The 287,427-nt window shown below is 47.1% G+C and overlaps 4 protein-coding genes and 1 long non-coding RNA gene across 18 annotated transcripts; 3 read left to right on the top strand and 2 right to left on the bottom strand.

The window, feature by feature from the left end:
• Positions 1-1,412: 1,412 nt before the first annotated feature.
• Positions 1,413-13,277, bottom strand: LOC118670236. The gene is made up of 3 exons (XR_004972259.1): positions 13,147-13,277; positions 3,538-3,694; positions 1,413-1,570 (listed from the first exon to the last, which is right to left on the bottom strand). It is a non-coding gene; the product is annotated as an uncharacterized LOC118670236 (long non-coding RNA).
• A 95,384-nt stretch (positions 13,278-108,661) lies between these two features.
• HABP2 (hyaluronan binding protein 2) lies at positions 108,662-139,559 on the top strand. Its single transcript, XM_036335944.1, has 13 exons — positions 108,662-108,818; positions 119,035-119,071; positions 126,036-126,161; positions 128,444-128,551; positions 129,750-129,866; positions 130,618-130,737; positions 131,687-131,858; positions 132,996-133,093; positions 134,182-134,425; positions 135,442-135,584; positions 136,212-136,346; positions 137,619-137,764; positions 139,111-139,559. The coding sequence occupies exons 1-13, from the start codon at positions 108,750-108,752 to the stop codon at positions 139,273-139,275; spliced, it is 1,680 nt and encodes a 559-aa protein (XP_036191837.1). The 5' UTR covers positions 108,662-108,749; the 3' UTR covers positions 139,276-139,559.
• A 165-nt stretch (positions 139,560-139,724) lies between these two features.
• LOC118669736 (nebulin related anchoring protein) lies at positions 139,725-204,528 on the bottom strand. Of its 8 annotated transcripts, none has more exons than XM_036335937.1 (42): positions 204,273-204,527; positions 203,857-203,951; positions 203,187-203,274; positions 199,529-199,633; positions 198,807-198,911; positions 196,961-197,068; positions 196,228-196,332; positions 195,349-195,456; positions 194,963-195,067; positions 193,167-193,274; positions 191,357-191,473; positions 188,728-188,832; positions 187,019-187,126; positions 185,908-186,012; positions 182,849-182,947; positions 181,525-181,629; positions 180,306-180,413; positions 179,962-180,063; positions 177,268-177,465; positions 176,610-176,714; positions 174,642-174,740; positions 173,477-173,581; positions 172,315-172,422; positions 170,536-170,847; positions 169,297-169,401; positions 166,510-166,608; positions 164,570-164,674; positions 163,746-163,853; positions 163,103-163,216; positions 161,316-161,513; positions 159,957-160,061; positions 158,375-158,473; positions 156,160-156,264; positions 155,676-155,783; positions 154,495-154,806; positions 150,017-150,121; positions 148,946-149,044; positions 147,010-147,114; positions 143,673-143,780; positions 141,646-141,957; positions 140,560-140,691; positions 139,725-139,985 (listed from the first exon to the last, which is right to left on the bottom strand). In XM_036335937.1, exons 1-42 carry the CDS (start codon positions 204,342-204,344, stop codon positions 139,881-139,883), a joined length of 5,199 nt encoding a protein of 1,732 aa, XP_036191830.1. In that variant the 5' UTR covers positions 204,345-204,527; the 3' UTR covers positions 139,725-139,880. The 8 variants fall into 8 exon arrangements, with proteins under 8 accessions (XP_036191830.1, XP_036191832.1, XP_036191831.1 ...); XM_036335939.1 differs by having other exon boundaries at positions 193,167-193,271; XM_036335938.1 differs by having other exon boundaries at positions 196,961-197,065; positions 204,273-204,526.
• A 3,502-nt stretch (positions 204,529-208,030) lies between these two features.
• Positions 208,031-235,646, top strand: CASP7 (caspase 7). 7 transcript variants are annotated; one of them, XM_036335929.1, is made up of 8 exons: positions 208,032-208,183; positions 214,296-214,420; positions 223,763-223,846; positions 231,065-231,201; positions 232,139-232,267; positions 233,199-233,374; positions 233,745-233,874; positions 234,631-235,646. In XM_036335929.1, exons 2-8 carry the CDS (start codon positions 214,296-214,298, stop codon positions 234,858-234,860), a joined length of 1,011 nt encoding a protein of 336 aa, XP_036191822.1. In that variant the 5' UTR covers positions 208,032-208,183; the 3' UTR covers positions 234,861-235,646. The 7 variants fall into 7 exon arrangements, with proteins under 7 accessions (XP_036191828.1, XP_036191822.1, XP_036191827.1 ...); XM_036335931.1 differs by having other exon boundaries at positions 208,041-208,151; XM_036335930.1 differs by lacking the exon at positions 208,032-208,183 and adding an exon at positions 208,745-208,869.
• Positions 235,647-253,578: 17,932 nt separating this feature from the next.
• On the top strand, positions 253,579-267,176 carry PLEKHS1 (pleckstrin homology domain containing S1). The gene is made up of 9 exons (XM_036335928.1): positions 253,579-253,713; positions 255,094-255,169; positions 256,061-256,177; positions 258,000-258,125; positions 260,054-260,160; positions 260,626-260,832; positions 261,566-261,667; positions 262,889-263,024; positions 265,357-267,176. Exons 1-9 carry the CDS (start codon positions 253,619-253,621, stop codon positions 265,534-265,536), a joined length of 1,146 nt encoding a protein of 381 aa, XP_036191821.1. The 5' UTR covers positions 253,579-253,618; the 3' UTR covers positions 265,537-267,176.
• The last annotated feature ends 20,251 nt before the right edge of the window (positions 267,177-287,427 follow it).

Genomic DNA, 287,427 nt, shown 5'->3' with positions numbered 1-287,427 from the left:
GGGAACTTGCAGAAACACAGACACCACACAGATAGGATGCTGCTTTCCATAGCCCATTAGGGAAGGAGAATCAATCACCTTGACTGAACTGATTAGAATCTCCAGGAAAACAAGTATTTTAACTGGGTCTTCACCATTAATTGACTGGCTATTTGCCCAACTTGGGTTTTCTGGCCATGCACAGGTGGGTCAGCCTCTGAATCCCCTGGGGCAGTGGTCAGCAAACTCATTAGTCAACAGAGCCAAATATCAACAGTACAACGATTGAAATTTCTTTTGAGAGCCAAATTTGTTAAACTTAAACTATATAGGTAGGTACATTGTTATTAACTTAATTAGGGTACTCCTAAGGCTTAGGAAGAGCCACACTCAAGGGGCCAAAAAGCCGCATGTGGCTCAAGAGCCGCAGTTTGCCAACCACGGCCCTGGGGGAAAACATGAGGACATTTCCTACGAAGGCCCTGGGTTCTCCAGATCTCCCCACCCCGTGCTCCTCACTGCCCTCGCCGAGGGGCGACAACGTGGCAGGACCAGTCACTTTGGCTCCTTCCCTTCGAGTCCATGAAGAAGGTGCTTCAGGGAGAAACTGGGCCTTTGTGGCCCTGCAGACCCGAGGACAAACCAGCCTGTGTTCCCCCACCTCCCACATATGTGCTGGGGAAAAACAATGCCCACACCCCCAAAATATCACGGTCACCTACCTGAGTCCTACTCTGTAGCGCCCTGCCTTGGAGGCTACACGGTGCCCTTGAGTCAGGACCTGCACAAGCCTTTGCAAAGGCAGGTAGGAAGCCCTGAGGGCATTGAGGTGCCAGAGCAGAATGGAAAAAGCACCCACCACATGTCTCCCCAGTTGACAACACAGTCTTCACCAGCTGGGCTTCCTGTTTGGGGACCCCCGAACTCCCCTGGGAGCCCATTGTGCTGTGCTCTGCCCCCTCCTACTTCCCTGAAACCAGGCATCCCTCCAACCTCTGACATCACCCCCCCTCCCCTGTCCCAGAATTGCCTCTCCTCAGCCAAGAGCCTGAACCCCCGCTCCCTCCTCCCTGGGACGCCTCTAAATCCCTTCAGAGGCATCTCTTTCAGGAGCTTCTGAGAAGAGTGTCATCTCTCAATGGCTGGAGAATATATTAAAAATTCTTGATAACAATGCTTTACTCTTAAATACAAAACCAGCCCTTTCAAAGGCCCCCTGAAGGGCCCCTAGAACATGCCATGACTATAGAGAAGGAAGCATTTTATCCCCGTGATTTCTTTAAGCAGAGAAACACCCAATTGATTGGGCCGCCTAAGTGTGAAATCATTTGCACAGCGGGCCTGCGGGGGTCAGCCACGGGCTCCCCAGGCCCAGATCAGGCCCAGATCAGGCCCAGCCACCCATAATCACTGCCTCTCCTCTCAGACTTAGTTCATTAGTGTGCACAGCGCTGGTAGGGAAGGGCACCAAACTGCCTCATGCCTGCGAATTAATTGTGTGCTCACAGATTAGCAGAAACATCCACTTCGGCTCTGGAATCTTCCTTCTGACAACCATGGACATCCAGGCCTGGCTTCTGCGATCTTCAGACTAAAAATGAGACAAAATAGGGATGAGTGAATCAGAGCTAGACTTGGACTACCAAAGAGCTAGCTGTGTGACTCAGGACTATTTACTTAACCTCTCTGAGCGTCATTTCCCTGTCTGTAAAATGGGAATACAACCTCCTAGGTACCTACTAGTACCTCTTAGGGTTGTTGTGAGGACTAAATGACATAAGGCATGTACAGCAATTGACACAGCGCATGTCACGTGGTATGTACTCAATAAATTTCAGATATGGTCACCAGCATCAGCTTCTTCATTATGCCTCTAAATTTGACCTCAAGACCCTTTGAGTAGAAGGAGCCTTCCCTGTATCCTGCTTATTATCTGGGAGGGTTGGTTAAGGTAAGTAACCACTGCCATGAGCACTTTGGAGAAATGTCTCTCCTAGAGTTCTTTTCATGGGGATCCAAAACAGCTTTGCAGAAAATGGGCTCTCATAGCCAATGAGACTATACGTCACTGGAGGTGTCCTAGCAGGAGATCACTTATGACCTGGGATAGGAGGATTTAGCATGGCCAAGGGCATCTGAGCTCCCTTCTTCCTACCCCCTACACTCCGTGTGACTCTGGGAATGGTAGCTCTGCATAAAAGTATCAGCCCATTGGGGCCATTGCTCTTTTTTCCATTCATTCATTTTTTTATTGAGTGCCTACTAATGCTGCACTAGGTACCGGGGAACTTCCCATGGAGCTCTACTTAGAGCAACTCTCCCAAATTGGAAATGTGAATGACAAGATGGCCCCAGGGAATGAAACTGGAAGAAATTGGGGAGAGATGGGGTTACTGTAAATACAGTGGGAGGGGGAGATCTGTCCTAGAAGGTGATATGGGGTCTGAGATAATGAGAAGACTCCAGCTAGCAAAGAACAGAACAAGATTCCAGGCAGAAAGAACAGCAAATACAAACAATCCCATGGGGTCAAGGAACAGAAATAAGGCCTTTGGGCTGACATAAGGCAGAACACCCTGATGAGGTCCAAGCCCTTCAGTGTCTTGATGGCCATGGCAAGGATATGGGATTTTACTCTGAAGTAGTGGGAAGCTACTGGAGAATTTAAGCAGGGGTGACCTCACTGGATTGACCCAGAGCAAGCATCTTCCAATATGGGACCTCCCTACGTCAATGTCTCTTTCCAATACAGAGAATGTTTCTGCAGGGAGAGCTCCTGGCTGATTGTTCTGCCAGGGAGGGAGAGGGGGATGTTGAACTGGTAGCTGCTGACAGATTAGGATCCTACAAGAACCCTCTAAAATCAGGCCCTCTGCCCATTTAGGAAATGCACTTTGCATGGACCAAATGTAGAAAGCGAAAATTGCTAATGAGTCATGGAAGTCAATGTAGAGGCCAGAATCCTGTTTTACAATGAAATGTGCTTTGAAATGCTGGGGATATATTCCCAACCGAGTCCTGAGTGTTTGGGAGGCTTTCAGCTCATGCGAGCTGCAATGAAGGTGGCCCTTATCAGTCTGCGCTGGAGCTGCCTTAATTAGACCCAGATTCTCTATCTTTAAATTGGTCTTACATCAAAGCTAGAGTTGTAATTGCAGGTGATGCATTTGTGAGCTGCATTGTCATGTAGAATACGGCTGCCATCAGGTAGTGTTGGGATTATTGAAAAGCAATTTGCAGGGAAGGTCTATGGGGGAAATACAGTTCACCTCACTAAGCCTAAGAAAAAAGAAAAAGAAAAAAAAGCAATAGATAGCTCCAGGTCTTGGGGAAAACATGTTTAACAAGAGCTATTTAAAAAAAAAAAAAGACCCTTCAGCATTTTACCACCTCTGTTTTGCATGCACATCTGGCGTAAGGCTCTGAGACACATGGCTGTTAAGGGCCATGTTGTTAGAGGTCATTGCTGGCCTGCATTCAGTACAGTCCTGGGAATTGCTTGTGGGGTTATAAGAGATTATCAGGAAAGTTCAGGAGGCAATTTTTGTGGCTACTCACCAATTGATTTCAGGTTTACAAGGTGCTCAGAGAAGATGCTTGACTTGATGTGTTTGTTTTGAAGGCAAGTTTTTTGTGTGGTCAGATGCCCAGTCTTAGGAGAACCTCTTCTTGTCAGTGAAGGAAGGTTGCCACTCAGGACCACATGGATGGGTTCCTAGATTTTGAGAAAGTGGGGGGATTTGTGAGTAGCTAAGTCTCGTGAGAGAGAAGAATATCTTAGAACTTAGAAAAGGCCACTCAAGTTAAAGGGTCATTCAACTTCCAAAGCAGAACTTCCAAAACTTTTGGATGAAACATCACAAAAGGAGACATGTTCATTTCATTATCCACTACTGGCATGCATTTCTTTGTGTATTAGGATATCCAAGAAGAGCGTGTAGGATCTAGTCAAAGAGAGGATTTCTGGGATTCTGCCTACTTAAGTGGGATGTAGCAAACTCCCCATACCCTGCTCTGATTGGACACAGTCGCTGCTGAATTAGGGTCCATGCATCAGATCTCCCAGAAAATGTCCAGAGAAACTTAAGAAACCCTCTACAATCTCTCCCACTTTTCCTTTATCATCATTCCAGGAGCTACTTTGTTGGTCATGATACACGAAATCGTTTATCATGACCAACTCTGATCCTTGGGGTCATTAATGGAATTGTAGTGTCTACAGCCCACCCAAACAACTGGTCACTTCTGGGGGTGAGGTGGGGGTAGAGAGCAGGAGGCAGCCACCTGTCAAAGGTATGGAAACAACTCCTTTATGTGGCTGAATTTTTTTCACATTTCATCTGTCCTGGTCCCTGGGGAGGCAGGCAACCTCTTGCCTCTTAGATTGGAATAATGTTCCTGGGCATGAAGGCAGTTTTATCTCTGAAGAGTTTAGGCTTTGGGAAGGCGCGGGGGGGCCGCGGGGGGAGGGGGGGGGTCAAGTTAGTCACCAAGGGCAGGGAATCCAGGCCTTCACTCCAAACCACATTCACTTTTCTAATCGAACTGGCTCATATGATTCCAATTATTTTTCCATCGTCTCTGAGGGCAGCAGGCCATGGGGTAGGCTGATGACCTGTGAAATTTCAATTTAAAGAATGAAACTGGTTTTGATTTATTAAAAAGCCAGCCATTCCTCTGGTTCTGTGTGGATGTAGAGAAGGCAAGAAGAGCTGCCAAAGGCTGGGTGACATCTGATGAACCCCGTCTCCCAGCCTTGGCAGCCCCTCAGGCCAAGTCTCTATGCCCAGGGCGTGCGGAGAACTCTCTTCTGACTTGCTGGGGAGGTGGCCGGCAGCCACAGAGCCACATGTGGCTTCCCGACAATGTTGCATGCATGCAACCTACATGGGGCGGTGTGAGGCCCGTCACCATAGGCGTCCTTGAAGATGCAGGTTTGTCAGAGCAGAAGTGACTGGGTGAGTGTCTGTCCACTGTGCTTGACCTTCACCCCTTGCTTCCTTCCTCTCCTTTTCCTGGTTGATGTTGTTGAATATGGTGTCTGTGGGTTTCTAGGTTGGTGTGTAGCTACCAAGAGCTGCTGCACTTGGTAGAACTTTCTTCTTTGTTCTCTCGAACTCCTGCATTGACTCGTCGATGAAATAATCCTCATGGCCTCTAATTTCTTTTCACCCTCCCCATGGGAACTGACCAGTTTTTTGATTAAATGGACTCAGTGTATGCATACATCCATCAACATGGATGGATCTTAAAAATATGATCCCAAGTTTTTTAAAAAAAAGAAAAGAAAAGCAATTTTCAGGGAGTTAGATAAGACGCTGTGATGTACAGAAATTAAACATAGATGTATGCCCGGTTTGGCTCAGTGGATAGAGCGTCGACCTGTGGACTAAAGGGTCCCAGGTTCGATTCCAGTCAAGGGCACATGCCCAGATTGTGGACTCGATCCCCAGTGGGGAGCGTGCAGGAGACAGCCAATCAATGATTCTCTCTCATCATTGATGTCTCTATCTCTCTCTCCCTCTCCCTTCCTCTGTGAAATTAATAAAAAAATATTTTTAAAAAACATAGATGCACATGGAAAACAAAAAGGTCACATTAAACAATGAGAAGAGCTGCCTATGGGAGGAGAGCAATGGAAATGGAAAATATGGATCAAATGAAAGAACTAAAATGAATGAATCAATCAATCTATCAACAATGATAATGTGCTCTGAGCTGAAGAGTGTGATTATCTTTACACACTATCCTTCGAGTAAAGGATATAACAAAAAGCAATGTAACCTTGGTAATCTCCTAATGCTAGACCTGAGGCTCAGGACCCAAGTGGTGCCGTGGCACCAAGATGACCAGCTCAACCTGAGTCCTTCCATGTCATGGCTTCACATCCAGATGCAAGGGACCCTCCATGAGAAGACAGGAGCCATGCTCCCCGGGCACACACCTTCCAGAGGAGAAAGCACCAGAGGGGGCTGCTTTCTCCTCTCTGACTGTGGCCCCTTCTCTCCCACCTTGTTATGGGGCCAGCAGCAGGCTGAGTGTCATTTTCACCATCTGTAAATGGCGTGATGCCAGTACCCCTTATAAGGCTGTTGTAAAGAACGAATGTATAAATGTCTGCTCGGCTCTCGGCATAGTGCCTGACTCACGGTAAATGCTTGCTGTTATGATCATAATCATAAGAATACTTGCTAAGAATAAGAACAACGAACATTAGTAATAATGATAATAATAAATCATAGGGAGCATTTTCCTCGTTCTTGTGTATGCCTTGCTCAGAAGGTCCGTTTTTTTGGAATTATTCTAAAGACCCTAGTGTCCAGCTCAATAACACAAAATCAATAAAAATGAAATTTTCCAAGATTTCTGTTATCTCTCAAGTCTCCTGAGGATCCTCCAAGGCTGGGCCACAGGAAAGGAAGCCCTGGCAGTCATATCAGACATTTCAGTGCAAGTGATCTGAGTCCAGAATCTCAGCCAGAAGGACAAGTTGGAGAGAGACAAGGCTAGCGAAGCTGAGGATGAGGCAAGACTAGCTGGTGACCGGACGGCATGTGGGGGCTGCCTGCTCATTCCTAATGGTGTCTTAGAGGTTTTAATTGTCCAAAGTACTTCAATCCCTGCTATCTCATTTGCGTCTATGACACTCTCCTGAGGAGGTGTAGAATTCCCATTTTACAGATGGGAAAACTGAGATCTAGAGTGTCCCAAGCCCAGGATGAACATTAGTTGTAGACCTGAGCCTAGAACTCAGGTATACTGACTCTCAACCAGGGCATTATATAGTGACTAGTGGCCCGGTGCACAGATTTATGCACATTGAAAGGAAATGAATTAAAAGAAATATTTTAATATTGCTATTCGCCCTTTCTCTATAATAGAAATGTCAACAAAAACAACCAAATTCATAATCGACGATGACAGATCGAAACACACACATGCTATTGGTGCCAATGAGAGCTTTATATGTATCACGCATGCAAAAGTCATCGTATATTTTTAAATTGCCAGTGCATGTCATATGTACCAGGTGGTCGGTCCGATGGTCAGACGGCCTTTTATATATATATATATATATATAGATAATGATGATAACAATAATGGCAATTGTTACTCGCAAGTGTCTATATTAGCCAGGCACTTTTTTAGGGATATTTATATTTCGTCTGATTTTTGCAATAGGCCTATGTTGCCGATGCTGTTAGTCCTCATTTTAGAAACTAAACAGCTAAGGCACAGAGAGATTAAGTAACCTCCCTAAGGTTGCACAGCCTGGAAGTGGTCAAGGCAGGGCATGAGCCTGGGTTTGCATCACTCCTTTTACTATCTTTTGCTGCTGTGCTACTGCCTTGAGGACCAGGCTCTGCTGCTTTGGGTCCTCTCAAGACAAGAAACACCTACAGACCCAAGGGTGGGTTAGTGCCCACCCCTTAATCCCAAGATTAAGGAACAAAGTCTTGTGCCATTGGGCTCTGGAGGGAGAGGTGGCTATGGTTTCTGTAGCAAAGGACTCTTCTGAACTTGAAGCCCTGGCCAACCACAGATCTCTCTGCTGTACACAGGACTCATCCCACGTTTTCCTGGGGGCCTAGGGAACTTTTCAGAGTGCCAGTACCTTATTCAATGCCTGGTGCCCCTTTTGTTGACTATCTGGGGTTCACTGGAGTTCAGCCTGCCACTGAGGCCTCTCCCGCCACCAAGCATATTTTTACTTGGCATCTGCTCGTTACTGGAAAGTCCTTGTGGTAGAAAGAGGGATGTGGACTGGGATTGACAATGGATAAAATTTAGAGCATCAGGAGGACGGGGAAAGAGTGCTAAAAGAGGAAAGTGGTGCTGGGGAAGGGCGAGGTGTGATGGGGTTAGAATGGACACCAAGTTTGGCTGGAAGGGAAGAGGAGATGAGCCAGAAGGTAGGCCTAGAATGCCAAGAAGTGCTTTAGATTTTTTACTTTCTTTGCATTTCCCAAAGCCTGTGCAGTGGAACTCCGGGTAAGTGCCATGCTAAGAGGGGCTCTGGGAGGAGAAAAGTCTGATCAAATAACTCTTGGAAACACTGGGTTAAATTCAATGAAATGCTTTTCTGTACTGCAGGATTTATCAGAGCCTTTATAATAAAAATGTATACTGTGAATCTTCACTGGGGGAGGATAATGCATGAGCATTTCCAAAATTTATTCTATCAATGAACCCATTTTTTTCAAGGTGAAGTTTATGGGATTAGTTTAACTGAGCAGTCTGAAATTGCTTTCCCATGAGTGATTTGGGAAGGGAGCCACTGAAAAAGCAATCCAGTGTTGGTTTGCTGTGAGGCCTGCATCAGCCCCTACCCTCCTCAAACCCTTACCATGGCTCCCTTAACCCCTACTGATGAAGGCTGAGTTCTATGCTTAGTTTTACCAACCTTGGGAATACTTCTGCTTGGTAAACTGCAGTAGGACTCCAATCCTTGACATGTGGGCCTTTACAGGAACCAGGGCACTGACTCTCATTCCAATTTTGAAATTACTATACCAGTCAATGGTTCTAAAACACTTTGAGGTCACGAATCCATTTGGAAATGTGCTGGACGCTATGAACTCTGTTCCCAAGCCAGGGCGGGGAGAGTGGGGGAGTCATAGGATCATAATACGCAAACAATATTAAGGGATTTTCCAAACCTTTTGAGACCTATCTAATGGAATACCTTCATGCACACACATTGGCCCACTAGTTCTTCTGTTGGGTCAGCACCAAAGTTCTTAGTGCTGCTTTCATTTGGATGCTTAGGTAGACAGCCCAATTGGCCCACTCACAAAATTGGCCTCGTGGCCCATGTATGACCTTTTTGCCTGGGGAATTATACAGACTGGCCAGCTGGAAGCTATTTTCTGGGGTGGTATTGGGAAGAAGCATGGAGAGACTTCTAAACTTGTTTTTAATTTAACATCTTCACCTTTGTTTGGAAGCAGAGAGGAGACAGATGGAACAGTCCATCCAAGAGATGTCTGTGCTTCTTTCAACTTCTAAATTTGGATGGGATGGGTCACCGAGCTGCTTGTGTTGAAGGAAATCAAGCCAAGCCAGTCATCCTGGGACCCCATGGCTGACTTCATGCTTTATTTAGATGAACACTGAGCTTTGCTCTAGAGTGATGGTCTGATGTATGGAGAAGCTTTAATGTGGAGTCTGTCCTGGAGATCCCAGTAGGACACATTTTTCCAAAATGCTTTTCTTCAAGGTCACTTTGAAGATATTTTTTAAAGTATATTGTTTCTTGAAGAGCTGGGACAGGCCTGGTAGCCACCCTCTCTCTGTTTTCCACTTCCCCAATGTCTGTGAGCCTGACTGTTTTCTCTCTCTTTCATTTCAACCTTCTTGTGTCGTTTTATTTTAGGTATTGCTCCTAAGTACCAAAAAGCCAGTTTATAGAGTATTTAAAAAATATAATCTGAAAGTCTTTAGCTTTTAATGTGTGGCTTTGACTCATTCATATTTATTGTGATCACTCAGCTGCTTGGATTTACTGAAACCATTTTCTTTTGTGTTGGTTTTTTTTAATCATATATTTCTATCTCCTCAACTTGCTTTGCATTGAACATAAGGAATGAGAGAATACATTCGGTTGCCTTTTGTCTCATACAAAGGCTACCCATGAGTGCTTCCTTGAACTCCTTAGGAAAGCCTGTCCTTTCTATCCTGAGCATCTCAAGCTCTTTATTTCTCCAAGGCCTGCAGATCTAAGAAAGGAAAACCTGGGTACTAAGCCAAGAAGAGGATGATGTGTTGCACCCTTGGTCTTTCTTCCCTTATAGAAATAGGGGGAATGGGTAAGGGATGAGATCAGAAAGAACAAGAAGCAGAGAAGGTAGCAGCAACTCGCTTTGAGATCTACCAGATGGAGCCAGATAAAGCTTCACAAGCTCAATGGTAGGATTTGGTTCACCAGCTGGGGACCCTGCTTTGGTGACAGAGGGGCTTTAGCCTTCTCCATCCATATGACCGGTAACTCTGCCCTTGCCCTCAGCATCAGCTTTTCTCTCCCAAGACTATGGCTAATGCCCCGGTACTTGGAATACAATCCCATAGCCTTCTGATGTCAGCAACTGCTTTGGTTTCCAGAAGACTCGGCCAGCCCACAGCTCTGCCCGAATCTCCAATGGTTGGCTCAATAGATCAGTGGCCACACACTTGCCCTGAATTTGGCTGGGCTTTGGGAGCAAGCGGTCAGGCCTATGCTGAACAGAGTGTGCGCGCGCGTGTGTGTGTGTGTGTGTGTGTGTGTGTGTGTGTGTGTCCCAGCCTGAAGCTCTTAAAGCAGGGCCTAAAAGGCGCAGCCCATAATAAACAGTTGTAAATTGTTCCATTCTTGTTCCTCTAGCCAGAGGGCAAGTGTTTCTACAGTTCTTTTTAACTTTATTTTTATTGTTGACTCCATTACAGATATCCCTATTTGCCTCCCCTGCTTTGCTGACCTCCATCCAGCCTCTGTCCCCGCTTTCCTCTGGCCATCACCATACTGTTGTCTGTGTCTATGGGTTATGCATGTATATTCTTTGGCTAATGGAGGAGAAAGTGTCCTGATGCCCTTTAATAGCCTGGGTGCTCCTCCCTACTCTGGAAGACCTATGCACACATAGATAAATACAATGGACAGCATGAGGCAGAAGTCTGAAGCAGGGCCAGGAGACCAGGGTCACTGAACTTGCTTATGTTGAGGAGAACCAAGCTAAGTTAGTCATCCTGAGACCCTATGGCTGACTTCAGGCTTATTCAGGTGGACACTGAGCTTTGTTCTAGAGCAATGGTTCTCAACCTGTGGGTCGCGACCGCTTGGGGGTCGAACGACCCTTTCACAGGGGTCGCCTAAGACCATCGGAAAACACATATATAATTACATATTGTTTTTTTGATTAATAACTATGCTTTAACTATGTTCAATTTGTAACAATGAAATTGGGGTCACTACAACATGAGGAACTGTATTAAAGGGTCGTGGCATTAGGAAGGTTGAGAACCACTACTCTAGAGTGATGGACTGAGGCAGTGGCTGGCTCCAAGCTGGGTTGGCCAAATCATAGACTATACACAGGCTGGGCCAAGGGGAGCCTTCACAGCCTCCACACATTGGCTTCAGTTGGGCCAGCCAGAGGGCAAGGCCCAGGATGCAATTTAATGCAAATGACTCAAGACAAGGATTTCTGCTAAAATGACAGTAGGGGGCACAATGGTGTATAAAAACAGTCCTCTAATCTTCAGAATATATGGTATGTGGGGAGTGAGGCATATACATGGACAGTAGAAACAATAGGGGAGCACAGGCCAAGGGAACATCATTGGAAGTGGGTTCTGTGAGCTTTGGAAGTCTGAGAAGGCATACAGAGAATGTATACAGAGAATGGTTAGGATGCCAGGCTTTGGTGCCCCTCTGGGCTTGAATTTCTCTTCTGTTTCTGTTTATAGGTTACGTGACCTTTCATAAGTCATTTTCTTCACCTATAACCCTACCTTGTAGGATTTTGTGATCTTTAAATGAAGTGATATGTGTGAAGTGCTTTGCACTAGGCAGGACATGTAGTAAGTGCTCAATAAATGAATTATTAGTCCTAGAGTAAGTGGTCATTTCAAGGTGTCTAAAGGAAGAGAGAAAGAGCTAGAACAATCAGAGCAAGAAGAGCAAAGAGCATAAAAACAAATTTAAGAAATGGCTTGCCCAGAATTTGGGGGGGGTTGTTCATATGTACAATTAATATTAAGTTATCATTGGCCAGGCAGCATGGAATACAATGGTGAACTAGGCAAAAGTAACCCCTGCTCTTAACTGCCCATTGTGGAGGAAGAATTTGGGAAGGGATCAAAACATTTTGCCTAATCCAAGATGATATTTACGTCAAAGCTGTGCGCTTTGGGATGGAGAGGACACACAATGCACCTTATGTTCACCATGAAATATCTTTGAAAATCTCACCTTCAAAACTTTATTCCTAGCAACTCTGCCATGCAGAGCATTCTATGCAATTAACTGACAACATGGAACTTGCTGGAACTCCCAGAAAGTCCTACAACTTTGAACATTAATTACCATCTAATGGGGGGGAGGGGGAGCACCTAACCTGCAGAATGGTGGATAATGAGGCTGATACCCCAGTATCCATCTGCTCCTCCCCTGAGTAAGAGCAGTGCTGTTTTGTGATTTGACCACAGTTCTAAGGGTAATCCCATCCTTCTAGCAAGTGATAGGTTCAGGAACAAGCATGTGACTCAATTGATGATAGTGCAATATAGGAAGAGATGGACTGGAGGCTTCTAAGAAGATCTTAATGGAGAATATCTAGAGAGTCTCCTGGTAGACATGAGAAGCAAAGCACTTCACCCTGATTGCCATTGCCAGCCGTATTGCAATCATGAGGGAAGCCTGCCCTACGATGATGCCAACTCCATGAGTGGTCAAAGGAAAGACAGGAAGTACATGGGTCCTTCATGATCTAGTTAATGGGCCAGAACCAACTTAAAAGCCCAACTAACTCTAGACTTTCTGCACTTGGTATATAACATTCTTTAGTATTCAGGCCTGTTTGAATGGAGTTACCTATTATTTGCACTCTACCACATCCTAATGGGCACACTTGATAAAAGAGAACCAGGAATTCATTCAAATGATTCTATCTCTAGTTGGCTTTGTCAGGGCTTTGGTCCTCCTCAGAGGGAACACACTCAGCTAAGCCCAATTCCTGCTCATCGGACAGCCTCTAGGACGCTCCCAGGAGCACCCAGTCTTGTGTAGATAAAACCTTACAGGAAACGCAAATTGTGGTGATATCAACCTTTTGGATTAAGTCAGGTTTAATAATAGCAGGCTCTTTCCCAGAGCTTGCTGTGCATCAGGGACATATCTCAGCAGTTTACATACTTTATTTATTCTTCTAATCAGCCCATGAAGTGGCTCTTGCCATTATCTACATTTTGGGGGGAAACTGAGATCAGAGACATTAAGTAAGTTGTCCAGAGATGCACCGCTAATGAGTGGCTGACGATAGATTCAAAATCAAGTAGTTTGGCTTCAGAGTCTGAATTATTTCTCATTTGAGGTGGTTCTACGATCCACAGATAAAAAGTATATAAGGGAAGACGCAGAAATGAGCAACTAAAACAGAACGCATTTGAAATCATAAAATGGGAAAAACACACCTTTAAGATTTCATCCACCTCCAGGGGAGCCACAGCCGGCTTTGGAGAACAGTGTCAGTTTCAGGCAGTTATTCATGTTCCTCTTGCCAGCATCTCACGTCTTCATAACTTCATCTTTCCATCATTTCTCTATGACCATCTCTCTTTTCATCTCCTCATCTGTGTTAAGAACGAGTGAATTAATAATCTACTATCAAACAAATTCTACAACTTCTGACCACGGTTACCTTGGTAAAAATTTTATATTTTTACCTACCACAGAGGCAAAAAAAAAAGAAAAAAGAAAATTCTTATGTGAAAAGGAAGCCCCATGTGATCCTTCCACTCCTCTGCCAAATGGCTCAGGCTCGCCCCACCTTTTTTAATTTTGCAAAGCATTTGTGTGTGTCTTCAATGGAACACGGACAAGCCGGATCATGGGAGGGGAATCTGGCTTGGCTGTGGGGTGGGCTGCAGGTGGTTGGCGAGGCTGGCCAATGGGAGAGACTTCTTGGAACAAGCCTGACAAGTAACCGCTGGCCCAAGCCGAGGGCCTCATCTCCCTCCAGCTCAGGCCCCAGGTCACCAAAAGGAAATGCATTTAATTTTCAAATCCCTCCCGGAGCCAAAGAGAATTCCAGCAAAACAGCCATAAACATTGAAAGAGTCTCGTCTGATTTAGGAAAACATTCCACTGGATTTAAAATGAAATATCCTGTGACTAATCTCATGTAAGACTGGGAACGGGGCTAACTGTTCACGCTGGTGGTCAGCGAGGGGACTCCGGGGGGAGGCCTTGTCCCTCCCACGCACCACTGTGGGAGCAGCAATAAATCAGCCGGGACCGAGTTTTCAAACGAGGATTGGGAAGGGCTCGCTGTTTGATCCTCGAGACCCCTTCTTCCCAATTTGTCACTGATTTCCCATCAAGAAGAGTTTGTGAAACTGAATCCCCCATGCAATTCTGGCACATTGTAAGCCAGTAAATAAAACCCAAATGTTAATTCTTCTGAGCACGGCGTTCCCTGCCAAGAAGTGAATAATGCTCTGTGAAGGAAACAGCATCATGCATCCTTGGATGAGGAACAAGAAACAGTGGGGCAGAGCTGGGGAGCAGGGAGTTGTGAGGCAAGGAATGAAACCAGAAAGGGAGATGCAAAGAGGAGAGGCAGAAGGAACAAAAGTGCCTTGGAAGATAGTTGCCCTGTCTCCCTGACTTGAGCTCCTGAAGGCCAGCACCAGGCACCGACAGTAACAAATCATTTGGTTCCATGTGCCTGAACAGTAAGGAGTACCTTCCACATGCATTCATTTCCTCCTCACAAGACCCTAGGAGGCAGGTTCTTCTGTTATCCCCACTTACAGATGGAGAAACTGAGGCTCAGAGAAGTTAAACAACTTGCCCCACAGGACAGAGAAGGGCTGGGGCACTTGGTGGGTATCAGAGCCGACGCAGCCCCATGGTGCTGTCCGCCCCAGAGGAGAGGCGGGAAGTGTGGGTGGAGTGACCAACCACCCCTGTGTGCCAGGACTGAAGGGACTCTGACAGGCAGGTCTTCCAGGTAACACCAGGAACGTCCCAGCCAAACTGGGACCAGTTGGTCACCCTGTGTATGGGTGGTCTGACCAAGTGACCTCCTTAGGTGTTTATGTCAAGAGCTTCTGCAGAAAAACAGACATTGGTGCCTGTAGCTCTGTCTCTATAATACGAAGTACCAGCATCCTATTTCTTGCCTATAGGGCACCCCCCCAAAATACTCTCCCGACACATGACAAGCTAAGGAAGGAATAACAATGACACATGCTACTGTTGCTGAAAAGACCAAAAGTTCCCCTTGGAACCATCTCCCAGCAAAGACAGGAGGACATCGTCTTAAATTCTAGCTCCACAAAGTCTGTAAGTAAATTATGATTTTCCTTATTTATGAACCACCAGGTCATTTTAAAGGTACAGAGGGACTCTTTCTGCTCACCATTGGAATGGTGGAAGGCAGAAGACAGAATTCCTAAGCAGGGGGCCCCCTTCTCATTTCTGGGCCTCACTCTATCAGCAGGGACCTCTCGCATGTGAATGATGCTAAAATTAAGCCTCTGTCTCCTTAAGGAGTCGAGTCAATCTTGGAATCCATCCAATACCAATAGTTCCTACAACAAACAGAGCCGCGCATTTCCAAACAGAGTTTTCACATATGTTATCTGACTTCAGCTCCTGGAGAGCCCATGAAACAGACAGGGCAGATGGGACGAGTTTCATGCTCCATGGTCCATGATTGGGGCGGGGGGAGGGGCGAGTTTGGAAAAAGTAAGCAATTTATGGAAGATCATACCTTTAGGGAGGGGCTGAGTTGGAAATCAGATCCACACCTTTTGAAGCCACATTCTACATGCTCTTCCCAGCACCTTATTCTTTTTAGAGTGGAAGGAGGGAGGGAAGGGTAGAGAGAGAGAGTATGTGAGAGAGACACATTGATGGGTTGCCTCCTGCACATGCCCTGATCAGGCCAGGGATCAAACCTACAACCCAGCTGCATGCCCTTGACCAGGAATTGAACCCTTGACCCTTCGGTGCATGGGCCGACACTCTAACTATTGAGCCAATATCTCTATATTTCCAAAACGGATCGCGGTGCCTGGCACACAGTAGGTAATCGCCTCCCCACCTTGAGCAGAGGGGGCAAGGGAAAGACCTGGCTGCAACACGGACTACACTGAGGTTTGAATCCTAGCTCCACCACCTACCTGTGAAACGCAGGCAGGTCATTTCACCTTTGAGCCATCAGACCCTTCCCAGGCAGAAGTGCAGGTGAAAACACCCTCAGAGCTGGGAGAGCTGCGACCATAGCCGAGAAGGGCTTGGCACAGACTGATTCCAGGTCCCGGGATTCCGGGCACTTCCTTAGCCCAGCCTGCTGGTGGAAATGGTGACCCGAGGCACCAGGCTCTAATCTCTGGGGGCAGGCACTGGACCAGATGCTTTCTGACCTCTGTCATGTTTAACTCACCTCTCCCACCCAAATGAGAGGGAATGCTCTCCCCAGTCAACACATTCCTAGTGTGGTTGGTGACTCCTTCCGTCTGCGCCTGGGGCCAAGCCACAGGTGATAATTAGCTCTCAGAAAGTGGAAGGTATTAACTCCAGCATCTTGAGTCCATTCCAATTGAGATAATTAAGTAAAGCGCCCACAGGTGGATCCAGTTAATGAGGCATTGCCTGGGTTGCCACTGAGCCTGGCAGGCAGCAGGCATGGAGCTGGGGCGAGAGCTGAGCATGGATGACTAAGCCTTGGGCATAACTAAAAGCACAGAGCACGACCCTCTTCTCAGCCCTGGGTGTGTTCCTGCCCAACGTCCCCCCGGGGAACGTGGGTGTGCTGGGCTGGGAGTCCAGGACATGTGCTCCAGGCTGGGTCCTGCCACCGGCTTAATGCATAACCTGGAGCAAGTATCTTCCCTGCCCCAGCTCAGTCTCAATTGTAAAATGAAGGAAACAGTTAAGGGGGCAGCTCACAAAACCGAACAAAGATCTTGGGCACCACTGGACTCCGTCTCGTTCTCTCCTCCTTCCCGCACTGTCATTGCTGGTTTCCGCTGCTCTCTCCTTGGCCTCACGCTGTCCTCCAGCCTTGTCCCCACTTCCTTTCACAGCGTCAGCATCCTCCTATTCACAGCCTTTCAGTGATAGCATAGGAGGTGGGCCAAGTAGGACTTCCTCCTGGTTTCAATTTTGTAAATCCTCCGGGAGGACCTGATTGGTCCAGCTTAGGTTACAGGTTCACCTTGTGACTGATCACTGTGGCTTGGGGTCGGGGGGGAAAAGGGGGTGTGTGGGGGTGGGGGGACAAAAGCATGCACTAATCCAGAGGCAAATCTATTGAGCTATCACCAGAAGCCACCAGCATGGGAATCTTGCACGGTGACAAAGATGTCCCACATGATGACTCTTCCCTCCTCTAAGAAGCAGATTGTGTTCCTTTGTGTGTGTGTGTGTTAGTGCCCTGGAATGGGAATATATATTTCCTGACAGAAATAATGCTAGGAATGGTGTTTATTCTTCCAGACCCGTCTAAGAAGAGGTTGCCTGGGGCCTACATTTTCTCTGTGAAAAATGGAGAATAATAATGGCACCCGCTCATGGGTTGTTGAAGTAAAGAATTCAGTTAGACTCTGTTGGTAGCACACTGCCTGGGCAGCAGTAAGAACTCAATGAACAGGAGCCATTATTATTACAAAGTGATATACCCCTTGTATGTGCTTTAAAAAAATAGTGAGAAAGGTCCCTTATAAAGAAACAAGGGGCCAATTGACCTCTGATGCAAATATACTTATTTTCTTTGTCTCAAGCATTGGTGGGTGTGAAAAGGTGGGATGAGTTAAAGGATAGAGAGAAGATGGTGATGTGAATCTTGGGAGTACTTTTAAGGACCTCAAACAGTGACTGTGCTCTTTGTGGCTAATTTTGCTAGTCACTTTCTAGTTCCTTTCCTGTCACTGACTCCTTGCTTTTCAGTGGTGTTTGAGACTTGTTAAGGGAAAGGGGAGGGGTTCAAAAATAGAACCAAGGGGAAGAAAAAGACAAGAAGATGGAAATAAAGGTTTCCTTGATGGGCCGGAAAAAGAGTGATACAGACAGGGATGAAGAAAGAATAGAATAACTATTAGAATAGTTAACAGTCACTAGTAGAACAGTTACTGTTTTGACCTGTGAGACAAAGAACAGGCTGAGATGAAATGGAGTTCCATGAGGTGGAAGGCAGAGCAGGGATCTGGGACATGTGTCATTTGTAAGGAGACGGGTCGGAAGGGCATGTGAGGGGTTTTTGGTTCTGCGCCCAAATGGTATAGAAGGCCAAGAATAGTTTTATTGGTTCTTGAGGTTCTCAAGGATGGTACATCTCAAGGGGGAGGCAGCAGCTATATTTAACTGAGCCTTTCTTTGTGTTGTATGCTCATGTTCCCTGCTTTGCTCCCATGAATGTCCTGTCTGCAACATACTCTGTCTTATTCACCATAGTGCTTGGTACCATGCTAAGTCCCCAATAGGTGATCCATACCATTGGAGGCAATGAGTGTTCACAAATCAAAGTTGCTCCTAACAATTCTCTCTGCAGATCAATCGAGGTGCTCCTAATACTGATACAGTGGGACATCCTAACTGACTCAGGAGAAGGAAAAAGGGAGTTTTCCTGTGCATGATTTCATTCATTCATTCATTCATTCATTCATGCAACAAACATTCCCTGAGGGTTTGCTGTCTATAAGGCTGTGGTGAGTGCCAGGGACACTTCACTGAACAAGATTGGCAAAATCCCTGCCCTCCTGTTGGGAAGGAGAGATGAGAGACCACCAACTACTCATAACACATGAAAAGTGCTACCAGGGAAAACACAAAAGAGTAAATGAGAGTATATAAAGAGTGCCTGAAACTTAACAAAAAGTTATTAAACTTGCTTCCTGTTTTAAAATTAAGATCCACATTCTTTGCAGAACTTCAATTATTTTTATAATCATAAAGAAAATATAGCCCTGGCCAGTGTGGCTCAGTTGGTTGGGCATAGTTCCATACACCAAAAGGTTGCCAATTTGATTGCCAGTGAGGGCACATGGCTAGAGTTGCAGGCTCAATCTCAGGTGGGCGAGTGTAGGAGTTAGCTAATAGACGTTTCAGTCTCACATCAATGTTTCTCTCTCTCTCCCTCTCCGTCCTCTCTCTCTCTCTAAAAATCAATAAAAAGTATTTTAAAAAAGAAAATATTGACCCATTATGGGAAACCTAGAAAATATAAAGATACAAAAATGTCCTATAAACCACTGTTGAACTCACACTTATTTTATGCCTACTTGGCATCATATTGCAAGTAGTTTTTTGTAACCTGCTTTTTCACTTCAAATTACATGGTGAGCCTCTCCTCCAGTCATAAAAATTTAATTTAAAACATCACTTTAAATAACTGCATGATATGCCATGATATAGATGTGCCATAAATTATTTAATCATCTCCTCATCGTTGAATATTTGGTTTGTTTCCACTCTTACAAATATGCTTCATGCTTCAATGACTCTCCTTGTTTCTAAATCTTTGTTTGAGAGTCTGTTGGTTTCTTAGAATAGTTTCCTGGCCAGTTGGGCCACAAATATTCATTGAGCAATTATGTGCTAGCAGATTTCCTTTTGCTTTTCGAGCCTGATCCTTTTGGTGCTGCTAGGACTGCTTGCCTATGCTACCCTTGATTTTGTTCCTATGACAAAGTGGGCTTGTTTGCCCCATCTTGTCTTGGCCTCAGTTGTACCTCTGGACCAGGGCATGGGAGCCCCTGTCTTATTTGGACTCCTCTCTGTACCAAGTCTGTTTTTCATCTTCATCTTTCATCTCTTGCTACCCAGTCTCTCTGGGTCTGTCTGCTGTGCTCTTACACCCAGATTTTCTGTGTCTTCCTCATTCTTTCAGGGGCTGAGGACTGTGGCCCTGTAACTTTGTAGTCCCTTCTCCCCCAGATTCTAGCTTAGCCTTGAGACCTGCTTGGCCAAATGGGATGATAGCAAATGTGGTTCAAGTGGAAGTTTCAAAGTGCATGTCTATTACCACCAACCCTCTTGTCCACTTGGACTTGCTCTTCATTGCAACTCTGAGACTGCCATCAGAACATAGCAGGGTCAGCCCACTGGGGAGCTGAAGAGCAAGGAGGACCTAAGGCAGTGATGGCGAACCTTTTGATCTCAGCGTGTCAGCATTTTGAAAAACCCTAACTTAACTCTGGTGCTGTGTCACATATAGAAATTTTTTGATATTTGCAACCATAGCAAAACAAAGACATGTTTTTGATATTTATTTTATATATTTAAATGCCATTTAACAAAGAAAAATCAACCAAAAAAATGAGTTCGCATGTCACCTCTGACACGCGTGTCACAGGTTCGCCATCACTGACCTAAGGCCATCCTAGACCAGCCAGTCCCCTGCCCATCTGCCAGCTGACTACAGTCCTGCCAAATCAGCTGAGGCCCTTCAGATCTGCCAAACTGACTTATGGAAAAAACTCAGCAATAACTAATGGATAGAGACATAAACGTTGAAGAGTAGAGAAAAGGAGGGCAATGGGGGAAGAAGACAGAGGAAACGGCAACAGATCAAAACACTCAGAAAAACCCCAAGTCTGAATTCACATTAAGCACTACTCTATAGCACGAATTCCACCCCCTGGGGCTGCTCTTTGACCTCCACGGTGGAGCTTGGCTACCCTCCACTATAGACATACTCCCCTCTGAGTCTCCTGACTAGCAATCCCAGGAACTAGAGTTGTCAACTCTTGGAGACCAGATGCCCCAGAGACCAGCTCATCCTAATCCCAAGGAAGGTTCTGGAACTGCACAACCATCAGGAGAGAGCCCTGGAGTCCCCACACCTGAAGGCACTGGGGCCTGCCCAGCAGTGGTCTGATTTCCTTTTGTCCTTGTCTACACTTTTGTCTCTTCCTGCCCATGTGGCTGACCACCTGAACTCGGGTTTTATTAGCCATCCCTCACCTGGAGCCACCTGTAAGAGTGTGCCCCGTTATGATCTCATTACAGCCCCCCAAAGCCGGGCAGCATCAGGTTGGGGGAGTGGGCAGGTGGTCAACGAGCTGGATCAGTCCACCTTCAGCACCATCCCCACTCCCACCCTGTTTGCCTCTCCTGTCATGGGCGCGCATGGGCTGCAAAAGGCACCCTTGGGGAATCTGACCCACGCAGAGACAGCTCATTCGGTGCACACAAATAGCCATCATCTCCAGTAACTTTCTTTTTCCTCCAAGCTGGCTTCCCAACCTGAGAAATGCAAGTCGCCCTCCATTCTTCCCTCGATATTACATGGTGGTTTCTATCTCATTATTATTGCATTATATGTAGCACATCTGTTACTGGTCAGGAGCCAACTATTTAATTCCATTAGATACATCTATACAGCGAAGTGATAATCTACACCAGGTTTGTGGAACAAGCACTTAATACTTGGCAGCGAGCAGCCAGTCTTGATGCACAAGCAAGAGAATGTGGAGGCCTGTCTAGCTGAGGGTCACAGCGGCCAGAAAGCTCGGCGGCATTCTTCCGCGGACCGGCATTCCAGTGTGGGAAAGGAGGCAGTCATCGGCTTGTTCCAACATCTGCAAGATATTGATGGAAAACCGGGGAGGGAGAGGGGAAACGTTTACCTAACCAAATGCTAACTCTTCCAAGGGGACTCATGTCAGCACAGACTAAATGATGTGAGAGTTTTAGGAACATGTGGTAGTATTTACCCCCCAAGAAATGGACACAGATTTGCATCTTGTTCAGTAACGGCAGCGCCTCAGACGTGCCTTCTGCATTTGCCCCTGAGTTCCTACTCGTGTTTCCTGGCTTCATCTCTGCACATCAGAGAATGGGTTTGTGCTCAGCACTGGGGAGCAAAAATGGGCTCCATGTGCCGGGATCTCTGACTGTGGCTCTGACCTCAGGAAATGCAGGCTGGAACGGCTCCATTCTCTCCCAAACACCCCATCTTACACAGCCACGTTTGCTGCCTGGCGCTCCAACTAGCCGCGTTTTGTCAGCATCACCTGCATGTTCACCCAGAGGGCTGGAGGGGAGGTGGGGAGGAAGGGGGAGGAATGATGATGGGATCTATGTCTCATTTCCCCTCCATCCAGAAGGAAAAATCATTTTTAAATCTTGAAATTGATGAAGGGAAGTGGAGAGGGGCAAGTCGAGAAGCAATCATGTCTCATATTTCATCGATTCCAAGTAAGATGTCATCGATTTTAAGATGTATCGTTATTTTATATCCCACTAAGAAAGAAAAAATGTTGACTTTTCAACTATGATATACCTTTGAGTAAAGATACATCCCAATTTCAGAGATGTTAACGTATAGGGAGAAAATGCATCTTAGGATGTCCAACCCCAGGGCTCTCCCTAGACTGGCCACTCAGGAGTTGTGTGATGGTGGGCACATTATTTAACTTCTCTGTTCCTCATTGTCCTCATCTGTGAAATGGGAATAGTGAAAGCATCCACCTCATACAGTTGTTGTAAGGATTTACATATTAATGGAGGTAAAGTGCTTAAAGGTGATGCTATGCGTTTACTACTTTTTGACCTTGAACGTGTTGCTTAATATCTTGGAGGCTGTTTCCTCAGCTACAAAAATGGAGGTAGCCATGTCATTCAGTTTATTTTCCTTTGATACAGTCCAATGTTTGGACCTGCGTTAACCAGGAAGGTGGATGAATAGGGTGGCTGTTTAAAGGAGCATCCACTGTGGTGACTGGACACACATGCCAGCAAGATAGCCCATCCCTCCCCAGTCCTCCCTATTGTCTAGGCTACATCTGTGGGCACTGCCTTGCTGGACCGGGCAACCATAGCAGGCTGCACTCCTTTCTAGGAGTTTAGGAGAAAGACCTGGGTTGTTACTGGCCACCTGCCTTTGCAGTTGACATGAACTATAATTTACCTGCTATCCCCAAAATGGTAGGTTTTTGCCTTTTGTCCCTGGGATGCTTTAAGACTCGTATGCCAAGCATTTGTGTATTTAGTCTCATAGTTAATATTCTCAATGGCCTTGTAAGGAAGGTAGGATAAGTATTATGGTTCCCATTTAATGAAGGAGGAACGTGAGGGCTAGAGAAGTAAATGACAGCCCAAAGTCACAGAAATCTGGTTCTCTTAAAGACAGGTACTTGGTGCTTGTGTTTGAGTGGTAGACTGGACTTCTGATTGCCCACATTCAGTGCTTCTCCCTACAATGACCCTCCTCCCAGGAGGATTATACATTCCTAACTGTTGACACCAGACTTAGCCAGGTGACTTCATTTGGCCAATGAAATGTGAGGTCTGTCCAAGAAGAAGCTCTAAGAGCTATGTTCCTGCCATAAAGTTGGCAAAATTCCAGATAGAGGCTGCTTCATCAATTGGTCCCCAGGTGAGGACAACAGGGAGCTGCAGCTGGCCCACAGTGGACATACAGCATGAGCAAGAAGCCAACCTAGGTTTAATCTCCAAAATTTACAGGGAACTCATACAACTTAACAAAAGGAAGATAAACAATCCAATCAAAACATGGGCAAAGAACCTAAATAGACACTTTTTAAAAGAGGACATAAAGAAGGCCAAGAGGCATATGAAAACACGCACAAAGTCACTAATCATCTGAGAGATGCAAATCAAAACGACAATGAGGTATGATTTCACATCTGTCAGAATGGCTATCATCAACAAATCGACAAACGACAAGTGCTGGCGAGGATGTGGACAAAAAGGACCCCTCATGCACTGCTGGTGGGAATGCAGACTGGTACAGCCACTGTGGAAAACAGTATAGAGTGTCCACAAAAAATTAAAAATGGAACTCCCATTTGACCCAGTAATCCCACTTCTAGGACTAGATCCCAAGAAATCAGAAACACCAATCAAAAAGGACATATGCACCCCTATGTTCATAGCAGCACAATTTACAATAGCTAAGATTTGGAAACAGCCCAAGAGCCCATCAACAGATGAGTGGATTAAAAAACTGTGGTACATCTACACAATGGAATAGTGCGCTGCTGTAAAAAAGAAGGAACTCTTACTATTCGCAACAGCATGGATGGACCTGGAGAGCATTATGCTAAGCGAAATAAGCCAGTCGGAGAAAGATAAATATCACATGATCTTACTCATTGTGGAACAGAATGAACAACATAAACTGATGGACAAAAATAGAGCCAGAGACATAGAAGCATCAAACAGACCGTCCAACCTAAGAGGGAAGGCAGGGGAGGTAAGAGATGAACCAAAGGACTTGTATATATGCATATGAGCATAACCAATGGACACAGACAGCAGGGAGGTGAGGGCATGTGCTGGGGGCTGAGAGCGGCCAGGAAGAGGTCAATGAGGGGAAAATGAGACTTATGTAATACTTTAAACAATAAGGAATTTTTTAAAAAAACAATCTTTGTGATTATAAGCCATTGGAATTGTGGGGCTGTATGTTACTACTGCAAAGCCTAGCTTATTCTAATAGATACGATGTTTTCCAAAACATATCTTCCATGGACAAGACCTAGACCTTTTGCCCTCCATGGAACATTTGCTTTCTTAGAAGAAGGTAGCTCAAGTGCCCTGATGCCTATTTTAGCCCATACCTCTCTTCTTCATTTAGCCCTGATTAGCACAAAATCAAATAATTTTGATCATGGACTGAAGCTGTACAGTTTTAACCAGGAATGCCTCTTGTTATTATGGGTTGAATTTATATGTTGACATCCTAATCCCCAGTGCCTCAAATGTGACCCTATTTGGAGATCGGGTCTTTGCAGAATTAAGAAAGTTAAATGAGAATATTAGGGTGGGCCCTACGGCCATACAACTGTTGTTCTTGTAGAAGGAGAAAATTTGGACACAGAGACCTGCATTCAGGGAGAATGCCATGGGAGCATGAAGATGGCCATCTACAAGCCAAGGAGAGAAGGAACCAACTCTGCCAACACTTGATTTCAGACCCCCAGCTTCCAAAAGTGTGAGCTAATATGCTTTCATTGCTTAAGCCAACCTTTTTGTGACACTTTGTTATGGCAGCCCTACCAAATACACCTAAGGCAACTCTCTATCTATTAAGATCGCGGAGGTGGTATCAAATTAGGTCAGAATGAGAAGAAATTGGGAGGGATAAAAAGTAGGGGTGGGGAGGGATGGATACTTCAGGCAAGTGTGTGACATCAGAGAAGTCCAGAGGAGGACCCCACCTTGTGTGTTCGAGGCCTGGCAGGTACACCGATTTTATTCATGGACAGGATGGGAGATGGTGGGAGAAGGTAGGTGGGGTCCAGGTCATGAGAGGAACCCTTGCTCTTGAATAATAGGCCAACACTGAATGCTTCCATTTCTGACAAGGAGGAAATGCAATAGCGTTCTGAGGAAGAATTCTCTGGTGGATTTGGGGTTTTTGAATGGTCAAACTTTAATCAGGACCGTGTCTAGCGGAGCGAAGAAAACGGTCGATTTGGGACAATAAGTAATAGAGTAATGAGGCGTTTCCTGAGGTTGGCTTTTATGAAGTAAATCGATCTTCCCCTGACTACACAGCTGAGCATATTGCTTCCTGAAGAAGCTACTCTGTTGGTCAAACTTCTGATACAGCTCATCACTTGGCAGTGACACCTCAGTCAGCACCCCAGGAACTGGCACACAATCTTAGCAGGCCTGGGTACCCCCAAGAGGATCCCTCTCTCCACATCCTGGCATCAGCCCTGCTCCTGAGTCAGTCTGCCCAAGTCAAGAAGAAATGGCAGCCAGAAGGTGGGACAGCAATGTGCTGTGCTGCTCTAGACCTGAGGGGTGGGGGTGTGTGGGGAGAGGAGCCCAACCTTGACCTGACCTGGCTGCATTCACCCCGTCCACACCCATGTGACACAGCTTCTGACCGCCTGCCTGGTTTCCATGGCCGTCTTCTGCCACTCTGAATTTGGAGCACTGAGCCTCAGCCGAGTGCCCTGTGGCTTAATGACCCACCACCCCCAAGTTCTGGCTGAGGTCCTCTAGACGGTATGGAGCTTGTGCCTGGAGAACCATGGCAACCTGTTCTACTTTCTGGATCCAGCTCCCATGGACGCTGATTCCATTTAGTCTGTGCCATTTCATATAATATCAAACTGGACAACAGGCTCCTCCCAAGCGAGGTCTGTTCCCAGTGGGCTGCCCCACCTGGACTACTGAGGACCCCAAATACCTCACATAAAGCTCCCTCTCCCAAGGTATAGCCACAAGCTTTCCTTTCCACAGAGAACAGGACATGCCGGCTGACTCCAGATCCTCAAGTGCATATGGAGGGCTGCGTGCCTAGTTCTGAAGGTGCCTGGAGACCTGCAGATAAATGATGGCTCTCAGAAGCCAGGGCTCAGGTTACCGCTGAGCTGCCCACCACTGGCTTTCCTCACCCCAGCGCCTGGGCAGGAGGGGCTGGTCCAGCTGCACGTCTCTTGCTTGATGGGGATCCGGTCCAGAGCTCTGGAGCGAAGGCCATTAGATCCAAATCTCACTCCAAGCGAGTGAGTGACAAGCAGCTAATTTCCAAAGCTGTGCAGCGGATATTTTTTCTCCCTTCCATCCTCTGGGAGAGAAAATGATGCAAATGAAATACCCCAAGGGGGAGTAGCTTGTTGTAACTTACGATTAATCTTGAAAAACCACATGAGTTAAGCATCCCAGTCCTGGAACTAACCTAAAACCGGGAACATGATACCGCTCACTCACATGCCTGCTCTCTCCCCGCTCCCTCTCTCGCTCCCAGAAATCCTATGTGTGGTTACAAAAACACAGATGCCTGCCACTCAAGCCAAGAGGGTACCTTTATTGGGACCAGACAAGAGAAGACGTGGCCTTGGGGTCTGTCCTGGGGAAAAGCTCTTCTAATCAGAATAACAGCCCAAGACATTTTTACAGCATTTTGCTCTTTCAAATACTTGGTTTTATTCTTCACGGCACAGGCGAAAGTTGGAGAGCCCCTCACTTCTCCCCGTCCAATAGGAAGCAATTTGGACCCTGGCTGACCATGGGTGAAGATGGGGATAGTACACGGTGTCTGGGGACCATCCCATCTCTTCAGAAGTAGGGCATCCGGGTGCCCTGAAGAGGGCTCCCTGCAGGTGTGCCCCTCTGACTGTGGGCAAATCATTTCACCCCTGAGGCTTCTGTTCTTTGTCTCAGAAACGGAACCAACCCCTCTCGCCTGCGTCCGAGATGGCTTAGGAAAGCAAAGTCACTGTGGCAAAAACATCGCCTACTTATTCTCAGCTCCCTCTCTTGGGGTTTTAATGAAAATCAAATGAGCTAATGCATGCGAAGTGCTTAAGACTGTGTTTGGCACGCAGTCAGTCCTGAAGCAATGTTGGTCATTATTTTTATTGGCTTCGAAGGAAGCCAGGAGAAGGCTGGTAAAAAAGGAGAGACAGCGGCACCAACAAAAGCCTGAATTACCTCCCTACTGTTAGGGCTCCTAAGGTGCCTCCCCTGAGTAACCAGCTGGGTGAGAGGTCCTTTATCCCAACTGCCACTGGCGGCTGCCCTCACGCACCTAGGTTGCCCCTGCGGTGAAGTGGGACCTTGGTGCAGGGATGTTTTGGATTAGGGGGCATTTCAACATGGTCCTACTGAGGTTGAGCCATCATAATGCAAAAACACTGTTTTAACAAAATTAATAAGTAATGAGGACAAGTGACCTTGAACATTCCTAAGTCTAGTCTTATCCTTGAAACTGACCCTCATGGAGTCGAGGAGGAAGTGTTGCTATTTCCATTTCTTGTTGTTAATGTTTTGGTTTGGTTGTTAATTGGGCGTTTAAGCATGTGTTTTCTAGGCTGCATCAGAATATGCTGGGTCGACGTGGTGCCGTCAGATGTCCGTCTTCTCCCACAGACCATCCAGTCTTCTCAGACACTGTTGCCTTTCCAGAGCTCACTATGGGGTTGCTGGCCGACCAGACTCTGTGGGGGTGAAGCAAGGGCAGCCCCCCACCACTTCCATCCTAGGGAGGACGAGGCAGCGTTATTGGCCACCAGCTTGGGAAAGCCAGACTTGGGCTACTGGGGTGTCTAGGATTGGAAGGGATTTAGATTAATTGGCCACCATTTACAGCTTCGTGCCCAGCCCTGATTTTAATGAGCCGCTTCCGGATTTCATCTCCCAAATGTTCAGCCGCCGTCCTTGTTTAATCCCGAGGGCCGGATGGGTCCTCATGTGTGCACATCGATGCTGTTTACCAACATGAAAGCCACCCAGCCGTGTTTGAACTTTAGGCACCGCCATTGGTTATCAATAAGGAAAGGCAACCCGGCAGGTGTCGCATCAATAGGAGCAGGTCAATATTCTGTACACAGGCGAGACCCAGGCCTGCCTGCGTGGTCCGGGGGAGGAGGCCTCAGCGGGCAGGGGCTCTGGCCCGCTGGTCGCTGGTCTTTGTCCTCTGGGAGGACCATCGTCTTTCCCATTCTGAGTCACTCAGTGATCCCCTGGGGGATCGGTCCCCTCTGGTGACGGAAGAAGCTTCCCTTGATGGCCGAGGAGAAAGTCAGCACAGTGGACGAATGACTTTTCCCAGCAGATGCCCAGGGCCATGGTCCTTAGGGGGTCCTGGACTTGGAGTCAGCTTTCGGCCTGGCTCCCACACTTAACACATTGCGCGCCAGTAGTTTTATTGCTAGCTTTACCCAGTGGCCAGATAAGGTTCTATTGAACGAGTACAAAAAACGTTTTACAAAGTATCATATTTAAAAAGAGATTAGCTTGTAGGAACATGTGATAAATAACTTCAAAATGCAAAGGGTATTTAATTTTCAGGCGTGCCTTTAACATTTATGTAAAACACTGTGTAATATGAAAACACGGGAATGCTCGGGATCCACCCGCAATGTGTTAACAGCTGTGTGATTTGGAGCAAGTCAAAAGCTCTCTTGGCCTCCCTTTTTTGGTCTAGAAAAGATCAGTCTCAATGGTGAAAGGCGATCACATGTCCAAAAGTGTGTTTGTAAGCTGTGAAGGGTCAACGTGTTGTGCAATGGTTTACGGAGGCAGACAGACATGGGTTCAAACTCCAGTTCTGCCACTTCCTGGCTGGGCGTCCTCCATTGGGTCCATACCATCTCTCTAATCCTCAATTTGCCCATCTGATGAATGGGCGTAATAGTGGTACCAACCTGGAAAGCTGTTTGAGGATTCAATGGGATTAAACACTAAAGGCTGTTATAGCCTCGTACCTGGACCTAAGAAACGCTTCGTACATACGTATTAACTGTGGCTCCATTCTGTTGCCTATTTTAATTAAATTAGCATTTAATCACCATTACAATTCCCAGGCCTGCCACTTCTCAGCCGAGTGAATTTGGAACTTAATTTCCTTCCTGAGCTCTGGTTTCTCAGCTTTAAAATCTGATTCCTAACACCAACCTCTCAAGCTTCTCTGAGAAATAAGTAAAAACGTGCAGCCCATGGACCAGTATATTTTAGATGCTCGGTGCATGCTAGCCCTCTTGTGCTCATGTTGCTCTCTCTCGTCTGTGGAGAGATGTAAACCTCCTTCCTTTCTGCAGTATTCTTTGCAAATCTGCAGGAAGCATGGTTAGCGGTTTACTTTCAGGCCTGGGTTCGAAAGTTGCCCCAATTGGGAAGGGCAGCGTCCCAGGAGCAGATGCCAGGATGGGAGAACGTGGCTGACCTCCCCCAGGCTGTGCCTCTGGAGGGCAATGGTCACAGAACCCTATGGGGTTTGTTGTTGTTGTTTTAATATATATTTTTATTGATTTCAAAGAGGAAGGGAGAAAGAGAGGGAGAGAGAAACATCAATGATGAGAGAGAATCATTGATCAGCTGCCTCCTGCAAGCCCCCCACTGGGAATAGAGTCCACAACCTGGGCATGTGCCCTGATCGGCAATTCAACTGCAACCCCCTGGTTCATAGGTTGATTTTATTTTTTTTTCTTCTTTTTTTTTTTAATTGAGGCTGATTTGCTTTGGCGTTTTTTGTTTGTTTGTTTGTTTGTTTTTTATTATTAGTTAAGGTATTACAAATGTGTCCTTATCCCCCCCATTAACCCTCAACCCCCCCCCCCCCATAGGTTGATTTTCAACCACTGAGCCATGCTGGCTAGACTTAGTTCTATTTTATTGTCACTTATACACACCCCTCCCTCTGTATTCCATACTGTAATCTGTGGGGAGCAGCTTGGTTAATTCAGAACTTAATTTTTAAAAGTTCTCACATGGATATAAACTATGCTTAATAATTGGTATTAAGAACTGGTACCACTATACAATACCTTTTTCCTTGTATTAAGTCCTGTAAATACCAGTTTCATTAAAATATTGTTTTTTTTAAAAGTTCCCACATGGGAGCCCAACTTCCAAAGGGTCGAGCCCCACAGCTCATGCTCTGAGGGACTGCAGACTTGTGTTTCTACGACTCCTGTCTTCAGAGACCCCAGCCACACGTACGCAGTCAGTGCACACAGAGGCCCAGGGTCCCCCAGCATAGGAACCTGTGGGTGGTCCTGGATACCACCTCCCGCAACTGCCCCAACTCTGCTAAACAAACAACTAAAAATCTACCTTCCAGGAGGGGGACCAGCTCATCCCAACGTACCTGGGACGTTCCTCCTTTGACCACAGAAAGGCCTGTCCCCAGGACCCCCTCGGTCCTGGGCACACGACCACACATATCACCCTACTTTCCAGGGTAGTCAAATTCTCTTTCCCGTCAGTTGATGATGAAGCAAAGAAACTTGGGACAAATTGGGGGGTTTCTCTAGCAGAGAGGAGTGGGGACACCCACAGAGGCCCTGGGCTCCCTGCTCTGAACACAGACGCTCAAATAGCTACACTCTCCTCAGAGCACACAGGAGGCTGGTCCTTCCTAGAATGGATTCTGTAGAAAGCGCTAGATGGTATGCAGACCTTCAACTTCTTATGAAGCAAACCTCTTTTCCTTTGAGTCTTACATGAGCGGGTAGAGCGGCGCCCAAAGTAACTCTGAGAGAATTTCGATCTCTCTCTAGCTTAAGACTCATAAAAATGCCTTTAGTCTCTTAGAGAAAGAATAGCAGAAACCACTCTGCCAAATATGTAAAAGAAATTCTAGAATTATTTACACATAAGCAAAGCAAACCAGGTTAAAGGCACTGATGGTAAGTTCCTGATGTCGCTGATGTTTCTGTGGACTTCAGACTTTAAAAGAGTGGAGCAAGAGAGGGAAGCCAGTATGAGCTAATGTCAGGCACTGCGCTCACCGCTTCCACACCTGATCACATTTACTCCCAACAACCCTGGGAGACAGGTACTCCTATTATTAGTTGCCTTTTAGAGTTGAAAACATGAGTTTCGAAGGCGTTGAAGGACTGGTCTAAGGTGGCACACCAGCAGGGGTCAAGACCAGGATGTGTACCTTGGTCACCAGGGCAGTAGCCGTGGCTTTGGCCAGCGTGCCACATGCTTCCCAGCATAGTCACCCTCACCGACTGGCCCATAGGTTTTTACATGATTTCCTGCAAAGCCGTCAGAGATGCTTTGCTCAGGGTGAACCCAAGCAGTCAACGCTGTTTCAACTCTGGCTGGTGCGTGCGCACACTCACACACGCACTCACACGCACCTGCTAGTAAAAATGCAGGTAATCAAGTGGAATCACTGTAAAACATGCACATTTTCTTTTTCCTTGGAGCTTTCCATGCATGTGTCTCAGTGACTGTCAGGCAGAGTCTACATGTTGAGGGGTTGTAGGAGGGGGTGGGGCGAGGGGTGATGAAAGGTGCTGGGGTGTCGGAGGGAAAGCCAAACAGAAGGCAGAGGCTCTGTGTGGGTCAGAGCCCCTCCCTCTCAAGTCTCCAGGAAAGTTTAGAACCTTTATGACTGGGGGCCTTGGGAACAGCAAGGGACCAAAAGCCGGGTGGGGGACAACCTGAGGCCTCGCCCCCCAGGAGGAGGCTGGGGAGTGGAAGAAACTGAGAGGAGGGCTCTGGACTTGGGGGCTGCGCTGGGAGGGCAGACTGTGGAACTGGGACAGGAAGCCAAGTTCACCTCAATCTGTCAGGGGACGATGGCTCCATGTGGTCTTGGTCACACACATTCTTCAAGTCCCCAGGCTTCTGGCCACGTGCCTTCAAAATCCCAGACTCTGCTAGCCTGAGACTCTGAGAGTAAGCGGCGCCATACTGGGCAGCTTACCCCTGTCTAGATATCTCTGCCCCAAAGGTCCTCTCTTTTCCCGCCCCTCTGCCTCAGTTACCCTTTCTGTGCTGTCCATCCCCTCACCAACCAAAGAATGCCAACCAGCTTATCAGATATTTGGGACTCACCAGGTCCCAGAAGCAGAGCGAACCGGAGGGATGAAGCTGGAACTTCCAACTTTCTTCAATGTTCTCCCCGAATTGGAAGCGACCACCTGAGACAATGCCAAGCACGTGTGGTTGGGGGTTGGGAGGTATTCTTGAAGACACTCACCTGCAGGCACTCACCTCCATTTCTGGAGGCTGCAAGGCACTTTATTCCCCTTTGAGGAAGGTTCATTCTTAGTGGGACAGCGCAGACCGCTGTGTCCCGGGCCTGTTCTGGGAGGTTCCAGAAAAGTTTTCACAAACATCCACAAGTCACTGCTGGGCCTGGTGGACGGTTAGCCCCTCTTTACCGAAACAGGAGGCGATGTGCGGGTCACTTCTGAAAACTCCATCTTCACAAGGACCGCATCAGGCTGCAAATCTGGACTTTCCTCCCCCCTACCCCATCTCCCTTTTGTTTCTTGCTAATTGGCAGAAAATTAATGAACGTGGTACTGACTGAGCAGCTGCTCTTTATGGGAAAAGACGGAATTGGAGTTTTTCTTGCCCCATTTTTTTTTTTTGAACACATCAAGAAGGTGGTAGCATGTGGCAGGTCAGAAATGAAGAGACGGCAACAGTACAGATTGTATAGAACACAAAGGAGTTGGTGTGTGTGTGTGTGTTTTCTCTTTTGTTTGAACTTTCTTGCATCTTTTATTTTTTTTAAGCTCATATTCGGCCGCAGCTCATAATTAGCGGTAAGCCTCTGGGACCCAATTAACCAATTCAATTAACAAAAAAAGCACACAAGTCACCCTGACATTTGTCAGCCATTAGGAGGGATGTCAGACTGGCAGTTTCAGCCAAAACATTCACGGGGACTCGCTCATTTGTGACTCATTTCACTCCACGACCCCCCTGGAGAAATGGCCTCTGCGCCACACTGCCCAGCGCTGCGGACCAGGAGCTTGACCTTCAGAGGTCAATACAGGGCTCCCTCCTCCCTCTCTCACGGGCTCGAGGGGCCCCATCTCCACCTCGGCTAAGACATCTTCTACACCTCAGCCTACGCTTCTCCCCAGTTCCCACAAGTCCCTTCCGACAAGCCCAATACCCTGGGCTATTTCTCCAGGGCACGAGGATTCAGCACAGGCTTCCTTATTGGGGGCGAAGCTGTCCAAGCCATTATGATGTTTGGCCTGTGGGTCCCCACATTTACTCCCTGCGCTCGGCTGGGCAGCAGCAGCCAGCTCCAGCTCCAGCGCCAGCTCCAGCCGGGCAGGCGCTCGCTTCATGCAGGCACCGCCTTTGTTCTTGGGTTGATCACTCCGGTATCTTACTTGGTGCCGGCGGGCACTGGTAGAGAAGCGTGGCTATCTTTGCCTCTGATCTCCCTTCACTTAATCCAGGGCCCCGGAAGCCTTGATTTCATACTAAGCAAGGAAGCCCATGTGCATAAATAGCTCAGGTACGTGGGTTGACAGGTGAAGCGGGGTGGCCAGGCCCTGAAATATCAGAGACCGAGTAGCACGTCTTCCACTGTATCCCTCCCCCTTACCTCAGGAAGCCTCCAAAGGCTGGTGTTGCCAGCCCCGAGAAGTAATCACCGCCAGGCGTGGTTTAGAGAGGTCGTGATCGGCTGTAAGGGGAAGCTCAGGTAACAGTGACGTAAAAGCATGAAGATTTATCGTTCTCACCTGACAGGAGGCCCCCGGGGGAGGCAGTCACGGGCTCCACAATTTCATCAGGCCCTCCACCTGACCGCCATCTGTTCCACGCCCCTTCGCACGTGGACTTGCTCCTCGTGGTTGCAAGGTGGCTCCTCCCACACCGCCAGGCCTTGCGGCTGCATTCCAGGGAGGAAGAAGAGGGCAGGGGGAAGGCCAAACCTTTGTGAAATCTCTCTCCTTTTATTTTTTTTAACTGAGAAAATGATAGCTTTTTAGCAAGACTCACCCAGCAGATGTCCACTTTTGATGGACTAGAACTACATCGTAAAGCCACCCCAACCACAAGGAATCCTGGGAGATCAGGATTTTCTTGGTTGAATATATGGCCGCCCTGAACAAAGTCAGGATTGTGTTCCTGAGGAAGAAGGGGAGGGGAGGTGTTGGTGAACCAGCAGTGTCTGCCCCCACCCTGGGGACATATTTTCTTTGCAGGAAACTTGGGGGGAGGTAACGGCACCCCTGTTTGACCGATGAGCCAGGGATGCTCAGTGGGGCTAAGTACTTTGCCCGAGGTCACACTGTTTTGGTAAGTGACAGTGCAGTGGGTAGGATTCAGGTGGGCAGGACCCGAAGCCTGTGGGGTTTTCCCCCCACCAGCACCAGTGTGTACCAGCTAGGGATTCTGGGAGACCCAATCCACAGCCACATAGCAGGACTCTCTGATGATCACAGTACAGCATAGGAAATATAGTCAATAACACTGTAATAACTGCATACTGTGCCAGGAGGCTACTTGAATTATTGGGGAGGGAATCACTTTGTAAACAATATCATTATCTAACCACTACGCTGCACGCCTGAAACGAATATAATATTGAATGTCAACCGTAAGAGAAAAAACAAAATAAAGAAAAAGAGACTTTCCCCAGTTGGACATTGGAGTTGGGGACTCTGAAGAAGCTCTTGGCCCTCCAGCCTGCCCCTGCTGTTTGCCTGGTTCCAAGCCGTGTGCCAAGCACCACACACATGGGTTTCATTTCCCCCAGAGCTGGCCTGTGTAAGCCCCCCAAGCCACCTTGCTTGTCACCCTCTGCCCCTTCCCTCCAGCCCCCCAACCCCCCAGCTCACACCCAAAGCTGACCCATTCAAACAGGAGACACCGCAGGCTGTGCAAGGAGGCCGGAGGCAAAAACAGGCCCAGTTTCAAAAGGTGCCTCCCTACCCTTCTGAAAGAAGGCCATTAATTGCAAGCTCCTATTGATTCATTACCACGAACCAGCCTGCACCGCCCGCTCGCCTGTAGCACAGCCTTTCCCCACAGAGGGAGCCGGCGTGCTTTGCAGGTAATCTACAGGGCCCCGCAGCAAATACCTCCATCAGGGCTATTCAGGCATGAACAATATAGCGGCCCCTTATTGTTACGCCCATTGTCCCCTCACAAAGAGCAGCGGGCAGGTTAAATCTATTTTAGCTGGGAAGGCTCTACAGAAACCCTTGCCACTGAGCATTTGATACTGATCACAGAGTCACATCAGGGAACAGCCGCTGAAAGGAGAAAGTCATTTTTATTGCTGAACTTGACAGGCGACAACCTCTCCTCTGCTCCGGCTCCCCAGGACTTCCCCTCTAAGGGGACGTGGGGATTTTTTTTTTTTTTTTCGTTTTGTTTTTTATGCCACTCAATGAGACTGGGCTTCTAAAGGGGGCAGTGGTACGGATCGTCAGGGGAGGGGGAAAAAAAACCAACAAAACATTACACAATGTCACACTCAGGCAACATATGTGAACTTTGGGTTCATTTAATTTCAAAACACATGCTCCCAGGGGAGTCAAGTTTGTGAGTGGGAATTGTAGCAAAGGGTGTGGCACCTAAGAGTTGGCGGTGTCTAACTGGTACCACTTGGAATGATGGATCCCATGGAAGAACGCGGGGACTCGATTCCGCCCTGGACTGGCCTCTCTTTGGCCAAGGCGGTGGAAGTACCACTAGCTCAACCCACCCTGCTCCTGCCAAGGGGGAGTCCACGGGGAGTGAGCCCATCTTCCAAGAGATGCAACTTGTAAGAAAAGAGAGTTAGGAAAAGACCAACAAGCTGTTACAGATGTTCTGAGAGGTCACCCCCTACATCCCCACCTACTTGAGATGGCAGGTTTCACCAGATTGTCCCAACGACCGAGGCTGCTGGTAATGCCATTCGCACCATACAAACCACGTCGCCCGGAAAGGCACTCCCCTGCAGGGGGCTTGCAGTCTCCTTTGCAGCTTTTTGGGAAGTGCTGTGTTTTTGACTAATGTGTTTCCTGGAAGGACTTAAAATATATTTTGTTGGCCCCGCTAGCTCCTTGAGAACAAGAAGCCATGAAGGTGTCATCATGAAGGAGAACTGATCTCCACAGAAGGGACTGGGTTTCCTCTTTGCCTCCGCATTACTTTCACTTGGACACAAATACTCCATGAATCTTCTTTGAATGAACAAATTCACTGGTTTGTCCAGGGTTGTAGAATGAGTTCCTGCCTAGGAAAGTTTCCCTCAACAACGGATGATAATAAATATTTGAGACAAACAGAATTTGGGGATCAAATGAGGTTTGGTCTTGGAGAGCCATAGTGCATGCATATTAGCATACGGAAAGGCTCGGAGAAGTCCTGCAAGAAAAAGCCCATTTAACTTTTTTCAAACTCGGCACTTTTTAAGCTGTTTATTGGCCATGAGACCCTTTATTTCATGGTGCAAAATCTTCCAACATCTCACAGAGCCAGTGTTCCTTAGAACAGAGTTCAGGAAGGCGACCTAGGAGTCTCCATTAGTGCAGCAAAGAACGGAAGAGGATTCTGCATGAACGGGGCAGAGAGATGAGAAATCATGGGATGAAAGGTAGTGGAAGCTCCAGCCACATTGGTGCTGTCAGAGTGGAGAGATAAGAACAAAGAGGCTTGAGAGTAATAAGGGCTCAGTCCTGTAGAAGGCCTTGTCTACCATCTGACTGAGCTTGATTTAACTATAGACACTTGGGAGCCCTGGCTCTCTGCACAGTAGAATCATGTGGTCAGATCTGAGGTCTAGGCCGATTGTTCTGGTGGTTGGGTGGAGGGCGGATTGAAAGGGGATAAATCGGATGACTGATTAGGAAGAGGCTGCCTTGGTGTCTGGTAGGAGAAGATGGTGTCTGATAAATAAGCAGGATATGGGTGGGCTGTAAGAGTTGATAAGCTGCCATCCATATGTTTCCAGCCTCAGCCAAAGCCTTGAGACAATACTCCCAAACTGGTCTGACAGCCACTCATCAGAGAGCTCGTGTCATCAAAAGCAAGGGAGACCCACTGAGAAGTAGCAACAGGGCCGGGGACCTCGCGGCAGAGGTAGCTGGGACAGAGATGCAGGGACTGTTTTATTCCTCTTTCCTTCCCAGGTCTTGGCGGGTTCTGATGCAAGTTCAGTGCTCAGTGACTATTCTCCGAGTGGATGAACAGACTGCCTTGTGTGTTCAAGGCTGTGTGCCACCTTGGGCAAGTTGACCACCTTCCGAAGAGAGACTCTCGCAGCAAGAACAGCCCAAACAGATGCCCCTGGTTTTTGAATTTTTCCTGCAAGGTCTCATTAAATTCCAGCCTAAGACGATCTGTTCATTTGTGGAAAACTGAGTGTGAGTTCAGGGGCTGGGGCTTTAGGCATGGGCACACTTGGGGCAAATGGTTCCATTGCCAAGGAGTAGAGAGGAAGTTCCAAGTCGAACCCAGGCTTTCTACCCCTCCACCCACAGCCCATATTGTCCCAACGCATTTGTCCTTAATGGTCGATCCTGAGCGTATTTCAGGGGAAATTTAATCCATATGGTTTCGATTCATTTACACTTAACTCATTAGAACACTGACTTTTTCCTGGGAGAGTTTCTAGCTATTTGGGAAGCATTTTCAGATGTGATTAAGGCCTTTAAAATGCTCAGTCAAGAGGCTAGGAGTTGGTCATGGGTTAGACATGTGAGGAGGCTGAGGGACTAGCCTGGACTTTCTTTGCTCTGGTTCAGAGAAGGCCAATTTTGGTCACATTTCTTCCCTGATATTGGGAATGCACTAGGTTAGAGAAAGATGGAGAACTTGGAGAAGGAGACCCAAGCTGGAAGCAGGGCAGAGCATGGGGGACAGAGCCCTGGCCCCTCAGACTGATAGGCAGGGAGACTAGAGCTTCCAGTCCAGCCCCCTTGCAAAAAAAATCCTCTCCACATCCAGGCCATGCAGCCTCATCACCTTGGTTACGACAAATGCCTCCCTAGGCCAGTAGATGATTACAATGGACGAGCCCTTGGCGAACAATCATTCTACTCCTCTCAATTTGCATAGGAGGAAGCAAAACCCAGAGATGCAAGTGACTTACCTAAGGTCACATGTCAGGTTAATGACAGAGCAGAGTCTGAAATCGGGGCTCCTAAATCCTATTCCTGTATCCCCCCATGACTGCAGACATGGCCCTGCCCTGAGATGCCATCAGCTGGTTAACACCCTCCTTTCTCTGTATTCTTCTTAGCATCCGCTGAGATTTACTGTGTAGCAGACTCCACTAGAAGCACTTTGTGTAAAATATTATGAGCTCTGTGACACTGGACAAGTTACTCAACCTTTCTGAGCCTCAAGAGATAGTAAACATGGGGATCAGGAGTGGAAGCTCTGAGCCACACTGCCCAAGTTCAAATCCCATCTCTGCCACTTACAAGTTGACTGATCTTGAACAGGTAATTTACTCTTTCTGCCCCTCAGTTTCTACCTCATAGGACTGTAAGAAGGCCGGATATTCTTATTTTTTCAGATACTCCTCTATAATGAACCCAGGGTACAGCTACTCTTATTATTGCCATATTGCCAATGAGAAAACTGAGGCCCATGACAGTTATGATAGTTATCCAAGGTAACTGGCAGAGCTAGAATGGAAACTCAGATCTTTCTGACTCCAGGGAAGCAGGTACCTGGGATCCTATATAATAAAAACCTAATATGCAAATTGTTCCCTCTGGCGGTGGTTTGACCTGGAGTTCGACCGGGAGTTCGACCGCTTGCTATGATGTGTGCTGACCACCAGGGGGCAGCGCAGAACATGGCAGGCATTGACGACTCAGCACTGGCAGAGGGCGGGGCCACCGCCCGGCTCCCAGGTGCTGAGAGAGAAAGGGTAAATAGCAATATTAAAATATTTCTTCTAATTATTTCCCTTTCAATGTGCACGAATCCATGCACCAGGCCACTAGTTTTTTTTAATAATATTGTGAGTATATTTGTTTAGTTTTGTTTATTTTTCCCCATGATACAATGTAGGCATAGCACAATTTCCCTTATGTCACCCTAGCTCGTTTTCTCAGTGGTTAGAGCAACAGCCTGCAGACCAAAGGGTCCAGGTTTGATTCTGGTCGAGGGCACATGCCCGGGTTGCAGGTTTGATCCCCAGTAGGGGGCGTGCAGGAGTCAGCCAATCAATGATTCTCATCATTGATGTTTCTCTCTTTCCCTCTCTGAAATCAACAAAATATATTTTTTAAAATTTTTCTCTTATTGTCTTTAATAATCTATAACACAAAACAATCATGACAGATATTAAAAACATTTCAAATTAAATGTCCATTGTGTGCTCGGCACCCAACTTCCGGATGTATTTTGGGATCATCTCCACATTAGACAAGATGCTTTCAGGTCTAAGAGAAAGTAACTCAACCCAAACTTACAAAAGCACCAACTGGAAAGGTCCACAGTTGAATCCAGCCACGGAGAAGATGTCACCAAGAATTTGGTCTCACCATCTCCTCTCTCTGCTTTCCTTCGGGCTGGCCTCAGTCCCAGGCTGCTCAGCCCATGTGGGGCGATGTCACCACCAGGGCGTCCAGGTCAACGGGCTCCCAGCTTAGCAACTCCTGGAGAAAGAGGGTGTGTTGTCTCCAAATTCCAGCAAAACCTCAGGATCGACTCTGTTGGTCTGGCTGAGGATACATACCCACAACCACCCCTCCAGGAAACGAAGTGCAGGGATTGGTCAGCTCCTGTCATGTGCCCATGCTCAGAGCCTGTGAATGGAGTCAGCCTCACTCCAACCAGAAGGCTGGGAGTCGGGGAGGGGAGCCCCCACAGGAAAACCAGGATGCTCTTTTGAGAAGAAGGGGTATGGATGCTGGGCCGACAGAAACACCAGCTGTCCATTACAACTTGCCAAGCACGTGCTGAGAAAAAACATGATAGTTGTTTGCATCACACTTGATACCTCATTGGCCCCAAATCCTCACTCCTCAAACATCTAGGCATAACACTTTTTTCTTCACCTGAGAAATCCTTTAAACCGTGCTCTGCGAGGACATCCTAAAGACCCCGGGCGCAGGAAGAGCCCAGTAGCAGCCCGTGGCTGTGGGCTGAGCTGGGGGTCCATCCTGTGGGCTGTGTTCTCTGTCCCGAACCCTGCGGGTCGCTGGAGGTCACTGCTGTCCTGGTCAGGTGGAGGGAGGGCCTCAGCTTCATTGCTAGTTCCCTTCTCCCACAGGAACCTCGAAAGGGCCTTCTTCTCAGGGGTCTGAACTTCAGCCCTGATTGTCTGGGGACAACGGGATCTTCCTCCTAGAGGTCAGCTGAGATGACCACAATGACAGAGCGCGGCCCACATTCGAGGGAAGCCCTGTCCCACAGATAGGAAATCCGTGGCCCCAGTCTGCTCACCTAGGGGCAGTAGAGGGTGGGCTGGACAGAAGCTAACAGCATCGTGTAAGCTGGAGGAACAGCCCTCCAATGATTTTCTGGCGTCCTATGTTTGTCCACATGTAAAGCCGATAGATGGCCCATTGGCCCAGCCCAACAAGGTGTAAGTACCTCATGTCAGCCTGGGGTCAAGCTAAGCAGTATCATTCTGGTCAACTCCACCAAACCTCTCAAGACAGCCTTCAGGATCTGGAGACAGGCTGAGCTGGGTTTAAGCCCAGCTGCAGAGCAGGTTGCTGTGTGACCTCTGGACTCCACTTTCTAATCTGTGAATAAGGATGCTCACAGGGGCCTAGTCACGGGGCTGCCCTGAGGATGACATGAAGGGACATGGGTCAGGCCCAGTAGCTGCCTCTGTGGAAATCACTCCACACAGGGAGTGGCCTCCCCTCCCCTCTCCCTCAGCTGACTCTGCTGATGTGACTGGTGGGACCCACCAGAGAGGTGGGCGCAGAGCTGACCCTGAGAGCTCAGGGCAGGGGACTCTGCCGCTCAGCTGGCATTGGCTACCTCAGCAGCCCCTTCAGGAGGTAGAAAGAGGCGGCAGTCGCTGGAGGAAAATTGACCATTAATTAACCAAACACACACCTTAACGGGCACCTGGGGGCTTCATGTCCGACTCCAAAATGCAGATTTAAGCCTTTATGTTCAACTTTGATAGCATGGCTTCTAGATCTACAGGGTGGGGCAAAAGTAGGTTTATGGTTGTGAGTCTATGAAACAGAGTTTATTCTTATATTATAATTATTTATTACTTATTGTATTATTTTCCATACGAACAACTATAGACCTACTTTTGCCACCCCCCCCCCCATAATAATAATAACAGATACCAGGTACCAAGCTAAATACTTACTGGTCTTTCCAAACCTCATCTCATCCTCACAACAGTCCCATGACATCAGTATCCGTATTCATTTTTACAGACGAGGAAGCTGACACTCTGGGAGAGTGAGTCAGAGCTGCTACAACCAGTTGCAATGGGTGGTCTCTGTGAGTAGCAGAGCACACAGCAATAAAGGTAGCAGGCAGCATTCATTTGGCATTGACAATATGCCAGGCACCTCCAGATGAGTTAATTCTTTAATCTCCACAATCATCCCATGCAAAACCTCAGGGACCACGCACAATCCCTTGCCTCGCTAGCCCAAGGTCAACAGCTAGTAAATAAATGGTGGAGAGTTCCAGAATCGCTGCCATAACACACTTTTCCTACAGAGCATTTTTTATACTTGTGATCAAGTAATTCTCCACCCAATGGGATGCGAGTGCTATGATGGCAGACCAGCCATTGTTCATAGTAGGTGCTTAATAAATATTGCAAGTGATGAATGAATGAAAAAGAGGGTATGTAGGACAGATTCCAGAAAGAGTTTTAGCAAAAACTGTCTACTGTTTCATGTCCAATGATGGCATGAATGCAGGATGGTGGGGGAAGTGGGTAAAAACCTGAATGCTGGCATCGGTGCCAGGCTGTGCAGAATGAAGTCCCCTGAACACGCAAACTGAGGTCTGTAAGGATGTGCTTTCTAAAACACTACAAAGTCCCTTGGCCGCCACACCACATCTGGCCAAATAAGCATTTGTTTCTAAGACAAACTAAGACCATCCCGCCCAACATCCAAAGTGGCTGCTGGCCAACAGGCACTTGGGTTCAATGCTGATTGTGTTGAAACAGCTGAATGTGCACCATGGAGATCCAGGCCTGCCGCTCTGGGCCTCTTCTCTGCCGACCCTGGCTGAGGGCGAGAGCATCCCGGTCGGGACTCTTAATCCTCCTGAACACAAGGGAGGATGTGCTTCTGACTGGACGCCAAGGCACTCCGCGCCCCGGGGGGCTCCCCTGGGCGCATCGGGAACATTCAGAAATGCTGCCACCTTGTGGCGACTGCAGGCAAGAGCAAGGCGCTCCCTGGCCAACTCCCTCCAACAAACCAGTTCCCCAAAGGCTCCCCCTGAGTTCCCATTTTCCTTTTACTCATCCCCCCCCCACCCCCGACCCCCGCCTCTTGACATCCTCCCCCTGCTCTAGAGTAGTGACAAAGTCATGTTTGAATCTCATGTTGGAACTGGGAATTTTTCTTTCTGCAAAGAGCACAACCGAATGCACTTTTGAATTCTTGAGAATTTTTCTTGAATTGTTTTTTTATTTTTTTAGGAGAGAGCACTTCATTGAGAGTGAGTGAGGCCAGTCTCCAGCTCAGAGTGCCACTCACGGGCATTCCCACTGAGAGAGGCAGCCCGAGCTGGGAGGACTTGTTAGTTAGGGACAAAAGCCTGCTGAGGACTCGGGTAGAAAAGCCACCTGCCACCTCCAAGGTGACCACATTGGGACGACAGGATGCTGGCGGGTTCTCACCCCTCCCGTAATCTTGTGGCGTCCTGGGGTCCTCCTAGAAGGCCCTCACTTGAAATGAAGAAGCGAAGCCTCAGTGAGGTGCTTGGAGGCTGATTTCTAGAAGGTGCTGCTCCAAATGCCAGGAAAGGTTGTGCACGGTTTGCATCGCAAAGCACTGAGCTGTCGGAGCCACCAACCTGCCCTGGGTGGATTCTCTGCTCCAGGGCCAGCCTTGGGCAAAACTGTCACCAGGAAAATAATGATCTTTGGCACCTCCCAGCTCTCCTGGAAGTTATCAGATCTGTAGAAGGCAAGCCCCGCAGGGAAGGGGCTGGGACACAGGAAGGGGGAAGTTTACAAAGTCTAGGATGCTCCCCAAAAAAGGAGGGGGCCCCGATGGAGGCCTGCTGATCACTGGATTTTAAGAGTCTCATGCTCTACCGACTGAGCTAGCCGGGCGCGGTAGATCACTGGATTTTGAGGTTAGAATTACAGAGCTGTAAGGGGCCTTCCCTCCCTGACCTGGGAATAAGAAGTAGCAGAATGCAAGTCATTATGCACTTGGACTCTCGGATTAGACGACACAAGTTCAAGTCCCTGGCCTACCACTTGGCCCTTGGTAGCTTTGTGACTCTGGGGAAGTTACTTAACCTCTCTGTGCCTCAGTGTCTTCAACTATAAAATCGAGGAAAATAATAGACCTCAAAGGGTATTTTAAGTATTAAATAATGTTTTACTCATTTAAATAGTGTTGGTGCATTATAGTTGTTAAACAAATGAAGTGTCATGTACATGTGGAAGCAGCATTCACTTATTCCGTACCCATTTGATTCAGCACCCCAGCCTGTACCAGGTGTCAGAGGTTCAAAGACGAAGCGCCAATCCTGGCATGTACAAAACGCTGAGAGATGAGAGTTGAAGGCACGCTAAAGTTCTAGGCAAATAGAACTCTCCGGAATGCAGTCTATGGGGTGAGGAAAGGCTTTGTAGAGGATGTAGCTTGGAGGGCACTGGGGCCTACAGGATGGCCAAGATGGACAATTGCGCTGTTTGCCAAATATTTTTAACTCTCTGCTGCCCAGGCGCATGGTAGCTTTGTACTTCCTTATATTCTTGTCCCATGTGGTTGGCAAGAGCCTCCTGATTAGTTCCTACCAATGCGTGTGAGCAGAAGTGACATGTGTGACTTTTAGGCTAGAGCGCTAGACCCTCCAAAGCTCTCTCTCTTTCTGGCTCAGACACCATTATTATTTGAAACGATGGCTGCTCCATTAGCCTAGGTCCCTCCATGATTACAACAAACAGAAGCCTCTGCCAACCCACAGTGGACCTGTAGAATGAGAGACAACTACAGCTGCTTATTTTAAATCACTGCAATTTAAGGTCTGTTTGTTACTGTAGCACAGCTTTACCTATCCTGACTGATACAATGGGCATGACTGGTTGAATTACTCTGGTTATCAGGGGAAAAGGTGTGACCACTTTGTCCTACAAGGCTGGCCTGATAAGAGTCCACACTCACCTGAGGAGGTGGGCAGAGCAGGTTGGGTTTATCCTTATTGCAAGTGGAGCAGGTTAACTCTTCTGCCATCTGGTTTCCCACCCCGCCCCCAGCCCCGCCTTCCAACCTCCCCCACGCCTGGCATTGGTTTTCACCTCTGGATGTACGACAGAGTGTCTGATGGTGTTGTTCTTCTTTTACCTTTTTAAGAATTAAATATGTGTCTACATATTTTAAAATGAATTCTGGGCCATGCCGCAGTTTTAGTTTAGATCCACCCCAGGGTCCCAAATCTACAATGACAGCCTTGCGCACAGAGAGAGCAGACGGCTGCCACTGGGAGCAGACAATGGCCCTGAGACGGGATACAATCCTAAGGTGCCTTCAGAAAGTAAAAGGAAGGTACCATTGTACACGAAAGATCTTCAGTTATCAAAGGAGCCCTCGAGATCACCAGCTCAACACTTTCAGGTGAAACATGAGAAAAACGAGACCCAGAAAGATCAAAGGACGTGCCCCAGATGCTACAGAAATGATACAACCACGAGCGCACCTCAGAGATATTGCAGCCCGGTTCCTGGTCACCACAATGAAGCGAGTCATAATCTTTGTGCCGGTGGAGGGTCTTGCTTTCAATTTTTAAAACACCCAACACCTGTGAAGCACAATAAAGTGAGGTGCAACAAAACGAGACAAGCCTGTGTTGGAAGCATGCAGGCAAAACCCTCAGCCCTCCACATTTCCTAGCGTTCCTTTGCAAAATGACAGTTCGCAGGGCCTCGAGGAGATTCTGATTCAGTGGGTCCAGGGTGGGGCCTGGGAGTCTGTGTTCTTATAAGGCTCCCTGTTTGCCCTGGCCTGTGTGGCTCAGTTGGTTGAGCATCATCCCATGTACCAAAAGGTTGTTGGTTCGGTTCCCGGTAAGGGCACATGCCCCGGTTGTGGGTTCAATCTCCGGTCGGGCTGTGTTCGGGAGGCAAGCAATCAATGCTTCTCTCTCACATCAGTGTTTCTCTCCCTCCCTTTTCCTCTCTCTCTAAAATCAATAAGAAATGTTCTTTTAAAAGGCTCCCTGTGATCCCAGCAAGCAGTGCGGGTGGAGCACCACTGTATGGGGTCTGCAGGAGGGGCTGTGAAATGGATGGAGAGCAGAATCTGTCCTTTCTGCTGGGCTGAGCGGAAGCAGACGTGTGAGACCCAACAAGAAGGGTACGTGATGCTTCTGAGAGTGCTGACCCGCGGCCGCTGTCCTCCAGGGAGGTCCGGGGGAGCAGGCGCGGGGTGCCTGCTGACTCAGTCACACATCTGTGCATTATGGCACTGACTTCCCCTGTCCCCGTGGGCTGGCCAGCCTAAAGTGTTTGGGGTTAAGAAAAATAAGTATGTCCCCATGTTCCTGAGGAAGGCACCGCGCTCACACTGATTTCAGTGGTGTGGCCAAAGCGTAGGGCTAACGGAGGCAGAGTTGGAGTCAGGCTGCATGCGTTTGCTATGCCCTATCACAAATTAAAACAACACAAGTGTAGTCGCTTACAGGAGGCAGACACGGGTCTCATGGGGCTAACATCGAGGTGTCGGCAGGACTGCGTTCCTCTGTGGCTCTCGGGGCTGATCCATTTCCTTGCCTTTTCCACCTTCCAGAGGCCGCTGCGTTCCTTGGCTCCTGGCTCCCTGCTTCACCTCCCAAACCCGCAGCAAGGCACCTCCCTGACCTGCCTTCCATCAGCACAGCTCCACCCACAGCCATGTAAGGACTCCTCCTGGGATTAGCTTGCACCCGCCTGATAAGCCAGGAGGCTCTCCCACCTCAGGGGCCTGAAGCTTACCCACATCTGCCCAGTGCCTTTTGCCATGTCAGGTAACGTATTCACAGGTGCTGGGGGATGAGAGTGTGGACGTCTTTAGGGCTCGTTGTTCTGTCTGCCACGTGGTCGCCACTGTTTTGGCTCTTAATTCAGAACTCTGGGCCATACACCAGGCCACGCACCCACTCTTTCCCCCTCCACCCCTTCCGGGTTTCTCCTTGAGCACAGGGAGCGACTTTACCTCGGGCTACATCTGCTTCCCAACTGCTTGCACAGTTCTCACCCAACCTACCATTTGATTTAGAAATTTCATGCAGAACTAATTGTTGCTTGAGGCTACTTGTGAAATGGGGAGACTTTGTAAAAACAATAACAACAACAAAAAACCCAGGAGGAGGCTTGGAGGTACAAAATGAATTGTCCTGGGAAGGGACACACACACACACACACACACACACACACACACACCATTTGAGCCCAATACTATGCCTCTCCCTCCCACAAAGAACCCACAAAGGCCTCCTACGGCTGAGGAACCGGTGAAGAATGCCTTTAATTTTGTTTTAACCCAACAATAAAATGGAAGCAGAAACTCACTAAAAGAGTCACACCTTAGTAATAAGACCACGATAGCCCAGAGTAAAGATCACTTTAAACAAGATTTAAAACCAGCTCCAAGGGAACCAAGCTGATCTGTATATTACTAAACTGCCTGTGAGACAAACCCTACACTCTGGAATAAACACAACAAAACCCAGCATGCAGAAAATATGAAAGTTACAGGATCCAGCATCTAAAACATACTATTCACAATGGCAAGAAACAGAAAAATATAAACCATAGCCAGGAAAGGGGGAAAATAAAGAAAAACAAATATGAAAATGACAGAGATGAGGTGAGAAATGGAAGATAGAAAAATCACCCAGTGGAATTTCCAGCGAGGAAAAAACACATCAAAAATGAAAGGCCATGAAGGGGATTAAGAGGAGATTAAAAGTAGTGAATGAAAAGGTGACTGAACTTGAAGACATAGCAATGGAAATGACCCAAATGAATAAAATAACTGGCAGGAATGAACAGCATTTCCATGGCATAAAACTAAGTAGCCTAATGGCAAGTGTTCCTGATTTGTTTGGACAATGTCAAGTGCTCTAACAATTTAACTTCCCTAAGAAGAGAAATCTGGGAATAAGGAGGACATAGAAATTATCTGAAAACATAATAGTCTAAAATAATCAGAATTTGATAATATCTATGAATCCTGAGATCCAAGAGTGCAGTGATCTGCCAGGGAGAAAGTCCCAATGAAAAACACATTGTATTCCAAGTGCTGAAAATCAATGGTAAAGATAAAAATCTTAAAAACAGCCAAAGGGAAAAAAACACATTAAATATAGAACACTGTTTCTCAATCACTTTTTTTATTATTGTTCTCCTCCCAGGAGATTTTTTGACACCCTTCCATGAAGTTTTAATACCACAGATATGTTGCATTCCTGTCTATGTACTGTATGTATATCTTCTATGTTTTTGACATAAAAGAGCATGATTTTTCACGCACATACATACAAAACCAATTTTTGCCCCATTGGGAGCAGCAACGTCACCCACATTGCAAATGTGTGTGTACAGAGGAACATAGATAAGAACTATTGCAGATTTATCATCAAAATTATGCAACCAAAAGGCAATAAAACATAGGATACTATGTTCGGAAAAACTGAGGTGAAAGTAAGATTTTGTCAGAAAAACAAAAGTTGAAATCATGCAGGAAAACATTACATAAAAATTTGTATTACACAGAGGAACGAAGAATGGTAAATATGTGCATAAATGTAAAAGACATTTTTCTCATTTTAAAATTTTCTTTATAAAATATTTGACTTTTTAAAGCAAAATAATAATTTAATGAGAAATTAACAACATGTAGAAGTAAAATGTACCATGAAAATAGTATAAAAAAATGGGAGTGGGGAAATGAAAGTATATACTCATAAGGTTTTCTATGTAAAGTGGTATATCATTTTTAAAAAGATAAATTGTGGTAAGTTAAATGTATAAATGGTAAAATCTAGAGTAGCCACAAAAGAATCAAAGAGGTATAGTTAAAAAGTGACTAGTGGACATTAAATGTCATGTAAAATAATACTCAACTGGTCCACAAGAACACAGGAAGTGAAAGAAAAAGAAACGAATAACAGATGGGGAAAAAGAAGAGAAAGAACAAAGCAACATATACAAACCCAGCCATATTGTTAATTACATATAATGTAAACGGCTAAACACTCCAATTAAAAGACAAAGATTCAGACTAGGCCCAATTCTATGCTAGTTCAAGAAAAATGAAAAAATATTTTAACTCAATAAAAATAAAAGTTGTGGGATACAGTCTAAATTAGCAGTTAGAGGGAGATTTATAGCCTTAAAGGCCCATATTAGAAAAGAAGGAAAGTTAAAAATCAGTGATCTTCCCGTCACTATAGTGATCTTACCTTTCACTATAAGGTGTTAGAAAAATAAGAGCAAAATAAACCTAAAGTTAGTAGGAGGAAGAAAATCCTATATAAAAAAGAGCTAATATGCTAATTAGACCAAACAGCCGAACGACCGTCTGAACAACCACCCGGACAACCTTCCAGACGAAGCCGGGGCTGCAAGGGCCAGTTGGGGCTGTGAGGGCCGAGTTCCTTGCACGAATTGCGTGCCTCTTTGTGCCTCGAGCCTCTAGTAATAAATATAAGAATGGAAATCCAAGAAATAGAAAACAAAAAATAGAAAAAAATCAATGAAAGGAAATGCTGGTTTCTTGACCAGAAAATTCGTAGTCAGAGTGGTCAAGAAAACAGAAGACAGCAATAACCAATACCAGTTATGAGTGGGGGAACATCATCGTGGATCCTGCAGACATTAAAAGGGTAATACGTATGAGCAATGTTATCAAATAAATTTAACAACCAATATGAAATGGAAACTTACCTAAAAACCCAAATTATAAAATAAGACTCAAGAAGAAACAGAAAACTTGAATACCCTGTCAAATTTTAAAATAAATTTGTAATTAAAAGCCTTCCCACAAAGAAACGTCCTGGCTCAGGCAGCTTTGCTCAGGAAGTCTATCAAACATCCAGGAAAAACATCAATCTTAAGCAAGTGCTTTAGAAAACAGAGTAAGAGGGAATACTTCCCAACTCATGTTATGAAGCTAGTATTACCTGAATATCAAAACAAGGCGGTGGGCGGGGCGGGGGGTTGGGGGGGACATGACAAGTACAGAAAATTACAGACCAATATCCTTCGTAGAATATATGCAAAATCATTAACAAGATATTAGTAAATCGAGGCCGACAATGTGTAAAAGGAATGATACATTGTGACTAAGGTTTACCCAAGGAATGCAAGGATAGTTTAATCAGAATTCAATAAACATAATTAACCTTATTAATAGAATAAAAGAGAAATTTTATATGATCCTCTCAACAGATACAAAATGGGCATTTGGTAAAATTCAATACCCATTTGTGATAATTCTTAACAAATTAGGAATAGTAAAGACCTTCCTCAAACTGATCAAGTTTATCTACAAAAAATATCTACAGCTAATATCATACTTAATGGTGAAAGATAAAAATTTCTTCCTTATCATTGAAAATAGACAAGAGTTGTCTACTCTCACTGTCTGTTTGTTATAGCACTAGAGGTCCTAGCAATAACACATGAAATTTTTTTTATGTGAAGGCATAAAGATTAAATAGAAAGAAGTAAAATTCTCTTCATTTGGATAATTTATTGTGTAGAAAATCCTGAGAGTCTCTACATATGAAATTGGAACTAATATAATAATTTGGCAATATGTCATGATACAAGGTCAGTATGCAAATTCAATTCTATTTCCATGAACTATCAAAGAAAAATTAGAAAATAAAAATTCTAGAAAAGGCAATTTTAATCCATAGTGTTGAAAAGCAAAATGAAAGGGATAAGGATTGATTACAAATGAGCATGAGGGAACTTTTTGGGTGATGGAAATGATCTACATTTTGATTGTAGTGACAGTTACATGGTGTACAGACTTGTTTAAACTCATTAGATCCTAAAATTACAATGGGTGCATCATAATGTCTATAAATTTTTGTGTCAATAAAGTTGAGGTTCAAAAAAATAAAAATAAAAAGTTATTGGGTTTTCACTACACCAGTGATAACTCACTAGAAAAATATAACCAAACTCATGTTACAATTCATAATAGTCTGCCTCTACCCTCATCACCAGGAGTATCTAGGGCAGTGGTGGCGAACCTTTTGAGCTCAGCGTCAGCATTTTGAAAAACCCTAACTTAACTCTGGTGCCGTGTCACATATAGAAATTTTTTGATATTTGCAACCATAGTAAAACAAAGACTTATATTTTTGATATTTATTTTATATATTTAACAAAGAAAAATCAACCAAAAAAATGAGTTCGCATGGCACCTCTGACATGCGTGTCATAGGTTCGCCATCACTGAAGGGATTGACACACAATCTTCACAGAGATAAAGTTTAAATAAAACACACCTACATAAAACAAGACACAACATGTTTGTGAATAGAGCAACTTAGATGTCCATCCACCCCACAATAATTCTTTAAATTCTATTTAATCAGTTCCAACAAAATTTCCTCTGTTTTGGACATTTATAAACATTCTAAGATTCAGAAAAATAAAGCATCACAAATAGCTAAGATAATTTTGAAAACTAAAAAGATTAAAGAAAGAAAATTGCCCTGTTAGTTATGAAGACAATCTTAGAGACATGGTAATAAAGATAGTACTTTACTAGTTAGTGCAGGAACAGGCCAATAGGCAAGTGGAATAAAAAATTTAGAAAGAGACCCATGATCTGTGATAAAGAGGCATCAGGATTCAGTCGAGGAGAAAATAAATTATTTAGTAGATCCTGTTGGGGTAACTGGCTCACTGGATGAAGATGAATAAAGTTGGGGCTCTAATTCAAACCACATTCAAAAGTGAACTCAAAAGAGACCTAAAAGTGAGAGGAAAAAATGCTACATATTCAATAGAAGAATATGTAAAAGAATATCTTTTTGACCTAAGGGTGGTAAGGATTTCTTTAATAAGACACCAAAAGCATAAACCCCATGGCAAAAATTGCTGAACTTGACCATATTAAAAATACCTGGCCCTGGCTGGGTTTCTCAATGGTTAGAGCATCAGCCCCCGGACTGAAGGGTCCTGGGCTGGATTTCTGGTCAAGGGGCTTGTACCTCAGTTGCAGGTTCAATCCCCAGCCTGGGTCAGGGCACATGCGGAAGGCAACGAATTTATGTATCTTTCTCACATCGATATTTTTCTCTCTCTCTCTCCCCCTCTTCCTTCCCTTCCACTCTCTCTAAAAATCAATGGAAAAAATATCCTCAGGTGAGGATTTAAAAAGAAAAAACTTGTTCAAACATGTCCACTAGAGCCATAGTTAACTGATGGGGGGCAGATTGGGAGGAGTTAATGAATGCTGTCTAAAACCAACAGAGGAATAAACTCTAGAATATAAGACAAGGCAAACTACCAAGAGGAAGACATGCAATCTAATGGGGAGATAAGGGCAGTTCCTAGAAGAGAAGCTAAATGGCCAATAAGTGTACGGAGAGCCGTTTAACCTCATCAGTAAATTAGCAAGATGCAAATAAAAACAGCAATGAGACTGGCAAAAGTTAGAAAACATTAGACCAGGGGTCCTCAAACTTTTTAAACAGGGGGCCTGTTCACTGTCCCTCAGACCGTTGGAGGGCCGGACTATAGTTTTTTAAAAAAAAAACTATGAACAAATTCCTATGCACACTGCACATATCTTATTTTGAAGTAAAAAAAAACAGAACGGGAACAAATACAATATTTGTATTTGCATGTGGCCCGCGGGCCGTAGTTTGAGGACCCCTGTATTAGACCAATAATATTTTGTCAGAAAGAGAAGACCAAACATTGGTGAAGATGTCGGGAAACAAGGACCTTCCAATCAGGCCTGCGCTAGCAGGTCGCACTGAGCCGCGTTCTCTAGAGATGAAGGACCCGCCCCGTGTCCCAGGGAGCTGGGGTGCTGGCTGGGTGCTAGAGCAGGAATGGCACGGAGCCAGTTCACAAGGTGGAACTATCGGTGAGCCATGGTCACCTCCATGGCTGCCTGGAGGCCAGCAGCACAGACCAGGACGTCATTCACATCCTGGCACTTGCCCAGATTGAATGGGAACATTCAGAAGAGCAGCGTCTTTCCGTTTAGGAATGGGGGGGGGGGGGCGGGGGGTGAAGAGGCCTGTGATGGGGTGTTGGAACCTAACACCTGCCCCTCTCATTCTCCTACGGCTGGACAGAGGGAAGGAAGGTGGCAGATAGGAGTGAGAGCCTCGGGTCTGGCCCCTCTGATGCTTCTGCCCCACTCGGGGACCCCGCATAGGGCCCTCTGTGTCTGAGCCCTCATCCATGAGTGGGAGGGGCTTCTGCCCCAGCCTACCCCACAGAACAGCTTACATAAACACGAAGGCCTGCAGTTCCAACACGCAAGTGGCAGGCTGGACCAGGAGGAAGACTGCGCTGGGCTGCTTTGAGGTTTGACCTATTTCTTTTCCACCAGGAGCTTTTTTGGAAACTCTTTGTTAAGGTTCTTCCTTCTCCTTTTCTTCCCTCTGACTTTGACGTCAGCACACAGCCAGCGTGGGCAGAGTCTGGGTGTTCAAAAACACGGCAGAGCAATGAACCCCTGCCTGCCCCGTCCCCTCCAGGCCCCGGTCTCTGCAAGACTCCCATGGAACCCAAGGATGAAGGACAAGGTCTCACTTTCTGGCACCTCTACTCAGCAGCCCAGGACTGGGGTCCCACGCAGACGCCTCAGGTCCCAAGGTTTGTCCTGGACCGTCCAGGCCTCAGGCTCAGTCACACTTCCTCCATCCATCACTCCAAGAAAAGAACGCTGGGTCTGCGGAGTGTGTCCCCCACAGAGCATTCAGGAGGCAGAACAGACTTAGCGACGGGATGACACTGTGGCCGCCGCTTCACATCTCCCACCATTTCCCCGACCTGGCTGACAGGCGTCTCGGAATTTGCCATCAGAACTAAACGCCAAACAGGGAAAACTGAGTCCAGCCATTAGCCTCATCAGTCATGTATGCCTCGGTGTGAACAAGATACCCAGAGCCTTTCCTGATGGCAGCGTGTGAGAACGATATTCTAGAGCCCTCCAGAAGCCTGCCCGTTAGATGAGAATTTCTAAGGGGAAGGAGCACAAGGGAGACAGGAGAAGGTGCCAAGAACATACCCCACTCACCCCTGGCTGGCCTTGGCTGGGACTGGCCTGACCAAAGCCTACCCAAGCCCCAGGATGCTGGCCCCTCCCCACGTTCCCTGTCCAGCCCTGGTGCCCAGGCTGGTACCTGGGACTCAGACTCCCTTGAATCCCCTGACCCCGCTCCCCCACTCATTCCGTCTCTCACCTTCTCTCTCTACACATCTCTCCATTTTTCACTTTTAATTTCACTCTCATTTTCTCTTTTCCTCTCTCATTCTCCGTTCTTTGTCCTTCACTTTCTCTCAGACGTTCTCATTTCCTTTTGCTTTGTCATTCTCTCTTTTACTCCCTCTCATGCTCTTGTACTTCACGTTCATTTTCTCTAACTTGTTTTTTTGCTGTAGTCCCTAGCATGCCCTTCCAGAACACAGTGTCTGTCTGCCCTTCCCCAAGTCCGCTGTGAAAGCCTCAAGAGGAAAGACATTTTTATTCATGCAAATGCTACACATTTGATGAGCATGCACTATTTTTTTTCTTTTTCTCTCTCCATTCCTCCCCTCCCATTACCCCCCACAGCCCTGTGGTCTATGCCTGCCCCCTCTCCTCACTCCTTCTCGCTCCTCCCCCATCGCCTTCTCTTCCCCATCCTCTCTTTCAGCTGCACGAATGTCTCAATTGCACCTTGTCCGCAGATCTTTGCCGGGCTGATATTTCATACTAGGTGCGTCTGCTTTAACAATTCCACTTAAAAATGAAACCCATCTGCCCCAAACTGAAAACAGCCTCTCCCCGACCAGGGACAATAAATATTGATGACTTGAGGCATGATTGGCTTTATGATGTTTGATGACAACTGGTATCAGTTACAGAACTTACATCATTTAATAATAAAAAAAAAAAGAAAAGCCCTACCAGGGATGTTGCACGTCAACAGACATTATTAAATGTCAAAAGAAATACAATTTCTTCAAGAGCCTGAAATCTAAGCGACGGGAGGGTGCGGGAGGGCCTGGGTGGGGGACGTTTGGACAGCTTTTATGTGGAGTTAGGGATAGTCTTTCTTTTTCTGTCCAAGCTAATTTGTGCCAGTTGAGTTTTCCTAGAGCCGTCCTGGAGCCACCACTGCAAAGCCTTTCGGAAGAAATCCCCCTTCCTTTGCATTATTTGAAAATCTGAGCTCATGCGGCCTCTCTCTCCTCCCCTCCCACCCCCAGGAGATCTCTCAGGGCTCCGGTGGGAGAACTCCAGACCTCTGAAGGACACGGGAGCTGGGAGCCCGAGGAGAGGTGAGAACACCGCGCGTCGCTCTATTTTTATTGTTAGGACCAAATCAGGACTGCCTGACTCTGAAGCTGAGTGCACATAGACCAAGATCTGGTATGTGAGCCGACTGCGCTTCTATTTATACTCTGATACGTTAAATATAAAAAGCTTTATTAAAGGGGTGGCTGCCAACATTTCTATTTGGGGTACATTCAGTCATAAAAAACAAAGTGGCAGGGTGGAAACATTTACTGCTATTTTAAACGTATTTATATGCTTTACGAAGCTGGATTCTGACTACCTAAGACACTTCCGGAGACTCATTTGGGTATATTTAGAAGGCTCATAAATTCCTGTGGTCTTGAGGGTGGTTTGGTGAATAAAGTCCCTGAAAGCTTTTTTCATTGCACATGTTAACATGGCTTCTTCAAGTGCCTAACTGACCTCCCTTCCACCCGCATGAGCTTCTGCTGTGGGAGGTCAGACTCCTTTTGTATCACTGCAGTTGTTGTGGTCTTCCAAGGAAGGTTCTGGAAAAAGAGGACAGAAGTGCCTCGGAAATGCAGGGATATGCTATTCGATGCTGCATTTGTAAAACAGGGTTATTATCAATATCTCCGTGACAGGGTCCCAGAAATATTGCTTGTGGAAGTGACTTAAAACTGGAGAAGCGGGGTGTCACTGGGAGATCACTGGACTTCGGATACTTACCAGTTGGGGACTTTGGGCAAGTCTTGTAGCCTTTGGGAGCCTCAGTTTTCTCATCTGTGAGATGGACATGGCAATACCTACCTCTTAGGCTTTTACTGGGTATCAGACGCAAAGTATCTGAAGTGGTGAGCAATGAAGACCTGCGTTCTTTCATTCAGAACTGCCTTGGAAGGCTGACTCGTGCGAGGCAAGCCCCTAAGAGCTGGGGACGGAGATAGAAGTTGTCAGAGGCCCAGTTCTGACCTTGGTGACCTCACTCAGCACCTCTGGCCCTGGAACCTGATGCCCCGCCCCCTCAAGCTATGGGGGAACTTCAGGGAAGGCAGAGGACCATCTGAGGAAGATGGTCCGAAGACAGAGGAAAAGAGCCACTGCCTCTCACTGTCCAAGACATGTCAGGGGTGGCATTGGGGCCCTGGGGAGCGGGAAAGTTGTCCTTTGTTGGTGGACAAGTTGTCCAAGGCTGACGGGCACACAGGAATGGCGCTGAAGGAAACAATGACGCTGACTTTGGATGAAGGAGGGATTTGGAGGCCAGAATGATGAGCAGCAAGGCCTCCGACGAGGAGGACGGTGAGCAAAATGCTTGGTTTGTTCCCATTTTTGCAGATGTTGCCGTTGTGTTCACACTGGCAAGATTCCCTCTGTGTTCTCTTTGCGTGGGTGAGGTCGGAATGAAGCTGGGCTGCGTGGAAGGTCATGTCCAGGTTCGGACAGGCCCTCTCTAATCCAGCCCATCAGCTGAGGTGAACAGATGGGGGCAGTTGGCTGGGTTCTCTCCCAATGACTTTCTTGAAATGTGTCCAGCCATTCCTTTCCTCAGCCAAACCAGAAAAACCACGGAACCGGAGGTATTTGGCGTGGGTGACAGTGTTCTGGATCCTTTAAAGGCAAATGGCTGTAAAATGAAAAGGTTCCCTTAAAAGTTCATTTAGTCCTTGGAGCGTGTGTGTGCGCGCACTCGTGCAGGGGAGGGGATACCCACGAAGTCTCTCACGTTTTCCAAATGAACTTCCCCAAACTGATTAAGAGCAAGTGCAAACAGATGGGGAGGGTGTATTTCATAATAAAGTGGGTCCTTCATGATTGACCACCAATCAAATAAAAAAAACTCACCTGGGGCGGGGGTCAGGGTAGAAGAGGTCACGGGGGGCGGGGGGGGGGGGGGAACAGGGGACATATGTAATACTTTCAACAACAAAGATTAAAAGGAAAAACAAAGCAAAAAACTAAACCGCTCACTGTCTCCCCCTTTCCTCCTTTTGGAAGTTGTCCCTTTAAGTGAGGTAGGCAAGCTGGCCTTGTTTTCCTGCAAGGAATTTAAGAGAATCAACATGTTTTCTTTTCCTGGTTGCATCTGGGCTTGAATTGCTTAAAATATTTCGCTTCTTAAAGAAACCTCGGTGTTCTAGGTGCATTTTTTTTTTTTTAAATCCTCCTTGGGTTTTTTGGTTTGTTTGTTTTGTTTTTAAGGTAGAGAAGACCAGCTCCAGGAAAAAAACAAAAATCAAAAACCAAAAAAAAAAAAACCCACCACAACCCGACAACTCCTGGTTGTCAGAATAGGAATGCATATCAGTTATGCTGGGAGACAATGAAAACATCAAAAAGCACAGAGAAGCCATAAAAAATGCAGGTCCTCTGAAGCAATGTGGGACACGCTGGGTTGCGCTCCTCATTTGCATGCCAGTACCCACAATGCTCCGCGGGCTCCCAGATCTTTCGAAGCAGCCGGTGTGAGCTCTGGGGAACCGAGGGAGCGGTTCCCGCGCTGGTGGGTGGGAGAGGTGCTTTGGAGAAGCAGGGCGCGGGGGCAGAGACGTGCTCCCCCGTGGCGATGAGCAGGCAGCCCTCTAGGCCTTAATCACAGGCTTGGGGGCTCTACCTGGCCTTGGTTTCTGTTGTTGTGTTGTCTCCTGTCTTCCTCTTTTTCCCTTTCCCCAGATGTGCAGCGACAGCGAAAGCAGCTGTGTAGAAAGAGAAGAGGGAGGCCTACAGACGGCCTGGCTGGGTTGCTGCACTGCTGGCCTGGAATTGGAGATTGTTGAGCCCTGTGTGTTTTCTGATGCCGTTTCTAACCCCCAGACATGCTGGCCTGTTCTACATTTGGGGTCCCGGAGACAGTCCTTCCTGGGCAGTGGGGTGACTGAGAGATGCCACCATGATCCGCTGCTGGGGACAGGGCTTTCCCCTGAGCCCTGCCCACGGGAAAGCCTAGGACCCCACTTTTCCCACCCACACACCAGGCTTTTCCCTCCAAACCTCGCTCCCCGAGGAGGCGGACAGAGCTGTCATCTGGACATTCCAAATTCCAGCGTGGCCTGGGAATGCGGGCCTCAAACTAACAGGCGGAACGGGAGGGACGTAAACTCGGCCCCTAAGGAGGCTGCCTCAGCCGGCTGGGTGGTCTTGGGTGTGTCCCTTACCACCCTCCACGTCTCCTTTCCTTCCCAAGCCTGTCACGTCTGTCTGTCCGAAGAGCTTCAGAGGGTGTGTGACTGCTGTTGCGCCTGCAGTGTTAACACGGCCAGCCTTTCTGGGACATGATTAAACACACACAAAAAATAAAGCTCCCGCCGTAACCGGTTTGGCTCAGTGGAGAGAGCGTCGGCCTGAGGACTGAAGGGTCCCAGGTTCGATTCCGGTCAAGGGCATGTACCTTGGTTGCGGGCACATCCCCAGTAGGGGGTGTGCAGGAGGCAGCTGATCGATGTTTCTCTCTCATTGCTTTTTCTATCTCTCTACCCCTCTTCCTTCCTCTCTGTAAAAAAATCAATAAAATAAATTTTAAAAAAATAAAATAAAGCTCCCTCTCTGAGCCTTCTCCCCAGAAGGCGTTCTGTGTGGGTCCTTCGATGCTTCATGTGTCTCCGTGCTGCGCAGTTCTCAGGCCGGGTTACTTTAGCACCGGGAAGATCTGGGCAGAGGAGTGAAGGAGGGTACGTGTGGGCGCTCAGCCACGCCCTGACAGAGGTGAGATAAAAGTCAGCCCCCACCGCAGATCCAGAGGCAAACTGGATCCAGCCGGCAGATCTGTTTGCTTCGAGCCTGTACACAGCATTGCACAATGTGTTGAATCGTTGCCAACATTGGAAAATCGGGAGCTTTATATATAGCAGCTCTTCAACCATCTGAAGACCCCGGCCACACTGGTCCTACATTTCTCCATAGTAGCCCACCAGCATTTCTCCATAGTAGCCCACCAGCACAGACAGCGCCCCTGGGTGGGGGTGGGGGGGGGGAGGTTCTTCTCTCCTGCAGGGCCTGACATCTCGGGTCCACCACAGGCCCCCCAGCTCTTTGGCCTCAGGCCACCACTCCTGCTGGTGTCCCTGTCAGGCTTTTGCATGGACTCTGAGTCCCTGAGTGTTTCCGTTTGTTATCAGGAGCATCAGCAGGAATGACCCAGCTCTCGGGTCTGGTGGCGTGTCATTGTGGGTGGTTCTCAACCTTCCTAATGCCACGACCCTTTAATACAGTTCCTCATGTTGTGGTGACCCCCAATTTCATTGTTACAAATTGAACTTAATTAAAGCATAGAGATTAATCACAAAAACAATATGTAATTATATATGTGTTTTCCGTTGGTCTTAGGTGACCCCTGTGAAAGGGTCGTTCGACCCCCAAAGGGGTCACAACCCACAGGTTGAGAACCGCTGCTCTAGACACAACTCGGGAGCACCGGGGCCTTGACTCCTAGGCCTCCCAACTCAGCTGCCCCAATCCCCAAACTCTGCTTTCACAAATGTGGTTTTCCCCTTCGATAGCCTGAGGAGGAATCCTCTCTGGCCTCCTGCCTCCTCTTGGCATGAATATTCCCTTCACTTCACATGCCAACGCAGTCTGGGGAGAGGGGTGGGTTGCAAGGTTTGGATTTTAAGAAATTCCTTTCCAGATTTGTTGTGTCTAATTTGGGCTGCAAATGGGTTTTGGTGTCAACGAGTCACCACTGTTTGGTCTGCACAGCCACCTCTGTTAAACTTGGATGGCGGCAAAAGCCCCGTTTCCCTGAGAAAAGTCTAAACACATTTACACATTTATTCCCACGTGCGTTTTTACGTGTCTGCCTGCCTCTGCACACCTCAGACCCGTCCCCAGGTGGGAGCACCCTGGGAAGAAAACGGGCAGGTAACCTGACTCTCTCCTGTAAACTTCACAAAGGAAGGCACTCAGCAAGTCGACCCAGTCGGGTGGTGAGTGGTAAAGATGCTGAGAGCAAAGGTGAGAATGAGAGCCTGGATTGCCATGTGGTTGTTTTTCGAATGACCTAAAGGACAAATAATGTCGCCAGAGAGAAGAGTTGAGAAAAATAAGTGAAAAGGTCTTTTTTAAAGTTACCACTCCCCCCCCCCCCCCATATATACCCCACAGAAAATCTAACTGGGATTCTTGAACAATATTAGAGCCTTAAAGACGCTTAATGTTTACCAAGTTATGAGACAGCTGTAACCACAGGTGAACGCCAGGTTTTAATAATACTGATGGTGACCATGGCCATTTCTTGCAAGTTCACCATGCTCTAAGGGTGGTTATGCATCAACTCCCTTTAATCTTTATAACAACTCTATAAGGTCGACCTGTTATCCCCATTTTACAGTGAGAAAACTGACACTTAGTGTGGTTAAGTCATTCATCCAAAATCGCAGAGGTGGAAAGGGATGGTGTGGGAAGAGCTCAGGAGATTTATCTCAGTGCAGTGGCAGATGCAATGGCGTGAGCACACTCTGCCTATACAAGCTTCCTCGGCACACCAGGAAGTAGCAGCGTCTGCCTGAGCAAGCCCCCTAGAGCCCCTACATAGTACCCTGATCTTTCCTACTATTGGCTGCCCTAAGGATAGTGTAAACTTCTGATTGGTCCAAAATGTTATATATGTTGCTGCACTTACACAATAAACTTAGATCTGCGTCACTGAACCTGGTCTCCGGAGTCAGGCATGCTTCGTTAGGGCTCCGTCGGCCTCACCCCTGCAGGACCCCCTGCTTCAGGATGGAGCTGGTATTCAAGCCCCACCTTTTCCAACATAATCTGAGCCTGGACAGCAAGACTGATCACACACACACCACCACCACCACCACCACCACCACCAGCTGATCAGGATAAGGACCTGGCAGATAGCCTGCCTTGGTCACGACTGGCTTATGAATTGGCATGTTAAAGAGTAGAGAAGTAGTGTATTTAGCCCACAATTCCATTGCTAAATATGGTCCTCCTTAAATATACTGTCAGAGGCCCACTGGCTGTTCTCTGATGAAACCCTTGATACTTAGGGATTATCCATAATGATAGACGGATAGGCCAAATTGTAGAATGGGCCACCGCCTGGCAGATTTGATGGCTTCTTCACCATGTGGCCAGGCTGGGGGATGTGAGGTATGCTCCTTGTCTGAGGGTGCTGGGACTTGGCTGAGCGGTCAAGGTCATGCCTGAAGCTAGGCTAGGGTGGAGAGGCAGAGTCAGAACTGAAAGGAAGCCCCATCTTCTTCCTGAAGGGGATGGTGAGGCTGGAATGGGCACCTGAGACCCAAAGCATGTGGCTGGAGGAAAGACGGGCATCATCAGCGAACCGTGAGTCAGTGAACCCTGAGTCAAAGTGGGCAGTTCTTTACATGCTGACTGCCAGATGTGGGCAGTTGCTAAAACAGGCTGGGCTGGCCCAGCTGGCATGGCTCAGTGGTTGAGCATCAACCTATGAACCAGGAGGTCATGGTTCAATTCCCAGTCAGGGCATATGCCCAGATTGCAGGCTCCATCCCCAGTGTGGGGCGTGCAGGAGGCAGCCGATCAATGATTCTTTCTCGTCATTGATGTTTCTATCTCTCTCTCCCTCTCACTTCCTCTCTGAAATCAATAATATATTTTGTTAAAAAAAAAAAAAAAAAAAAACCAATAGGCCGTGCTGTGCTGAAGGCTCCCCTTTTATACGCCTCTGCCATAAACACTGAGAGGCATTGTGCCAGGGACGATGGGAAAGACCAAGATGAACAAGGCAGGTTCTCTAGCAGCTCACCCAATCCCTTGGTTGCAAGGCAGCTCTAACACAGACTCAAAGTTCCATGGCAAAGAGCAGCTCATTCTAATGGGTGAACAGGAGTGTGCTCCCAGGGTCGGGAGCTACACATACTCACCTTTTCATTCCCCCTGTGAACCACGGAGTTGGGCCTACAGTGCACATTACATAAATACCGGTTGATAAATGATTGCTTCAGTCAGTCATTGAACTCTTCTTGGGGCTCTTGGAGAGATGTGTGAGAGAGGTAGAAACTTCATGTCTGTTGTATCTGTTAAAGTTAGGCTTGTTACCGGAAACAGACATCTGAATCAACAGTTGTAATAAATAAAGATTCCTTATTCTGTCGTGGAACATGAAGTCTAGAGGCTGAGAGTCCCAGGGCAACATGGAGGCTTCATGGTCACCAAGATCCAGCCTCCTTCCGTCTTTCTGCCCTTCTGTTAAGAGAGAAGGTTGTCTCATGGTAACAGGTGGCTGTCGGAACTCTGTTTATCATAGCCATGTTCTAGATAGATGAAAGAGAAATAGGAGGAGGACAGCGTTTCCCGATTTCTCAGCTGACTTCCACTGACATTTCATTGGCCACTTATAATTAGAAATATGTTCTTTCATCTGGCACATTGCCAGTCTGAGCAAAATCTTGTTTCTCTTAGGAAGAAGAGAGGAATGGATAGTGAGTAAACAACTGCAGATTCTACTTTGCAAGAATCAGCCTTCTTTATGGAGAACGAATTCACCAAGGGAAGTCCTGCCTCACTCCTGTCCTGTGAGATGCACAGCTTGGAGACACTCTTTATTGTGGCCCGATGATGTGGCAAACGCAGTGTGTGGGTGCCTGGGGCACATAATTAGTTCCTTCACTATTCAAACCCCACTGCCAAGGGCTTGGTTAATTGCGCTGACTTCTCCTTCATTATTTTCAATGTTTAAAGTGCCTCTAAGGATGCTCAGCCTCTGTTTCCTAATGAAGCTGCTGGTGAAAAATGGAATCTGACAGGGGTGTGGACAGAATTGCCCTGCAGTGTTTGGCAGAGCCGGACGGTGAGTGAGCCGGGCAGGTAGATGCACAGAGAGGCCCATAAAGTCTTTAGTCAACACTCCGTATGACTCAGTGGCAAACCCACTGCCTCCTGCTGACTCACACAGGCTCCTACGGGATATTGAATGACTTCTGCTAAGAGAACACTAGAGTTCCTCACTTTTTAAAAGGCCACAAAAATTGCAGCTACTGTGTAAGAAAAGCGCCAAGTTTCCACTCTCCTGTGTTTGTTCAGCTCTCTTTGCCTCCCCCTCCCCCCGAAAAATAAACCAAATAGACGCTCTTCGCGTTCCCAAGATGGCAACCCAACAGCCAGCCATCTGTTCTCAGATAAGGAGGGGTCCCTTGACAGAGAGAGCTTAATGGGGCTCAGATATTTTCCAGTTTCCTTTAGGCCAAGGCCAGGGAAGCTGGACGGAGGTTTCTGAAGAGGAGGGGCAGGAATGCGAAATGGAAGCCCTCGGAGTTCTCTCTGCCCAGTGACCACCTCCTGGTGAAACCAGCAGTTTCTACTGGGCCTGGTGGAAATGGCCAGTCCTCAAAGGAAACTGGACTTTTTCTCCAAGATGTGGAGCCTTAGCTTTGGCCTGCCTTAGATGCTGCAGGCCACTGTGGGGTCATGGCCTGTGGTCACATGGTCAGGAGAGAGCCAAGGCCAGACAGGCAGGAACCAGGACCAGGCGAGCACTCCAGACAGGAGGGCAGCACAGTCGTGAACAATATCAACAGGTACATCAATATCAACATGTGGAAAGACACCAGGCCGGGCAGGACGGCAGACAAGGCAAGTGTGGGCCTGTCCTCAGGACAGGAGGGGGGTAAGCCCCCTGGGGGTGTTGTTCCAATAAGGGCAACTGTTGTCTTTGGCTTGGGGCTACCTGGTTCTTCTCTTGTTCTTCCCCAGCCAGTGTATCCCTGGGCTGATCTCCTGGGTGATGGTCTCTCTTATAAGCTCTGGGCAAGCGGGGTGCAGAGGGGGTGAGCTGGATGATGGCTTCTCTGGGACTCCTGAATCTCCTGCGGGCCTCCGTGTGAGGTCAGCCTGAGGCGTTTTGTTGGGAGCAAAGGAACATGTCCTCCTTGGCTGACACGATGAGCAGGAACAGACCAGTGCGACGTGTGACAGAGCAGGCAGCAGTACAGTGTAAGGTGGGGAGAAGCGCAGGAATAGTTATCCCTGGCGCCGGAGACCTCTCTGACGCTGTCTTTTCTAACCTAAGTGATCTTAGGCAACCCTCTTAGCCCTTCTGTGCCTCTGTCTCCCCAAAGATAAAGTGGGACCAGGGACCCTCTCCAGGGGCCTTTTCTGTAAAGGGTCACATTATAAGCACTTTAGACCCAGCCATTACAGAGGGAAAGCAGCCACTGATGACATGGAAATGAATGGCAGAGGCTGTGTCCCCATAAAACTGCATTTACAAAAACAGGCGGGTGACCTGGACCTAGTGTGTAGGCCTGTGGTGGGAATTAAATGAGATACTGCCCATAAAATGCCTCCAGGCCCTCCATAATGAGAATTTCTGTCGTGAGGAGCAGGGACAGCCAGAGAGGAGCCCATGGCAGAGTCGTCCGCAGCTCCCCGGGCTGTGAGATCCGGCTCCTCGTTTGTTAACAAGATACCCAAAGGGTCCCCTTCACCCAGTTTTCCTTCCTGGGAACAAAAGTGCCAAAAGGAGAGATCCTGGCATTCTTCCAGAAGCAGGGGCTCATCTCTCGCCACCTCAGCCACTCTCTGTAATTATCTTTGAAGATGAGCACTTTCTAAGATGTCCTTCCAGAAACGTGACTGCAGCCGCCACACGAGTCTTTGAGAATGTTCTAGCTCCTCTTCTTTTGTCAGCGTGTTCCTCCGAGGGGAGCACTGGGAGGAATTCTCTCGAGCCCGAGCCCCTGGGGTAAGCTGCAAAGGTTGGAGACAGTGCCAAACAGTGGCATCCAGGCCCGAAACAGAAATGGGTTCCTGCAGATTCCTCCTCATGGAATCTCCAAAAGGGGGTGCTAAGGTAGAGATTCTGGATCGAGTCTAGGGTAGGACCTGGGAATGTCATTAAATAATCGTTTTACTAATAGAAATTTAAATAAAAGGTTCCCCAGTGAATCTGCTGCTCAGCCAAGTATCAGCTCAGCTCTTGGCCAACCTCCCCACCGTGCTGAGCTCGCCTGTGATATTCCAGAACCTCGCTCTCCCAAACCCACGCCCCACAGCTGCCTGCTTCACCTCCTCTTTTCTTTGTCCATCGCTGTGTTAGCCAGAAGGCAGAGGGCTTCGCAGGCATGTTACTACCTGCAGCGATGGCTCTGCACTCCAAGAGGGAAATGAGTTCACACAGGGCCGGCTGGGAATGCGGGGACATGCGTACTCAGCCAGTGGACTCGGACAGCCTCAGGCCAGGAGGGTCCCAGTGTTTCCTGGTCAACGCCAAAGGCTCATCCACCGGTGGATGGGAAAGTCATTGATTTTTCCGGAGATAATAACCCAAGTGTATTCGTTCAGTGAGTTTCAGAACCAAAGCCCTGTCTGATTTTATTTCTGTTTTGTTTCATTTTTCGTTTGTTTGTTCTGAAAAGAAAAAGCTTGACTAACTAAAGCAAAATCTCAGTGTTGTATTGTTGAGTGGCTCCTGGGGTCGAGCTGGTTGTATCCCCCTACCAAACACATTGATTCTTCCATAAGGGTGTAATGAGCACCTACTGTGTGTCATTGCCCATCATGCACTTCATGGGACAATGTGGTGTTCATATCCCACAGGGCAAACTGTGTAACTAGAAAACCACTCCTTTCCCTCCAGGTTGTCTGTCTGTCTGTCTTTCTAAGGAACCACTAAATCCCCCTAAGTTGGTCGTTCTCCGATATGGTGCCTGCTTGGCAGCATGGGCATCCCGTGGGACTGGGAAATGCACTCTCTCGGGCCCCACATGACCTACTGACTCAGCATCTCTCGGGATGGGCTCGGGAATTGTGCTTGAACAGTTCTCCAGGCAGCTGATGCTCACGAAATCCAAGAACCACTGGCCTAGACTGGTCCCCAAGATGCTTCAGGGCCACAGTGCGAACTTACTGCAGGCTCGGCTGCGTGCGGGCCCCGGACAGAAACAAAAAGGGCTGTGGAGAGGGGCCATCTCTGCGTTCAAACATTTGCAAACATAGTATGTGCCTTTTCTCTCTTGAAAACTCATAAAGACACACGATACCAGCATATTCAGGACCTGGAGGAATCCCACAGGAGAAAGCCCTATTTAACGGTCGTATCCAGCCTTCCCTAAACATTTTAAGTTTAATCATAGACCTTTTCTTTTGCAAAATACAGGTTGATATCCCAAGCAACTAGCAGTGAATAACACACTTTGGGGAGAGTGAGGAGCAATCATCATGATCCTCAAGTGCTCATGACCTTCACTTTGAACATGTTCATCAGAAGGAAACATCCAAAAGCGCTATCACCAATTCAGGAGCATCAAGGACACTTGTTCTGAACGTCATTCTGGAATCGACCCGGACTCACTCTCTGCTGCACAATGCCAAGGGACAGCCTGTGGGCATGGAGCCCCATGTAGCTGTGCCACACTGCAGCCTGGACCGACAGCCACATACTGAACTAGTGAAGGCTAAGAACTTCAGGGTTTCCATGTAGCACAGTGGTTCTCAACCTTCCTAATGCCGCGACCCTTTAATACAGTTCCTCATGTTGTGGTGACCCCCAATTTCATTGTTACAAATTGAACATAATGAAAGCATAGTGATTAATCACAAAAACAATATGTAATTATATATGTGTTTTCCGATTGTCTTAGGCAACCCCTGTAAAAGGGTCGTTCGACCCCCAAAGGGGTCGCGACTCACAGGTTGAGAACCACTGATCTAGCAGAAATTACTCAGAATCAAAGGATTGGGGAGTGTCTAAGGAGAAGGTTTCCAAGATGTTTAACCTTTCAAAATTTGCATGGAAAATATTTCAGGATGGACTTTGCCAATTTGAACTATTCCAATCAATGAAATTACTTTGAATAGAGTCATATTTCTGCTCCCTTTAAACCTAGCTCATTTTACATTTTCAAAGCACTTCACGAGAACACTTTATATTTATTTTACACCTTTCACCCCCAAGTCTTGAGAATCTAGAGGGATCATTGGCAAGAAAATTCCCCAGTGCAGAGGTCCCCTCCCTCCAGTGGGATGGAACGTTTAGAACAGTAGCAGGAAATGTGCTGACGCTCCAGTTGCCGACAAACCATTAAAGACGGTATCAAAGCTAATCAGCATAGAGGGGAACCAGTGTGGACAACACAACTGTGGGCTTCATGGTTCCATGAATTAATTTAAGGAAAACAAAAGGGAGAGCTATTTCTCCTTCTCTTTGTGGTGCCCTAAGAACTTCACATTTAATCAGGAGATGCTGGCTCGCTCCTTTCAGGCCCCAGCCACGCCTGAGAAGTGCCCCAAATTATTTTGCATTAGATGCTGGTTCCAGATCCCACAGGGAACCAGAGATGCTAGACACACTTAAAAGTTGGGCACAGGGAGAAGGTGAGAAGGGCCAGCTTTTGGGTCCCTGTCTGCTTGGCAGGTGACTTCTTTTTCTCTTATTTTCAAATAAAAAGTTTATTATTTTCTCCCTTATGAGAGGAATGCATTTACCTTATAAAAAATAATGGTCAAAATGGAAATCCAAGAGGCAAAGAGAGCCACTATTCACAAGTCGGTGTATTTCCCTCCAGTCTTTTTTTCTCCGCATTTTGAAAAACAGAATGGAGGCCATGCTGTGTGCACAGTCCTAGTTCTGGGGGATTACAGCACAACCTGGGCATGTGCTGTTTTCTTAAATCCCATATAAATAAAGGAGACCGTGGTCCCTGGAGGGCAAGGACCAGGTTCTGCCTTTCTCGTCACAGTGATGCTGGGACCTAGTGCAGAACCTGGCACACAGGAACATCATTGAACAAAATAACACTGGGCAATATTTCATCGAGTAGATATACCAGAACTTGTATAGCCCTCATGTGGATATTCAAGCCATCTTCATTTTTTCAATCTTATAGGAAATGCGGCAATTATGTTATGCTTCTTTCCCCCAGATATTCTGGCATTTTCTCTAGGCCTTTCCCAGGGGTGCCTGAAGACCATCCCTGGATGATTGGATGGCTTCCTACCACACCTACCTGAGCTTGTGCTCTGGCCATGGGACCATGCTTGGTGCCAACTATGTGTGTGTGTAACAGCCTGGACACACCAGCATCGATGTCCTTGAGCAACCCTCAACCAATGGGATGCGAATTCCAGAGTCCTTCCTTGTTCCTCAGGGGACAAGGTGTGTCTACATGGTCAGGTCATCCTCACAGGGTTGAGCCTCAGCTTCCCCCAGTGTCATACTGGCTTTCCTCTCTCCCCTGCTTTTCACATTCCCCACTCCCACATCATGCCTCCTGGCATCACCACCCTAAGAAACTGCTTGCTTACCCCCACCCTGTCCCAGGCTCTGCCTCTGGGAGACCCCAATTCAGTCATTAACTCTGAGTAGAGTCTTCGAAGTGGAGTTACTGAGCCAAACCACACTTAAGATTCAGGGTGCATATTGATGGGCAAGTGACTTCCATGTAGGAGTTTTCAGGACTTTTACCAACCTTTGATTTCACGTGAAGAATTTGGACCACGAGCTGGACATTTCAGAGAAAAGGGGAAGGAAGTCACGGCGCTCACCTGCTGGGTGCGCACTGCAGGGTCGGGGAGCGGCTTTGTTTGAGTTTGCTCTTTGTTGTTCATTTTTCTGTTGTTTGCCTTGCTTCATTTTCTTCTGTCCCTGGACGGAGGCCAGTAGCTATAGAATTTTCTCTTTTGTCTCTACAAATGGAAAAGGGAGGGGCTACTGAAGACAACAGAGGAAAGAGCTTGGGAGAGAGGATGAGTGAGACGCTGCTTTGGAATATTTCAGCCTGGGCTCTCTGGAACAATCCAAGTTTGGTCTTTTCAGGGGAAATGAAGAGAAACAGACTGTGCTGTAAGCAGGTTATATCGTTATTAAACCCCTGCAGTGTGTGAGGAATGTGCACAGTTGTGTTCCCAAATAAAACTGCACGTGTGGGGGACTGTCATGGTGACCCAGCGAGTGTGGGTCTCCAGACAGAAATGGCGTTTCTCACCAGCTTTGCTGCTAGGCCCTGGCTCACATAGAGACAGAACCAAAGCTTTCCCAAGACAAGAAACAAATCCCTCTCTTTTGCACGAGGGTGACTGACTACTCCAAGAAAGCTTGGTCAGCCTTCCCTGGATGGACATTGAAGAGAGGAATTTGGGGCGCTTCAGTGCTCACCCTTTGTGTCTAGGTGGGGAGCCTTTTCTATCCAGATTTTGCACATTACATGCGCTGGAGATCTTTACAGACTAAGTCGAAGAATGCCTTGGTCAATGACAGTTGAAAGGCAGTTGTGAAATTAGACATGTCTTCCCTCCAACCAGAAAAAGTCAGATGCCTCTCAGTTGTCCTAGTTCCACGTAGTTTGTTGTTTTTTCAAACATCCTCCCCCCGCCCCCTAACTCTGCTCCCTCTGGAGAATTCTAGCTACTCATGCATCTATTGAGGAGGAAACGAGAATCACAGGGCACCCACAAACATGGTGCCCAGTTGCCTGTAGGAGCAACTCTAGCATAGTTCCAAGTGTGGCTGATGTGGGGGCCCCTGGTGTCGTGGGGAAAGACCCCGTGTGGCAGAGGCCGCTGTATGCTCACTAGACCAGACTTCCTTTTCCTTCTGGACACACAGCTAGGCACACACCCCAGCCTCCCTGGCAGCCAGGTGGAACCATGGGATCGGCAGAGAAACGTGTATATCAATCCCAGTTACGCCTGGCTCCGAACTCCAGTGCCCTTGCCCAAACTCGGTCTTTCCACCAATCTTGCAAACAGAAGTACAGGACTTCAAGGCATCAGAGGAAGGGGAAAAAGAAGACTATAGAAGCCTAGCCTCTGAGTGACATGGCTGGCAGGGGGGACCCGGGGGGGTGGGGGGGTGATTTGTGCAGGAGAACAGATGACCAGGGACATCAACATGGGACATCATGTGGGTGAGAAATCATCCTTCCTTTGGTTAAGCTCTGGACATTTGGGAGCTGTTTGTTACAGCAGTTAATCCACCCTGACTAATGCATCCTGCAGATGTTGGTTGCCTCCTGGCACGTGTGTTAGTTCACCTGGAGGGCAGAGCCCATCATGCTGCTTGCTTTGCCAAACCCACCAAAGTGACTCACAACAAAGCATTCATCACACAGCCGTGTGAGAGTGAGCAGAAAGCATGTGATCTACACACGCCCTCTATGATCCACGGGGCACAGAAGCGGGAGTTCCCGCTCAACCGCGATGGGAGGATGACAGGCCACGTGGCATGCAGAGAGCAGAGATGGGCTGCTGGGACAGATGGACAACCCACGGAGCACCCAACGGAGCTTTGCCTGTCTGTGCCCGGCACGGCGCTATGGAAGCATCCAGCCGGCATCCAAGTGCAGTCGGTCCCTCAGGTACAGCACCACAATGCAAAGCAAGACCTCTTACCATCCTTTTCTCCCCACCTCTCCGTGAGGTACTTCTAACACGCAGGGCGCCTGCTTCCCAAGCCTCTCTCTTCCCCTGTGAACTCGCTCCCCTAAAACCTCCCTCTCTACCCATCCTAAGCTGTCCCTCTCCCCTTCCCGGGTGCCCCCTCTCTTTTCAGAGCCACCCCCTTGTCCTGCGAACTCCACTTTCTGCTCCGTAATAACTTGAGCCGAGTTTTCGGCCATTCCTGGCTTCAGCATTTCCTGTTACAGCTCACAGGCTCAGTGGATGAGCTGAGCAGAGACCCAGAAAGGCCCATCAACAAGTTCTTAGGGGTGGCCTTGGGGGAGTGGCTGTCAATATTCAGGAGTTATTGTTGTTATTATTATTATTACAAACAGATTATCGGCTCCCTGCTTATGAATTAGTGGGCCTTGAGAAAATTCTTTAACAGCCCTCAGCCTCAGTTTCCTCTCTGTGAAAAGGGGTGTGTAGAGGCTCAGAGCACCCTGGCAGGGAGTGAGGGGGCCCCATGTGTGGAGGTAGCACCCGGCCGGCGGTGGTAAGGAAGCGGTGTTGTTTTCCCAGCCCTTCCAGAACTTGCAGCCCCTTTTCTCTAGGGAAGGAGACTCAGAGGTGGGAATCCAGCCCAAAGGCCCAAAGGAAAGGAAACGGAGGCCCCAGCAATCCGAGGCCCCGGCCCTGGCGCCAGCGGCTCTGGATCTCAGTCCGGAGTTTCCTGGTCAACTTTCAAGTGACCTTGGAGGAGGAGCTGCTTCGGCGCCCCCAGCCGCGTGTTCCCACCACGGGGGAGCTCGCCCACCCTGTCCCCAGGCTGGGTGGCGGAGGTTAATGAATCGGTGTTTGTGCAGTGCTTTGAGATCCTCGGATGAAAGGCCCTATGAAGTCAAAAGCGTTGGGATGATTATTAAATTGCCTCGCCCGAGGTCAGACAGCGCAGGACTGGGGAGCTGGGGAGGGAAGGCGCGTTCCCTTTCTTCCATTCCCCCGCTAGAGCCGCGGAGACGGGACCTGTTCTTGTTAGCACGGGCGTCCCTCTGCGGGTGGATGTCCTCGGGCCTGCGCGTCCTGTCTCCTTTATTCCCGCACCCTGGTCAGGGCCAGCCCTGCTCATCCGAAGGCCGAGCGGCTCCCTGCGCGGGAGGGGGTGGTGTGGCGCGGCTTCCGGGCCTTTTTTAAAAGCTCAGGGACGCTGCAGCGTGAGGGACAGAGAATCACCACTGACCCCAGGCCCGTCTTGAGAAAGAAGGGACAGCAGTCCCCTAGGCCAACGGGGCACAAAAACTCCAGAAGGACTCTTCCCCTGCCGAATGGGGGGCTTGTATGCCACACCACCAGCAGTTTTTAGACCCTGTTTTCTTCTCTCTTTTTCAGCCTTTTCCCGCTCAACCGGCCTCATATCCACTGTTGCAATCTCTGCTTTACAGCCGTCTCCTCCGTACTTTTGTGGCCCCCTCCCCCGACCTGGGCGGTTGGATAGCCATCTCATTGCGATTCCGACACCTGTCACTTTCGGATGTCAGCGTGGCTGTTGCCACACTGATGAGTTAAGATGAAGAAAGAAAAAATACGGTGCCGTATAAATAAAAAATTAGAGACTGTCACGGTGTGTAAGAAGGGCCACCGTCCGTCCGATGCCTTCTTCTTTCTGGCTGGGCATCCCAGCGTAGGGGAAAGCTTAGAATGTCTTGTTTTTAGTGATTAAGTGGTTAATGATTTAATGAACTAAAAAAAAAAAAATCTCATTTGTTGCTTCCCTTGGACTTGGAGAAAACCTCAAAGAGCTGCTTTTCTGTGTACCTCCGTCCAATATTGCTACCTGCTGGGATCCGAACACAGCCTCTAAATAAATTGCCAGTGGCCCTAGGCGGGTGGAAGGGGCTCCCTTTGATCCTGCTGGAGCGGATGAAGTCAAATGTTCAATCAATCAATCACGTTCATAACTCGCAGCTACAATCGGGCTGACAACAGCTTATTATTTATTTTTAAAATCATATATTTCATTATTGCAAAACACACAGGCTCTCGCGAGGGGAAAGAGACTAAATTATTGATAAGCCATACAGATGACGGAGTTTGTTGTTTCTGACATGCTTGTCACTAACTATTGTCAGGAAGAATTTGCTACGATGGAGAGTCAGGAAAGTTGGCCAGGCATGCGTGTCGTGCCAACGCGGAGATGCGGAGAGGAAACTTTAATGGGCTCTCTCTGTCCCTCGCTCGCTTAGTGAATCCTTGCAGAGAAAAGGCTGCTGAAGGGAGAACAGGTTGCTATTGTAAAGCAGGACTTGAAATGTCCCCAGTTTGATTGCTACAAGAGCAGCAGGTTTGGTTCCCAAAATAGCCACGAAATGAATGTTTGCTGGTGTCTGTGCGTTCCCGGGAATCACAGTCTCACCCCAGAATTCCCACATGGACCAGAGCCAGGAATATTTACTCTGTATTGTGTGTCGGGGACTGGGGGGAGGGGGGCAATGTGCAAGGGCAGCCTGAAGAAGGAGGCTTGCTTTGGGCTCCAAGAGTGGGAGGAAGGGGGCGCTCTCCCCACTGTACCCTCACCCCCACCCCCCACCCTGTCCTGCCCAAGCTGCCTCAGTATTGACAAGGAAGGCATCCTCCCTATAGACCTGCAATTGAACTTCTCTGATGGGCTTAGGAAGAGGAAGAGCAGGAAGGAAAATGCTGACCCGCCTTTTTGTCTGCGTCTTTCGTTTCTGTTTTCTGGGTCACTCACCATGAGCCCTGGTGACGCTTAAAGTCTCCACTGACCCCTGGCACTGTCACCTGGAGGTCACTCCACAATAAGGGGCGCTTGGCCCTGGATCCACTGGAAGAGAGAGTTCTCTGGACTGAGGGGAGGGAAGAGGTTTTATGAAGGGAACATATAGGTCAAATCCTATTAGAACAAATACGATGGCATTTGAACAAAAACAGCTGTTAGACTAAAAGCGTCTCATACCTTCCCCCTCCCATTCAATACCCCCTGTCAGCAATTAAGATGCAAGCTCCTTTGGAGGGACAGTTGAGACTTGAAATTATTTGCTAGTTCCAAGATGGTGTCCCAGTGGCTGGGATGGGGAGGGACAATGGGGCACGTGTACCCTGGAATCAAAGATTTCTCAAGGCAGAAGGAGCCTTCCAGATCAACCCATCGAACCTCTCTCCTCCCCATTTCATCTATATGTATAAAAGCCCAAGTGACCGAATGACCAGATGACCAAATAACCGGCCAACCCACCGACCAGTTGCTATGACATGCACTGACCACCAGGGGGCAGATGCTCAATGCAGGAGTTGCCCACTGGTTGTCAGTGTGCTCCCTCAGGGGGAGCGCTGCTCAGCAGACCAACGTGCGCCAGATGCAGGGCTCCTGGCTGGGCGAGCACTGCACAGGTGGCAAGAGCCTCTCCCAATCGGGACTGGCTGGGCGCGAGCCGGCGGCAGGTGCAGCAGGGCCGGGAATAGCAGGAGTGGCAGGCGGCGTTGGACTGCCAGTTTTGGCCCAATCCCTGCAGGCCAGCAGGGATTGGGCTGAAACCGGCAGTCTGACATCCCCGAAAAGGTCCTGTATTGCGAGAGGGTGCAGGCCAGGCTGAGGGACCCCACCAGTGCACAAATCTGTGCACCCAACCTCTAATAGATGATAAAACTGAGAGTCTGAGAACTTGGAATCAGATAGCCAATTAGATGGGGACCAGACCCCAGGCCTCCAACCCTTTGCCTAAGTAACCCAGGCACTATTAACAGAACTTGAGTCAGAAGAGAGGTGTCTCGACTCCCAGTCAAGTGCTCAATCATTCTGCTGCCTTATGGTGTAACATCCCAATCTGTGTTCCTTTGGCTTTACGACCGTAATTCCATTTAGAACCCAAACAACTAGAAAGCTCACATAATCACACATGTCTTCACAATGCTGATCCCTGACAATGAGTAGGTAGGGATACACAGGAGTAGGGTTTGGAAGTAACTTCTGGACCCATCAGAACATTGGATCAGTCTTCCAGGAGTTGGAGCTCTCTCCTCCAGCTTTGGACTGCCGTTTCCTTTGTGGGTCCCCGTTGGCTGGCATGGCCCCCTCTGGGGCACAGGTCCTGTCCCTGACTCGAGGAGTGGTCCATGTGTGCTTCAAGTCAACTTCTAGCTCCAAAATTCTAAATAAACTCTATTCAGTGGCATTTCCCTGTGCTATTTTTTGAACATTTTGCATCTAGGTTGGCACATATGACTAAACCATTCCTTATCATTTTCATGGTACAGTAGAAATAACTCTTCATCGGGAACAAGGAAACCTAGCCTTGCTGAACTTGGGTGAGTAGTGGAATGCTTCTTCACCTCAGTGTTCTCTCCTGTAAAATGGGCATATTTATTCCTTGTCTACCCACCCAGCTGGGGCACATTGACATGAGGAACTAAACCCATTACATAAGTTGCGGGGTGGGGGGGAGCTTATGGTGCACCACAGGTGGACAGGACGAGTAGCATTTGGTGATGGGCATGTACTATAGACGAGGGAGCTGGCTGCAAATACAAGATTGCAATCCTAATTACCTTCAGATGCTGACCTATGCAAATATGCCTATTTTGCTTCTTTGGGAGGGGGAAGGGGAAGAGATGGGGTGGGATTCATTAACGTCCTGGCTTTTTTGCAGCAGTTTCAAGGAAAATCTTTAGGAGGGAAAAGAACAGCTGTTTTTCTGCACGCAGCGGTGGGAGAGAGATGGAGAAGAGCCCTTCCCTTCTCTTTTTTTTCATCCTTTTCTCTTCTGGGCTGTGAGGTACATTTGTCCACTAACAGCACACGCAACTCCCCTTAGACAAAGTCCGTAGACATTCCAGTCATTTCCGGTGTGTGGCCTTTTTACTTCTGAAACCTGTTTGCTGCGAGTTGCCCCGACACAGGAGGGCTGCCTGCATAGCGTTGGATGTAAGATGCCAGGCAGATGGCTTTTTTCCCTGGCAAGATAAGACTACATTAAGTATGATTTTATGAATAACCTCTCTCCCAGCCCCAGTCCCCGTGGGGGCCTCCCATGATTGGTCAGTTGTATGATTATAATGGGCATTAATTATACCCAGAAGCTAAGGACTAGCAGGCCTAATTTAACAAAGCCCTGGGTGATAGGGTGTGGGTAAACACAATAGGTTAAAAACAACTTCATTCTTCCTAAAGGACAAAGGAATTACTTCTTGAAAAATGAGCGATTTTAGGAAAACGGTTAAACAGAGGAGCAGGAAAAAAACACAGAAATGCTTCCAGCTTTTCTCCGTTTAGGGGAACACAGGCACATATGGATTAACCCTGTGTGGACCACAGTGGAGTCGGTAGAGGGCAGTCATCAACTCACCCCGGATGGGTGCTGGGAACACTTGGATTTCACAGACACTCCCTAACAAAAGGAATTCTCACAATTAAATGTACATTTAAGCCGAGAAACAGCTGGCCAACCTACACCCTGATGCAAACACCCTTTACAAGGCTTCCTCTTTGTTGTTGTTGTTTTTAAAAATATTTTTAAAAAATATGTTTAAATAATTCTTTATTGTTAAAAATATTACATATGCCCCCCCCCCCCCCTTTTTGGCCCCATTGACTCCTTCCAGCCCGGCCCCATCCCCCACCCCAGACCTTCAGCACCCTATTGTCTGTGTCCAAGGGTTATGCATGTTTGCATACAAGGTCTTTGGTTGATCACGTCCCACCCACCCACCCTCCCCCACCTTCCCTCCGGGAATCGGCCCTCTGTTCCATGCTTCCACGTTCTGGACCCACTCCGTTCCTCAGTTTATTTTGTACTTAGATTCCACACATGAGACAAGGCTTCCCTTCTTCATTCCACATGCTTCTTCAGCAGCTGTTTCCCAGGCTACAAACTTATCCTCAGCCGGCGGCGCTTGTCAACCAGGGTGCTCGCCAAAGTCCGGGGGGCTGTACGATAACATGCGTAAGAGCCAGCATGGGCACAGAGAGGCCACGCACACCTCAGAAGGAACTTTCTGGAAAGAGGGTGATGGGGAGCAGGAGGAAGACACACAGGTGAGGGAGGATGGCTTGTTCCTGGGAGGACAGCTGACTCTGGTGTCTGGCACATAGGACTGGACTTTTCATTTATTTCCTCCCTAAAGACCCCATGACTTCGGGGTACACAGGGAACCAGGCGGGGGTGTGGTAGCCCAGCTGCCGTACTGCTCATTTCCTTCAGAGCATGCGCCACATTGGCCAGAACACACCCCTCCCTAGCCTAGAATAGACCTTCCACGCACCTGAGGTGTTTCAGTCCAGGAGGCAAATGGTTTTGTGGCAGATCAGCTCGTTTGGTTTGATGGCCGAGGCAGTGAGCCTGAGCCCAGTTCCGTGTTCTTAGACTTTTCTACCAGGCCCCATGGCTCTGACCCTGTTATTTCCCAGCCCTCCTCTCCTACTGTGCTGCACTGGTTCACTCTGATCCGGCCACCTGGCCTTCTTGCTCCTCCTCCGATAGGCCTAGTTCTTGCCTCAAGGGCTTCCCACTCACCCTTCCGTCTGCCGAGAGCACTTTCCCCCCAGAAATAGTCATCGCTCCCACTCACTTGCATCAGGTCTCTGCTTAAAGACACCTTCTCTGCTCCCCTTTTTGGTTGTCATTGTCCCAAGTTACATCTTTATACATTGTGCGCCCAACAACATGGGTTTATGATTATTGTTTTATGTAGTTGTCTCTCTTTTAAATGATACAGGGGGGGAGAAAGAGGAGTTGTAAACCAAAAATAGATTAATGCTGTATTTTATACTTACTTCTGTTGATATAACCTTTAACAATGTTCCTTATTTCTGTGGGTGAATTTGAGTCATTATCTGAAAGACATTTCAGCCTGAAAAACTTCCATTAGCATTTCTTGTAAGGGAAATCTCCTAGAGACTAATTCCATTTTTGTTTATCTAGGAATGTCTTAATTTTTTCTTCATACCTGAAGATATTTTGGGCAGATAAGAATTCTTGGTTGGTAGGTTCCCCCCCACCCTGCCCCCTTTCAATATTTTTTGGCAGATCACCCCAAAGCTTTCTGGCCTCCATGGTTTCTGAAAAGGAATCATCTGTTAATCTTATTGAAACTCACTTGTACATGGAAAATTACTTCTCTCGTGGATTTTGAGATTCCCTCTTCATCTTTGTTTTACAGTTTGATTATACTTTATTTCTGAGTGAATCTCTTTGAATTTATCCTATTTGGAGTTTGTTGGGCCTCTTGGATGTGTAGATTAATGCTATCATTGAAATTGGGAAATTTTAGCCATTATTTCTGCAAATAATCCTTCCCTTTCTCTCCCTTCTTCCCTGGAACTCCAATTATGCATATGTTGGTATTCTTGATGGTGTCCTATATGTCTCTTAGGTTGTTAATGTTCCTTCATTCTGTTTTCCTTCTGCACCTCAGACTAGATAATCCCAATTAATTCAATTTCAAATTTTCCAGTTCTTTCTTCTGTCTGCTCAAATATGCTATTGAGCCCATCTAGTAAAATATCTTATTTTTTGTTATTGTAACTTTCAATTCCGGGGTTCCCGTTTGTTTTTTTAAAATAATTTATATATACTAGTATATAGATAAATATTTGTATATAGAGAATATACAAATATTCTCTATTTGGTGGTACATTGTGCCCATGGTTTCTTTTAATTCTTTGAACATATTTAAAAGAGTTGATATAAGGTATTAGTCTACCAAGTCCAACATCGAGGCTTGCTTAGGAACAGTTTGTATTGATTGCTTTTCTTCCTGTGAACAGGCCATCCATTTTTGTTTCTTTGCATACTTCATAATTTTTTGTTGAAAACTGGACATTTTGATTATTATAATGTGAGCAGCCTTGCAATACAGTGTTGTTTATTCGTTTGTTGGGGGAGGGGGGCTTCTGTTCTAACCTGACACTGTGGGGAAATGTGTCCTGTGGGCTTCTCTTCCTTATGCCACGCCAGGGTCCTCACCAAGCTCTTCAGAGATGGGTCCCAACTCTTAGTCCCTGGTGCCTGGTACCTGCTGGGATGAGGCTGCCTCCCCTCTCCCATTTCTACACGATCCACAACCACTTCCTACCAAAATGCTAAAGTCCTCACCTTGGCAGCTTCCTTCCCTTCCCTTCCCTTCCCTTTTCTTCTCTTCTCTTCCCGGGCTGTGTGACCATGTGATAAGCATACCTCTTCAGATGCAAGATGGCCCGAGTGGTTGTTAAGTAGTTAGGGTGGTTTACTTGGATGCACCCCATTCTCTCACCCATGCCTGGGTCACCACTCAGTCACCAGTTTGCCCAGGACTTTATCAGTTTTCACACTAAAAATTCTGAGTCTGCCTGGCCGGCATGGCTCAGTGGTTGAGCACCAACCTATGAACCAGGAGGTCACGGTTCGATTCCCAATCAGGGCACATGCCTGGGTTGCCAGCTCAGTCCCCAGTGAGGGCTTGCAGGAGGCAGCCGATCAATGATTCTTTCTCATCATTGATGCTTCTATCTCTCTTTCCCTTTCCCTTCCTCTCTGAACACACACACACACACACGTTTAAAAAATATTCTGAGCCTGGGACAACCTTCAATCTCAGACAAGTAGAGTCAATTAGTCACCCTACACCCATTCCTCCTCATGGAAGGCTGCTCCCACAGACCCTCCAAGGGGTGTATGTATTATAGGGTCTAGAAATCAGGGACCAAAGATAGAAGCACAGAAAAGAACCTACTTTGATCCAGATAAGGAAGTACAGTAGCCCAACCCCTAGACAGCCACAGTCCGCCATGCACGTCTCCCTCCACCTTGGTGAGAATACAAAACATGCTCCTTGCTTATACATTCATCCAGGAAGAGGTCGCTTGCTGCAGAAATGAATTTGACGACATGAATAGAACACAGGCTTTAAAGTGCGGGGATGAAGTAGCTAAGCCTTGTGCCGAAGTCAGAAGAGAAACAAGAATCTTAGGTCATGTATCTAAGTTTATGCAAACATTATCTAACTCTTATTTATTTGGTTAACACTCTGGAGCAGGAGAAAAAACGTCCAATGTTATAGTTTCGGCATCAAAAACACATGTAGAGCAGCCCTGGCTGGCCCACGCGGATGGAAACTGCCCCTTCCGAAGGGGCGTGGAGGAATGCCTTTGTATTGGTGAGTGCTCACGTTCCTGACTTAGCAGATCAAGGACAGATGTGAATGGATTTCTCCACTTCATCGCCCACAGGGAGCGTGCGACTGAAGGCGGCTGGGAGAAAGTGCACAGAGCACAGCATTCTCTCTGGAAATGGACTTATTTTCATGAGCCAACTAGGAGGCATCTGGGGTGGATGGGTCCCGATTTGGAGGTACAAGGGCGATGCCGGAGTTTCTCCCGGTGTTACAGGAAGTCCCTTTTCCTCCCTCAGGGAAAGGTCCCCTTCAAAACAATGCCCAGCTGCCTCTTCTGTCTGGGGGAATGGCCCGGGGGAGGGGGGGGTGAACGGGGCTGGGTAGAGGGTAATTCACTTGATGCTGTGCATCAGCTGATTTGATTTGCAGAATGGTCTGCGGAGGACGCCCTTGCAGGTCGTCAGGCCTTTGTGCAAGAATGCTTGGGGCTGATGTGTTTCCAACTCACGCCTCGCTGAGCCCAGATTTTAATAAGGAATCATATGGGCATAGACCCTACAACACGTATACCCCTTGGAGGATCTGGGGGAGCAGCCTTCGATGACACACATTAGTCTTTCCACATTTGGGGAGACAAATAAAAGCCATGAATTGCTTCACATCAAATCAGGTCAGACCGCACCACTGAGTGAGTCTAAGCGCCAAACATCCGGGTCCACGCTTGGTCCTGCTGGACTCTGAGTTCAGCCAGTCCTGGCCCTGGTGTTGCCTGGCCTCCTCTCTGGGCCCCAGGCCTGGGTGCTGTGCTGAGTCCCCAGGCCCTGCTGGGTTCCTCAGTTGCATGGGCCCTTAGCACCCACCCTCCCTTCATCGAACCCTCAAGAAGGAAGATGGGTGGGCTCACAAAAAGCAAAAGTCTGACTCATTTTTCCAAGAATGAGACACCCTTGGACTCCCTGCCGGAGACCCCCATAGCGTGAGAACATTCCAGGGGTCTTGCACTATGAATGTTTCCAGGGCAGCAGGGGAGGGCCTCTGTCCACACACAGGGAGCCTGGCTCAGTATGTACCAACCACTCACCTGCAGATGCTTCTGGGAAAGAAGTCGAAGGTGCCCCCAAGGTGGGCAGGCGTCTCCCTGACTCGGAGGTGAACTCAGGGACACACAGAACTGAAGGGTTTGTGGGCGAGGCCCAGGTGAACTTCCCGGCAAGGAGAATGGGGAGACCTGTGAGCCCAGGCCTTCCCCGTGGGGGTGTGAGTGTCACTCTGAGCTCAGTCGCTGTCCTCTCCCTCTTCCCTGGTTTCTGACCAGGAGGAAGCAAAGGGCCCAGAGAAGAGAGGCCAAAGCCATGAGGAAGTGTGGGTGCTGCAGGGCTGGGGGCCGCGGGGCTGGTGGGGCTGGGGCTGGGGACAGCGGGGCGGAGCGTGGAGGCCCTCCCTGTCCCTGCTACACATGCCATGGCCTGGTGGGCGACAACTGGTTCCTGGCTAAGTCACACTTACAAGGGCACAGCTGGCGGGCCTGGCCTGGGGCTCTCTGGGGCTGCAGTAAGTTGGGGCCACCCAATCGAACTTCTGCCTCTTCAGGCAAATGGGGAATGTCTTTCAAGACGGTGCAAAAGCCTCGCTCTTCAGGGGGAACCGAGGACCCAGGGAACTGCAGCAGGAAGGCGGCTTCTTGGTCCCCTGTGTCTCAGCCAGTGTTCCAGCCTTCAAAGAGCCAGGTAGGTGGCTGGCAAGCTGCCTGAAAGGAGTGAAATCTTCCACGAGAACTTTCGGTCTCTTTCTTCTCCGTTTCGGAGGGACTTGGCCCACATCCTTGCTGGGGAGAAAGTGCCCCCCGAGAGCTGGGCATGGGGAAGGCGCAGGGGAGGGGGAGGGGTGCTTGCTCTGATGCCCCAGGCCAGGGAGGGTCCAGGTGGGCACCCTGGAAACAAGAGATGGCACAGAAGGGCAGCCTCACCCGACTGCCACTCGCTTGTGGTGGCTCCTTGCCGGGCACTGTGCTGCGGGCTGTATATGGGGACCACCGTCCTATGTCACCGACTCTAAAACAGACACCCAGGACATACTTTACCCTCACCACGGTCTGGATGGGTCTGGCTGTTCGTAGCATCTTAGCAAGGAGTCCTAGTTTGACCAGCAGCATTTTTTAAAAAACATATTTTCAGTGAGTGGTGCAGAAAATAATGGTGCCTCCTATAACTGGAGAGAAGCCACGCTGTGAAGCTACACGCATCAGGGTTTCAAGCCTGGCTTTCACTGCTTTTTAACAAGTTGATTAGTTCCTTAGACTCTCTGAACCTCAGTGTCTCCACCTGTGAAATGGGAATAATAATGACCCCCACCTGGAAATACTGTCTTGTGTACAGAAAATGCCTGAAGTGGGGCGGGGGGAGGGGGGGATGCTCAGTCAACTGAAGTTTCTTTATTATTAATTATTATTATTATTATTATGATGATGATGATGATAATGACGATGGACAGACATAGGACCTTTCATGGCATCACATCTTTTACACTCTGCCCCTGGGGCCCTGCCACCCTGTCCACTTAGCTCTCCAGTTGCTAGGCTGCTGACACCTGACATGTCCAGTCACTGCCCCCATGACACTCAGGCAAGCTGGGTCCATAGCCCAGGCCCTCCCTAGGACCCCAGTTCGCAGACAGTTCCCTCTGCTACTTCTCATCACAAGCCTGGGAAGAAGGGACCATGAGGCCCTTTCCCAGATGAGGAAATAGAGGCTCAGAGAGGTTTAGTGTCAGATCCAAGCTCACACAGCCAAGGTGTGGACATAGCCTAGATTTGAGCTCAGGGACGACCACAATGACCTGGTGACCTCCTGCCCTCTTACAGCCAGAGGTTAGACCAGCTGCCTGGGGACCTACTGTTTGCCACGGAATCCAACAAAGCCTGAAGCAGGAGAAAGCCCAGCTGCTTAGGGACCTCAGCCTGTTTTCAGAATGAAGAGCTGTACCCTAGGCCCACCCCCAGCCCCAGGAGGGAGGAGGGGGCTGGGAGCGCCTCCAGGGGCCCCGCCCAGCACTGACCCTTTGGGCTTGTTCCAGAGGAAGATTAGTGATGCCCTTGCTGGGAACTCCCACAAATCTGCTCAGGAAGAATATGACCACAAGAACTTTCTAGAAAATATGGCTTCCACTGCTCTCCCTTAGCCCCATTCCTGTGGGTGGTTATAACCTGACCAAAAAAGAGGAAAGAATTTCAGGAATCCTCATCTGAAGATAGCCATAAAATTCCAGCCTCCGGCAGCCATAAAAAATTCCCTTCCACCCCAGTGACCCTTCTTCTGCTCCCTTTGTCCAGAATGTTCCCTCCCAGCCCACTCTACCTAGTGAACTCTCAGACCCTCTTCAAAGCCCAGCTCCAATGTCACCTCCTCTGAGATGCCATCCCGGATTTACCCAGGAATATGGTCAGTGCCCCCTCAGAGGTTGCAGATAGCTCTTAGAGACCTGTTACTGGAGTTGTCAGTTTACTTATCCGTCATCCTCAGCAGACAGCACAGTGCTCAGTATACAGTAGGTGCTCAATAAATGCAGAGGCCACAAATATATTCATGAATAAAAACCTGTTTAGCTAAGTTTACGCTGGAAATTGCAAGCGAGCCATAGATGAGGTCCTTGCACCAGCCGGTTCTGGTACATTTGATTTGAAGGTTTATGACAGGGGCCATAATAAAAGAACCCACACTTGCCAAAGCCTCCGCTTTAGAGGCCTGGATAGAGTCTGGTGGGTTCAGGTCCTGGTAGCCTTGTCTTTACTGCCCTCTTGTGGCCAAAAGTTGCTGCTGCAGCAGAAAAAAACGAGCTTTCGTTGAGGCCACAGAGGGGGGAGATTTTGTCTCCTGAAGCAGATTTTTTAGGATCCCTGAGTCATGTTGAGCCCAGTCCCAAATACCCTGTTTGTATCTGTGATCCTTTGTTCAATGGCTTGAAAATATGTTTAAAAGACTAATAGAGCATGGACGCAGACAGTGGGGTGAGGAGGGCCTGGAGCGGGGTGTTGGGGTAAGCTGGAAGGGTTCGATGTGGGGGAAAAGGGGACATGTGCAATACTTCCAGCAATAAAGATTTTTTATAAATTAAAAAAAAATTTAAAGAATAATAGATAACTAATAGAGTCTGATGAGCCTCAAAATGAACATCAAAGAAATGCCAATAAATGAGGGAGGGAGGGAGGGAGGGAAGGAGGGAGGAAGGGAGGGAGGAGAAAGAAAGAAAGAAAGAAAGAAAGAAAGAAAGAAAGAAAGAAAGAAAGAAAGAAAGAAAGAAAGAAAGAAAGAAAGAAAGAAAGAAAGACCGGCCAAATGTTCATCACCTCTGGCTTAGGACTGTGCTGGGTACGTGGGTGAGGAAGGGGAGGGTGTGACAAAGTGTGTGGCATATTTCTGCTCTCAGAGACCTCACACCCTGTTTGTAACGCCTCCACTAAAAGCAACTAGCTCAGGATGACACTGAATGATACTGTCTACTAATAAAGAATCATAAAATACCTGTCAACCTGACAGCCAAGGTTTGGAATCAGACAGCTCTGCGCGTCTATCCTGGCCCCACCACTCACTGCCTACATGACCTTGGACGAGTTACTTCATGACTCTGAACGTCTCCTCACCTGCAAAATGGGTCCAGTAACAGCTCTTCCCGGGTCACGGTGATTGAATGAGATGACAGGTGCCAAGACCTTAGCAGGGGGCCCAGTGCGGAGTAAATCCCATAAGTATGTGAGCCATTCTTGTTATAAGTAGTAAGACGTAATAAAGAGCTGGACAAATACATTCCTAATCATGTCCTTCTCAAGGCAGATCATGTCTTTAAAGTTTTCAGAGCCCATTGCAATAAGGTGTTTATAATATGACAGCGAATCATGAGCAAGATGACCCATAGGGCATCTTTGTCTCCAGGCTGCATGGAAAAGATGGGCTGCCACCTGCCTCTAGCAAGTCAAGTTTAATTCCCCGCTCCTTAACCCGCAGCAGACATCACTAATCAATCACGATGCCCTTCTACCCTACGGTAGACATCACTAATCGATCATAGCCCTCCTTCTCAGAGACCATGCATATAATCTCAGGGGTTATGATCAAGCTCCAGGCAGTCACACCAATTAAGCAGAGTAGGAAAATGGCCTAAAATCTAATTTACCTTTCTGGGTCTTGACACACAGGTAGATTAAAGATGTATAGAGAAAGGGGGAGGGGGGCATTTTAGCTAGAGGAAGTAATGGACGCTGAATGTCAAGTAAGAAGACAGATCTGATAGGGAAAGGAAGTGAGAGAGAGAGGGGCTGCCATCTGGAGCCCAGGATGCCTGGCTGACTCGTGCAGGAGGCAAAGGGAATCACAGAGGGTTGTCAGGCCATAAGGATGTGGCAGCTGCCCTGAGGGGCAGGGTCTCTCTGGTGGCCAGCGCCAGGCAGATTGACCAGTGGCCTGAGTCCTGAGAAGAGGTGAGCAGGGTTGGAACTCAGGACCAGGTGCTGAGGGAGATAAGCACCAGGGGTACCGGGAAGGAAGCTGTTGTGGGCTTCGTGACGCCTGGCACATCAGAATGAAGGAAGTGGGGCCTCAGAGCTGCGTCTCTGACCTTGAGTTCTGCGGGCTGGGAGAATAAGGGCACCTCCAGCAGGAAGCGGGGTTGGGGCACAGGGAGAGGATGCGCTTTGTCTCAGCCAAGGAGGAGGAGGTGGCTTTGGGACAACCAGTGGCAATTTCCTGTGGGCAGCTGGAAAGGAGAGATTGGAATCAGGGGGAGAGCTGCAGAGATTAGAGAGGGAGAGCGAGAGGGAGAGAGAAAAAGGTTAATGCTTTCCAGTCCAGCCTCGCTTTCACTGAGAGCATGTTGGGTAGAGAAGAGAGAGTGCGTTCAGGAAAAAGATGAACTGGGTGAAGGTCATGGCTTAATTAAGAGGCATCTGCTGCAATCCAGTTATTCCAAAAGATACTGCATATCTGGGTCAAGTGTCTTTTTCATGATATCACCAAAAATGAGTAGGAAAAAAAATGCGGGTTTTTTTTGTAATAGGGAACAGTAAGTCTCACTCCCAGGACCCCTAATGCTCCTATTGCTAAGAAAGAAAGTGTATGTTTAACTGAAATACCCAAGCAATCAGAAGGGAGGTCAGAGGGATGATTCCTTCATTAGGAGACTCCATTTCCTAATGCATAACGAAGTCACTGAGGCTCGAAGGTCAAGCAGGCCTGGATTTGAACCTTAGCTCCACCACTTCCTAGCTGTGTGACCTTGGACAAGATACTTAACCTCTCTGAACCTTTGGTCCCTCACCCATAAAATGGAGATAATAGACTACCTAACTCATAGGGCTGTGGTAGCAATCAAATGAAATAATGTATATACAGGGTTAGTCCTCTACTTGACGCGAAATAAGGGCTGAGTGTATCAGTTATCTTTCTGTCCTATCACCCAACTTTTTTTAGGGACAGATTTTAATCAACCAGGGCATGCTTTCATGGCTCATAGGATTCTGGGAAGTCCTCTGAGGGAGACAGAGAAGCTGAACAATGAGATGAACCAGCAGGTTACATTTCTTCTGTCTAAATCCATTGCTTTTGTCTAAACACACTGTCTAGTCAGGGACACAGTAAGAAGGGCAATTTGTTGTAGGAGTGTGAAACTCACAGTAGAAGAAGAATAATATGAATATTTACTGAGCAAGCACTATATGCCAGGAACTCTTGTGTGCATGTGCTAACTCTGTCTTCATCATGACTCGTGAGGGAGCTACCATCCCATTTCACAGGCGGATCACTGAGGTCCAGAGACGTTAACAAATGTCCCCAGGCTCCAACAGCTACTAAGTGACAGAAGAAAGTTTTGAACCCAGGAGGTCTGACTGCAGAGCCTATACTCCTAACATTACAAGTAGCAGGAAGGATGTTGCCAGCATCTAGTGGGGAGGGGCCTTGGATAAGGCCACACATGCACATGACAGCCACCTCCACCCCAACGAAGACATATCTGGGCTAAAATTTCAATGGTACCAAGGTTGAAAAACCCGAATATAGACCTAAGAATGGCCAATATACAATATACGAAGGCAGAGGCCACAAGTGCAGCGTTCAAGTCCCTCGGGTCCAAATCCTGCCCCTTTCCCCACCCCACCCCCATCCTCCCATCCCCACAGGTAAGCATCCCTTGCCTTCCTGTTGGTATTTCCTCCTCTGCTCCAAGGACCACTTCCCTGGGATAGATTCCAGGCCACGTCCTGCTGCTTGGCGCCCGCTGTGTGTCTATGCTGAGGATGATGGATGTTCTGTGCTCAGGGCCATGCGCGTGTGTACGCAGCCCTGACGTCTTCTGTGCGCCCCGCGTCCTGGAGTGTAATTTATTAGGCTTAATCCCTGTCCGGGGTAATGGTAAGCCTTCCCTGTGGAAAAGCTGGGGAGGAGGCTGTGCCCCATTACTATTTTATTAGGACACCGCTGGGCATTCCAGGGGTCCCTGAGTAGGCATCACGTGCTCCTCGGATGATTTAGACAAGAAGCCCTCCTGCCTCCGCCCCCTTTCCCCAAGCAGGGGGCTTGATCCTCCCAAAACGCAGGACAAATATCCACAGATTTCCATGCACACATCCCACGCTCCCTTCTGATGACTAAATTCCTTCTCCTCGCTTCACGCCAACTGTGTGCTTCCACAGCGGGGGAATACACGCAGATTTGAAGGCATGCAATCGGGCATTTACTGCTTTCTCAACGATGCGCGCAGGAGATCCGAAAGCTCACGTCCCCAGCAAAGGCTTCTAACCTCCAAACCTGTGCTTTCGGTTTCTTCTGAAATCAGCACCGGTGGAGGCTGCTGAGGCAAGTTAGCGTTTCACAAATTGTCTCTCCTCCTCCAGCCCGCCTGTCTCAATTTGCAGAGTGAGGGGGGGAGGCGTGGAATTATCAGGAGACACCCAGCCCCTGCTCCCCATCAATCATCTGGCTTTGCCATAATTCCCCCCTCCCTTCCTTCCCATGTGCAGGGTCAGCTTCTACATACCCTAGGTTCCGGTCGGTTTGAAGGTCACTGGTTACTAATTCCCCGACTCACTAAGGTAAATTGCGTGTTGCATGCTCATTTCAGCTCAGAGATGTCTTCTCTTGGGTCCTTTTCGTCCCATCCTCTTGCACGAAGTCTCCCATTGATTTGATATGCAAATGATTCACGGACCTTTCCCCCTCATACTGCAAAGGGCTCACCCCTTGTCCAAGGTCACCCTTCATCACCCACCTTGCAGCTTCCCTCGTTGCTATGGGACCAGCAGTGGGCCCTGAGAGGCTGCAGAATCAGAAACTTACATTTAATCCTAACACTACACTCACTGAGATCCCTTGGGTAACACAGGTGTAGACCCAAGAATGGCCAATATGCTCTTAAGGCGAAGGCGGGCCCACAAATTCAGTGTCTAAGTCCCTGGGGCCTAGGTCCCCCTCTCCCCAGGAGAGCATCCTTTGCATTCCAGTTGGTATTTCCTTGATTGCCCTCTCTGAGCCTGTCTCCTCACACGGCAAAGGCAAGTCATTTTCAGTCACATGTTGCTTAATGAGAGGCTATAGCCTAAAAAAATGCATCATTGGGTGATTTTGTCATTGTGTGAACATCACAGAGTGCACTAACACAGACCGAGGTGGTCTAGCCTACTGCACACCTGGGCTGGATGGTCAGCCAATGGCTTCTTGGCTACAACCCTGTACAGCATGTGACTATGCTGAATACTGTAGGCAACTGTAACTCAATGTTAAGTGTTGTGTATCTAGACATGGAAAAGGTACAGGAAAAATATGATCTAGATCAGCAGTTCTCAACCTGTGGGTCGCAACCCCTTTGGGGGTCGAACGACCCTTTCACAGGGGTCACCTAAGACTATCAGAAAACACATATATAGTTACATATTGTTTTTGTGATTAATCACTATACTTTAATTATGTTCAATTTGTAACAATGAAATTGGGGGTCACCACAACATGAGGAACTGTATTAAAGGGTCGCGGCATTAGGAAGGTTGAGAACCACTGATCTAGATCAAAGGTGGTACACCTGCAGAGGGCGCTCACCATGCATGGAGCTTGCAGGGCAAGACATTGCTCTGGATGAGTCAGGATTGAGGGTGAGTGAATGTGAAGACCTAGGACATTACTATTCGCTACTGCAGACTCTATAAACACTGCACACCTCGGCTACACTAAATTCACAAAACAACAGGAGATGAAACCAACCGCAAGAGAAAATGGTGCAATCAATAGACGCGGTAAGCACGAGATGTCTGAGGCTGTTGCTGGCATAAGACAGCACACCGTTTTAGAGCACTGTTTTTTGTTAGTAGAAAGAGCACACTGTAAAATAACCATAAAAAGCATAGTATAGTAAATACGTGAACCAGCAACCGTTGTTTGTTATCATTATCAAGTGTTATGTGATTGCAAGTGCTATACTTCCTACTCCGGCTCCTCAGGAGGTGTGTTTACACCACAGACACGCTAGCGATGGGTTGTGTTATGAGCAATGCGATAGGAATTACTTGACTCTGCTAGACTCTTATGAAACCACTGTTGTGTATGTGGTCTGTTGTTGACCGAAACGTCACTGAGGCACGTGACTCAGATTCATTGTGTTGGGGTGAATGGCAGATGAAATAATGCATGTGAAAGCGGTTTTCGAACCTCAAGGTGCAATTTAAATATTTTGATTCGGTTCTGCCATTTTGCTGTGAATTGATGAAGAAGCATTAGGATGATGTGAAATGCAATACAATAGTCTCTCCTTACCCACAGTTTCTCTTTCTGAAACAGTGCAAACATGTTAAATGGAAAATCCCAGAAATAAAACAACCCGTATGTTTTAAAACGCACACCGCTCTGAGTAGCATGATGAAATCTGTCGCCATCTCAGTGTTCAGATGGACCGTCATGAGATCACAGTGCTTGTGCTGGAGTCGTCCTGATTTTACCTTCAGATAACATTTATTACAGTACTAGAGGCCGTGTGCATGGGTAGGGTCCCTAGGCCTGGCCATCGATCAGGGCGTGATCAGGTTCCCCCACCTCCCCACTCCTTGCCTCCTCCTCCCCTCGCTCCCTCAGCACCTCACTGCTCCCACCACTGGTCGCCCGCCATGTTCCATGCCACCCCCGGTGGCCAGTGCACATCATAGGGAGTGATCAAACTCCTGTTCTCCAGGTCGAACTTCCAAGGGGACACTTTGCATATTAGCCTTTTATATATATAGATACTGTTATCATTGCCCTATTGAATTGTTAGTTGTTGCTCATCTCTAACTGTGCCTAATTTATAAATTAAACTTTATCATAGATAAGCATACATGTCTAGGAAAAAACATAGTCGACAGCAGTGATGGTGAACCTATGACACGCGTGTCAGAGGTGACACACAAACTCATTTTTTTGGTTGATTTTTCTTTGTTAAATGGCATTTAAATATATTTTTAAAATATCAAAATATAAGTCTTTGTTTTACTATGGTTGCAAATATCAAAAAATTTCTATATGTGACACGGCACCAGAGTTAAGTTAGGGTTTTTCAAAATGCTGACACGCCGAGCTCAAAAGGTTCGCCATCACTGGTCTACAGTATAGGGGTCAACACTATGCTCCATTTCAGGCATTTACTGGGGGAGGGGGGTGTCTTGGAACATACCCCTGAGGATAAGGGGGGACTACAGCAGCTCCTCCTCTCAGGTACAGTAAGAGCCCCAGGCTTGGTCTGAGCTGGGTGAGGCCACCGTGCAGAGTGTCACCAACTTATGAGCTGATCAGGTGACGGGAGAAGAAAGAGGGCCACTGGGCATCGCTGCCTCTAAGGCGGGTCCGAGTTTCCGCATGTGAACACCCTAATGGTCAGCCTCCCCCGGGGAGACTAGCTGACGATGGAAGTCGATAGGAGGACTTCTCCTTCCCTTCCCGCTGGACGTCCGGCAATGCAGTCACGGAGGGAAAGTTCGCACTCTAAGTTTCGAAGTCATTTCTGTTGAGCTCATCAATAATTGCCTTATAAGAACTAGCCCATGCCTAAGAAGCGTTTTAAGCCTTTTTAAGCTCCAAAGATTAGGGTGGAACAGGGAGGGGGTGGGGGGCAGGCAGATAAACAACAGAAGGGAGAGCATCCTCCATGCAGAGAAGTAGGTTCTGTACTTTGGTTAGATTAATCCCCAAATTGAAACCGGCCCTGAGCATCATTCTGAGAACGGAGAGGCGAGATAAGAGAAAGCCCTCCGCAAAGCCCCGCATTGAGCTGTTTGTGGAAATGCAGGCTGCGTCCTTTCCCTGCAGCCAAAGGACAGAGGAGCCCGCAGAGGGCAAATAGAGGGTGAGAGCTTCCGAGGACAGTGGGGGACGTGGAGGAGGAGGAGGAAGAGCAGCAGGGGCCACGGGGGTGATGCCCGCACGGTCTGCCAAGCCACCGATGCGTCTCTCCCTCCCAGCCTGGGGACCCCTGACCGGCCTGTTTCCACACCATGGAAAGCATAAGTGCTGGGTTCTGCAAATAAGGAGCCAGGCAGGCTGGCTCTGCTTCTGTCCAGGCAGGACTTTCACACTCACCTGCAGAAGCCACCCCCTCTCTGGTATGCCTGCCTTCCAGTCCCGAGACCATGGCCAGGCTTTGGCTCCAGCCCTGGGCAATGGGAGTGCTGTGTTTGGGTCTTGGTGGGTCTGTAGGAAGGTGAGACCTAGAGTGTCATTTCAAAAGCTCTGTGGGACCCAGCCAGCGTGGCTTAGTGCTTGAGCATTGACCTATGAACCAGGAGGTCACAGTTTGATTCCCTGTCAGGGTACATGCCCAGGATGTGGGCTGAATCCCCAGTAGGGGGCATGCAGGAGGCAGCTGATCAATGATTCTCTCTCATCATTGATGTTTCTATCTCTCTCTCTCCCTTTCCCTTCCTCCCTGAAGTCAGTAAAAAATATCTATAATAATAATAATAAAAGCATAATATGCTAATTAGACTGGACGTCCTTCCAGACCTTTCGGACAAAGCTGGGGTGTGAGGGAAGCCCAGGTCCTGGGTGCTTGCCAGTGGCCGGAGGGAAGCCTGAGTCCTGGGTGCCAGAGAGAAACTCAGGTCCCGAGAGCGAGAGGGAAGCCAGTGCCGGCAGCCGGGGGAAGGAAGGCCTATTCTTGCACCAATTTTGTGCATCGGGCCTCTAGCATGTACATATTTTTAAAAGCTACCTGGGAAAGGTGCCCAAGAAGACCCTGGGCTCCCCATTCTCGCTTCTCCAGGCTCCGTGAGCACAGGAAGGACACCTGCTGACGGGACGTGGGAACCTCGGGGACATTGCAGTTTCAAGTGCTGCTGACTGACTCAGCTCAGGGGCGCACGGCCTTCTCTGTCATTAATTTCCTTCACCCACAATCGTGTGGGGAGGGAGGAGGCTGGGCTGGATGCCTGTCCAGGATCTGAGATATTCCCAGGAGTGTGGGTGGGGGAACGGGCGGCGGGACAAGGAGAACGTTCCAGAAAAGGCAACAGTCCATGCAACCAGCTGAGGGAGGCTGGGGAGAGGCACTGATGGGAGCTACACTGTCTCAACTTGTTTTCTTGGGTTTTAAGTGGCATCCAACTCATTCCTTCTAATCCCTCCCCTTTTTCCTGCTGCAATTTATGTCTTCATCTTTTGAAAAAAATTAAATGTATGAATATTTTATATAAAATGTTTAAATGCTTATGCGAACCACTGAAATATACCCTTTAAAAGTAATTTTTTAAGAAATTGTATAAAATGATATGTGCATAGGATTAAAAAATAATGGCATTAAATGGCTTACAATAATAAAACAACCCTCCCCTCGAAAAGGCCCAGAGACTATTTCTTTTTCATTTTAAAACTTGTTTCTACTTTTAGTTCTTCTGGTGGTTGCTTCCACATTTCCATCTATTATGCTTCCATCAGCACTTCTTATTTTATTGATTATGCACTTTGTGACCTTCGACCTTTGGACAGATGACCTTACCTATAACCTTCAGATAGAAGAGGGTTTAGCTCCCTCACAAATACTCACCCACCTCTCCTCCTTCCTTCTTCCCAAGAGAACTAACAGCAAGGCTCTTAGTTCCTCTATTAGTCAAGTTTGTCTAAATAGTGCATGCATTTATATATTTTTTAATGTTTATTTATACACATACATGTAAGTATGTAGATGCTACCGTGTCTTGCTTTCCTGCCCTTTACTGTTTCTCTTACCACGTCTTCATCTCCATCAGGGGTGGGGAACATCTGGCCCGTGGGCCATGTGAGGCCTGAAAAATCATTTGGTCTGGCCCTGCCAAGGCAACCACAGGCGAGACTTGAAATTCAATAAATCTAGAAGCTTCTTTCATAGCAACATAAATTTATATCTAGTGAATTATATTAAGTGAGTGGTGTTATAAATATCCAAATGGCCCTTGGCAGGAAAAAGGTTCCCCACCCCTGCTCTGCATGACCTCACCGCAGTTGAGAAATGCAGGGGGTTGGGTGAAAGTACCACTCACAACGCATGAGGAGCTCACCAGCCTGGAAACTGGCCCAGACGCAAAGAACGGATCAAGGCCCAGCCCGCTTTTGCTGGTAGATGGTCAGATGCCAAAACCAAGGCTGCCCCTCGAGGCAGAAAGCCCTGGAAGCAGATGGCACAGGCCTCCTCTTGCCTGCGTGGACCCCCTTCTGTAATCTTCTCTCTTGGCCGGCCAGATCCCGGTTATTGACTGCATCACCACCCCCTCCAGGAAGTCACCCACACCAACAGTCGGCACGCCTCCTCTCACCCAGGAGTCCCTGCTCTGCTTCTCTGTTTCTTGCACTCCTTCAGCCTATCATAGATTCAGCAATATCCTGTGCTTAGAAGCTGAGAACACAGGCAAATACAAGACAGGCTGGGGCCCTGAACTCTGGGAGGGGCGCTTAAGAGGTCATTGAAGGGGACAGCCAATAAGTAAATTCACTCCGGATTGTGGGAGTACCAGAAAGGATGTCAAGATAGAAAATAGTAGCCCTTCTCTTCTCTGAAAAGAAGCTGAAGCAGAGAATGCAGAGGAACCACGCTTGCACAGAGCAGCCTGACGGGAGGTCCGAGAAGAGGAAAGTGAATGCGCAAAGGGCCTGTGGCAGTGACAGGGGGCAGGGTGTGTTTCAGGAACTGAGAGGAGGCCCTTCAGCTGGAGTTTTGCAGATGAAGGATAGAATGGTCCAAGGTGAGCTTGTCAGGGCTTGGCTGGCCAAGTCAGGAGTTTGATTTTATTCTAAGCACAACTAGAAGGCGCTGAAAGATCTCACCAGGGAAGCTACAATGACCCCATTTTTGTGCTTGAAGATGTCCTTTCTGGAGAAGGAACCAGAGGCATCAATGAGGTTTCTCTTTCCTAACCTCATCTTTCTGGGGGGGAGAGGACCATCTCCTCTCCAGTTGTTACATCGTGGCCAGCCCGTGGTGCAGGGGCCTGGGAGAAAGGAAGGTGCTCAACAGAAAAGCCATTCATGCCAAGATGCCTGTTTGGCCACATTTAATACCGAGTTTCTCACATCACAACCCCGCAGGAAGTGCGCCAGGGTGGGCACGTCGTCTCCCGGGTGAGTGGAGGCTGCCTGGGCAGGGAAGGCGGCGGCCCCGCAGCATTCCGTCCCCGGGATTTCAAAAAGGAAAACCGGAGGCTGGAATCACAGCCCGATGCACTCAGTCCTCTATTAACATTTTTTTTTTTCACACCTGAACTCCTTCCTCGGTCTCCCTGGCTCCACAGCAGGGGTCCCCATGTGATTGCTGCCGGGATCCACCCCCACTTTCAGGGAACGGGGTTTGAGGCGCTGCCCCTCCACTTTTCAAAGCCTTTCCCCTGGTCATCAGAGAGTGTCTGGTTGGGGTTGGGCTCTGTGAAATCGGGACTCCCTCCCCCGCCTCCTCTGCCTTCCCCGACCCTCCCCCCACCCCTCCACTTTTCCTCTCCTTTATATGGAGTTATCTGTTCAGAGCAAAGCCATCTCCTAGCACTGCCGAATGGGGCCTTATCTCCCATCAAAGCCATAGAACCTTTCCCGGGCCCAGCCAGCGGTGTCTGTCACAACTTTCACCGTCGCTGGAGGCAGCGCTTCCCCTCTTGGACTTGGGAAGGGGAATGTCACTTGCGAAGGCCCAGCACAGACTGGTGCCTGGGGATTAAGGTTATGTTTTGCTAATTAAAGCAAAGCTTGAGCCAGCCTCTGCTCTGTAAGGCACGCAGTTTAGTGGTCAGGGGCCCTGGGGTCAGGAGGCCTTAGTTCACATTCTGGCTACACGAGGGACCAGCAATGGGATGGACAGCAGGCCATTTAACTTCTCTGAGACTCAGTTTTCTTATCTGTAAAATGGGGCTAAGGAATGTAGTGCCCTCTACTTCAGGTTCTTCAGAGGATTAACTATAGTTAAAATACATGGAAAGCACTTTGCTCATGGAAACAGTCAAGGAGGTTTCCTGCCATTGTAACTAGTGAAATGCCACCAGATTCTGTGGGTGCTGATCATAGAGGAGGCACAGAAGTTTCTAGAGATGCCATGGGAAGCAACGAAAGGGGAGGATAACCTAGCATCTCCCTTCCTTCTTCCCCCAATCCTTCCCTAGCGCCCCCCAGTGGCCAAACCTGCTCAGAAGCCACAGGGCAGGAGAGCTTGACAAAGGGAGTTCCCTCCATACAAAATAAAGCAGGGGAAGGACGGGAATGGATCTGAGGACAGACAGACATCCCCATGCAGTGTACACACGTGTGCACATTTTCACACTCTGGGCACATGTGGTCTAGGTTGCATGCTCATACTTAAAACGCATCAAGAAATAACAGCAAAGCACTTTACACAATCAACCCCCAAATACCTCTAAGGTAAGGAAACAGGCTCAGAGGGATTGATTTCCCAAGATCCCCTGCATGATCAGCCTGGATCCAGAACGTCTCGCCCAGTGCCTGAGCTGCAGACCAACCCGCCACCCGCACGTCAGTCACCTCGGACTCAAGACCAGGGTCCCGCCTCATTGTGAAGTGGCCTGAGGTGCCACCCTCTCTCAGCCACGAATAAGGGCCTGCTCTTTCAGGAAACTTCCCTGGGCAATCTTTTCTCCTGCTTTCATTTTCACACACATGCCCTCTGTCACTTAAAATCACTTCCCCGGCAACACGCAGGTGGTACAGGAAAAGTGAAAGGGTCACTTACCCCCCAGATAAGTACATAAATGAATAGTAGCTTTGGGGAAGAAAAATATTGAATTCTGTTCACACAAATGCAGTGTAAAGTAGTTCCTGACAAGAAATCTAAATAATTGGCCTCCTCCCCCTCCCCTAAGGCTCCAGGTAAGTCTGGGAAGGTCCTGGGCAAAACGCAGGGGAGTGAACACCCATCAGCCCTAGCCGGTTTGGCTCAGTGGATAGAGCCTGCGGACTGAAGGGTTCCTGGTTTGATTCTGGTCAAGGGCACATGCCCGGGTTGTAGGCTCAATCTCCAGTAGGGGGCATACAGGAGGCAGCTAATCAATGATTCTCTGTCATCATTGATGTTTTTATCTCTCTCTCCCTCTCCCTTCTACTCTGGAATCAATAAAAATATATTTAAAAGTAAATAAAATAAAGCCACCCATCACCTGTAGCCCTGTCAACTCAAAGAGCAAGATACCCCTGCCCACCAGGCCCCCACCCGCCAGGCCCCCGCCCGTGGGCCTGCTCCTCCTCACCACCCAAGACCAGGGCTGAGGGGAAGTCAGCAGGTATTCAGTGAGCAGGCAAGCACGCCAGCAAAATGTGTTTCTGTACCTCTGGTGTGGCTCTTCTGTTCAGTGGTTGAGCATCGACCTATGAACCAGGAGGTCACGGTTCGATTCCCAGTCAGGGCACATGCCCAGGTTGTGGGCTCAGTCCCCAGAAGGGGGCATGCAGGAGGCAGCTGATCAATGATTCTTTCTCATCGTGGATGTTTCTATCCCTCTCTCCCTCTATCTGAATGCAATAAAAACATATATATATATATTTTTAAATGTGCTCCTTCTGTTTTCCTTTTGGGGTTGATGGGAGTAGGAGGATGGGAAGAGGAGGGATGAGCTCATGTCTTATTTTTATAATTAATCACTTGGGTTTATATCAGCAGGAAGACCAGACTCGGCCTCCCTTAAGACCTCCCACTACTGAATTGTGTAATCGCCCCCAGGGCGGACTCAGTCCAAAGGGAAAGCCAGCACAGAATCCAAAACCCAGGAGGAGAGAAAGCTGGGAGCAGAAGTCAAAGGTGGAAGCTGGCCCACGCGTGCTTTATGGGACACAGACAATGGTGACCCACACAGATTTCAAAAAATCAACGACAGCGTTAATGTTTAGAAATGGAAAGAATTCGGGATTTCTGGCTTCTCTTAAAAAAGCCACCTCTGTGGCCACAAGGCCCACATTCCTGCAGGGCAAGGGGGCTGGATAGGGTTGCCCCAGTTCACCGCAGTCTCCACCACCCCCTATTGCTCCCCACCCTGAAGCTAAGTGTTAATTACCTTCCCTTACCATCCTCAGGCTATTTTCCTTACATCTCCCCATTCCACTCCTTGCAGATTATCTGCCTGGCTCCCACAGGCAGCTACAGGGTAGCTCTAGACTCATTAGCTGGTTACTGCCATCACGTCTGTCCTCACACCTGCCACCAGTTCCCCTGGGGCCACACAGAACCCATCTGTTCTCCCAAAGTTCCTTCCTGCTTTGCCTCCACTTGAGGCCTCCACACAGATAAATAGCTTCTCACTTTCAGTTCCTTGAGAATGCATCGCCCCTCCTACCACTGAGTCTTGGCTCTTGACCTCTCCCCTACATTTTCTTTAGCAACTAGATTTTAGCCTCCGTTTCAGTTTTAAGTTGCTGCCATAACCATGTACCAAACTTAGTGGTATAAGCAACACAAACTTATTCTTTTCTAGTTCCATGGGTCTAGTTTTCTGGGTCTCCATGGGCTAAAATCAAGGCATCTGCAGGGTTGTCTTCCTGCTGGCTGTCCACTGGGGACCATTCTCAGCTTCTAGAGGCTGCTCGACTCTCGACTCACGGCCCTCTTTCTCCATCTTCAAAGTTTAGTCTCTCTGACACCTTGAGTCTCTCCTTTTGCTTTGGTCTCATCCCTCTGACCCAGCAAGGAAAAATTATCTGCTTTTAAGCATTCGTGTCTTTAAGAAATTGGGTCCAAGACAATCTTTCCATCTCAAGGTCCAGGTCCTTAATCACATCTGCAAAGTGCCTTTTGCCGTAGAAGGTGACATGAACGGTGTGGGGCGGTGCCATGGACAACAGCTCTGACAGCCCAGTATGAACCAGTCCTCGCACGCCACACCCTGTGTGCAAAATGGGGAATCGACTAAACTTATAGTTGATCCAAATATTGGCCAACCGAATTGGTCAATTCGATAGCTCTCCATGTACGTGTGTCCCTCTCTGGGGCTGGTGCCATCTCCAGTGTGAATGTTTCAAAGACACCTCTGTGAAGAACGTATCCGAGACCTGGTCTCATGAGAAAGGGCTGGAAGAAACTCTAACTAGAAAGAGGTCCAGAGACCTAGACACCTCTGGGATCTGTTGGCCTCAATGTGGTCTCAAAATCCTCAATCCAACCACAAAGTGAGCTTGGAGTTAAGAAAATATATGTCCCCACCGCCCCCCCCCCCTGCCCCGTAGAAACTAATTCAGGTGTACAATGGTTTTTACTGTTATTTCCTTGAGTGGAAAATCTAGTGGAAAATCAAACGAAGAAACCCAGCCTCATAAAGGAACCATCAGGATGTTCTACAAAGTACATGAATAATATTCTCTTGCTATATGTGCTTTTATTTGTGGTGGTTGAATTTATTGCGTTTGGGCAACCCAGGAAAATAACGGCCGCATTTATTAAGCGCCTACTACACGCAAAGATCTTCCCACGTAGTACCTAATGGGATTGGCCTATTGGTCTCAGCTAGTGGGATAACCAATCAATCCCAGATCTTTCGGCTAGCAAATGGGGACACTGAGATCCAAAGTCTCCAGCTCCACTGTTCCTCTGTGTGAACTCCAGCCCTCCAGGCCCCTAATTGCTTTTTGTGGAGTCAGTGGGCGGGGTCAGGCTGGAGCCAGCACACGAGGGAACTGTGAGTATTGACAGGCAAGGGCGGCCTGTTTCAGCAAGAGCCAATCCCCGCGGGGCCATTGACAAACGCATTGACAAACGCTCCCTTTACTTATTTGCTGTTCCTGCTGCTTCTATTTACTCAGCCCCAACAATATCATGGGAACAGCCTCAAACTAGATGTGGGGGCCTATCATCTCCAGAGTGCGCCACTGCTTGTTTCCAAGCTGCTTTGTCCCGCTTCCTCCTTCCTTTCCCCCACTCCCCAATCCCTATTATCTCAGACGCCCCTAAGGTGACATGTACATATCCACTCATCCAGCAAACAGATACGGAGCCCCTACTGTGCACTGGAGACACAAAGACGAGAGAATTATAATCTGTGCCTCAAAGTGTCCCCAGGTATGACATGCCAGGGTCCTACAGCCATACATGTTCAAGGTGCCAAGGGAGTCCTCAGGGTAGAGAGTGGACCCCAAGTTCTAGGGGAAGAAAGCTTTACCCAGGAGGACTTTTGACCTGAGATGTAAAAGAGAAAGAGCGAGTCTTCCAAGAACCAGAGTGGAGAGAAGACTTCGCTGGCAGGGGAACCATGAGTGTAAACAAGTGAGAGCATCCGCAGGCCTGTGCCTGGCGGGGAGGGTGGGTGTATGGTGGTTGGGAGTAAAGCGGGTGGGGAGAGGAGAAAAGCAAAAGACTCCAGGGGCCGCTCAGCAGGGCCTCCTATAATCAACCTGGACTTTGTCCTGTAGGCAATGAGGCACCGATGATGACTTTTAAGCGGATGAGTGACACAACCACATTGACATTTTAGAAGATGGCTCACCGGCCCAGCCCACATGGCTCTGTGGTTGAACATCGACCTATGAACCAGGAGGTCAAGATTTGATTCCCGGTCAGAGCACATGCCCGGGTTGCGGGCTCAATCCCCAGCAGGGGGTGTGGAGGAGGCAGCTGATTAATGATTCTTTCTCATCATTGATGTTTCTATCTCCCTCTCCCTCTCCCTTCCTCTCTGAAATCAATAAAAATATATTTACATATATAAAAAAGAAGATGACTCACCTGGCACTGTGAAGTCTGGAAGTGAAGGCAGAGCTGGAAGTGGAGGCCCTGCAGAGATCCAGGCGGACAGGGATGTTGACGGCCTGAGCCACAGCATGGCGGTGAGGGCGGGGCTGCGGGCATAGATGCAAACGATGGGCTTGCAGAGACCGACGCACTCACATGCATCCTTTGCAAGGACCCCTTCCCGGGGGTCGGGCAGGCCTGGGGGCTGCACGGAGCCCATTCCACAGACCCCGGCAGGTCAGAGGAGTAAGTGAGCTCTGGCGAAGGGGACTCTGCAGACAAGAGCACCTGCCCCAGGTCAACTGATAAGTAGGGTTGCACAAACAATTGCAGAAATGGCTGCTAGGTGCAAGGCAGGTGATAGCACACCGATCGATATTCCACAGTTCAGGGAAGAGGGCGATCAGCAGGGGCAGGAGAACAACCAGCCCTTCTGATCAGGAGGGCACTGTGTTCGCGAAGCATCCCAGCCTTCCACCACCACGTCGGCAGAGTGGGTCAAACGAGCTACATTTTACAATTGGGAAAACAGAGACCCAGGGAAGTTGTGCATTTGCCCAGGGGTACCAACCCGGCCGAGAAGGGGCTAGAACCCAATCCCAGCCTGCAGACACTACGTGTAGCCTGTGGCCACACCGTCCTGACTTCCTCTTCTCAAATTCTGCGCCAGATGTGGTCTGTTCCACGTGATCTAACGCTTGATCGGTCGTTAATTATGTCACAGGGGGGTAATGGCGTAACATCGGAGGTCTAGGCTACGTCGCGGGAGCTGCTCGAAACACTTCACATGCTGTGAACGGACCTCTGCCAGTTTGTGCTTTCAGCAGCCGCCAGGCTCTTCGGGAAAGAACAAGGGCTCCTCTGCTAATCAGAGGGTGGGAATGCACGGCTTCCCCTCTCAGCCTGCTACCGGTGGTGTTACAATGAGAGTAGTTCTGCCACAGGTACAAAGAGTCATCCAATCACCCACATGTCGGTCCCTGTAGGTCCCCACTTCCTGCCTTCTTAGGCAGCATGTGCAGGGAAGGGTCACGGTGTCATCACAGCTCAGCGGCGGGGTCGGCTGGCCTCCTGGCTGGTCCGGGAGTCAGAGGTAAGACCGAAAGGAAGTCTAAACCTAGACTTTTCTCTGAAGGTGCTGGATGCCAGCTTCACCAGATTCTTCGATGCTGTTGGTGCCGGGCAGAGGTGCCTGCTCGCTCACTCATCTGTCTCGCATATTGCTCATTGCATCCACAATCAATTTCTTTCTTTCCCCATTGTTTGTGCTGATTCCCTGAGTCCCTGGTGCTGTTTGAGATGGTGAGATTTGTAGTACTCTCCGCCATGGACACCCTGCAGGGGTTTGGGGTGTATGTCAGGGGAGTGGCGACGGTGGTAGAGAATAAAGCTGGTGGGAGAGGAAAAATACACAGACGTTTAACCAATGCTCTCAGAGCATCCACTCTGTGCCAGCACGGTTCCAAGCGCTTTGAATTTTACACATCATCACCCATTGAATTGTTGTAACCACCCCGTGAGATACATACTGATATTGTTTTCCCATCTCAAATGAGGAAACTGAGTCAGGGAAATTAAGGACTGCTCCCCCAGATGCGAGCGCCTTGAAAATAGAGGCTGTGGGTAGGTCTGTTCTCCCATCTCCATCCACAGAGCCAAGCCCGGTGCTAGGCACACCGTCACTATGTTGGGTAATACCAGTAGATAATAATTACCACTGCGACAGTTGGTTTTGCTGAATGGCCTGAGGTTGGAGAGTGTGGTTCAGTAGGAGTGTTAGTTGTTAGTCATGAACGAAATCCATTTTGCACCTGTCATTCTTCAAATTTGTCTTCCTCCAACCCCCAGGCATCTGCGTGGCTCAGAGTTGGCCTCAGCAAGGACCTGCTTGCATAGGTTGTAGATTTGCCTACTTGATTTTCCCTCGATAGAGACAGATCTCTTATGCATCTTGGGGTGCCACAGTGCCCCCCACACAATGAATGCTCCTAAAATGAGTGAAAGAATGCATGACTCAGGGAGAGAAGTTGCACAGCTCTGTGTTATTTTGTTTCCACTCTTGTCTAACTTCTTTTATAAAAACTTGCTTCGTTGATTATCATGCCAATTTGAAGGAAGCTGTCGTTTCCATAATAAATTAAAAATAAACCAAGAAATGGAATAGAAAAAGGGGAAAAGATAATACAAATCCAGTACATACTGTGTGCCACATACTTCCACATACCTTCTCATTGAATCCACACAAAAATTACTCAAGACAGGCTCAGAGAAGTCAAGCAACTTGCCCCAAATCACACAGCAAGTCAATGGCTTTATTAGTGGCTCCAACCCAGGCTCTTGCCACCACATTGCAGAGGTAGCAAGCAAATGTACTTCGGAAAGATGTTGATGTCAGGCAGTGGCTAGAAGTACATTTTAGAGAGGTGCTGGACTAGAGACTCAGCACTGGCCTCAGCAAGGACCTGCTTTCCCCAAAGAGAAAAGGCTTTGAAAATAGCATAGCACACTCTGCTCAGAAGGCTGACAAGTCCAGACAGAAAGAGATACCCACGTCTCAAGATCCCTCTGCTCTTTCAAGTTTTCTACTGCATTGAAGGGAGGGGGGAGGGGGACTAGCCAACATGCAAACCATATGCAGAATTTTATTCCAAAATGTTTAATAAATCAAAGATGCACTTAGAACAGGAAACATCACACAGCGCAGGTGATAGTTCTTTGTGAGGCTGAAGATCCAAGGGGGCGGCCGTGTGTTTCTGTAAAACTGATTGATGGGATGGGAGAGATCAGGGGGAGAAAAATACATTCCCTGACACAGACAACCACGGAACAGAGAGAGTTTAAAATGCGAGAGGGAAAGATGGAAACCCCACTGAAAGATTAAAGGAAGGAAAGAAGTACAAATGGGCAGATCAATGGTTGTGTGAAGATCCTGAGGTGTGTAATTCACACTGGGCTGGGCAGCATGTGGAGGTTACACAGTTGTACTGCGCCGGTGGTTCTTACACCTTCCCAAACCTCATAGCTCACAGGAGCCAGAGCCACCAGTGACCAAAGACCAGGATTTATTTGGGCAAGAGGGAAGCACATCTGAATTTGAAGTTCATGGCTTGGCTGGGAGCCCTTGCGAGGAGAGAGAGACTTTAGTCATCTGATCAAATGTGGTTGCTCACTGTCCCTTGATCCGTCTATCCATCCATCCAACCATTCAACAAATATTTATTGACATTCCATAACAGGTCCTGAGCTAGGAGATGGCCATGAGCATGACAGGCCAGGTCCCTGGTCTTACTTAAAACACTGCATGCCCGAGAAGAGCCCACGGTGACATTGAAGAAGCAAGCAGAGGCCAGCTCAAGCAGGGAACTCAGTCTATGTGCAAAAGGAAAATATGAAAGAGTTTTATGTTACTGGGTGGTGTCAAATGGATTTGATAGGAGGCAGAAGCCCTGAGGGGCTCTTGCAGGAGGGTTGGGCAGGAGGAGATGGTGTGGGCTTGGAGTAGGGTGGGGGCAGCCGAGGTGGAAGGTGCTGGAAGGATCTGAGATGCATTCCGGAGGTAGAAACATGTTGATGATTTGGGTTTGGGGAGGGAGAAGAGGCCAGTGGTGATTTCCAGATTTCCAGTTGAAGCCACGTGTATACTGGTGCCATTTTCTAAGATGGAGAGGCCTGGAGGAGGGTGGTCATCCTCCCAGCCTCCAGCTGGCATTTCCTGGGCACCTTCTGAGGAACAGGAGGGGAGTCCGCCTCCAGGCTCATCCAGGCCTCTGGCTCAGCCTGATAGATGGGCTGCCTTCTTCTGGACATGCGGAGGGGCCATGTGGAATTCAGGATTGTCAGTGTGTTGGTGAGGTTCCCTGTCCTATTGACTCAACTCCAACCTGGACTCATCAGATTATAAGGTTTTTTAAAAAATCAAAATTGGCCTGGAATTGACCATAGGTTAAAAACCAAGCCCTTTCTTTTTCCTGTGAAACAGACTTGCGTGTGATGGAAATCATGCCAAATGACCAGGTTTTCTTTTTTCCTTTGGCCAACAGAGAACATAGCTAGACCAGGGGTACGGAACCTTTTTTCTGCCAAGAGCCACTTGGATATTTATATCATCATTCGCAGGCCCAACTGGCGTGTGTCAGTGGTTAAGCATCAACTTATGAACCAGGAGGTCGTGATTCAATGTCCTAAACATGCCTGGGTTGCAGGCTCGATCCCTAGTGTGGAGCATGCAGGAGGCAGCCAATCAATGATTCTCTCTCATCATTGATATTTGTAGCTCTCTCTCCATCTCCCTTCCTCTCTGAAATCAATATATATATATTTTAAATTAGTTTGCTGTATTTGGTCAAATACTTAATCAACTCACCCCTAACGCCTTGGCAGGGCCAGACCAAATTATTTCGCAGGCCTTCTATGGCCCTCAGGCTGGACATTCCCCACCTGTGGGCTATACCTTTATAGCTCAGCTGATGACTGTATCAAGTTCATGGTTTCCATAATGGCATTCTGGTTTTCTCCTAGATATTGATCACCCCAACTAAACACCTGTGTCTGCCCCATGAACCTGGGTCCACCTGGCCATGTTTGTGACTCCAGCCATCTCTGATTAGACCAAAGATCGACGAGGGATACTCATTTAAAACCTGGCTGAGCCAGTTAGATTTCCTGAATTGGATATTTGGACCAAGGCATGGACATTGTGAATTAACAGTTGAAGTGGATGCTGGGGGCAGGGGGGAGGGGGTACCACCAGATCCCCTCCTCAGCAATGAGGCCCCCTTTCTCTCAGCTGCTGTGTGTTGGCAGCTGAGTTCCTCTCTGAAAACTAACTCTCACCAGAGTTGCCTGGCACAGACTTCTACCCACGGGGGTAGCCCAGAGCCAAAGACGGAGATCCCAGTACGCGGGCCCAGCCCCCGTGGTGCGTGGGCAGCATAATTTCTGGGTAAACCCTCTGAGGGCAGCAGCCTGTTATCAGTCCAGGGTCCCCTCCCATGGTTTCCAATGTGTCTCCATTGTTTCCCAGGGACTCCTCCTCCCACCCCCCTTTCACCTCCGCCCATGCTGTGCGAGGCTCTGGCTACCCCTGTATCACTGATGCACAAACCATGAAAATATGATCTGACTGGCTGAACACAGCCAATATGTCACAATGCACATAGGCGCCTATTGTACAGTATGAACAATCGCCCGTCAGCCTAAGTATTGCCTGGGGCTGCTTTTGTGTTAACAATGGCGGGACTCGGTGGTCACAGCAGAAACTGGATGGCCAGGAAAGAAACTAAAATGTTCATTGTCCTTTCAGAAAACGTTTGCTGACCCCTGTCCAAGAAAGAACAAATGAGATAGGCACTCCCCACACAGAGAACGGTCACTCCTTCCCCAGGTTGGGGATTAGACTCACTGAGCACAAGGCCCTTGCATCTCCGAGGGTCTGGGGGCTCAGTAAGTGCCATCCCATAAAAAGACTTTATTGAGATCAAGGCCTGTGTGTCTGCAAAGAACGCTCTCTACCGGCCGCTGCACCCAGCACCTCCCTTTTATGCGTGCACATGCACCTCTCAGGAATGCCATGAAGTGGGAATGATACAATTCCTGTTTTGCAGGCCAGGAAACAGGGGGCTAGAGAGAGCCAATGACGATGGACCCAAAGTCACACAGCGGGCGAGGGGGGGAAGAGGGTGCGGGGAGGGGGAGGGGGGTGGCAGAGCTAGGACACTCTCTCTGGGTCTGTTTGAGTCCAGGCTCCTGTTTAGGGGCCCCCTTCCCTCTGCCTCCCACGCTCAAGGCCCAGAAGGACTGTTACTCCCTGAGGAAGAGCAGTAAATAGGAAACAGGTGGGCTGAGGCCCAGGCGGTGACGCTGAATAGAAACACTCCTTACCACACAGTGGTCGGCAAACTCATTGGTCAACAGAGCCAAATATCAACAGTACAACGACTGAAATTTCTTTTGAGAGCCAAATTTTTTAAACTTAAACTATATAGGTAGGTACGTTGTTTTTAACTTCATTAGGGTACTCCTAAGGCTTAGGAAGAGCCACACCTAAGGGGCCAAAGAGCCGCATGTGGCTCTCGAGCCGCAGTTTGCCAACCATAGCCCCAGGACATCCGAGTGTGGGGCTGGGGCTGGGGCTGGGGCTGGGGCTGGGGCTGGGCACCGTGAGGAGGCCTTTCCTTGGGTGAAGGAGTCAGCCACCGCAGAAGCGGAGTCCCGGGGTCACCGAGGCAGACAGGGGCTCCCTCCAGAGACCTGCAGCCCCGCACGTGAGACAGGGTCACCCGGAGCTGAGGGAGTAGACCGAGGGGCTACTAGCTGAAACCCCCACCGGGATGAGGATCCAAGGCTCTGTGCTTGAGTTTAAAAATCAGAAACTGCAGGTAGGTTTGGTCCAGCTCCCCAGATAAAGACACATTCCATGATCAACTCGCCCCTTTGTCCTCCTAAACGGAAAGGATTAAGTATCTTTTAGAGGATTCTCCCCTTTCAGGCTACGTGCAGAAATGTATTCAGTTCACCCTGTAGTGATAACAAAACGTGAGGGAAATAAGAGACAATGTGCAGGAGGCCTGCGGTTATTACACAAAGAGCAGTTTTTCCTTGTCATAAAGGGAAGATTACATGTCGGGGAAATTAATCCGGATTAAAAAGGTGCACAGCCCACTCACCCTGCTCACTTCCCCATCACATGGGAAGCAACGCTTCTGGGACGCCCTCCACAAGGTCAGAAGGTGGCCGGTTCACACAGGGCCAGGAGGGAAAGAGACGCGGAAGTCACGTGAGCGATTCTGGGATCCGACCTGCCTGGACTTCCGTTTCTCCTTTTCACCGTCTGTGCCACGTTACAAAGGCTCCAGCTGTGAACGTGAACAACAGTGAGCTCCTCGAACACGTGGCCTCTTGGGCCCTTGCTCTGCGATCAGAGAACCATCAACAGTGTCAGACCACACCTGTGACCCACCAGCCATCATCACTATCATCACCACCTCTTAGCCCACAGAAACCTCCCACCCACAAGGACTTCTGTCCCATCACCTCCTTTCATTCTTTTTCATAGCTATCACCAGCTAAAATTAACCTGTTTAGCCCGGCCGGGATGGCTCAGTGGTTGAGCATTGACCGGTGAACCAGGAGGTCATGGTTCAATTCCAGGTCAGGGCACATGCCTAGGTTGCAGGTTCGAACCCCTGGGGGGAGTGGGCAGGAGGCAGCCAATCAATGATTCTCTTACCATTGATGTTTCTATCTCTCTTTCCCTTCCTCTCAGAAATCAATAAAAATATATTTTTTAAAAATTAACTTGTTTACTTTTTTTTATTGTCTGCCTCCCTTCCCCTAACCCAGACCCTGTGGTCCTTAATAGCAAGCTCCTCTCTGCCTCCTCTGACCCTGCATCGCCAAGGCCTGGCTCACAGCAGGTCATTGGCAAATATATGATGTAGATTGATGTCATGTTCATCAATAAATAGAGGTTGCTTAAAAATTTCACAAATACTTTTAGGTTTTCTTTTCACGTTGAGTTGGCTATGCTATCTTAGGTGTCCTTGTTATAAAGTATACCACTGTCACTTTCATAAAGCGGCTATTCACTTAACACATTGCGGACCAGTAGTTTTATTGCTAGCTTTACCCACTAGCCAGATAAGTTTCTATTGAACAAGTACAAAAAACGTTTTACATAAATGTTAAAGGCACGCCTTAAAATTAAATATCCCTTGCATTTTGAAGTTATTTATTACATGGTCTTACAAGCTAATATCTTTTAAAAGTATGATACTTTGTAAAACACTGTGTAATATGAAAATATGAGAATTCTCATGATCCGTCCACAATGTTAAGATATATTTATTCGGCCCAGTTGGAGTGGCTCAGTAGTTGAGCGTCATCCTGTGCACCAAAAGGTTGCTGGTTCGATTCCCAGTCAGGGCACATACTTGGGTTTTGGGAACAATCCCCAGTCGGGGCACATATGGAGGGCAACTAATGTTCCTCTCTCACATTTATGTTTCTCTCTCTCTCTCTCTCTCTCTCTCTCTCTCTCTCTCTCTCTCTCTCTCTCTCTCCCTCATCTCTCTAAGCTTGTCCTCAAGTGAGAATTTTTTTTCTAAAGACATATATTTATTGAGCACCCACCACGGGCCAGGTCAGTGCCAGGCCTCCATGCCGGGATTTCAATGGTGAGCCAAACAGAGTGCTTGCCCTCATGAGCTTTCAGTTTAGTGGGGGCCGTGGGGGAACAGGTATTAATGAAACAGCAATGAGTATGCAATTGCGATGGTGCTAGGAAGATGCAGGGCCTCGGAGGGGGTAATGTTTGGGCTGAGATTTGAAAGATACATTAACTAGGTGAGCTCACTGAATTGCCTTGCCAAAGAGTGATGAGGATTAGAGTTAAGGACTGAGGGAGGGTTGGAGTAAGGATCGGGGTAAAAGTAGGATGAGATTAGAGAAGAACTTTCCAGAAAGGAGGTGAGTGGATGGCTGAGTAAAATGGGGTGGAGACAAAATAAGTGGAGAAAAGAAGACAAATTGGGGGTCCTTCAGGAGGTAAAATGTCAGGACTTGGTTTGTCCTTCAAGGGCCAGCAGGTGGCTGGGGCATGGACTTCGGCCTTCTCCTGGATGGGACCCCAGGGGCCCTCCATGGCCAGCAACCTGGCTTCCCAAGGTGGAGCATCCGAGTGTGTGTGCCAAAGAGGATTGCAGATGGGCGAGCAGGAGGCCCAGGTAAGCGCCTGCCTCCGTCGGCAGCAGGGTTTCAGAACCTGGATTTAGGACTCAGGTAGCAGGATGTCTGGAGCCCTTGCACAGATGACTGTGGGCAATCAAGTGTTTACAGGAGCTTATTAAAGAGATCAATTGTGTCCAGGAGAACCCACACTTAATAGGTAACTGTTGCTTTATATAGCCCTTCCTACAACCAGTGTAGCTACAGAAAGAACATAGGAAACAATGGGCCCCAAACATGAGCATCATGGGTCTCCCCCCGCACCCCGCCCCCCCCCCCCACACACACACACCTTGATCAAAGAAAGAGTCCAATGGGGGGAAACAAGTAATTAAAAATAAAAACCTTATGTAATGAAATTTGAAAGAAAACTTTTGAAGCCAACAAGCAACCACGGGCAACGCTTCAAAGGGCCCAGAATCAATGTTTGTCAATAGCAGTTTTGCATCCTTTAATTTATCTTTCATGAATGTAAAGCGTGATGTTATTAGGAGCTCATCCGTGCCTTAATTCTGTTTGAGATTTGATGAATCAGAACTCGATTCACATTCTGTGCGAATCCGCAATGTCAGAGGCCAGTGGCAGAAACCTCACGTCACCTGGGGCTCCCATCCCGCAGCTGGGATGCTATTAACCATCCCGCACTGAATGCTGGGCTGCCCCTCACTCCCCCCGCAGCCAGCAGCCGGGGGCTTCTTATCTCGGCCACTTTTTCTGGAGACTTTCTCCCAGAAAAGAAACCACCCTATGACTCAGCCCAGCCCCAAAGTTACCATGTGTTTAATCAAGATAGTTGGTTTGCAAAACATTAAACATTAAACAGTATTTGATGCCTAGTTAATAATTTGCATCCTCTTCATTTGTTCCTGAATCCTTGGAGACGGACATTTTCCCCCCCGTAAAGGCATGGAAAGAAATTTAATTTAGAGCAAAACAGGAGTCCTTAAGCTGCAAAGATGTCTGCCAGAATGTCTGATCTCCGTGTCCTGCTGCTTCTGACTCTGGTGGGGAAGGCAGCCTTCGGGGTAAGTGCTCTTCTCAAATACTAGTACCTGTGGCTGAGAGACTGTGAGCTTATTAGGAAGACCGAACCAGCTGGGCCAGGAGCCAGGAGAAAGACTAGTGTTGTTGGGTCGAATGTATACGATGACCAGAGGTGAGGCAGGCCTGGGATGGTTTTGTTGAGCAGCTCATCCCATAAAACCCTGCAAATGACTTGAGCCCTCTTGGAACTGTCCCCAAAGGCAGAGACGGGGGTAAGAAATTTGGCTAAGGCCATGGGTCGTGACCTGGCACAGATCAGAGACCCCTTTTAGAAGCCAAGGAGCCCAGCCGGGTATGGCTGAGTAGTTGAGCATCGACCCAGGAACCAAGAGGTCACCAGTTCGATTCTAGGTCAGGGCACATGCCTGGGTTGTAGGCTCGGTCCCCAGTGGGGGCGTGCAGGAGGCAGCCGATCGATGATTCTCCCTCATCATTGATATTTCTATCTCTCTCTCTCCCTTCCTCTCTGAAATCAATAAAAATAAATAATAATTTGAAAAGCTGCCCTGGCCGGTTTGGCTCAGTGGATAGAGCATCGGCCTGCGGACTCAAGGGTCCCAGGTTCGATTCCGGTCAGGGGCATGTACCTTGGTTGGGGGCACATCCCCAGTGGGGAGTGTGCAGGAGGCGGCTGATCGATGTTTCTCTCATCGATGTTTCTACCTCTCTATCCCTCTCCCTTCCTCTCTGTAAAAAATCAATACAATATTATTTTTTTAAAAAAATAAAAAGCCAAGGAAAGCTGGAAAGTCTCTGCGCACGCTGACACGGCCAGTTTCCCAGCCCTTTGGGGGGACCCCAGGGTTAGAATCCTTGTGCTTTGGCCCTAGAGCAGAATCCTGCCAGCCGCCAGTAAGCCCGGCAACAGATTGACTTAAATGGGCTAGATTTGGAGACAGTTGCTTTTCCCCTTACCCCGTGACTGTGACTGGAGTGATTTAAAGGTGAGCAGGGCCCACAGGGGTCGTGGTGAGCAGGGGAGGGAAGGGGGACTCGCATAGGGAACTCAAGACATTTGGGGGCAGATGAGCTGTGGAGAGGCCGCTCCTGCTTCGTGCCGTTGTGGCCGGGAGTGTTAGCTGCGTCTCTGGGCGCATGAGTGGCCCCTCAGCACAGAGAGCCTCCTGGAGCTCCAGGCTGGAGGCCTGAGGGCGGGCGGTGGAGCGAGGACTGGAATCGCAGCTTTGCCACATCTTAGCTTCAGAATGCTGGGCAAGTGTGATTCCTCTGTGCCTCCATTTCCTCTCCTGCCACCCCAGTGATAATCTCTCACAAACTCGGGGAGGGTCAGGATTGCTTGAATGAGGCGGTGCACTCGGCCTGCACTGAGCGCCAGCTCTTTTCCCTGAAAATTTCCAGAAAGGACACAAGTCGTCTATAAAAATCAGAAAATGCGCCCCTTTATTGGGGGAGGGGCAGAGAACGAGCAGGTTATGGGAACTGAAATAACAACCATAACCTCTTTATCTCATTAAATACCTTTGCATTTTATTTCCCATTTTACTTCATAGGGCCTTTTCCTGCAGGAAACAGATTAAATTCCAGGTTTTCTGATTAGCATGCTTTAAAAACAAACAGCTCCCCTTTCGGCAAACAGTACTCAGAGCCTCCCTCCAATCTGTCTTAAGCTGCCAAGTGGCTCCCCTCTGAGTTCATTCTCCAATGCCAACTCGAGTGTGTGTGGTGTGGCCGCAGGACAAGTTGTTATCAAGCCCCCTCCATCCTTTGATGGCTTGTGGGATGTCTGGGGCCGAAACCCCGCAGAAATATCACTCAGGTCTCCAGCAAAGTGGTAGAAATTATCAGAGGCCCATAGGGGTCTAGAGAAAGGACCAGCCAGAAAGAATTAAATCCTAAAGTTTGCAGGCAAGGAGGCGAGTTGATGCAGTCTGTTGGAAGTTCACAAAAAGATAATGGTCCCAAAAAATCTTTTTTTTTTTTTTTTTTTTTTTTGCAAGCCCCGGTGCATTTTTAGGGTTAGCGATGAAATGATAAGCCAATAATGGATCAAAGAGGAAATAGGAGAGAGAGCCTTCAGGCGATGAGCTTAGTCAGTTCCAAGGAGAGGGCTCGGGGCTTTGGAATGTTTCTTACCCCAGATGTGAGCCAGACAGGTGGTCGGGGAGGCGGCTTGCGTTTCACAAGCCAGGACACAGACATCCAGGGGAAAGTGGCCAAGTCGCTCAGATGCTGTGGAGAGTTCAAGGCATCATGGGGGGCAAGGAGCCACTTAGCAGATGGGCTGGGCGGCCTCTCCTGCCCCAGGGAGCTAAACATAATATCCAGCTGCGACCATTTCCTGGAGAATCCTGTGTGCCAGGCTCTGTGCTTTCCAGGGACCATTCCATCACTGGAAGGGCCCTGAGACGGAGGCACTAATGCTGCTCACACTCTACAGATAAGGCGCTGGTGGCTCGGCCTCTGGCCACACGGCTGGGAAGTGGCTGAACGGTGGTATCCCTCTGTCTGGATACGCTCTCTGACCTGGACCCCAGCTACAAATGAGATTGCTTCAGGGTCGTGGTCCTTCCTGGAGGGACAGGAGGCTCTTAGACCAGGGGACTGTTTGGCGGGACTCTGCAGACCTCGGAAAATTTAAACAAAAGTGGTCACAGGATCTGTGACTGTTACCCGGGGAGCACACCTGGATCCCTCCCATGAACTCAGACCGTGCAGCAAATCTCATGATGATGTCTCTGACTCATCTTTAGCATAAATGTTTATTCAAATATCTGCCATCCAAAGAGGTATAGGGCAAATATCACTACCGTGGGCACGGGGACCCATTCAGAGGGCCTTCCCTGTCTGGCCTAGATTTGGTTGTCCTTACCGGTCAGTGTTGAACACCTGTCCCCAGCACAGCCCTGTACTGTTATCCTTGTTTTATGGATGGGAAGCCCGGAGATGGTGTACTAACTTCCCAGCCAGGATTGGGACCCGGATCCATCTGACTCCTGGCACATTCCAGAGGCCTGCTTGACTGTATGGGGGTCGTATACTGCCTCTAGGGCTCAGAAACCTTTGCTTGCTGTGGTTCTTGGGGTGATTTGGGGTGCATGGACTCAGCCAGGATGGAATCTGACCTCTTCCAGGGTCAAAAGCCAGAGCTCAAGGCTTGTTGGGCCTGCCCTGCTTATCTCAATCCATCCCCAGACAGGAGAGTAGACATGGCTGATCCTGCGCCCAATAAGGGGGTCTTCGGATTAAAATGTGTGTTTGCTCCTATTTCTGGGTTTTTTAAACCCCAGAGTTTAAACCCAGGAACTCTAGAACTTAAGAATTCCCCCTGGATCTAGAGCTGCCTCAAATGTTTGCCTAGCCCAGAGGTCGCAAAGTGGCAGCTCAGGGTGTGTTCTGCTCACAGCCTGAGTTTTATTTGGAAGGTAGGGGGTCAGTCTGAAGATTTCCTTTCAATGGCTTGGCAACATTTCACATAAGAGTACAAATCTCTAGCCTTTCTTGAAAACCCTACATCCTAGTCTCGTGGAGTTCACATTCTCGCACGGCAGCGAGAGAAGCTACTGCTGCTATTGTTAGAACAGTAAGCCACCCAGGCCCCACAGGCCTCACCAGTCTCTATTGTTGACACCCTTTCTGCCTGCCTGATGCACATCACCTGCCTGTTTCTATTCGCGAGAGCAACAGACAGACAGAGACAGACAGACAGAGAGAGCCATCTTATCTGGTTGTTCAGAATCACCATGGGTGTTGAAGTCTTTTTTTTTCTTAACCTATCAATAATCACTTTATTTTTTAATACATATATTTTTTATTGTTTATATATATATTTTATTATTGTTGATAGTATTACAGACGTCTCCCATTCCCCCCACCCCCCTTAACACCTTCCTGCCCCTATGCCCCCCCCCCAGGTCTTCACCATCCTATTGTTCGTGTCCATGGGCTATGCATATCCTATATAATAAAAGGCTAATATGCAAATTTCCCCCTCGACCGGGAGTTCCACCAGGGGTGAGGCCAGCCAGCCAACCTCCCACATCCCCTCCCCCCCTTACTGTCCCGACCCGATCGGCCCTGATATGGGAAGGCCAGCCGGACCCCACCTGTGCACGAATTTGTGCACCAGGCCTCTAGTAAGTATATAAGTTCTTTGGTTTATCTCTTCTTGTTCCTCTACCCCCACATCAGGTATGTCAGTCTGTTCCATGCCTCCATGCTTTGGGTCTTATTTTGTTGGTCAATTCATTTTGATTGTTAGATTCCACGTATAAGTGAGATCATATGATATTTGGCTTCCTCTAGTTGGCTTGGTGTTGAAGTATTGGGATCCATGTTGGATGGTCAAGTAACGGGTTCAGCCGCTGTTAATTCAAGTACCCAAATCTTCGTGGCCCTCAAGACAAAGAAGGCCTCAGATACGAGCACCCCTTTTCCAAGCCTTGATGCTCTAGAATGCCAGTCTCTTGCAGGTTTAGGAGACAGCACTCCCTCTCGCTGTAACCCACAGTCTTAAGGCAAAGAGAGGGCCTGAATCGCATGGCACCTGCTTATCGATTTTTTTAAACTGATTTTAAGCACGAGCCCGACTCGTTAGCTTTGGCAGTGTAGCCTGGGACTTAGGGAAATCAGGTCGCAGAGTCGCATGTGTATCTAGGCACAGACACTGTGACATTTTAAATTCATTAGGGCTCGCTAAATGCGAAAGCCATTCTGCTGTCACAGGGAAACAGCATGGCAGAATATTCAGCAGCCAGGATTTTAAATAAAACATGCTTTTTCTTCATAATTAATATAACAAGGTTTCCTGGCTTAGGACTTGGCAAAGATCCCAGGTTTAAAAAAGAGAGGGGGTCGGGGGGGGGGGGGACTGTGTGACGTGACGGTGACCCGACAAACAAGTTCCAGAAGAGTCTGTGCTGAGTGAGCTCTTCTCAGTGGCTCCACAATTTGCAAAAATTTATAAATAAAAATGTAAAGAATTCCAACTCCCTGACAGCAGTGGCTACTAGTCATGATAATAGTCATAATAGCAACTATTTATCAGCTCTTATGTGCTGTGGGCTTATTATGCCATTATAGCTTCCCAGCAGCCCCGTGAGGCGGGGACCACAGCCACCCTCATTTTACAGAACGGAAACCAAGCTCCAGAGAAAGTAAAGAATCTGCCTGAGCTGGGATTCAAACCCAGGTCTGCCCGATGCCAAATCCCATGCGTGTACCAATGCTTGTGGTGGAGGCTGCCACGCCAGGCGCTATCCATAAACAAATGAGCAGGTTCAAGGTGGTGTGAAAGGTGTCAGAGGGCAGGGGCCTGAGACTCCAGCTTCAGGCGGGAGATCAGGTTACTTCTCCCTGCAGGCTCCACCCACAGTCCCTGAAGCTTTTCTTCTCATCCGGGACAGATCCAGTCTTCCAGACAGCTAGTTAATTAGTTCAAGTGCTTTCCAACCTTTAATCATGTATGAATCCACCTTCAGAAATCTTGTCAAAGCCCAAACCAGTCTCTCATACTTTTGTTAAAACAGACTCACCTTTTCTCTAGCTAAATAGATGCATTTTTTAAAAGGAAACTGTCACAACTATAGATGGAAAAAATCAAAGAAAACAAAAGGATGTCATTGGGCTCTGACTGGCTCCAGTGTTCACTCACGCTCAGAGCCTGCAGCCTGCTTTCTCCTTGGTAGAAGGGGAGATTAGCGAGAGGTAGATGATAGAAATGTACCAGCACCCCCATCCCCACCCCCCAAGTCACTTTGTGATGGGATTGGAAGGGTTGACACTAACATTGAGAAGGAAATGACTTTCTCCCTTGTATTTGAATATTACGTGACACCCTGGCCAGAAGCCATGCAAATCCATCTGGGTGCCAACAGTGGTCCCCTTCCCACACTGTGGGGAGCACAGGCCTGAGGACAGCTTCAGGGTTGTGCTTGGTCCCCAACAGCTGCAGCCTCACTTAGCCACGGTGCAGAGTTCTCTCCTACCCAGCTGCCTTTGGCAGTAATGCAGTCCTTTCCTGGTGGCCATCTGGTCTACCACCAGTTCTTCTGAGAGAAAAGGAACATCTGAGGATAAAGGGAGGGTTGGGATTAGAGTTCCAACCTTTGACTTACCAGGTGAAAGATGGTTTTGCTTTTGTTTCATTTGGAGCCAAGCTTCTGGCCCCAAAGGACAGGACTAGCCCATCTCTCCCCTCCATTCTTCCCAGTCCTCGGAGAACATTTCCTATCAGCTAATTCCTGGAAATCATCAACTCAGACGATTAGTCTCTGCCCTTTTGTTCTGTTTTCAGGAAGGTTTAGAATTCTTAAAGGCAGAGGACGAACCTGAATTGTAATAATCACTAGATTAAAGATAGGACAACATAGATTAGACCCCAATGCCCTTCACATCTAAGGAGATGACACTGTTAATCAGTAAGACTCAGGATCCTTCTCTCTCGGCCCCTCCCCACTGACCACCCTTAGCCTATGAGACACCAGACCTTGACACAGGCTCTCTGGTGACCAGGAGGCGGCTGACATTGCCGAGGGCTTGCTCCTAACTGGGGAAGGCCTGAGTCCTGAGCCATGGATCCACTGAGAAAGCCCAAGTGGACCAGCAGCTGGACCTAGAGGGGTTCTCTCTGAATCCATGGCAAAGCCTCTACCTTTCCATGCGTGCGAAGCAGGTGTGTGCAGCTCTCCCAGAGGAGCTGGGGCCGATGGACCACATGCTGCTTTAGCCCTGTTGAGACTTGGGACAGTCGTGGTGGAAGAAGAGGGCAGCGGCTTGCCTGCCTTTCGATCTGGGTGGAGAGGCTTGTTGAGGGATGGACTGGCTGGGGCTCCCCAGCTTTCACCGGAACCTCAAGGCCCTCTCTGTGTCCGGCCAGGCCTGGGCTCCTCTGGGCAGGCCTTTCACAAAGCTTTCAGAGAACAGGGACCCAGTCTCTTACCCTCGCTCAGTACTCTGTCTCTTAGGGTTCGGGAGCTCTTCCGTTTCTTTCTCCTCTATTCTTTCGTTACGACAGGGGCACACCATGGTTCCCTCAGCAACGGAGGTTGCGAGTGAGGGCTCTGGCATAAACCTGGCTCCATTTGATCTCGGCTCCAGCATCTATTAGCTGAGTTCCTTTGACCAACTCAATCTCTGCCAACCTGTTTGCTTCTTTCTTCTTTCTTTCTTTCTTTCTTTCTTTCTTTCTTTCTTTCTTTCTTTCTCTCTCTCTCTTTCTTTCTTTCTTTCTTTCCTCACCTGAGGATATATTTCCATTGATCTTTTAAAGAGAGTGCAAAAGAGAGGGAAAGACAGAGAGAAACATCGATTGGTTGCCTTCTGCATGCATCCTGACCAGGGCCCAGGCCAGGGAGGAGCCTGTAACCAAGGTATGTGCCCTTGACTGGAATCGAACCCAGGACCTTTTGATCCACAGGCTGATGATCTGAGCCAAACTGGCTAGGGCCATTTTCTGACCTCTAAAATGGACATAATCGCCATGCCTCAGTGATCAGTATTGTGTGCAATCAGTGAGACAGAATGCATGTGAAACATCTAGCACAGTCCTTGGCACACTGTCAGCTCTTAGTCAAAGTGAGATCATAGTTGTCTCCTCCTCCTCCTCCTCCTCCTCCTCCTCCTCCTCCTCCTCCTCCTCCTCCTCCTCTTCCTCCTCCTCCTCCCCTCTCCCCCCCTTCTCCTCCTCCTCCTTCCTTTGTGTTGCTCTTCTTCATCGGATTTGCAAGTCCCAGGAGTAGGACTTCTATCATTTATTTCCTTGTCTCTGTGTGGGGAAACTGAACAGAATAATGGAATGAAATAAGACAAATATTACATCTATTCATTCCCCGCCCGCCCCCACCATCACCCAGGTCAGTTTCAGGATCCAGATCCAGGGCATAAATGGCTGGCTATTGACCTGACCTTTCCCATACGGTTCCCCCAGTATCCAGCCTGGTGCTTGCACTGCCAGTTTCCACATTTCACCATAGCCTCTCTCTTCACGGTGGACCTGTGATTCACAAAATGAGCAAGCCTCTTCGGATCCCTGGGACCCCCTGACCTGCAGCCAGGCTGCACAGCTGGGCGGCAGCTGCTTCAGACTCCCTGAGAGCCGTGGGATCTGAGGCCCCCACCCCACCCCAGTCCAGGAAGGTCCTGCTGGGCTTTCTTTTTGTTTGGTTTCCCTCAGCTCCAGTCCAATTCCAGCTCCTGGGAAGGGCACGTCTGCCACCTGCTGGCCATGGTCAGCACAGCACCTGGCTGTCCCTCAGGCTCCAGTTTAGAACTAAGATGTGGAGCTCTGCCTGGCCCAGGTACAGGTCTGGGAGGCCCTTTCCAGAGGACGAACGCTCCCTAAAGTTCTCCCTCAGGTCCCGCCCACATCTCAGCACTGCTGGTAGCCAGGCTTGGCCCACACTATTCAACTCAAATAAGAGAATTCAAGGGGATGTCTGTCTCCGAAGAGCTGACAGGTAGAGAGGGTGGGCCCTGCCCTGCCCTGCCCTCCAGATGAGCTGGATGGTGGGAAGATGGGAGGGCTTAGGGCAGGACCCGGACCAAGGCAGAGCTGACTGGCTGTGACAGGGTGAGAGTGATGGGGGGCAGCATACATTCGTCCTCAGGGTCCTCTCTTGCCCTGACACGCGAGCCCAGAGGTGTCAACTCCAGATGCTCCCCATGCAAGCACCCCAGGACCAGGACCACCCTCGAGACCTGACCCTGCTCTTCCTCTGCCAAGCCTCCCACTATCCATCTGCCATCCCGGCCAAGCAAACCACCCCCTCCCTTGTCTCATCTCCTGAAGCAACAGGGCTGTGGGGCTGGGAAGCAATCACACAGGCACAGTCTAGGCAACAAAGGGCCTCTCTTCCTTTCTGCGCCTTCCTTTCCCCTCCCCAGCCTTTTATTTTGTAATTTTTCAAAACTCCAGAAAAGTGGCAAGACTCATGCAATGAATATCCTTCGCTCAGGTAGAATCAGCGATGAGCATTTTGCCATGTTGCTTTCTTTCTTGCTCTCTTGTGTATGACTATATGTGTTTGGTGTGCCAAGTCCTTTGCAGCTAAATTGCAGACAGCACCCTCAATACTTCAGCATCTCCTAAGCACAAGAACATTTTCCCTCAGAGAAACAACTGTGCCCTTATCACTCTCAAGAAATTCAACATGGAGACAATGATACTATCTCATAGAAGTCTACATTCAAATTTCCCAATTGTTCCAAGAATGTCCTTTCTAGCTGTTTTTAAAGCTCTCGGATGCAACCAAGGGTCACACGCTGCATTTCGGTGCTGTGTCTCTTCAGTCTCATTTAGTGAAGAGCAGTCTTTCCATCCTTTTGTGTTAGGCGGCGTTGGCATTTTTGCAGAGTCCAGGTGAGCCGCTCCGTAGCAAGCCCACCACCCAGACCTGCATGTTCCTTGCGAGTACATGCAGGACAGGCATGTTCCCTGCAAGTACATGCAGGACAGCATGTTTCCTGCGAGTAGGTGCAGGCCAGGCGTGGTCCCTGTGAGAAGATGCAGAACAGGCATTGCTGCCAAGGGTGCTGCTTGCTGATGTCCCGCCCTCGGTACATCGTGTTGGGATGCATTCCTTCTTTTTACCTTTCTTTCCTAATTTAGCATCTGCCTCAGTCCCCAAATGGGTAAGGAAGCCTACAGTAAAACAGAACTAAAAATAAAGCTAGAACTGGTGCTGCCGAGATAGACGTGGGCAGCCGGAAGGTGCATCACGGTGACCAGCTTTCTGGCCACCAGGGCCCAGGAGGAAACGTGTCGGCGACAGACCTCTCATTTTCCACGTCAGAAGTCAGCAAACGTCTGTAAAGTGCCAGACAAATATATGGTGCGATACTGTCTCTGTCACAACTCCCCTCCATGGCAGCACAAAAGCAGCCATTAGCACCATGTCAGCAAATGGGCATGGCGTGTTCCAATAAAACTTTATTTATAAAACCACCACTGCGGGGTTTGGCCCAAGGGCTCTTGTTATTAACCCTTGATTTACATGAAAAGAAATATCCCAGCGACTAAATGAGGAAAGCTTTCTTTTTCTGGTAAGTACTGCATTCTAAGAGGAACTGTTGATAGCATCCTTGACCCAACACAAACTCTTTGAGGAATGCTGTGTGCCAGCCCTGTGCTGGGTACGGGTACGTGTGAGGAGGCAGGCAAGCGCCTGGCCTTGCTGGAGGGCGCGTCAGCGGCTCCGTGACTCACTCACCTGGCTCTGTCTGTGTCGTTTTGTTTTCCAGTTTTCTCTGATGTCCCTGTTTCCAGACCTGGACCCAGGTGAGTGTGCTGATTGCCGGGGGCTCCCTGCCCCCCCCCCCCCCCCCCCCGCCGCCCCTACAGGCTGGCTCTGGGATGGGAGAAGGGCAACCAGGCACGGGAGTGTAGGCACAACCTCAGAGTTCAAATGGTCCAAAGGCATCGCAGACTCCTTTGAGGATTTTCCTGGGAAAATACATCCCCAGGTGTTTGTATGGCCACACATACACAGTGCTTTACCTGATTTCGAGTTGCCCATGGACACCCCTGATGCCCAGTCTCAGGACCCCAAGGGACAAATTGCTGATGCTGTTAAGCCCCTTCATTCTACAGAGCAGGACACTGAGGCCCAGAGAGGGGAAGCAACTTGCCCCAGGTCACCCAGCCCTTTGGTGTCTGAGATGAGGTGACAGGTACAAGACAAAGTCAGGGTGTCATGGAGCAACGACTGGCTCCGGGGTGGAGGGGCGGCCCTATGCCACCGCCACTCACTTCGCCCCCTGAGGTGGGAAGCCAGCACCTCTATGCTGAGAGGAAGGTGTCAGTGCCACGCAGGGAGCCCCCAGGCTGACCCACCCCTGGTCGCTCTCCTCAAGATTCAATGCGTCCACTCCCCAGTGAGTCTCTTTCATTCAGCCTCGCCCTCTCGCCTTCTCCCTTCCCCATCCCCTGTGCCTGGTCTCTGGCCCCGGGTCTGAACCTGCCTCTGGAGACTGCAGTCACGTCTAAACTTTGGATTTATTTGGAGCCAAGATGCCAATCACTGGACCAAATTGGTACGACAGTCAATATTCTTCCTCAGCAAAGCCTGGGATGGGCAGGCAGGCTGTGCTGCTCCAGGCAATGGATGCCTGGCCTTTGTCCTGCCCGCCTGCTCAGGAAATGTGTGTGGAATTGCACAGGAACGTATGTGAGCGTGCTTGTGGATTTCTAAGATCTGGGTCTTTCCCCAAAGCAAAGGAGAATGCCCAAGCCAACCTATAATTCAGTTCCTTGGGGATCCCTGTTTCGGAGCGTTCCCCCGGCTGGACACGCCAGCATCCACACATGGACTCCAGGGAGGGTCCAAAGCCACACGCTGCCCCCTCCCCAGCCTTCAGCACTAACTGCTCAGGCACCTGCGAAGGGGCTGCTCTGGTCTGGGTGTCCGAGAGACAGAACGGCAGGACTATGGGTCACCCAGTGATGAAGCAGGGGCATGAAAGTCTCCAGGGACCGCACTCCCTTCAAGTGTTTGAAAAGCAGCCCCACCCTTTCTCCATGAGGTGGACACTGTGGGAATTAAGAGGCGTCTCGGCCTCATGACACTTGACTGCCATCTGCCGGAAAGTTGTAAATGACATACGTCTACAATGACCGTGAGCTCATGATGCCCTGGATTGTGCAGTGAACAACAGGGACAACTGGGAGCCATGGCCCTACTGAGCAGAGATCCCAGAAAAGGGAGTGGATTCATTCACGGTGGCCACACAACTCTAATTAAACAGGGTGGAGTCAATAGGGGCAGATTTGACCTTCGAACAGGGAGAATGTCCTCATTGTCAGAGTTGTCCAGAAATCTGAATAGGCTGTTGGGCTTTTGAGAGGTAGTGAGCTCCCCCTCACTGGTGGTATTTAAGCAAAGGGCTACAGAACAACTTAGCCGGGAGTGGAGAGTGTGGGGTTTAACATCCCGAGGTTCTGGGCTTGGTAAGAACTCTGCCAGTAGCTTCGGGCGAGTAGAGGAAGGGACTGTGGGACATGCCATCCCTGGGCTTCTGAGTCCATCTTGAGGTGTCTGTCAGCCTCCGGCTGTGGAGCGGGGTGAGGTGCAGGGCTGAGTCTTGCTGCAAAGGGCAGCTTAGGTTTTAAAGTCACCCCTGTTGGTGTCTGAGTTCATTTCACAGGGGGGTTGTGCTTTGATGAAATCTGTCAGGGCCCAGCAGGCTTTGGACCACGGTGTGGCCCGGGAAACGCGGTCTCCTGTCCACAGGCAAGCTGTTTCTTCTGTTGATCTTGCTGCAGACAGGGCACGGGGAGGGTCTTGCTGGAGGAGAAGGTGCCCATGCCACGGTCCCCAGTGGGTGGCAAAGGAGGTGGCCATCAAACGGCACAGGCTCTGCCCATCTCCCCAAAGCAGGTGACGCGACAGCCAGCAGGCCTGCGGAAATGCCTCTTCAAAGCTGGCTTGGCTCTGCCCAGCGACACAGGCTGAGCCCATCCATCAGCTGTCCCACCGCCTGCCAGGGAGGGTCTCCGCTGGGCTTGCCCTGTCAGCCGGATTGGAAGCGTCAAATGCAGACGGACAGGGCTGGGGTTTGGGGGAGGCCCTGGGAGGAACCGGCTGTGCCACGGTGATGGATGACGCCAACAGGGACGGCATTCCGGGGATTTTTATTCCGTTCCACACATCTGGCAGGCTCTTTAACCGGAGCAGCTGCAAAGCCTCCGTCACAGCGACTCTGGAGTTTTTCCGAGAGACCTTGGGTCTGGACCATGGTGATCCAGGCCGAGGGACCAGGAGCCTGGGTTAAAGAACATTTTCCAGTGCGTGTTACTTCCTGGAAGCCAAACCCACGGGCTTTCATGAAACATAAACCCTGAGGGGGCTCCAGGGCTTAGAAAAAAGCACCCCCAGATTTGGAGTTGGGTAGATTTGGTTTCAGATGCCACCTCCTTCCGCTTGAGGTTTTCCTCTTCTGCAAAATAGCAGTAATAATACCGATGCCGTGGGGTTATCTGAAGGTTAAATAAGATGGTGGGCAGCACATTGATCTGGGATAGTGCCTGAGACATAGAAAATACTCGGTACAGAATGACCTCTAGTTAGGACGATTCGGGTTAATACAGGAAGCTCTTGCTCTTCTCCCTGATACACTCTAGACACAGACTCTGAACAATAGACAAATCCACAGGGATTTCTTTTTATACCTAATATAATGTGCTTCTGACAGCTGCTGCATTCTCCCCCAGAGCTCTCCCCTTTTCTACAGCCCAGAGAAAGTCTCGAGTAATCTGTATTTGAACCTGGACTGTTTTTCTACAATCCACCAATGGAGCCAAATTTCATGTTAGGCTGCAATCCCTCTCTACCCAGAAAAGTACTTGGACAAGTTTCTAGACTCCTACAGAGCTCAACAGGCATTTTTCCCACCAAACACCTGACCCAAATCTCACATAGTTTCTCTCCTAAACTCTCCAAGCAGACGCCATCTTTGCTGGTATAGCTCTGTGCCCACTGTGTGCAGCCCAATAGAAGGAAGGGCATAGTCACAGAGGGAAAACTTAATCTGTCAAACACACACATTAAGTGCATATAGGGCTCTGTGCTGGGCATGGTGGGGTAGAAAGGAAAATAGGGTTGGCCCTGCTCTTAAGAAACCAACAACCGACCGAGTTGGAGGAAACACGTTGATAGAAGGAGTTAAATAGGAGCCATAAGAGAGAAGGGCCATCTGAGATCTGGCCCTGAAACTTAACCTCTGCAGCCACCTGGGCCACTGAGGAATGTTCTGGCATCTAACATTCTAATCCCACCGGCAACCCAATATCATCAAGCCCTGGGTGTCTGTTTGTTATGACTTCCCCAGACTTAGTGGTTTTGACCATCAACAATGTATGTAGAACTTAATTCTTCAGTTGGTAATGTAGACTGGGCTTAGCCATGCTGTTCTTCTGGTCTGGACCAGGCTGAGCTGGTGGATGGGCTGGGCTTTCTCACATGTCCGAGGCCTTGGCTGGGACCACTGGACCTGCTGCTGCCCCTCATGTCTTCTCATCTGCCTGTAGTACAGGCCACACTTGTTCACATGCAGTCACAGGGGTCCATGGGGGAGAGGGGTGGTGCACACAAGGCTTCCCGAGGCCCAGGCACACTTTCACCACATGCTATGGGCCAAAGCAAGTCCCAAGGGCAGCCCAGAACCAAGGGCCAGGGAAAATGGGCTTTATCTTTTGTGGGAGGAGCTTCAAAGTCACATGGCAAAAGGTGTGGCTACAGGGAAGGGTGGGAGCCAGGGCCATGTTTTCCATCAGATTGGCTTTGACCACACCAGAGGGCCAATGTGGAACTTGAGGCTCCCAGGCCTGAGCTTGGCCACATCTGGCTTCCTTACCTCTGCGCTACCCTTTCATCTCCTTCCTTGGCCAGTTTTCTTCCCCCGTCAACCCAGACAAGATGCTCCTTTGATGGAGGCCACATCCCCTCTTATTTGTACTACTTACTCCCCACTGTCCCAAGGCCTTCCTGCACCTGCCATAATACTTGGCCCATTGTAGGTGTACAATGCACATTTTTTTTACCTAGGCAATGGGATAGAAAAGACAAAATAAGCTTTTTATCAAACATGTTTTATTAAATATGTTTTTATTGATTTTAGAGAGAGAGGAAGGGAGAGGGCTAGAGAGATAGAAATATCAACGAGAGAGAAATACCCATCAACTGTCTCTTCCACACCCCCTACTGGGGATCAAGCCCAAAACCCAGGCATGTGCCCCAACTGTGGGTCAAACCTGTGAACTCTTGCTTCATGGGTCAATGCTCAACCACTGAGCCACACTGGCCGGGCCAAGATAAGCTCTAAGTTTGGAGGTGAAGACTCCTCCCCGGTGATGCTGCAGCCCACCCCAAGTGGGGAGGATCTTAGTGCCCTTTGTACAGCGCCCAGCTCTGCGGCCTCTGTCCACCTTTACCGAGGGCGTGGGCCCTGGAGAATAGCAGGAGCATAATTCAAAGCCTACCTGGTTTATTCCCTCCGTAGCTTTCCTCAGTGATGAGCAGATCTTGTTCCTAGGGTTGGATTCAAGTCAAAATCGTCCAGCAGACACTTCATCCTTTCCCCGACCCCCAGAGAAGTTGCTCCATTCCATCCATGTGAAACTCTCTTCTCCTAATATCTGCAAAGGGGTGGATTCTGAGTGGCCTCACCAAGATTAGCCCATCTGACCCTCCACCTGAGGGAGTGATGGGAGAAATGACAGGAGCAATGGGAGGCACTTATCTATAAACACCTGTTAGAAAAACAAAAATGCATTCTCCAAAGCAAAAAAGAAAGAGATGATGCAATACCTCATTATCAGACCCCATTGTCTCTCCCAAATGTCAGCTGGAAAGCTTTTATGTCAAACTCAGAAAAACATTTTTTTTCCCCTCACTTTCTCTCTGCTTTATCCAACTAGATGGAAAGAAACTTTATTTGCTCCAGGAAGACAATGGCCTTATCTTCAACCCAGATCCTCATCCCTGGAAGGTGGCCTCCTCTGGGAGCATTCTCAGAGTGGGGAAAGGCAGTTCGGGAGAAATAATGAGCAAGCAAAGGGAGTCTCGACTTGACACTGTGATAAATGAGGTGAAACTCTGGCAAGGAACCAGAGTTGGCAGATTCAAAAAGGAAATAAAAAGATAGTTCCATTTTAATGGGAAATATAAAACAGCCATTGTGCAAAAGTCGATTTTTCAAAAGCCAGAGAGATAAAGACGCGAAGGGGATGACTGAGAGGCGAGTGAGGTAATGCGATTGATAACCGGGCCTGGGTAAAGTGCGGTCCTCGGAGCCATCAGCTGGCTCGGTGGGAGCGCCTTTTCAAGTCGGCTATCTGCATCTGCGCTGGCCTCATTATCATATGCATCTCTGGACGGCTTCCGTACGGCTTCTGCCTGCCATGCTCCTGCCAGCTGGAGCCAGCCAAGTCCATGGTGTACAATGCACGTGTTTTTAATCTAGACAATGGGATTAAGTGCCAACAGAAGAGAAAGGACAAAATAAGCTTTAAGTTCAGAGGTAAAGCAACCCTCCCAGGTGATGCACCCACAAAGCACCTTCAGCACATGCTGCAGCCCACCCCAAATGGAAAGAGTCTTAGCGCCCTTCTTGCTTGGTCCCCCAGCTGCTTGGCCTCTGCAAACTTTCTGCAAACCCCAGACTTCTCTCCGTGAGCCACAGAGCTCCCAGCATCTTCCAAGGCCCCATGTCAATGAGCTTGAGTCCAGCCTGTCACACACTTGCTCTTCCCAGTGGACTGGCCAGTGTGAGGTTTGCACCTTGGGAAACGCCATACACGGCCCTGCCTTTCAGTGCGCAGGATCCGTGAACCTTCTCAAGGTTGTCGTTGGGTGATTCCTAATTAGCAGGCTGGCTATTCCTTGGGGATGGCTTTTCCCAAGGGCAAGTGTAGAGGTACCTAAGGCCTGTACGAGGCCAAACAGAAGCAGCCAAGGGTTCAATTTAGGGGTTCTATTGAGATAAACTGTCTTAATTTATATCCTGCTGTTTATTAGCTATGTGACCTTGGGCAAGTTACTTAACCTCTTTCAGCCTTGCGTTTCTCAACCTAAAATGGAGATAATAACATATCTGAACTTTTGTGAGGATGAAATTGAAGGTTCATGTAAAATGCTTAGTCCAGGGCCTGGTACACAGTAAAGGCTCAATGAACATTAGCTGTTGTGATGACTCTCTAGACACAACTCAGGAGGATTTGATGCTGTGACCAAGAAGACTAGTTCCTTTGACTTCATTAAGCTCAGGTGACTAATAAAGTCCCATCGAGAAATTTTATTCACAGAACCATCCAATGGGGCACTCAAGTGCCATTGGCTTTGACCCTGGGCAGATCTTACACAGGACCTTGGAGACCTTTCAGGCTCCAATCACCTTCATGCTGCTTCCGGATGAGAACACGGGGACACCAAGAACACCATTGCCTTGTCCAAGGTCACATTCAGTGGGAAGCCAGAACTTGACTTCTTCCCCTTTCCAATCAGGTGCTCTTAACCCTGTCCAGTGCCAACGCTGCTTTGCTGGGGGGTGACCTCATCCTTCTTCCAAATGGAAACTCATGATGCTTGACCTCTGTCCACCCCATCAGTGTGAGGATCTGGAAAGACACATGATTCCTCCTCCAGGACTTTGAAATCTTTGGAGAGGGGGAGGGGGGGAATGTTAAGTGAAATAAAATGGCTGATGTAATCATTGGGGTTTCTTCGGTCCTGTTCCCACCCCTGCAGATTGGACTCCCGACAACTATGAGTACAGCCCTGAGTACTACACACAGGAAGAGAGCACGGATGGTGCTGTTGACCACCCCGATAATCCTGAGTGGTACTATGAAGACTACAGTGATAACCGGAACGGTGAGCCAAGGTGTTTTCCCGGGGTTGTGTCTCAAGACGCGGAAGAATGAGCTATGCGGACCAAAAGATTTAAGCACAGTGTGGAAGATTCAGACTCCCCACAAGGGGAGGGGGACCCAAGAATGGGATGCCCACTAAAGCCTTGTGGTCCAGGCATATATATTTGCTACAAGCTGCTCTATGTCTACCTGTGTCGTCACCTGATTGATTCCCTCAATTGTTCTTGCCCAGCAACGGACCTGAACTTTCCCTGTTTCTGTGTGTGCTTTCTCTGTTCCTATGCTGAACTTTCCCTGTTTCTGTGTGCGCTTTCTCTGTTCCTATGCTGAACTTTCCCTGTGTCTATGTGTTCATGCATCTTGTTTACTGCAGGCCCTCCCTTGGTTTCCCATGCCTCCCGCTTTGAGTCCAGAAACGTTTTATTATTTCTGCTTGGTTGGTTCCTGTGGTTAGGCTGCTCAAACTGCCATGCCTGCCCCTGCCTGTGTTCCACCTGCCTTTGTTTTCCACAGGACCCTGGGCCTATCTGCCTGCGTTCCAAGCTAACTCCTCTCCATAGCAGGTACCAACACTGTTCAGGGGCCCTCCCAGGAGGAGGGCAGCACACCTGGAGGTGAATTTATGTGTTACCACGTGCAAAGGCCTCCCGCTCTTCCTGCTCTCTGACGGGCATGGTAAAATAGGCACCAAAGAAATTATTGAAACTGGCTATTTGTCCAGCTAGAATTATATACTGCGGGGCCTGGGGAGGTCCTCTGAGACCATCGCTCTCAGCCTCAGAGGACAGGTGAGGCAAATGAGACCAGGAAAGGAGTTGACTCAGTCAAGTTGATACACAAGTTAGTGCCTCAGCATCTAGCTCTCCCGACACTGTGAGTAGGAGTCAGAGTCAAAATCATTCCCAGAGCTTTCATGACAGGTAGGCCCTAATTGGGGAGAAGCGTCTGAGTTAACATTCAGCGTCAGATTGGCAGCATTCACAAACTTGGCATTGCCATTTCCCTTCCCTTGCGCCTGTGCTGTGTTTTTCTTCCTCTTTGATTCTTTAGAAGCTTTGCATTGTTTTTAGGATGTGTGTGCGTGTGTGTGTTCACGTGTGTGCTTCTGCCCCTTTTTTTTTTTTTTTTTTTTTTGTGGCTTCTTAACCGAGCCAGAGTGCAGAAAGGCAAGGGAGACGCTGGCCCAAGCACAGCCATGTGCCTTACAGCAGCGGAAGAAACGGAAAGCAGCCAGCCGCTGGAATAAAAGCTGTGAAACTGTGCGAAGTGGCCTGGAAGGCAGGGCTAAGACATGGGGCATCGGGGGAACATCAGAAGGGACTATCAAAACAAGAGCGGGGCCCAGGGATCCTAGTCCCTGAACCAAAGAACAATGCGTGTGAACAGAAGGATAAAGAATTCCCCGAGGGAAGATCCATTCAGACAACCATGAAAAGCCAAAGGCACAGATGAAATATGACAAAATCTAACTGAACAAGTAGTTGAAGAAAGATGAAGGCCACTGGGTCATTTCCTCCTTGCCGTCAATTTTTCTGTCACCCTCTTGCCTTTGGTCTCCGTGCCTGATGTTCAGAAAGCGTGTGTTCCGTTAGGGGTGGGTTTTCTTTCCCCAGGCCTGACCTCCACCCCCGGGCCCTGGGAGTAGGGGAGGTCTTCAGGCTTGTGAAATGCATTCAGCATCAGAGACAGACCCCGTGGCACTCCCAGCGAGACTGGGAGGAGGAAAAGACTGAGGATGGGAAAGGGGAGTTTCTCAATGAGAAAGGCCCCCTCGCAAGCCAGGCTGAGGGGAGACAGTCACCATTCCTTCTTGTCAGTCCTCTTTCCAACCTGAATCCCTCTCTCTGGTCATGTGACTGCTTTTGTCCTTGCTCTTTTGTTTTGTTTTTGTTAATCCATGCCCGAGGATATATTTCCATTGGTTTTTAGAGAGAGTGGAAGAGAGAGGGAAAGACAGAGAGAAACAATGATGTGAGAGAAACGTATCAACTAGTTGCCTCCTGCATGAGCCCCAACCAGGGCCCGGGCAATGGAGGTATGTGGCCTGAACTGGAATTGAACCCAGGACCCTTGGGTCTGCAGGCAGATGCTCTATCTACTAAGCCAAACTGGCTAGGGCTTCCTTGCTCTCTAAGGGCCATGACTGTGTCCCTTTTCCCCCAATCACTGGCTGTGTAGTTACTTTCTTATTTGGGCTGGAGACTGAAATTCGATGAGTATGTAGGGGGCTCCTCGCCTGCCTGCTGTTTATTGCAAACATTGCTTTCTGTCCAACTGTCTCAGATCCATGCCTGCCCAGCCCCTGTGAGCACGGTGGGACCTGCCTCGTCAGCGGGGACACTTTCAAGTGCAGCTGCCTGGACCCTTTCTCTGGAAGCAGGTGTCAGAATGGTGAGTGCACCTTCAGTGGATTCACTCTCCCTCTGCAGTTTCCTTCTCCAGGTCAATGGGGTAAAAAAGAGCCGAGTGACCCCTCAGGAAGGATCATCGCCACACACATTACATCATGCATGATGGACTCCTCAGCATGGTCACAGGCAGCAGCTCACTGAATCCTTGCCCCTGCATGATACATAGGACTAGTGGTGTGTCCATTCTATAGATGAGAATATCGAGGCTAAGAAGAGATAAGAGCTGGAATAAGAACTTTGTTTTGGTTTGAGTGTTTAGACTAACAGCAACAGAGTAACATTGTTCTCAAATGGGAGAGCAGGAAGCACCTCAGGGCACATAATACCCAACTCCATTAGAGAAAGAGGGCCCAGCGAGGGCAGGGGGCTTCCTCATGGCCACACAGCTAGTTAGGAGAAGAGCATAAGTTCGCGCCCTGGTGCCTAACACCTGGCTCCATGCTCTTTCTCCCTGTTCTCCTCACTCATGGGGGCTCTGATTAAAGGCTGTGTCTGCCTTCAATGAGTTCTTGGGGGCATACGATAAGCATGACAAATGGAACTCCTGTGGACTAATTGCACCCCTGGAGAGCACCTGGATTCTGTTCCACCTAGCAACCATCTAACCAGGGTGGGGGAGGCAGTGGAGGTCTTACATACATAGGGTTTTATGGTTGACTTCTCTCTTCTGTGTCCTCTTTATTTACTCCTTCCATTTTCAATCCTACAAGTCCTTCCACAAGTGGTTCTGGGTGGTTTGGTACATCGATATAAACATAGTATCTGGGCTCACCCCTTACCTTCTCAGAAGAATGGTCGGGGGGAGATGTAAATGAAATATAAAATCAGCTATGAAACGGAGAAACTCAAAGTGCAGCTCTGTTAAAGGTGGAAAGGTTATCAAGGTTTTTATCAAGATAGAATAATATGTGAGTAAGTATGGGAAGGAACACTGGAAGGAACTGGGAAGCAATCCTAATAACCTGAAGATTAGAGAAAAGCCTTGCTTGGGTGGGGGAGGGGGGAGGGGCGGGGAAAAAGGGTAAAAGAAGCAGGTCTTTCAGGACCATGGACAAGGGCACACTCTCCATCCGCCATCTGACCCTCAAACATTGTACTGTTCAGGTAACCCTCTAAGTGAAATGTGCCCCCAATAATGTCCTGTACTTTGAACCTTCTTCTCTATGGATCTCCTACAGTGAAAAACACGTGCAATGAAAAACCATGTGGCTTGGGCGAATGTCTCATTACTCAGAGTCCTCCCTACTACCGCTGTGCCTGCAAGCACCCCTACAGGGGTCCAGACTGCTCCACAGGTAAGTGTCGGCAGCCCTCTCCATGCCAGGCTTTCTCTGCCCTGGCTCGTGCCTGGGGTCTCTGCACCCTACAGCCCAGATACATTTGATGTTCTAGTAATATCCATGATGGCCATTATCACTAGGAGTTTTAAAGATTCATCATCCCTAGAGAGTTACTGAGAATTGCCTGATCTGTGCTCCTTATCATCCAAAAAGAATCATCTTAAAAATCACTTCCTCCAGGAAGTCAGCCCTGGTTTATTCCCAGAATGGCCCATGGTGGGGCATAAATCTATACTGTTTCAGTGTATGAGTCAGGGATTGTCCAAGGCGATTTATATTCTCTCTCACATTCTCCCTAAAACACTCAAGGAAGAATTTTATGGATGAAGAAAGTAAAGTTCAGAGAGGTTGACTAACTTGCTCACAGTCACACAGCCTTAAAGGGGGACAGCCAAGTTTCAGCTTAGCTCAGACTGATCCCCAAAGGCCTGCCCGTCCATGCCTCTTGTTATTCCTTACTGCATGACCCATGCACTTGCATACACTTTGTGGCCTTCATCACAATGCCTCATCCATGTTTGTAGATGATCTTTGAGTTGATGTGCACATTTACTAGGGTGTCTGTTGGTCTGTCTGTCCCTTGGGTGACCCATCTTTTGTGAAATGATGGACACCAGAGGAATGCCACCAGTGTCTCCTCATCATCTCATATGTGGCCGCAACTCATTCTGAAGACCTTTCCTGGCCCCACTTCCTGTGTTCACAGCGGTTCCCGTGTGCAGGCCAAACCCCTGCCAAAATGGTGGTACCTGCTCCCGGAACCGGCGAAGATCCAAGTTCATCTGTGCCTGTCCCGACCAGTTCAAGGGGAAATTCTGTGAAATAGGTATGGGTCTCTGCCACCACCTCGGCAGAATCTCAGGGCCACCAGCGAGGCCTTGGGAATCCTGTTCTGTTTGGGTTTTGTTCCCAGAACGGGATTCAAGTCAAGATTCCCAAACTCTGCTGTTGCCTCAGCCTTCTAACCCAGTGATGACGAACCTTTTGAGCTCTGCATGTCACTAACTTAACTCTGGTGCCGTGTCACATATAGAAAATTTTTGATATATGCAACCATAGTAAAACAAAGATTTATATTTTTGATATTTATTTTATATATTGAAATGCCATTTAACAAAGAAAAATCAACCAAAAAAATGAGTTCACGTGTCCCCTCTGACACACGTATCATAGGTTCGCCATCACTGTCTAACCTGAGGGCATACAGGTAGAGAAAGTAAGAAACTGGGATAGAGTGTAGGCAACTCAGATCCACCTGGGCCTCCTCTGGGCCTCAACCCACCTGCCACCAGGTCTTGTGAGAGCCAAAGTTAAGTAACTAAGTTTCCACCCACCCACAAGCACTTTTTATTTCATAGGTTTGTTTGTTTGTTTGTATATACATATATATATAATTGACTTCAGAGGTGAAGGGAGAGAGTTAGAAACATCAATGATGAGCGAGAATCATTGACTGGCTGCCTCCTGCACACCTACTGGGGATCAAGCCCACAAGCCAGGCGTGTGCCTTTAACCAGAATCGAACCCGGGACCATTCAGTCTGCAGGCCAATGCTCTATTCACTGAGCAAAACCAGCGAGGGTTATTTCACATTTTTGAGCTGGGTTAAATGTGGGACCTTCAAGGCACCTTCTTTCTGGGACTTTGTAGTGAACTCTCAGGGTGATCAATATTCAGGCCCAATCGTCTCACCCCCTGACACACCCGCCAAGTCCTTTTCGGGAGCAGCATGCCAGTTGCTTTCCGTTCTCACATCCCTACCTGCTCTCTCTGAGGTTCTGATGACTGCTATGTTGGTGATGGCTACTCTTACCGGGGGAAAGTGAGCAAGACGATCAACCAGCACTCATGCCTTCACTGGAACTCCCACCTCCTCCTGCAAGAGAATTACAACATGTTTATGGAGGATGCTGAAGCCCACGGGATTGGGGAGCACAACTTCTGCAGGTGAAAACCACCTTCTTCCCTTTGCTCAGTCTTGGTCGCTTGTCAGTGTAAGGGTTGGTTTGTCTCTTTCCGCTGCTCCAAGATTTCCTGGGCCAGCTTAGACATTTTGAGACAGAACACTGGAACTCGTCATCCTTCTTTCTAGGAAGATTTTCATACTCAGAACAGGCTAGGTGATGCTGCTGTAACACACAAACCCCAACCCCAGTGGCTTGAACACATCAAAGTTTATTTCTCACTAATGTGTCCTGTGGGTTGGTAGGGGATGGGGGGATTCAGCTCCACAAAGTGACTCAATTACCCAGGAAGGGCAAGAAAGAAAGAGAATGAAAAAAAATGGAGCAGGAGTTTTGCTTTGTTTTTACTACTTCAACCTAGAAGTGACCCGTCATCTCTGCACACATATGCCATTGACGAAAACGTGTCATGAGGCCCCATATAACATTAAGGGAGAAACGTGGAGAAGGAAATTGGATGTCTGGTGAGTGTTAGGGTCTTCACCACAAGAATGCTCAGGTTCTCCCAAGTAAAGGTGACAACAAGTTCCCTTCTGCCCCTTCTGGTGCCTCCAGACCATTCTGCTGGTTTTCTCTTACTCTTCGTTGTCTAATCGAGGCCAAGGACATTCATGATCTGTATCTAAGAGACAGGAGTTGTTTGTATGGCTTTAAACTGGTTCCATTAAGCAAGAGGGACCTTCCACTTTCACTCACCTTGAGCTGTTCCCTTCATGGAGCTGTCTGCAGGGTGACTCCCTCAGCGGCCTTTCTCAGAGACTTCCCATGCATGGAATTTGGAGGTTGGGGCCAAGGAGCCCTACTTTCACTATGTTTCTGTGGCTATTTCACTTTCCTGACAAAGAAGGATCGTCAATGGGGATCTCACTTCTTTTCCTACGAATAATTGGATGTGTCCCATGGATCTGGCACAAGGCTCATGAACTCCTTCCTGGTCATCGGATTCTCCTCTGGAAGTTAAGGTTTTGCCAAAAAAACTACAACCACCCTTAGATGCCAGAATCAATCTATGATCCCAGGGACACACAAGAATGTGTTGCTCTTCTACCCAAGGGTCCTGTAATGAGGTCCCGTGGATTCACCAAGCCTTGACCCTGAGTTATCTTGGTTTTTGTTTTAGAAACCCAGATGGAGACAAAAAGCCCTGGTGTTTCATTAAAGCAAACAGTGCAAAGGTGAAATGGGAGTACTGTGATGTCCCAGCCTGCCCAGCCCTAGGTAAGACCCTGACTGTCCAGAGGCCCTGGTCGGGGGAGGATGCAGATCCGTAGACAGATGTTCCTGGCCCCCATCTCTCCCACCTTTGTCTTCCCAAGCATCTGCTTTGCCGACCCTCATCCCAGTGGTGGTCCCACTGCCGGATCCTCCACTCCCCTCTTGGGATGCCGAGCAGGACTGGAGACCTTTGTAAATTTGGGCCAGTGGCGCAAATGCAAATTCGTGTTTCCTAACTCCAAGTCAGTGCACCCGGCAAATATTTGTTGATTGTTTGCTGTGTTCCAGGAACTATGCCTGGCTCTGGGTGTACAATGGTGACCAAACATTGGCTGGGCCCCCATAGCCTCTCAGGATACAAAACAGTGGATTCCAGCCTCACAGTCTTCCAGGCTGCGCTGGCCCACCTCTCTACCCACAACTGGAACAATGCACCTTCCATCCTGATCAATGGGATTGCCTGCCTGCCTGGACAGTTTCACTTCTGTGCTCTTATGATCACCTTTGACTGTAACACTGCATTCATATCTACTCTGTCCATAACCCACCATTCTGTGAGACCCAACTCAAGGAGCCCTCCTCCAGGAAGTCCTTCATGATCTCCCAAATACAGTACTATCTCCCCCTCCTCAGAAACCTCAGGGAAAGAAAGCAGGCACCATCCTTACAGCACTTATCACTTTGTATGATGGTTACCTCTGCAAATGTCTTATTTCCCCCATTCTACTTCATCTGGGTATCTTTCCCTATGCACCAAAAGAGGCCCCCAAATATATGTATGCACTAATGATAGCTAAGAACATACCCAGTGATGCGCTTATATGTTTGCACTCACATCTTTGTGTGTGTACATGTCAAAATAAGAATGAAAAAGCAAGGTTTTTCATTGTTAACTTTATAGACTTGCTTTATATTAATCAATGTAGTCAACAAATATTGTGTGCCTACTACCTACTCACCCTGTGTGCACCCATCTCTTAGCTCTGGATACTCGCTAAGTTGCTAGACTCAGAGTCATACCTCTAACAAGGTCCTTCTGAGGACTTGGAGGGAGGGTGAATGGTGTGATTTGTCTTTCTTGTGTCCCACAGACATTACCGACCCGGTAGAGCCCCTGACCAAGCTTCCGGGCTTTGACTCGTGCGGGAGGACTGAGATAACAGAGAGAAAAATCAAGAGGATCTACGGAGGCTTTAAGAGCACGGCGGGCAAGCACCCGTGGCAGGTGTCCCTGCAGACCTCGCTGCCACTGACCGCCTTCATGCCCAAGGGCCACTTCTGTGGGGGGGCGCTGATCCACCCGTGCTGGGTGCTCACTGCTGCCCACTGCACTGAGTAGGTGCCTGCTGGGAGCAGAGGACAGGGGACCTGGTCCATGGGGATGTTCTCCCCTTCCCATTTGAGCAGCATCTTGTTGCTCTCCAGGGGCAAAGAGGGTGGCAGGATGCGTACCTTTGAATTCCATGTATTTATGGCATTTAATTCTCAGAACAATCCACCAGAAGACAGGCTGAGGGAGGACAGGGATTTTTACCTTTTATGAATTAAAGTGTCCCCACTGCCCAGAATAGGTCTTTGTATGAGCAAGTGCTCAGTAAACAGTTGGGCAAAAAGAGAGTTAACTGTTACTCTCATTTCATAAACGAGGACCCCAAGTTTGGGAAGGTTTAGCACCTGGCCTTAAGTCACATGGTAAGGAAGTAGGTGAGTGGGATGTGAACCCAGACCACCTGCTTCCTTAACCTCTTTAGTCCTATCTGGACAGAAAGAAAAAATAACATGCTCCCATCTGATGCCCTCACCAGTGAGCCTCCCAGGTCAAGTGTCTTCGGTCCTGTGTGCCTCAGAGAAGCCAGAACGCACTGGGAGCCTGAAGAATCACTACCTCCCCTGACTTCCCTAAGTTCGTGGCCAGGGCTGGTCCCATGGAAGCCAGGCTCTGGTGGTGGCCTTGAAGGTCTTCCTGTCCACCCTGTTCTTAGATAATTTCTTTGACCCTCAAGGGTCAAACATGCAAACATTGGCATCTACCAAGGATATTTGTTCAAGATGTTCATTGGCTGCTCTTTAGCAAAACCCGTGGGGAATGAGAGGTCTCCCAGGAGATGTGGGATACAAGTTACAGCTTGTATTTAGAGACTGTCCCCTCAATAAAACAGTTTCTTCATGTTGTCCCATTTGGACCACATGGCAGAATTCTGTGAACAAGACAATGATAACATGAGGATGCCAAGTCTGCAGGTCGGGCCATTTACCGAAGGTCACACAGTTCACCGGGAGCAGAGCCAGGGCTTGGCTGCAGCCTCTCCAGTGCCAGGGCTCCTTCTTGACCATCTTACTTTCCCTTGCAGCCTAAAAGCCAAAAATCTAAGAGTGGTCCTAGGGGACCAGGACTTGAAGAAGACAGAATTCCATGAGCAGACCTTCAGGGTGGAGAAGATACTCAAGTACAGCCACTATCATGAACGAGATGACATTCCCTACAACGATATCGGCAAGTCTCTTCTAGCAGGGGATCTCTCTCGGGTCTTGTCCTGGGTGGATTTCTCTACTGATGGAAAGCTGAGGGTTGGTGCTGTCTGGTCCCTCATAGACCTTATAAGGTAGAAAATTTATTCCATCACTTTCTAGTTCTTAAAGGTTACTGTTGTGGATTAACATGCACAAGCTCTTAAGGGGAAGCGATGTTGTGTTGTGTGAAAGAGCTCAGCCTTGAATCCCACCCCTCCCACTTGCTAGCCGGCTTCACCTCTCTTCGCCTCAGTTTGCTCTTCTATAAAATGGGGAGCTGACTGCAACTCTCAGCTTCCTGTGTGTTAGGTGTCATCATGTGCATGTGTCCCCGTGCACACCCCGTATGACACCTGCTAGGCAATGATATACTTAAGCTTCTTACTGTCCAGTTTTCCATTCATGATACTTCTCATTCTCTCTCCTTCCTCAATATCATTTTTTACCCTTAGAAAGCCTGTTGTTGTTGTTTTTTAAATTGATTAGTCATTTAAAAAATGAAATTATGGAAAAAGTGGGGCCTTGCTACAAGCACCTTCCAATCAAGGTGGAATGGATGCTTTGATAAAGAGGATAATATCACCCATTTCTGTTTTCTCTCTCTACCTAGCTTTGCTCAAGCTAAAGCCAGTGGATGGCCACTGTGCTCTGGAATCCAAATATGTGAGGACTGTATGTTTGCCTGATGGTCCCTTTCCCTCTGGGACCGAGTGCCACATCTCTGGCTGGGGTCTTACAGAAACAGGTGAGTCTGGCCATGCCGTCTCCTGAGACTCGGGTGAGTTATTTTAACCAGAAAATAAAGGGTCAAACTCAACTGTCCTTCTGAACTTGAAGCCAGTGTTATATTCAAAATGTATTATCGAAAGAAAGATTGCATCATCTCTCCAAGTTTAGTTAAGTCTCATCAGCTCCAAGGAGTGTCCCTGATCTCGCACCTGCCCCTGGCTCTGGCCCCTGGACCCTTGACATTCATCAAGCATTGACCCTGTATCCATAAAGAACTGTTGCCTTCCCTAAGTAGACTAGAAAAGGGATACATTGGAAAGAAGGTGAATTGTGGAGTCAGATTCTTGGCTTGTCACTTGGGCAGCTGAGTTTCAGTTTTCCAATAACCATATTTACCTCCTAGGTTTAGAATCATGATAACGGGAGATAGAATTCTAGAGAGATACTGATTAATTCAACCCAGGGGGGTGGGATCAGGTCTCATTCATCTTTGCGTCTCCCACAGTGTGCTGATCTTAGTAGGCGCTCTATAAAGTTTTGTTACATCAAACTTTTGATTTGGCTCCAGGGTTTGGTCTTATCTAAGAAAGTAACCAAAGTGTTACTGTGCTCATAGTACTGACATGATGATATCTTCTAATATATGGGACTTTCTCTAATATAAGATGGAATTCTTCCCCATACATCATGCCCTTCATAAGGAAAAGCAGGAGTCACTCTAAGTAGGCCTGTATTCATAAAGAAAGTGGCATGTAATATATGAAATGGTCAGAAGGATTGGGGGAAAGAAGATAGCTGGTTCATTGGATTTAGGGTTAACCCTGTTTGTAGCTATCGTCATTGTAGTCCATCTAACCCTCTCCCCGTCAGCATGCCGACTAGAGCATTCTGAGCAGAACAGAAGTTTAGGGGAGGAAATACCTGCTCTGGGAAGCAGGTGATGTAGATGATCAACCAGGGAAATGCATCCATCACTAAGCATTTTCTACATGCCAACCCTCTGCTAGTCATGGGAAATTAAAAAATGGTTGAGACACCCTCCCTGTCTCCCTGACTTCACGGTCTAGCTGGGCAGAGGAGGGAATGAATGATTCTGCTCCGTTGTGATAAGCAGAGCATTGCAGGTCCAGATAGCCCTGGTGACAGCTGCAGGCAGAGCCTATCTCCTGGAGAAACCCTTCCTTCCCAAGCTCAGAGCTGGTGGCCCTCTTCTTACTCCTGCTGGCTTCTGGTGGGCTGGGTGCCACCCTGGTCCCCTCAGTGGCCACCTTTTCTTTCTGCCCCACAGGGGAAGGGTCCCGACAGCTCCTGGACGCCAAAGTCAAGCTGATCGCCAACACTCTGTGCAACTCCCGCCGACTCTACAACCACACGATCGACGAGACCATGATCTGTGCGGGAAACCTGCAGAGGCCTGGGCAAGACACCTGCCAGGTCAGAGACTCCAAATGGGCTTGGAGAGCAAGAGGCTAGCAGGACCTTACACGAGGGCACAGACCCCCTTAGAGCCCTGGGCTGGGAGACAGGCTCGGGGACCCACCTGCCGTAAAGCACAGGCCTAGGTTGGTATATCTGAATCCATTATCAATCCAGGAAGACACAGCACAATAACCATGGTGGTGACGTCACGTTGCCTGCATTGCTGCATTTCATCCTTGTGACACTCTGGTCAAGGGGGATGCCACTAGTGTTATTTGACAGAGCTTAGGAATTTCTCACTGTTCTGAAGGTTGGAAGTCTGAGATCAGGGCACCGGCATGGTTGGGTTCCAGGGAGAACCCTCTCCCGGGTTGCAGACTGCCAACTCCTCATTGTGTCCTCACGTGGTGGAGAGAGTGAGCTAGCTCTCTAGGTCCCTTTAACTAGGGCAAGAATCCCATGCATGAGAGCTCCACCCTCATCACCTAATCCCGCCCCCCAAAGGCCCCACCTCCCAATACCATCCCTTTGGAGGTTAGGTTTCAACATATGAATTCAGTCCCTTGCACCAAAATAATTCTGGAAGCTCAGGTGCCTCATCTATAAGATGGAAATGTTGTCCCCATAAGATCTGAGGCAGATGAAAAGAGATTAACATTGAAAATCCTGTCTACACAGTTGGAGAGTGTAAGCAGTGCTGTGTGGTTGAGAGCCATCCTCCTCCTCGCCGCTTTCCTTGGGGTGTGGGGTTTGATATAAACCAGGCATTGTTCTATGTGCTTTACAAACATTAAATCTTCACAAAAATCCTGGGGGTGGGGGTAGTGTTCTGTTGCTAACACCATTCCCAATGTGAGACATGGAGGCCCAGCTGGCTAGCAGGAGGTAGGGCCTGATTTGGAACCCGGAAGATCTAACCCCATAAACCATGCTGGATGTCTGAGCCATGGGCCTCTGAGGCCCGCCCTTCTACCCTGTGTGTGCCCGGTGGGTCCTGGAAGGGCTCTGCCCTAACAGGGCACCCCAACCCCACCCCAGGTCTTGCTGGAATGAGGAGTCGAGGGCCCCTGAGAACTCATGATAGTAATACCTGTGTTACTGAGAGCCATGATGGCATCTGGATATGAGGCTGTGACCACAGCACTGTGGCCTGGCCCTGTGCCCCTCAGCCAGGCCCTCCCTGACCCAGGAGCAGGGGCTGGTATTTGCTTCAGACCCTTGGGTCTCATGAGGCCCAGGAAGAGTCTTGTCATTGCTTTCCCGAGGGCCCACGACATCCCCTGCTGCCAACCCCTCATGGGAGTGGGGTGTCTCCTAATGCATTCTGTTCACAGAGCTGAACTCACATCTTTTCCCCCCAGGGTGACTCTGGAGGCCCTCTGACCTGTGAGAAGGATGGGACCTACTATGTCTACGGGATAGTGAGCTGGGGGGAGGAATGTGGGAAGAAGCCAGGGGTCTACACCCAAGTTACCAAGTTCCTGAATTGGATCAAAGCCACCATCCAAAGGGAGACTGGCTTCTAAGGTGCCTTGCGAACCTCAGAGCCCCTCCTCCTGAGCACCCAGACCAGGCGAGGCCTCGTGGGCAGCAACAGACACCCCTGGGAGCCTCCAGGATGCACACGGCGAAGTATCCGTGCTCTAAGCAGAGACAACAGCTTCCCGGCCTGGGGCGTCCCGGACCAACATCTCCACCATCATCAGGCTCCCTCCTGAGTCAGTCGGGAAATGACAGAATCAGCCCTAAATATATTGTGCTTGCTTCCCTTCACACCATGGCACCTTCTAGAAAATCACGGTTCACTGACTGCCTCCACCTCGGACATTTGCCAATGTGGGATCTCTCAACGTTCCACATCGGTGGGTGACCCTTGGCATCTGTATGCCTCATCGGAGACACTCAAGGCCCCCAACAGAACGAGCCGTCCACTTCTAGGTAGCAGCCAGAGGACCACAAAAGACCGCATTCTCCATCTGCTTTCACAGACTTGTTACTTTAATAAAGGCGACCAGGGCATGGCTGGTGTACCGTTGCACGGCTCGCCCCAGCTGAAGCCACTAGGCCTGTCGCTGGCGTGTAAGCTTCCTCTCCAGCGTCTCTCCCGAGAATCCTGGGTGGACCCACTTGCTCACAACGGCAGCACCTTCCTCCTCTTGACGTGCAGAATCTCAGTGGCATCTGGGTTCACATCCGCCCTCAGATGATCTCTGGGCTCCACAGCCTCTGCCCCCCGCTGCAGAAACCAAACACACCTCCGTGAGTCCAAACGAAGCTTCCAGCCGGCTCCTTTAGGATGAGCTGTCTAAGAGGCCCCGGGAGCATTTAACACGTCCACCCGCCCTTACTTCTCCCCTCCACCACCCTCTCTCCAGAGAAAGGATCCTCAAGGCAAGAACCAGGAGGGAGCAAAGCCAATCTCTCATTTAGATGCACTGTCTTTCTTCTGAACAAAGGAGGGTTCAAAACCCAGACTGGTGTAGCCAGCAAGTCCCTGACCCTTTGTGGGAACGTAATGAGCAAGCAGGCAGCCCAGCCTGGGCCGCCGTGGCCCAGGACTGATGCGGCCCCAGCAGGTTCGTCTCCGCAGAACTAATGGCTGTGGCTTCAGAGAAAACCCTGCAGGAAGTTTAACCCAGGTGTCATCCGCCTGGTCACCTTGGACCCATGGAATTAGGCACCTTGCTCGAGCTGCATCTCACACTCTTTAGAGCCAGCTGACCTTTGGCCAAAAATAAAGTCTGAAAAAGGAAAGGTGAGCTTGCCCTTCCCCGTGGCCTTGCAAGCCGGGTTTGCCCCTTGCTACTTACATAAGCCCCCTGGAGAGCCAGGCCCCTTGCGTTGGCCAGTTCTGCAGCCCGCCGAGCCATCTCCACTTTGTAGGAGCCAGGAGGGGTCCAGCCAATACCTCTGGTCAGGTTCAAGTCTGATTTGTACTTGACCTTGGGGGGGAAAGGGAAGTAAGAGGAATGTGTCAGCAGGCTTGGGGATGGTTTGGGCATGGGGTGGAGAGGCTTAAAGGCGAGCGTAGATGGAAAATGTGTTGGCAGTAAAGCAAACTTATCTAAAGCAGGAGCTCCCTGACCCTACGTGCTGTGAGCCCGGCCAGCTTGTCGCTGTCCCTTGCATCTTTCTCAGGGGAGGGAACCTTTTTTCTGCTAAGGGCCATGTGGGTATTTATAACATCATCCGTGGGCCATACAAAGTTATCAACTTAAAGATTAGCCCGCTCTATTTGGTCACACATTTAATTAACTCACCCCTAATGCCTTGGCAGGGCCAGACCAAATGATGTCTCGGCCTTTATGTGGCCTGTGGGCCAGACGCTCCCCACCCGTTTCAAGTGACGGGAGCACAATGGGGGTGGTGGATGGGGAGATGTGGTTCAAGTCCAAGCTCCTACCTTACCTTGCTCTGTGGCCTTAGACAAGTCACTTCCCTTCCCTGGACTTCGGTTTCCTCCCAGAGAGAAAAGGGCAAGGGCTGGGTCAGGTAACTACTAAGATCCCCTGGAAAGAGTTTGGCATAGCAATCAAGAGCGTGGGCTCTCACATCAAGCCAAAGGGGTTCATGTCCCAGGTCTGCCACTTGCTTGCCACGGGATCTTGAGTAAGTCACTTAACTTCTTGAATCCTCAGGTCCCTCCTCTGTAAAATGGGGCAATAATGGGGCTATTGGGAGGACTACCGGACACAACGCTTGGAAAGCATTTGGCACCGCAGCCTGGCCCACAGTAAGGACTGGATAAAGCGCAGTTATTGTTATTACTTCTTCGGGAACTAATGTATCAGGCATCCCGGGTTCTATCTCAGCCTGGCTCCTCCCAGATGGAGCCTGAATGTGGGGTTGGAGCCACCTCTTTGAAGGGCCTCGGCCAGGCGGGTGGGGCAGCTCACATCACTCTGCAGCTGGTGGGCCCTCTGTGCGTGCTTTAGGCCCAGCTGCTCCGGGTCGCAGGTGGGCTGAGGCAAGGGCTGCCTGTAGCACACGTCGCTGGCCAGCTGCTGGCTCCGCTTGGCCTGGAGGAAGCCGGGCTGGTCTGGGCGGCTGTGGAACCGGGACCGATTCTTAGCAAAGTCCTTCTTGTACTCATTGTCACTCTGGAGCTTGCCGACGCTGAGGAAATGCCTCATCCTTGGGTCATCGTCGATGCTGCGGTACCCGATCTGCAGGCCCCGGTCCCGCAGGAAGGCCTCTCTATACCGAAACTGCAGGTCAGAAGAGCAGAGATGGGTCATGGGTACCCACCTCTCCCCACGGATTCTCAGCAGGAATTCTACAGTGGGTCAAGGGCACAGCTTTGGATTCAAGTAGACTTACCATCTGTATGGCCCTCTGCTACCTTCTAGCTGTGTGGCCTTGGGCCAGTTACTGAGTCTCTCTGAGCCTCAGTGTCCCCAACTGATAAAAATGGGAGAATGGCCCTAGCTGGTTTGGCTCAGTGGATAGAGCGCTGGCCTGTGGACTGAAGGGTCCTAGGTTTGATTTCAGTGGAGGGCACATGCCCGGGTTGTGGGCTCGATCCCCAGTAGGAGCGTGCCAGAGGCAGCCAATCAAGGATGCTCTCTCATCATTGATGTTTCTATCTCTCTCTCTCCCTCTCCTTTCCTCTCTGAATGCAATACAAATATTTAACAACAACAACAAAAAAAAATGGGAGAATGAACTTCCACCCTATGGGACATGGAGAAGATTCCATGACATGGAGGGTTAGCTTCATGTCTGGCACTGAGTGGTGGCTACGAGTATTATTGCTGCTGTAATTCACAATCCCATGGAAGAGAAATGTACCCATTCTCTCAGCAGCCACTCTGCCTCTGATTCTTTCCATCTTTCAGGGATCCAGTCCAGTGCTCCTCAAACTCTCTATATAAAGGACCACATTCATTTCAATTTGCTTTTTCAATATGCAATTCATCAAATATATGGTCCTACTGGACACAATTAGTGCACAGTGGTACCACGTGGATTTAAAAACACCCAAACTGGCCGCCCCCCTGCTCAACAAGATGAGTCCACAGGTCGCATGCCTGGATGTCACATGTCTAATTGTTAAACATCTTTCTAAATGCTTGCTCTTGGTTTCTGTATGTATCTCATTGTGGACCAGTACCAAGCCATCCACAGATGATGCATATCTAACCACGATGCTTCCTCTTCCATCTTAACAGCTGCCGTGTTTGGACACCTGCTATGGGCAGGACGCTCTAAACCATTCTGTTTTCATTCCCACATCCATCATAGTAGACAAGTGTTAGATCCCTATTTCATAAATGTAAAAATTTGAGTTCAGAGAATTTAAGCAACTCGTCCAAGACCTTAGAGCAGTGGTTCTCAACCTGTGGGTCGCGACCCCTTCAGGGGTCGAACGATCCTTTCACAGGGGTCGCCTAAGACCATCGGAAAACACATATATAATTACATATTGTTTTTGTGATTAATCACTAATCTTTAATTATGTTCAATTTATGACAATGGAAATACATCCTGCATATCAGATATTTACATTATGATTCATAACAGTAGCAAAATTACAGTTATGAAGTAGCAACGAAAATAATTTTATGGGTGGGGGTCACCCCAACCTGAGGAACTGTATTCAAGGGTCGTGGCATTAGGAAGGTTGAGAACCACTGCCTTAGAGCCAATTCCTAAATGACTGAGCCAGGATCTTAAGTCAATGAAGGGGGAAAACCAATCTCTTCCAACCCCATCATACTGCACTTCAACTGAAAGAAGTCCCTTTACTGCAACTCAACAAATGAATCACGTGTTAATGGACTTCTCAGAAGTAAAGCCTATTTCTTCCTCTCATGTGAACCACTTGTTCAGTTTCGGTTCCTGGTGGTTTGCCTGTCAACAGGACTGGGAAAACCAGAGTAAGACCTATTGGTCACAGAGGCGAGAGAACACAAGGCCTTACGTCGCTGGCGATCTCCCTGGACGCCCGGGCAGTCTGGAACGGGATGGCGTCCAGCCTGAAGTCGTAGCCGCCAGCCCGAGTCTGCTCCCAAGAGTTCCTGTAGACTTTCTAGACAAGGAGAACAAAGTGAGTGAGTGAGCAGGTGTCACTCCCTGTCTGCCATGTGGCTGGTTCTCAGCAGGGCAGTTTCTAAGCACAAATCCTCGCCTTGATGGTGCCCAGAATGGCAGAGCCCATGGCCCCAAGCCCATCCGGGACCTCCTCTGCTCTGGGATTGCTGGGACTGGCCACCATGGGCTCCAGCTCCAAGTGCAACCTGAGTGCCAGGGGCTGCTCTTGTGGGTCTTAGGGTCTGTGGGTCTGGCCCACTGGCCACACTCCGTTGCTATCAGAGGCCCCCGCCCCCTCCCTCCCATGTCTGCTCTCACATTCAGGGACGCAGGTTTGCAGCTCCTAGATGCCAGAACTCAAAGATCAAGAGCTGTTTCTTCCCACAGCAGGAGGTGCTGTTCCTTGGATCCTGGTCCCCATGTTCATTAGCTCCACTGACTTCCCAGGGGCCCTCGGCTACTTCTGATGTCATGTCACCCCATTATGCCGCATCCCTTATGCTCCCTTGGTGGCTGCACTGAGCGAGGGAAGAGCCTTCACCTGAATTAAATTGATTGTCAAGAGCCTGACTGAGTCCCTGACCTGTGGATCTCACATCTTCCTCTTTCATTTTCCTCCTTTTCAAGTCGTTCTCACACCCCCTCCATGAGCCGGGAATCACAGCCCCTGGGTCCCCAGGTAGACCCGCATCACGGACAGAGGCATCACCATCGCCTGTGCCTTCATGTAGTGGAAGTATAAGGCAACGGCTCTGTGAAAGGAGTCATCTGGAGATGCCCGTGGAGGCTCTGTCCCTTATTCGGCCACAGGGAAGGGAGACAGCGGGAGAGGCTCATCACCAACATTTGACAAAGTGACAGCCCCAGAGCAGGCCGGTAGCTGGCTCGTTCTATGAGCCACAGCAGGTCAGGGCGCCCTTAAGAACCTCACTTTTGTCACCTGGAAACAGAGCTCAAGGCCGGGGCTCTGTTCTGTAGGGGACTGATGGGGGGCGGGGGAGGGGGGAGAACGGACAAAGGAGCAGTGGTAGATAAAAAGATAAAAACCTCACCCACTCTACAACTGGAACCAGAGGGGACCGCGAAGGGCCTGGGCCAAGCCTGATGGGTCTTATCATTCCCGTGTCCTGCTGCCCATCTTCTCCTGCATCTTAGCCTCCAGCCCCAACATCTACCACCACAAACCAGGAGCCAAAAGCCTACTATGTTCAAGGGTCTTGAAATACAGAACCGATCATCCCTGGGGTCACCACCTAATTAGTGGATCTCAAACAGAGGCCCACATGATTGGATTTACTGGGTCACTGTTGAGTTTAGCAGGCAGGAAGGGGAGCCATATAGAAGGGGTCCCACAAATATCCCAGCAAATTGAGTCAAACCCTGATCATTTCCTGGAGAGGGAACAGTCAGGGTCTTCCTAATTCAAGAGCCTGGTCCACACGAGACCTGGGCTGGGTAATGACAGCATCCAACCCCAACATCACCCCAGTTTGGTGTGCAGTGCACCCCAGCTTCTGAGTCTCTGTAACGGAGGGTCAACGAGAGCACGTGACCCAGATCGGGGTTCTCCTCGAGGCCCCGGCCCCCTTCCTCCTGGTCACTGCTTCCTGGATACTATGTGCCTGATGGTCATCACTTCCTCCCCGAGTTTTTGATTCTGTTGAGGTTTTTGCCTTGCCACTGGGAGTCTTTAGATTCCGCAGCCCCTTTGATTTGGAACCCTGGGCGTTCCTCTTCTTTATCACAGTGGGCACAGTTTTGTCCTCATCCTCACACATTACAGCCATTTGATTTTTAGTTATTTCGGCTGCCTGACACATCTCAATGGCTTTCTTTGCCCAGGAAGGTCACTTTCCCTCCACAGCCTCCGCACACAGCACTTGATCCAATTGTGTGTATTCCGCACGCCCCGAAGAAGTGCTCTTTCAAAAGAGGTCCGTGAGTTCTCCACATCCGCGTGCCCCGGTGGCTAATTTCAGCTCCAGGACTCTGTAGACGGGCATCTCCCGTGAGAGGAAAGACGCGTCCGTCGCCAGCCAGGGGTGGCTGTCCTCTTTAAGCTGGGCCCCACGTGGACTGGCAGTCCTATGCCCGTCTCTAGGGCTGTGTGGGCCTCCAGTGGTCCCTCGCACGGAGGCCTGGCCTCCCCCATCCTCGAAGCGTTAATGAGACGGATGTTTTGTTCCAGCTCTGCAGAAGGGGGAGGCCCCGCTTCCCCAGATGGAGGTCAGCCCACCAGAGCTGCTGTTCTAAAATTATCCCGCGTGCATCCCTCCAAAGCCTCAGATGGTCATAATGACTCCTATTTACAAAGCACCATCACATTCGCTGCGTGGGATCCCACAGGGCTTTACAAATGCAACAAACTCTCGTACACGCTAACTAGAAGGCGCCTCGCCAACCCCTGCAAGGCGGCCACCTCTGGGGCGACCGGTAGCAGCTGTTCTTCTGCACGGAGCCCCAGGACACAATGGCCAGGCCAGGGAGGGGAGAATGGCCGACGCTGGGAGGCCCGCCGCAGCCCCAGGCCGACACACTCAGCCCGTGTTATTCTGATCTGACAGCGTCTTTTGATTCTGCCGCCTCACTACCTGTTATCCCAGGATCACAGCTTTGCTGGCCGAGCGGCCGCCTATTCTATTACAACCAAGGGCCTCCAACCCCCCACCAACAACAAGCCTGGGTTTAGGAAACAGCATCTTGGTTATGCACGCAAAGGGCAGACATCCAAGGGAAACTGGAGTGTGGAGGCCACAGCCCCATGCACAAAGGAGCAAATTGTATTTGCGCCTGATGGGCCACAATGGCAGCAACTTTCCAAACTGCAGGGTGAGGAAGAGCCACTGTTTCTCCAAGGTCACCCTCTGAATGGCTACGGAGGGGTGTCCAGGAATCAGAGAGAGCAGGTGTCCACGCCTGATGGGGCCCACTCCTCTGGCTGTAACCCAGCACACACCGAGGTCTTTGCAGCCATGTCCAGAACCAGAATGTAAGAGCTGGGAGGAACCACAGGCATCATTAGCTCGGTTCCATTCCCATTTCACAGCTGAGGAAACTGAGGCCCAGTGGGGAAAGTGACTCAAATCCCACTCTCAGTGCAGTGTTCCTTTTCTCCTAAGTCTTCCTCTGTAGGACTTTTGTTTTTAACAAATAAAAGCCACTTTGGATAATTTGACAGAAACAGGCAACCGTCTCACCCGGCCCCCATGGATGGCCGGCTCACTCACATCGCTCAGGTGCAGCGCGTTGAGGCGGGCTCTGATGAAGTCGGGGTGGTCAGGGATCAGGGTGAATCTGTGCAGGGATTCCGCATCCCCCGACCTGTACAGGCGCTGCAGGTAAGACAGGTTCACGGTCAATGTAGAACTCCACCTGCTGAACGCACAGGTGAGGAGCAGGCTGCTCTCTGCTCCTGCCCCTCCTGCTCGAGTGCCCATCGCAGGGACACAGCCCAGCCTGCAGGTGGACAGCATCCCTCAGAAGCCACCCAGGTAAGGAGGGAGGGCCCACGTGGTCAGGGCCAGGTGGGGTGGCTGCTTTTAAACAGACCCTGTTTAAAATATTCCTCAAGCTCTGCTCCAAATGGGCCACTCCACCAGCATCCTGTGGGCCCCACCGTGTGCTTTACAAACAGTGTCAAGAGTGTGGCTACTTCGGAGAATCTTTGCAGCTGAACAGCATTCAAGCTTTTTACTCATAATAAGATGCCTCAAGATGACACAAGAACTAATTAGTCTTTTCATTCTAAAACTAGAGGCACAGTGCATGAAATTCGTGCATGGGTAGGGTCCCTAGCAGCTGCTGCTACCAAGGGGCCTCGCTTCCCCTGGCTGCCTGCAGCTGCTGGCCGGGGCGGGGCCGGCTGGCCCTGCCCCCTGGTTGAAATCCTGGTTGAGGGAACAATTTGCATATTAGGTTTTTATTATGTAGGATACTTTAACATGTGTTCAGAAAAGTGAAGTTTTCATAGTTTTCGGGGTCCCGGAAAGACAGTTTTAAAGCTCACTCTTTATCTTAGCTGCTATGTTTAGAGCAGCACTTTAAGACTTGCACACAATTTCAAGAAGCACTGGAGTCCCATCTGTGCTTCGAGAGGAGAATTTAATACTTAATTTTCTGATCCTTCCCCAAATTCACTGCGGGCTTTGCCAACGTGAGCGGGAGAGCATTCAGATTCCGAGGGAGGCTGGCACAGCTTTGTCACTGTGTGTACAGAACTGAAACCTCTGACACTTTCGGAGAAATAACATTTAACTTCCTATTCTTTGAAATAAATGCAGGAGCGAGGAAATGGGGCTAACTCATACAGACAGTAAAGCAGAAAGAAGCTTTTAATATAGCTGTTCTTTTCTACCTGGGTTGTGTTAAGCTGATAATTCCATTACCATCTATCAATAAGTAAGATGTATCTGATCGCCCTAGCTGGCTGGGTGGGTCAACTGGTTGGAGCATCATCCCATATATCAAAAAGGTTGTGGGTTCGATCCCAGATTGGAGCATGTACAAGAGGCAAGCCTATCAATGTTTCTCTCTCACATCGATGTCTCTCTCTCTCTCTCCCTTCCTCTCTCTAAAATCAATTAAAAAAGGATGTACAGTGGCGCCTTGACTTACGAGTTTAATTCGTTCCAAGACCGAGCTCGTTAAGGAGCTCCTTAAGGAGCTTGTTAACTCAAATTACTCTAAGCTCAAATTACTCTATCAACTCAATGCAAAAAATTGGCCGAGAGACAGCTGGTATCTCAAAAAACTTGTTAGTCAGGACACTCATAAGTCAAGGCCCCACTGTATCTGATTTAGTATCTGGTAAGGGATCATCAATAATACTTAGTATTATTATTGTTACAGTTATGAATCAAACCATAATAAGGAACATTTACTGAGGACTTCCTATGTTCCAGATGCACGCTAAAAGCTTCATGTGCTTTTATTTAATCCTCATTTAACTCACTTCATCTTATGAAATGGGTGCTGTCATTCCCTTTCTTTCTAATAAAGGGACCGCGGTTGGAAGTGATGAAGTTACTGGCCCGAGATCATCCGGGTAGCAAGCAGGTTTTTCACACACAGCCATCCTATGGGGAACCCGTGCTGCTCAGCACTGACCACTGAGCTCACGACCCAGTGCCGTGAGCCTGGAAGGAGTGACGAGAAAACACCCACCTCACTGCAGTGCAGGTAGCTGTTCTTGGCATGAACCAGGTCCGGGGAGTCGACCACTGAGGTGAACTTGAGACTGTCTGGTTTTTTCCGGTACTTGGTCTGTAAAAAGGAGGCAAAGATACCCACGTAACAGCTGAATGTCAGGCATTTTTCTGGATGCAGCACCCTGGAGGGGATCCCAGGGCAAGAATCCCCGGCCATTAAAATAAACGGTGGGAGTTCAGCCAGGCCGGTGTGGCTCAGTGGTTGAGCATCGACCCATGAACCAAGAGGTCACCAGTTTGATTCCCGTTCAGGACACATGCCTGGGTTTCGGGCTCGATCCCCAGTAGGGGAAGTGCAGGAGGCAGCCGATCAATGTTTCTATCTCTCTATCCCTCTCCCTTCCTCTCTCTCTAAAAAATCAATTAAAAATTTTTTTTAATGGTGAGAGTTCAGTTAATAAAACTATCCCTGTGCATCTTTGAACACCTGCAATCAGAGAAACCCTGGACACCCTAAGTAAACTGAGAAGGTGAGTGGTAAATTCTGTGCCCTGCCCCATGAAAATGATGAAAACGATGGGCCCGTTTAGATTATATTGTTCACAATCTATCTATTGAGAACCTTCTAAGGCAGTGGTTCTCAACCTTCTGGCCCTTTAAATACAGTTCCTCATGTTGTGACGCAACCATAAAGTTGTTTTCGTTGCTACTTCATAACTGTAATGTTGCTACTGTTATGAATCGTAATGTAAATATCTGATAGGCAGGATGGTCTTCGGCGACCCCTGTGAAAGGGTCGTTTGACCACCAAAGGGGTGGTGACCCACAGGTTGAGAACCGCTGTTAATGCATCTTCCATCTTTCACCACCCAATCTGAACGTGTCTTTAACTCCTCAGCAAAGAATTCACTTGGAGAGAAAGCTTGTTCCATTTTGGGATTTGGCTGCAAATGGCCCTGGAAGAATACTGGGAGTTCAGTGGCCATGGGGCTGTCTTGGGAACCCCCCCCCCCCCCCCAAATAGGTTCCCTCTGCAGAAGGAGGTTAGGGCTAGGCTGTAGTCGCAGTAGAGGCAGGCGGGTGGTACCTCGCTGATGAGCTCTCCAGCCTTCTTTGCACTCTCTATCTGCGGGGAGCTCAGCGCCAGCCATCCTGTGCCCCTCATGCCCATCAGGTCTGACTTGTAGCGGAACTGCGGAAAGAAGAACATTTCATCAGGGGGGTCTGGGCCTGTGGGGGCCTTTGGTCATAACGCTCCATCACAACATCGCGACACCTGCATGCGGAGCGCATTCTGCATGATGTTCAGCGAAGGTGTTTGAATGTGTGCACTCTGCCAGGGATTAAATAGTGCATCGCGCGTAAGACACAACCAGAGCCCGCCAGCGTGACGGCAGGACCGGAAGCGGAGGATGAAGACCTGTGGGAATGTCCTAGTAAAGGGAGGGCTGAGACGTGCTCCAGCCCGAGCACCAGCCCCAGGATGCTGCTTCCTTCTGGCAGCCACGTGACTGACCAACCGCCTCAACAGGGAAACACTTTCGCACTCCCCATGATAAAAGTGCTTGGAGCTCCGGGTCCAACCTGCAGTGACTTGGACCAAGTCACTTGGTCCAAGACGTGACTCAGTTTCTCTCTCTGATGCCTGGAGTTCATAGCAACCACTCTGTGCTCAAACAAACAAAAACAAACAACAACAACAAAAAACACTGGAGAGTATTTGGGGGCAAAAGCTACTCTATTCGCTAGGTGTTTTATTCCCTTGTGGTAGTGGGCAGAGAGGAGGGGACCATGAGAGCAGGACTCTAAAAACAGGACCAAACTCAGATACAACCACCTAAATGTATCTTTAGACTTGTGTGCAAGCCATTTTAACCTTTCTGTGCCTCAGTTTACCCCCTCCTCCCACTGTTAGTCATGATCTGCTTATATTACAAAAAATGGGCTAAGGCTTTCCCTTTTTTTGTTTTTTTTAAGGACTCAGAAGATTAGAACTGCAGCATCATTCCTGGGAGAAACGAAGCAGTGCTTTAAGACAATGGGTCTGGTGAGGGGTTCCCAAAGCCTTAACCTTATTACTATGCCTCCATCTGCCCACCATCACCGACGGTGAGACTGCGCATGCACGCTTCTCTTCTTCGCTTTATGGCTATTAGGCATTTTTAAAGATGGAAAAAGACCCTCTGAGGAAATCTAAAATTTGGATCTAAACAAAGTTGATAGCATTCCTCTAATTTAGACATCAGCTCTGCCGTAACGCAAAAATATCGCTCCGGAGACCGGCCTTGCAGCCTTGTTAGTTTCCTTTCATTTCAGGATTCACAGGGGCCCTCGCAGCCGGCCTCAAAGAGGGTCCGTCTCTGATGTACTGTCTGCTGGTGAATGCCCCCGTGCAAATCCCACTCTGCTTCCCAACTGATGCAGGAGACATCACTCGGGTTCAGGAGCAGGTTTCAAAACCCCGTGTCAACCACACTGCTTTTTAGAGCGCGATCTTTCAGTCTATACCGGCAAAGCTTATGCCTTCCACTCTGATGAAGAACAGAGAAAATTGGATAAATTTCTAAGTTAGAGAGAATAATCCTACAGGGCCTCTTCACAGCCGGGCCTTGCTCCTTTCAGAAGCAAGATGAAGTGGGGAGCGCTCTTTCAACTCGCCTTTTGTTGCGCTGCACAGTACAATCGCAGGTAAGTCAGAAAGCAAGATGCGGGTTCCCCGAAGATCTGACTGCGCCTCCGACTCTCTTATAAAATGGACGGTCTATTAATATTTCAGATCCCGGCCCAGCTTTGACTATTTACACACACCCTAAAAACAACACGCCTGCCTCAGAGTTCACGATAAAAAAAGGGGGGGGGGCCTGGAGGGGGGTCGAGAAGACGCGGCTACCCAGAGATGGCTTCGAAGAAGGATTCTAAGATCATAAGAGACCTTCTCGAGCAGCCTGGCTGAACCTGGCATCCCCATGTGGCAGCCTCACCCTTTTTCCTTGCACACAGTAAGCCCTGGAAGCCACCTGCAGATTCACACACTGTGTTGTAGCACAAGCTAAGTATTTGGGTCCCTGATTTCTTTTTTATTTTTCTATTTTTATTGATTTCAGAGAGGAAGGGAGAGGGAGAAAGAGATGAGAGAGAATCGCCGATCGGCTGCCTCCTGCATGCCCCCTACTGGGGATTGAGCCTGCAACTTGGACATGTGTCCTGAACAGGAATCAAACCCTGACCTCCTGGTTCATACATAGGTCGACGCTCAACCACTGATCCACACTGGCCAGGCTGGGTCCCTGATTTCTAACAGGAGCGTGTCAGCAGTTGCGCCCAGGAGGCGGCCATAGGAAGGGTATATTTGTCATCCTAATAAGAATCATTATAATCACTGCCTTGCATAAGGTGTGCATTGCTTTAGACTCCTCTCGTTCCGTTCACACACCATCCTGCAAAGGAGGGGTTCTTATTTCCGCCTACAGGACCATTTCGATGTTCAAACAATTGTTCAGAGTCTCAGAAGTGCCACCAGCTGCTGTCCTCTGGGCATGCCACACCTGGGGCCCTGGAGAGACGCCTCAGGAGCTACAGCACCTGGGTTTCCTAATCCGGCCACCTGGGGGAGCTGGAGAGCACTGAGCCGGAGTCAGGAGACAAGTGCCCCGCTTGGCCTCGTACTGGCTACATTGTCTTGAACAAGTCATTTCCCGGCCAGTTTGTGACCCTGGGCAAGCTGCTCCACACTCAACCTGAGGGTGAACAGTGCAACCCTGTAGTTCCAGGAAATTATAATAATAACTGGAACATCATTCGTTGATTCAATCACTGTATCATCATTAATCATCAATCATGTGCTTAGAATAATGTGCCTGTGCCATAAGCAAACTAAGAATAGTTGTTGCCTGAGGGCGACCAGAATTGGGAGGCCTGGTGTAGGGAACGTCATCAGAACAGCTCATTCTTACTGGTGTTTTCCATGGACCAGGCACCGTGCTGCGTGCCTCATACAGACCAGTTCTCAACTGAGAACTGGCTTCTCCCCCGGGTGCACTGCTGTCCCCCAGGTACATCTGGAAATATTTTAAGACATACTTGACTGTCACACTGGGAGAAGGTGGGTGCTATTGGTATCTACTGGGTAGAAGCCTGGATGCTGCCAGGACAGCCCCCGTGCCACGACAAGGAATTCTCTAGCCCCAAATGTCAAAGGTGCCAGAGTTGAGAAACCCTGATATGGATGATGAGGGTGGATGTGACAAGAGTCCCGTGGGCTGTGCTCTGAAATGAGAGCGCCTCCCTCCTGGGCCTAAAGAACCAATGCACGCACAGCCCATATGTGCTGACCACACGTTACCATCGTTGTCCCCGCCGAGGACCCCAGGCTTGGAGGGGGCCTGGGACTGGAGCTGACCTGGGCGGGGCTGGTGCTACCTGCCAGCCTGCTTGGTGCCCTTGCCTGGGAGAGGACCTCCTCTTTCTGGGCCTCAGTGTCTGCTCTAAGCTGTAGGAACCATGGCTCCCCCGCAGGGAGCTCCCTCCGGAAGGGCAGAATGGTACGAAGTATGGGCTCCGGAGCCAGCCCTGCCTCCACACTTCCCAGGTGACCTCATCTTAAAAACAGGGTTAAGAGCCTGGCCGGTGTGGCTCAGCAGTTGGGCATCGACCCAGAAACCAAGAGGTGGATTGTTCAATTCCCAGTCAGGGCACATGCCCAGGTTGCAGGCTCCATCCCCAGTAGGGGGCCTGCAGGAGGCAGCCAATGGATGATGTTCCTCTTTCATCGATGTTTCTATCTCTGTGTCCCTCCCCCTTTCTCTCTAAAAAATCAATAAAAACATATTTAAAAAAATAAAATGAAACATGAGTAGCAATGGGCCCTACTCCACAGCACCATGGCGAGGTGACAGTAACAGTGATCACTCAGTGTCAGCTGCGAGACGATGACTTTTCTATCATCACCATCACTCCTGCCATTAATGATCGGGCCCCTCTTCTCTCTCGGACCCTGCGACGTCCTCCCCACTCACCCTCATGCTTCACTCTGGCCTCAAATATGCTGAGGCTGCTCCTGCTCTGGGCTCAGCCTTTGAATTTGCTATTCTGTTTGCTGGAGAGCTCCAATCCCTTCCAGCATCTCTTTGCTCTTTGCGCGAATGCCACCGTTTCCATGACCCCGTCTTCCATTGCACGTGTGTATGTACACATACACACAATCACACCCTCCTACCCACTTCCCAGCTTTGCTTGTCTCCACAGCAGGCATCCCACTAAATATTCGACTTATCCTATTTTATCTCGCTCCCATATCATGGAACCTCCAAGAGCACAGGACATTTTTTTGTTGGCTGCTGTAGTCCCAGCACCTAGAATAACGCCCAGTGCATAGCAGGTGCTCAATAAATGTTTGTTGAATGACGGATTGACTAACTCCAACCCAGATAACACACTGAGCAAGTCGTCGTTGGGCATAGGGAGTGTCTGACCGGCTAAGGGGGGAGCAGAGATTGTAAGTTACACCCAGGCTTGGTGGTAGGAGGAGGGTCAGGAGCTGGTGTCTGACCCACCAGGTGCCCCTACCTCACTCTGCAGGGCGTGAGCTTTCTTGGCCCAGGCCATCTTCAGGTCCTCGGGCAGCGCCGTGAACTCGTGGCACCGTGTCCTGTAGTCGTGGTCGCTGGCCAGGGCCTGGGCCTTCCTGGCGTGGACCAGGTGCACCATGTCCATGGGCAGGTGGTACTGTGCTTGGCTGCCCACTGCCTGCCTCCTGTACTGCAGCTCGCTCTGCAGCTGGCCCACCCGCCGGCAGTGCCGGAGCCGGGGGTCATCGCTGACACTCCGCGCCCCGATCAGCCTCCCTCGCTCCTTCACAAAGTCATGTCTGTAGAGAAACTGGAAGAGAAGGCCCGCGGGTCAGGGGCTGGCGTGCCACCTGCTGAAATCCCACCTGCACGTTCTCACCGCAGACCCTAGAAAAGTCACCTGTTCTGACAGTAGGAAGTGATGATTATAAGAAAAGCCACAGTGAGGCCAGCCTGGGAGCAGGCTTCCTGCCTGGGGGAACAACAATTAAAACATCCCCCCATCCTTCCTTTCTAATTACAGCCAGGTCCTCGGGACCAAAGCGAGGGCCCCCTCTCCACACTGCCCGCGTCTCCTGTGGCCAAGAGGAATTCATCAAAAAGGGTTAAAAATAAATGTATCCTTTCGCACTTGGCAAAACGTGAAACCCAAAAGACAGGACCCGTTTATCTGAAGTCCACGCTTTCAGTGACTTGTTTGTGGGGAAGAGAAAGTCACCTTCATGTCCCAACGCGATGGACGCCATCAACAGAGCGTCTGCACACAGCCAGCAAATCCTAGCACACAGCCGGCGTGTGGAACTGCAGAGAGCCCGGAGCGAGACGTGCTCGGGCTCAGTACAATTTCTCTGGCGCGTTTTCTCTCTAATTCTGGGTGGCGTGAGAAAGCAGGCAGTTCCCCGGGACCAGAGGGACGGTGGCCTCGACATTGCAATTAGAAATAAATCACCATCTCCTTCCTGCCCGAGACCTTTGTCTGAATTTAGCTTCTGATTAACAAAAGCTCGCTTCCCCTCCCTCTGTCAGAGAATCTCATTCGTAACTAATATATTCTGCAGGTGACATCCTGTCTCACACGGCGAGAGATTTGCTTTAATTCAGGAAAATCAGCTGCAGACCTGGTTTTACATGAAGTTAACAGAAATTAGGCGAGACGGAAGGTCATATCATTCCACTCACATCACTGGCGATATCTCCAGAGACCCGAGCAGCCTGGAAGGGGAGCGCGTCTATTGTCAGCTTGTAGCCTTGAGCACGGAGATTATGCCAAGACTCCTTGTATTTTGCCTACAATGGAAACACATGTAGATTTTCTTTTTTAAAAAAAATTACATGAATCAATGAACAAAGGCTACCCCTTTCATTCTGTAGCACCGTGTCCCAGAACCGATTTCTGACAAGCGAGAGCTTTCTGTTTTGCAAAGAAAATCTCATCAGCACACCTGCTGTCGCTGTCGTGGGCTCTGACACGTTATGAACGCAACACATGTGTGAAAAGGTCTATTTAACATGCGCATCGAAAAGACACGTGTGTGTGTGTGTGTGTGTGTGTGTGTGTGTGTGTTCACGTTCCTGTGAACGCCGGAAGGGTCACTGTTAGGTCACGTCACAGACATACGTGGCTTTGGCGTGTGCTTGAACTTCAGCAACAAGAAAGGCTTACGTCACTCAGGTTGGCCGCATTGGTTTTCGCTCGGACGAACTCGGGCAGCCCCAGGGTCATCGTGTACTGGTGTCTCGCATCCTCCCCGGCTGCTTTGTAGAGGCGCTGGGCAAAGAGAAAGACAGGAAAAGCAAGAAAAGCAAGAAGATCAGCGAGGTGCATGTCTGCAGGCCTGGAGGCCCTCCCTCGCTTGCAGTCGGGAAACACATCTGTAAAAGGCCATTTGCTGTGCCGTGGGTGCACCGGCAGCCTTGGGCAAGATGTTTCTGTCCACGAAGGCTTTTTGCATGAGTCGAATTGAGAGACATAAAATGTATAATAAGAGACTGCAAGTTACTTTTGATAGGGCTCAGGACGTGATACCTCCAAACAGGGCACCCAAGCGGAAGGGATGTGAGAAGTGCAGGTGCTACAAGGATGCTCTCTGGCTCCCCCCCCGCACCCCCGAGGCAGGTCACGAGCCCCTCCAGTGCGGGTGCCCTCCCTACACCTGAGGAAACAGCATCCTTATCTCTGAAGACCAAAGGGACGCCGCAGGACGCGGAGGGGAGCTGAGCAAACAGACCTTGCTGAAAGCCCCCCCCTTTCCTACACTTAGCGGATACCCTTTGTCCTATCACATTTCCCCACGACTTTTCACTTCTCCTCAAACCCAGTGTAATAACGCTCGGGCTTAACCATGTCTTCAGGTCTTCGTTTCTTTACAAAGGCTCCCCTACCACCTGACATGCATATTAAATAAACGTTTGTGCTTTTCTCTCGTTAATCTGTCTTTTGTCACAGAGCCCTGGCCCAGACCCTCAGAAGGGAAAGAAAAAGGTGTTTTTTTCCTCCCCTACACTTCACTCAATAATAGTCTGAGGAAAGAAAAACCATTTAGGAAGTCTATCTCAACGTTCTTCCCACATAAACTTTTCCCTCAAGGACTCAGTGTAAAGACAACACGAAGACGTGGGAAGTGTAGGAGAAACGCTGCGATGTGTAAGGGACGTTCCCAAACCCTAGTCTGTGTTCTTTCCTAAAACCGCAGATCCTGCCACAGGGGCAGCCACCCCAGGGCCAGCCTGAGGGGTCTCCGCCAGGGCAAAAGCATTTATTCACGTGATGAGAAATGGGTCTATGGTGGCTGAGCTCTTTGAAGCCATAACAGGTTTTGTTACCCCACAGCATCCAGCTCACCACTCGAACAAGAAAGGTTCAACAGGAATTTAAAACTTACAGCTCATGAAAGAAGCCCTTTGGACGTACTTATCACAAGTGAGAGTGGGAACTAATAGTAGAAATAGCCAAATCTCAACCGACTTCTAAGAGTTAGAGTCAGGGGGAGAATCTTATAAACTAAAGATGATGCAAAATTTAATTCTCTGCCAAGTTCACTTTCTATTTCAAGCTTGTCCGGCAGCCACTAAGAAGAAACAGAATTGAAAAGATGGTTTAACATGAGATTCCTTTCCTTGGTCCCCCCTCCGATAGATGTATTAAAGTGTAAACTGGGTAAAGGATGAGTGAGAAGACACGACGAGGTAGAAATTCGAGAAGTCTGACAAACAACATACTCTAGGACAGTGATGGCGAACCTATGACACTCATTTTTTTGGTTGATTTTTCTTTGTTAAATGGCATTTAAATACATAAAATAAATATTAAAAATATAAGTCTTCGTTTTACTATGGTTGCAAATATCAAAAAATTTCTATATGTGACACGGCACCAGAGTTAAGTTAGGGTTTTTCAAAATGCTGACACGCCGAGCTCAAAAGGTTCACCATCACTGCTCTAGGACTATCCTTGGCTCACCACAAATCCCCCCATGACAACCATCAGAATGGCACTACAAAAGTGGTTACCCAATATTTGCTGAGACAGAACAAATGAATGGCACACCAGCATGTCTCAAAGGTTAATACGCAGTCAGTGGGTCTGGGGTGGGGCCTGAGGCTCAGCATTCCTAACAAGCTCCCGGGAGATGCAGATGCTGCCTGCTGGTCTGTGATTGCACTTGGACGAGACGAAAGACAACCAGATTTCCACCTGGGCCTCCTCTCCTTCGGGGAAATATTTAAGCTCTGTATAATGGCGTTCTCTTCTCCTAAACCTCCATGCAAACACCCAGGCTTTGCACCACCTCCCCAAACCCACACACAGTCACACATATTTTTAACAATATAGCAGTTTCTCCAAAGCCCGTTCCAAAGCCATCAGGGGGAGACTTTACCTCGTTCGTAATCTGGTTGCTGAGTTTTGCTTGAAGGAGGCTGGGGGTGTCGGTCACAGCTGTGTACTTGAATGACTGGGGGTGCTGACGGTATTTGCTCTGAATTCACACACGAGAAGGAATAAGAAGACGTGGTAAGATATAAAACCAGCTCTTGAAACACTGGTGATAAAACCTCTTTTTGCAAAGGCTGGTAGTCTGTCAGCTGGAATCGAGTCTGTCATTTTCTCTTATGGCCTCAGAATTCAATGGGATGGAGGAGCAGAGAGGAGCATAGGACAGACCGAATCAGACACTTAACCAGCGGGAAAGGGAGAGCTAGCTCTTTGCTATGAATGTGAACGTGACTATTGAAATTCCAGTTCTGCTCCCAACCTTTGCTCGTTATAAATCCAGGGCTCCTCAGCGTTGGGGACATACCAGAAACACCTGTACATATGCCTGCACCCACCCCGGGAGATCAGGATTCAGTAAATCGGCAGTGGACCCAAGGCTCTGGATCCAAAGAGAATTCCAATGCACCACAGGTTTAGAAACCACTTGTTTTGGAGATTTCATTGGAAAAGCAAAGCACAAAGTTAAATCTAAACTTTGGCCAATTCCGCTGGTGTAAGCAAGCCATAAGCCCATCTAATACTACCCAAGCTGGCCACTGACCACCCTTCACTTCCAGAGCCTTCCATTATGCCCTCCTGTCCTTGATCTACCATGAATAGAAGTCCCAAAGCCCTCTCAAGGGCGAGCAAGATTCCTCAGGATTCAAGGAGCTTAGAATTCTAAACTTCCATAATTCTATCAAGAAACTATGATCCAGCTTAGAGCAACCATTTCATGTATAGCCACCAGAGAAGCACTGAGCTTCGATGAGTCCCAATCCTAACAAAAACTAAACAAAGGTTGTAATAGTATCCCCATTTGGCTGATTAAAATGTTGAGGCTCAGAGAGGTTAGGTGACTGGCTTGATGTCACACAGCAAACGAGTGGAATTTCAGCCTCCAGCTGTTGGTCTCTAAAGCCTACCCTGTTTACACTGCACCACAGCGCCAATCTCCAAAAGGACACCGGGAGATACATCTAATGAGTCAGTGAAGTGTGAATAATTCTTCTAAGTTCACAACGGAACTGACTCGCTATCTGCAAAGCTGTCTTAAATGGCATTTGGTCTGAATGGAGAACCCAGTGCAAAGAAGAGAAGCCGGGCAAGAGGTTAGCGGCTAGTCACCAATGTTAATAGTGGAACATATAACTCACTTTCACAGTAACAACAAACAGATGGTACCCAGCCGGCATCGATGAGCATCGACAGTAGCTGAGCATCGACCTATGAACCAGGTTACAGTTCAATTCCCAGTTAGGTCACATGCCCAGGTTGTGGGCTCAATCCCCATTGTGGGACATGCAGGAGACAGCCAATCAATGATTCTCTCTCATCACTGATATCTCTCTCTCTCTCTCTCTCTCTCTCACCTCTGAATTCAATAAAAATATATTTAAAAACAAAACAAAAAACACCCGATGACTATGCAACAACCTCTGCTGTAGAAATATACTGACAGCCCTCACCCCTCGAGTCCCAGTTACCTCACTGATGAGTTCAGATGCTCTTTTTCTCCCTTCGATCTCTAACGTGCCTGGAATGACACAGGCCACCCCTCGCATGAAGTTCAAGTCCGACCGGTACTCGTTCTACAAAAAACAACATTAGGAATCAGAAGAGCCAAACTTGCAGAACAAAGGAGCAGAGAGAAGCCAGAGGACCCGGGACAGGACAGCGCCGTGGCTGGGACTCAGGGCCAAGCCGGTCTCTCCAGATGACTCATACTCAGCCAACAGCTTAGTAAATGCTCATTAGGAAAACAAACGCTGGGGCGGATGGTGGTTAGAAAGTCAGTCGACTCGGGGCAAACGTGGAAATGGTCTGACAGGTCTTCTAAAACAAAACCCAGTGGCAGCGGTGGCACGAATGAATCAAAGGTTAAGAAAGAACTAATGAATGAATCCAGAAGACTGTCGCAAAGGCCTGCCTGAGTCTGCTGAGTAAGGCACATGTGGGTACCTCAGTGATGTGGGCTGACACTTTAAAGGGCCCCCAAGTTCACTCCCCTTCAGCCACCTAGGTCCCGCTGGGCGCGCTGCCTTCAAATCGCTATCAGGGGGAGAGGTGGGGCCAGCGAGGGCTGTGCTCAAGTGACAAAGGGCCCGCGAGCTGAGCCTGGCAGCTCCTGTCCCTACAGCTGCTCTGCGGTTCCTGTCAGCTTCTGTCATTCAGTAAACGCCGCACACGGGCATAAAATCTGAGCAGACGACAGATACCCAGATCTAAGTGCTGCTGGGCTGGCAGGCCCAGCCACACCAGGAAGCCGGGCTGGAGCCGTTTCCTTTCTGACACAGGCCCGTTAATGCAAGTCTCACAGCACAAGAGCCCGGCAAGCTAAGGAGGCTGCTGAGACGTCCTATATCTCCTTGGGAGGGAGGAGATCCTCTCCCCCTCTCCCCCCTCCCCTGCCTGCTTCAGAAAACAGAGGCGTGAGCCACGAATGCACTTCTAGGCTCAGTTCCCCTTCTCATGTACAGCCACGTGACCTTGGGCAAGCTGCCCAACTCCTTCCAGCCTCACTATTATTTCTCTGTAAAATGGGACCAAGACTAATAAGTACAGGGTCATTTTGAGGTTTAAATGAGATAATGAATGAAAACGCAAGGCTCGGAATTCAGCAGAAATACTCCATAGATGGTTGTTGTTATTAGATCTGTGCAGCTGTGCTTTCTATGAAGAGCTAGGTAGGAACATGGGGGGAGGGGGGTTTTCAAAGAAACCCCAAGTTTTGGGTATCCCTTCTCTGGAGGCCCCCACTGAGCCAAAGGGAGCCGCCAGGTCAGTGCCTTGTGGGCAAATCGGAGAGGAAAGAGCCCTGGGAGAGAGAGGCCAGGTCTCCTTACCTCGCTCTGCAACTTGTGAGCTCTCTTGGCACAGCTGAGCCTCAGGTCTTCCGCCAAGGATGTGTACTGGGGGAGCGGGCGTCTGTAGTCCTGGTCGCTGGCCAGGCTCTGCGCCTTCTTGGCATGCACCAGGGTGACCATGTCCAACGGCAGATGGAACTGCGCCTTTGAGCGCTCAAAGCCTTTCTTGTAATTCACCTAGAGGGGCAGACAGATCCACGGCAGCTATTTCAAAGCCACCATTCGCCTCAGGGGCATCAGGGACAGCGACTGCCATGCCACTGTCCCAGGGAAGTCTGGGGGAGGTTCTTGGCAGGGACGGGGTTCCTTGCTTTGGGGACTGGCTTAATACACAGAACTAATCTCCAGGTCCTAACGCTCACGACGGGCTCTTCCCATTTTCCCGAGGCAAAAAGATGCATGGCGACCCGAACCCTCCCACCACAGGTTCTTCCCTTCACCTTCTCAAGTTCAGGTTCTAGACACCAAGGAGTTTCCTCTCAAGCTAGCTTATGAAGAGCTTTTCCAAAGCATCAGATGCCCTCCCAGGAACTCTGGGAGCCAGGTGTAGTGGGTGGCCACCTAGGAAGCCAGTTTGGAGGGGCGGATATTTCCAAGGGCCCAACCCGCATCCCGGGGGAGAAAGGGAGGGGCCTGTTGGCAGACCACAAGCTCCACGGAGTCCCGGGAGGAGCTGTCTGCAGGTCTGTGAAGCTCACTCCAGGCTTCTTGGGAGTCAGATGCGTAATCACCACCTCTTAGCTGCAGCCACTCCTGCCTACCCCCAGTCCCACCCCCGCGAATCCTCCCCTCACCTCTACCATAAAGCCAAGGACAATTCATGTCCAACCCCATACTCTTAGGTCAGCACCCCACGACAGAATGGGGAAAACAATGTTAGAAATGGGGCACTGAGGCAGAGAACACTGGAAGTTGTGGAAAGAGTGTAAGATGCAGAGCTGGCTCCATGTCCTGGCTCTGCCCCTTTCCAGCTGATCTTGGGCAAGGGGCTGAGCCACCCAGAGTGTAGGTCTCCTTATCAGTACACCCACCCAGGATGAATAAACAGATGACATTCCCAGAGAGAGTCTGACGGTTAAATGAGACATTGCATGTAAAAGTGTTTGGTCCTCTGTAACATGTTGCCACATATCAGATTTCATCACTACTACTAGCCAAGTCCCACATATACTAATATGTGCCAGGGGGCAGGGAACACACATGTGCCAGCATCCAGAGGGGTGAAGTCAAGGGTTGTAATCTGAGATGCCTCCAGGAGCCAGACAGGCAGCAAAAAGAAGTGAAGGAGGAAGTGGGGGACGAGGGGGCGAGGGGGTAGGGCTGCATGACCAGGAAGGCACAGGTCCCTCTAAATGCAGCTCTCCATAATCAACGGCACCTGTAGCTTTGCAGACTCCAGAGCCGCCTTCTGGCCAGAAGCCTAAAACTTTTATGTGAAAGTTCCCGTTTTTAAAGGCTTGCAATGAATTCACTGCAGACCCAACAAAACGCTTCTGCAATCCAAATCCAGACTTCAGGTCCCTTTTAGAGGCCATTGGGCAAAAATCATAGAACTCCCAGCCTGGAAGGAGTAAGGGGTCAGCTAGCCCAACCTCTCACTTGACGGAGGAAGAAGCTGAAACCCAGAGGGGCCAAGGGGCCTGACCATGCCACAGAGACAGTCCCCGCAACCAGAGGACGATCGACATTAGCCAGCGGTGCATGGTAGGGGGTGGGGTGGGGAGGTGGGGGGGGGTGCGGCTCTGTGGCATTCTTCTCCCACTCACTTCACTCTGCAGCGAGCTGGCGTACACTGAATGCGCAAGGCTGATATCGTCTTCCAAGCTCCGGGAGCCGAGCATCTGCCCTTTCATTTTCTCAAATGCCTCTTTGTATTTGTACTAAAGGGAAAGAGAACAGGAGAGAGTAACAGCTCGGGGACAAGGGACACGGAATGGAAGAGGTGGGCATTGGGCGAAAATGTTTTGTTCTTTTGACAGTGACTGGGTGAGTTAAAAGAAACGCGTGGGAGTCGTCAAAGGGCCCGTTCTTTCATATGCAAGACTCCCAATGACTAAAGGGCTGGGATGTGACATGGCAGGATGAGTGAGCGCTCGGGCAGCCCAGGCTGGAAGAAGGTGGGTGCGTTGTCAGCAGTCTCCGCACAGGGACCTGCTTTAGGAACACGCTGGGCGGAGGGTGCATTTCATCTGCCCAGGGTCCATGTTTACAAAGCATCTGGCTTTGTACCCCAGCCAGGGCAGTTCTTTTGTTGTCAGGTACGTTCTTTCTCATTGGTCGTTATCTGATTGCCCTGCCACAGTCAGTTGGGAGAGGAGAGGGTATTATCCGCAGGCTGGGGTCAGGGGCAGAAGGCAACCACATCGGTTAGAATTAAACGCTGCCACGGTAATGGAGATGGATGCTCACATCGCTGATGATTTCACCGGAGGCCTTCGCCGCCTGGAATGGGATGGCGTCCAGCCTCAGTTTATACCCGCCGTCTCGTAGCTTGCTCCAGGATTCCTTATACCGTGTCTGTTGGGAAGATGTGCACCAGTAGAGACCGTCATGTGGCCTGCTGGCTTCCCAAGCTCCCGTTACCAAAACAGGAATCTGGTTTGTCGTGGGTTTGTCTCCCAGTTGGGAAGTCAGAGATCCCTGGGGTTTAGCACAAATCACCAAAGAGCTGGATCCTGGCTCCTGCCCACCCATGGGGGAGGGGAGGGTGTGGGGAGGGGACAGGGGTTACAAAGCAAGAGCTTTGGAGGCAGACAGACCCAGATTTCTGTGAGCAGCAGGTCAACTGCAAGAAGGAGGCGTGAGGCTGTACGTGCGTGGCTCTTTACGTAGGATAAAGAGAACCCAGCTGTCTCCGTCAAGGAACAGGTGGGGGGGCTGACAGAGACTATGGAGGTGAAGGCCCCCGTGTCTCTCCTTGCCACAGCCACTGGATAGACTCACCTGTATTCTGATGCCCACATACCAGTCCCACAGTGCAAATGCCCCTTGCACTAAGGCATTTCTCTTAGTCTCCTCCTTGTAAATGACCTTGACGCTCCTGCAGGACCAGCCACCTAATCCGCAGGGCCCAGTGCAAATGGGAATGCGGGGCCCCTTGTTCAAAAATATCACACATTCCAAGACAATGACAGAGCATCACACCAAGAAGGGACCTTCTGAGCACAGGATGCTGTGTCTGCGCAGGTCCCGAGGCCCCACAATGAAAACCCGTACCCCTCCACCAGCCTCACCTCGCTGATATTCATGGCATTCAGCTTGGCCAGCAGGACTTCCGGGAGGTCGGCTGTCTGCGTGTAATGATGCTTTATGTTTTCTCCTTGTTCCCTGTATAACCTCTGTGGGCGGAGAGAGGTTTCACATTAAACCCAGAAGCCTCCCCCACGCAGCCATCAGCCAAGTTAAACTCCAACCGACAAAGGTGAGGCAGCTGCCACCTCCCCAGAGACAGGACCACGGGCGCCCTGCCTCCGTGTGGATTTTACAGCCAGCGTGGGGACACATGCTTCATTCCTTCCCGAGTTCTACATCCCCGCTCAGAACACGACAGGCTGAAACTGCGCCCTGGGTTAACGCTCCACTGGTAGCACACGGCTGAGACGGGTGTCAAATGACAAATGAGGTCCGGTTAACATCCGTGATTTTGTTATTAACTATATAAGCTAAGAGAGGGCATCAAAACTCAGGCGGCATGAGAGACGATGGCTCATCCACAGGTGAGGTTTTCCCTGGATTTACATCAATCCTCATCCCTCTCCCATTGCAAGGATTCTTGTGCTCAAACTGTCTCCTGCGCTAGCTGGTTTGGCTCAGTGGATAGAGCGTCGGCCTGTGGACTGAAGGGTCTCGGGTTCAATCCGGCCAAGGGCACATGCCTGTGTTGCAGGTTCAATCCCCAGTAGGAGCGAGCAGGAGGCAGCTGATCAATGATTCTCTCTCATCATGGATGTTTCTATCTCTCTCCCCCTCTCCCTTCCTCTCAGAAATCAATAAAAAATATATATATTTTTTAAAAACTGTCTCCTGGGTGGGTCTAGGGCACTGTTCACCCAGAATTCTGATTTGGGCTTTGGGATATTCTGGTAGTGAGCAGGGACACATGGCGCTGGCAACAGCCACAGAGAAAGTTTCTAAACTGGGCTTTTTTCCACCCCGAATCGTATCCGATGTTTCCAAGTTTCTGTGCATCACAGCACTGCCCCCTAGAGTTGGCTAGGGTAAGGAAGAAGCAGGTACTGTTTTCCTTCATACAAAAAAGTTCGTGTTTCTCAGAATCCAATTTGATCCTGATGGCTGATTATCAAGATAGGATACATTCCTAAGCCTGAGCGTTTTTAAATCATCCCAGAACATATTTGGACGGGTGCTCGGGCCATTTCAGAATGCCTGTCGAATAAGGCACAACCGGAATACCTGGCCCAATTGGGAAACAGGGGAGCATTCTGAAACCGCTCCCCATAAGGCTGGTAGATATTCCTCGTAGCAAGTTGAATGGTCTGAAGACATTTCACAGGCATGTGTGCCCTGCACAGAGATCTGTGGACCTCTCTCAGGGGAGTCAGCCAAACCGGGTGTCCTCGGGTGACTCTTTATAGCACCCCGCCTTTCAATGAACCCTGAGCTGAGAGGACAAAAGGCTAGGTCTCGGCTGACGTTAAACTGGGGAGATGAGACGTGGCTTGGCAGTTTAGTCCAAGGTACATACACAAGATCCAAATCATTTCCAAAGCCTTGGGAAATTCCAAGAGGAAGAATTCCTGTCCTTCAGACCCCAGGAGCCCTGAGCCTGGCTTCAGTGTTCCATCTACTGAGACTATCACCCCGAAAGTTCCAGTTCTGCAAACCATGCTTTAAAACAAAAGGAGCCAGGGCAGGGGGGCGGGGCGGGGGGGAGGCCCCACCACAGACAAATCTTCCCGACATCCAAACAGGAAAAAGTGAGCCTGGGGCTGTGGGGTGGCGGAACCCCAGTTGGCATCCTGAAAGCGTTCACACCCCCCACCCCACATCCTAATGAGGCAGCACCCCGCTAAGGTGAGCCTCAGCAAAGGACAAGACGCGCCTTCATCCCGAGAGCAGCAGAAGGAGCAAGCCAAGAACCCCTCGGCTTCAATCGCAGGGTTGAAAGAGGCGCCCACTCTCAGAGTCATAATGTATATACATTATCGCTTACATCCACTGCTTGGGTGTAACTAATTCTGGCCTGGACCATCTCCGGAGTGTCTTTAATGCTGGTAAACTTCAAAGCATCTGGATGCTGACGGTACTTCTTCTGTTGAGCAGAAAAAGATCAAAGCTGTGAATTTTGTGCGGCTCTTTCATGCCATTTGAAAGAGAAAAATCATAGGTTGCTTGAGATTAGAGTGAATTTGTGAACATAATTATTATTCGGCTTCCTCCATCTTTATACCCTCGGTGGCTTCAGGTTAATATTTGTTTCCATTTAAGAATAACCTCGTGTCAATTAACATTAAAGTCTATCTACCTGGTGCAAAGAAAACATCTCAAAATTAGGTTATACCAGTAAAATGCTGTGGGAGACACACTTAGGAAAGGATGTCTTTTTTTATAGGCTTCAAATACTGCCTCACAGTTGTTTACAGATCTTAGTTTGAGTCTCCGAGGCAAGAAAAGAACATTCATAGTTACATTTATCAATGGAAGCTGTCTAATTTTCTTTCCACAAAAGGACTTGGCAGAGATGATCATAGTCAAAACCCTCGCATTTAACAGTGAGTGATCGTACACTATCTACCCAATTCTGAACCCGGTTCAGTTTTGGTTAACAATGGTTAACAATAACAAGGAAAAGGGTAATGGGAGTCATCATGCAGTTTGAAACAACAACAACAACAAATTCAAGTGCTGGTGAAGACCTATAAGCCCCATTTTGATTCTAAAAATCGTGCTTAAATGAATTTGTCTTTCAATCAAAGCACATTCTCAAAAGAATAGAACGGTTGCCATCTTCATGGAATTAGGAAGCGTACCTTGCCTCCAATCAAACAAGTATTTTATGAGCACTCCCATATCCTGGGTTGTCTTAAGAAGTCACAGCTCAATATCCATCCCCTGACTTTGTAAATAAAATTTTATGGGAACACCCCATGCTCATTCATTTGCGTACTGCCCGTGGCTGCTTTCAAGCTACAATGACAGAGGTGAGCTGTTGTGACAGAAACCGTGCGGCCCCATAAAGCCAAAAATATTTACTATTTGGTCCTTCACAAAAAAAGGCTTGCCGACGGCTGCTTTCACTGATAGGTGGGGGTGCTTTTGTGGCTCTTCTGATCGAGCCTCACGTTCCGTCTGAAAATTAAGAGGTCACCCCCATGTGACACTAACCTGGAAGCATGCCAGACTGCAGCAAGATGGTTGGGAAAAGGTGCTAAAAGATGTCCTGACTTCCTGAAGTTTGAGGACTTGTTTGAAGCATGGAAGGTAAGCAAATTTGTTGAGTAAATTTGCAAAATGAGGTGGAAAATTAAGACCCTTGTGGGGTAGATAGCTCCGGGCAGATCCCTTTGCTGCCAGACTTGGATGCATGGAGGCATCACCATGAAGTCTAAACGATGTGCATAATGGTCTTTATTCTTTGTGTCTTGTTATGAGGGGTCCCCTCTGGAGAGCTTGGGGTCATGAATCCTCAAACCTACATGTTTGTTCCTGTAAGTTTCCCACAGGCATCCTCCTAAGATGGCCTTTTCTTCATTAGAACTTCCCAGGGTGGTACAGTCTCCACCAGGCTCTCAGGGTCTTCTGAGCCTTGAATGCTGACCAATGTTTCTAAAAATTAGGCCAACCAGAGTGAGCCCGCTTTCCAAATCAGCTCCAAGACATATCAGGTAACTAGAATGCTCTCTGACTGGGAAATGCCAGTGCTGGGTACGTGTGTTTGAAAATCCAACACAGGGGTCTGTTTTAAGTATACATTCAGTCTCCTCCTGGGACCAAAACAAGGTCCCAGCGGACTCACTGCGGAGGCTGAAGTCTTCGGGGCTACGGCCACTCTGGTCCCCGCCCAGAAAAGTCCAGAAGGACCAGGGAACTCTGAAGGCAACTAAACAAATGCTCACTTGGTGTTCTGAATAAGTCCCTCTCCAGACAGACAGGAGCAGGGGTGGACCTGGGGTGTCTGGGGGTGCGCAGCCTCTCTGTGAGCGTGAGCCAAGGACAGCTGCCTGGTGTATCCAGTTGAGTGGGCCTCTACCTTCCAGCAACGTCTGGAATTATTTTTAGTTGTCACAACTGGGCAGAGGGTGCTACTGGCACCTAGTGGGTGGAGGCCAGGGATGCTGCCAAACACCCTACAAGGCCCAGGACAGTCCCCACGACAAAGACGATCAAAATGTCAACAGCGCCAAGATTGAGCAACCCTGATCTGCTCCATGAGGCTGTCTTACAAGGTGAGGAAGTGCCCCTTTTCATGAAGCCGGAATGCCTTAGGGTCCAGGGAGGGTGGCCACAAGTAGACAGGAGTAAGATTTAAATAGAAGTAAGACCTCCCCCCCCCGCAACAAGAGGGAACCATGTTACGTGTTCCACACCACGTGAATATTCAAAAGCTGTTTATACTGGCAGAAAGAAAGGGAGACAATGTGCATAAACTCACAAAAGGGCTTTCTGGGAGCAATAAACGTGTCTTTTCATCATCTCTCCCGTGTTGCTTCATTAAAAAGGTAAGTTAGTGGGGGAGCAATTGAGCTCCCGTTTGATTGTCATTATTATTCATCATATCATTTGTCACCCACTTTGTTTTTGCCAGGGCTCTATGGGCCCCTACTGGTGTGTGTTTGGTATGTGGTTTCTCTATAATTACCAGCCCTCGTGTGGGGTTGGAGGTCTTTCATGTAGCTTTCCCTTTTTCTTTGCCTTTTGAGTGGAAATGATTTTAATTTTATACAGAAATGCCACATGCCTCATGCAGCCGGGCCTGTTGCAGGCTGTCAGGAAATCTCACCTCGCTAATGAGTTCTCCTGCCTTCTTCGCCTGCTCCACATTTAATGACCCGACGGCGACCCAGCCCGCGCCTTTCATCCACTTCACATCTGCCCTGTATTGGTTCTGACAAAGGGGGAAGAAAAGAAAAGAAAAAAAGACAGGCCATTGTTGGTATGCAGGCATTTAAAGGGCTATTAGCAACTGCCAACGTAGCCGTGGTGGCAGCTGAGTTGAATGAGATGCCACCTTTGTCTTATCCATTTCTGCACAGTCACAGGTAAGGCTCCAAAAGGTAAATTAATTCCCCTTTAATTGCAGCCTGCCTGCTGATGGCTACTTTAGGCCCCGCCCAACACTGCTGGGGGTGGAGAGGGAGGGGCCGAATCCACCTGGTCCCTCATTAGGAACTGATGTCTACCTAGAGAAAAGGAGCGTCCTCATTGTCTGCTTCCCCCGTTTCCTTGTTTAAAATGACATGCAGGGGAGAAGAAAATGAGAATTCACAACGGAACCCAGGAGGGGAGCTATTGGAGGGACTTTCACAAGACATCCGAGGCTTCCCACAGCGCCAGTTCCTTCGTACACACCTCACCTCGGTGCGGACGGTGGGGGTGGAGTTCTCATTCCCTTTCTTGTCAATGAAGGAGTAGATATAATGGAAAGCCATTAAATGGACACTTCTCTAAAACGGGCATATCCCCGATCTACCCTGAAACAGCTCTACCGGCAAGGATGTGTCCACACGGCACCCGGTCTACCCCGTGTAACTGCTGGCCGCCGCTGACCTGCCTTTTCAGTTCACCCACCTTCGAGTACAAGAGCCAACCGAAGATGAAAGAAAACAGAGCCAGGTGGGGAATATAAGGAAAAGGGGGTGAGGGCTATTGATTAGTGAGCTGATCATTCTAAAAGTTGGAATGCATATCAGAGATGCCCTTCCATAAGGAAGCCACCACTCAGAAGGTCACAAATACATCCCCCTCACCAGGGGGCAATACAAAGAAACAAGGAAAACGTATGCAGATCAGAATTCCAAGAAGAAAAAAGTAGCTTCATAATTTTCTGTTTAGTCCTATTGAACTTACAATGGGCATAATCTGAAGAAGAGTGAAACCACTAGGAAGCTGCCATGTTCCCACCTGGGGACCCAGAAGTCGGTATTTCCGTAAGTATAAACTATCGTCTTGAAGGATCTGGGTGACCTGCACCAACGCGACCATACACACGTACACACACATGCACATACACGGGGCTTACATCACTCTGTAAACCGTAAGCCTTCTTGGCCCATTCCACCTTCATGTCCGTGGGCAGAGCTGTAAAGTGATGTGACGCCGTCTTGTAGCCTACGTCTGTGGCTAAATGCTGAGCCTTGCGGGCGTGCACAAGGTGGACCATGTCTAGGGAGACGTGGCACTGGGACTTGGTGTCTTCGAATCCCTTTTTGTACTCCAGGTCGCTCTGCAGCTTGGACATTTGCAGGGAGTGGCTCATTTGCGAGTCGCCCTGGGCACCCTGTGCCCCAATGAGCTTCCCTCTGGACCTCTCGTAGTCCTCCTTGTACTTCACCTGGATGAGAAGAGGAGAGCAGGGGTGGGTCAGAATCTCCTAAAGGAAGTGTGGCCTGGCCAGTGTGCCTCAGTGGTTGAGCATCGACCCATGAACCAGAAGGTCACAGTTCGATTCCCAGTCAGGGCACATGCCTGGGTTGCAGGCTCGATCCCCAGTAGGGGGCATGCAAGAGGCAGCCAATCCATGATTCTCTCATCATTGATTTGATTTCTTTCTTCTCTCTCTCTCTCTCTCTGAAAATCAATAAAAACATATTTTTTAAAAATAAAGGAATTGTGACATTTTAAACCACATGCATTGCCCAGCTGGTGTGGCTCAGTTTGTGGAGCATCTTCCCACGCACCAAGAGGCCAGATTTGATTTCTGGTCAGGACAAGTGCCCGAGTTGCAGGCTAGATCCTCAGTAGGAGGCTTGCAGGAGGCAGCTGATCGATGTTTCTCTCTCACTGATGTTTCTATCTCTCTCTCCCTCTCACTCTCTTCCTAAAGTCAATGAAAACATGTTTAAAACAAACAAACAAACAAAAAAACACAGGTGTGAAAGTTAAAACAAAGCCATATGACAGAATCCTAATAAAAAGTTTGCCTCCTTTGACTAACCTTTCATCAAACAGTGAAATAAAATATTACTGCTCATCATTCCCTTTCCACCTCAGCTACCAGAAAGCTCAGAGCCACACGATGCTCAGTTATAGAACAGTTTTCTCCAAATTTCCTCGTGAAATTCCATCTTTTCTCTATATTATTTGCCACCCCTCTTCCTGGATTTATTTTTAAGTGCCCTCTTGCTTTCCTGAAAGCCACTTTAAAATCCTTTTTGGTAACAGTGAAAACATTATAAATAAAAAGTATTCACGAAGTTAAAAAGACACAGAATGTCCAAAATGCAATTGCTGTTTGAGAAAGGAGCTCGAATTAAAAAACAACTGGGACCCATAAATATTTAGAAGTATGGGTGCCAAAGGAAGCATATTGGCCTGAAAGAAAAAAAAAAAGGTATTAGGCCAAGAGCAATGAGAATCAGGAGAAAGAATAAGTATGCGAATGTTGTAAAAAGTGTAACAGGATACCAGTGTGTGGCACTATTTTCAACATTGTCATTGCTGTGGCCATCAGGTGACTTGGGCTCCTCGCTCACCTCTGCCAACAGCAACAGCTGTATCAGTATCTGTCACCATTCACTGGACACTTTCTGAGCCAGGCTTGGTATACACCTGTGTCACTCCAGACCGGAGCTGGTTTGTAAAATGTTACCCTCTGATAGCATAAGGAGCTGGTATTGGAATGTAAATCAACTGACCACCAAGCCACTGTTTAGTTCAGCTGACGTCTCTCTATACTTATGTCCATGGAATCCATATGTTACATAATATATACATGACCTACGGAGTATGTAATGTGTATATACACATGCTATAAACGGCAGGGTTCACGGAGACATGGACAAGTTGGAGACCGACTCACCTCGCTGGCCAGGTCCCTCTTGGCTTTGGCTGCCAGGAAGGCCAAGGAGTCAAGACGAAGCTCAAAGCCTTTTGCCTTCTGGTTTTCCCAGCTGCTCTTATACAGTTTCTAAGGGGAATCAGGGGAAAAGAGATCATCTTCACGTGAGACCATTCCCGTGGACTCGTTATGTAACAACCCCTCTGGGAGGCAAACACCGATCATCATGCCTTTCCCCCAAACCCCAAGACCTCAGAAACCCTGTAGCCTGAACACAACGCCTCCTGCTACACATGGCTTCAATCAAAAAGAAGCAGACATTGAACTCGAGAAGCCTTGACATGCTGAAGATGGGATAACATGACATGACACACAGCAACCTTTCTGAAAGGTGTTCTCCAGCTCGGGGCACACCCCACCGATCCAGCCGCTGCCCCACTCTCTTCTTTCCCTGTCCCCCAGCCTCTAGTTCCTTTGTGTCTTTTCCTTTCTTCTCCCATTTCCTGTCCTGCCTCCACCTCCAGATTTCAAGTTCTTTCTTCTGGAAGGCTCCCCTGCCTGCTGTGTGTGAGTCAATTTAGCCTCTGTCACTCCCTCTAATTCTTTCCTCTCCCCGTTAATCAGATCAAGACCTCAAAGACCTGGGAGCTGAGTGGCAGAGCGAAGGCCCCTCCTTAGAAGACACGGATGGGAAAGTGTATTCTTACTGTTGTGTCTAAGAGCAAAGCTGCCCTGTGCACAGTCCTCTGAGTGCAGCCTCAGGACAACCCCGTGAGGAAGGGACTAGTATTACCCTCACTTTACCAACTGGACAACTGAGAGCAAAAATTTTCCCAGAGTCACTCACCTCGTAACTGGCAGAGCCAAGGATAAAACCCAGGCAGTTTAGAGCAAACGTCTGAGCTCTTACTCCCTCCCCTATGACACCGCTCCTATGCGGTTTCCACCCTGACCCCAGAGAACCACTGCCTCCTACTCCTTCACATAGTCAGTGGCTCAAGTCACCACTGGCTCGCTCCTATGAAAGGTTGTCCTCCCCGTAAAACACTGGTCAGGAACAAGGTTGCTAAACAAGCTGTTTACAATGACCAGATGGATGCAACCCGAGCTGACCCACCAACATGGCTGGTCAGGTGTGGGGGTCCGGGTGCCCACACAGGGAAGCCGGACCCCCATGCTGTACCTCGCTGAGATTGGCAGCATTGGCTCGGGCCTGTAAGAAGAGGGGTTCGTCTTTGCTGATGCTGTACTGGTGGAGGGACTGCTCGTTTCCTGCCTTGTAGGCCACCTGTTGGGAGAGAGAACTGGGTCAAGAGCAGGTGGGCGGATGGGCATCACTCATGGGTTCTTATGTCTGCCTGAATCTTCCGTGCCTTGCCCGGGAAGACCTTACAAAACCACCCAGACCAGACAGTGGCTGGTGAGATACAGTAAATGAGGCTTAACACAGGAGAGTTAATAGGAGAAGCAGCAGTGAGGAGTTGAGAGAAGAATGTGGCCGGGGAACCAACCCCCAAATCCCTCATGCCTTTCCCTTGAGAAGACATAGGCCTCCCCACAGTGTTCTCACCTATGCTGTCTGCAGCCTTAAAATAACCCATCAGAGAGCTCAAATGAGCACAGACTCTCCAAGCAGGAAAAATGAAAAGCGCCCTCTGCCTCCTGGGCCCCCATAATCGAGCCTAATGCTTTCGTAGGTCTGACACCTGGACAGTGAGCAGCGACCAGAACGACACCATGAGTGAACACCTCCATCACTCTGGCTCTTTCTCCCTCTCCTTTCCTCCCGACCAACAACTTGAGTTTCCAAACAGTGGCTTTCTGCTGACTCGTTACGTTGATAGCATCCTTTCTGGCAGGTGTACCTGGACCTTTAGGAGGGAAAGTGAGGACCGTAGCAACTACGATACCTACTTGGTGCAGGTGCGCAACCAGTGAACACTGATGTATCGATAACACGCGTGGAGTTTCACTGCTCTGCCCCCCACATGTGAGCTCAAGGGGCATGAACTGTACACAACCCACAAGCAAATACCATTGTCCCCCACGATAAAGCTCTACTGGCTCCAGAATGATAGAGCCTCTGATGAGAGACAGAGGAGAAAGAAAGAAGAAGAAAGAAGGAACTAGGCAATAAGGAAAGCTGAAAGGAATAAAATCAGATGGCATTGACCCCAACAACCAGGGAGAAGCCTGGAAGCCTGCAGAAAGCTGGGTCCAGCCTATTTAAAGGGATGATTCTTTGTTGGTCCCTGGATCGTGCCTTGGGCAGCACCTGCTGTTGTCCCCAGAGGCTCCCAGGCCCATGACACAGCAGCTTGGTGGAGAGAGGGCAGCCCGGGACTCACCCCGCTCTGCAGCTCCTGGCTCTTCTTGGCGTGCTCCATCTGGGAGCTGTCGGCCACACTGGTGAACTTCAGCTCGTCCACCCTCTGCCTGTAGTTTTTCTGTTTTCAAAGAAAAGGGACCCCATTAGGATGAGGCTGTCCCACCCCCGTGTCTGTCTGTCTGTCTGTCTGTCTCTCTCTCTCTCTCTCTCTGGCCCAAGCATGTCCTGGGGTTGAGGGGGATGTTCCTGCCGGTCCTGCACTTAGGGCCAGGCAGACCTGAGACTGCCTGCTCTGGTGAGTGTTTTAGTTGCTACTCCTGCGTTTTCTCCTAATAAATCCTGTATTTCACCATGTGCACTGGGATGTGTCCATCTTATAAATCTAGATCTAACCCAGGATAGGGAGGTGCTGGGAACTTGAACTTCACAATCATGAAGACCCAAGTTTGAATCTCACCTCCACCTCCTTCCAGCTTCAGAGATGAGCAAAACCCCCAGTGCTGTCGGCAAGAGGATTATAGATACCAACTGAACCCCAAATAGGAATTGGAATATTAAAAAAAAACCTCCAAATCTCCTCCCTGCAGGAAAATAAAATCCTAGAGCAAATACTCCAGACAATTGCAGTTTCCTTCCTAGCTCCATTGTGTTGATGGAAAAACCCCTTCCCCACATAATTGAAGGAAGTGACATTGCCCTTCCAGGATTGAAATTCCCACTTATCCCTCAGTCCACACTGGTAAACATTCTTATTGAGGAGCCAAGAATCACCCTGGACAGGGCACAGCAGGGACATTAAAAAGGCGAAGGAGATGCTATCTACGTGTCCCTTGAGGAGCTTAACAATGAGTAGGCACAGGAAGTGAGGTAGAAACACATTCCTCAGGCTGAATTCATTCCTAAGGCTAGTTGGGGCCCCTTACTGCACTCGTGTCCAAGACAAGTGAACCTTTAGTTGCTCCCCCTGTATTTTAGCTGGTCTCAAAGAAGCTAAGTAATAGGACCCTAAAGGGTTATTCTATCCTCTCTACCTTCCTTATTTATACATTCTGGCCATAAATGTGTCTGGGTTGGAGAGAAAGGTGAGTACGTAGGAAATAAGGATAAATTACAAAAACGTGCTTTGAGGGTGCAATATTGCTTAGTGGTCAAAAGCCGGAGCACTGGATCAAACACTTGATTCAGCTGCCACCTCTGCTAGTTCCTGGAAGTGTGACTTTAAGTCTCACTTTCCTCGTGTGTAAAATGGGATGTTAACAGAATAATAATAGTGTCACTCACCTAGGGCTGCTGTGAGCAATAAATGAGCAATATGTAGGTAACACGCTCGGAGTGGTAAATAAATGACAGCAACGAGTACATAATTATCAGTCCACAGTTGGCAGCTACGACTACCACTATTATTACCATTTGCAAGAGAGATGTCTGCTCAGCCTTCCTGGCCATGACACAAGAATCCCCTTTAAAAGATCCCAAAGAGCGATCCTGAAATAGCCCCATTTCCAAATGAAATGCCCTTCAAAAGTCCTCCTCTGCCTGCTGCCAAAGCCAGCTTTACACAGTGCAAAGAGAAGCAAGCTTGGAGCCATGACGACTTTGGAGGGTAGCCAGTTCAACCTTCTCATTTTTATGTGAAAGAGGGTGGGGAGGGTTGAATGACTTGCTCAAAGTCTGCAGTGAATGAAAGGCAAGGGTGTAATGAGAACACTGTCCTCCAAATGTCAAACTCTAATTCAGAAGTAATCACAAACTCTTACACAACAAACACGTGCTTCTTTGTGCCAACCGATTGTGTATAACAACCTTTCTGAACTCTTCTGTGGACGCTGCTGCTACTTACATTGCTGGGCTGTGTACACATACCTTCCCCAGGTGCAAAATAAAAAAATACTCCTATGAGTCATACCCCAAATAATCCTGGGGGCTGGAGGGGGGGAATCAGAGGACAAGATCACTACTAGAAGCCAGGGGCCTCGGCTCAGGTTACCTCGCTGACCAGCTGTCCAGCCTTCTTGGCCTGTTCCAAATTGAGACTGCCCTCCGTCAGCCACCCCACGCCTCTCATCCACGCCAGGTCAGCTTTGTACTGCAGCTGCAAGAGAAACGCCAGTCTCTAACAGATGCATGGGTGCAGACTGCGCAAAGGTGAGGGGAGAGTTAGGAAATTCCTTGCTTCTGCATCGTCTTCCTAGAAGAACTGCTCCCTACTCCTTCATAATCTGTCAGGACTCTGCCTCGGTAGGGAGGACACTGGGCCCACTTTTGTAACCATGTTCTACTTTAGCACTGAAACGTCCTAACCTAACCAGAAAGTGGGCTTTTCAGACTTTTTGATCAAGGACCTCATCTTTCAATCTGCTAAATTTCTGAGATTTACTTACCATTTTCAACATCTGATTCCTCTTTGCTCATCTTGAGTTTTGTCATGGCTCTGAGCCCCCTGTCCTGCATCCTCTAGTCTCCACTGTTTCAGCTAAAACTATATCTCTATCTCCCCATCCACCCTCCTCAGGCCTGGTACATCTCCAGCAGTTCTTCCTGGTCTTTCTAGTTATGTCATAGACACGTGCACAGGTTCACTCTCAAAGTGTCACTGTATCCCACTGCGAGAGATGCACGGGAGACTGTCAATGAGGGGGGCTCACCTCGCTCTGGAGCCCGTAGGCTTTCTTGGCCCACTGCGTCTTCATATCTTCGGGCAGCACAGTGTATTCGTGCAGCTTTTTCCTGTAGTCCAGGTCACTGGCCAGAGCTTGGGCCTTCTTAGCATGCCTGATGTTTACCATGTCCATGGGCAGGTGAAAGTGGGTCTTACTCTCTTCAAAGCCTTTCTTGTATTCAACCTTGAATGTACCAAAATGAGGCCCATTACTCGAAGCCTGTGTTTGCAGGCATGATATGGAAACACAGGAAAGAAGCCCAGATTTTCGTGAGAAGTTGGCACTCTGGGCAATGGCACCCATCTGTCAGGAAAGTGGGACCCATTTCTGGCTCTGTAAGATGACAGTGCCAGGGAGCTGAGATTTCACACTACTTTGTCTTTGGGAGAAATGCCTCCTTCCAATCCTAAATCATTTTATCTGGCTACCCCAGGAGGCAAACACTTTATCCATGGTTTCTGTAGAAGCTTGAAAAGGTAGAATAACAAAGCGTAGGCTCCAGAGCCAGAGAAGCCTGAGTTCAAACCTGATCTGCCCTCTGCCAACTGGAGATCTCTGGAAAGTTACATCATCTCTCTAAGGCAGCGGTTCTCAACCTGTGGGTCGCGACCCCTTTGGCGGTTGCCTTTCACAGGGGTTGCCTAAGACCATCCTGTATATTAGATATTTACATTACGATTCATAACAGTAGCAACATTACAGTTATGAAGTAGCAACGAAAATAATTTTATGGTTGGGTCACAGCATGAGGAACTGTATTTAAAGGGCCAGAAGGTTGAGAACCACTGCTCTAAGGGCTCATTTTCCTCAGGGGATTATTGTGATAAGTCAACAAAATAGTAGGTGATACCTGCTTCATGCAGGGGCTGGCATACAGAAAACGCTTGGTAAATGTTAGTAATGAGGTTGGCAATGACAACAGTGATGATGGTGGTGTTGACGATGGTGAAGATGGTGATGATGATAATAGTGATAATGATGGTAATGATGGCCCTAGTGATGATAATATGGTGGTGATGGTGAAATTGATAATGGTGATGATGATGTTGGTAATGGGAAGGATGGTGATGGTAGTGGTGGTGAGGATAATAGTGATGATGGTGATGTTGATAATGGTGACGATGATGTTGGTGATAGGAATGATGATAGTGCTGATGGTAATTATGGTAATGATGATGGTGGTAATGATAGTGTTGGTGATGACAATGATGTCAGTGATGGTGCTGATGGTGATAATGGTGATGTTGATAATAGTGATGATCATGTTGATGATAAGAATGACGACGATGGTGGTAATGATGATAACGGTGATGGTGGTGGTGATGATGGTGATGGTGGTGGTGATAATAATGGTGATGGTGATGATGGTGATGTCGGTGGTGATGATACGGTGGTGGGGAAAGGTAGTGATTTACAGTAAAAAGAATATAGTGCCAGTAAGCAAGAGTTCTAGAATCTAGTTCTCTACCCCTCCACCACTATCACTGACTACTATATGACTTCGGGCAAGACAGTCTTTTTGGCCCTAGATGCTCCAACTGCAAATATGAAATACCATTTCGTTCTCTATCTAACCCGAAGCCAGATTCTCAATGTCTCTGTATGTTTCACAACTATGCACTTTAAAGGGCTTATTATATAGGCACATCCAAAATGGTGACTCGGACACCAACCTTCTTACTTTATTCAAGCCATGGCTCCTTAATGATTTACCAGGTAATTAGACCTGTCTGCACCATCAGAGCACTGTCAGCTGGCCTCACAGCTTGGAGCAGGCAGAAACCTGATACTTACGTGTCCTTTTAACTGTTGAGTATTGGCAGGGAAGACTTGATGAGAAGCCACATTTGCCCCTTCTAGCAGAATTTACCTCCCACGGGGTTTCCGTAAGTGACAATTTACCACAGTTCAGCTCCAGATATTAACTATAGTTGTTTACAAAGGAGCATCATTCTGATTGGTTGGAGCCTAGATGCCCAGTTGTTTGTTAAATATTTTGAATACTGTGTGCATTTGTAACTACAGGATTCATCCAGGACATCGCCACAATAAGCAGGGTGCTTACTGTTGAACCCTCTCAGTAGAATTAAGCTCTGTCAGAGAGGAACCTGTTATGTGGTTCTCATTCCTAGAGCCCAGTGTCTCTCACACAGGATCTTGCCCATAGTAGTTGTTTAGTAAACATTTGTAGAATCAGTAAATGAGGTTGAACACCTTTATACCTTCACTAGGAGATCCTGGTCACTCATAGGGAACACATCACTCATCTATTTTAAAAGAATGCTTTTGCAAACAAAAGAAATGGAACAGCCTGGTTGATGTGGCTCAGTGGTTGAACATCAACCCATGCACCAAGAGGTCACTGGTTCGATTCCCGGTCAGGGCATATGCTGAGCTTACAGGCTCTATCCCCAGTAGGAGGCATTTAGGAGGCAGCTGATCAGTGATTCTCTCTCATCCTTGATGTTTCTATCTCTCTCTCTCCCTCTCCCTTCCTCTCTGAAATCAACAAAAATACATTTAAGAACAAAGAAATGGAACAAACTTCTCACACAAGCCAGGAAAGAAGTCGTAGGTGGGAGTCAATAAAAAGGTAACAGTCCCAAGTGAAGGAGGCCCAGGAAAAACTTTAAAGTAACACAACTCTAAGTAAAGGATGGTGGGTAAAAAGGAATTTACCTCGCTGCTCATCTTGGCAACCTGCAGGGAGTGCAGAAGCCTAGAGTCCGTAGTTCCCATGGCTTTGCCTTTGCTTTTTTCATATTCTTCTTTGTATTTAATCTTGAGAGAAAGAAGAAAGTCTATCGTGAGGGAGAAAGAAACTTTGCCATATCAGGGGTTCTGGTTTTAACAAGTGCAAGGGGAATAATTCTGCAAAAACACCTCCCAGTCTTTCGCACCCAGAAGATGAAAGGATTGTGATGTTTGCCACGTTAACAGTCATTATTTTTTTCTGCAGGACCACTGACATTTTATGGAAACCATTTCTTATGCATTTCTGAGTTAATGAGAGAAAAACCTACATTGCTAGCAAGCTCTCCGGAGGCTTTGGCGGCCAGCAGAGACATGGCATCCAGCTTCATTTCAAATCCTTTCCCCTTGGACTTTTCCCAGCCTTCTTTGTACTTAATCTGACAAACAAAGACACAGGTGAATTAAGAGTCCCTATCCATATTCCTGCCAAAAGTTGAAGAAAAAAACAAACAAATAGTGAAGGTGGCATCTTCATCTGTCTTGGTGTTATTATCAAAAGAATCATAGCAATTATTACGACAGTTCATTGATTCCTTAGCTGCAGAGCCATGCAGGGCAACGGTAATGGGTAGGACAAAGAAAAGACCCATGTGTTCATCCTAGGTCTGGTGTTTCCTGATCATGTGACCTTGGGTAAATTACCTTTTTATGCCTTAGTTTATCATTTGCAAAAAGAATACCCTATTATCTGTCTCAGGATTGATGTGAGAATAAATGGATGTAGTATATGAAAACAGATCTTAAGCTGGTAAAGTGCAACCTAGATCTAAAGTGTTGATATTGGTGTTGCCATGGTAACAGTGTCTATTGTTTTCTGGCCCTTTCCAACGTGTCTTCTACTCATCAACTCTAAGTCTTTGCATTGGGCTTGTGAGGCTCAGAGACATTAAAACCTCATGTAGGGACATGGGTTGAAAGTGGCAATGCCAACATCTGACCTGGGTCTATCTGATACCAAAGCCCATGTCACTATGTCCCTATAATAAATACCTCCTGGGGTATGACAATTAACTCCATTGCTTCTCCCAGTGCCCAGCACAGAATACACATCAACAAATATTAGTTCCTTTTCCTTTTCTTCTTTTGCCCCACAAATCCTATCTAGAATGAGAAGCCTAATCACAGCCCATTTGGGACTCCAGGAAAAATCTGGTAATTAACATCGATCTTTAACTTAAAGTTTCTCCACACAGCAAAGCTCCAGCTTGAAGTCACCCAGATGATGATGATGATGATGATGATGCCATGTGCGTGTTCATGCACATACTGCACACATGCTCATATTGTGAGAATAAAATTGCTAAGATCAATTTACCCCCAGTGAACTACCACAGGCCATGAGACAGCAAGATTCAAAATTATAGCATGGTAGGTGCCGTGAACAAACCCATCTCATGAGCCAAATAGTCCCGGCTCGTTGGGACTGGTATCATCATGCTCACCTGTGCACATAACCTCCACCACACTCTCCCCATGCTGCCTGCTTACCTCGCTAAAGAGCTCGGCATTGGATTTGGCCTTCGCCAGTTGAGGTACATCCTGGGGCAATGTATAATTCAACTTGTTTTTTTCATAGTCAGCACGGTAATTCACCTATTGGGTTTCAAGTAAACCCACAGGGTAAATGCAAGGTGTTTGGATGGGCAGAAGAACACTCTCTTTTCCACTTTCCCTTTAGACTCATAGCTGAGAAGGAGTTTCTGGAAAAGGCACTTGACCAGGAAGCCTATAATTTTGTGAATGTTTTAAATGAACAGACTGAAGATGCCCAGTGAAAAGTAAAACAACTCAGAGGCACTCAGAGTCATGAGCTTGCAAAGACTTTCCCTGTGGCCACCTCAGCAGCTCTCCTTTGAAGAACTTGTGAGGGGATGGAGCTTAGTTTATTATCTCACTGCGTGCAGAACATCTTGCAATATGCATGGTGGATATTCAAAGAGTAATTATCAAATGTCTGCCCACATTGAAGAAAAGCAATCTTAAATCTCCAAGAAAGAGCCACCCAGACATTATGTGATTCCCAGTGGAAGAATACAGCATCTTCTGAGACGCAGTCTTGCCCAAAATTAAACCTGTTCATGATCGAGTCTATAGATGCAACCACTATTTCATTGGACAAGTGAAGGCTGGAGGAACATGTGAAAGCTGCAGTGGGATGCAGCTGGCAAATCTCAGACTGTGGGAAATGGTACAGGATAAACAATCCAGTCTCTTCAACAGACAACTTGCGAGAAAAGAAGACATTTTTTTAAAAACTTAAAAGATGAAAAGTCTTAAAGACATATCAGCCAGTCACAAAATGTGGACCTTATTTGACTCTAATTCAAACAAACTATAAAAAAGTATAACCTTATGAGACAACTGGAGTGTTGAATACTAATTAACATTAGTGATACTAAGAATTATTAATTTTTGGGTGTGATATATAAAAAATGCATAACTATGTTTTAAATTTTTTTCATCTTTTAGAGACTCATACTAAAATACTTATAGAGTAAATAATATGATACCTGGGATTTTTTTCAAAATAATCATGGGCGGGGAAGGGAGTAGATGGGCATAACGATAAAGCAAGACTGGCCATGAGGTGATGGTGAAGCTGGGTGATGGGCCATGGGGATTCTTTACACTATTCTTTTTACTTTTGAATGTATTTGAATTCGTCAAGAGCGGGGGGGGGGGGGTCATTTCATAGCTGTAATAAGACAAATGTCACCATTCATGAAAGTCACGTCCTTGGGAGACCGCTATCCAGAGGCCACCCGGCAATCACAAGTCACCCACATCCGGCTGGGCATGTCGGGTCACTTACATGACTCAGTTGCTGGGCGTTGATTTTGGCTTGAACAATCTGAGGGGTGTTGGTCACAGAGCTGTACTTCAACTTGTCGATGCTTTGCCTGTAGTTGACCTGGGTGCAAAGAGGCACAGGAAGATGTCACTCGAACTTGTCTCTGAGACCTGCTTAGCCCCGTCTGCCTAAGCCCAACCGAGCTGCGATTCTCAAATGACTAGAAAGAGAACCAAAGATTCCAACTGGAGACGACAAACCTTCTGAGCCCACCTGAGCCTTTCCAGGCACAGACTCCACGTTGGCCCTTAGTCAGCTGGGCTCTGGCTTTGATCACCCACCCCACTCATAGTCATCATGCCTCTGCTGTTTGTTAAACCTCACCCGAGGATACTTTTCCATCGATTTTTAGAGAGAGTAGAAGGGAGGGGGAGAGGCAGAGAGAGAGAAATATCCATGTGAGAGAGACACATCGATTGATTGCCTCCCCCACACGCCCCAACCAGGGCCAGGAATTGAGCCTGTAACCAAGATACTTGCCCTTGACCAGAATCGAACCTGTGACCTTCAGTCTGCAGGCTGACACTCTATCCACTGAGCCAAACTGGCTAGGGTATGCCTCTGTTTTATTGCCTAAAGCCCAGGACCCCACCCAGCACCCCACACACTGTTACAGCGTCTTCAGGCCTAGATTCAAGAAGAAAAGTTTTTGCACATTCTGAGTTTGGGACATGGGGTATGGAGGGAAAACTAAGAAATATAAACTCATTTCAATGTCAACTATTACTGAGATTAGAGTACAGTGGCTTCCTGATGCATTAATTCAGAGGGAAAAATTATCATCTCATAATGAAGTGTCTAATAGAATTCAGAATTATGCACGATAAAAGGTCACAAAAACTATATTTATAGAATGGCATATTCCTTCCCGATAACTCTGCATTAAGTACGTGGCAGAGCACAGTTGCTTTCCTCTGCAGGACATAACTGACAGTCTCCGTGATTAACCACACCTTCGCCACCTCACAGATGCCTGGCCATTGCTTCAGTTTTCTTTCTAAAGGGGCTCTTCGCTGAGCATAGTCTCATTGTAATACTGTTAGTGTTTATAAAACCCATCTGAAGGGAACCCTCTCTAATCAAGGGCTGTGCTTGTTTAATTTCATAGCTATCTGACCACCTTTACAACTACCAGACAGCAAGAGAGGCCACAAATGTTCTTGTAATGGGTCCCCCAAATTTCCTGAACACCAACGCCCCTACATTAGGGTGTAAACTCAAAATCACAGGGAGATAAGAAAGTAGGAGGAAGGTGGTGACAGAGAGCAGCTGCCACTCAGTCCCACCCAAGCACTGCCATGCAGGGACTAGGGCCACAGTTCCCTGAGTTTTCCAACTTAAAAAAAAAAAAAGAATATATAAATTTGTGCTCTTACATAAATTTCTATATATTGGTCCAATTTTTTTTAAAACACTCTGTGGCCAAATACATCTCAGCAGCCCAGATTTGGCCCGTGGGCTCCATTTTGAACTTACCTCTGCTTATTTCTAATCCAGTCTAATTCCATTCTATTCCCAGACTTCCAAAGGTGAGCTGGCTATATTTCAGGTGCTTGGTTTGAGTCGGCCTTATACAGGTGAATGTCATAGCAAATCATGTTATAATGGGAGTACACGTTGTAGGAATCTACCTTGGTTTGCTTGTGCTATTACCCATGATTTCTATAATTCAACTGTAAGAGCACACACTCGGATTTTAATGAAATGCTCTCAGTCCTCACATTCCCCCAGGTAATGTATGCAGCCAAAAACAAAAAGAAGTCATTTTGGTAGTCAAGTTTAACCTTGGGTTTCATTAAGGTGAAGTGAGCAAGTCAACCCAACCAAGTTCCCTCAGAAAAAGAGAAGCAAAGTTTAAGTCCTTTATATTTCTCTACCGCCCATCCCTTGCTTTATTACATGTTTGAAAGCCCCTTTCATCCATTAAACTATCATTTGCCAATGATTATCCTCCATTGTCCTGCAAACTGTGTCATACACTAGAGATACCCACCACAGCCAACACTGCTCCTACTCTGAGCAAAAGACAGAGTGACATAAAGACCTACCTACCAATAGCAAAACCCACGTCAACTACTGATCCCAAAGGAATGTGCAGGAAAGTAGCACCGGCCATTTACTAAATATTTGTTAAGTTATTGACTGATTTATGATAACCTTTGCTGACAAGTAACTGTGATATCAACTCAATTCTAAACCACCTTAAGTACTTTTTAAGATAGGACATGACTTCTGTCTTTTTTTCTTCGTACTTTTCTGTATTTTCTAAATTTTCTTTAATAAAGATATAGTAAAATTCTTATAAGTAAAAAACAGTAAATTTAATTAATTATGCATATTTTATTTTGTGCCAGCCAAACTATAAATAAAATCACTGATGTAATAATTGAGTTATATATTATTCCACACATATATTTCCCAAGTGCTCCTAAGAAAAAAATTGAGTTACCATTACCACTTTCTCACAACTTACAGCCACTTTATCTTATTTCCTCCAGTCCTTAAACGTAGCACACTCCTAAACTTAAAAAAAAAAAGTCATCATTGCTAAGGAACAATTACTGAATGTGCCCAGCAGTGGGCACAGTCCACCAAATTCCAACAGGAGAAATTCAACCTCAGGTTATTTTCAAGACAAAACTAGAGTTGTCCTCACCTTATATTGAAAAGCTAAGAGTTCCCTTAGCCCTGGCCAGGTAGTTCAGTTGGTTAGCACATCATCCTGATATGCCAAGGTTGTGGGTTTGATCAGGGCACAAATGGATGTCTGTCTGTCTGTCTCTCTCTCTCTCCCTCTCTCTCTCTCCTTCCCCTCTCTCTCTCAAATAAATAAAATAAAATAAGAACTAAGAGTTTCCAAACATGCATAAATGGACTTCCTAGTGAAAAAGAGTGCCCCTTTCTCCATCCCTCTTCCATTTCCTATGTATCTTGTTTCTTTCCATCTTGCTGCCTAAGAATCACTCCACAGGAGAGAAGCGACAAGAAAGAGCAGAGAGGGCTATTGGAAGAGGACTTACATCTTTCAAAGGAACCAGCTTCATGACTGTTCGATAGGAAGGAGTGAGAGTGGCTGGGTAGTTATAGTCGACAACATCGTGTTTATAATCCTCTTTGTAGGCAATCTGAAACACAAAGAAAAGAACAAGAAAAGAGAAATTAGCTTCTACTTTTTTTTGTTTACCTTGTTTGAATGTCATAGGAAGTATTTTAAAAGGTAACCAGAGGGGGAAATAAAAAAGTAACCAGAAACAAAATTAATTCAGTTTCATCACCTCCAAGGAAAATTAAGTTATGCTCACACTTTTGCCTTCAATTAATTTGAATTCTTCCTCTTAATTAATCCAAAATTCATTAACTTCCATCTGTAGCACGTTTATTTTATCTTATTAAATATGAAGCCCCTTGTAATTTTTGTTAATAAGAAGTACTTGCACATGAGTATATGATGGAAGAGCTTCTTCCAGAAAATAAATGAAAAGTCAAGAGTATTCAGAGTGCTTTCTATTTTTTTTCCTAAAGATCAAATTTGACATTCTCAAGTGGATATTTGACATTTCTATGTTTTAATAATGAAAATGGTAAGATTTACAACTTGGCATTTGCAAACCTATGAACTGAATTGACAAAGCCAAAGACAGATTAATAGATTTCAGGCTATGATGAAACAGGGACCTGATCTATTTTGAAGACCAGTGCCTTCAATGAACAGAAGGTCTCCAATGAACATCACGATGGAATAAATGAATGAACCAATCAACCAAGCACCCAACCAACCAACAAATTTCATAGCAGGAATTTCAAATAAAAATTATGCTCGTCCATTTCTCTTTATCTCTCAGAAATTGAAAGTTTTTCTCACACTGGATCAGTTACAATGGATCTGTCTACTCTTCAAACCAGAGAAAGCTGAGATAAGTAAATTGAAGCTATCGATCAATGTCAAGGATTTTTACCTAGCCGTGGTTGTATCGGTTCATGTTTAGGAACTCCTATGGGTCAGCCTTTACACAATAGAAAACTGATTTTTCCAAAGGGAGGCTGAAAAGAATTGGCTGAATTCTTTATGCCCCACCTCTTTCCCCTCCAACTGACCCCCAGGACCGCCAGGCCCCTCACACAAGAACTCACGTTGCTTGCCAGACTTCCGACTTTCATCGCATGGAGAGTCCGTCTGTCCATACCAACTCCTTCATAGTGGCCTCTCATGTGGTTCTGGTAGTTTTCTTTATATTTATTCTACAGGGGACCACAAAACTTTCAACAAAAGCATTCTCTTCCCAACATGTTCAAAATTAACTACTCCTCTTAATGGACTAAATTGAAAATATAAATGACTAAAGACAACCCACTTAAGTAGTCAGTGTTTCACTGAATAACAAGACACACCTTTCAAAAAAATAATCAACTGAAGCTTCAAGCAAGGACAAGAAGTTGGAATGGGGCAAGCACACAGCAGGCAAAAAAAAACAACAACAAAAAACATAAAATCTGATGGGCACAGCCAGCACAAAACATACCTGACTTTTAAAAAATATTTTCAATTGTGTACATACCAGATCTTTTTCAATGTGCAAACCTACTGTGAGAGCAGGAGCTCTCTACTGGGCAAGCCCTGATTGTGTGTGAAACCCCATGCTGGGGAATAGTACAATCACTGTAGGCTACTACCTCCATTTCTAAATAGATGAAGAATAAAACTTGAGCTCTGCCAAATTCTATGAACATTTCATCACAGATTGGTCACTACCACAACCAGGTGAAATAATATTGTGCCCCAAATGCAGCTTACCAAATAATGAGAACCAAAATGGGATGATAAGAAGCCATAAATAGGAAAATTTGGGTAGCATCTAATGAAGCCACATTAACATGACCTGCCCTGGGAGGTTATTGAGTTATTAGGCACTGAGAGTATTTAAACGGAATAATGTTACTATATATCAAGACAGGATTCTACTTATCTCAGTTGATCTCACTCTATGAGGACAGGAATGATCATCATCCCCATTTTACAACGGGCAAAGTAGCTGGAGAGCTTAAACAATTTGCCCAAAGTTGGCCACTTGGCTAATTGTGAAACCACATCTGTCAGCTCCAAAGCTGGTGCTCTTCCCCACTAATTGATGAAAAATAAATTCCTCACTGAGCTTTACAAAGTCCTGAGTGACTTTAAATTCTACGAGGATGCACAACTAAACAGAAGGAAAGTCACATAATCTGGTGTAGATTATGTTCCCCAGGATACATCTCCAGACCTTCTCTGAGAATTTCCAAATTTGCAAATGCCACTCCAGCATATAGCTGCTTATCTGTAATCGGGGAGGGGGGGGGGGGGAATAACATCTGGCTCCCCAGGTGACTCTGCAGGTCAAACGAGAGCAGGTATTAACACCTTGCTGACCGGTCAGGAGATAACGCGTGTCTGTATTTACATTAAGTGATTTTAAGCTTTCAGAGTTTTAAAATGACTTAAACTAATGTAAATGCAGACACGCGTTATCTCCTGACCGGTCAGCCAGGTGTTAAGTTAATAAGCACAAATTTGCATTGGGAGAGGACGTTGCATGCTCTGCTCACCAGCATTCGCCTCTAGGTAGCGGATACTGCCATACAGGAAGGATGCAAGAGGACAGGCAGGCACTGCCCTGAGCACTCAAGGTCAAGTGTGCATCGGGAGGTGTAAAAGAATTTAACACTACATCAACCAGTCCCAGCAATCTTAATCAGACCTGTTAGGTATCTGTGCTTAAAAGGCCATGCTTTTCCAAGACACATAAATACATTCACATAGACCGTCTCTTAGGAGACCCAGAAATGCTTAGGCATTAAAAACTCACATCACTGGTGAATTTTGAGATCTTGCTCACGTTCCTGAATTGAGGTGTTTCACAGTAGTTGATACTGTGACCTTTACTACTTTCATGATCCTTCTTATACTCCACCTTAGAAACCAAAACACCACTTGCACAATAGAACCAAACCCGAAGTCACTCTTGAATATGTCACCAGGACTTTACCAGGATATTTTTAGAAAACTTTCAGCCCAAGATTTAAAAATACCAGGCCCAGCATACTCTTAAGTTAATAGTACAGATTTTCCTTTCAAGGAATAAATAAGTGACAATCAATTTGGTTCTAAACATTAAAAATATACAATCTCTTTCAAGAATAAATACTATAAGATTTCATACCACTTAAAAATGTCAGAACTGGTTTTAGGAATCAAGACAGTGGTTACTACTGGGGACGTGTGTCTGCGGGGATAGACAGAGAAGGGGGTGTCAGTACTTTGGTTATGTTCTGTTTTTTGATCTGGGCACTAGTTATGCAGATGTGTCCACTAGTGAGAATCCTTCCTGTTACACTTGCTATATGCACTTTTTTGTATGCATGCATCAATAAAATATAACCTAAAAAGTTACTTTTCAAAGGCATGGAATAAATACGACCATAGATGCACAGAGTGTCTTCTCACTTTAAATGGGTTGGCTAGCTGAGCTCCTCTGGGTAGCTGGGTGTCAAATGTGAGGCTGCAGTTATTAAATAGATTCCAGGTCACAGGAGAAAGAGCTGAGGGTGACTGCCACTAATAGAGGCATGACTGGTTTATCTCACTTGATAAACATAAGGGCAAAAAGAAACCAAAGCTCCCTTGCGACCTCTTACCAAAGGCAATACAGTTTGTTATCCCATTTTATTAAACACTAGAGCAGTGATGGCGAACCTATGACACGCGCGTCAGAGGTGACACGCGAACTCATTTTTTTGGTTGATTTTTCTTTGTTAAATGGCATTTAAATATATAAAATAAATATCAAAAATATAAGTCTTTGTTTTACTATGGTTGCAAATATCAAAAAAATTCTATATGTGAGACAGCACCAGAGTTAAGTTAGGGTTGTTCAAAATGCTGACACGCCAAGCTCAAAAGGTTCGCCCTCACTGCACTAGAGGCTCGGTGCATGAAATTCATGCACTCAGGAGGGTTCCTCAGCCTGGCCTGAGCCCTTTCGCAGTCCATGAGCCCTTGGGGGATGTCCGACTAATGGCTTAGGCCTGCTGGCAGTCAGACATCCTTAAGGCAGCTGTGGAAGTGGGAGAGGCTCCCGCCACCGCCACTGCGCTCACCAGCCGTGAGCCCAGCTTCTGGCTGAGTGGCGCTCCCCCTAGGGGAGCACACTGACCACCGAGGGCAGCTCCTGTGTTGAGTATCTGCCCCCTGGTGGTCAGTGTGCATCATAGCGGTTGTTCTGCCGCTTGGTTGATTTGCATATTAGCCTTTTATTATATAGGATAGGGTGGCAATACGCCTTCTAAGGTATGCAAGATGCTCACAATAGGATATAAAGTAAAAAAGTACAGCTGAATTCTAATTCTGAAACTGTATGTTCTTACATTCATGTACTTGTTTATAAAATATTCACACAGAAAAAGATCAAAATGGTAACTGTTATTCCTGGATGGCAGGACTATGCTGTCAGCCTTCTAGTTCCAGTTCTGTCCCTGAAAGTCTCTTTGAACCAGAACGAGACACTTTTACTTTTCCAGGCCTATGACAAAGGAAGGGCCTGCAGGCTGTAAAGGTCCCACCCAGATCTAATGCCCTGTGACCAGGCGAGGCTCAGTGGTTGAACATCGACCTATGAACCAGGAGGTCATGCTTTAATTCTCGGTCAGGGTCAGGGCACATGCCCAAGTTGCAGACACCAATTATGACTATCTCTCATCATTGATGTTTCTCTTTCTTTCTCTCCCTCTCCTTTCCTCTCTGAGATCAATAAAATATTTTAAAAAGAAAAAAAAAAGAGCAAGGTTCAGCAAACATTCACATAGCATTCTTCCCTTTTATGACCTGTTGCCAACTCAAATGCCTTTAGAGTCCAGATAGGTAAAGCCAATGAGACTCTGGGGCTTGAAAAGGACGTGGAGAACTAGAGGGGAGATTTCCTTGGACGAGTCCTAACAGTTCTAAATAGCTTAATCACTGGGTAGGACCAACAAAACACACCCTCTGGCAGCCAGTTCAGCCTCTAAGGTAAAGGTGATTCATGTAGTACCCACAATTTTCTTCGGAATTTGACTACAATGATGAGAGAATGGGAGAGGTTCCAGTTCAAGCCACTTCCTGTCCGTTGATTCCCACTCTATAAGGATGACGCATACTTCTAAAGGTTAGCTCACCTGATATTCTGGCAACTAGAAATCTATTGCCTGGAAGCTCTGAATAGCTCAGCCCTGTAAGAATTCAGGGAGAAGCTTTTGAGCCATCAGAAATTAAATTTGTTATTTAATGAATTGGGTTTGTTCTGGGCTCGCCTGTGAATTGCTTTCACTGCACGTTCGTTCTTTGGGAACTGGCAGCCCAGGTGTAGTGCGTGTGGCTTTACATGGAATTTGTCCTTTCACTGCCTTTATGGGGGTTAAAGGAAGTGACAGCAAGCAGTAGCGACTGTTCCCCATACGCACCTCGCTCACAAGCTTGTTCACACTCTGAGCCCGCTTCAGAACCAGGTTGTCCTGGGCCGGGAGGGAGTGGTAATGAGCAGCACCTTTCATCCTGTTGAAGTCCTGCCTGTATTTTATCTGAAAGACACACACAAAGAGGGTCCAGAGGTGCTGTCTTCATGCTCCATGGCAGAACTTACCTTCAAATTACACCACACTTAATGTCAACATTCACTTCACAGAATTTCCTGAAGGACAAATATCATATCATATGGGGTTTTTTTTTCTCCATACAACCCACATCCCACTCAGTCCCTTTCATATTAAAATGTTATTGGCCCAGGTCACTTTTATTTGGTGCACTGTCAGTACATCTTTATGCAGCGGTTCTCAACCTGTGGGTCGCGACCCCTTTGGTGGTTGAAGGACCCTTTCACAGGGATCACCTAAGACCATCCTGCATATCAGATATTTACATTACGATGCATAACAGTAGCAACATTACAGTTATGAAGTAGCAACAAAAATAATTTTATGGTTGGGTCACAACGTGAGGAACTGTATTTAAAGGGCCAGAAGGTTGAGAACCACTGTCTTTATGGAAAGTGGCCCCTTTTTACACCCTAGAAATACTCTATAAATTTTCTGTCTATGTAATTGTAAACTGCAATAAACAGGATCACGTTTGTAAATAAGGTGAGTAAGAAAAAAACAAGAATTTCACTACAAAAAAGTTACTGGCCCTTTTCACACTTCGCACTCTAATTCGGCATAAAAAAAGGTGTAGTCCCAAACCCGGTCTGCCATAGGTTTCAACATCATTTCTCATCTTGTCTGCTGAGGAGGGGCAGAGAGATGAATGTGTCTTTCTATTTCCCCTCGGGGTGCAAGCGTATTGCTCTGGGTAAACAGGTTTAATAACTGAATAGTAACCGAGTAATTGAGAAGGGCAAAGGGTTGTGAACTGAATGCCTGGCTTCCAATTATACACCAAGTTCAAGTTGGTGTCTTAGTTCTACACAGCGTGTGTGTCACTTTACCAAGTTTAATTACAGCCTGTCTCTCAAGGACCGGCAGCTGGCCAACCTTCTGCAAATAAAAATCATTTTATCACCTGGGTTACACCCAGTCTGATAATCATATGACTTTTCTAATCAGCTATCAAAAGTGCTTGATTGGGGGTGAGGGCATGAGTCGGGGGGTGATGGGGGGATAAGGACACATATGTAATGCCTTAATCAATAAAGAAATTAAAAGTGAAAAACAAAAGACTGAAAGAAACAAATCTACTAATCTCAAACCAGAAATTCTTGCATTTGTGTGCCCCTGGCCAACTTGGGAGAAAAATGAGTATTCTACATTGTCTGAGGAAGAACCATTTCTTTAAATAAAAAGGAAATTTTGAAAAAAAATACATTTTCTTAAAAAAAAATACCACACTCCAGGGGATAAGATAAAATAATGAATACAAATAAATAATTCTTAAAAATAAAGTATTAAAAAAAAATGCTCGATTTCTAGATGGGTTATTTTGCAAAGAGTGTCCTAGCCCCAGCGTACCTGCCTGGGCCAGCATTTGCACTGGCTTCAGCTGACCTACAGTGAGGTGTGCCATTTTGTCCATATCAATCTCTTTAGAAGCAGATACATGGGACCAAACAGTCTGAACAAAAGCAGTGGATGCCAGAAATCTGGATAGAAACTGCGGGCTAGCATTCTACTTTGGCTCGGCTCTCATAAACGTATCCGTGTGTAGGTTTCAGCAAGCACCGCCTTCAGTCTCACTTCTCTGCTTCTGTGGACCTGCGGGTCGTCCCAATGTGGTACTTACGTCACTCGCGAGTGCGTGGGCTTTCTTGGCGTTCTGATAAGCTGGGGTGATCATGGCGGGGAAGCTGCCCTTCCCTCGGTGCTCCTCATAGTCCTCCAAGTAATCCTGCTGAAGTTGATCAAAACCTTCCATCAGTAACGTTCCCCTCCCTGCACGGGTGGGAAGTGAGCAGTGATCTTTCCTAGAACCTGTTCCCCCTGAGGCCCGTCCACACTGGACATTCCAGTGATCTCCCCAGCAGTGGTGCCACGTGGGGGTTAAGGCAGCAGACTGTGGAGACAGCGCCACTTCCTGGGGCCCAGTACCCAGTCAGCGCTAAGTAAACGGTGGCCATTCTCATTATCATCATAGTCATTTTCGCCAGATAAGTCATGACACTCTTGCAGCCTCCCAGGCCCATGGGTAATGGAGAATTCCTTTCTGAGTGGATGCCAGGAAAGCCCTCTTCTCTTCCAGTCATCCTGAATGCTACCTTTCTCAGGCCCACATTTAGAACAAAACCATTTTCGCCAGATACAGATTTTTTAAAAGTTGTCCTGAGCCTTCTTAAGAACATATTTAAAACATGAAATCAATAAAAAAAAGCATTTCCACTGAGTTTAAAGCACTCGCAGACCATTTAACTAACTTATTATGGAATTTCATAAAATGGCCTTTTTAATTCAAAACGAAGTATTTTTGCTCAGGCAGACATTTGCAATGGAGTCACAAACTATCTTCACATGATTGTATCCGCACATGGGCAACCTGTTTCTCTGAAGAAGAGAAATAAGTTATTTGTTATCTTTTATAAATTATGTTGAATGAGTCATTTATGTTGTAGAGTCTACCTACTGCCAACATTTCACACAACTGCCCAATTAAGAAAAAAATATTAACTAAGCTCAGTGAATGTGCTCTTCCAGTACACACAATTGGTCTTCCAATGTTCTTTACTTACAACCATGAAAAAAATAATGTTTTCTTTCTCCCCTGTGACACCCGTCTAGTACCAGAAAACAGACAGGGATGTGCAAATAAAAAGTAGCTTGTAATTGTCACCTCAACCTTTTTACAGCCTATCAAGTATAGTTCATTTAAGAAGTAAAACTGGGAAAAAGGTTTGCATTCTCTGGAATGCTGCTTTATCCAGCAACCCAGATAAGAAACTCCACTTGCTAAGAAAATGAGCCCTGCTGCTCAGTGAATTGCTAAATATTTTTCAAAACACGTATTTTGATCCCCTTTGTGCTTATGCAATAGTGGGTTAAAAGTAGCCAGTCCTGCCCTGGCTGGTGTGGCTCAGTTGATTGGGTATAATCCCATGCACCAAAAGGTTGCTGGTTCGATTCCAAGTCAGGGCACATGCCTGGGTTGTAGGCTCGATCCCTGGTAGGCGGCATGTGGGAGGCAGCCAATCACATCGATATTTCTCTCTCTCTCCCTCTCCCTTCCTCTCTCTGTCAAAATAAGTTTAAAAAAATTTTTTTAAGTAGCCAGTCTTAGTCCATGAGACTGTTCTTCAGGGAATAGATGAGAATGCTGTATTCTTGGCAAACCACCATCTTGATACAGGTCCTTTATTTTTTAAAAAAAGGGTGGGGCGGAATGCTTGGAATCTGTTTTCCTAAGTGGTTCAAGATGGCCCCTATGTAATTGTTTGCCCGCGACTTTCTGGCTTGGGAAGTCCACCTTTCATCAATAGGGCAAAGATAAGTCACAGCCCAACCTCCGATGAAATGGCCATGGGCTGTGTCACAGGCTACATAACTGACCATCGCAAAGGGCCGTTCTTCCAGAGTCCTTTGATCACATACCTGACCACACTGGTCCACATAGTCCTTCGTCAATGTGCCCTCGGCTGCTGTGGCTGAACCAGCCATTCCCTTCATTTCTCTTTGATATTGTTGATGGTACCTCACCTGTTTGAAGGGAAAGGACAAACCCGGTGAATTCTGCCTCCTATGCACAGAGGCCAGAGTGTAAAACTAAATGGCTGTGGAGTGTTCTTTTTATGTTTGGGTCCCGGGAGCGTGCTTAGACGTAAAGTGCCAGATTATAGTGAAATTGATTGACAACCATGAAGAAAAGCTACTTCTTGGGTCCACAGCACATGCAACAGGAGACAGGAGGTTGGACTTGTCAGGCCCAGGTAACTTCCTGTTTCCTCCCCTAATAGGACACCATTGCTGGGGACACTCACATCACTCGCCAGCTCATTGGCCCTTTTGGCTATCTGATAAGCAGGTGTGATCATAGCAGGAAAACTGCCTTTGCCTCTCTGCTGTTCATAGTCCTCAGTGTAGACCACCTGGAAAATGAAAACAAACTTTGAATCGCATGTCACCATCCTGCTATCTACCAGGCAATCGGGTGGGAAGCCATGCTAAGGACTCCTGGAACACCCTGCAATCCCCTATTCACAGCTGTTAGGTCACAGCTGTTAGAGCTGGATGGGCCCTGCACATCTTATTTTCCTTCTTATTCCCAATACTTGGCACAGTGCCTGGCACATGAGACTCAATGTAGAATTCAACACGTGTGTGTGCAGCACCTGGTGTGGGCCAGGTGAAGGGCTGGGCAGAGGAATATGGCTTCTGCCTTTGAGGAGCCGCCAGTCAAGTCTGGGAGACAAGAGAGGCTTCTCAACCGAAGGCAAATAGAAGCCACTTTTTCAGCTGAACTTCAACTTGTTTTAAGCTTCCCACTCAGAACAATAGTGAGTTCTTGGTCTTATCCTATGGAGCAACTAGACTATGAAAAGTGGTAGAAATTCTTTAGAAGTTGTGGTCTATAATTTTCAGTGACAAGGAGAGAATATAAAATGAATTCTTTCGGATTCATCAGATACGTCTGATTTGTTACTATTCTCAAGTTTTCTCTCTAAACATGAGTTTTCACAAGGTCTACAGTAGGGAGCTGACTTATCTGATCTGACCATACTTGACCTTAGGAAGTTCTCCCTATTCCCTGTGTGGGACTGACATGCCTTCCACATTCCCCCTCCCTCCTTCTCCAAATAAGGAAAGAATGGGGGGTCATAAGTGAGAATCACTGAGTCTCCGCCTTCATCATTTCTTACATCACTTTGAAGCTGTCCCCCAGCCCTGGCCCGTAGCAGCTCAGGAGTATCCGCCACTGTGGTGAACCTGGAGACTCGCTCATCGTGCCCTCTCTTGTATTCCACCTGAGGAGACAGTATAGGGTCAAGGTCATACTCACTGGCCTTTGTGAAAAACTCTCCTTGGAGCTCTCCAGAAGCTACACCTTGGGGCTACTGTGAACACACACCTGGGGTGAGTCTCCACTTCAAAAAGCAATGATGCTAATAGGAAAAGTCTAAGAGGGTACCAGGCACTGCTAAACATTAACAAATGCTAACTCACTTCATCACCCTATTTTGCATAGAAGTAGCTGAGACATAGAGAGGTTAAGTAATTTGCTCACAGCCAGCGAGAGAGCCAGGATTCAAATTCTAATGTCTTAACTAGCAAGCTATGCTGTTCTTCAGGAGGGTCTGCTATCTGCTTAATAAGAATCAGTGTCCTTCATGCTAAAGTGACCTCAAGAACTTATTTGGTCCAGTTTTGGGGTGAGATGCATGGTCTTCTCTCCATGTGATGGATGCGGCCCAATCATGGCACAGAGGATAACTGATAGGGGAGAGACAAGAACACAGTTTTCTCCACATAACACCACACTAATGGTGCCTTCTGTCCAAAAGCACTGTCTCATTGAATTTTATCTGACCCCTGGGGGTACACTAATAACAAACATTAGCATAATTAATAGTGACTAAGCACGAACACACTCACTTGGCTGGCCAGCTGGCTGGCTCTCTTGGCCCTTTGATAAGCAGGCGTGATCATGGCTGGGAAGCTCCCCTTACCCCGCGGCTGCTCATAGTCTTCTGTGTACTCCTGCTGGTCAGAACCAAGGTCAGCATGAGAACCTACTATATGATTTCGGATGAGAGCTAATAAAATAGCAATAGCAAGCATCATCAGAACCAATGCCACTGGATGTGTAAGATACCTGGAAAATAATTCAGCCACCTGGAATGAATCCAAAAATGTTATTCACATTTTGGAAACTATTATTCACAAATGAATCACACCTTCAAATAATATTCCCCAGGTAAAAAAAAAAAAACAAACTTCCCCCTTCCATGTTGACATCATATTATGTGGAACCTGGCACACCTCAATCCGTATTTCTTTGACTCAAAGGCATGTATGATAATAAATCCATTAACATGCAGGAGCCTGGCCTTAACTTGTCCACTAGTGATAGTTCTACAGCAAGCATGCCAAACTCAAAGGCTAACACTGGCCAAATGAACAAGGTGTAAGTTGATGTGGGCCGCAATGAACAAAAGCTTCAATTTTCATAGAAATGTAGGTTTATTTTGATAGAGACGTGCTGAATATGAAGGGCTGAAATAAATGAGTCATGGTTAACATAAAATAATAGAACATTTTAATAAAAATTCATATTTTTTCTTGAACATTAACTTACCAGACACTGAATAACTGCACAAATTAGTAAGTGTAACGCAAATAAAACTGGTTTTTTTTGTTCTCCAAAAGCGAAATATGTCCTGTTGCACACACCAAACAAGTCAGTACAAAACTAAAGATGTGGCAATTGGCTGCTAAAATATTCACTGCTAGTATTAGTGGAGAGAAATGGTGCACTTGCACGTAAGGTGCATGAGGAAAATGAATGCAACACGATTATAGTAATCAGTCACTAGCAAATGTTGTCATTTGTTATTAATAATTATGTATAACAGGATATTATAAAAATTAAGTTACAAAATTTTTATTAAAGTGTTTCTTACATACCGTTTTATTGGCTGGGCCGCAAGAATATTTGTTGTGGGCCGCATGTGGCCCGCGGGCCTGGAGTTTGACATGCTTATAACAGCATTGGGAGTACAATGTTAGTTACTTTTTCCTCCTTGCTTTTTTAGTATCCATACTGATTAGTTTTCCTAATAAGACACCGAAACTTAGCAGTTGTGTTTCTATTGTGTCCTTTCCATTTGCTAAAGGAAAAGTCACTGAAGACTACCCGTATTTCCCGAAGTGATTTCTTCAAAGGGCAGGTAACCCGGGTGTGTGGGGAGGACGGGAAGGGAGTCTGTGCAAATTGTTAAGGATTTCCACCATCTGGGCTACCAATGCCTTTTTCACATGAAAACCTGCTAAAGTGAGGACTCTCTTACAGTGCTGGCTGTCAGAAACCTAAGCCGGGCCCTCAGGGCTGTTCCTTCTGGAGGCTCTAGGGGAGAACCTGTTTCCTGGCCTTTTCCCGCTTCCAGAGGCTGCCAGCATTCTTGGCTTCTGGCTCCAAAGGGCCCTGACCTCTGCTTCTGTTGTCACGTCACCTCTTCTCTGACTCCGACCCTCCTGCCTCCCTCCTTATAAGGACCCAATTGATTACCCTGCGGCCACCCTAATAATCCAGGATAATGTTCCCATCTCAAAATCCTTAGGTTATTGACATCCGCAAAGTCCCTTTGGACATGTAACATATGCACAGGTTCCAGTTGTTAGGACGTGGGGATCTTTGGGGAGGGGCCAGTACTCCGTCCACCACACTTTAAAATAAAGGAACATTCAAATGAATGGCTAAAATAATTTCTAAAGCCCTTACCTCACCAAGAGACTTTCGAGCCTCAACCATCCTTACGATTTCAGGGTCTGGCAGAGCTCCTGGGCACCAAGCATTCCCTTCCCCATATCCAGTCCAATAGGGTCTCTAAAAAGGAAACACGCAAATGCATACAAACACCCCCTAAGCGCATTTGGTAGGTAGGATTCCCCCTACCAACCCCACCCTCCCTGCAATGCTCACAACACATCGTCAATATCAGAGAGAAGTTCCCTAAAAACTACACTCTCCTATTGGCATATGGCAGGTCTCAGCTAAGCAAAATGTTCATTTTTTTCAAACTAAAAAAATAACCTAATGTCCTAAGCCAGTGTTTGGCAAACTGCGGCTCACGAGCCACATGCGGCTCTTTGGCCCCTTGAGCGTGGCTCTTCCACAAAATACCAACTTCTGCGCATGGGCCATGAAGTTTAAATCGCACTGTACATGCGCGCCCACACGTGGTATTTTGTGGAAGAGCCACACTCAAGGGGCCAAAGAGCCGCATGTGGCTCGCAAGCCACAGTTTGCCGACCACTGTCCTAAGCAATTGACTTTCTGCGATTCACTTACATCATAGAAGAGTTCTAAAGGTAACTGGACAGTTGGATTTACAAACTGGATAAGAGAAGCCTCACTGAATTTGTCTAGCAGTAATAATGAGAATGCATTTCATTTGCACAGGGTGTCATTGTTTTCTGTTTCCAAACCCATTCGTAACTCACCTCGTTCACCAATGGTCGCCCATTAGATGTGGTCGCCCCATCCTTGGATTCCATGTCCCACTGAAACACCGATTTAAACCTTCCACCATCATCTGGCTCATCAACCTACCAATGAAGATGTTGTCAGTAACGTTTTCATCAGAAAAAAAAAGAAAAGAAATAATCTACAGCTGAATTGGGAGGATTTTCCTAAGTCTCAATTGCACAGCATCACTGCACCACAACACACTGTGCTGTCAGTCTCCTCGTGGTTTCAGCTGTTCCACCAGATGGGCAGCATGCATAGAGCACCTGCTGTGTGCAAAGCTCACTTCAGTGGTGCAATTACAAGGACTTAAAGTCTCCATGAGCTTATCACACAACGAGAATTCAGGTTAAATGAACCTCAGAAAACACTAGACATTAGAGTAGCAATTCTTAACTTTAGTTTGTGCAACAGTTACCCAGGGAGCTTGTAAAAATGCTGGCTCCCCAGATTCAAGTAGGTGTTCTCTCATGTTTTATAATTTTACCTTTAGCATCTGGATCCATAACACATCTTTAGTTAATCTTTGTGTATAAATGTGAGGTAGGTATCAAGGTTCCTTTTTTTCCATGCAAATATCCGATCCCTCCCTCACCATTTATTTAAAGATCATTCTTGCTACATGGAATGGCAGTGGTGCCTGTGTTGTAATTCGAGTGACCATATATGAGAAGTTCTATTTCCGGACCTTGGATTATATGCTACTGGTCTATTTGTTCTTATGACAGTTCTTACGACACTGAGTTAATTACTACTACTTTTGTTGTAAGTCTTGAAATCTGGTAACCTAAGTCCTGCAATTTTGTTTTTCATGATTTCTTGGCCATTCTAGAATTTCTGCATGTTCATATCAATTTTAAAACTAGTTAATAAATTTCCATGAATAAAACCTAAGATTTGGGGATTGCATTGAATGTATAGATCAATTTGGGAGTATGACATATCAACAATATCTTTGTGACCATGAAATAGGCAAACATTTCTTAAAGAAAACATAAAAAGGACTAGCCATAAAAGAAAAAATCCAAAGATTTTAGGTCTAATAACATAATTTATGAGGTTTAAAGTGGGGCCCCAAAACCTGCAATATTAACAAGCTAAATTTTAAGCCATTGATTTTATAGATGAGAAAGGTCTGGGAAAAGAAGTGAACTCACTAAAATTTTTCAGTGAGGCCCTAACCGGTTTAGCTCAGCAGATAAGAGCGTCGGCCTGTGGACTCAAGGGTCCCAGGTTCAATTCCAGTCAAGGGCATGTACCTTGGTTGCGGGCACATCCCCAGTGGGGAGTGTGCAGGAGACAGCTGATCAATGTTTCTCTCTCATCGATGTTTCTAACTCTCTATCCTTCTCCCTTCCTCTCTGTAAAAATCAATAAAATATATTTAAAAAAATTTTTTTTTCAGTGGGTCGTCAGAGCCAGATGTAGAACCCAGGGATTCTAGTTCCTCATCAAGGCACTTTCCATCATTGACTTTCTAGGCTTGATAATGCAGCTCCAATATGTATATTTTTAAATATATAAATTGAGAGGTTTTACATGCTTTTCCTCTTGGAGTTAGGAAGCTACCATGAACACTACATAACGAAGGCAGCGTTTCTTATGCATTGTTGGATATTCAGCAGCATAGCTGACCTCTGTCCACCAGATGTCCCCCTCCCCGTTGTGATCATCAAAAAAGACATCATCAAATGTCCCCTGGAGAGCCACTGGCTTAAGGAATCATAACCACATCTTTGCGGTCCCCCGCCCACAGCACAAATCCCAGACTGAGTGTCTGTCCCCAGAGACCTTCCACAAGATTCAGGATTATTGTGAGGAAGCAGAAAGAAGTGTGTGTGTGTGGGGGGGGGGGGGGGGGGGGGGGCCTACATGCTACTAGTGGGGTAAGGAAGCTCTAAGGCAGTGATGGTGAACCTTTTGAGCTCGGCGTGTCAGCATTTTGAAAAACCCTAACTTAACTCTGGTGCCATGTCACCTATAGAAATTGTTTGATATTTGCAACCATAGTAAAACAAAGATTTATATTTTTTATATTTATTTTATGTATTTAAATGCCATTTAACAAAGAAAAATCAACCAAAAAAAATGAGTTCGCATGTCACCTCTGACACACGTGTCATAGGTTCGCCATCACTGCTCTAAGGGCTAACGTTCATTCTCTGGATAGAAAAGAACCTAGATGTTTCATTCTTCTACAACATCTACCAAACAGGGAATTCTGTCTTAGTAATTACTTACTTATTTTTAAAATAATCATGTAGGTGCCTTTAGACCTCAAGAGATGAAAACAAAATCCTGAAAGAATTAGCCTTCTCAGTAATCTAAGATTGCTTGTGACTTCTTAAGTCTCGTGAATCCTCAGAAACCAATGATAAATGAACAACAATCTAAGCCTCCATTCCCTCTCCAGTAGAATAGAATAACAATAGCATTTAATTTATTGGACTACAATGTACATTAAATGAATTAAGCAAAAAAAAATGTACAGTAAATGCTCTATAAGCTTGTTAAAAAAACAAGTTGAAAGTAGTGCAAAGTACTTAGCAAAACAGGCAATCTTGACGGTAAATACAGCGAGCCACGCGATAAGGCTAAGGCTGATCTAATACACATTTTTTTGACAGGAGTATGGCCTGAGCAGTCAGGAGTCAGTAGGAAATGAGGTAACATTAGGAAGATTTCTAGAGCACCTTCCATCCAATGTGTAATTTTCTAATTTTAGAAAGCTACTACCTCTACCCCAAAGAACTTCTTGTGGGGCATGGGGAGGTTGGGGGGAGAAGTTAAATGATTCATCATTTTAATAAATTCAAGTGTTCAATCAACAGCTGGCTATTTGACAAAACTCCACTGTTGGTTTTTTCAAAAGAGGCTGGTTGATCAACGTGGCCTCCTTGTCCACCCAAATATCACTTCTAAATAAAAATATCTTTGACCTACTGCTACCCCAAGGGGAAAGAGAGGCTGCAAATAATCTTAAGCACTACTGAATTAGGAGAGATTTGAAATGGTCATACTAGAGCAGGGGTCCTCAAACTTTTTAAACAGGGGGCCAGTTTACTGTCCCTCAGACCGTTGGAGGGCCGGACTACAGTTTTTAAAAAAAACTATGAACGAATTCCTATGCACACTGCACATATCTTATTTTGAAGTAAAAAAACAAAACGGGAACAAATACAATATTTGTATTTGCATGTGGCCCGCGGGGACACCTGTACTAGAGGGGTCTGAGGACCCCTGTACTAGAGGTTTTTAATTTACCTATACCAAAAGAATTATGGGGGAAACAAAGGAAAGGCTTTTGTAACATTTTCTAACTATAAAAACCTTGTCTTATGTATCAGGCTCCTGGTATATACAGGACCTATTGTATAAACTGTCATCAATGTGTCCAAAGCTGGCAGACCAGAGAGATTACTCTGGATACAAGCACCTCAGATATTCAAGCACGATTACCCTGGGCCCCTATACTGTGATGGGACCAATAGCAACATTTGTCACTTACATGCGTGTGTATGTGGAGAAAATGGGCAAGTTCACATTTAGATACATACTTGAAAACTTAACAGGCGTCTGAGCTAAGAAACTTTCTTTAAAAGCTGTTTTGAAATTCAAAAGTAAGTAACTTACCCCATGTAGGTCTCCTGGAGACTTCCTCCTGTTTACATTTAATGGAGTCTGATAGACACTCGTGAAAGTGTTGATCTTGGGGTTGTGACTACAAAAAACAGGTGTGAAGCCAAATTAGAAATGTACTTTCTCCAAGATGATTGAGTGACTTATCTCAAAGGCACAGTCGTTTTTAAAAATTAATAAATAGAAAACTTAATAATTCATGATTTTCCAGACAATAGGTCTTAAAGACAATAAATAAATTTAAAAAAACTCAATATATGTAACTTAAAGACCAAATGTAACTGGAAATGATCACTTAAAAACTTTCTGAACAAATACAAAAGGATTCCGAAATTATTTAAAAGAAAAACTGTTAAAGCTCTATATGCATATACTGTATCATGGCAATTATATTGTTTTGGACAATATTTAATAGTTTGACATGGGGTTATAGAGGGTAGATTTTATCTTTTACTTATAAGAAGAAATATGAAACTTTCAACTTTTTACATACTGCATAAAATCCTGCCTTAGGTTTCATCAGCGATTGTAAGTAAAAACCTTTGAGAAGACATTTCTTGGATTTACCCCTGGGGTGCGTGATTTTGAATCTCTGATTGGCTACTTGTTAAAAAATAAATAAACAAAACTCAAGAGGTGTTGGGGAGGGCCATCGAACACTTACGCATGACAGTATGGCTTTTTCTGGTGACTCACAAAGTTATTAACCGACAGCATCATCTTGCAAACTTCACAGTGAAAACACGCTTTATGCCATATCTAGAAATCATACAGAAAAGATTTACCAAAATTGCCCTTTTTTTTTCAGACTCAGGATTCTTACATATTTCAGGGTTAGAAAAAAAAAAAGAGCTTTGGGCATAAAACGGTGATTTAAAAACACGCAGCTACAGTATGTTATATAAATGAGTGACATTTTTTGAGACAATATAGAAGACATAGCTAGAACTGGGTAGAACTGCAAAAGGGTGAGAAATACATCTTTTTCGGGTGGTTCAAAAGAATCCACATGTCCCTACATGAGGAGATAAATTTCCCACGTTTGTGATTCTTGCCAAAGGCCAAGCAACGTCTACTGACCTGATCTAGGCAGCTGATCTTCTCAGCGGGGTACACTCCATAGCCACATCTCGAGCAAGCCTGCACATTCATCCTGACTTCCCAGGGGAGGCGACAGCGGCAGGTGACAGGCAAGGAGTCCAAGGAGAAGCCTCAGTCTAGTCGTTCACGTCTCGCAAATCCCGACCACTCTTCAACTCTGGGCCACCTTGATTGTTCAGAACCCAGCTTCCACTTTCCTTTGCTGACCTTCGAGTTCGAAGTCAGCAGCTGGACGGCTTTTAAAGCTGCCACTTACTCAGGCGGCTATTTTGGCCACGCGCTCAACACGCATGCGTCTGGGAAACGAGGTAGAGGTATTTCTAGCTGACATGCTTCTCTAAATAGACAAGTGAACTCACAACAGCATCATGTTTGTGTGGATGGCCAAATCCTGGGGTATGAGTAGGCAGCATGGAGTCGTTTCTCACTAGCTGTGATCATAGCCCAAGAAAAGAACCCCAGGGGAAACGACACGTGCTCCCCCGGCGATCAAATTAGAAAGGCTTGCTCTGTGAACAGGGTGACTAAAGCAGAAAGGGCAGCTCCCCAAAATATAGGAAATAAAACAGGACTGATTCACGCCACGGTAGGGGTAAAAGCCATATGTGAATCTTAGCTTTATGTATTAAAAATATTGGCAACTGGAAAGTGATTAAAATAAGAACAAATGAGAACACTCGGTGCTTTGGCCTCTGTATGTTACTGTTCCAAAAAGGCCTGTTTATTTCCTTACCCCCAGGCCTGAAGGGGGGCAGCTTGAAGGAAAACTTTCTCTCCCTGGCTTTGTGAAGCCCTTCATCGCCCCTAAACGTTACCCCAAAATGGACCTTCTAGAAACAGTTTAGAAAAGATGGCACCTTGCCCAGCTGGAGTGGCTCAGTGGTTGACAGTGGACCCATGAAACAGGAAGTCATGGTTCGATTCCTGGTCAGGGCACATGCCTGGGTTGTGGGCTCGATCCCCAGGACGCATCCAAGCAATGATTCTCTCTCACCATTGATGTTTCTATCTCTCTCTCTCTCCCTCTCCCTTCCTCTCTGAAAATCAATTAAAAATATATATATATTTTAAAAAAGAAAAAAAGATGGCGCCCAACCTGATATAACCTTACCCTGTTTTAAATTCTACATAGCAGTTGCCACCACCTGACATCTTAAATACTGTGCCTCTACTTTTAAAAATCTATCTCCTTTCGTCAAAACAGGATACTTGGTCCTTGTTGTCATTTCCTATCCTGTGCCCAGAACAAGGACTGACATGGAAAAGGTACTCAGTACCTCTTCATGGAATCAATGACATAAACATGACACTGTTTATGTCATTGCCTATAGGGGCCAGAGGTGAAGTCATATGTTATGGTAGGAACCTTTCCAAACGGGAGGGCACACACCCCAGACAACTTTTCATGAGTATCCAACATTGCTAATATTCGGATCTTTCCAGAGAAGCCAGATTATACATGAAATTCCCTGTTTTGTAAAACACTGGGAACAAAACAGTACAACAGGGCCATGGGCAGTATTTGGTTGGCAGTCTACCAATTAGTGACCAATTGGCCAAAACGTTCTGAGATTATGATGATGGGGGATCTGCAGGTGGAGGAAAGTCAATAGCACTTCTGTGTTGTGTTGGGAGAGCCAGCAGGGAGGAGGAGGCTGCAAAGCAAGTGAAGAGGATTAGCATCACATACACTAAGGGGAGGGTGCAGCTGGAGGCTCCCCATAGTAGATAGTGGGGCTCCGCGCGCTATCTCAGGGGGAGGGAAGGGGACTCTCAGTAGGGGCTCTGGGCTCAGGAAGTCTCCCATGCTGAAATGTGATACATACAGGGCAGCCTGGGCGAACAGGAACAGCAAAGACAAAGAACAAAAGACCTGAAGGCTCCCGGAACGTTCTACTCTGTGCCGAATCTCTCTACTCTGTGCCGAATCTCTCGAGCCTTACCTCGGAAGTGGGCCGGAAGCCCCAGAGACCACCAAGAAAGAACTCTGTCCCAGACAAGGGGGTGCGGGGGGGTGGATGAGGAACCACAGTCAGTTCACCTCAAGAAAAAGCTACTTTGTCTCTGCCTGTGGTTGTGGTTGGTGGTTCTCCATAGCGGCTACAAGTCCTCGGTCACCCTGTGAAAACCAGAAGTGCCAACATGAAAAACGTTAGATGTGACTTACGCCACCCCTTATGTTTTTAAAAGGCACTTATTAGATATTAGACTCTGTGAGGAGAAATAACGCCCACCAACTGGAAATGGGACAGTTTAAGGCAGTGGTCGGCAAACTGCGGCTCGGCAAACCGTGGCTCTCAAGCCACATGCGGCTCTTTGGCCCCTTGAGTGTGGCTCTTCCACAAAATACCGACTTCTGCGCATGGGCCACAAAGTTTCAATCGCACTGTATGTACGCGCCCGCACCTGGTATTTTGTGGAAGAGCCACACTCAAGGGACCAAAGAGCCGCATGTGGCTCGAGAGCCGCGGTTTGCCGACCACGGGTTTAAGGAGCCAGAGTGAACACTCATTGCTGCGGTAAGGTACACACAGCCCTCACCTTCTCGACAGACATGGCTCGAGGCCCTACCCCCCGCCCCCGTGTCCATCCCACTCTCTCACATCTGGAGCCCTTCCGTCATCGCCGTGATGGTGTCAGGCCATGGGAGCCTTCGCCAAGGAGCATAGAAGCTCCTCTGGCCGTCAGGATTGGTTCAAACATTTGTCTTAGCCTGGGTTCCCCAGAAAACAGAACCTGAGGCAAGGGCTTAAGTATAAGGACCTTATTCAGAAGTGTCCCGAGGAACAGGAGCAAGGGGCAGGAAATGGAGGGAGAAGAGTCAATATGAGGGTTTGTTCTCAAAGCAGCCACCGCTTGCTATGAAGTGCATTGGCTCGCTTGATCTCCATCTTCCAAGGGGCCAGCTGAGCAACTACGATTCAAGAACATCCACTAGAGCAGTGGCTCTCAACCTTGGCTGGAACCTTGGCTGTTACTAATGTTGTGGCCTCACCCCATAACAAAGAAACAGAATTTCCGGAGGGTGAGGCCGAGAAATCAGGATTTTAAAAAGATTCCCAGGTGATTCTAATGTGCAGCCAAGGTTGAGAACCCCTGCGCTAGAGAAAAGGAAGGATTTCTCTGTTGGCCTCTGTCTCCCATTGGTGGAAGCTCTGTCCCATTGGGAGTCGACTCCCCTACACGTCCATGCCATGTCTGTGTCCACGGAGCCGCAAAGAATTTTCACATAAGTCAATAACTTATCATTATTCCTCTACACTTGCCTGGGACCAGTCCTTCTTAAGCCAAGAAAGTGTCCTTACCCGGTGGAATTTTAGAGACAAGATTCAAGTCTCGGGCCCAGAAGAAAGCAAGCAAACCAGAAGGCAAGGTGAGGTTCTTACCTGATGTCACACCATGAAAGATTTCACTCCCTTCACTCAAGGTGTGCATAGTTCTTTAAAAGCAAGGATCTCTACTATGAATAAAACGAATTTCTTCTTAAATAGTTACACCTCAGGGTGATTGAGTTAATCAGCTGCTCCCTGAGGAGTGAAAAAGCCACGTGTGTACGTGTGTGTGTGTGTGTGTGTGTGTGTGTGAGTGATGGGGGTTGTGGGGTTAGGAGTGGAGGGGAATTTGTGGAAGTGCAGTTTCCCAGTTTAGAGTAACACGCTGCTACAAACCCAAAGGCTGACTCGGTAAATATTGCTGAGTGACTGGTGCCAGATCCAGCAGCTAGCTGTGATTTGTGATGCTAAGTTGCTCAGGGAAAAACTGAGTCAGCGACGTACCGCCCACTCGCGAAGACTGCGCCCCTGCGAGTGTCATTAAGTTCCGGCGGCCAGAGGACGGGCGACCGCAGCGCATTCCACGGTGAGGCCAGAGGGGCTCCGTCTTGGAAGAAGGTAGTTTCTGCAGATGCGGGCGCGACTTTGGGGGGTTAGGGGGGCGCGAACCGCACAGACTGGGGTCCAAGGTCCGTCTGCGGAAGACCCTTAAGGCTGAGTCCTGAGGCCCAAGTGGAGGTGTAGACTGGAGGCAGCTGCGGCTGGGGGAGGGCGGTTGATAGGCGTGGGGAGGGGGACAGAACTCTGAGAGCGCCAGTCTTTGGAGGCCGGGAAGCTACGGGGCGGCTCTCCCGGTAGCGTGGTTGGGAGGCTGCGTGCGGCAGGTTGGCGGGACGCGCTGTCCAGGTGAACTTTGCACGCGGCCATTTCTGCCGACGGTGGCCTCCTGGGGGCTGCGAGCGCGGCGGCGGGATCGCCTGGGTCTCCGCCAACTACCCCGCACGCTCGCCGTGGCGCGCGGCCACCGTCCCGGGACGCGCGGCCTATTGTGCCTCGGGCGCCCCCCGCCCCGGGACCAGGCGCCGGACCGTGGCGCCCTCCTCCGCGACGGTGCGCACCGCCGGCTTCGGGGCGCGCCAAGCGGACGGGGCGGTGCCCGCGGCCCCGGTGTCCCGCGGGCGTCCCGGCGACTCCTCCCACGCCAGCGCGGAGCTTTTACTTTCGTTTCGGTGCGCGTCGCCCAGACCGTGGCTGCAGCCGGAGAGAGACGGCCGCACGCTCCGGCGGCCCGGCTCCAGAGGAAGGTAACTGCGGTCCCGCCCGCGCTTTCGTCTTTCCCGCCCGGCCGGCCGCGGCGGCGCGCCTCCTCCCTCCTTCCTGCTCCCTCTTCCGCCCTCCGCCTTCCCTTCTATCGCGCGCTCTTCCGGCCGCCCGGACCGCAGTCCGCGAGAAGCTGCGTCCCGTGCGCTGGGCCGGCCCGACCGCTTGCGCTGCAACTTTGGGGAGAGGGCTGTTCGCGCCCCCAGCATCGCTCTCTTGGATTTGCTTGGTCTCCTTTCCCTCCTAGCCAGCGGGCTGGCGTCACCCGGTACTAGCCAGTTTGGGGAAAGGAGAGGTGGGTTTAGAAGGGAAGGAGCGGTTCTCGCAGGGCTGACAGCAAGGGCTCCCGAGTCGCTGGGGCTGGAGGTTCCAGTCCCCGCCTCCCTGCTTGCCAGCCGTGGGGCCTTGGCCTCTGGGTTCAATGGGAATGATGATGAGCCCAGGCTAAAGGCTGCAGCGAGGATGGGAGGAGCTGATTAGGGAGGCATAGCAGTGCCTCCAGCGAGGCTTAGTATGCTACTGGTGAGCTGTCATCATTGTTGGGGTGCCCTTGTGCTGGGCCCTTGAAGATGCCTTGAGGAAGTGAAAAAAGGCAGGGCTGCCAGGCACCTGGTAACCTTAAACCGTTGTATTCAAGCTATCCATTTATGGGGCAGTAAAATTACCTCTGGGTGGTTGTGTGTGGGTCATGCCCAAGTCTTTTCCTCGGCTTAGATTGAACGTCTGGGCTGGCTGGCAGCTTGGCCCTAACTTTTTCTTTAAGGCTGTTTCCTCTGGAAGGATCTACACAGCCTGGCCTTCCTCCTTGATAGGCAGGTGTTTCCTAGATTCACAGCCTGCTTCTGCTTTCTTAGCTGTGTGGCTTAGGCAGGTGCAATACAGGTGAAGGCTCCAGTCTCCTGTCAGTGCCTGAGCATCAGGTGACAGCGCGGTCGGTACCTGAGCCCCCTCCTTCTCCAGTGCGGGAGGTAAGAGGTGGAGGTCCTCAGAGCTGCTTCTCTTTGAGTCTTTCCGAAAGATTGTCTTCATTGGGGCCAAGAATGGGGTGTAGGATGTATTATGTCATTTTTTTTTTTTTGGAGGAAGCACCTGCACTCCTCCCCCCCATTAAAAAAAAGTGATTTCCTGCCAGATGTGTACCAGTCGCCAACGAAGCGTGCGTGGTCATAATCACTGGAGGGTTTTAGTTTTGTTCCCATAAAAGCTGCTTAACGTATGGATGTAATTTTAAAATACCAGTGAAGATTGATAGTCGAAGGTTACCTTGGTCTTGAGTAGCTCAGGCCGTGGTGATAATAGGGAATATTGATTGAGCATTTAGAATGCGCTTCGCTGTGCTTTGCACTTTACGTGCATTGTTTCTATCAGCGGACAGCCGCCCGTGACGGAGGCATTGTTGTTTGCCCACTTTACAGATGAGAAAACTGAGTACTTTGCTCAAGGTCCTATGGCGAATAGGTGGAGGAGCTGATTCAGCCCCTGATCTTCTGTTTACCCTGACTGGGCTCTCCGCGGCCCTCCCTGGGCCCCTTTAGTTCTGTTGTGTGTCTTGTATCCACAGTTTATTTGGGACACTGAAGAATTTAAAAATTTTAAGTGCCTTTCCGTTACAGCATTTATAAAGAACTAATGTATTGCGTGCCTGCCATGTATCTGGCTCTTTTCTGAGACTGGAACCAAAGAAAGGATCATTAAGATAAGCTCTCGGTCTGCAAATAGCTTGACTCATAATGGATAAGAGTAATAATTAACCTAGAGTGCCTGTAGATGTACACGATTAATGCTTTGTGTATATTGTACAGGAATTAATTTAAGAGAAGGTAGATATATTTAACAGTTGAGTATGCAGTATCCCATGATGACCGCTCTTTGAGCCTGAGCCCCAAGCAGGGGACACATCAGACAAGTAAGGCCAGATGTGCCCGCAGCAGAGACCGGAGAGCTGAGATAGGCCTGGATTTTCATGGTGGGCTGTGAGGACACATGGAAATAAGGGGTGAACACCAAGACTTGGCTTCACTGAAATGATGTGACTGGGGTCAGGCACCCCGCTCGGTCACTGCCCTTGCCCTGGGTGAACTTGGTTTCATTCAGAAATCAAGCCCAGTGTCATAGGCATCAGAAAGTCACTGAATGTTTAGGCTTGCAGACTTACAAGAGCCAAGTCCACCACGCTGGCTTGTTTTAGACATACACTCCAGCAGGTTGTTAGAAGGAATGTTTGCTGCCCCCTCCCCCACCCCCCCCCCCGACTGTTCAGCATTAACCCAGAAAGATGCTGTAGATTTCCTACAGAACACCCTTCTGGCACTGTGTTTGGAGGGAAATCTTTGGAAAATTCCCACTACTGAGCCATGGAAATCAGCCTGAACGTCACCACTCTGTAGCTAAGCCCAAGTGTCCGGGAAGGAGCATGAGCCACACTTCTTTGATGATGCAGGCCAGATGTTCCATGAGTGTGCAGTTTTCTCTGCCTGCTCACTTCTCCCTTCTTACCCTTCCCAGATCTCTGGTCAGACATTTCCTCCGCTGAGACCTTCTCCAATTCCTCTGAAGCTTAGTCAGCCCCTCTGGTACTCGCACACACCCAACAGCAGCCCCACATTTGCGGCTTCCTGTTACGGGAACGATGCCTTTTCCCCAAAAAGACAGGACCAGGTCTGTGCTCCAAAGTATATCCCCATGTCCTAGCACGCAACCTGGCACATGAGACATCGAGTACACAGTCATCGATGAGTCTTCTCAGCCGTGCCAACATGTGAAGTGTTTGCCTTTCATAGGAGCCATTTTGCTAAGCATTCTTTTTTTGTTTTTGTTCTTTTAATACAGTGGTCACATCGTTTTATCATCATACAGCCTAGATCCAGCCTCTAAGATTAGCGATATCAAAAGGCTCAAGGCTTATACACCACGTGGTGAAGTTAGTGTCTTTTTCTGATGGATCATGTATAACTTGAACTTGCTCATTTTGAAAATATTCCAGTGCTTTGCTAAGTACCAATCCACACTGAAAGGTAATTAAGTCTGTATGAAGGAGATGAATAGGAACTATTGAGCACTTCCGCGTACCCGGATTTACCCTTCTCTCTGAGGATAGGGTTTTATCTCTAGATTTTGAGAAATATTTTGAGTCCTGATCTGAAAAATCTAACTGCCTCTGAACTGGAAACACGTCGGTGGCCATGGTGGGGGGCCTTCATGATGTGCTGAGAAACTGCATGGCCATCTGATTTCTCAAGGTCATTGTAGAGATCTGGGCGGACTCCCCCTCCGTCTCTCCTCACTGTCCAGCTCACCCCTAAGGGAAGCTAGAATGTGACATGGTAATGCCATTTGGAGCTCCAGGCCTCTAGGTGTGCTTTGCCATCTTGGACACGTCCCCCTAAACTGGACTCCTTCTCCTCTCCACCTTCCAAAAGGCAGTACTTGTGCTCTGGGACACAGTACCTTCTGCCAAATCAGTGTCAAGTTATTAACCGTCTTCGGCCTCAGCTTCCTCATCTGGCAAACATCCCGAGTGAGCCCAGCAGGAATGCAGACTTGCATCTGCCAATCGTGTTGTGCTCTGTGCCGTGGCTCAGAGACGGAGGCGAGTAGACTTAGGGTCTGGAGGAGGGGTGCCTTCGTTCTGGAGAGCCGATTCCTTCACGGGGAAGGAAACGGGACTTGATTTAGGGCAAAGGACTCGAAAGCAGGCTCTGCTTCTGACCAGCTGCATCACTTCTAGCAAATTCTCCTCCCAGCTTTTCATTCGATTAATATTTATTTAGGAAGCACCTCTGTGTGCCAGGAGCCTGTGCCGTGATGAACTGACATTGTCGTGTTTGAGCAGTAAGCAGAGTGCAAAAAAAGGACAAACACAAGGGCTGTAAAGGGGATAGGAATTGGGAGGGGGTGGGGGAATGGGGGCTGGTGGGATAGGAGTAATCCAGGAGGACATTTCTGCAGAGGTGCCATTTACGCTGAATTCTGAAGATTGAGAAGTAGCTAGCTGGGCAAAGAGGGTTTATGCAGCAAACATGTGGGTGCTGAGAACCAACCATGAGTCCAGACAGAACCTGAGATGAGCATAATGTGCCCAAGGGAGCTGGGAGCTAAATGGTATGATGGTGAGGGGTGGTCTCTGGAGTGCCTGTTGCTGGCTAAAGGTCTGAGTCCTACTATTTACTAGTTATGTGGCCCGGGACAAGTTATTAACCTTTCTCAGCCTCGGCTTCCTCATCTGTCAAAAGGCAATTATTGCTCTGTCCAGGTAGCTCAGTTGGTTAGAGTGTCGTCCTGATACACCAAGGTTGCGGGTTTGATCCCATCAGGGCACATACAAGAATCAACCAATGAATGCATAAATAAGTGGAACAACAAATCGATCTCTCTCTCCTCTCTCCTCCCTCCCTCTTTCTCTCCCTCCCTCCCTCCCTCTCTCTCTCTCTCTCTCTTCCTCTCTCTAAAATCAGTCAAAAAATATTTTTTTAAAAAAGGCAATTATCAAAAAAACTGACCTAACAGTGTTTATTGGCAGTATTAAAAAAAAGATAATACTGATAAAACAACATTAAATGTGAATTTTTATTCTTATATTGTTAGTTTTACTTCTTAGAGGGAGTGGTAGGTGAGTAAGGGATCCTATCGGCTGATAGTTTCCTAGATCAGGAGTCAGTGCACCTGTTTTGTAAAGAGCCAGGTAGTGAATATTTTCAGCTTATGGGCCATATTATCTCTTGCCACAATTGCTCAACTCTGATTGTGGTGGGAAAAGCAGCCACAGACAGATCATCAGTGAATGGGTAAGGCTGTGTTCCAATAAAACTTTACTTACAAAAACTGATGGCGGGCCATAGTTTGAAGGGCCTTAAAGTCGAAGGAGTGGGGTTAAATTTGAAATTGTATGTTCTAGGGATCTCTTAAAAACGATCAAGCACCAGACAGATTTGAGGAAATCTGTTCTGGGAAAACCATGGGAAATCCTGTGAAGCAGAAAGAGAGTTTTATACTGTAGGTTGCTCCTTTTTTGAACTGGGTTTGAGCGATACCTGGCAAAGGATAAGCACCTTATAACCTGTCAGGAATTCAGGGGAGTTTCTTGTTACAAACCTTAACGTACCTTCCACAGCTTCTCTTACACAAGGAACATTGAACAAAATCATGGATGCCGGATTACTAGTAGAAGCTCCCTGAGGACAAGGACTTGGCGCTCTTCCCCACTCACTGTGTACCTTCTCTGGGACAATGCCTGGAATAGAGTTAGCATTCAGGCATTTGAATGAATTGATGGGGCAGGAGCGCAGCCCTGGAGCCTCCGTGTGCATGAGTGCTTATCTCTAAGCTTCAGTAAAAACCTCGTCACCGACTGAGTGTTATTTAAAAACATCACACTGGATACCAATTTTCTGTTTTGTTTTTCTCCTCCCAGATGGCAGACGATCAAAACTCTGTCGATCAAAACTCTGTCGGGGAGCAGGGAGCTGGGGAGTCAGCAAGTGAAGACGCAATTGATGCTAAGCCAGATCGGTCCTCCTTTGTCTCCTCAATCTTGAGGTAAGTTTCCTTCCTGGCTGGGTTAATCAGGGGCCTGGGCCACTTCTCTGCTTTTCCCACCCACCCACGGGGAGGGGGATACTCAGGGAAGAGCGTTTACACTGTGCAGGGGAGGTTTGCACAGGGCCCTGCTGGCTCTGTGTGACTAGGTTCCCCCGTGTACTCCTGTGTTGCTGGGACAAGCCCAGGTGTGGGAGAAAAGCAAGCCATGGATCTCCTGCCCAGAGGCTGTGTGTCTGGGTGGCAGCTGCCCAGGACTGAGCGGCTGTCCTAGCCAGAGGTGCAGCCACAGCCGTTGGGCGTAGAACCTGGGCTCACCCCCACCCTGTGCCTTCAGAGGTGCTCCACTGAAAAGGGAGCATCCTGTCTACTGAGTCCCACTTTTTCCCTTACTGAGTTTACTTGTAAATTCTGAAATCTCACATTTAATATTAATAATAATCACTTTGTGTATTAAACTCTTGTACGCCAGCTCAGTATTGCATGCAGTCCTTAAAACCCCAGGAAATGGTTGCATTGCTATCACCATTTAATGGGTAGGAAAACTGAGGTGCTAAGAGGTCTAATAGCTTGCCTTTCTGAAGACAGTTAAAAATGGTAGAGCTGAGATTAGAACCCAGGTGGTGCCAGCTTCACCCACCCATTTCATGGATCCGCTGTGCTTCCCATTTAGAAGTAGGGCTGCAGAGACGTGGAGGAGCCTCAGACCCCACCTTAACCCTGGTCTCAGAGGGGCAAGTGAGTGGGGCTTCCTGAAAGAGACGGGAACAGTCTGTGGGTCAGAAGCAGACTTGATAGCTCCTAAGCCAAGACCCACCTGGGAGAGACAGCCGGGGCGGGGGGGGGGCGGTTATAGTTGAGGTTAGGGGGGCTCCCAGGCAGCACTCAGGATGGGAAGAGCTGGTGAGGAGGGGCAGCCTGGCTCCCTGAAACATCCTGGAGAGCTTCGGGTCATACCATCCCAGATAAAACTAAGAAAAGTGGGAAGACCCCAGCATCCTGGACCTGAATTCCATTGGCAGTTACTGGCTGCCATTTAGGGTCAAGAACACCCAATGAAATGGCCAGAACATAAAGTTCCAGCTCCTGAAAATTGTAAAGGCATATGGTCAGTTGGTCCAGGCTAAGCCTGTAGAGCAGTGGCTTTCGAATGTTTTTGCTTACAGACCCCACCCTACCAAATAATGTCAGGTTACACATCCCCCTCATACATTTTTAAAGTGATACCTAAATTTCTTGTCAAAATAGTTACAAAAATGTAATATTTCAGTTTTCCAACTCTTGAGTATTTGGGTTAAGCAGATTGGTTTCAAAGTGAAAGAGGAACAGAAATCAAGTAATAATCATTTTATGAGTCTTAGCATATGAGTCTTTTGATGTACTTTCCAGAAACTATGAAAATGAATAGTGTATTGTACATATTGACATTTAAAAATAACTCCTTTAAACCTATCCAGTGGAATCTAAATTCATACTATTAATTTCTCGTAGATTAAGTTACTGTTCCAGCTATGAATTCACAGTTGATCTAAACAAATAAATGTTGATAAATCATTAGCATTATCGTCAACATAAGAAATGTCCAAACCTGTGGAAAATTTTTATAAGTTTATTTGGGGCAAACTGATGACAGATGCCAGGGAGCAAGATCTCAAATGCTCTGGAGAATAACAGTTTTGCAGTGTCTCTTCTGCGTTTGACATTAAGGAAGGAAATACATGGAGGTGGGAGAAAGCAAGGCAAGGATTGGATTACGGACAGTTAACATTATGTGCTGTCTTGAGGGTTAATACCCCCTCCAAGGGGTATTACTTCTGGCATTTCAAAGGTGTGTTAACTTAGGTGCACAAGAACAGTGGAAGGGCTGGCTTAAAACTAAAGAAGTCATAGGCCTGGAGACTTCCAGTCAAGGTGATGGTTAAGGTAAATGCGATACTCTGAACCTCCCACAACCACATCAAAAGTACACCTCAACTACGAACAACTATCATCCAGAACTACCTGAAATCTAGCCGAACAGCAGCCCTACAATTAAGGATATAAAGAAGAAGCCACATTGAAACTGGTAGGAGGGGCAGAGACCCAGAACCAGCTGGTCCCACACCTACTGGTATGTGTGGTGGTGAAGAATCAGGAGGATAACTTGGCTAGAAGGTCCCCCTTGAGCGGTGAGGGCTCCCTCCCCAGCCCGGATCACCAGTGCAGGAAGAGGAGTCCCCACATCATCTGGCTGTGAAAATCAGTGGAGATTCTGGGTGAGACAGAGGGCTGCTCAAATCCCAGGCATCCTTTTAAAGGCCCCAGAGTAGGGACAGTAGCTCGAAAGCACAGGGACATACCTGGAGGAACTGAATTACCTGGCTGTGGGGCGAGGCTGGAGGGGCAGCTCTCTGGAGCAGGGCAGGCACCATTGTTTCTTTGTTGAGACCTCCCCGACCCAGCTTGCTTGTCTGAGTCTCTGTTAGCCAGGGTAACACTGGTCTCGCTCCCCCTCCAATTCACTCACAGGCCCGAACCTCTTTCCACTGCTATTCTTCACAAGCGGCTGACCTGAGCCTGTGCTGAGGACTTTCATAAAATCTCTGAAAAGTACCCAAACCCCAAACAGGCAGTGTCTACTTCAGCGTGCCCTGTACCTCTTGCCAGGTGGCCCCAAATTTGGCACCAGTAGTAGCTGGCCTCGGTTGGCAGCATAGCCTCTCTCAGGTGCCTACAAACCCAGCACAGGCAGCTACCAACCGCAGATCACTTTGTAGCTCCGACCAGGTGACTCTGGGCACAGGCCTCAGCTGACCTTGGCCACCAGGCTAGTATTATAAGAAATGTTAAAGGGTCTTCTTTAAGAAGAAAATATGTATAATAAAATGGCAATAACTACATACCTATCAATAATTACTTTAAATGTAAATGGAATTTATGCTCCAATCAAAAGATAGGGTGGCTGAGTGGATAAGAAAACACACCTCCTACTTATGCTGCCTACATGAGACTCGCTTCCTATCGAAAGACACACAGACTGAAAGTGAAGTGGTGGAGAAAGATAGTTCATGAAAACGAAAATGGGAAAAAAAAGCTGAGTTAGCAATACTTATACCTGACAAGTAGATTTTAAAATAAACACTCAGCAATTCCACTAGACTTGCTTCATATCGAAAGACACACACAGACTGAAAGTGAAGTGGTGGAGAAAGATAGTTCATGAAAATGAAATGAAAAAAAAAAAGCTGAGTTAGCAATACTTATAGCAGACAAGGAGATTTTAAAACAAACACTCAGCAATTCCACTGTGGGGTATTTATCTGAAGAAAAACCCAAAACACTCATTTGAAAAGATATGTGCATCCTATGTTCATTGCAGCTTTATTTACAATAGCCAAGATATGGAAACCTACATTTCCATTGATAGGCAAGTGGGTAAAGAAGATGTGGTATGTATATACAATGGGAGTATTACTCAGCCATAAGAAAAGAATGGAAGCTTGCCATCAGCAATACATGGATGAATCTAAAGGGTATTAGGCTAAGTGAAATAAGTCAGACCGAGAAAGACACATACTATATGATCTCATTTAGATGTGGAATCTAAAAAAACAAAGGAACAAACAAAACAGAAACAAATTCATAGATACAGAAAACATTTTGATGGTTTCCAGATGGGAGGGGTGTTTGGGGAATGGGTAAAAAAGGGGAACAAATTAAGATGTGCAAATTGCCAGTTATAAAAATGGTCACAGGGGTAAAGTACGATACAGTCAATAATATTATAGTAATTGTGTATAGTGCCCAGGTGTTTGCTTTGCTCTCATGGGACTTAACCTTATTGGGGTGATCTTTTCATAAGTTATATAAATGTCTAATCACTATATTATACACCTGAAAGGAATGTAATATGGTATGTCAACTATAATTGAAAAAAATACAAAATTATTAAAAACAAAAAAGTGATAGGCCTGGGGCGTGACTACCCACCGTGACCTGCCCAGTTTGGAATTTATGATCTGATCACCCTGTGAAATTATTCCCATAGAACCCCTTTTATTCATCCACATTGTTAAGGTGTTAGTCACCAAAGTAATTGTTAAATGGAAATTGTGTTGAAATTGCAACCTGTAATGGAATGGGTTGGCCTTAAAAGTTAGCTTATGAGTAAGTGGACAAATAGTACTTATTGCTAGAAAGAAAGATATTTCGTATCATCTTTTTCCTAATTTTTTTTTTATTTTTGGAGATAAAAGCTCTGAGGAGCCATGAATAAATGCATGGGGTGGGCAGGAGTTTTGTTCAACTGATGTCACTACTTCTTTGAATTCCTTCCAAGTTCTGTGTCACAAAATGACAACTCATTTAGGTCCTTCTTCAGTTGTTTTGAAAATTAAGAATTGGGAATTACCTGACTTTCAAAGAATTGTTATTCAGCCCTTAGAGACACTTATATTTTCAGTTTCTGGGACATACACCAAAGAGGCTTTATCAAAACTTCTCTAATAACCGTTAAACCTGTTCCTCTTTTCCTTAGAAGCAACTTGTCTAGCCCAAATACTCAACAGAGATACGTTAATTTAAAAAGCATTAACGAACGTTTGTTAGTATCCTTGTTTTTTCTTCTTGGAAAATGCTTTTAGACTATATGCTTTAAAAAAATATTCTTTTTGTTAAGACCTTGTTGCTACAAATGGAGTTTATTCGTTTATGGGAAATGTCTGCTGTGTAATTTAGTGGACAAAGCCAGTTCTCCTTATCAAACTGTTCAGCCACCCAAGACTTGCTTTCCATCAGTCAAGGTCTGATACCATTTATTTCCTATTAATAAATGTGTTATTTGATATCCCCGTGAAAGCCATCTTGAATTCTAATTCTTGGATAGATGGATGATGGATGGGTGGATGGTTGGAAGGGTGGATGGATGGACGGATTCTAATTCTTGGGTGGATGATAGAAAGGGAAGGAGGGAGGAGAAGGCACAAAGCCCAGTGCTGTGTTTACCTCCTTAAATAGGTGTTTGCTTTGCTCTCACTGGACTTTAGCTTAACAGTGATGCTGTCTTTGGGAATAATCAGGGTGCTCCCTGCAGCTGATGGCAGGCCCCTTCTTCCTACCATCCCATCCCCAGCACCTTTCTCCAAGGCCTCAGAATTGCTGTTTTGTAAGGCATTTTAGGGAGCAGTAACACCCAATACCCATCTGTAATTGAGGACAGACTGCCCGCCCACCCGGCCCTGGAGACCAAGGATTCTGGGAACTGGAAAGAAGCCTCCTTTTCTCCCAGAGCCTGGAGGGCACTCGCTGGCCTAGGGTGGGTAGTTCAGTCCCATCCTGGCTTTTTTGCCTCATTGCCACTAGATGGCACAACAGCATCATTTTATTGCCATTCCACTGGCGCTTGAATAAAATCCAGCCTGTTCCTTAGGTTCATGTAAAAACAAAAATTTATTAAAATTGTTTTTTAATTTGTCTGATTATTGAAGAACATTTGGAAAGTACATAAAACCACAAAGGAAAAACCTCTAAATATTAATTTAAAATTAATAAAGTGTTGGGCTTTTAAAAAATGGTTTAGAAGAAATACCTTATGGCCCTTGCCAGTTTTGGTCAGTGGATAGAGCATCGGCCTGCGGACTGAGGGGTTCCAGATACGATTCCGGTCAAGGGCACATGCCTGGGTTGCGGGTTCAATCCCCAGTAAGGGGCATGCAAGAGGCAGCCAATCAATGATTCTCTCTCATCTGTTTCTATCTCTCCCTCTCTCTTCCTCTCTGAAATCAATAAAAATATATTTAAAAAGAAAAAGAAATACCTTATGTGCACAGTCGACATTCATTATGAGCCCTAGTTTATGGAACAAAACCTAGTGTCATCTGTGAACGTGAAGAGGGCTCCTTTTCATGTAAAGGTGAGCCTAACACCTAGCACAGATTACCTGCCACCCAACTTAATGATGTCCCTGAGTTTATAATGATATAAACTTGGGTTCTTATCGCCTGAGCACAGCTACAGAAAACAGTACCAAAAAATAACTAATTGCTGGATGGTAGGGCACTGAGAGGGAGCTGTGGGAGGCTGGGGAGAGGAGGAGTTGGGACTTGAAGTGTCAGAGGAAAAGCAGTCGGTTATCGGGACTAGAAGGGGCTGCCTGCCAGGGCCTGGGAACACACAGCACAGGTCCTGGGAGAGTGGGTGGAGGCCTCGGATGGGTGAGCTTGGTCCTGGTGCACCACTAGGAGCCATTGCAGGTACACACCAAGCCCTGGTTGAGCAGCTGGGCGTCCTAGCAGATGGCCCTGCCCAGGAACATGTCTGCAGTGAAGTCAGATTCCTTTCTGAGCTCTGCTCAAGGTCGGTATTAAAGGAACATTTTTTAAAGTAGCAAACAGATTCCACTCCCTCTTGAATTTCCCCAGGGCCTGTGGAGCCTGTGTGTCCCTGCCCGGGGGATTGTTTACGATCTGGTCCTGAGTGAAGAGGGCAGAACCAGCCCATCTTTCAGAACTTGATAAACTCCCCATTTTTTGAGGCACTGGCTCAGATCCCCTGAGCTTTCTCCTCTGTGTCATCTTTGCCTTCCAGGCTTTGTCGTTCAGAGTGTTTAATAAATGCCACTTGGTCGTAATTCTTCCTTGGCAGGGCAACTTGGGTTTCTCCCCCAGTGAGTGTTATGATGTAAACAGGTCCCTATAAAAAATGTGTTATTTGTGTAATTGTAAGAAAGACTCAGGTGGCCTGCCTTTTCATCTGGAAAGGGAAGAAAAAAAGTGTTTTAGAAAAAGCAATGCTTTAGAATTGGAGGGGGAAAGAAAAACAAAGAACGCAGACCTTAATTCATTCCAGAAAAATACATTCCATGTTAAGTGAAAGTCATTCAATCACAACCGTCGATTGAATGAGGCCGTGTCTGGGCCCCCTAAGAGCAAAGGAACATGGAAACATAGCGAGGCGGGTTACTTTTCAGCAAGTGAAGGCTTCAGATCCAGACTCCAGAATACTGGATGCCTGTCTCCCAAATTTGTATAGAAAGAGTGATAAAGATTTAGTGCTGTGTTTGAAGCAGGGACTATACCACCTAAATGAGGATCGGTGGTGGAGTGGAGTCGAACAACCCAGGTTCAGATCCTGGCCCTGCCTCTCACTTGCCAGTTGAGGGACTATGGCGAGTCCTCTGACCTTTCTGAGCCTCAGTTTCCTCTTCAGCATAATAGGGATGTGAGCACCCATCCACTGGACTGTTGTGAGAATTAAAGTAACTGTCAGCTTGCTGAATTCCTGTTGAGGGAGGAACCGCTAGCAGCGTAATGTCAAAACCGGAAGACTCCTTAAAAGGTGATTGATCCATCTCCCTTCTATAAAGATCAAGGAAAGCTAAGACCAGAGAAGTGAAGTGCTCCACCCATAGTCACCCAGCAGGAACAGGCCCGAGACCCAGGCCTAACTTGGGAGTCCAGGGTCCCCATCCCCTGACATCAAGTGCCACCCCCAACTGCAGAGGCATCGAACTGTTCAACCCTGTTGATCCACCCGCAGAGCGGTTTTTTCTTCTACCCAAGAAACTTAATTCTTTATTGAAACTGCTCCCTTTCTGCTTCACTTCAGCCGAGGGAGGGGTAGGGACCGCTGTTCCCACAGGGCTTGGCAGTGAGCTTTCTGGTAGAGAAGGCCAAGTGCATGTCTCAGGAGCAGGGAGCCACCCATCTGAAACACAGGGTCGAGGAACTTTGAGGCTGTGTAAACGTACCAAATGCATAGACTACCTCCAGTTGTTTTAGGTCCTGGCTCTTGTAAAGGGGAGAAAAACAAGCTCTAAGGTTAAAAGAAAAAAAAAAATGAGGAAGAGAGGTAAGTGAGGTTTTCCTAGTAATAGAAATTTTAAAGCACCCTTAGTATAAAATTCAATCTAGGACTAGGAAAGTACTAGGAAAATAAGACCTGTGGCTTCTCAATTATGCACTTTAAAAGTGTGCGTAATGGCCTTGCGTGTTCTAGCCAGGAGGTAGGTGGCTGCTGGAGCCTGAGGGCTATGTGCCCGGCCAGCATCTGTGATGGTGCGTGTGCGTTCTGCTCAGATGAAAGGGACGAAGACCAAAGACGGATGAGGTGGTTGTGTAAGAATGAGGACTGAAGTGCGTTAACTGTCCTGAATTCTGGGGCCCGCAGCCCTCATGCAGGCCTCACTGCATCTTCCACTTGGTTATAGGTGAGGTAAAGAGAATTCCGTCCTTTATTTCCCCTGAGTGATTTTTTTAAGCCCTTGATCAATTTTCACTGTCAGAGGTCTCCTCTGCTCGTTGTTCAGGGGGAAGAGGAAAACGTGGAGGGGTGCATTTAGGGGAAGGAATCATTTTTCCCCCTAGCCTGTATTAAACTGACTTTGTTTCCCAGGATATTTGTGCAAACTGGGCTTCAGGAAAAAATGCACTGAGCCGGTGTCCTCTCTCGGTCAGGGACCTGTGCATGGAAATGATTAGGAGGTCTGCCCAGAGTCGCAGGTGTTGTAAGCCTCGCACTTTGCACCGACTGTGACCCTGAACCAGGAAATGGAGAGAAGCTTTGCCGAGCCTTTTGCTTAATAAGTGTTTGGTTTTTATGAGTTCACATTTTCGCCTTTGCCCTTGGAGAGATGAGATGGGAAACGATAATAACTCCTGGGATCACTGACTTCATTCAAAACATTGAACATTTCTGTGCCTCATTGAAAATTGACAGGTCTGGTATCCACTCCAGCCTTTTGTTATTTGTATTACTACCTTGAGTGCCTTTAGAAGGAAAAAAAATAGCCTAATGAGTCTGAACTATTTGGTTTGCCACAAACTCACACCCTGATTCTGTTCATTTACTTACCTATCCATTTCACATATTTTGCAGACTTCCTGCCTGGGCTGTTTTGCCACTTTTGGTAGATTTGTCCCTTCAGTGGGTTGCCTGCCTGTGTGTGCTCACCACTTTGTGTAGGATTTTAGTTTACTAATTCTCGGTCCCTGGCCTAGCCATTCATTCCCCTGCTGTTTCCAGCTTTTTGCTCTAAAAGATGGAGCTACTACTGACTGCCCCTTAGAGGGAACGTGGGTCTTTTTTCCTTTGGACCTCATGCACATGGAAAGTCTCTTTGTCCCTGGGGAGCTATCGCTGGGTGGGGAGGATGCAGCAGGGTGGATGGAGCCTGGGCATTTCTGCTGGTCAGCAGAGAAGGGGGAGGCCAGGGTGACTTTCCCAGCCCTAGTGTGAATGGTCCTATGGAAAACTCCAGCGGGCAGCTCACTGCTGATTCAGTCGCAGGCCTTCAGGGCCTGGCCGGCTACGCCAGCCTTCTGTCTCTGGCTGAGCTCCAAGCATGTTCGGTTTTTATTATTACAGAGAAGAGGGAAACTTGCTGCCTGTCGTCGCAGGACGAAGCCTGGCGCTGATGCCCAGTGGGGTGCTTTCGGATGGAGACCCGAGGTATCGCCCTGCCCCTTTCCTTTCCTCTCCTCTAGGTCTTGCTCTGTGCCTGGGAGTGTCAGGACCGTTGGGGATGCCCTCTGTTGAAATGTGGCAGCCATGAGTGAATCATCCCAAAAATATTTAGACAAAGCAGCTACGAAAAGCGGAGCTCTGGTTCCCAATGAACCGGCCAGGGGAAATGTGTGCTGGGAGGGTGTTTATTCTCGTGCTGATGAATGCCTGCACACACACAGAGCTCCTGGGAATTCTGTTCATGGGCTTTGCATGCTTCTGGCTAGTCCCTTCCAAATATAGAAAGCTATAATTCACGTTTCGAGCAGGCTGGGGGATCTGTAAGAGGATAGAACCTGTACTTATCCACTCCGGCCATGGGGAAAATTACATTCTCGCCCGGAACGGATTACGAAAGTTCAGTGGGCACTTTTCTCAGATTTTTTCCACTTCTTTGCAAAGTAAGCCGACGGTTTTATAATCCGCTGGTGTTTTCTGGTAGGAGCTGCCATAGACTCCTTCAGGAGGTCTTTTTATATTAAATAACCACCGAGCGTGGGTTGTCATTTTGGGCCTCTTGACTTTGTCGAAACGACTGCATTGGCCTCGCACTGTGAAATTTGAGGCTCCACAAACTGGCTCTGTACCTAAGAAGTTCGGATAATTCCAGTTCCTTCCTGCTCATCGACGCTGGCGTTATCTGTGTTCCCGGCAGAGATCTGAGCCTCTTTGACCACATCTGGGAAACGGAGATACTGGTACTGGCCCGGGTTGGTGAGGAAACACAACACCAAGAGACAGTGAGGATGGCTAGGAAGCAGCGCAGTGACCCAGCCTGCTTCTTTATTGACTGCCCGTTCGTGCACACTTACATTCATTTACTAAGTCATTCTTCCAGGCTCTCCTAGTTGTTACAGTCTTGCTTATCTGGCCCTAAGCACAGTGATATTCTGGCCAGATTTGCTGTAAAATCTGTAGCCAATTGTGGAACACATGAGCCTTTAAGAGGATTTAGAACTTTTAATTCACTGGTCCGGGTTATCATGAGCCTTACACTTAACAGCAGGTTCCAAGACAAGGACCCTGGCTGGGTGTATTTCTTGTCAACAGAATAATCTTGGCCGAAGTCTTCACAATGTTAAAAAAAAGGTCCAGGTAAAGGGTAGTTTTATCAGCACAGAATTAGCAAAGGAAGAAGGAGGTGGAATGGCAAGAGAGAGAATGTGGCCTAAAAATACCCTGGCGGCTTTTATTTGCTGAGTGTTCTTATGTCTCTGGTCTGGATTTTGCAGAGTGAATGGAAGAATGATCAGTAACACACTTTGTCAAGCATAAAGCATCACACCCATGTTAACGATACTTGATCCTGGGGATTTAGGGAGCTACCTGAAGTGATTCCTCCATTTATCAGATTTAGGAGAAAGACTGGTTTCCACTGATCCGGACTTAAAAGAAACTCAGCGTGCCCACTTGTTAGGGGCTGTGTTCTCACATGTTGCAACCTCCTTCCTCTGCCGGAAAGGCCTTATATGAAAGTGGGACAAGAACAGCCACTTTTAGAAAATCTTATCTCTGGGGGATGATCACCAGCCCAAGAAGTTTCTAATCTGGATCTTTGAAAGCTTCTTATTACCCTTTGAGTTCCCTCCCCGGACCCCGGCCCTGCAAGAAGCTGTCCCGCAGATCTGTGGACTGTAGCTGTCTTCCTGCCATTGGCTGGTTAATTAGCGCAAGCTCTTTGGAGCCCTTGCGGCCGTTAACTCCTGTCCAGTGGGCGTTGTTTATCTGATGATCTGCTTGGCTCTGGCAGTTGATTTCCAGAAAGACGGTAACTTTATGAGTTGCTGCCACGGGGATCACCCATCTTTCCCCCCCTGACTGGGCTGATGGTGAGCTACAGCTCCACCAAGGCTGTGCCGCGGACGCATTTTGGTTGTGTTGGTAATTTCGATTGAATGTTCAGCTCGACCTTGCAGGTTTCATGGAACGTTGTGAACCTCACACATGGCCCTGAATACACCTCGATGCTGCCCTGGGGCACCTTCCACAGTGTGTGCCCCTCAAGGCACATCTCGCTTGACCTTCGGGCCAAGAGCCTAGAGTCCCAAAGGCTGTACCCAGGTGGAGAGTGGTGTTTGATAGGGTAGGGCAGTGATGGCGAACCTTTTGAGCTTGGTGTGTCAGCAATTTTGAAAAACCCTAACTTAACTCTGGTGCCGTGCCACATATAGAAATTTTTTGATCTTTGCAACCATAATAAAACAAAAACTTATATTTTTGATATTTATTTTATATATTTAAATGCCATTTAACAAAGAAAAATCAACCAAAAAAATGAGTTCGCGTGTCACTTCTGACACGCGTATCATAGGTTCGCCATCACCGGGGTAGGGCATAATGATATTTATTATAACTATTAATGTTGTTATTGACGCATAGAAGAGTAAGAAGTTTGAAAGCTGGGGAGACGGGTAAAACCACAGTGGGAAACAGAAAAATGGAGCCCTTTCAACAATTAGCATAAAAATCCAGTAATCTTCTAAATAGGTCAGATCTCGAAATCTATTTGCTGCAAGTGATCTTTAGCTATTAATAATAATTTTATTATTGAATAATGACCTTATTCACATATACTGACAGGCATACAGTCAAAAATTCTTTTTCCCATTTCTTCCTGCTGTCCTGCTCCTGGCCCCCCAAGACACGGGTACCCACTTTGAATGATATACAGTAACATTAGTACTGATAACATCTATTTATTTCCTCCTCATTTCCCCTCAAAAGGTAGCATCTTGTTCTGCCCTTTTGTTTTATTCAACGCTTCACACTTACTGGAAATCATCTCACATCAGAACAGAGAGCTTCCTCATTTTTTTTTTCAATACTCTGTGGTTTTGATGAAAAACCCTGCCCTTTCCAGTCCAAACAGGAAGTAGAGACTGAACTGCATCTTTGAAGTGTCCTGCTGGTCATTATGGGACTGAGGGGCTAGCTGAATCACATATGCCTGCCAACCAGATCTTTTAATTGAGGGATGCTATTAAAATTCAAAATTGGAAATGAGAGAGGCAAGGGGGGGAAAAAAAGGAAGAAAACTTGTCAATCCAGAAGCATTTCCAAGTAATATTAGATGTCACACACAAAAGAAATACTTAAGCACAAAAATTTTCCTGTGTTCCTGCAGAATCAGCCACCTTCACATCTAGAAAGAGGAAGCAGATATTAAGTTCATTTTGAAAAATGAGAGTTCAAGTTAGGGCCAGGCTAGGTAAGGGAAACTTTCCTTACCTCCCTTTTGAGATGTTTACCAAGGATAAGAATCACGTTTCATATTCAGTTTTAAGGCACTTTTCATAACCATGGAAAGTGTTTTCTTTAACGTGTGTATATCTTTATTCCCCTATTGTGTTCCTTTAAAAAAAAAAAAAAACACATTTAATTTTCCAAATTCTATTCTGATAGAAGCGGAGTCCTTTTTTTTTTTTTTTTAATGCGACAATTCAAGCCTGTTTCTCTTTAAAAGATGCTCACTGGTTTTGTTTGCTCATCATTGAGGATGGGCTAATGGCAGCTTAAAAGAAATCACATCTTGTTTTGGTACTTGGATATTGTACAGTTGGTTTTAAAATAATCCATGCTGCCAACGATAAAAATAGGCTTTTATCTCTGAAAGGGCTTTAGTGCATAAGCCGTGCTCTCCAGCCTGCCAGACTCAGTGCGACTCTGATTAGGGTCTTTGGCCTTAAGTGACCTAAAGACCTGTCAGGAGTCAGTGAGAAAAGGCAGCTGAGAGTGTAGCCAGATCCCCACCCATAGTAAAAGCACTGACAGATGTTGATTGCTGTTATTGGGACCTATACAGTGGGTATGATTGTACCCCCTCCACCTACCTCAGAGACGTCAATTGAAGACCAAAGATCGTGGTGCCCATGAAAGGCTGTGCACAGATGTGTTTTAAAGTATGTTTTTATTGATTTAGGAAAGGAGAGGGAGAGGGAGAGGGAGATAGAAACACCCATGATGAGTGAGAATCATTGATCGGCTACCTCCTGCCTGTTCTCACCTGGAGATCAAGCCTGAGACTTGGGCATGTGCCCTGACTGGGAATCGAACCATGACTTCCTGGTTCATGGGTCAGTGCTCAACCACTGAGCTACACTGGCTGGGCTGTTGCCACATATTTTAATGTGCACAGATGCTGTCAGTAGGGGTTATTGGCAGGGCAGCAATGACCTGTCCTACCCCTTCCCAATAGCATGTCCTTGAAGCTTACAGAAACTCGATTTGCTGATACTCAACTCCTCTGAGGTTTTCTTGGAGGCCTGGGAGGGGAGCAGGCTGCGCTGGAGTCCCTGCTCCCACTGAGCCCCCTGTCTAATCTTGTGACAGTCATACAAGGCTCCATCTTTCGGGAGAGGAGACTGATGCTCTATGAAGGGCGGAGACTTGCTGGCCCAGGTTGCACAGGTGCATGGATGCAGACCTCTGTCTGACTCCAGGTCCAGTGCTCTTTTGGGGCTGCCTCTGGGGGCAGACGTGGGAAGAGAACCTGGCATCACCTGTAAATATACAACAAACAAAGGGAGGGAGAAGTGAGAAGAACAGATTCAGAAGACTTCTCTTTTAAAAATAAAACTAGAGGCCCGGTGCACGAAATTCATGCACGGGTAGGGTCCCTAGGCCTGGCTGGCAATCAGGGCTGATCAGGGCCTTCCAGCTGCTGGCCAGGACCTTCCTTCCCCAGCTGCAGGGACCTTCCTTCGTTTTGAGCTGCCCCCTGTTGGTCAGCACATGTCATAGTGAGTGATTGAACTCCCAGTTTCCCTGTTGAACTGCCAAGGGGACACTTTGCATATTAGCCTTTTATATATATAGATGATCTGGAAGAAATCAGGCCCTATAAAAGTGGCGGATATAGTCATGGTGAAGTTGAATAATAGCAATAAGGAAACAGAAGGCTCGACATAGAGAGCTAACCTGTAATCTGGACCAAGGTAGGAGGGGGCAAGGGGAAAGGCCAGGTCCTTTCCAATATCCTGAGAAACCCCAACAGATAAGATTTAATGACAACTCAGAGCCCAGGACCCTTGGACCCACAGTTAATGGGTAACAAGCTTCATCTTCTCTTTCACTTTACCTCTTCCAGCTTTTGATAAGAGCTTGGGCGGAACAGGGGATGAATAATTCAAGGGCATCGGGCTCTAGAATGCTGACATGGAAGCCTGATGGTCCCACTTTGCTGATCACTAGCTGGGAGATCTTGGACAACCCCTGCCTCTTTGTGTGCATCAGTTTTCATATCTGAAAAATGGGGGCATAAGACTTGATTCATTCATTTATGTAACACATTCTTGTAAACCTAATTGCCCTGACCAAACCTCTCGTACAGTATTTAATAGAAGCGGCAGGAGTGGGCTTATGTGGCTTGTTCCTGATCTTAGAGGGAAGCATTCAGTCTTGCATCAGTAAGTGTGATGCTGTGGGATTTTCATAGATGCCCTTCTCAAGTCGAGTTCCATCGTCATCCTAGTTTATTTCACATTTTTATCATAACAGGGTGTTGGATTTTTCCAAATGCCATTTCTGTATCCATCGAGTTGACTGTATGGTCTTTGGCTTTTATTAATAGGATGGGTTGCATTAATTGATTTTCAGAGATTTAAACCAACCTTGTATTCCTGGGATCAATCACACTTGGTCATGATGTATAATCCCATTTATAGATTGCTGGATTTGACTTGCTAATATTTTGTTAAGGATTTTTTGCATCTCTATTCATAAGGGATATTGGCCTGTGGTTTATAACAAATATTTATTGAGCCACTTATATGCTAGGCATTGTTCTAGGTAATAGGGATTCCTCAATTTTTCAGAACAGATTTAAAATGATCTCTTCTTTTGTGGGACTTAACATTTGACTGGATGACTAGCAAGGCGGCTTTCCATTCACATTGGACGTTTTTTTTTCCCCTGGCCCCTCAATGATACCCCTGTTCCGGCCTCAGGGCTTACATGCTAGACTTTTGGTAAACTAGACTTTGGTGTTTGAAGATTGGAAGAGGCCTACTGTCTTTTTTAAATTGCTGTTCCTTTTTCCCTGGTATAATGTCACTGTTCATTGAGTTAAGTGGCACATAGAAAGAGGCACACACTAATGCATTTGCACTAACTGACACAACCATGTAACCAGCACCCACATCAAGAACAAACTATGACCTGCAGCTGAGAAAGTCCTTATGTCCCTTAGGGTCCCTAACTATCCCACCATCAAGAAAACCACCTCCCAACTTCGAATACCAGGTGCTAGTTTCCTGAACTTTATGAAAGACGGATTCCTCCTAGAGCAGTGGTTCTCAACCTTCCTAATGCCGAGACCCTTTAATACAGTTCCTCTTGTTGTGGTGACCCCCAACTATAAAATTATTTTCGTTGCTACTTCATAACTGTAATTTTGCTACTGTTATGAATCGTCATGTAAATATCTGATATGCCGGATGTATTTTCATTGTTACCAATTGAACATAATCAAAGCATAGTGATTCATCACAAAAACGATATGTAATTATATATGTGTTTTCCGATGGTCTTAGGCGACCCCTGTGAAAGGGTCGTTCGATCCCCAAAGGGGTCGCAACCCAAAGGTTGAGAACCGCTGTTTTAAATCTTGGTTCTTTCCCTCAGGATTGTATTTGTGAGGTTCGTTCCTGTGGCTTCATGCTGTCATGGTTTGTTCACTCTCCTTGTTATCTATGATTATTGAGCGGTTTACCCTTTCTACTGTGATTGGACATTTGGGTTATTTCTACGCATGCTGTGGTCTGTCTTTTGGGGCACACGTTGGCTCACTTTGGGGCACATGCCGAGGAGTGGAATTGCTCTGTCACAGGATATAGTTAAGTTCAGTTTTCAGAGACTTCTGCCACTTGGCCGCACAAAGCAGGCTCTGCCCAACCATGTGTGACAATTTCAGGTGCTGCGCACGGTCATCTGCAGGTGCAGCCGTTCTGGTATTGCATTGTGATTTTTTTCTCTGGCAACTAATGCAATTAAGATGCACGTTCCTTTTAAATGTGATGATTAAACAGAGCCATCTGTCTGCCCCAGGTCTTTCCGTCACAGATACTGCAGCTTCCTTGGCCGCCCCTTTCATGCTGATAGTAAAAGCAAGGGCCATTCATGTCCAGGCTTCCCCCACAGCCCCTGACTGGCTTTCTGTTTCCCCAGTATGAAGAAGAAAAATGACTCTGGGAAATCCAACAAGACCACCCAGGAGCAAGAGCCTACATATCAGTATAGCATGAATTTTGCGAAGGTGGGCAAATGCATCATAATAAACAACAAGAAATTCGACAAATCAACAGGTAGGTGCTGTGGGCACGGGCTCACCTTTCCCGTCCCCTTCCAGTTTCTCCAGCGGTGCTAAGACTTGTAGCACTCATTCAGCAGAGAGTGCTGTGCCCAGCTACTAGGGCACACGGCCCCTTTGTAGATGGTATTTGCATGTCCAAGAGGAAGGGATGTGGAGAAATCAGGAACTTTTAGTTGAAGGACCCACCATGTATAGGGTGTCCCAAAATTCACGCAAGAAGTAATTTTGATAGAAAACACAGGTTTATAATTAAAAATTGTAAATTTTTTATTGATTCATGAAGTATACAGAATAGGGCAGGGGTCCTCAAACTACGGCCTGCGGGCCACATGCAAATACAAATATTGTATTTGTTCCCATTTTGTTTTTTTACTTCAAAATAAGATATGTGCAGTGTGCATAGGAATTTGTATGTAGTTTTTTTTTTAACCTATAGTCCGGCCCTCCAACGGTCTGAGGGACAGTGAACTGGCCCCCTGTTTAAAAAGTTTGAGGACTCCTGGTATAGGGTTATGTATGGAATAGCACATTGGGTAAATGGCCTCCACGGCTTTGCTGGCACATACGCAAAGCCGTGGTCTTCATTGGTCTTTATTGTCCCTGCTCCTGGGCCATAATTGGTACTTGGTAATGCTTATCAAATTGAAGGGGTTGAAATCAAAGGGCAACAGATATTAGAATCTGATTCAATAAACCAAGTAAAATTAGGCTTTTATTTTTTGTTGTTGTTAATGCTCAGGCAAAATTGAAATCTTGCGTGAATTTTGGGACACCCTATATGTGCATGAGCTGAGACTCAAGGGGAGCCGTTGGCCTTGACTACAGCTGAGAGTTACTTCTCAGCTGCACGTGGCGCCTGGCCAGGCGATGCCGGCACACGATGCTCAGCCGAGGCTTGCTCACCGTGAACTGGTGCTTGACTCCCACAGGTATGTCCGTCCGGACCGGAACGGACAAAGATGCCGAGTCCCTTTTCAAGACCTTCCAAGACCTGGGTTTCGACGTGGTGGTGTATAACAACTACTCTTGTGCCCAGATGCATGCTGTGCTGAAAAACGGTCCGTGCCCACCCCCTCCTCCCTGTGTCCTTTTCCTGTGCCCGAGAGAGGAGCAGGGCCCCAGCTGGTCTCTGTAGGATGCTTCGCAGGACACGGGGATTTCAGGGTGGGAGGCCTTTCCTGCCTCCGGACCACTCCATACCTGTCTCCGGGGTGGTGGGTCTCTTTCAGGAAACTTAGCTTTCTCCCTAAAAAGATGAAATCAGCTTCTATGACAGCAAGAGAAATAAGATCTGTCTCTACAGAAAGTCTCAATTTCAAAAGGCTGATTCCTAGGGAAGTAACAAGTGGATGCCATGCTGCTCACCACACAGTTTAAGAGTAAACTTTTCCCTGGTGGAAGAGACAGAAGAATAATCCCATGTACCTCACAATGACGTTCCCTCCTCCCCTGGCCCCCGACAACCACCATTCTTTCTGTCTCTGAGAATTTGACTCCTTAGGGACCTCGTAAGTGGAAACATCAAGTATTTGTCCGTTAGTGACTGGCTTATTTCACTTAGCATGATGCTGTATTTTCTTTAACAAATACTTGCATGACAAATATTAACTCACATAATAGATACTATCCTATCCATTTTACAGACAAGGAAACCAAGACAAAGAATGGCAAAGAAATGTGCCTGATGTCACAGACCTAACAGATACCGGGGCCACCCCCTTCAGCACCCCAAAATGCTGCCTCCCAGCAGCTGCCTAAACCCTCCCACCTATGGGGTCACTTCCTCATGAGACAGCTCCATTCTGGTTTCAGACTGAGAATGCTAGACTTCTCTAACTTCTCCACTGGTCCTCCCTCTCTCCACTGGGGTGTTCCTCCCCCTGCATGGCTCTCTGTCAGTGGCAGCTGCCAGGCGGGAGGGGGCACCGCCTCTGAGGTCCCACAGGGCTTGTGCTTTAACTGGTCACTGTTCAAATCGCTTGCTTGCAGCCTCTCAGGAGGACCACAGTAATGCAGCCTGCTTCGCCTGCGTCTTGTTGAGCCATGGAGAAGAAAACTCGATTTACGGAACGGACGGCAAGATGGACATCAAGGACTTGACGAGCCTTTTTCGGGGGGATAGATGCAGAACCCTTTTAGGGAAACCCAAGCTCTTCTTCATCCAGGTAAACCCTGTTCAAAGCCAACCCCACTGAAAGGGGGAAAAGGTTACAGCGTGACTTGAACTGTATCATCTCTACAAATCTCCGTGCTGTTTCGATTGGGGTATGCAAATGTGGGTTTTGTTTTTCTGCCTCTAAATGCTGGGCTTCTGTGTTGGCTTCAGATCACAAATCATGAGGGTTTCTTTACGAGTTCCACACTGTTACTTGCTTTGCTGACGAACTCAGTTCAACATTCATTGAGTCACTCAGCAGATTATCACTGAGCTCCTCGTTCATGCCAAGCACGGTTCCAGGCACTGGGACACAGCAGGGAACAGCACGCGTGTTTCTGTTCTTGACTCCATGGAGTGATCTCTGCTTTGCCACTTAGGCGTGCCGCGGGACAGAGCTCGATGACGGGATCCAGGCCGACTCGGGGCCTATCGGTGACACAGATGCCAGCCCTCGACAGAAGATCCCCGTCGAGGCCGACTTTCTCTTCGCCTATTCCACAGTGTCAGGTATCAAGTCCTTATCTGCTCACTGGGCCATGCCATTCCACCATCAGAGTGCAGGCTTGGGGCTGTATGCGTTTCCCGTTGCCACGGTGATAAACTACCACAATCATAGTGGCTGAACACACACAATTGTGTGATCTTAACAGCTCTGAAGGTCAGAATTCCAAAGTGGGTTGGCAGAGCTGCATCCCTTTCAGATGGAGGCTGTAGGGGTTAAAATCCATGTCTTTACTTTCTCCCCCGCAATTAGAACCTCCCATATTCCTTGGCTTACGGCCCCCTTCCTCCAGCCCTCCCAGGGCAGCTGGCTCTCCTAGCTCTGCCCCTAAGGTAATTGCTCATTCAGCCACCTCTCACTTCGAGATTTCTTCAGCAGGAGCCAGCCTTTAGTTCTCCCTCAGCAGCAGGAACACATCTCAAAATCCTCTGGGGTCCCCCTTGGATTGGAAAGTAGCACTTCCCCCCTCCTTAGGCAGGCTCCATGTTCGACTTGTCACACACTCACTTAGGAATCTGACATGCATCCCTGCTGGTCCACCAAGTCCTGTGTTGAGCATCTCCACGCAGCCCTCTAAATCTTAAGACATTTGCCCGTTGAGCACCCCGGCACGATTCTCATTAGGGACTCACGTGCAGAGTAGAGTGACACCGTTTCAGAAAGGTATGTGGGAGGGCCCCAGACACCGAGAGCTCATGGTCAGGGGTGAGTGAGGCCGCGGCCAGGGCAGCTGACTTGCTCTTCTTCCTGTCCTGTTGAAGGCTATTACTCGTGGAGGAACCCAGGATGCGGCTCCTGGTTTGTGCAGGCCCTCTGCGCCACCCTGAACGAGCACGGGAAAAGCCTGGACCTCTTAAAGATCCTGACCAGGGTGAACTACAAGGTGGCCAGGCACTTCGAGTCTCAGTGCAACGACCCACAATTCCACGAGAAGAAGCAGATCCCGTGTATGGTCTCCATGCTCACCAAGGACCTCTACTTCCCTAAGTAGCTTTGCCCACGGGTGCCGTGTAGCTGGAAAGCAATGGATCCTTTATTGATAATCAGATGTTGGTTTTTTTTGTGTTTTTTTTTTTAATCCTCTTCAAATTTACATAAATTCTAAAGGATTTTTCTTTCAGGAAAATTTCTTGGTTAATTGGGGAAAGGGACTTGGGTGCTATCTTATGTTGACAATGTTATCTATGCAATGACTTTGTCATTTCCTCTTAATATTCTGGGTTTTTTTGTGTTTGTGTTTTTTTGGTTTGTACTTCTCTGGTTGTCACATGTAGCACATACAACAACAATTACCTCTGTAGGTGACACTGTGGGTGGGGGTGCCTGTGATGGATATTTAGAGTCATGTTGGTACCTGTCAACGAGTCCCAGTGCTTGACAAAACACAGCCAAGGGGGTGGTCTTCCTGATATTGCGGGAGGTCTCCCCAAGAGCTGGAACCAGGGGCTGCCTGGTGGGAGCCAGCACCCCCAAGGAGAGAGGAGTTACGGAAAATGGAGCCATGGCAGGGACAAGCCCACTGCCTGAGATGGGGCAACACCAGCTGAGTCAGACATGGAGAAGTACCCTGGCTTCACCTCTTCTCCCCCCCGAGTCTTCCTCCGGCACTTACCCTTCCAGACCCACGTGGAAACCAGTTGACCAGGGGGCTGGGAAGTGTATTTCCCTGCAATACAGCAGAGGAAGGGGCAGTGAATGGGGCGGGGGAGGAACAAGGAGTGGATGTAAGCTGCCCATAATGTGAATAAAAGTAATTATATTTCCTGATGTTCAACGATTCCTCCATTCAGTCTTCTATTCATTCAGTTGTCAGATAATCTATGTATCGCCTGCTATGTGCAAACCAGTCTGTCTTAGCTCTAATAGATACCTGAAACTTTTCAGGTGATTCCAAGCCTTATTCTGAGCACATTTTTTGTTAAGGGGGGCACAATTCATGGCAAAGATTTTTTGCGCTTTGTTTTCAAGGTGGTGGTTTCTTTTGAACTTCTGATACTTTATTGGGTCTAATGATGGGTTTAATGTTCATATTTATTGGTTAAAATATCGTGCTTAATGTCTAACCTGCTCAGTTTCTATTCCTTTGGATGTGTCTTATGGTCGTGGGAAAATGAGAAAACAGGAAAAGAATTGACCCTACTCACTCATCCTCCACACAAAATATAACTCGCATTTCTTTTGAAGCTAGAACACTCACAAAATACTAAGTAATCGCTTGGGAATCACCGAAATGCCTCACATAAAGGGTTAATCAACATCTGAAGTTGTTTGTGACGGGCTGCCATTTCTTAATTTGGCAATAAGTCAGATGGTGTAAAACTATCTTCTTTCAATAATAAAGTGGATGTAGGGTCAGTTTATGAGACTTGTCCCTGGTTTTCTGCCATCTAAAATATACCAAATGTTCAAAATTGAAGCAGAGATCATGAATCAAGAATCAACAGGCAACCAGCCCGCTTTCCCCAGAATTCACAGGCTGTTCTTTGGAAAGTAAGACTCTCCTGTTCCCTTTTATAGAAATAAATGTGCCGACATACATTGTCATCTGAAGTAAAAGTCATAGCACTCTCGTTATTGGCCTTCGAAAGCATTTATTAGAGAGAGAGAAATGATCTCGTGTTAAAAAAAATTAATTTTCAAAAACTCTGAGCAGTTACACTTTGACTCAGTTTATAAATAGAATATTACCTCATGCCCCTTACATCAGAGACATAAAAACACTATTAAGAAAGCGCCTTTGGCCCTGGCCAGTGTGCCTCGGTTGGTTGGAGCGTCATCCCGTACACCGAAAGGTCATGGGTTCGATTTCTGGTCAGGTCACATACCTAGGTTGTAGGTTTTAGTCCCCGGTTGGGGTATGTACAAGAGGCAACCAATGGATGTTTCTCTCAAGATCAACTGAAAGAAAAAAACAAAAACATTCTTGGGTGAGGATTAAAAAAAAAAAAAAAAAAAAGCCTTTGTCCTAGACAACTTCATCGGGGCAAACACTTGGTTATCAAGACTACACATCCTATTCCAGGACGGGTATGTGTTCAGTCAACTCTAGTCTTAAACTTTGATCCTTTCATTACCTGAAATTCTGATGACTAAAGGAGAGCGTCATGATGGTTAATATATATTCCTACTTAGGACCAAGCTCCCCCTGCAAGGGAAGCAGGCAGGGCGCTGTTGTCATGAGGAAGACAGTGCAATTCTGTGCGACCTGAATCGGCTCAAATCTGAGTTTCTCTGTCTTTTCTCAAGGTGCCACTAACCTACTTGAAGCGTCAGCTTTAGGCTCTGCCCTGAGCTTGCTCTCTGAGCAAGTTTCCATAAGCCATCCGAAGCCTATTATGTTTACAGATTGCTGCAAAATAGGCCTCAAAAGAAGTGCTAGGCTTCTGTGTTTCCTTGTAACTTACAACCTCAAAAAAACAACCACCACCAAGGCCTCACTGTGAGAAAGAAAACGATGTCCACTGATAGGGCGCAGACACTGGTTGACAAATCCTTTCTTTTGTCCAGTCTTGCATTGTGTCGCCTGAAATCTTTTGTTCTGCCGCTCTGGCTACCAAGGATGGCTTCTGACGTCCTAGGAGCACGCCCTTCTGCCTAGCTTTGCACCTGTCTGGCTTTTTTCCTGCGGGCATCTGGCCAGGTGGCAAGCTGTGGGGGTCACCAGTTGAAAGCAGCAATTCACCTGTGTCATTAGGCGGGGAGACACACAGCAGCAGCCCGGGTATCCCTAATTTCTGAAGGAATGATGCTTGTCAGTTCTTAAGAGATTTGCCGATCAAAGGGTTCTTTCACCCTGTTTGCCTTGTGAGTGTTTTAGGACCTTCAGCAGCACGTGTGTGCAGTGACATCAGCATCCCCTAGAAGCTCGGCCCCACCCAGATCTGCTCAACTAGCATCTGCACCCACCTACACATCCCAGTTTGAGAAGCTCAGTTCTGAGGGCAAGGATCGCTTGTTGACACATTTTTGCTTCCCCTCAGCAGGGAACGTGGAGTTGATCAAGTAGATGCCTAAAAGGATTAGGGAAGGAGCATAAGTGTTTTGGAGCTTTTACCGAAAATATGTGTTCAAGCATCCCTTCTCCCTCAGCAAATCCTCTTGTAAGACGACATGACGCCCTTCATTTCCACGGTAGACTTTCGACACCCTTGTCTATTTCAAATGAGCCTTCAGCTGAGTGATGTCATAGGATTGTTTATGTTCTCAGAGTGTCTGCGAATGTGGACCGCAGCCTTTAAAATGTCTTCATAAACAGAGCAGGATTAAGGGAGCCATTCCTTGCATGTTTCCGTTGGCAGTCGGAGCTGTTGTGCGTCGAAGCCACAGAGTTTGTCTCTTCCCACCCATCCTTGGAGCCCTGTGTACACCCAGAGAATTCTGTTCTCTCCCTGCCCACGAGCCCTCGGGCCATAGGTCACCCTTTTGATAGACCTCTGGGCTTTGTTTTGGATCCGATGGCAAATAATTCATTTTGACTTAGAAATCATTAACGCAAGCACACTACATTGGGAGGGCCCCAGCCACCACTGCAGTGGAAACTGGTGTGGCTGTGGAAACTCCATCTTGCAGGTTCATGCCTGGATAGTCCTCTGAAACTATGTGATCAACAAAAATGATGAGTTGGCTTTTGGTTTCTATAGCACTATAAATACTTACAGTGCTACAATTTTCTAACAAGTTTGTTTTAAGTAAATAAAGCCAATCTGTGCCAAAAGATTTATATCGGAAAGGCACATGGGGTTATGGCTGCAGATATACAAGGTGGTCCTAGGACAACGTGCTTTATCCTGATACCAGAGACTCCCTTGCACATCAGCATGAATAGCAGCAAAGCCTGAATTAAGCATCTGGAAAAGACCACCAAAGGGCCAGCAAGGCATTGGCTACTCGCAGACCCCATTTCTTAATCATTTTGGGCTGCTATATAGCAAATTACTATGGATCGGGCGGCAGAAACGACAAACAGTTATTCCTCACAGCTCTGGAGGCTGAGAAGTCCAAGATCAAGGTGTCGGCAGATTCATTGTTTGGTGAGAATCTGCTTTCTGGTTCATAGACTTCACCTCTTTGCTGTGTTCCCACATGACAGAAGGGGTGAGGGAGGTCTCTGGGATCTCTCTTATAATGGCACTAATCCTATTCCTGAGGGCTCCACTCTCGTGACCTAATCATCTCCTAAAGGCCCCACTTCCAAATACCATTACTTTGGGGGTTAAGTTTGAACATAAGAATTTAGGGGGGTACACAATCGTTCAATCCATAATACTCAATTAGCCATCCTACCTCCAGTTTGAATGGCAAAGGATTCAAGGTACACTTTCAAGAACTAGAGGCCTCTTGCCCAGGAACTTTCACAGGCTTCACAGTAACTTCAAGCCCAGGGCGACTTTGGAGGAAGCCGGGGAAGTGTGAGGGAGGAGCAGACCACCAGTTTGCCATGAATGGGAGCCGGTGCCTGGCTTCTCCAGCTGGTGTCAGCAGGCGCACCTCATTCCTGGTCCTCTCCAATCACAAAGGCAATCATTTCTAGACAAGAAGGGCCTCTCCTGTTTCCTTCCCCTCCGGTACCTTGTAGGTACCACAATGCAAGACGCCCCCTCTAACAACGTTTCTGACATTTTAAAAAAGAACTTCTCTGTACAATCACTTTTCATAATTAATAGTAACTAGATTACTGTGAAGTAGGCAAGGGGGAAAAAAATAATTCTCAAGTGAGTGCTTTTTATACCAGAGTAAAGGACCGACTCTTAAAAGCGGGGGACGTCAGCTCTTACAGATTATCTTTTCTGAAGATTCCAGTATTTAAGCACTGAGATGAAAGAAAGTCTTTTCCTTTTGTGTTCCTAGTGGCAACTGGCACCAGAAGCTGGCTTTCCTCTCGAGACATTTACCAGCATACATTAATTGCACAAATATTTACCGACAGTTAAAGCACAGCGGCGGCTTATACCAAAAACGATATGGAACACTTGGAGGGAAAAAAGCCTCTTTGACACAATGTATTTGTGGATGGTTACCCAGAATCGGCATAAACTATTTGCCCCTTAGCCTCGGCAAAAGTGTTTAAAGAACGATGTTCCTGGTTTGATTTAGGATTTACTCGGCTGGCAGTGGCTGCTGAAGTCTTCCTTCAAGAGCCTGTGGGTGACACTTCTTTCCCCCCACCCCCCACCCCGCCCCACTTCAGGGTTAAAAATAAGGTTTCCCAAAATACAAATGCATCTTATGGATTGTTATATTGTTAACACTTCAAATCCTCCAGGCCACCCACATGGCATGGAAGAAGCGATTTCTCCTATGGTTATTCCAAATCCCAGGAACTTCAGAAAGCTACCGTGAACAAGCTGGAAAGCTTGACTAGCAGAGCCCAAGGCTCGCCATCCTGTTTCCCCCGCGAGCTAGTCAATAGCAAAGGCCCTCGTCAGACAGCCCTGTTCAAATCCCAGCTTTGGCCTTTCCGAGTTGTAGAATCTTGAGGAATCTCTGGGGCTCCCGAAACCTCTGCTTCTCCATCTTAAAAGGGAACGAGTACCGAGGAAACGGTACCTACCTCCAAGGGTCTGGCAAAAAGTGAATGAGCTAATGAGTGCAAAGTGCACAGCACAACGCCTGCCACACAGAAAGTGCTAAGTGTTGGAGTGTGTTAAAAGGAGCCTGTCCCAGTAAGTAATTTAGGCCACAGGAGATTAGGAAGGGGGGAGGGTAAGGAAATGCAAAAAGATTCTAATAGATTAGAGGTTCTTTCTGAGGATAATGGCTGTGCATGCAAAGGAGAGGAGGAAGAATGTGGGCAGGTGCTGAAGATGTCAAGTTGCTGGGAGATTGGAGGAAGGCAAGAGGATGGAAGAGCCAGGAGCCCGCGCTTCACACAAGGAGTGGGCCCTGAGTGTGGCTCTGTCCGCTAAAAAAAAGGTGCCCAGTTAAATGGGAACTTCAGAAAGAGCAGTAATTTTCTTCATGTAAGTATGTCCCCAATATTGCTTAGTTAACTGAGCATTCTGTGTTGGGCGAGTTCTTTTTTTTATTACTATTGTTTTGCTTTGCCATTATTGTTTCGGTTTTGTTGGTTGGTTGTTTTGGGCCACCTCAGCCCTCACTCTGCAGACCCCTGCTCCAGCTGCCATGGCTTCCTCCCAGCCCCAAATGCCCAGCTCACAGGGATGTTGGGAGGAGCCAAAAATAATGTGTGGACTCGGAAGAAAAAGTTGTGAACCAACTGTGATTTCACTGAAAGTCCAAATCCTCCAACACAGCCCTTTTCCATCAACTTTTGGGAAACAGAAATCTTTTCACCCTTTCCCCTGCCCCAAACCTCTTCCCAGCCTCAGGAAACAGAACCATTGCATCTACCTGCTTAGACCATAAATTTAGAAGGCACGCTCAACGTCCAGTCCTTTCTCATAGTCGCCCTTCGAATCTGTCAGCAAAGCTGCTGGCTCTACCTGCAAGAGAAAGCCCATGTCTAACAACTTCTCATGCCCTCCACGGCCACTCCAACCCGTCTTCATCTCACCTGGGCCCCGCTGCAGCAGCCTCTCACCTGGCCTCCCTGCTTCTACTCTTTCTCTTTTGAATCCATCCTCCAGCGTCTCCTTTATAAGAATTTACTGGATCTCATCACTTCTCTGCTTAAAGCTTTCTAAGGTCTTCCCCTTGCCTCAGAATTAAATCCAAGGTGCTCACCATGGTTGAAAGCCCTACATGACCCTCTCTGCCTTTCACCCTTATTTCCTGTCAGCCTACTCTATAGCACTGGCTTTCTTGAAGTTTCTCAAACATGCCCAGATGGTCGCTGCCTCAGGGCCTTTGCACCTGCGACTTGCGCTGCATAGAGCCCTCCTTCTTCACATATCCACATGGCCCACTCCCTCACTCCACTCTGATGTGGGCCTTAGAGAGGCCTTTCTCTTCCCAGCTATTCCACCTAACTTAACCTGCCCCTCCTCACCATTCCTGAGCTACTTACCCTGCCTTATCTTTCTTCATAGCACTTCTCACTATATAAAATTATATAACTCTTTGTTTTCGCTACTAAAATATAAATTCTTTGAGGACTAGGAGTGTTTTATCACCTGCTCTGTTCCTATCCATGGTTATTTCCCTTTAGATGTCTATCATGGTTAGTCGAAGACTAGTGGTAGCTCCTCAGGTAGGTGTGGTTTACTCAGAAGGCTAATTAGTGCATTTTTATATAACCACCCACACCTTCCATATCTTCATGTCTGAAGGAGAAATTGGTCTTCAGCTCCCACAGACCTGTCATAACTTAGAAGAGAAAGTGTGAACCAACTGTGATTTTACTGAAAGTACAAATCCTCCAACACAGCTCTTTTCCATCACAAATGGATCATGTGCCCTCAGGAATGAGAGGGACCACTGTTCTGTTGGGCATGTGGCTGCTCAGTGCTGGTTGATTATTTAAGTGCTGGTACCAGGGATTAGGGTGTGGGCATCTTGGGCTAGGCACGGGGGCATTATTTAGTTTACTTTATGTCTCAACTTCCTTATCCTCAAAACCCTGATTGAGATGAAAATAGCATTGTGGCCAGCTAAAAAACGACATTTCACAGAATGATTTGCAGGTAGAAGTGAAGAGCATTTTCCCAAAGGAGACACTAGTAGCAGCCAGCTGTCCCCCCGCATGTTAATCACCTCAGTGCAGGGGCCTACATAGACCAGAAGTGCCAGAAATTAAGGTCCTCAAAGAGCTTTGTAATACTATTAGGGAAATATGACCAAAAAGCCTAGATAGAACAGGTGGGCTGAGTGAATGAGTATGTGGGTGAACAGACACACGGATGGATGGATGGATGGATGGATGGATGGATGGATGGATGGATGGATGGGAAGTCCATCTGTTTTTATTACTGATTTATAGATATTTTTTTCCCAAAGAAACACAATGTTAAAGTGATTTTCTCTGTCCTATGTTTGGTTAGGTCTCTGGATTATGATGATGGTCTGTGGGCAGCATTCCAGTTCCCAAGTGAGTGGAGATCAACACAAGCTTTTTATAAACTACTTAGAGCAATAACTAGTAATAGCTAGTTAAAGACCAAATGTAAAAATATTAAAGACTATTTTCAGAATAGTCAAATGGTGACCTAAACAAACATACAATGAAATACACTCCAAGAAAATATTTCTCCTAAAACAACCTGTCCTGCGCAAAAGTGGATGATAGTCTAATCATATCTGCATGTCTGAAACCCAGCTGTGTTTTCTAAATGAAGGAACCAATAATATTTGTGCTGTGCATGGGGCGCAAAAGGGAAAAATAGAGAAATCATCTTTGTTTAATGCTTACCGTGGATTGAGCACTATACTGTATGCTTTTTTTTATTTTTTATTTTTTCAATATATTTTTATTGATTTCAGAGAGGAAGGGTGAGGGAGAGAGAGAGATAGAAACATCAGTGATGAGAGAGAATCATTGATCAGCCGTGTCCTGCATGCCCCCTACTGGGGATGGAGCCCACAGTCTAGGCATGTGCTCTGCCTGGGAATTGAACCATGACCTCCTGGCTCATAGGCTGATGCTCAACCACTGAGTCATGCCAGCCAGGCCTCACTTAATTTTAAAAAGATCCTGTGAGGTCAACACTATCCACCCCATTTTGAAGATGAGGAAACTTAAATTAGCTAAGGCCACTCAATGAATACCTGGTAGGGCTGGTTCCAACCCAGTTATGCTAGTAATAAAAAAGATTAAAATTTTGTACATTCATTTCTAAAGGTGATCGAAGAAGATAAAATTTATTAGCCACTTCCTCTTTCACCCTAAAAAAAATTTTTTAATTGATTTTTTTTAGATAGAGATGGGGCGGGGGGGTGGGGAGAGAGAGAGAGAGAGAGAGAGAGAGAGAGAGAGAGAGAGAGAGAGAGATCAGTTGCCTTTTGTACACTTCCCAACTGGGGATTGAACGCACAACCTGGTTATGTGCCATGACCTGGAATCAAACCCATGACCCTTGGAGTACAGGACATTGCTCCAAACCAGCTGAGCCACGCTGGCCAGGGTCCCCTAAAAAATTTAATATAAGTGAAAATATGCCAAAGGGCCTATGGTAGCCAGATCCCACTCAGCAGGTGTAAGAGTGGCTATTCACGTTAGCCCGCTTCTTTCTAAGGACTGTTGGGTGCTGTGCAGGAACCACTCAGTGTCACCCTGTTGATATTCTCATTACGGATGATAAGCAAGTCTTCCTGGAGATCCTTGGCCTGTACACCTGTGTTGGAGAAGCCAGGCTTTTGTTTCCTAATCCTTCCTCTCATCCCCAGAAGGACAGGGCAGGATATGGATGGTGGAAGCAAGGGAATCGTTTCAATGGTAGCCGCGGCAGGTCAAGGCTGGGCTGCCACTGTTCTCAATAAGTCATTGTGACTACGGTCCAAAGTCTGGCAGGAATTTTTTTTTTAAATATGTATTCTTTTCTTTCTTTTTTTTTCTCTAGACAACTGGAATGGCAGGCCTGCAGGTCTGTGCCAAGCCACAAGAAGATTAAAAGCCAGGGACTTTCCCTGGGATACCAGCTTCCATTTCAACTTGGGGCGAGAGTAAAATCTGTCCTAAGCTAGAAGTCGGGGAACTTCCTGTTGGTTCACATTTCAAACGGAGCTTGTGCATGCATCAGCACCCTGGCACTGGAGCTCAGAGTGAGCAGGGGTAAAGCAAGAAACTCAGGGAGAGGGCTCCTTGCTGAGAGCTGAACCTGGGACCTCCTGGCTTCTAGTAAGTCCTGTTTGCTGTGCTTCGTGAGGGGTCTCAAGACCGTGGTGATCTGGAAGCTTACCTGCCCAAAATCGCTGGTATGGTCTCTTCATAACCTTCTTGCTCTGTACAGTTGGAGGGAAATAGGACCCCTTGATGTCACACTCATCAAATGCCAAACGACATGACAATGATCAGGGTAGGCAACAGCAGTGGGTAGATTCTCCTGCATGAGATCAAAGAGCTAAATCTGAAAGGCTTTCTTGTTTGGAGGCAATGCCAAGAAATGCACGCAGAACTATGAAATGATTTCATTCTTCTTTCTGAGGTGGGAGGAAGAGCAAAGTGGTTGGGACTCTCAAGTTAGAATTCTGACTCTGCTTCTTTGCAGTTCTGTGGTCGAATACCAACTGCTTAATCCCTCTGGTAAGTGCCCTCATCTGTAAAATGGGTGTGTGTCATAAAAATAGTGTTAGCCTTATAGTGTTGTTATGTGATATATATATATATATATATATAATGAGATTTCATATATATGAGTTTGCTTATATTATGTAAGCATTGATATAATTTATTGCATATATATGTTTGCAGTGGATTTCATACATATATGCATACACTGGGTTTCATATATAATTACTAGAGGCTTGGTGCACAAAATTTGTGCATGAGGGTTGGGGGAAGGTTTGGGTCCCTCAGCCCGGCCTGCACCCTCTCACAATCCAGGACCCCTCGGGGGATGTCTGACTGCCAGAAGTTGGACATCCCTCTTACAATCCGGGACCACTGACTCCTAACCGCTCGCCTGCCTGCCTGATTGCCCCTAACCACTCACCTGCCTGCCTGATGGCCCCTAACCACTCACCTGCCTGCCTGATCGCCCCTAACTGCTTCTGCCTCGGCCCCTGCCACAGCAGCTTTGTCCGGAAGGACATCCAGAATGGTGCCCAGAAGGTTGTTTGACTGTCCGGTCTAATTAGCATACAATGTTTTTATTATCACAGATGGTGTCTGCAGAGCTGAATGTCTTCCAGTTCTAGACACGGAAGCACGGAGTGTGCATACTGCCATGGTTTTTTACTTTAATCCAGTGGCAGCTCATGGGGTGTCCTGGTGGGAGCGCGTGGGGTGTCCCCGTGGGAGTGTGGGGTGTCCCGGCAGGAGTGTGTTTTAGATTAAACATGTTTTGCATCTGGTTGCTTTTCATCTAGGTGCACACAGGACAGATGCATTGTCCCGTCTTCGGCTCTGCTCTGACCACAGGGAGAGCTCCTCAGGGGTGGGGAGGGCCTCCCCGTCTTTCTCTGTAGGGCCTGGCTTGGGGCCGACACCCCGTGGGCTCCAGAAATGTTTCCTGAGGGGGTCAATGGGAGGGCATTGAGGACATTTTACCTAACTCCACGGGGACAGCAGCATCCGAAAGGGAGCGCAGGTTTAAAAAGGATGCTTTTCTGGGGATACAGTGACTATTTTGTTTGTTTAGTTAGTTTGGGTTGCTTTCCTTTTCTACTGAGTGAACCTCTAAAGCTCTTAATGGATATTAGGCAAATGAATGCAATGCTGGGGGAGCCAGGAGAACAGCTTGGCTCTCATGGGTGCCAGTCTCTGGGTGTTGGGTGCCAGTCTCTGGGTGGCAGGTGCCTGTCTCTGGTGTTGGGTGCCAGTCTCTGGGTGTTGGTTGCTTGTCTCTGGGTGTTGGGTGCCTGTCTCTGGTGTTGGGTGCCAGTCTCTGGGTGTTGGTTGCCTGTCTCTGGGTGTTGGGTGCCTGACTCTGGGTGTTGGGTGCCTGACTCTGGGTGTTGGTTGCTAGTCTCTGAGTGTTGGGTGCCTGTCTCTGGTGTTGGGTGCCAGTCTCCGGGTGTTGGGTGCCTGTCTCTGGGTGGCAGGTGCCTGTCTCTGGTGTTAGGTGCCAGTCTCCAGGTGTTGGGTGCCAGTCTCTGATTTCCTCCTATGTCACCCAGCACAGTGAGTGTTTACAATCCTGGGGACACTTGTTAAGCTTCCCATGAGCACCTGGTTCTGCACCAGAGAAGTCCTGAGGGTGCCCGGCTGGAGGAGTGTGAGGGCGCTGGTGGGTAGGGCTGCTCCCCTTTCTTCTGGGCCACTTCTCTGTCTCCTTGTGGATTAGTTGTTCCAGTTATCAAACGGAGATAAGGATATTACTTATAACCAGGGCTGCCCCCTTGCTCCTGCCCCGCCCTCCCTCCCTCCATCCCTGCACTGGCCCAGCCGCCTGGCTCGGCCCCTCCCCCATCGCAGAGCCACTCAACTCAGGCTCTGGCCCTGCCCATCCCACAGGGAGGTGCATGAGCAGTTTCCTGCAGACAGGGAAGCACTGTGGAGTAGGCAGGTGGCAGCTTTTCCTGAGGAGGGTGTTAGTGCTTTAAAGCTGATGCTCTCCGTCCACCTCCCAGCAGTGAAGGCTGAGGGTCGCTGCAGGTGCCGAAGTCCTTGTTGGAGTCTCCCCTCCGGAGCCTCTCACAGCGGTGAGTCCACATCCTGGGAGGCTGCGCAATGGAGGCGCCATGTTTCTTTCAGAACAAACTGAGGATCCATTGGAGCCTGCCCGCTGGGGGGAGGGACCAGGAGATCTGCCTTTGCCCGCTCGCCAGTCCCCAGTCCTGCTCTGCTATCACCCAGCCTGGTTCCCCTTGGTTCCCCATTGGCCATCCAGCAATGGGAGCCTGGGGGGTGGGGGGAGGGACCTAGAGGTGCTCCATGCACTTCCTGGTGTTCGGTCAACCCCTCTGGTCGTGACGACCCTAGGCTATTATTAGTATAGATATTTCATATTATCTCTATAAATTCTATATTATATATACAAAATCTAATTTATGTAGACATATATATGAAATCCATTATGGACATATGTATGAAATCCATTATACAAATTTCCCTTAGAAGTGCCTGGAATATAATAAGTACTCAATAAATGCTAGTCAATATTAAACAGTCATAGAATTATGGAATATCTGAGCTACAAAGGACTTAACAAGTAGCATTTATTGAGCACCTATTAGATACTGAATGCTCCTCGCTAGCTTATCTCAAGCGATGCTGACAGCAATCCTATGAGGGTGGTAATATTTCATTTTCATTTTATATAGATGAAGAAATGGGCGTATGGAGAGGTGGTATAATGTGCCCAAGATCACATCTCTCATCACAGATGGAGATGTATTTAAATCCAGGTTCTAGAGTTAGCACTCTAACCCACCACACCCTACTGCCTCATCTGCCATCTCCTTTTATGGTGGGTGGAGAAAAGAGGGAGGAGAGGCCCCTACGCTTGACTGTGGAGCCTTCCACAGGCATGAAGACTGGAAGTGTCCTTCCGAGCTCTCTGGCATCCATAGTGTGCAGGGAGAGGAATGCTGTCAGGAGTGTCTGTGAGTGAGCATTGGTGTGGTGCTGTGTAGGCTCTGCTGGGAGCCTACGACCTGGCTCTTCTATCAAATGCAGGTCTTCATTTGTAAAAGGAGCTACGAGTTCTGAGACACCAAAGCAACAATGTATGCAACATTTATAATCCATAAAGGCTCTATGAATCATTGTTTGATCAAGAAAATAAAACATTATTGGCTTTTTAAACCAAGAGCTTGCTGTAAACACACTGCTTGAAAATATCTCGCTCTCAGCTCATTGCTCCTGCACAGTCCTGTCATCTGATCTTTGAACTCTAACACTCACTAGGCTAAATGCCCAGTGGGAAGGTTGGCCAAGTTCCACGTAGATGGATGGAAGGAAGGGTGAAGGACTGAAAACCACTGGTCCCACTTCTGCTTAGGCAGTGAAATCCCTAAAATTGGAAAGAACCTAATGGGTTAGTTGCAAAACCTCAGGGGTAAATTTTTTAAATGTCCATGTTTTGGGGGAGTTGGACAAAACGTAGGTATGTTATATTGCTCTTCCAGGGAACAGAGGGTTTGGCCTCAGGGGCCTCGGGCATTCTAGCTCATTGCACAGAGCTAAGTGCACCCTTGCACCAGCTGGGGCCAAGGGCAACACGTCTTCGACAAATGCCTTAAGACACCAGAAAGGTCTTAGTGGTTATTTCACTTGCTGTGTGTTTATTTGTTCACGTAATCGTTATTGTTAGTATATAGGGATCCCTCCACAGAGGAAAAACTTTTCTCTGGTCCTGGAAGCTGTGAGCTCAGCATCCAGAAAAACCCACTGGTCTTCAAATAGCTCTCTCATGTTTCTGACAAGTCAGCTCAAGAAGACTTTGAGAACTTGTGGTCTTAACCTTAAGACTATCATCTCTGCCCTGTTCGGGTTGTTCAGTGGTTAGAGCATTGGCTCACGGACCAAAGGGTCCAGGTTTGATTCGCAGCCAAGGGCACATATCTCGGTTGCAGGTTTGCTTTCTGGCCCCAGTCGGGGCTTGTGCAGAAGGTAACCAGCCAATGTCTCTCTCTCACATCGATGTTTCTCTCTGCTCCTCTCTCCTTTCACTCTCTCTCTCTCAAAAAAGAATATGTCCTTGGGTGAGAATTAGAAAAAGAAAGACTGTCAGTCATTTATGCCTTAGGAGGAAAGAATGAGTTCATGCCTAAGAAAAGGAGAAATTAGGAAGGAGAGGGAGGAATGACACCATGCCCAAGGGCAGCAAAAGCCCCTTGGCCTCTTTCCATTTTTCTGGGACTGTCCTGACACTGCCCTGTTCCGTGCTTCCTTCTAGGGTGTGAGTCATTAATTCAATGTAAAAAACTGGCCATCCATGATTTCCTGTTCTAAAGAACCTCACCTGCCCCGAGGCCCTCTACCCTGTGGGATTCCCCTTCTCTCAGGTCCCCCAATGGTCATGGGCTTGCTGGCAGAGTGTCCAGGAAAGAGTCTCCTCTCCGGGTCAGTATCACCGTGTCAGCCTCAGTCCCCAGAGCCAGGCAGCCTTGGGAACGGGCCACTCGGGGCTGGGGCAACTTCAGCATGCTGTGGTCCTCGCTTGTAGGTTCCCTCTGGGGAAAGTGAGTTCCTGGCATGGAGAAGGGCTCATCGTGGGCTTCCTTTCAGCCAGAAATGCTTTCTCAGCGAGATTTGATCTGTAGCACCCTGCCCTTGCCCTGTCCTTCTTGGTGTTGCTTCCCCCCAGGGACACTCTATTTTTTTTTAATGTATAAACTAGTAGCCTTGTGCACGAATCCATGCACCAGTAGCTCTCTGTGGGGCCTGGCTGATCCACGCCCGCTGCCCAGAGGCCCATCCGCAGCTGGGCGCAGAACACTTGCCTTGTTGCCAAGGCAACGACGCAAGTGTTGTTCTTCCCCCACACCCCCACCTCCCCACCCCTGCCGCTCTGTGCCCACTGCCCAGAGACCCTTTGCTGCTGTGGTGGAAAGCTTGCCTCGTCGCTACGGCGATGAAGCAAGCATTCCGCCAGGCCGCTCACGCTGCCCACTCTCAGCGGCTGCCCCCCCGGGACTGGGGGACTCTGGCAGGGCTGAGAGGACTGGGTGCTGCCATCTTGTGGCTATGGGCACTGCCATCTTTGTGATGGAGTGATGGTTAATTTGCATATTCACATTTTATTAGATAGGATATTTTTTATTGATTTCAGAGAGGAAGGGAGAGGAAGATGGAAACATCGATGATGAGAGAGAATCATTGATAGGCTGCCTCCTGCATGCCCCCTACTGGGGATCGAGCCTGCAACCTGGGCATGTGGCCTTGACTGGAATCAAACCTGGGACCCTTCAGTCCACAGGCCGACGCTCTGTCCACTGAGCCAAACCAGCTAGGGTGGAACTCTCTTATCAGAGCAGGAGCAAAGTCCAGGGAAGATAGCTTCTTCCGTCATCTCCACAGAACTGACATTTGGTGAGTGCTGCTTGGAAAGGTCCTATTGCCATGGCTACCATCAGCCAGGTGGGGGAGGAGCCAGATAACCCATCTCATCCACATGCATGGGCACCATCCTGATACTTGATGATCACGTGGCTAATCCATGAAGCATCCTGTTGTTTGGGGACTAACAGCTCTTAATTCTTTTTGACAGGTGAGAACAGCCAGCCACAATGGAACCCAAACCTCGGGAGAGTCCAGGTACCCAGGGGGCATACTCTTAGAAGGAAAAACACTTTTATTGAAAATGAGGAACAATTCCCATCAATCTAACCAGGATACAGAAGATGGTTTTAGTAGGGATAACACCTGGCACTCTGGGACAATGATTCTTGGTTTGGAGGATGTAGCAGAGGCCATTGGGTTCAGTTAATTATTTTGTAAGACCTCTTCTAGCTAGAAACTTGGCACTTTTTGATTTTCATGGACAATTTGTTCCATTTGTTTCACGTTCCATTGTTGCTTAGAGATGATACTAACAACAAACTATACCCAGAAATGACTAGGGAAGATTTCCTTAATTTGTCCAAGGCCCTACAATTACTAGAGGAGCTGAAACTTGTTATATTTTTCCTTCAGGTTTTTTCCTTTTCCTTTTCTTGGGGGGCCTTTGGGGAGCAGTTGCAGAAGGAGAGTGAGGACAGCTGTCCAAGAATCACTGAACTCTAGCGTAATGGTTCCATCAGCTGCCTTACCTAACCCAGATTCTCTTTTCACTGGATAAAAAAAAAAAGCTCTAATTCTTTAGTAAAGGCTGCCTTTCCCCAAACCAAGAACAAATTAGAATTATCATCTGGATATGAAAGCAAAACCAAACTTTTTTAAAAAATTATTTTTAAAAAAATATATTTTTATAGGTTTCAGAGAGGAAGGGAGAGGGAGAGAGAGATAGAAACATCAATGATGAGAAAGAATCATTGATTGGCTGCCTCCTGCATGCCCTACTGGGGATCAAACCTGAAACCCAGGTATGTGCCCTGACTAGGAATTAAACGGTGACCTCCTGGTTCATAAGTGGATGCTCAACCACAGAGCCATACCAGCTGGGCTGAACAATTATTTTTTTTATTTTAACATTTAGTTATGTTTTCTAAATAATGAATGTGGTTTATATTTCTTGTAGACAGTTTGGAAAATATAGAAAAAAATCAATACTGCATATAATTTCAACACTTTCAAAGGAACACTTAAGCCTGGCTGGCTTGGCTCAGTGGTTGAGCTTTGACCTGTGAACCAGGAGGTCATGGGTTTGATTCCTGGTCACATGCCCAGGTTGCGGGCTCGATCCCCAGTGTGGGGGCGTGCAGGAGGCTTCCAATCAATGATTCTCTCTGTTCATTAATGTTTCCATCTCTCTCTCTCTCTCTCTCTCTCTCTCCCCCCTTTCTCTCTGAAATCAATAAAAATATATTTTTAAAAAAAGAAACAATAGCCCTGACCGGTTTGGCTCAGTGGATAGAGCATTGGCCTGCAGACTGAAGGGTCCCAGGTTCGATTCCAGACAAGGGCATGTACCTGGGTTGCGGGCACATCCCCAGTAGGAGATGTGCAGGAGGCAGCTGATAGATGTTTCTCTCTCATCGATATTTCTAACTCTCTATCCCTCTCCCTTCCTCTCTGTAAAAAAATCAAAAAAAAAATATATATATTTTTTAAAAAGAAACAATATTTTGGAAACGCCTGTAAGCACTTTTGCCACCATATTTTTCACAGTTGGTGATTTTGCTTTCATTTGCTAAGCCAAGGGCAAGGCAGAATCATCTTGCTCCTGTGGCTGGTGCATCAGCAGGAAGGGAGACAAGCCTTTGCTCACATCTAGAGAGCCAGTTAAGTGCTTCAGAAACAGAGGACCCAGCGGGTGTGAGCTGAACGCAGGCACCTGAATGAAGGTCGCTGCCGTGGGTAAAAAACAGTCACACACTTGGTCTTTGGGCCCTTTGTTTTCCTGGCCTATTATAGATGGGTGTTTTGGGGTATTTTTGTTTTGTTTTGTTTTGTTTTTCCATAACTGAATAATTTGAAGACTTTTCCAGAAGTAAACAATGTTTTCCAACTAAAGCAGTTCTTTTTAGAAACTCACTGGGAACAAACTGAGTTCTGTTCACTTTCTTTTATTAGGCAAACAATTTGCATATTATTCTGAAAATGAAGTCTGCAAACAAGATTACTTTATTAAGTCACCACCTCCTCAGCTTTTCTCCTCAGCCGTAAGTACTCGCTAGGATTTTGACAGGCCTCCCACCAACCTCCCGAGCATTTTTTCAATCCTTCCTCTTCCTCTGAGATTTAACTGAGATGCAAAATGTTTTCATTTTTCAGCCCTCTTGGAAAAAGAGGTTTTTTGTTCTGACCAGGAGTGGGGAGAAGGGCTTTAGTCTTTCCTATTACAAAGACCATCATCCCCGAGGTTCCATTAAAATCGATGGGTATGTATCCAATTGAGCAAAAGTTTTTAACTTTTGTTGCATGCAAATTGAAATTGAAGTCATTGTTGAAAGAAGCAAGGCCCGCGCCAAAGGATTAGTAGTCAGGGCACATGCCTGGGTTGTGGGCTCGATACCCCTGCAAGAGGCAGTCCATCAGTGTTCAGTCTCACATCAATGTGTCTCTCTCTCCCCTCCTCTCTCTAAAAAAAGAATCAATTTTTAAAAAGGAGCATAATATTTGTTGCCAAAAAGAAGCTAACTGGGGAACATATGAGTAGAAGATAGCTAAATAATTATTCCATATTGTACATTCTAGTTGGTAAATTATTCATTAGTGTTTAGTTACAAAAGGCATTGATGCACTTAATTTATGGATGAGAGAGAGCAGATGAAATTACCATTTCATAAAGCCCAGATAGGTTTTTAAAAATACTGAGATTGAATCTTTTGTCTTTAAGGAACTATGTACCCCAAAATTAGAAACCATGATAATTGTGGGATCAAGGATCCAAGTAAAATAGGAATTTTTGGATTATGTTTTATGCTGAACAAAGTATTTGATGACCCAGATCTAAACTTATTTTCTAAAATGATTAGGTAATTTTCAAAACATTGAACAAGCAAACCTCAAGTTTTACTCCACTTGAAGCGTAACATGAAACATTAGCCAGTGTTCTTTCTAATTTTGTGTGTGTATGTGTTTGATGCTTTATGTCTACATCGAACAGAAATTCCAGTGTAGACGTTGGCATAAGTAGCCATGAAAAAATGCGATCTGTACAGAAGATGTTTAAGTGCCACCCCGATGAGGTGATGTCCATCAGGACCACCGACAGAGAGTACTTCCTCATCGGCAGCGACAGGTGAGTCGTCAGGTAACAGTGTTGCCCGGGTGCCAAACACCAAGCAAGGTGAGTCATCAGATAACAGTGTCGCCCAGGTGCCAAACACCAAGCAAGCAAACAAAACCATTTTAAAGCAGTGAACAATGGACATGCTTAGAACAGAACCCCTCCCACACCCTTCCACACCATCTTGGCAGTCTTCAGTATTGCACTATTGGTTAAAATCCCTTGAAAAGTCACGGTGTTCATTTCCTAGGGCTGCCATAACCAGGCACACACATGGGGATGGGGTGGGGGGGGAGTGGGGGAGGGGAGGAGATGCTCAGAACAACGGAAGAGTCTATTTTCACTATTCTGGAGGCTGAGTCGTAAATCACAGTGCCTCGGGCCATGCTCACTCTGAAGTCCCCAGGGAAGACCTGTTCCAGGCCTCCTGGTACTTCCATGGCTCATGGCATCCTCCCTGTGTGCACGTCTCGGTGTTCAGTTTCCCCTTTTTATTATGGCACCAGGCATACTGCCTTACTTCAGTATGACCTCATCTTAACTAATTACATCTGCAACAGCCCTACCCGATTTCCAAATAAATAAGGTCATATTCTGAGGTCCCGGGGATTGGAACTTCGATATATGAATTTGGGGGGCACACATAATTCAACCCATAACAGTCACCATCACCCCAGATGCGTCCCCTGTAAAAGAAGCCACTACACAGACATCTGTACGAGCTACATGTGTTAGGGTGGGGGGCTGTGCTCGTCCCTGAAGGAGTCCTCAGTTTTAAGAAGGTGCCGTGTGTGTTCTTCGTGGATGATTATCTGCTTGATAGGGAGGCCAAGGTTGGAGGAGGAAGCCATGCAGAGGGGGCAGCGAATGCTAAAGCCAAAGTGGGAAGAGCCTTGATCTGTTTCAGATCCACCCAGAGGCAAAAAGCTTTCTTCTACATTGTCATAAGCATCAACAGAAAAGAAAATGGGATTTATAGGAACTTTTCAAGCACATTCTTCACAAACACACACATTGTATCAAGGGAGGCACACCTGGCTGGCTACACAAAAAATGGTGCCGACAGGTACCGGGCTCGCTTAGAACACAAAAGGAATCAGTGTCAAAGCAACAGCTCCGAACCCTGTGATTACTACTGTCATTTTCCCCTTTCCCTCCCATTTCTCTGAGCTTTCCTCGCAGAGGCGGCACGAGGGTTAATTCTAGTGTGTGAGTGTGGAGGAGGTAAGGAGCCAGGGGGTCATTCAAGCTACTTAGAAAAAAATCCTTATTTCCCCAGTACCTGCTCCCACTGCCTGTTCCAACCTTCACAAAAGAATCCTCCTTCAGTTCAAAAGGAGCGAAGGCGCGATTGTTGCCACATGCCAGCTGCAAATTTATTCCTATCAACAGGGAGAAGATTAAAGACTGGGTCTCGTTCATGTCATCATTCTGCCGGGATATGAAAGCAGCACGCCCGAATGCAGAGGTGAGTCTCCATCACTCACAAAATGACAGGGCACCTGAGCACAGCCCCCCTTTCACCAGGAAACAATGGGAGCTTTTCTCCCCCTCCTCCTTGGCAACTGGCATTAATACAAGGAATAAATAAGTGAGAAAATGTACATCCTTGTTATTTTTATGATTAACAACCGGGGGGAAATTCTTTTGTGTTTTGCACTAAAATAGAGGCACTTCAGATTTCCATTACTGAGGTAGGAGGAGTGAAAATTAACTGTGACATTTTTTAATAGTAGCCGAAACAACAGTATTTTCCCTCATTGTTATTCCAGGTACATAACAGCTACCTTCGGAATGACTAAGTCTAGGGTGGTTTCTATACAATGCTTTTCCTTTCCCTTGCATTTTCAATATGATGTCTCTCTAATGTAAGGGCTAGTGACTTGAAGATTTTTGTTGACTTCCTAAGAATCTTTCGTAATTTGCACAAGTCCTTTTGGAGGGCAGACCTTTATTCATGAAATATTGGCCTCCAGGTATTGTTTTAACATGTTTTCTAGGTTGTTTTTTGCTTCCAACAAAAGCTGAAGCCAAGGCAGAAGGGAAAACATGGTGTTTCTACAAATTGACTCAAATTATTAGAACGAAGAGGTGGGGAGGGGGTGCAGAGAGCCATAGGGTTGAAAAGATAGGTTGAGGGAAGTTTGGGGAGTGTCTGGCGGCCGTGCTGAGAGTCCTTGAGGATTTGGAAACAGGAGGAAGACAAGATCACCCCATGTCTTAGTGAGAGAACGCTGGCCAGTGGAATAAATGTTAGTGGTGAAAGACCAGAGGCAGGGAGCCCAGGGACGAAGCTATTGCCTCATTCCAGACAAGAGGTCCATCGTGCCCTGATTCCAGTATCCTTTTTCATAAGCAGGAGACACTCTCATTGGCTGCAAAAAGGCCCTCTTCAGACCCCAGCCCTCTCCTCGGGTATTCCAGCACATCGGAGGCCGTCGGCTCCACCACATCAAGAAATACTCTTCCAGACATGGTAACCGGACTTGCCTCCCCTCTCTCAGGATGCCCTGCCTGGGAGTCCTCTGATGCTTCAAGGGTCTCTCCAATGGATTTGACCCCTTCCTAACCCACCATAAGAACGATTCTTATCCCCAGTATTTAACCTATATGTAGTCTGTTGGCTATACTATAGATGAGCCTTACTGCTTGCCCGCCTACCTCTAAATGGATTCATTCATTTTGGATGCTCCTCAATATACATCTGGGTATACTGGAAGAATACCACCCCCCACCTCCCACTTTCACCTCCCCTAGCTAAACCAAAGGCTGGTTAGTAACCTCTTCCTTCCTTTCACACATAGGGCACAGATTATCTCTGCAAAAAATTGCCAAAACACCACTTGATTTCCTGCCATATCATCTGTGCTCCTCAAGGCAAAATCAGAATTTTTATTTACTTCATTTGCCTAAATCAGCCTTGCTTGTGTGTGTGTGTGTGTGTGTGTGTGTGTGTGTGTGTGTGATTTCATCTTAATTTCTAAGAAATTTAGTTGAAGAAAAAATACATCTGTCCCCTGGAAGTGATTTGTAATTGTCCTCTCAGCTCTCTCGCATTTGTGATCTTCCCAGCTTTAGATATTATTAAAAAAATGGGTTAAGTGTTTTCTTCTTCTGCCACAAATACTATTTTGTCCCTTAGAGATGTAACCATGGACTTCCCCTTCTCCCTGGGTACCAGACACGTCTTACTATGGCATAGCCTTCTGTTTTTATCTAGTTGGAAGCTCTCCAACTATTTTAAAAGCTTTTTGTGGCTTATCAAGCTCACCAAACCAAAACCTCACTTGGTGTTTGTAGGGAAGGTGACAGGAAACAGGGTTGGGGAGAATAACCGTTTTCAGTAAATGCCTCTTGCCTTCCACTCATGCTACCCCTTCTCCCCAAAGATAATGTTATTGGCCATCTCGCCTTTTCACACTATGTATTCAATCCAGTGGTTTTTATCAGTTCCAGCTAAGAATACCATCTGCATTGCTGGGATTTATTGTTGTTTTTGCTATTGTTGTTGTTGAAATTAAATTAGATCCCTTCTTCATCCCCAGATCAGCATGATCTGGCTCCATGAGCTTGGAGCTGGATAAATGGACACAACTTCAATGCATCTATGTTTTTTAAATCACTTCCCTTCAAGGACTGCCTGGAGAACATCCCAGGTCTTTTTAAAAACCCCTGCTCTAAGGCATTGTTCTTGGAAGAATTGAATTGTACCAGCTATTTCCCTGCCATGCAAAGCAGCTACTTGTATCTTGTATGTATTGGGGAGGGAAGGCAGTGATTGGTTGAACCTAGATCACCCTGAAGCCTGTAAATCATACTGTCACATGAACCAGCACCACCACATTGCATTGCTATGAAAACAATAGGAGTATGTGAACAGAACACAAGAGAGAAATATTGAGCAGGAAGAGGAAATTTGCAATGTTTTAACTCTGAACTAATAATTACCTTCTCAGATACCTTGAATGAAAACTAGAAAAAAGATGGGGGTGGGGGACTTTGGCAGAGCTTAGTGACTTAGGATGCCACCCACTGAGAGAATTACTTGTTTTGAGTTACAGATCCCAATGGTAGAGAAAAGCCTGAAAGATGAGCTCGTATGTTCACGTTGTCAGGGGTGACCCAGACTCAAGAGGCATCTCCAGGTTGTGTAGGATTCTGGATGTAACCTTGGAAGACCCTCTGATCTTCTCAATCCAATTCATTTTTATGGTTTTCCCAGGAAGCATGTGGTTTAATTCTGTTCTCTGGCAAAGAAAAAGCAAAGCATTCATTCTGTCTTCATCTCTTTTTTTCAGCATTTAATGGAAAAAAGTCCTCCAGGACTCAGACAAGCTCATCTACTACATGATTTCTTGACAGAGACTACTCAGGATACGGAAGAAGAGAGTCACTATATTAGTCCTCGAAGTATTCTTTTAGAGGTAACCCTTTCCATTTATTAATTGTTTATCCCTTCTACAAATATTTGCCCGAGCCCCTGCACTGTTCCTGAGGCACTAGGCTGGTTAAGTAAAAACACTGAATCAGTTAATCAGACACGGGTGATGTGCTCAATGTTCCTATTCAACCAGTTGAATAGGAACCAACCATGATACAAGATGAAAGAGCTCCATGCTGAAGAAAGATGTTTATAAAATGCCCAGAGTGCACAAGGGGTGGGAGGCAAGGAGACTGACTTCCAGACAGAAGACGAGGGAACATTTCAGGGAGATGGGGAGACTTTCTTCATTCTGGGAAGAAACAATACTATGAACACAGGTCCTTGGGTGATAAATGGTTTGGTGTGTATCAACCAGTCTATTGATCTACTAGAAGCCCCTACTGAGTGCCTTCTGTGTGTTAGTCACAGTGCTCTACTAGCATGGAACTTATATCACTCTGCCCTCAGAGCTCACAGCCCTACTAGTTATCACATGACAATGCTACCCAAGAGGCATGGTCAATGAGCTCTGGAACCAATAGAAAAAGCAGAGTTTTTCTCTCCCCCGGAGTCAGGGAAGGCTTCAGAGACAATAAGCCACTTGATAGGTACACAGTAAATAGTTCAGTTGGCTGTAACTTAGAGTGAGTGAATGGCACAGTAGGGAATATGACAGAAAAAAATGAGCCAGACCAGGATGGGGCGTTGACTTCATTCTGCAGTCAGCACAGAGGCTGTGGTGGCCTCTGAGATGGGCAGGGGCAGAACCTAAATTATCTTCTAGTACTATTGACCCAGAGGTATAGTTGAGGTAGATGATGGGCAGGCACTTGGGTTGCTTCGCTATCTTGGCTATTGTAAATAATGCTATAATGAACACAGGGGTGTATTTATTCTTTTGAATTAGTGTTTTGGGTTTCTTTGGATATATACCAAGAAGTGGAAGCTAAAAGTCCATTTAAAAAAAATTAAGTGCAAAACTGTGCAGTAGAAGTTCAAAGGGAAAGATTGGCAGTGGCTGAGGTGGTCAGGCGGGGCCATGGGACCTCAGCCAGGTCTGAACACACTTGATTAGGCAGCAGAGAAAATGGGTATTCCTGGTAAAGGAAACAGCATGAAAACGGGCACTAGAAGGGCATTGGTAGATATGTAGTGGGAAGACTGGCTTGACTGGCATGAACTCTTCCAATTATGGGTTGATGCTTCATTTTTTAGGTAGGCAATAGAAAGCCCGTAGGGTTTTGAGCAACCACTACCCCAAATGACTGCCTTAGTTCTGAGGGGTTTGTTGAGAAGCTCTCAAGGGTCTGTAAAATCCTTTATGGACTTTTGAAGCAACTTGGGTCACCTGTGATTATAGTAGCCTGAGGCCAGCTCTGTATCAGAGTCTTTGACCCAGCCAGGTGACATGATTTCACAGTGTCACTGGTTGGGGGAAAGAATTCATGTCATAAAGTGCCTGCCAATGAAACAGAAAAATCAATAACAATTCAGTCCAATAAAACACTTGCGACAGGGGCATGGGGGACCCAGGAGAAGAAAATGGACTCTGAGTCTGCCAGAGCTTTACTGGATCAGTCCCTCAGAACGAGCACCGCTGTGCACCCAATGGTGGATGCATATCCAAGTTTAGGGCCTAGAGCAGCCGTGGGCAAACTACGGCCCGCGGGCCAGATCCGGCCCGTTTGAAATGAATAAAACTAAAAAAAAAAAAAAGACTGTACCCTTTTATGTAATGATGTTTACTTTGAATTTATATTAGTTCACACAAACACTCCATCCATGCTTTTGTTCCAGCCCTCCGGTCCAGTTTAAGAACCCATTGTGGCCCTCGAGTCAAAAAGTTTGCCCACCCCTGGCCTAGAGCCATCATGGACACTTGACTTATTGGTAGACTTGCATCCTTACATTTATTCCTCTTGTCTATAGTTGGATAATATTATTGCTGCCAATGAATCTGATGAACCCACTGAACTTGATAGTCCAGACCAGGTCTCTGAGAGACTTGAGCATCATTACATGTCAATGAAATCCTGGTAAGTAAAACTACCATATTTTAAAAATTGGCTTGGGCTAATGTATGGTTACAGAAAATCACCATTGAAATGTTAATACAAAAGCATTACCAGAGACCAAATTCAACACGTTCCGTGAACCTCAAAACAAGATAAAGTGAGAATTGGCTTCTCTCCCCAGAGAAAACCATTAATGACATCCTTGGGACTTTTTTTCTGTTTCCTGAGGAAGTGATTTTCTAGTTTGCATTTGCATCTCTCACACTCTCACTTCTGTCTCCCAACCTTCTCAAGGTGGAGGGTTATTTTAACTCCATATCCACTTTTAGATGGAGAGTTGGTTGGATTTGATTCTGTGGCTGCGATGTTGATGGTTGGACGTACTTCAACATCTTGTTAACGTTCACATTGCTGTTAGGTGCATAAATGTGAAAGTTGTCAATAGATATGCTGAAAAAGGGTTTGTGTTCGCTTCTTATACTCTAGTTTGTTCAAAGAGACAACCGATGAGTCTGCTCGTAGCGAAGAGGAATCCCAGGCCCTTCCAGAGACCCAGAACAGGGAGCTTCGCCTGCAAGAACAAGGTTCCAGGAGTGACTCTTGCCTTCCACCTGCCACAACAGAGGCCCAGACCATGAATGGCAAAAAGGGGTCGACCTCACTAACTGTTGTGCAATTGTCCATATTAATCAAGTAAAGTTCTAATTTCTCAAACTTTGTGGGCCCTTAGAGCAAGGCAGCCTTCCTTTTTTACTCAGAATTCAACTTTTAAAGAAATTCCTAAAAAATCTCAAAGTCAGCCAAGAATCTGACCTGCTTCCCCTTGTCACTGATGTGGTGGCCAAGCACAGTGTGCAAAAGGGCTAGAAGCTGAGCTCCCTGGGTGGTGGGTGGCATTTTAAAATATTTTGTAAAGATTCTTCATTGGCTAGCCTCTCAGGCCCTGGATCACACTGATCTGGGGGGCATATCACCCAGCTTTTACTGTTAAAATTTTGGTCATGCAAATCTTAAGAGGCCTGGTTCTATACTACTAGTAGGAGGAGAAGGAAAGGGACATTTAGATGTAGTAATGCCAAGGGCATTTGATGAGATTATTCTCAATTTTAAATCTTTCAGTGTCTTCTTCATTCCCAGTGGAGAAGTGTGCAAAGTGACCTGATATGGACAATTATATAATCAATTTAGTCCATTTTTTCTCCCTTCCCATGGTCTCCCATCCACCACCACATCCCAAGAGGGGTGGGGAGGGCATCTGTGGGTACTTTTCAGTAACTTAAATTCATATTCTTCTCTAAATATGTTGGATGATCTTTAGCTGGAAAAGGCCATCTCCTATGTAGGAGGCCAGAGTGTACCCAGAAAGTACCGTTCAAAGCCAAAGACAGTTGCCTGATTTGACTTTTACAAATGTTTTCTCTCATAGTAACATTCCTGAAGAAAGCCACTTGGAGAAACTGAATGTGTTCCTTTCTCCTCTCGACGTCACCAATTATTTGGGTCTCACAGAAGCTTCAGGACTGATATGGTGGGTCGGAGATTGGAGGGTTATTGATTATAAACTCGGTTGGGAGATTTGAAGGCAACACTCATACTTTGAAACACTGTAGGTGGCAAAACTGCCTGGAGAGCTCGGACTGTTCTTTTGCTGTTGTAGCAGGTCTTTGATTGATGCCAAAATAAGGGAATCGTTGTGTGGGAGGGTCAGCGGGAGATGGGTGGGTTTAGGAGGACCTAAAAATCCAGGAAGGAGCAAATTTCTGACGTTTTTCAAGGTGAGGAAAAGTGGAGTGGAATACATACATCTAAGGATATTATCCCGATGCATGAGCAATGAGTATTTGTGAATGAACGAAGTTAGTTTAGCCGACAAGAATCTAAGGTCTAAAAGGAAGACATATCAGACTTCCAGACACCAGCTGAAAACCTGCTGGTCGGGGACAGACACAAAAGACCCTGTGACAGAGAGTTTTCTTGAAGTAATTACAGTTCATTTGATTCTAATTCTCTTAAAGACTTTGTAATTCATTCTGATGGAAGATTACATTTCTACAAGGGAAGAAAGTCCTTCAGTGTAAATAAAACATTTCACACCAATTGCCTTACAGGTTCTATAAGGAGGCAGGAACCACAGCCTTGCCTTTTCCCACATCGCCCACAATCTGAGGCTCAATAAATACCTGATTACAACTGTGGCCCTCTCTGTGCCTGGGATTTCTCATGCATTAACCCATTAACAGTATTTGTTCATTAGATGTTCGTAGTGTAATCATTATGTGCTTGCTTTCAGTGAATACGTACTTACTAAGCACCTTTTGTTTTCTTGGAGTTATGGGGATATACACAATTTTTTAAAAGGTGTTAGTGCCATACTTCTGGTGACAAAGACAGCCGCATAAACAATATAAAACGCATTTATTTAAATATACAATAAGTGAGTGCTCACACAGTGCAATAGAAGCCCAGGGGTAGGAGAGGAGCGATTAATTAGAGTAAGGGAAGTGGAATATAAGAGGGCATTGTAGAGGCTTTGGGGGAAGGGTAAGGCTCCCACAGTGGGGAAAGAGGAAAGAATATTTCAGACAGAAAAAGGATTCAATTACTTTGGATGTGGTATAACATAGCTAACGAAACTAGTGGTAGTAATGATGGGATAGATTAGAGTGAGGGACCCCATCTGTGTCCCCATCCGTGTCCTGCCAGTGAGTGTGGTCTCATGCTTGTGTTCGACGCTGTATTCCCCTTGCAGTGTGGCTGCGTGGAAGGGACCCCCACGCCTGGGATGCTTATTTTTTCACGGAGACCACCTTTTGGCCGTGAATGACCTAAAGCCCCACAGTCTGGAAGAGGCCTCCTTGTTTCTCAGCCGGTCCATCCAGAAGGAGGTGAGTCCTGCTGACCAGCCCTGCCCAGGGCAAGTCAGTGCCAGAAGGAACAAGATCAAGGTCTTAGATTGAGTCTGAACTGTATCTGAACACAAATGAGACTCTTCAATCCTCAGCCACCATGTGTAAGTAAGAGAATAAGGAGTGTAAATAACACTTCCTATAATACGTGTAAATAACAGAAAGTTATAATAGGGCCCTTTCATGTGAGGTAATTTGGGAGAGAGCACTGGACTAGGAGACTGAATTGCTGGTCAGGACCTCAGACACATGATGTGGCATAAAGAACTTGCATTGGAACCAAACCGGCTCAAGGTTTGCACCCTGTGCCCTTTAATCATTTTTTTGGGGCCTCACTTTTCTCTAATGTAGTGATAATATTAGTTATTGGTGAATGAAATGAGAAAATATATCTAACGTGCTTACAACAGTGAGTGGTACCTATGAAGTGCGCAGCCATGGTTCTGCCTGTTAGTACCGTTTCCATGTTGTTCATGCCTTCCCTTGTCCGTTTTTATGTCTGACGAGCCACATGACCTTGGGAAACACTTCCTTCTCTGGGCATCAGTTTCTCCTCTCCAACGTGGGAGAGCTGTTTTCAACTGTGCTTCTTGGCCCCTGAAAACGACAGGAGAGGAGGGGTAGGGGACGGTATGGAGCTTCAGCCAGAGCAATCTACATTTACCAGTTATCTTTTTTATACGTTGGACTTTCCTGTTAGCTCTCCTTGAAGAAACCATTACTTATTTATTATTTATTTATTTTTTTTGCAAACCACTGTACAGGATGATCTCTCGAATTTCCTCCAGCTCTGAGAGTTTATGGTTCTGTGGGTCATGTCACATGTAACCTTGTTGGTTAGACAGATTGTATCACTTCTATTATCTAAATGGGAAACCAGTAAGATTGTGTGAGTTGTCTAAGACACATAACTAGTTAGTGGAGAGCAAGGACTCATTTGTTCATTCATTCGTTCATCCATTCACTCACTGGCTATTTATTGAACATGTACTGTATGCTGGCTGTTGGTCCTCGAGCTTCAAAAGAGGCCTCAGCCTGACCTTAGGGAGCTCACAGATTAGTGATAAATCAGGCATTTTATGTGCTAGCTATGATCCAGTGTGTGCCTTGAGATGACCAGAGAGCCATGCAGTGTAAAGGGAGAATGGAGTCAATCTATCTGCGGGAGGCCAGAAAGGTGTCTCAGAGAAGGAGGTGTTGGGCTTGGGTTTCGAAGACTTGGGTAGGCGTTTGTGTGGTGGAAAAAAAAAAGGTAGCTTTCAGGGGCCCAGTCCAACAATCGGGTACCAATATTTCCTCTGCCAGACACCCACGCTGGGGCTTAGGGTTCAATGGAATCTTCTGAACCTTTTGAAAAGTTACCAAACAATGCTCTGACCCATCAGCTTCAAAGCCAAGAGAAGGAGTTTGGCCTGGGGGCAGGTCCAAGGAAAGAATGTTTGCCTGGGTGCCACTGACTGCAGTTATCAAGGCTGCCTTTCTGGATTGTGGAGTCCTCTGCCTGGGAGGGGACAGCAGCATTCCTCCTGTGCTCCATCTGCCTGACCCCTTTTTCTGGGGGGACAACCAGATGCTTCTGAGAAATCTGGGGTGCTCACCAGCATGATTATCCGGATGACCAAAAAACAAACAAACAAACAAAAAAAAAACAAACCCTTCCTTCCCCACCCTTACCATTCCTGGCCAAGTTCTCTATGTGAAAATGGCTATCCAGTCCTTTTTAAAAATTCAAAGTTCTGGCCGCTGGAAGGAAAAAGAAAGTTGGAAGAGGGGAGATGTGGAGGCAAAGGCAGGGCAGCCAAGGGCCACTATTGTTTTAAGCACCTGAACGAAGCAGATCGCCCCTCCTTCCTTGAGCGGACTCATGTGGGAGGATGGGGTGGAGCTGGATAAAGCCAGTGAGAGGAGAAAATGTGAGATTTTCAATGGAAGGGGAGGAGATGCTAGTTTTGCAGGAGACACATCAAACTTCAATTTTCTCCCCGTTCTGTCAGGGGCTTGTTCTGGCTGGTGGTGTCATTTCTGGTCTTTAGCATCCAGAGGCTTTTTAACTCTTGGTACAAATGGGCCCATCGGGCACCATTGATGCCATTTAGGATCTGCCTTAAAGGCTCCAGACCTTGGATGCCAGACAATAAAACTCCACCTTCCACCTGGACATACAAGTCCTCCTGCCCTCCTCTGACTGTAGTTCGTCACAGGACTTTTTCCTCAAAACCTGCTTCGAAGGGTGCGAATCAGGACATGCTAAGAACAAACAGTCCTGAGGACAATCTTCAGTCATTTAATTATTTTCTGTCTTTTGTTTTAGAAAGTGAAACTCACTATAGGCCGGATCCCAAATTCCGAGAAATTCCACGCTATAGACTGTACATGCTCCTTCAAATACCAAGACGTCGTACCTTCTGAATTGGAAAAGTCTGAACTAGATAGGGCACTGAAGAGGAGCCCAGCCATTAGAAAGGGCCATCAGAAGAGAACTGGGGAGTAACATGTGGGACCCACCCAAGGGGTGGGGATAGGACCCGGACTCCGTACTGGACTCTGCCACTTATCGCTGTGTGAGGAAAGGCAAGTCAGCACACCTCTCTGAATTCCCACAGCTGCCTCTGCACAATGGGACTGACTACACCCTCGCTGGCAACTGCGTCAGGGGCGTGAAGTGGGCCAAGTGGGATAAAGACTACGGGACATAGTGAAAATAGGAGGCCTTCTCTCAGACTTCGTTCCAAACAGCACAGACAGAGATTGGGTAATTCCCTCACTGAGAATGTGCTGTGCGCTCTGAGGTCACAGTCCACATAATCCCTTCTTTGTTAGGGAACGTGCTGTTGGAAATACTCATTCCGGGAAGGCAAGATTCCTGAGAGAGATGTGATATCATTCAGCCTTCCCAACACTTCCTGCTACACATCATGCCTGTGGTCCAGAACGCTGGGACAAACTGCAACACACACGAAAGAAAGAGAGAGAGAGAGAGAGAGAGAGAGAGAGAGAGAGAGAGAGAGAGAGAGAGAGAGAAAGAAAGAAGAAAAATAAACAGAATGCTGAGATAGAGTGGCCTCTAGAATTCAATAATTATCTTTTTTAAAGACCCAGTAACTATGTTAGAAGTTAAAGCAGTTTTAGGTCATATCCAGCAAAGACCTACTTGCTCTCTAAATAAGAGAACCACTTAGCACTTCTAAGTTTGGAAGGTCTTAACTAATGGATGCATTAACTAATTGATCCCGGACGGGCAAAAGAACCCAATCTTTTTTCATACGTAGGAAAACAAAGGCAGAGAGCCAAAGGACTAACCCAGCCTGGGGATGGTAGAGCAACAGGGGGCTTCAGAAAAGACAGGGTGGGCAAAAAGTAGGTTTACAGTGGTTTGTATAGAAAACAGTACAATAATTAATAAATAATAAGACAAGCATAAACTCAGTTGGGAGTTTGGCATACTCCTACTATAAACCTACGTTGCCCACCCTATATGTTTTACCAGCTGTGATTTTGCATGGGAAGAAATCAAGGCCTCGAACATTTAATGATCTACTGCCTTTGTGGCTCCCCGTTTCACACCTGCTAGTGGCAGAACCAAGAATCTAAAACCAGCTCTGAGAAGCAGGTGTCCTGATCCCCACTTTGTATTTAGATTTAGGTTGGAAAAGACCTTCAGCACATAGAAGAGACATTCAAATACAGTTCATTTTCTGTTAATGAAATCTTTACCTAATGACCAAGGATTTGGCAGGATCTCAGAGCCATTCATTCTCAGTATCAACTCGGGCTAGATGGTTCTGGAAAACGAAAGGTTTAAGTGAACTTTGCACTCACAGGTCGAACTCTGGAGCTGGCCTGCCTAAGTTGGCAGCCACTAGCCACATGTGGCCTTTTACATTTAAAATTAGGTAAAAGTTAAAATTTAGTTTCTCGGTTGCACTAGCCACCTTTGGAATGTGCAGTAGCCCTATGTGGCAGGTGGCTACAGCATTACCCAACAAAGAATACGTCCATCCTCATGGAAAGTTCCAGAAAACAAGGCTGCTCCTCAGTGTTCAACTTCCAAGAGGGGAACAGGTCACATTTGCCTCATTCAAAAGCATTATTCTATTTTGATAATGTTTCCAAATAAAATATTCACATCAATGATTTTGGTAGCATTTTTTTTTGACATGGTCAAATCTGATTAACTTAAAACCAAGCTGTGGGCCTTTTAAATATAAGCCTTGCCCTAGCCGGTTTAGCTCAGCGGATAGAGCGTTGGCCTGCGGACTGAAGGGTCCCAGGTTCGATTATGGTCAAGGGCACATGTCCAGGTGGCAGGCTCGATCCCAGTGTGGGGTGTGCAGGAAGCAGCCTAACAATGATTCTCTCATCATTGATGTTGCTATCTCTCTTTCCTTCTCCCTTCCTCTCTGAAATCAATAAAAATATTTAAATAATAATAATAATAAATACAAGCCGTTTTCCCAACAATTAATGGATTTCTCGGGAGAGTCAGTATTGACTTATGAGCTGTTATGAGGATGCAGAAGAAATATAAGGTCTAAAACTCTTTAACAAGAGCCTATGACATATGGGGAAGAAAAAAATGAGCATGCCAAGGTCTCGTTTATCTGCTGTCATCTGAGAAGGCACCATTCTGTACGCTTGATTTTTAAACTATGTTCATTGTAATCCTTCTGAAATGTGTCAACATGTTCTTGCCTTCCTTCTCAGGGTCAAGGCGATGGGCATGATTTCACCACACTCTTAAGTATTCCGTATGGAGGACTGTTTCCCCTTCCACCAATGATCTCATACTGCTTCTGTTTATGCTGCAGGCCGGGAAAGCAGATGATACGGCTTGTTCTAGCCACACGTACACTATGAGTGTGGGTATAAGAGGATTCTTGAGTAAAGCTCATTCATTTCTGGTACAGGGTTTCTGTGACATTGATTTGGGTGCACAGTTATCTTGATGGTGGTGGTGGTGGTACAGTCGTTTATTTGTATGCCTCTTGGTTCTCAAGAGTGTTCTGGATAGGTGAGACGACTAGAAAAATGATTGGGAGCCAAGTAACGCTACTATATAAAAAAAACTAGAAAATTAACTACCATAGTGTGTAATGATAGAGGACTTTAGAGAGGAGAGAGATCGTGGTGCTCATCATGACAAAGTCAGGGAGCACACACCACTGAATCCTACTACAGCCTTGCACAACCAGGGCTATCACTACACCCATTCTTTTGGATGGGGAAGCTCGAGCCCAGAGAAGTTCAATACCTTGCTCAAGGCTACAGCTAGTGCATGACAGAGCCAGAATTTCAACCAGACGGTTGCCTTTGGAGGCCACATTGAACACTTCCTGGAAGAGACGGTGATTTGAGCTCTAGAGAACAGTCCACAGGGGGCAGTGATGCAGACAGGAGCCAACAGGGAGCCTACTTCCTAGGGAGAACAAGGAATGTGGGCAATGACTCAGCTTGTTCACATCTCTGATTTCAGTAATACCCATTCATTTTCTGGGCCTCTTGCCCAGGAGAACCAACGAAGCCCACACCTTATGTTCCAGGAACCAAGGGAATTCTGTGCAGGCTCTTGTTATGGCTCATTAGCATGTTTTACACCCCTCCTTTTGCATGGCCATCTGGCTTCATAAAACACTCAAGTTAACGAGCAATTAGTACACAGTTCCAATGACAAAGGCTGGTCCTCTGGATAGGAGATGAGTAATCAAGAATCCCTGACTACAAACCTTATCATCAAGTGGGGGTGATGCAGAGCTGCCTCAAACTGATTGTCAAACTGCAGACGGAAGGCCAGGGAGGGTTGGGAGGCAGGAAGGAGGTGGGTAAGAGATCAACCGAAGGACCTGTATGCATGCATATAAGCATAACCAATGGACATAAGACACTGGGGGGTAGGGGAGGCCAGGGGATTGTCAAGGGCAGGGGGAAAAAAGGACACATATGTAATACCCTTTGTAAGACTTTAAGCAATAAAACAATAAAAAAAAAAGTGGGGGTGATGCAAACATATACACAGATCACTACAAGGCAAGTCCAATGATCCTAAATCCTTTGTGAAAGAGAAAATTCAGTGTTAAATGAGTAAAAGACTTAAAGACTAATCCTATCTAGTTGGTTTGGGAAAAGCTTCAAAGAGTGATTGATTTTTTTTTTAATTTTTGGGAGTGGAATTTTACATCTGGAAGAATGAATAGAATTTACTTGATCTTCTAGATCAGGCCAAAACCCCACTGCACAGCCATCACAATGTATGTAATTGACAGGACCAAAGAAGTTCTCAGAAGTCCTGTAGAACTCAATTTTTATGCAATTCCAGACCTTTGGATTGTCACCACCATCACTTTTTGAGCACCTCCAGGTGCAGGGCACTGTGACAAGTGCTGGTGATATTAAGAGGGAAAAAAATTCCCTCAGGAAGGTGATAATCTAATAAAGGATATGGACATAAAAATTGCTTAGGGGTACATTTTCCCCTCATCAAATTAAAAGATATAGATCTACAAAAACTTGTACATATTAGTGCAGCCTCATTCATATTAGTCAAAAAATGGAAATGTCTATCAATTGATTATGGATAAATAAAATGTGGTATGTCCATATAATGGAATGTTATTTAGCTGCAAAAAGAAGTGAAGTACTGGTACATACTATAACATGGATGAACCATGAACACATTAGGCTAACTAAAAGAATCTAGACACAAAAGGCCACATGTTGTATGATTGCATTTGTATGAAATGTTCAGAACAGACAAATCCATAGAGACAGAAAGTAAAATAACGGTCGCCGAAGGAGACAATGGGGAGTGACTGCTCATAGATACAGGGCTTCTTTTGTGGGTGTTGAAAATGTTTTGAAATTAGATTGTGGATGAAATGGGCCTCATGCTAACCTGACAAGCTCAGGGGAGGCTTTGCAAACTCAGAGACCTAAAATCACCATAAAGGATGGTCTGAAATTAAAACTTTTAAACTAAAAGCAGTTTATGGCAGGTAGTCATGTCCTAGGCTAGCATCTTCCCTGACAAAAGTCAATCTTTACTTTAACTAAGCTTGTCTATTGTCTTTCGCATCTAAAATAACATACCTTCGGAATGTCAGAGTAACTTCCCTTTTTCCAACCCCCTCAGAGCGCAGCCAATGCACCAGATCAGAGACTATAAATGCGTTCTTTGTTACTTTTATCATGTTAATTGTTGACTATTAACCATCCTGTACTCAGTTTGTAAAATGTGTACATGTCTATCATTTTACTTTGAATCCTATCCCAGAAGTTTCCCCCCACCTCTGCTTTCTCCTGCCTCCCTAATCTCTCACCAATGAATTTCATATAACCAACTTTTTTATGTCTTCTCTTCTGAGTGTAATGTATAAAATAAAGTGCAAACTGCCTCTCTCTGGAGCATTATCTCAACCCATTGAGATTTTGCTTCCCAGCAATTGTCAACAGTTTGGCTCAAATAAACTCACAAAAATTCTTCACAGGTTTAAATGTTTCTTACATTGGCAAGATAGTGGTGATGGTTGTACCACTCTGTGGATACACTAAAAACCACTGAATTGTATTTGGTATATAAATTTTATGTCAATATAAAAACGTTTTTAAGAATTCCCTCATAGCCTCTAAACTAGGGTAGGGAAATTGGATATCAAGGTATCACCCCAACCTTGGAAATTGGCTTCATTTATAGTTACTGACATAAGTGAAGAAGCAGTCTTCCTCACCGACTGATTCAGCAGACTTCTCTAAAACGTGACTTCATATGAAGATGGTAAAAGTATCCCCGTGTAAGAAACAATAGATTACCTAATTAACAATAGTCCTGAATTCCTTCCTAGATAATCATTCTTATTACCATCAAATCTTAAAAGTACCTCAAGGACTTTGAGTCCTACTTTTATACTAAGGTGTAAATGACTATACGAAGAATAGAACAAAAGGATGACAAAAGAGGTCTAGAGGGCGCTCAGTGCCTAGCAGAGAAGGATATGCAGAGCTAGGCTACAGAAAAAGAGGAAAGATATCAATAAATCATCAAAGACAAGTAACATATTTCTCAACTTATCAATAGCTAAGTAATATTGGCTAAGGTGGCCAAAAATTATAGTCCTTCCTCTAAAGCCCTCTTCTAATAACGGCTGAGGAAACATAACTATTTTTGTTCAAAGTCATATTTAGGATGAGCAGGGTTTTCTTGTACTCTAAAGAAAGGTAACTAACTTTTTGAACATTTTTTTTTTTGCCTTCTACACTAATCCAATCCTGATTTCTCATAAGCTGTCTTGCAACCGCATTATCTTGCCACACACACACACACATCACACAACTTTTTAACACTGTAGTGAAAAGGTTTTGCAAGGCCTAAACAATGATCAAACTGTGGGGGTCAGTTAAGGAATCGGAATCTCTGGCAAATGAGCTAAGCAGAGGAGGAGGAGGATGGTTTGAACTAAAAAAGCGAGAGATTTATGAAACTGGTCTTCACCAGTCCCAGATGGCTAGCAAGATGCTGCCAGCTCAAATCAGCCTGGATGCTGTAATGCAGCTTTTCTTTAATTAATATCTCACACTTCCAAACTAAGTGGGTGAAATCACAGAGGACTCTGCCAGGATTCCTCTCGGCTTACAAGCGCCAAACTTGAGCTGGGTTATGGATTTATTAGGCAGTGCTGTGAACGTGTTTAATGCAGTGTTTATTTACTGAGCCATATAAATAGATTTGATAGGAGTGTCACCATCAGTTCACAAAAGATGCTTCTCTTCATGTGGTCTGATGTTGGCTGTTAGGCATCTGCACATTATTCATTAGCCTCAAAGCATTTTTCTATCCTTAACCACCCTTCCTACTGCAATCCTTCTCTGCTGAGTGTAGGTGACGATCCAGATCATCAAAACCCCCTCAGAACTGCCTGAGTAACTCTCTGTGATATAGGAATTACAGGAAAGAATAAAGCAAAGCACAGTGCTGTCAACACTTTTAATATAGTATTTGCTTGCTTGTTGAACACTCGACCCATAAGGTCCAGCTCAAAAGTCATCCTTCTCTATCTCTTTGCTTCCCCTTCTCAGGTGGAATCGATTGCTCCAGCCACGTCCACACATCACTTTACATCTATTTTCTCTGAAGTGTGTAAGTCTGTTAAGGTTATTTATCAATAGATTGTGGATGCTTTGCAAGAAAAGCCATATTTTGATCACTTTATATGGTTGGGGTTAAGAGTGCTCAGATTAATAATAAATGCAGGTCAAAGTGAAATATTAGTTAAAATCTCACAGTGCAGGGCCTTCCCCAGAATGCAGCCACAGTGTCCACAGTACAGCAAGTCCCCACTTGGTTTTGGTTATGAAGATGAGTCCTTCAGAGACTCTAGGGATAATAGAGTTCTAACATTTATCATTATCAAAAATCCTCCACTTGGGATCAATACACAAGTGTTTATTCAGTGCTGCTTAGTACAGGCTTGGAGCTTAGAAGCTCAGTCAACCTGTCACTCAACTTCATGGCATAAATGCTGTCCTACCCTTTGGTGAAAAAAAAAATCCAACTCATTTGATTTGACCTTTTCTGGGTATAAAAGGTCATTCTCCCCAATGTCAATAGATTTTGTTTTTTGTTAATTATATCCTGATGTCAACATAAAATCAAGGTGATTTCCAGTATTTACTTTTCTTCCCCTTTTGAAATTTACACTTCCTTTTTAAAAAGTTAATATCTAATAATTTTTTTACTTAATAATTTGTCTATTATTCCTTGTTGAAAGAACAAGGAGAAGTTGGCTGGTCAATGAATAAGCAAATTTATTTCCTTAATTCCATGGGAAAGAAGTACTTTATAGAGATGCATTTCTATCAGAGGAAAATAGTCTTTAAGATCTTTGTTTTGTAGTCTAAATTTCTTTTAATGTCATTATGTTTAACAAAGCATTCTAAGTTTTACTATCATTGTTCTAATTTTTAGACTAATTTCTCATGTGCTTATTGATTTTCCCCCTCTATTTCTTTCTCCTAGTTGTGTGTGTGTGTGTGTGTGTGTGTGTGTGTGTGTGTGTGTATGTTCTATCATATATTTAGTCCTTCTGCTCCAAGCAATTAAAAAATTTAAGGCTAGAACTTTAATATACAAATGACATGATAGAAGTCATTTCCTTGCTGCCTTCCACAAAATGGAACAATTCAATGCTTCACTCTGCCATCAGGGATCTAGAAGTGATCTGGTTTCGAAATTAAAGCACCTTTGATCACTGGCCCTTTAGGTTCAGAAAGAACTACTTTTTAAAATATATATATTTTTATTGATTTCAGAGAGGAAAGGAGAGGGATAGAAACATCAATGATGAGAGAGAATCATTGATTGGCTGCTTCCTCTATGTCCCCTATTGGGTATCAATCCTGCAACCTGGGCATGTGCCCTGACTGGGAATTGAACCATGACTTTCTGGCTCTTAGGCTGATGCTCAAACACTGAGCACACCAGCCAGGCAGAAAGAACTACTCTTTAGGTGACCACCAATGGTTTGAAGCATCCACATCTGTTTTTATTCATCTGCAATGGAAAGACTCAGTCAACCTGTCACCCAACTTCATGGTATAAATACTGTGCCTTCAAGGGTGGGGACCCCAGCATTTGGTGAGAGTTTGTGCCCAGAATGCACAGTAGGAAACGATCACTTGAAGGTCCTGCAATCATCAGGTGAAGCTGCTGCTGTTATGCCCTGCATGGACTTTCTCGGGAGGCCGATGATTCAAGGCTAAGATGATCACCCAGTAAAAGTATAAGTCTTTTCAGAAGGGAAAATTCTGGATCCCAGGGCTTCAGATGAGAAGATTGCATTTGGAAAGGAAGTAAATGGTTTTGAGAGTGAGCATTCAATAATAATTCCTGCACTTGCTCTGAGGAAGGAGTGCTGAAGATGTCGGGAGGTACACCCCCTGTACCCCCTCCTTGAGTGCCCAACCTTCCCTGGTGCCCTCCTGTGAAAACTCAGCCTTGCAGTCTCCTAGCTGTGTGATGTGAGTGGTCAGGTGGGGCACCAGAGAGAGCAAGCTTAGCCAATTTGTGTCAACCTACCTGGCCCCTAGGGGGCCTCAGATTGAACTGTTTAAGCAAAGTATCTTAATATAACATGAATCCATTCTACAACCAACCACATGGGAAATTATGTGGGTAGCACTTTCCTTGAAAATGCCTGGCAGGTGGAGAGGAATTGCACAGCATTTCCCCGTATGTTAACTGCTTTTCATTTCAGGTCTGGAAATAAAACCGAGCTTAATCATCACGGCAGGGCTGACTAACAGTATGTCTATGTGTTCGGGCCTTATGTCGATTCTTTCCCAGATTAAGATTTGCCCAAGAAAAATAGAAAGCTACATTTAAAACTTAAGTTGCCTAAGCTGTCCGGCGTGGCTTAGTGGTTGAGTGTCAACTGGTGGACCAGGAGGTCACGGTTCGATTCCCTGTCAGGCCATATGCCCAGGTTTTGGGCTCAATCATCATTAATGTTTCTATCTCTCTCTTCCTCTCCCTTCTTCTCTGAAATCAATAAAAATATATTTTTAAAAATTAAAAAAATAAAACTTAAGTTGCCTAAGTAGCTTAAGTAGTCCAGTGCAACTCTATCAACATATATTGAATACCTGCAGTGTATAAGACACCCTGAGGATATAAAGATGAATGAAACATAAGGCTTCCTTCCATTGCCATCTTTGGCATTTCAAACAGTTAAGGTGAATGTGTGGCTGCAAACTCATGGGCTGAAGATCTGGAAAATCATGCCAAACCCCAAATCCATTCTTATTCCCAAATTGATGACCAACATCAACCTAAAAGTGGAAAGAAGATTCAAGCAGTAAATGCTATTTAACCTTGGTAAGTCCTCCACATTTATAGTCCTGGCTATCTGCTAGCCAACTTGTATCTGTTTTGTTTTGTTTTTAAATTTTATTGATTTCTGAGAGGAAGGGAGAAGGAGAGAGAGATAGAAACATCAATGATGAGAAATGTTTGGGGTCTTCCGGCATGCCTCCTGCTGGGGATCGAGCCCAAAACCCAGGCATGTGCCCTTGACCAGAATCAAACCCGGGACCCTTCAGTCCACAGGCTGACGCTCTATCCACTGAGCCAAATTGGTTAGGGCTATCTTTTTTTTAAAAAGTCATTGGTTCAACAAATATATTTCTAGCACCTATTACATCCCAGGTACCATTCAAGGCACCAGAGGTATATCATTAGACAAAATAAGTAACAATTGTGGTTTGCATTTATGGAGCTTACATTTTGGTAAAAGCATAGCAATTATAATACTGTAATAGATGTGTTTTCCATACAAAATTGATAGAGATTAGATATTTTCTGTCAATATTATTTTAGAAAGAATTTTTATTGACCAACATCTGAATTGAAAATGAACTTTCTAAATAGTAGGCATATTGGTTGCTATTTAATTAATTATGCCCTTGTTTTAAAAAAAAATAATAGTGTACGTGTTAAGTGCACTAAAATTAAGTATAACTATCTTACCTAATAATAGATAAACATGTAAATTGACTGTCCCTCTGCTATGCCCACCAGCCAATCAGGAGAGTGTGAAAATTAACTCAACAAAGATGGTGGTTAATTTGCATACATAGGCGCGAAGTGGCAGAGCGAAGACTGAAGGCTCTGGCTGGAGCAGCGAAGGCCTGGGTCCTGGGTGCTGGAGGAAAACCGGTGCCGGCAGCCAGGGGAAGGGAAGGCCTATTGCACGAATCTCTTCATGCAACAGGCCTCTGGTGTATTAATAAATACATATACTTTAAATTACTCATTTAAAATTTTAAAATATACTCACCATGCTGACAATATCAAAAAAGTTTCATGAATTTTCTGTTCTCCCTAAGGTCTTGGGTCTTGCTGGCTTATGGTTTCTGCTGTCGGCATAATCTTGACTTTCTCCTTCCAACAAATATCTCTCGAATAACTTGTTTTTGACCTGAGACATATCCCACATGTGTACCCTTTCAAAGCCTCAAGTATTTTTCACTTCATAATTTTGCTTATGCCATGCCATTTCTGCAAGGTAATTGGCATGGATTAGACACTTCCTAGCAACATCTTTTGGATACAAAGAGCGCTGGAATTTAACATGCAGATGAGAACGTGCACCATTTAGAAAAAGCAAGAAATTGGTTAAAAACTTGAAGAGGTCTGCATTTATTAAAAGAACTAAAAAAGAGGGTAACGTTGCCAATGAATTCAACAGGGGGGATCCTAAGACAGTGGGGTGTTGGTGAGCAGTACAACATCTGGATTTAGTCTGACCTTCACCACTGACTCACTGTGCAACCTTAGATAGGTGACAACTTCTCTGGTTCCCCACCCCCTTCTCCTTTTAAAGCCTCCATCTGGCCTCCATCATGAGTTTTCCGTCCCAAACAATTTGATAGGGTTTAAATCAAATAGACTGGATCCCTGTGTGCAATCCCATTTACTTTTAAATAGAATCGGGTGGAACAATTCATCTTCGTGTTAGCATTTTGTTTGATATTGACACTAATCTCAGGAATTTGGAAATGGATGTCTACTTTTCAGTACCAAAAAGCACTAACATTAGTTCCTTTCATGTACAAAATGATTTTAACAGAACTTTTAAAATCACATGACCTCCCCTAGATCTGTTCTGAATGATCAGAATTGGAATTTTGGCTAAATCCAAAAGGACAATATTGGGACATTCACAGGACTGTAATCTAAGCCTCTTAATAAAACAAAGGTGAGAGACTGGGCTGGAGGATTGTTTTCAAATTATTTCAAGATCACATCTCCCGAGTTTTGTAACTCATTCCTTCAGCCATGAAAATAAATAATTGCACAATATTTTCAGAACTTAAACCAGGTTGAAATGAGGCAATCAGACTAAAAACAACTGAATTTACCCTGCTTCTTTTTCACATTTCCTTGGGTTATTTTTATAAGAGCTATAATTATTGGAAATCTTTTTAGTTCAGTGAAAACGTCAGATTCATCTTGTTAAGGAATGGGTTATATAGTCCATTATATAAAATTTTTTCCCAACATAAATTGCCATTGAGGCTAATAGTGGCCATTTTCCTCCATGAGACTAGGAAAACACACCTTAACAAGACAGTAAATGTTTTGTGTTCTTAAATTTTTAAAAACTAAAAAAAAAAGGCCTAAAAGCCAAAAGATACCAGGTAGGGTTGTTGTTGGTTGGTTTGATTTTGGTTTCTTTTTTTATTTTTCCAGAAAGTTCACACAGTGAAAGAGAAAATGCCACACCTGCTACCAGGAAGTCTAGCAAGTCACAGGATCAAAGCCTCACAGGTACAGTCAATGATAAAAAATTCTGACAGTCCGGCCAGCATGGCTCAGTGGTTGAGCATTGACCTATGAACCAGGAGTTCATGGTTCAGTTCCTGGTGAGGGCACATGCCCGGGTTGCAGGTTCGATCTCCAGTATGGGGCATGCAAGAGGCAGCTGGTCAATGATACTCTCTTATCATTGATGTTTCTCTCTCTCTCTCTCTCTCTCTCTCTCTCTCTCTCTCTCTCTCTTTCTCTCTCTCTCTCTCTCTCTCTCTCTCTCTCTCTCTCTTTCTCTCTCTCTCTCTCTCTCTCTCTCTCTCTCTCTCTCTCTCTCTCTCCCTCTCCCTTCCTCTCTGAATTCAATAAAAACAAACAAATATATATATTTAAATTCTGACATTCTGTCCAACAAAATACAAAACAACCCGACAATAATGAGGAGCCATAGAGTGAGCAGGCTGCATTGTCCTTGGGGCTATTGAAGATTGGGGTTGGCTAGGGGGTGGGGGTGCCTCTTGACCTGCAGGCCTACAGAATGTCTCCTGGAAACCCAGGATAAACATTTACTTAATTTAAAACATGTTCTTTGAATCATTGGTCAAATTCACTTCTAAGAAATTCAAACACTTTTCCCACCATTTATAATTTGTGAAAATAGACAGGGTCTATACATGGTGTGTGTGTGTGTGTGTGTGTGTGTGTGTGTGTGTGTGTGTAAAGCTTATTATATTTACTTTTTAAAAAATATATTTTTATTGACTTCAAAGAGGAAGGGAGAGGTAGAGAGAGAACTAGAATCATCAATGATGAGAGAAAATCATTGATTGGCTGTCTCCTTCATGCCCCCCATTGGGGATTGAGCCCACAACCCAGGCATGTGCCCTGACCCGAAATCAAACTGTGACCTCCTGGTTCATAGGTCAAGACTCAACCACTGAGCAACATTGGCTTGGCACTTATTATATTCTCTCCTGAAAATTTTCTGTTTTCTTCATGACTAGACAAAATTAAATCTCAAATAAATTGCTTTTTTAGTCTGCCTACTTAAAATATTAAGAAAGCCTCTGATTCTTAGTCTGACATGGACTCGTGTGGTAAAGGAATGCTACGTTTACAGGAACACTAATATCAAGTACATATTAATATGTTTTCTCTTTCTGAATTATGTGTTTTTTATAATAACTTTTAGCATTTATTTATATCATAGTTTATAATATAAAATGTGATAAAATAATGAAAGCTGACTTATTTTAGGCAGTATTCCTGTTTGGTTAGGATGAAAATTCTAAAAGTTTACAGAGAAAAGGATTGATTTTAACTTCTTCTAATCCATAAAAATCTCAGAGTTGAAATAGATTGTATTAGGGGTATGAAATAAATTGGAGTACCTGATGTAGATATTAAAAAATTGAATGCATATTTTTCATGGTTACATGAACTTTATGATTACCTGTACTAGTGAGATGTAACTGATTAAGTCAGTGGTTCTCAACTCTGGCTACACATTAGGATTTTCTGGTGAGCTTTTCAAAAAATATCAGTGCCATGGCCCCTCCCCAGACCAAACAGAATCAGAATCTCTAGGAGTGGGTCTTGGGAAACAATTCTTAAAAAATGTCCCACATGATTGCAATAGGCAGTCATTGGAGCTGAGAATCACTGACTCATTACAGAGTCTGACCCTGGAAACATGAATGATCATGTGGTCTATGTACTGGGAGTTGCCATTGCAGATCTACTACCAGCAGGTAGCAGTAGAGGGAAGTAAACACCAGGCCAGATGTCAGCCCTGCTTAAGAAGCCTGGCCAATGCACACTGGGTACCAAAAGGAACCTTTAAAGATTGCAAGATGTCTTAAAATTATTCTCAAGGTCATGTTTTTTTGCTTTTTTCTGAAGCTTCTACTTGGGTCTAATATTTGGGAAGCTCAATATATGCAACCAAGGCAGGTGTTTGAAAGCCTGGGAAATAGGAAAGGAGATGGGAAGGGAGAAAATCCTACAGAATGAGACATTGTTCTTTTTCAAGGATTACTTTGCCTCCAAAAATACAAATTTTTTTGGGAGAAATATCTATACCTGTCTATATTTATGTCTATGTTCTAAACCTTCAGAGCTGTGGAAAGAACTATGGAATTTAAAATCTAAGGTGGGGTATCTGATGCCATGACAATGTGATCTTGAGCAAGTTCATCTCTTAATCCTTAGTTTCCTCATTTGTAAAATGGGGTCATATAGAAAAGCAACAGAAATACAAATCACTTCTAAAATTTTCCACTGTGTAAGTGTTAATTAATTTCTTTAACGTTGGCTTGTGTGAAAGAGTAGGTAGAAGCTACACTTACCTTCTCTCAGGACCACACTGGAATTACAACTAAAATATAGGACAATCAAAAAATAAAAAAAATAAATAGGAAAAAATTTTTTAAGGCAGATAAAATATTTTTACAAAACTAAACAAGTGGGACTACATCAAACTAAAAAGGTTTTGCACAACAAAGGAAACCATCAATGAAATAAAAAGACAGCCCCCTGAATGGGAGAACATATTTACCAATGATACATTTGATAAGGTGTTGATATCCAAAATTTATGAAGGACATATCAAACTCCACACACACACACACACACACACACCCCAATTTTAAAATGGACACTTCTCCAAAGAGGACATACAGAAGCCAATAGACATATGAAAAGAGGCTCAATGGCACTAATCAATGGAGAGATGCCAATTAAAACCACAGTGAGATATCACCTTGCACCTGTCAGGATGGATATCATCAATAAATCGACTAACAACAAGTGTTGGTGAGGATGTGGAGAAAAGGGAATCCTTGTGTACTGTTGGTGGGAATGCAGACTGTTGCAGCCAGTATGGAAAATATGGCATTTCCTCAAAAAATAAAAAATGGTACTACTGTACGAGTCAGTGATTCCATTTCTGGGAATATACCTAAAGAAACCTGAGTGAATAAAAAAGCTGTGATACATTTACACAATGGAATACTACTTGGCTGTAAAAAAAGAAGGCAATCTTACCTTTTGTGACAGCATGGATGGACCTGGAGAGTATTATGCTAAGTGAAATAAACTAGTCAGAGATAGACAAATAACATATGATTTCACTTATATGTGGAATCTAATGAACAAAATAAACAACGAAACAAAGATAGAAACAGACTCATAGATACAGAGAACAGACGAACAGCTGTCAGAGAGAAGGGGGTTAAGGGGCTGCGTGAAAAAGGTAAAGGCATTAAGCAGAAACAAATTCATAGACACAAACAACAGTATGGTGATTACCAGAGGGAAAGGGGGGTTGGGGTGGTAGAAAAGGGTAAAGTGGTGACGAAAGAAGACTTGACTTGGGGTGATGAATGCACAATCTTACCCAATAATAGACAAACATGTAAATTGACCGTACCTTCACTACGCTAACCAGACAATCAGGAGAGCATGCAAATTAACCCAAAAGATGATGGTTAATTTGCATACGTAGGCTCCAAGCGGCGGAGCGAAGCCTGATGGCCCCAGCGCTGGAGCAGCGAAGCTAGACGGTTCCAGGGCCGGAGCAGTGAAGCCTGACAGCTCCGGGGCCAGAGCAGTGAAGCCTGACAGCTCCGGGGCCAGCTCCGGCCAGAGCCTGGCCAGAGCGAAGGCCTAGGTCCCGGGTGCCAGAGGCAAACTTGTGCCAGCAGCCAAGGGAAGGGAAGGCCTATTGCACGAATCTCTAGTACAATATATGGATGATGTATTATAGAATTGTACAGTTGAAACCATATGATCTTATTAACCAATGTCACCCCCAATAAATTCAATGAAAAGTAACAAAAATAAAAATGTTTTAACTGCAAAAAATAAAAGTTGGCTCTCAGATATATTGAAATTTCAAGTAAATCCCTTGATTTCATAAGGGTCTCCCATGGACAGAGCCCTATACTGAGGTCCATGGTCTAATGAAGACCCTGGCTCATTATCAAGCTTGGTTAGGAATATTCACCAAAAACAGTAGTCATTGTTCCACATACCTGTACACACCTTAACTTCGTCTTGGTATCTCAAGAACTAGCTAATGAAGAGTTAGAGTTCAATTAAAATTACTGAAATATGGCTAAAATCTCAGCAAAGGGGAAGAGAGAGCACCACTGCATTTTTGACAGCTGGCTTCTGGAGAGTGGCCAAGTTTTAAAATGTTTATGTCCCCATGTTCTCCTTCCCCAAGAGGCTTAATAGAGATTCTGGTTGGAATTAAATTTACAATATGGTGGTGGGACCTTTCATTTTTCCTGAAGACACAGTCTAAGCCCTTTAGAGTATTGTGTCTCATCTCTATAAATATCTACAATTTACGGAGTGTCCCTCCTCCAACAAATTACAAAAGACTGCTGATGATATTTGGCCTTCCAAGAACTAACAGATTTGTTTACAAACTACATTGAGTATTATTTTCAAGCTTTGCCATCAAAATGGAGAGCCTGAGCAGTCAGCAGCTAGAACATTTAACACATAGCCTTAGACTCAAAGCTCTTGTTCCTTTATTTCTTTTCTTAAAATATATTTTTATTGATTTCAGATAGGAAGGAAGGGAGAGGGAGAGATAGAAACATCAGTGATGAGAGAGAGAGTCATTGATTGGCTGCCTGCTGGACACTGGGGACCGAGCCCACAACCAGGCATGTGCACTGACTGGGAATAGAACTATGACTTCCTGGTTCATAGGTTGACGCTGAGCCAGGCCAGCTGGGCTGAAAAGCTCTGATTTCTATGTCTCCACTCCCCACCTTTACTGTAGTGACTGAAGGGCTAGCCCAGGACCTGGCCCTCCTCACAGTCTCCTGTACAGGGGTGGGCAAAGATAGGTTTACAGTAGTGAGTACACAAAGCAAAGTTTATTCTTGTATTATTTACTGACTAGAAGCCCAGCACGCGAAATCGCGCAGCCCCGCCCACCCACGCACCCCTCGCCATGCACGGAGCCTCCTGGTGACTGGTCTTTAGTCATTACCGCATTATAGCCACTCGGTTTTTATTATATAGACTAGAGGCCCATTGCACGAAGAGATTCGTGCAATAGGCCTCCGGCCCCTGGTTGCCAGCACCGGTTTTCCTCCAGCACCAGAACTCAGGCCTTTGGTCCAGCTGCAGCAGAGAAGCCAAGCCTCTTCAGTCTTCAGTCTTCACTCTGCGCCTGCCTATGCAAATTAACTACCATCTTTGTTGGGTTAATTTGCATAATCACCCTGATTGGCTGGTGGGTATAGCAGAGTGACACCAATTTGCATGTTTCTCATTTATTAGTATAGATTGTTCTATTATTTATGTGTCTTACAACTATAAACCTACTTTTTCCCCACCCCTGGATGTCTCATTTGGAGAAGACACTCAACCCTTCTCTAGAAGACATGGAGTGCTGGAATTGGAAGACCATCTGATCTAACATTCTCCTCTACAGAGTGAGGCTGAAAGACACACCCAAGGTAACTCTGTTAGGGGCAAAACAAGAACTTGAACCTAGGACTCCTAACCTCCAGATTCATTGAATGAATTAGTAAGAAGCATTCACTAGCTCATAGAAGACCTATGAAAGGCTGCCACTGAGAAGGAGTGAAAGGTATGGAGTTATTCTACGCCCCGCAGTTCCCAGCAGGTCCCCTGTGCTAGAAGGACACCAAGGTTACACATCTGAGTAGAACACATGACAGCAGAAGTAGTGGCATTTGGGGGAATTTGAAGACATGGACAGAAAGTAGAGGCTTCTTCTACCCCCACCTGCCTCCAGGAACTTTCCCATCTTGTCTAGACCGGGTTCTAACAAGAGAACAAACTGTTTCACCAAAGCTCTGAGTAAGGGCTTTCAGGACATCTGCACATAGTGGTCTGGACTTGGGCTGGTGAGCTGAGTGGGACAGAAATTTGTAAATAATAAAGCATTAGAGAAGCAACAGGGGATTACTGCCCATCTTTTATTTTAATCCAAGAAAGGCTTGGCTTTCGTTTGTACTGTTGGAATTTGGAGTCAGAACAAAACAGAGTGTTAAGAATGTTACAGAATTCAATCTTGGCTTTTAGAATGCAGAATCGCTACACATGTTCCTTTCATCACAGAGAAGCTCCAACCTGCTCTAAGTGAAGTTCCCTTGCTATTTCCTCGTTCTAAGGCCCACAGGAAGCACATGTCTTTTACTGGACTCAAATCTACACATGATTAATATTGCCAAGACTGACAGTTTTGTGAGCAACCCTTGTGTAATGTAGTGATTTCAGGCATCTGGCACGTGAAGTTTACAAAGTTAAATAATAATTTCAGCTATGCTAACTGCTCCGTGACAAGAAAGCTCGGGGGGTAGCAAAGACAATAAAACAATTAGAATTGTCATTCACACCCCCTAATGCAGACCCAGCAGGTGTGTGTTGGCGTAATGCCTACCCAGGCATGTTAGCAGAACAGCTACCATGGCTGTGTTCTTGAGGGTCAGAGAAGACTATTCCTCTCCAATCTGGGGGCTAACTTACCCCCAATAATGGGTCTCAGATACAGAATGACCATCTAAAGCTAACAGGCAAATTAGCCAAGGTGCATGGATTTAGTCCTAAAATAAAATAAATCCAGAGCAGAACTGGAAACTCAAGCAGAGACTAGGGAAAGATGGACGATTCTTCTCTGAATACAAACCTGCAAATATGAATGCCATCCCCGGCATCCGAGCCAGAATTAGTCCTGAATTTTTGTAAATGATCCAGGCTTGACATCTCTGAGTGTGTACATCATGCTACGTTTTCCCAGAAGCGGGATGCCAAGCTAATAAGGATAAATGGCAGAAGAGCGAGTTGAACTCTGTGAGAGTGGCGAGGCATGAGATCCCAGTGTTTTTCGGCCCCAGATTATGGTACCGCAAAAAGTCAGCGCATTCCCTGGCCCACAGTGGGGAACCGGCCTGCGCCCTTCAGGAGGCAGAGGCGGGCTTCCAGGGTGGACAGAAGGCAGCTTGCGCTGGAAGTTCACCCGCAGCGCAGTCTGTGAAGGGATCCCCGAGAAAGCCACTTCCCCATTCAAACTGTGCTTCCAGATGTGCCATTGTTCCCTTACACATACGTATACTCTTAAGCCACCAGCAGACGAGCATCCCAATTTTTTAAAATCTATATCTTTTTCATTGATTTCAGAGAAGAAGGGAGAGGGAGAGGGAGAGGGAGAGGGAGAGGGAGAGGGGGAGAGAGAGAGAGAGAGAGAGAGAGAGACATCAATAATGAGAAAGAATCATTGATCGGCTGCCTCCTGCACACCCCCACACTGGTGATCAAGCCCACAACCCAGGCATGTGCCCTGACTCGGAATCCAACCCTCACCTTTTGGTTCATAGGTCGATGCTCAACCACTGAGCCACACCTGCTAGGTCCTAATTCTTTTTTGTTTCATGACCTAGGATGTTGGTATCTTTTCTGATATCTGACTGTGCATCGTAGCCATGCAGCAACTGTTTTCTCTTTCAATATTTGTACACACATATTTCTTTAATGTTGCAGGATGCTTGGAGCTAAGCAACACCCACATTGTTGGCTGATTATCCAAGTGCTAAAAAAACTGTTCAATTTTATCTTAACGGGGAAAAACAGAGCCCATGAATTCAAGCAGTGATGCACACATTTTTGTTGGTATTAAAAGTCATCTGGGACCCTCCTCCTGAAACACAAAAGCGAAAAGCCTTGCAGATTGCAACCCCCAGACCCTATCCCTGAAGATACTGTTGTAGGCCCAGGAATCTGTCTTTTTTAACTAGGGCCCTACGTGATTATGAGAGAGGCTCAGGTTGTGCTCTGAGAAACCCTAAAATGAAGAGCGGTGTTAGCTATTCTCAGCCACTTATTAAGCTATCATCTCAGAAAAACACCCATGAAGAGTTAAAAAGCCCTGTGAGTGAAGCAACCATTCTGCAGAGGGAAATTTCTGGATGCCTCCAGAAGAGATAAAGGCAAATGCTTTGTTTCAAAAAAATGACCTCATTCCATCATCTGGTTGCCTTCCCCTGCTCCTCCTCCTCCTGCCTGTTCTCCATGCCTTCCTCCCCTGCCTCCTTCTTTTTTGATTCACGTAGGCACTAAATTCTTTTCTCCTCTATTACCCAACCTCCTTTTCAGAAGCTGTTGCAATGTTGTTAGAGGACTGTTTTGAAGAAGATGGAGTAGGTAACTATCCATTGTTAGTAGCACTTAAAGGTGCGCCTCAGAACTTCAGAAAGGCCAAGAGGCCGCTCTCTCCAGAGTCTTGGCATTGGCCGGGAATAAATCACCTTATCTTTAAGATGACTACGGTAGGCGTCACGTAAAGTGGTGGGGAAATTCAGTAGCACCCCATTGCTCTGATCCCAGCGAGGGAGTATTCCGTATTCCTCCTCCACCCTACTCTACACAGACACCCCCTCCAACATTACCAGGAACCGGCAAACACACAGCAGTCCACAAAAGTCACCTTGCCCCACCAAATTATACACCAACTGCCCCAATAGAAACCTCCAGAAACTAATGATCAAGCTTAGTCACCAGGGTAACTCCCAGCCTAGGAGTGGAGCAGAGCTTTTGAAGTAGCAGTTGGGGAATGCGAGGGTAGCAGGACTGATTTAAGAGGTGGTTAACACAAACAAAGCTATTTACAAGCAAGGCCTTTCATTCTTTTATCGGTGAAGCAAAGCAGCTGCCCTGTTAGTCTCGACACTGTAATCTGACCAGTAAAATGGCACTGGGTTAACAACATCCTCTCACCAAACCAGGAAGTGATGAAAAGATGTCTCCATGGACCCCTTTAGGGATAAACAGAGGGACATGCTTGGTATCTTTTGAACATTTGGCTGTTGTGATTGGAGGAAAGAAGTTGCAAACGTGGGTGAATGCTTAACAGCGAGGTTCGTATCCTGGCAGCCTGTATCCATCTTCCTTGTGGCTGAAGAGCTGTCTGCAGAGAATAATCCAGAAAAAGAAAAGAGAATGGAACTTTGAAAAGTTATTCTTTATTTTCCGCAAGCAGAACAGCTTTTCTTCCTGTGCTCCCATTGCCTTGCCCAGTGGGGAATTAATCTTCCCTCTGGGAACCTGGAGTTCATAAGCCTATGGAGGGAATGCTGAGTACAGGGAAGGGAATAGGATGCAAAAGTTCTCTCCTTTGAGCGGGAAACGGGCAGTCCTTACTCAGGGTTACTCAGCTTCTCTATGTTTCACTTCCAAGTCTCCTCAAAGCCACCTCAACCTTTCTGTTCATGCCTCTTGGACTATCAATTTATTCTAAGTGCAGGGGAGGAGCAAATCCTGAAGTGTATGATCAACCAATGGAATCACCAAAGGGGTTCCACAGACCTGCCAAAGCCTTCCTACTGTAGGGTGTCACTAGGCTGACTCTGGGACCCGCAGTTCTGAGCTGTAAGGCATTACTTGGCAACTGATGTGACATATAGGTCCTACCGATTATTTGCATCAGCACCTTATCAAAGTGAATCACTGTGGATTTGTTCTGCTCCCAGCTGCTCACTCTACCTTGAGAATGCTAAAAAATGAATGGGCTATGCTTGCTCTTATTACTACGGACAGGCTATTCTGATACCATTGTCTCCTGGCCCCATTTTTAGCTAATTACTCGTAATACCACTGTACGGGACTGATTCTCCCATTGCTCTATCTCCAAGATCCCAAACCTAAGCTGCTATTTATAGCCAAGAAAATCTATAAAAAGCCAGCGACCAGAACAACCAGAGACCAGAACACCATGGCCCCTCGCCCAGGCTGGCCCCGCCCCCCAGGGAGCGGTTAGGGGTGCCCTAGGCAATGCGATAGGGTGTGAGTTTGATGGAGATTGTGGGATTGTGGAGGACGCCTGGGCCACCAGGGGACTGTGGGATGGTGGAGGATGCCTGGGCGCCTACCACTGCATCGTGAGCCTGTTATTGCGCATGTACATAGCCAGCCCTATAGTCCTCAGCCTCTCACTATTTGGATGTGACTTCTGGCGGGAAATTGTTTCAGTTGAGGTTTGCTGTTCCTTTGCTGCGAGGAAGATTAGAATTAAAGGTTTCGTTTGTTACCTTGGTTTGAAGC

Source organism: Myotis myotis, unplaced genomic scaffold (assembly GCF_014108235.1).
Source record: "Myotis myotis isolate mMyoMyo1 unplaced genomic scaffold, mMyoMyo1.p scaffold_m19_p_15, whole genome shotgun sequence".
Taxonomy (NCBI): Eukaryota; Metazoa; Chordata; class Mammalia; order Chiroptera; family Vespertilionidae; genus Myotis; species Myotis myotis.
The sequence above is the reverse complement of the archived record's forward strand: the minus strand, read 5'-3'. Positions and strand labels throughout refer to the sequence as shown.

Bases quoted from the DNA above. Each gene is read 5' to 3' on its own strand.
- HABP2 (XM_036335944.1), top strand. From the start codon at position 108,750: ATGTCTGCCAGAATGTCTGATCTCCGTGTCCTGCTGCTTCTGACTCTG. The intron at 108,819-119,034 runs GTAAGTGCTCTT...TTTGTTTTCCAG, and splicing joins TGGGGAAGGCAGCCTTCGGG to TTTTCTCTGATGTCCCTGTT. The intron at 136,347-137,618 runs GTGAGTCTGGCC...TCTGCCCCACAG, and splicing joins CTGGGGTCTTACAGAAACAG to GGGAAGGGTCCCGACAGCTC.
- LOC118669736 (XM_036335936.1), bottom strand. From the start codon at position 204,344: ATGAATGTGCAGGCTTGCTCGAGATGTGGCTATGGAGTGTACCCCGCT. The intron at 163,217-163,745 runs GTGAGCATCCAT...CTTTCCCTTTAG, and splicing joins CCGGTGAAATCATCAGCGAT to TACAAATACAAAGAGGCATT. The intron at 150,122-154,494 runs GTAGGGGCACCT...TTCTTTCCGCAG, and splicing joins CTCACGCCCTGCAGAGTGAG to TTCCGCTACAAGTCAGACCT.
- CASP7 (XM_036335929.1), top strand. From the start codon at position 214,296: ATGGCAGACGATCAAAACTCTGTCGATCAAAACTCTGTCGGGGAGCAG. The intron at 214,421-223,762 runs GTAAGTTTCCTT...TTATTATTACAG, and splicing joins TTTGTCTCCTCAATCTTGAG to AGAAGAGGGAAACTTGCTGC. The intron at 233,375-233,744 runs GTAAACCCTGTT...TTTGCCACTTAG, and splicing joins CCAAGCTCTTCTTCATCCAG to GCGTGCCGCGGGACAGAGCT.
- PLEKHS1 (XM_036335928.1), top strand. From the start codon at position 253,619: ATGCGATCTGTACAGAAGATGTTTAAGTGCCACCCCGATGAGGTGATG. The intron at 256,178-257,999 runs GTAACCGGACTT...TCTTTTTTTCAG, and splicing joins GAAATACTCTTCCAGACATG to CATTTAATGGAAAAAAGTCC. The intron at 263,025-265,356 runs GTGAGTCCTGCT...CTTTTGTTTTAG, and splicing joins GCCGGTCCATCCAGAAGGAG to AAAGTGAAACTCACTATAGG.